General features: G+C 35.9%; 1 long non-coding RNA gene across 1 annotated transcript, besides 2 other annotated features; it reads left to right on the top strand.

The window, feature by feature from the left end:
* Positions 16,878 to 18,077: an enhancer, noted in NCBI's record as "CDK7 strongly-dependent group 2 enhancer chr3:117828563-117829762 (GRCh37/hg19 assembly coordinates)". NCBI's record gives its function as "activates an origin of replication core promoter dependent on BRD2, BRD4, P300/CBP, MED14 and CDK7 cofactors, with strong dependence on CDK7, by STARR-seq in HCT116 cells {active_cell/tissue: HCT116}" and the evidence as "EXISTENCE:reporter gene assay evidence [ECO:0000049][PMID:35650434]".
* Positions 129,997 to 130,543: an enhancer, noted in NCBI's record as "H3K4me1 hESC enhancer chr3:117716097-117716643 (GRCh37/hg19 assembly coordinates)". NCBI's record gives its function as "activates a minimal SCP1, AML or CMV promoter by ChIP-STARR-seq in naive H9 embryonic stem cells {active_cell/tissue: H9 hESC(naive)}" and the evidence as "EXISTENCE:reporter gene assay evidence [ECO:0000049][PMID:30033119]".
* Positions 130,214 to 250,425, top strand: LINC03051 (long intergenic non-protein coding RNA 3051). Its single transcript, NR_182298.1, has 3 exons — positions 130,214 to 130,611; positions 248,987 to 249,039; positions 249,800 to 250,425. It is a non-coding gene; the product is annotated as a long intergenic non-protein coding RNA 3051 (long non-coding RNA).
* Positions 250,426 to 288,358: the final 37,933 nt, after the last annotated feature.

Genomic DNA, 288,358 nt, shown 5'->3' with positions numbered 1-288,358 from the left:
TCTTCACAGGTAAATTTACTGCCTACACAAGCTGGTAGGTGTTACCAGCATCTAAATAAGCAAGAGCACCATACTGCATAGAGGTTGCATAGTTATTTCACTATGTGATTAAATCCTCTACCAGAAAAACTTACTATTTTTTTCCTCCACAGAATTTTTGAACTAAATTAAAAACATTTTTTACTTATCAAAGACTTCATTCAATAAAGTTTTCAAGTATTTTTTTACCTTAAAAGAGGATTGTAAAATATCAGAACTAAACAAAGATCCAAGAGCTTCAAGGTTATAAGAGTAATGTTACATAGTCCTGCTGCACAGCTGAATATCACATCAGGCATGGATCCAGACTGGGAAGTCTGGCCTCCTGGGCTGTATTATAAGGACTACCAGGACTGCTTTGGTCTCAAATATACCACATCTTATGATTGCTCTTAGTTTTGCTGATCTTCCTAAGTCGATCTGGAGTACTCATTTATGAAAAACAGTCTTCTGAAGCCTACAACCTTATGAATGTTCCGATTATATTCCATTCAGTATCACTAACCCTTACCTGTCTGGATTACCAAGTCACCATGGTCTGGCCCAACTTTATGCTTTGATTTTGGCAGCATTGCTTAAGGCCTTTGAATTTTCTGTCTTCCATCTATTCTTATATCCATATGGTAGCTAACCACCAAAAGCTGGAAGACTTCTTCTATACTTCCTACTGAAAAAATGTTTCACCACAAATTGGATTAGTTATAATAACTCACTATGGTGTCCTTGAGAATATGCTTTTCAAAATAAACATGACTGTTTTTGCCGTTACAGTACCTGGGTTGCATGGTGTTTTTGCTGAACAATCCAGTTGACAATATTTGCACAGTAATATGAAAGTCATCCTTGGAGTTGAGCAATATGTTGTTCTTGCTTATATAGCCGCTGGTCACACCTAACCAAGATGTGGATGGTCAGCAAAGGTATCCTAGAAGTAATATATTAATTTATTCATTCTGTTATTTATTCATTCAAATATATGTTGTTTAACTTCCATATTCCAGGCATTTACTAAGTTTGTATATCCAATGAGGAGCAAAATGAACATAGTGCTCACCCACCTAGAAATTATGGCCTAGCCACCCGTTTGAGAATACAGATATTGAACAAATAAATATATAGGTACAAATTTTAATTGCTATGAAGAAAAATAATAGAGTGTCGTGTATAACTGCAACACTAGAATTGTATACTCAGTAAAATATCTTTCAATTTAAAAATGTAATATAGTTCTAGCTACTCAGGAGGCTGAGGCAGGAGAATCACTTGAACCTGGAAGATGGAAGTTGCAGTGAGCTGAGATCGCGCCATTGCACTCCAACCTGGGCAGCAAGAGCAAAACTCCACCTCAAAGAAAGTAATATAAAGATGTTTTTACAAAATAAATACTATAAGAAATAATAATCAGAAGACTGTCCATTATTTAAAATCTAGAAAAAAAATTTCAGGTCAAAAGAAAGTGGTCTCTGACTAAATGTTTGAGTTTTAAGCAAAAATGAGGATTGAATAAAGTGGTAAATTAGTGAGCCAATATACGTGAATGTTGAGTCTGTAAAATAAAAATATAACATCTGTTGGGCTATCATATAAACAAAAAGTATGAATTTAAGGTGTTAGATAACCCCAAAAATGTGAGATCTCCAAGATAAATAAATTGAAATGGGTGCATTAATGTTGAAGTTTTAAGATACTAGTATTTTCAAAAAAAGAGGGTAAATAATTGTTTAATTACAAACGTTATTAAGTCAGTTATGCGTGCTATAATTGTTAATGTTACCACAAAAAGAACAGAAACAGAGGGCCTAAATTTTATACTAATGATGGGAGAAAATATCATTAAAGATATTTAATCATCCAAAATAAATAGGAAAATAGACAAAAATGGAGACCATATATAGGCAGTATAATACAAGACAATAGAAATAAGTCAAAACGTATCAGTTATTCCTTTCAAAAATAATGAACCAAGTGCTCCAATTTAGAAAAAAAAAAAGATAATTCAAAGGAAATGAGTCTGTGTTGTCTATAAGAAATATATCTAAAATGCATGGGTATAGAAAATTTTGAAAGTTAATGGATAGAAGAACACATGGCATTAAATCCTAATGAAGAGGAAGCTGATATAACTGCATTAATCAGAAACAATAGAGACTTTAAGTCAAATATTAGCAAAATTAAAAGGAAGCATTTCACAATGATAAAAGAGTTAATGAGTAGAACAATGTAACCATTTTTAAGTTGTATGGATATATTAGCAAAGTCACAAATTATTCAAAATAAAAATTAACAGAAATACAATGAGAAACTGATAAATCTCCAGAGTTAGAAAGTTCAGCACTCCTCTCTCAGAAACTGATAGTCAAGCATTCAAAAATGGCAGGATATAAAATATTTGAGAAACATAATTAACTAAGTTGACTCATCGACTACAGAATGCACATTAATTTCAATCATGCACAGATCATTTATAAATATTTAACACTTACCAGGTCATAAAATATGTCTAAGCACAAAGTGTTCCAGAAAATTGAAGAGAATGTTTCCCAACACATTTTATGAGACCAGCATTACTCTAATAGTAAAACCAGAAGAAGACATTACGAGAATAAAACTATAGAACAATATTTATCATGAACATGCATGGAAATAATTTCAACTAAATTTTAGAGAATCATATTGAACTATATATACAAATAAATTTATACTGTGATGAATTTTGATTTATCCCAGCAATACAAATTTGGTTTGACCTTTAAATATCAACCCATATAATTCATCTTATTAACAGACTAAAAACATACATGCACACACCAAAAAATGTTGTGAGCATCACAATAGATGCAGGAAAAGCATTTGAAAAAACTAACATCCATTACTGATGAATATTATCAGAAAAAAAGAAATAGAGGAGACTTACTTTATCTGTTAAATGCCATCTATGAAAATCTTTCAGTTAACATCATTATTAAAGGTGAAAAAAGTGAATGTATTCTTCTAAGATTAGAAACAAAGTAAGGATATTTAGTTTCAACACTACTAATTAACATTATACTGGAGGTTCCAGTTAGTGCAATAAGGCAAGAAAAAGTTTTAATGACACATTATTGGAAAGGAAGAAGTAAAATTGTCTTTATTTACAGAAAACGCAATTGGTTATGTAAAAGATCTTATGAAATATAAAAAATAAGCTAATAAATCTAATATGTGAGTTTAGCAAGGTTGTAGAATATATGATCAATATTCAAAATCAATTGGATTTTTATGTCCTAGTAACCAGTAATCAAATAATGAAACATTAAAAATATAATTTACAATAGCTTTGAAATATTAAATATTAAGGGACAAATCTGAAAAAAGATGCACAATGCTGGTACAATAAAAAATAGAAAATTCAGAGATAATTTTAAGCAGTCTTAAAACAAAGGAAATACTATGTTCATAGATTGGATGGCTTGATATTTTTAATGTGTCAATTGTCTCTAAATTCATCTATATATTTAATATTCTATCAATCCATATTCCAAAAGTTGTTCTGTGTAGGCTGTTTACCGGCTAATGTGAAAATTCATATTGAATATAAAGAATCTAGACTATGTAAAGCAACATTGAAGATAATAAAGTTGCTATATACCTCCTATCAAGGTATATACTACCTGCTATCAAAATTTACTATAAAGCGATGGTAATCAAGATACTGTGGTATTGGCATGATGATTGACAAATAGATCAATGGAACTAAATCAAGTCCAGAAGTAGACCTGCAAATATATAATTAATTGAATTCAGCAAGACTGAAGAAGCAATTCATAGGAGAGGCATAAATTTTTCCAACAAATTATTCTTGAGCAATTTAAATATCCGTATGCAAAATATCTTAATTTGCATCATTTAATTAAGTTCATACTCACATATGATACCAAAAGTAACTCACAAATAGATATTAGATCTAAATATGAAACCTAAAACTATATACATTCTAAAAGAATACATAGGAGTCAATCATTTTGGTTTTGGGTTAAGCAAAGATCCCTTAGACACAGCACCAAAATTTACAATACAAAAAAGAAATAAAAATAAATTAGATTTTATAAAATTTACGTATTTCTGTTCTTTGGTATACACTGTAAACAGAATGAATACAAAAACATTACAGATTGGGAGAAAAAAATTGCAAATCTCATGTCTAATAATGAAACCATATGTAGAAAATATAAAGAATTCTCAAAATTCTATAACAAAAATTTAACAACTTCATGAAAAAAGAGGGCATAAGATTAGAAGAGACACTTTACAAAGTGAAATTCAGTTTGCAAATAAGCACATGAAAAGATGCTCAAACTCTTTAGTCATTAGGGAAAGGCAAATTAATACACCAATGATAAACTCTCATATACCTATTAGAATAGCCAAAGCTAAAAATACTAACATACCAAACACTGGCAAGTGTGTGGAACAAGTGAACTCTTGTATATTTCTGGTGGGGATGAAAAAATGGTACAAATCATTTTGCAAAATAGTTTGACAATTTCTTAAAAAATTAAATGTATACCTACATATGACCCCACCTTTCTACTTTTAGTTATTTATGCTAGAGAAATAAAAAAATCATACAAATACTTATATACCAATGTTCAGAGATGCTTTATTTGTAATAGTCAAAACTATACACAACCCAAATACTCATCAATAGGTGAATAATTAAACAAATTGTGTTTTATCAATATAATGCAATTCTACTCAATAACAAAAATAAGAAACTATTGATATGTACAAATAGGTGAATCTCAAAAGAATAATGCTGAGCTGAAAGTAGCTAGACCATAAAAGAATACATACTATATAATTCTAATTATATAAAGTTCTAGACAACGCAAACTAATACATAGTGACAGAAAGTAGTTCAGTGGTTGGAAGAAAATTGTGAGAGAGACTTGAGGATAGGTAAAGCAAGGTATTACTAAGAGACATGAGAAAACTTTTGAGGGTATGTGTATGTTCATCATCTTGATTGTGATGATGCTTCACTAATATGTATATGTGTGCATGTGTGTGTAAATATACACACATATACATACATAGATCAAAATTATATACTTTTAAATTTTTTTAGTATATATATTGTTACACTTCAATACATTTTTAAAAACTACTGAGGACTGGACTGTAAATTAAAATTAAAGTCCAACTGAAATCATGAACTGTAAATGCAAAAATTCTTTAAAAAAACCTAGCAAATGCAAATACTTAAGACTATTGTACCATATAAAAATGATAATACATCACAGCCAAGCTCAGTTTATCACAGGAATGTAAGCTGATTTAGCATTAAAAACTTAATCATTTTAAGTCATCAAAACAACAAATTAAACTGAAAAAATTATTTTCAATGTATTCAGAAAAAGCATTTGATTAAATTCAACATTTTTACTTCTTAAAAAAATGGTTATCTAGGAATAGAAGTTCTCATTAATATGATAAAGAGTATCTGACATAAAGCCTTCTACAAACATATTATTTTATGATCAAATGTCAAAAACTTTTTCTTCAATTAAAGAATAAGACACTGTTATCACTGACCTCCGGTTCTCAGCCAGTGCAATAATGACAGGAGAAAAGGTAGAAAATTTTTTAAAAAAGAAAAAAATTTGAAGGAAGAAATTCTCATTATTCATAAATGAAATGTAGAGAAATGTGCAAATAAATATTTAAATTTATAAGAGATCTTAGCAAGTTCAATATATACAATAATCCATATAAAATATTAATTGTATGTTTATATACCATCAAAACTTTTAGTCAATAAAAATTTTAAAAGCTATAATTTACATATTTATATAAATTACTTAAAACCTGCAAAAGAATCTAATAAAATATGTGCAAGACCTTTACAGACAAAATTTATAACTTTATTGAGAAAGATTAAATAACACCTGAGGACATGGAAAGATACACTGCATTAATAGATTGCACATAAATGATTTATACATTGAATGCAATCATAGTCTTGATCCTAATAAGCTGATTTTTTTATTTATATGGAATTGCAAAGGGTTGAAAATAGCCAAGACATTTTTGAAGGAAAACAGTGTGGGAGAACTTGCTCTATTATCTTTATGCATTGTAGTCCAATAGTAATAAAGACAGTATGGTATTGGCAAACATAGATCAATGAGATGGAATAGAGAGCTTAGAACCAGTGTTAAGCATAAATGAATGTTTGATTTATTATGATGCTACTGTACAGAAGTATAGAAAACACAAACCTTTCAGTAAACCATGCTAGAATAATTGACTATCAATTTTTTTTAAGTGAACTCCTATCACCATATTAAAAATAAATCCATTTGTGAGGATGTAAATTGATCTTTAAGATCTAACAGTTAATGGTAAAAAGCTATAAAGCTTTTAAAAAGAATATAGAGAAATATATTTAGACCTTTCGGTAGAAAAGCATTTCTTAAACAAGATCCAAAACACAGAGCCATAAAGACTTACAAAGAGGAATAGACTAAATGAATAATTACCAATAATCAAAAGATACTTTATTAAAGAGACAACATCAGTTACAGAGTAGGAAAAGATATTTAAATTATCCATAATGAACAAAGAACCGGTATCCAGAATATATAACAAACTTTTCAAAATCAAAGTGAAAAGAGACAGATATTTCAACACAAAAATTGGCTAAGAATTAGGAAGAGGCTCAAAACAGAATATCTAAGTGACCAGTAAGTAAGTTTAAAGTTTATGTGAATATTCATTAGTAATTATGGAAAGACAAATTATAATTACAATGAGATACCAATACACATGCTCCACATTGTCAGATACTAAAACTTACTTGGCTATATCAAGAGTTAGCAAGAATATAACACACATGAACTACCAGCACAGCATAATGGAAGCTGGTATGGTATTAATTAGTAATACTATAAATGAAATTTTAAAAAAAACCATATATCCTATGGAGTGGTCTTTTCATTTCTAAGTGTATACCCGATAATTTTTATGTTTACATGCAACACAAAACAAGATGCAAGAATGTTCAAAGGAGTCTTTTCCAAAATTTCCAGAAATTGAAAACCATACTTTAATAGCATAATGGGTAAGCAAATTGCAATATCAATAAACTATAGAATACTATACAGCAATAAAAATCAATGAACTAGTTCTACGTACAATATGGCTAAAATTTATCATATTAATATTGAATAAAAGCAAGTTATAGAAATACATGCAGTGTGATTCTACTTATGTAGTGTTCAAAACTGCCAACACTAATGTATTTTGCTTAGGGGTGATAAAAGAAGAACCAATATTAAAGAAAAACGAAGTATTAATTATTTTTAGTGTCAGAAAATTGCTTACCCCAAACAAAATGGCGTGGTAGGTGCAAATACATGTAAATGGAATGGTAGGTGCAAATACATGTAGGGATTCTGAAAAGGTTGATAATATATTGCTTGTTCTATATAATATTTACATGAGTGTTGTTTACAGTTATTTAGTAAACTGAGCATATATTTTCTGTACATCTATATGTATCCATTCTATTTCATAACAATAGAGTTTAAAAAATAAAAATCACATGTCTTTGGAAAACCTGGGCTTGTTCCCTGGCCTGCTCCAGGCTTTGTAATACTAGGAAAGCCTCAATATCAGTTTCTTATGAGGCGCTGAAGAAACTATCAGCAAATGGTCTAAGTCAGGGGAAGGCACATGCATCTTTGAGCCTGCTCCAGCACTACCCATGGATCAGAAGTGAGTTCTCTGAAAATTTTTATTCCTGCTTCTTACCCACACCACAGAACAAGATGCAGGAACGTTCAAAGCAGCCTGTACCTACCGTCTAAAAGCTTAGCATAAATGGATCTTTGATTTATTATGGTGTTACTGCAGAGAAGTGTAGAAAAAACAAACTTCAGTATATCATGCTGGAATAATTGACTATTAATATATTTTTAAGTAAACTCCTGACTCTCACCATATTGAGAAAAAAATCAATTTGTAAGGATCTAAATTGATTTTAAGATCTAAAAGTTAATGTTTAAAGCTATATGGCTTTTACACACACCTTCTATACACACCTGAACCTCCAATCTTAAAACTAAGATCTCTAGACTGACTTGCACGCTGTAGGAGAAAATGTATAGTGCTGCTTCAATCTGAAGGTAAAGGCTCATGACTTGAGTGTAACCGGTCACGATGGCGCACTTCACCTACTCTGTGGAGGCTGCAAATTGTCCCTTCATGTGAACTGACAGCATCTCGAAGCACTGGATTGGTCTGGCAGTGAAGCAGGGAAACTGTGTTGAAGTGAAAATAATCTGATACACAAAAATGTTCAAAGTCGTTATAATAGTAGAGAAATGTTATGGTTGGTGCAAGAGCAAGTCATTACTGAAGGCAAATGACTGAACTAAATAAATTTGATTTCCCTTGGATTTTAACTTCATGGGTGGCTGCCTATAAGAAAATTCAATATATCTCTGGGACTTTTGCCTCTCTGTCAATGTGACTGAAATCTGCCTATGAAATCCCAATAATTTCATTCCATAAAGAACTAGGAAAATATTTGCAAGCTATATTTTTAATCAGAATTCAGAATTCCTCAAGACTACAGTTTCTTTGTCAGATTAGTTTGTAGCATCATAAAAATTTCAATTTTGTATGTGTTGAAAGGGGACAGTTTGATTCCCAGTAGAAAAAGGTCAGTTTGAGATGAAGCTTAGACAGTGAAACATTACTACATAATGATAGCAGGGGAATCACGTCTGGTTGTTTGAAAAGTGCTAGTTTCTGTAATTAGCAAAAGTAATATGTAAGATATAAGGATGAAAACTGAGAGAAGGATTTCAGAACCCATTCTGGTTTTAATTTCCACTGTATCCTGGCAGAAGCCCCGGGTTGTTGGATCTAGTGAAAGAGTACATCTAGAAAGGATCATAGGTCATTGAAACCGTATTATCTGCTTTGGTGTTCTCTGGCTCAACATTCTAAAGCAGGAGTGTCCAATCTTTTGGCTTCCCTGGGCCACGCTGGATGAAGAAAAATTGTCCTGGGCCACACCTAAAATACACTAACGCTAACAATAGCTGATGAGCTAAAACATAATGCTTTAAGAAAGTTTATGAATTTGTGTTGGGCGGCCATCCTGAGCCACATACATGCTGCCCGCAGGCTATGGGTTGGCTTGTCTAAAGGCAGAATAGATAAAAGATTAGGTAAGACACAGGCATGACCCCCTGAGCCTTCTTCCCATAGGGAAGCAGGCTGCAATTATACTTTGGAAGTGTATGAAGAACTGCTTGATTAAATAGTAGACTACTTCAGACCATGGGTTATACCTTTCTTTCTTTTCTCTGTATTCTACAAGCCAACCTCACACTTCCTAACACAATGTTCCTGTGAATCATCCACTCAACAACTATTGATTTGCTGACAGATATGCAACTTGCTTGTTGTGGGGCCACTGAGAAAGCCACAAGATTAAATATAAGTACTCTTCCCTGCAGTTCTCACATCAATTGACCCTGTACAGATGAGAGAAGCTAACACTTCCATTTCGTGTTACAAAAAGTATATTTTATTTTAGGATCTATCTTATTCTAGGAAGTAATTATGATGAATGGTTAGCAAGATCACTTCAGTCCCCTAAAAATATCAAGTGAGGATCTAGGTATCTTTAACAACTGGTTCAGACTTAAGAGAGGCAGGAAAAAAAAATAAAAATAAATTAAAAAAGCACGTCAGAGTAAATCAATTAGGGTACGCTTCATAGCCACATATCATAATGTCCTGAGGAAGAAAGAAAATGTTCTTGTTACAGACTTTTCAGCAAGTGTCCTGAGATCCACCCTGACTGGGCTGTTTATATCACTTGCTTGTCCCCATACCAGTGATCGTGGTCAAGGAAATACAATGGGCTAATTACCATAAGCCAAGAAGGCTTGACCTTGAAGAAGTTCATTTTTCTCACAGTTTCTTAAATGAGGTAAGAGTAGAAGCCTGAACCAAAATTTGAAAGTCACAGGAAAGAGAAAACTATTCTGAAAAGACGAACCTAAAAAAATAAATAGAAGGAAAAAAAGAAAAGCAAAAAGGAAAATAAAAACCAGTTGCAATGGTTCTCAACTTTGGCTGTAGGTTAGAATCACCTGGGAGCATTTAAAAATCCTAATGACAAGGCGACATCTCAGGCCAAATAAATCAGAATCTCCTGGGGGAAAGGGTTGGGCAGACCTTTTCTTTGGCTTTACAGTTGATTCCAACGTGCCTTTCAATGAAATCACTGCATTGCATGGGAGGAGTTTATTATGGGAAGACAGAACTTATATCTGTCAGCTTCTCTCCTTATGTGGGGATGTTGAGGAGAGATGAGTTGGTTTTGTTCCCCAAGCTCCAACAGCTTAAAGCCACCTGAGCTGACAGTTGCATTTCCCCTTACAAAGTGGCTTAAATGTAGTGGAATTGTACTTTTCCAGCTTCACAATGAACAACACAAAGGTTACAACAGCGGCTAAATCCCACGTGGGAAGCACAGAGAAAGCCATTGTAAGTACTGCTTTTCCAGAGTGACAGAAAATAGAAGGGGATTATAGTTGGGTTTAAAATACCTTTTTCTTCCCTCCACCATTAACAGTATTTTTTAGAGCGTTCAACCATGAGTCCAGCATGGCCAGCTGCAGCACAGCTTTGTTTTGTTTTGTTCTCTGAGTCTTATCACTCTCCTTTCATTTATTTATTACTCATTCTCTCACTCTCTGTTTGCTGCTCTGGATTCTGTATTACCCGTTAGAGAATTTAGCAGATGAATTAAGCCCAAGACTGAATTACAACAGAGAGAAACCAAACCCCCTGCAGACTCCTAGTTTCCTGGTTTTCCTTTCTTCTTCCTCTTCTTTTGTTTTGTTTTGGAAAAGAGGAATGAAAAAATAAAAAATAGGTTTTTGTTGTTGTTTGACTTCTGAAAGTGCTTTGGCTTTTTCAGAAAGTCTTCTCTTTCTATTAGTTCATATTGTGTTGTTCTGAATACACTTTCCTGAAAAAAAAAATCAGCTACGCTGGGCGCGGTGACTCACACCTGTAATCCCAGCACTTTGGGAGACTGAGGCAGGCAGATCACGAGGTCAGGAGTTCGAGACCAGCCTGACCAACAAGGTGAAATCCCATCTTTACTAAAAATACAAAAATTAGTCCAGTGTGGTGGCACGCACCTGTAATCCCAGCTACTCAGAAGGCTGGGGCAGGATAATTGCTTGAACCCTGGAGGCAGAGGTTGCAGTGAGCCGAGATTGTGCCACTGCACTCCAGCCTGGGTGACAGAGCGAGACTCTATCTCAAAAAAAAAAAAAAAAAATCAGCTACAATTGGCCTATGTTTTGTCCTAAATTCATTCCTTTACCATTAATTTGTTAATAAAACATAAATTATTGAATGGCTAATGTATGCCAGGCACTCTACTAGGTTCTAGAGATAAAGTGGTGCCAAAAATAAATGAATAAAGTCTCTGTCCTTATGAAGCTTACTTTTTTAAAATAAAGGATCACTTTTTAAATTTTTAGTTTTTTTAACTTTTATTTTAGTTTTTGGGGCACATGTAAAGGCATGTTACATAGGTAAACATGGGTCATGGGGGATTTTTATACATATTATTTAATTATCTTGGTATTAAGCCCAGTATCCAGTAGTTATGTTTTCTGCTCCTCTCCCTCCTCTCACCCTCCTGCCTCAAGTGGGCCCCAGTGTCTGTTGTTTCCTTCTTTGTGTTCGTAAGTTCTCTTTTTTTTTTTTTTTCACTTCTTCAGAGAGAACTTCCATGACCAACCTGTTTAGAATGGCACCCTGAATCAGGCTTCATCTCTTCACCAGATTTATTTTTCCTCTAAGCACTTATCATTACTGATGTATGCATTTTGTATTTTCATATTTATTGTCTCTCACCCTACTTGAATAAAAATGCTAAAATTATCATAGAACGAGCTTATAAAAAAGGTGGGCACTACATTCGACCTGAAATGTATAATAATTAGAAACAACCAAAAAAGAGATACTTTAAAAAAATGTATTCCTAGATATACAATTGCTAGGCTAAGTAGGTTCTTGATTTTTTGTTATGTAAAATATTCTAAGCATAAATCTAAATATTCAATTCAATTCTCTTGTTATCTTTACAGAAAGTAAATTCCAAATGGTAAAATTCAAAATATTTATTTGTTTTTTCTTTTAAATTCACAACCATATTCTTATACACAAAAAAAAACACACCCAGCTCTCAGTTGATGATTCCGAGTCATCCTCTATACATCAGTCTTCATCACTCACTCCTAATTATTATTATATCTTTATTATTTATATATATACACACATATATGTACACACACATTACATGCATACACATACACACATGCACACACATATACACACACATATATGTAACAGGAGAAAGCTTAAAAGATAAAATTGAGAATGTCTTGCAGGAAAGAGAATAAGAGGACATATATTGAAAATGGAAGACAATAGGGCAAAAATAGAAGATCAGTTCAACAAATCCCACGTTTGATTAAAAAGTGTTTCTAAAATAAGAATCACAAAATAGAGAATGAAAAAAAATTTTTTAAAGCAAAAAATAAACAAGCTAACAAAAGTCCATGACAAAAGAACACAATTTTTCAGAACGAATGAGTCCATTGAGTACCTACAGAATAATTTTTAAAAGACTCATACGAAGACACATTTTTCATGAAATTTTAGGGCACTAGGAGTAAAGAGAAAGCCCTTAAAACTTCCACGGGGTAAAAAATTAAGTCTCAAGCAAAAGATAGGGAATAAATGCGGCAATGGATTTCTCAACAGCAACTCTGGAAGCAGAAAGATACTATTCTTTAAAATGCCCAAGTACATCATTTTCAATTCTATACCCACAAAATAAGTGTGAGGTATATTGTAAGCAAGTATGTGAACAAGAACATAAAAAATGTCAAATAATTAAAAAACAGGAAGAACACAAACTTTAGTAGAGCCATCCTGATGGATATAGGAACGAGATTCAAGGTAGTTTCAGGAATTTTAGCAAAAGATGTTAAGGAAAAGAAAATGAAGTTAATGTGTTACATGTACCCTAAAACTTAAAGTATAATAATAATAAAATTAAAAAAAGAAAGAAAATGAAGTTAAATCCAGTGCTTAACCATTATCCTGACTCAGATGCTTCTCATTTGTTTTCTGTATTCTCTCTTCTTTTATTTTCACCTTTTTAAAAATACTTGTTGGTATTTATATTTCTGTTTCTCATACTAATTACCTGTCTGTCCTTTAAACATGGACTGGATCAAATTATTAAGCGATGAAACTTGATTTCCACTGCCTATTTGTTAGGCACATTATAGGTCACTGAACAGTATGGATTGGTCAGTTTCTGATCTCTAATTATCAACCAAGAGTGGTGGGAAGGTTCCATGAATTACAAATTGGGCCACTTGGTGTATCTTTAGCAAGGCCTATGAATGAGACAGTTTTATATAAAGCAGAGAGTCTTCATAAGTACCACTTGGGAACTTATTAGATATGCAGACTTGGGGGCCTCTTCTTTAGATCTACTACTCATTCAGAAACCCTGGGGGTGAGATTCAGTGATCAATGCTTTAGCAGTCCCTTTGCATGATTTTGATACATTCTATAATGTTTGAAAGCCACTGAGTCAGAAGGTGCTATTGAAGTATTACCAAATATTTAGTCTACATAATCTCTCTGTGTCTAAGAATTTCCAGTGGTAAAAGGTGATATTATTTTTATTTTTTTTCTGAAAATGTAATTGCATTTTGTATGTTAACTTGGCTTAACTGAGATGGACATGGATAGCAGGCAGGTGTATAATTATTTCAGCATGCCCTCCCTCTCCAAATAAAACACTATATATATGTATACTTCTAGCATAGCCCAGAAACATTTCATGTAGCAATAAATGTCAGTTTTTTTGAATATGTCCAACCACAGGAAACTCTGTTTTTGTTTTCACTGTTCTGATTTCTCCCACCCATAGGCCCATATTCTTTCCACTAGAGCAATGCAGAATTAATTTAGATTCAACTGTCACTTACTGAGAATCTAGGATGTGCCATATATCTTTTGGATACTTAATTACTCTTTGCTTTAGGCATTTTATGCCTTGGCTATATAGAAGTCCTTGAAACATTTGTAGACACCTTTATATGTCTCTTAAGTCTTTTTTCCCAAGCAATACAACCCTAGCTCTGTCAACTGCTTCTCATACGATATGGTTTTAGGCCTTTCAAAATTCTGGTCGTTTTCCCTAGATCACGTTACATCTTTCTAATGTGGTACCAAATTTCTGATATTTCAATATTTAAATGCTACATAAGTTAGCAATGATTTGACACATGTAGCATATTATCTCCTTTGTTCTGGACACAGCATTCCTATTAAAGAAACCTAAAATTACTCTCAAATCCCAGTCATATAACTGTGGTTCATATAAACTAATGTCATAACAGGTCTCTCCTGACATGATTCTCTTTAACAGAAGTGTGTTATTTTACATCTGTTCATATTATATATTATTTTAGTAGTTTTAGTCATCATTTCAATCTGTCATGATTTCTTTGAACTTTGATTCTATCTTGTTTCTTTTTATCAGCTATTCCTCCCATATGTCTATCATCTGCAATGCTTATAATCATGCTTTTATGTCTTTGTTCAAGTTGTTGGTAAAAATGTTGGGTAGAACAGATTCCAATAATAATGCACATAATACTAATATTTTATATTTTCATGATGCTAAAGCATTCACAAAGCACATTCATGTACATGACCCCATTTGATACTATAATCCTAGGTTATAGGAAGGGCAGCCTTTTTGTTCTTACTCTCATATTATAGATAAAGAAATGGATGCTAAGAGAACATATCATACCACTACTGGTTGAGAGTTTGTACTATAACTTAAGTATTTAAGATAATTTTTTGTTCATAATGCCAACCAACTATGATTTTGAATCCACCTTACTGTATTATGATTCAGCCCATATTCATGTATCTGTAAGCAGTTTCATGAAGCAGAAAAACCTAAATCCATTCTTCTGGAAGAAATATAGTTAAAACAGGTGGGATAGACCAAAGAACAAGAGTCCCTGTTGACAAAAGTGATGAGCAGACAACTCAAAGCTAGATAGCTTGACTCTCTACATGCAATATGAGAAATATTGTCTTGAAGAAGGGAAGTCAGGGAAGCTGACGGGCAAATCTACTTTGGTGTGAGCAAAGTACCATGTGGGAGATATCCTCCAGGGAAATATAAGGTGCCACATGTTCCTTGTTTCAAAGCCAAATCTGAGGACTAAGAACATAATTGATGGTAAATCTAGCTGATTGAAGAAATCAACCCTGAGAATAGGCATTCAAGGCCAGAACAGGGTAACATCCTTCTCTAACGTGAACCCTGACTCAGCCCATTCCCACTCCTAGGAGGCTTCATCCCCAAAGGATGCACAATAGTGAGGCACTTCAGCTATCCACAGCACAGCAAACCTGCTATCAGGCAAACATGAATGGAAGTGGAAAAGGGCCTTGATATTGAAGCATAGATCCATCCTTCCTTAACAGGGCAAAATCACAGCGATAACCAAGGTAACAGATCAGGCATCTATTATGCTGAATCATACAAAATTATGAAATTATGAATGTTTGACTCTTTTGACCAATGACAATTTTATATGATTTACCCAATACATTCTAGTTATATTCTGAAAGGTTTTTAAAAGACTAGGATAAGGAAATGTGCCTAAAATATTAATCATAGCTTCTTTCCTTTAAAAGCCTTTAGAAAAGAGGTGACTTTAGTTGGATTTCGCTATTTTTTGGGCATTTTATAGTTTTATTTGAATAAAATATTGACAAATATCCTAGAAAATCTATCACATTAGTAAAAAAACCTTAAATAAATTCAATCAAACAAATATATATTGAGGATTTTCCATGTACTAGGCACAAGATCTCATAGGTGCTAGGAATAGAAAAATGAGTAACATAAAATTTCTAACTTCAAGAGTTCCTAACCAAATTGAGGGATAAGACAAAAATAAATAAGTTATAGTAAATTAATTCCAGATTAAAATATGGGAAGATACCACTTTTCTGGGTCAGTTAGGATAAAGAAGTTTTTCCAGATAAGAAGACAACAGATCTGAGTTTTGAAGCATGACTGTGGGTTAGCCAGGTAGACAAGAGGGGTTAAAGGACATTCTAGGCCAGGAGAGTAATTAATTATACAAAGGCCGGGGGTATAGAGATGATGGAAGTGTTGAAAGATAATGGAGAGTCACATAGAGACACAAAATTTGGAAGTATGTTCTTTTATTGACAGTATCACCTACTGGTAATGTTAATTAACCTTGTCCTGATGAAAATCTTAAACATCTTTGATTTTTTTAATATATAACATCGGCGCTTGAATATTTTCTTCTGAGTTTTTTTAATTTAATTTCCTTGTGTTTCAGATTTTAAAAAGTTACATAGTAAATTGTAAAAGAAGGAAAGTGTTATGCCTTGATTGAGTTACCTAACTTTATTTGCATAGCTATGTACATTTTAAAATAAAGCACCATATCAAAACAAACAATAATATCCCTGCCATGTTATGCAGAGGTATGATTATACACTTTAAAACTCAATTTTATTGTGCCTATATGAAGGCTGGTTGTTGATTGCTCAGAGTTTTTTTTTTTTTCAAAAACATAACAATCTTATTCTTCATCTTAAAGTTCTAAAGTTCAACTATATTTGAATTATCCATAAAAAACAAGTTTTTAATGAAATTCCCCTCCCTCCACCATCCCCTCCCCTCCCCCGCTTTATAACTTAAAAATTACTAAAGCAATTTGTGTGCTAAAGGTGGGTGGGGGCTCTTTGTTCTTAGACTAGGGCAAGGGAGTTTGAGAATCAAAAGATAATTTCGTGAAAGAAAAGGGTGAACAGGTCAAAACAGAAGGTGATACTGAATGTTGTTTTGAAATGCTCACAATAACTTCCCTTCCCACTTGCGTTTCTGGTGACATAGTCTGAAATAAAGCTGTCAGGGCTAGTCCCCCAGGGTCCCTCTGCAGACCCTCTTTCAAAAGCCATAAAGATCCAGGATTCTCCATCTACTCTCTTCTACTTTAGAGTGAGAAACACATAAGATTGAAAGGAAGGTTAAAATCTAAGTCAGGCAACAAGGAGGTGGCTGAAAGGGCTTGTTCACCCTGCGGTGTAATGAAAGCTGTTGGTTCTGAGGTAGAAGTTATGCTTTGTTGGAGACTTCTGGTCGCCTGGAAGTTTGCAATCAAAGAGAAGTCGGAGTCTGATGTGGTCGAGCGCAAGTGGTAGTGCCTCTGCTGCATTACTCAACTGTGATTCAGAGGCCATATGCAGGCATACGTATTGAAATGGGAATCCCTGGGAAGTCCCCAACAGAAGTCTTCCAGTTGTGTTCTGCCAAAGCAGAACAAATCCAAAGGGATCCAGAGTTCCTACTACAAAGATAGTGTGACTGAGACTCATGGCCTTTTCCTGCCACTTCTGTTGTTCCTACTTACCCATAGGATCCTTTGCAAGATAGCATGCTGGCAAGTCATGTCAGTATACACAAATTGCTTTACTACATTGTTAGCAAACATCAAAGTCTAAACTATTTATGAAATAGGTTTCGTTAAAGGCATATAGACGCCTTATCATAATAAATGAATCAGACTCTTCTAGTAAAGGAATACAGAATTAAACAGGGCTTTTCTTAGATATTAACAATTGTACATATACTGAAGACCAATAACACATTTTGAAATACAAATACACACTGACTCCCCATGGGTGTTATATGGTAAGAAAATAAAGTGTTTTAAAAATATGAACAAAATTCAACATTAGATACTGGATTATCCACTGATTATGCTAGATTTACTATAATTTGTGATTATACTAGACTTAGTATAATTTAGTGATTATACTAAAATGTTGACAGGCTCAAAGTTAAGGAGGTAATAGGTATAATACAGTGAAAACTAAAAATAAGGACAGAAGAGGACTTGGCAAAGAAGAATCAGAGCTCATATAATCACCTTAGTTGGAGAATTGTTGCAGATTCAGCATAAGTACAGGATCTAGGGAAATGAAATGGTACTTGAGTAAGATGGCTTATGTTTAGTACATTTGATGATTTCTTGCTAGTAAACTGACTAAACTATGTTACATTGTCATGTTCAGTCCAGCAGTGCCTGACATTTTAGGAAGAGTTTATTGTAGCCAGGCACAGTGGCTCATGCCTGTAATTCCAATAGTTTGGGAGGCTGAGGCGGGCAGATTGCTTGAGGTCACAAGTTTAAGACCAGCCTGGGCAATATGGTGAAACTCTGTCTCTACCAAAAATATTAGCTGCGAATGGTGGCACACACCTCTAGTCCCAGTTACTCGAGAGGCTGAGGCAGGAGGATCACTTGAGCCCAGGAGAGAGGTTGCAGTGAGCCGCGATCGTGCCACTGAACTCCAGCCTGGGTGACAGAGTGAGACTTTCTGTCAAAGTTTAGTGCATGTTAAACCATCTACCTATGTCACACTTGGGGATGGAGGGCATCTTAGGAATGTGGGGATGATGAGAACATTATATCAATTAAGTAGGCTGAGAAAAAATTGACAGCAGGGAGTGGCTATTAGAACAGCTTTTCTTAAGTGGGAAACTCCTCTGTCTCATCAGTCTTTGCTTGTTCTTTGAATTGCGACACCAGAGGAAGAAACCAAACATTTATCAGAGGTGAGGTAACACTACAGAGCAAAACCTAGCGGTGACTCCTTGTTTATCATTCAAGAGTTAACAATAGTCAAAGGACAAAAGGGACACCAAAGAACCCTTTACCTAGTTTCACTTATTACTCACATTTTGCTCCATTTGCCTTATCTGTAAAGATATTTTGAGTAGAAGAAATTCAGATGCTCCTAGATGCTTGAATGTTCTGTACAACATTTTACCTGAAAATCCCAAAGAGATGCTGTTCTATACCTTCCCATTACTTTCCTTTCCTTACTTTAACCCCAAGCCCCCTGGAAGCCTTATTTTTCTTTGCTGGACTAGCATGTCTCTTTCTTTTCTCTCTTGCTTTATAATGGAAACTACTCCTAGAAGCCTTTAGGATTCCAGCTTTATCCAAGGTCATTTCCTGAGTATGCCTCCCTCTTTTCAGACCTAACACACTTTGCTTATCTTTATCAAGCTCTCTACTCCATATGAGTCTCATTTCCACACCTTCTGTCTTCTTAGAGCCTTTTTCTTTCCCTAACAGTTCCATATGCTTGCTCAATTTTCACCCTCAGCCCCCACAAACCTCTCTCCACAGGCTGCCCCTCCCATCTGGAAGCCATCCTCCCCCAGTTACATTAGTATTTAAAAAAATCCTCATTCAGTCCACACTTCTGACCTAGTACTGTATCATTCTCTCTCCACTGAAAGCTGCAAATTTGCATTTTATCACGTCCACCCCAGCCCATATGGGGTCACCCCCTTCAATCCTCCGATATTTTCAGAAAAAGAGAGGATTCTGCTACAAGCGTTAGTCTGATATTAGTGGCTTTTCAGCTGAAAGTTTGGCTTTCTAGTGAAAGACTGCAGCAGATATTGAGAAGTGGATCATAGCTATTGTCAAGGAGAGAAAGTATTGCTGGAGATTCTAGAAGCCCATAACTTCCTTTTTCCTCCTGTGTGTTGAAATGTCAGGTAGAGTGTGAATTAGTGATGAACTGTGCTGAGAGGAAAGAATGCACAGAGAAAAGAGGGGACCAGTTACAGTTTGGATTACAATCTTTCAAATACTAATTAAAATGCTCCACCAACTAAAATTCTGGGGGCAATTATTGGTCTCAGAGTACTAATAATTTTCTTTGCTGGGACATATTCAAGATGTTACTTTTTGACCTTTCATCCTTGCCGTTGAATGATGCACTGAAAATATGGAGGGGTATGATATACCGACCCGAGTTACTGTCTATTCCTCTCCTTGAATAGTTGTTTAAATTTAGGTTCCGGCCGGGCGTGGTGGCTCACGCTCGTAATCCCAGCACTTTGGGAGGCCAAGGAGGGCAGATCATGAGGTCAGGAGATTGAGACCATCCTGGCTAACACGGTGAAACCCCGTCTCTACTAAAAATACAAAACATTAGCCGGGCGTGGTGGCGGGCGCCTGTAGTCCCAGCTACTTGGAAGGCTGAGGCAGAAGAACTGCGTGAACCCGGGAGGCGGAGCTTGCAGTGAGCGGAGATCGCGGCACTGCACTCCAGCTTGGGCGACAGAGCGAGACTCCGTCTCCAAAAAAAAAAAAAAAAAAAAAAAAACAGAGAAATGAGAAATTTAGGTTCTGCTCTGGCCATCAGTTTATTTCTCTGTAAAATGGGTACATTGGATTTTATTATCCCAAAAGATTGGTTTATTCCCTTTTTATATGTGCATGACCATTGTGAAAAATGTTAGAAAGTAGAGTGAGGAAACCTTTGATTGGTAGAGGAAACTGTTAAAATGGGATTAGAAACTTCTCGTTTCTGCCTGGAATTATTCAACTATAATAAAAAGAAAAAATTACTTACCACCCAAAACGATTATAAGTGCTTCTGCCTTCTCAGGGAAATTGCATAAAATAGTGTATGCATTGTTATTTTATTCTTATGGAGATTAGTTGAAATGATAAAAAGTAAGAAAATTTCAACGCCTCTTGCCATTAATTTGTGCTCTTTCGAGGGGCCTACAAGAGTCTGTTACTTGTCCCCTAACGAACTGTTTGGTATACAGTAGCAGGCTCTGAGCTGGGTAGGTGGTGGAGAACCAAGCTGTTCTGCATAATAAAATGAAGCGGAGTATGCTCTTAGGAGCCTAGGGAATGGAACCCAAGAAAATGGTGAAGCAGGGAGGTTTTGGAGGGCTGAGTAGCAAATTGGCACACAAACCTGTTACCTCAACCCTTCAGGAAAGTCTGTTCCACACAAATGCTTTAACAAGGTTTGAGTAGAAAGATAAGAACAGCTAGAGGAAGTTTGACCTAAGTAAGATTGGAGGTCATTGAAAGACAGAACCCAGCTGGAAGGGATTATCTGTTGGACTGGCAAATACTTATTTTAAGATAAGTATTGGAAATTTGGGAGAGTAGAATCAAGACACATAAATTGTCTTATTAGCCTAATTGTCTCTAGTTTATAAAGAAATTACCACCCATGGGGCACCTGTCGTATCTTCTGTTCTTGTGCTTAAAACTCTCAGGAAACTCCACATTTGTGAACTAATTTTCCCTTGAAATGTGGCAAAATCAGCTGCAAGGGCTTTATGTACCAACGTGTAAACTATGAGGACTAATTAAATACAATCCATGTAATACAGTATACTACAAAGGGAGGGATTTGAGTGTCATAATTTTTATCTATAACATATTCTTAATTAAATTTTACCGTGGTACTTTTGTCCAGCTGTAATGATAGAGTCACTGTAAGTGTTCTAATCTATCGCACACCCTCAAATATTTTTCAGTCCCTTAGAAACTTGGGAACTGTTTAGGGAGATAATCAATATTAAGTGGAATTATTGAGCTACTTGATAAGACAGTTTTTGAAAACAAACACTAACTTTTATTAAAAACATATTTACAGTTTAGTACAATGCTTGGCACATAGTAATTGTGCAATAGGTAATAGTTATCACCAATATTATGTTTACAGTTATTATTAAATACAAAATGTGATCCTTTTCACAAATATCATCTCATTAGCAGTGAATAATAGTACGTCAAGGTGAATACTATTATCCCAATTTTATAGAAAAGAAGTCTGAGTTTCAAATAAGTCAACTATTACTTAGTTACCTATATTTTAATAAATAGAAAATGGCAAAGTCGTGATTCAAACCCAAAGTACATGTTCCTTCCATTGTATAATTTTTAATTCAATTTTCCTATCACTGGAGATGAAGTACATAGACAAATATTTTATACACATACATCAATTTCAATGTACATAAGAATGATATTTATGACTAGTAATAACAGATTTCTGTTTCTAGCAGTGATTATAAAAATATTCTTAAAATATGTCAGAGTTAAATGGACATTAAACTTTTAAAAAAATGTCGCCTAATAGTAATACCACTCTGGGAAAAGTCACAAAGGAAATACTTAAATGGCTGAAGTTTAGAAAACACTTCAATGAATCACACTAACTGGGCTTCTCAAACTTTTATCTTCAGGAACTCATTGATGACATAGGGACTAGAGAAACCCACTCATACATTCACACAAAACATCTATAAAAATATTATTTAAAAGGTTGTCTACAAAATTGTTTGTATAAAAGAAATATTTTAAAATCCAGTAAAACTTCCTATGTACTCTAACATAATCATTCACTCTTCCCCCTCATTAGCTACTTCTTCCTGTATTCCCAGTTCAAGATTTCCCTTTGTTGAAAGGCTTCCTGATGCTGTCATGTATGGTCACGTTTATCTCAGACAAATCTCTGCACTCAGGGCCTGCTTAATGCCCTGCCTCATACATAACTCCATGCATCTGAGTGCAGTTGTTATCTGAGCACCTTAGGGGCTTAATGTCCCAATGTTGAGTATTATTTAGGACATCACACTCCAAGAGGAAATGCCCTGGCAGTGTGTATAAATCTCTTCCCCACCCCTTACCTGTTTTCCTGTCTGTGGTAGCTTTCTGAAATGGCTCCCAGTAATCTCCATGGCCTGGTACTCATGGCCTCCCCTTCAGTGTGGGCTGGACCTAGCTTGTTTCTAATGGATAGAGTCCGACAAAAGTTATTACTTTTGTAGTTAGGTTACAAGAGACTGCACCTTTGATCTTGCTAGACTCTCTTCTCTTTGACTTCTCCACTTGCATGCTTGGATGAAGCAAGCTGCAATGTTGGAGGGAACCCCCTGGAAAGGAGAGGGGGTGGCCTTCAGCCAAAAGCCCACAAGGAATTGAGTTCCTCAGTGTAACACCCAAAATGAATGGAATCCTGCCAATAACCACATGAGTGGTCTTGAGTGGATTCCTCCTCAGTTGAGGCTTAGACATTGGAGGCCCAGTGCATACCTAGATTGCAGCCTGTGGGATATCCTGAAACAAAAGATTCTGCTGAGCTGGATCTAGATTCCCAAACTATAGAAACTCAGAGAAAGTAAATGTCGTTATTTCAAGCTACTAAGTTTGAGGATAACTTGTTATACAGCAACAGATAACTAATACACTGTCTTACTAAATTAGTTGTTTTAAGAAGGCCACAGTCTGGACTTTCTCTGTATACATGGCTGTATTGTACTCACTCAGGGAGAATTTGCCATCATATGTGTGACACTGATCTTTAACTTCCTTCAAGTTATTACCCACCTCTAAAGCTACCACACCCCCTATTATTTCTGATGGAAACTCTGTGTGTTTTTTCTTTTCACATTTACTTATGAATAAGTTCTATCAGCTACAGTGAGGTTTCTGTCACTTATTTCCTTTGCTTTTCATAGCCCCTCTTCTGCTAAGCCCTCTGTTGCCTATGAAGCTAAACAAGAATTTCTCAGCCCTGCCTCTGGTAAAAAATAATTCAGCTGGCTCACTCCAGGAATTTCTGCCCTCTATGGGCACTAACAGATTCTGGAGCCCTCAAAGTGTTCAGACAACTTAGGAGAGTGTCTGGAGTCCTTGATAAGCTGAAACGACTCTAAGTCCTTGGCTGAGACAAGGAAGAAAGAAAGTTGTATTCCCCATTTATACTTTAAACTTTTCTTCTTTTATTATATAAGTATTTAATTCTGTAAATATTGGTCTAAGAAACTGCCTTAGTTGTGTCTCACAAATTGTAATATATTATGTTTTTCATCATTTTTCAATCTAAAGTATTTTCTAATATCCTTTATGGTTCTCTTGTGATCTATGGGTTACTCAGAAGTATAGTATTTAATTTTCAATTTGGGGGAAATTTTCTAAATATATTTATATTATTGATTTCTAACAATTCTATTATTGTCACAGAACTATTCTGTATGAGTTTGATTCCTTAAATCTATTGAATATTCAAATTATACTATAAAGTAATTGTAATTAAACAGCATGGTACTGGCATATAAATAGACATACTGACAAATTCAATAGCATAGAGATTCCAGAAATGAACTCATGCATGTACATTCAATTGATTTTTCTCCCCTCAGGTCTCACAATCTGTTTTCATGTTTAACTTTTGACAAAGGTGTCAAGAATACACAATGGGAAAAGGACAATCTCTACAATAAATGGTGTTGGGATAACTGGATATCCATAGGCAGAAGAATGAAATTGTAACCCTATCTCACTCTATATACAAAAATTAACTCAAAATGGATTAAAGACTTAAACAAGAGACCTGAAGCTATAGTACTACTAGAAGAAAACAGTGGAAAACTCCAGCCATATTTAACTGGGCAATGAGTTTGTTAGATTTGACTCCAAAAGCACAGACAACATAAACAAAAATAGTTAAGTGGGATTACATCAAATTAAAAAGCTTCTGCACAACAAAAGAAACAACAGAGTAAAAAGACAGCCCAGGAATTGGGAGAAAATATGTGTAAGCTACACATCTGATATGAGATTAATATATGAAAAAATTAAAAAACACTTAACTCTATAGAAAGAAAACAATCTGATTAAAAGATGGGCAAGAGATCTGAATAGATGTTTCTCAAAAGAAGACATACAAATGGCTAGCAGATGTATGAACAAATGCTCAACATGACTAATCATTAGGGAAATGCGAATCAAAACCACAAACCACAATGAGATATCACCCAACACCTGTGAGAATGGCCATTGTGAAAAAGACAAAAGATAACAAGTACTGATGGGGATGAGGAGAAAAGGGAACCTTCGTACATTGTTGGTGGGAATGTAAATTAATACAGCCATTATGGAAAATGTATGGAGCTTTCTCACAAAACTAAAATAGAACTACCATACAATACAGCTATTTCACTTCTGGGTATTTTACCCCAAAGATTTGGAATCAGTATGTCAAAGAGATGTCTGCATGCTTACATTCATTGCAACACTGTTCACAATAGCCGAGTTATAGAACCAACTTGTGTCCCTCAACAGATTAATAGGTAAAGAAGATGTGGTATATATACACAATGGAATGCTATTTGGCTTTTTAAAAACAGAAATTATGCCATTTGCAATAATACAGATGGAATTGGAGAGCATTCTGCTAAGTGAAATAGACCAGGCACAGAAAGACAAATATCTCATGTTCTCACTTACATGTGGAACCTAAAACAATCAAACTCATAGAGGCAGAGAGTAGAAGGGTAATTACCAGAGGCTGGAGGTTGGGGGAAATGAGGGAATGATGGTCAATGTACAAAGTCTCAGTTACACAGGAGGAATAGGTTTGTTTCTTTTTAAATCTATTGCACAGCAACCCTGTGTCCTAGTAACTTAGAAGAAATGAACAAATTGGTTTTTCAGTTTTCTCTTCTCCTTAGAATGAGACATAGGTTCATAGGAATTTAGCTGGAAGGCAATTCCAACTTACAAACACCAAGTTATACTCAGAGTGACTTCTCTGGTTGATAACAATGGCTCTGTTTAACCATTCGGTCTGCCCGTCCTTTCTTTAGAATAAGTGTCCACCCCAAAGAGTCCCTGAATCCTTATGTAAATAGGCTCCTGGCAGGCCAATGCCATCAGACTGCCAGACCAGCCCAAACATGCCTGCATGTAAGCACTGAATATGGCTCAGATTTAAGAGTTCCAATCTCATCAGCAAACCTGCAGTTATGAGATCCTCTTACCCTTGATCATATTGTAAGTATAATAAAACTGACCCATCTTTCTTCCCACTGTATTTTGCAGTTGCTAACACTTGCTGTTGCATATGGATAAATATGTTGAGTATTGTAAAGACTCTTCAGAAAAGTAATGTACAGGTTACTTGCTCAGGTGGATTTCTTGTTGGCCTCATTCTTTGATCTGTTCCATATTAGCTGGTTTGACTCATGGGGACCTTGGTTAAGGAACATACATACTCCAAACTCAGTATTATCCTCCTGGCAGTCATAATAGTATTCTTCCTGATGTATTATATCTTCTCAAAAGTTTTAATTGCCTGCATGCAGTCATTTGCTTAATGCCAAATGGTCTCCCTTTGTCTAGAGTGATAAAAACTCAAGCGAGTAGTAACAAAGACTCTGTAACCTCTGACATGTTGTGACTGAAAAACAAAAAATGATGGTAACTGGCAATAGCACTGATGCTATAAGTTTTGGTCACACTCTTAACTAGGTGAGATCTGAGCAAAAGGAGAATATTGTTAAACAAAATGTGTGGGAGGCCATAGTTTTGTACTCAGCTCCTGCACCGTGTCCCAACAGACCAAAATGGAGTCACTCACCAAACGAAAATTAAGTCATTTATTTGGCCTTCTGAAAAATCAGGAAGAGAAATAGAGAAAGAGAGATAATAGCAAAATCTACTTTCTCACCGTGTTCTAGCTGGCATGATAAGAAAGTCCCCTCTGCTTTATCCCTATAAGGAAAGAAACTTTGAAATTGTCAATCCATTTTATGTTCTTTATTTTGGCTTTATTGAGCCACTTTCTGTCCATAAAGCCCACCTTTTCTAATGAACTCATTAGAGCACTTATTCTGTATTATTCTATATTATAGAATAACTGCTGCCCAATTCTAGATTCACTAAAAAAAGCCAATTAGATCTTTAAACTAAAAATTTGTTAAAACCATGTTTTGACAGTATATTTAAGGAAGCACTCCTTGTTTTCTCTAGAAATTTGTGTTTAAGGGATTGCCAAGTTTCATGTTTCTACCCAATATGTGTCTTAGAGAAAATATCCCACCAAAAACATGATTCTTAAATGTTAGCAGGATAAATAATCAGATGGTCAGCTATTAAAGATTCATATTCAGGTAGTCTGTTTTTCTAATATAGAATCAAATATGACATTGAATTATTTCATTTCCTACAGTTAAAGAGAAATTTGATTTTCTGTTTTTAACTGGGATTCTTTTTGGGGGAGCATGAAATGATTCTAGGAGTTTTACTCAAAGTAGGCCTTTTGGGGAGAGCACTGTGTTTTGCGATCCGCATATGATGTTTTCATTTCCTAAACCTATATGGTCCCTGGAGGGAGGTGTCTGTATTGCTTTTGTGCCACACCTGGGCAGAAATACCTTTGTCATACATAGAGGCTGAACTTCTACTGCTAACCCTCTGGAGATGCACCAGGCAGCCAGCTCTGTCCCAGGATTTTCTACCTCCCCAAGGCTCTGCCAAAATGTAGGGCAAACATCCCCAGATTTTGCAGGGCTTTTTTCCTCTCCTGACTTGGGAAATCTATTCTGCCTCTGTTCTCTCCTGTTCTCTTCAAGAACTTGCCTTCCTCCTCAAAGGCATTACATGATTTCCCACCTTCCTCAGGAATAAATGTTGACGTGGTCATGATAAGTTCCCTGCAACAGCATCAACCCTGTGCTATAAGGACATGAATATCTGTCTATCTTCTTGAAACAGAGGACTGCAGATTACAAAAAAGAAACATATACACCTCACACAAATGAATGTCTCAATAATTTACTCTGACAAACATAATTTTTTGCCTAAATTCACTCAGCTTCTGAGAGGTCTCATACTCAGTTACTATATTTTCTCAATAATTATAACTATTTGTAATACCTAATAACTATTATTTTGAAGTCAATATTATTTTGACGTTTATAATATGTGTGTTTACAGCTTGCTGCACTTCTCAAAGAAACTGAATTTCATTTGCTCGGTGTGAATAGATCCTGAAGGAGAATGACAGGAGGGGTAATTTTATAAGAAATTAAAATGTATCCCTCTGATGATTTTGGCAAAAGAGCCAAAAGATCTCCTAATATGGCAAGATTTTTATTTCAGCAAATATGAATTGAGTGTCTACTATAGGTGCAATACATAGCACACTATTTTCAGTACTGTAGGTGAATTCAAAGATGCTCTCTACCTTTCATTGGCTTGCATTCTGACAGACTGCTATACCGTGTTACATCTGCCTCCTGCTCTCCAACTTTACACCACTCTCTCTCCTCTCTCGCCTCTTCCACTCTCTCTCTTCATGGACCGTCTCCTGGCATCTCTGCTTCATTCTGCCTACCTGCTCAATTCTTTCCTCTGCTGACAGTTTTTCTCATCTTAGTCTGAGTTTCTTTGCTTTATAACTAGACCCATAGTTAGCCTCCTGGCCTCTTTCTAGCTACTGCTCACTTTAATTCTCATTCTTAACTGCTTCCATCTTTCAGATATATCATTTAAAACTCTCATCAAAGTGCATGAACTCATGTGTCCTTCACAATAGTGTCCCACTGTAGGCCAGGCAGCTGATATTATTTACATACTGCAGATACATTCATTAAGGTACAGACAGATAATATTTATGGCCATATCTTAGTAGGAGAAAATGAGTAATATAGCAAAGACCTCCAAACCCTCAATATTTAGTTCTTTTTAATTTGCTATATTGCATTTCAGAACACTTTCTGTGCTTGCAGTGTAGCCCTTCACCATATATAAGATTGTGCTGTTCAAGGCCACCTAGATTGTTTTAACCATTCAGCCTCTTGGGGTCAGGGACTACATCTCACTAATCTCTCATCTGTCAGGGCAGCACATTCTTAGGACAGAATAGCTGCTCCATAAATAGCTGATGATACAATCCCAAAATAATGCACTGGCAAAAAGTAGTGCACTGGGGTTGGACGTGCAAGGCAAGCAGAGAAGGATGGAAGCACAATGAAGGAGGAGGTTCCCTTGGCAATCCTGTCAGTTGGGTCTGCACATTTTGTAACATTTCTACACTGATGAAATGTGATGGATGTTGCAAATTATAGACTAATACTGCATCTCTCTCTACTTACCTGCGTGGCATTTTAGGTTGTGGACTTCATTCAATGAAGATAGAAATGAAATTCTAACTATGGAAGGGAAAACTCATTTCCCCCCCAGAGACAGATGGATATGACCTTTAACACTGATATTAAAAAACATAGAGATTCTTCCCCAACATATATATAGCTGCCCTTTGAGTCTAGGAAAGGTTATCACTTTTTCTTCCGTGCCTCTCCCTGCTTCTCTGTTTTACTTATGTTGCTCTTAAGGTGTGATGCAGAGAACCTTAGTTTGAAGGGAATGCTGTAGCTTATTATGTAAATCACATGGCCATAGCTTTTATCCCTGTGAAACAGTTCATAGTTTGCCTAGGCTACTTTTTACTTCAGAAAGAACTCATGTATCACCGTCTCCTTATGCAGCCTCATGAAAGTTAATACTGGCCTTCTCCTTGCTGCAAAGAGACATATTGAAGATTGATCTTTATAAGAATTGAACTCTTTTGAGTTAGTTTTCACCAATGAAAATGTTGCTATTATGCCCCATTTATGTATGGGACAAGGAGAGTAGATTGATTGCCTGATTTCTTCAAGTTATACATTTAAGAAATATAAAGTTATCAAACACAGAGAGAAAGGATAAGTCCACAGAAACTGTCTCTCAACCGAACAGGTGGTCTGCATTATTCAATTTTTTAAAAATAAAAAATAGTTTCTGCATTTGTACAGAGAGTTTCTGCTTTTATTTGTTTACTTTAAGATTAATAGCACACCACAATGTTCTCTCCATGTCTGCCTGACATTGTACATAATTTTACTTCCCATAGAATCCTATTCCAAACGCACCTATGTCCCAAATCCATCCCATCTCCTTTTATTGAGAAGGTGGCATGTAGAAAGAAAAACAAGGGCCCAGAGTCTCAGGCTGGCCACAACAGTGACAAACTCTGAGCCCCAATTTTTTTGCTACATCAGCAAAATAGAGATTTAATAAAGCATTAGGTCTTTATTTGACAGGGTTGTAACCAGTGAGATAAGGCTAGGGAGGAACTGATAAATTAGAAAAGACTTTATAAGTCTAGTTATTATTTTCATTATTGTTCCTTTGCTTGTTAGATTGTCCCTGGCCTTAATATAGTACTCTGTTTTCACAATATTAATATATCTATTTGCAAATTGCTTTCTAAACCTTCCCAAGCCCTTTTCATGACTATAAACTTTCCAAGGACAGGAGTATAAATTTTCTTTCTTTTATATTCAGCACCTCCTGCTTCCATACTAGTGCATCAGTAAATGATACCACCTTGAATGTGAAGTCCTCTAAGAAGCAAGTGATGGAAAATGACTTTGGATCATCAGCAGACTATGACTGCAGCAATCTAGAAAGTGTGACTCAGAAGAGTGAGAGCAGAAACTGGGTTGTAAACTATAGCAGACTCAAAATGAAGCCTCAGAGCAAATGCTTCTTGGTATTAGCAATAGACTTTGGGAGTAAAAAGGCAAGGGGGAGCGGGGTGGAAAAAACTGTAGTCTTAGGATAAAAGCATGTGAACTCCAAAACTTCACAAACAGAGAGTTCCGGCTCCAGCAGGAGCCCTGATCTTTCTTCTCTATGAGATTTATCTTTCTCTTGGGCACTTTACTGGGAATCCATTGCCACTGGTTTTTCCCTAAGGGACATTGCTCTCTCTCTCTCTCTTAAAAACTCAGGCCTAAATGCAGACAAAATCCTCTTCACAGTTAAGAACAACAGAATGTCAAGAGGTTTGTCGAAAGCAACAAAAGATCAATTTAAAAATGCAAGAAATTTTAAGCCAGTGCATTTTACAAAGCTTTGATTTCTAGCCATGAGAGGTGCCAACTTTCTAAGGTTTATAGCTTGGTGTAGTTGTGAACAGATAGTTTTCTTTACTTTTTCCACCAACAGCAGCCACAAGTTTATAAGCATCTTGACTCACTTTTTTGGTTCTAAAATACCAATCTGACTCCATAGGGAGGTCTAAAATACCAATCTGACTCCATCTTACCTTCCTGTTGGTCTCTATTTGGTTATAATCTTTGGACTCAGAAGGCTGGGAAGGTGGGAGGGGGTGAGGGATGAGAAATTACTTAAATTACTTAATAGGTACAATGTACATTATTTAGGCACTTGTTACACGAAGAGCCAAGACTTCAATGCTACACAATATAACAATATAACCATGTAACAAAATTGCACTTGTACCTCTTAAATTTATACACATTTAAAAAAGACTAACTAACCTACCTTAAGTAACTTTCTGCATCTTCACCCATCCCTCAGGACCCTTTTTGTAAGATTTTAATTCCAGGAGAGAAACCTTCTCCATGCTATTGCCATAGCCTGTGCTTGACTTTCCACACATTTTACAAATAAAAAATAACTTGTTCTGTTGCATAAGGACATCTCATTTTTGCAATAAAAATTACATCCACACAGCATGAATTATGCACATACAGAAATAAGGCTTTTTTCCTTCACATCAAATAAAAGAGATACTTACCTTTTGAAAAGTCCTACATTAATTTTCAAGCAAACCCTGGATTTGAGGATTTGGGTTTCTATGTTTTTCACTTCAATCCCCATAGCCTACAATAAGGTAATTACTAGTTATTGTTTCATTGTTGCTGTATCTAGGACCTGCCTATGCTGCTATTGCTAGCATGTTAAGTGAGGAGTCATTTGCTTTCTTCGAGTCTATAGAAACTTAAATGTGGCAAAAATTAGTACCTGGTTGAAACTCTCTGATGTGTTCAAGAACTGAAAGAAAACTGAGACAAGAAAGCCTCTTGGAAAAACATGGGACAGTTTTCTCTAATAGTAACAATTTTAAAAATTATGATTTCACAACCAAAATATATCCAAATCTTATTCAGACTTCCCCAGTTATATCTGCAGTTGGGTATGTGTATGTATTAAGTACTATCAAATTTTGACATCTATGAAGACTTGTGTATCCATCACCACCACAGTCAAGTCACCGCAGTTCCAACACCCAAAAGACCCCTTGTGTTGCCCTTTTAAGATCCACACCTCCCTCCCTCCTGTGCCCTGTCTCCTGTCCCTAAACCCCAGTAACCATTAATCTATGCTTGCTTTAAAAAATGGTACTGGATAAAGAAAATGTGGCACATATACACAATGGAATACTATGCAGCCATAAAAAAGAATGAGTTCATGTCCTTTGCAGGGACATGGATGAAGCTGGAAGCCATCATTCTCAGAAAACTAACACAGGAACAGAAAACCAAACACCATATGTTCTCACTCATAAGTGGGAGTTGAACAATGAGAACACATGGACACAGGGAGGGGAACATCACACATCAGGGTCTGTCAGGGGGAGGGGGACAAGGGGAGACAGAGCATTAGGACAAACACTTAATGCATGCGGGACTTAAAAGCTAGATGATGGGTTGATGGGTGCAGCAAACCACCATGGCACATGTATACCTATGTAACAAACCTGCATGTTCTGCACATGTATCCCAGAACTTAAAGTAAAATTTAAAAAAATTGGTATCATTTGAAAAATGTCATAAAATGGAATCATACAGTCTATCACTTTTTGAGATGGGATTTTTTTTTTTTTTTTTTTTTGAGATGGAGTCTTGCTCTGTCGCCCAGGCTGGAGTGCAGTGGCATGATCTCAGCTCACTGCAAGCTTCTCCCCTCCTCGGGTTCACGCCATTCTCCTGCCTCAACCTCCCGAATAGCTGGAACTACGGGTGCCCACCACCACGCCCGGCTAATTTTTTGTATTTTTAGTAGAGACAAGGTTTCACTGTGTTAGCCACGATGGTCTCGATCTCCTGACCTTGTGATCCACCCACCTCGGCCTCCCAAAGTGCTGGGATTACAGGCATGAGGATTTTTTTTTTTTTACTTAGCATAAATTCCTAGAAATCCTTTCAAGTTCTTGCTTTCCCCAACAGGTCATTCCGTTTTGTTGATGTATTTGATGATATGACCCACAATTTCTTTAAACATTCATCTATTACAGAGTATCTAGATGGGTTCCAGTTTTTGGCTATAAGAAAGAAAGCTGTTTTGAATATTTTTGTGGGTCTTTTTGTGAAAATAAAGTTTTCATTTCTCTAGGATAGATGCCCAAACATGCAATTGCTGGGTCATATGGTAATTTCATGCTTAGTTTTATAAGAAACTGTCAAGCTGATTTCTGGAATGGCTGTTCAATTTTAAATTATCCTCCATGATATAGGAGTGATCCAGTTTTTCTGAATCCCTGCCAGCATTTGGAATTGTCACTACTTTTTGTCTTAGCCATTCTGATAGTTGTGTAGTGATATATCATTGTGCTTTTAATTTGTGTTTCTGTGATGGCTGAACACAGCTAATGATGTTGAATATCTTTTCATGTGCTTATATGGAATCTGATTTAATCCATTCTCACACTGCTAATAACGACATAAGTGGGACTGGGTAATTTATAAAGGAAAGAAGTTTAATTGACTCACAGTTCAGCATAACTATGGAGGCCTCAGGAAGCTTACAATCATGACAGAAGGGGAAGCAGACACGTCTTTCTTAACATGGTGGCAGCAAGGAGAAGTGCCCAGTAAAAGAGGGAAAAGCCCCTTATAAAACCATCAGATCTCATGAGAACTCACGCACTATCCCAAGAATAGCATGAGGGTAACTGCCCCCATGATTCAATTACCTTCCACCAGGTCCCTCCCGCAACACATGGGGATTATGGGAACTATAATTCAAGATGAGATTTGGGTAGGGACAGAGCCAAACCATATAATTCTGCCCTGACCCCTCCCAAATCTCATGTTCTCACATTTCAGAACACAATCATGCCCTTCCAACAGTCCCCCAACATCTTAACTCATTCAAGCATTAGCTCAAACATCCAAGACTCATCTGAGACAAGGCAAGTCCCTTCTGCCTATGAGCTTGTAAAATCAAAAGCAATTTAGTTACTTCCTAGATACAATGAGGTACACGCATTGGGTAAATACACCTGTTCCAAATGGGAGAAATTGGCCAAAACAAAGAGGCTACAGGCCCCATGTACGTCTGAAAGGCAAGAGGGTAGTCATTAATCCATAAAACTCCAAAATAATCTCCTTTGGCTCCATGTTTCACATCCACGTCTCACTGATGCAAGAGGGGGATTCCTATGGCCTTGGGTAGCTCTGCTCCTATGGCTTTGCAGGGTACAGCCCCCCTACCATGTTCCTTCACAGCTGGCATTGAGTTTCTGTGGCTTTTCCAGTGCACAGTGCAAGCTGTTGGGGGAATCTACCATTCTGGGGTCTACAGGATGGTGGCCCTCTTCTCACAGCTCCACTAGGCAGTGACCCAGTGGGGACTCTGTGTAGGAGCTCCAACCCTATATTTCCCTTCTGCACTGCTCTAGCTGAGGTTCTCCATGAGGGCTCCACCCCTGCAGCAAACTTCTGCCTGGACATCCAGGCATTTCTATACATCCTCTGAAATCTAGGCCAAGCTTCCCCAACCTCAATTCTTGACTTCTGTGCACCCACAGGCTTCAACACCACATGGAAGCTGTAAAGGCTTGGAGCTTGCAACATCAGAAGCCATGGCCTGAGCTGTACCTTGGCCCCTTTTAGCCATGGCTGGAGCTGAAGCAGCTGGGATGCTGGGAACTATGTCTTGAAGCTATGCAGAGCAGGGGGGCCCTGTGCCTGGCAGTGGGGGGCCTGGGCCTGGCCCATGAAACCATTTTTCCCTCCTAAGCCTCTGGGACTGTGATGGGAGGGGCTGCTGTGAAGGTCTCTGACAAAATGTCTGGAGACATTTTCCCCATTGTCTTGGGGTTTAACATTCGGCTCTTTGTTGCTTATGCAAATTTCTGCAGCAGGCTTGAATTTCTCCTCAGGAAATGGGTTTTTCTTTTCTATTGCATCATAAGTCTGCAAACTTTCCAAATTTTTATGCTCTGCTTCCTCTTGAATGCTTTGGGTTTGTCACTTAGAAATTTGTTTTGCCAGATACCCTAAATGATCTCTCTCAAGTTCAAAGATTCACAGGGACTTTGGGACAGGACAGGAACAAAATGCTGCCAGTCTCTTTGCTAAAGCATAACAAGAGTCACCTTAGCTCCAGTCCCCAACAATTTCTTCATCTCCATCTGAGATTACCTCATTCTGGACTTTGTTGTCCATATCACTATCAGCATTTCGGTCAAAGCCATTCAATAAATACCTAGTAAGTTCCAAATTTTCCCACATCTTCCTGTCTTCTGAACTTTCCAAGTCTCTAAGGAGTTTCAAACTTTCCCACATTTTTCTGTCTCTTCTGAGCCCTCCAAACAGTTCCAACCTTGGACTGTTACCCAGTTCCAAAGCTGCTTGCACATTTTCAGGTTTCTTTATATCAGCACCCTACTTCTGGTACCAACTTACTGTATTGGTCCATTCTCACATTGCTAATAAAGACATTCCCAAACCTAGGTAATTTGTAAAGGAAAGAGGTTTAATTGACTCACAGTTCAGCATGGCTGGGGAGGCCTCAGGAAACTTACAATAATGGAGAAAGTAGAAGCAAACATGTCTTTCTTTACATGGCAGCAGGAAGGAAAAGTGCCAAACAAAAGCAGGGAAAAGCCCCTCATAAAACCGTCAGATCTCATGAGAAGTTGCTCACTATCATGATAACAGCATGAGGGTAACTGTCCCCATGATTAAATTACCTCCCATCAGGTTCTTCCCATGACACATAGGGATTATGGGAATTACAATTCAGGATGAGATTTGGGTGGGGACACACCCAAACCATATAATTATCTGTATATTCTCTTCTGCACATCTTCAACAAAAGGTATTTTGCTCATTTTACAATTGAAATGCTTGTTTCTTTGTTATGTATTTAACTGTTGGGTACTAACGACTAGTTATTTACATATTTTAAATTCTAGTCATTTGTTAGATATATGGTTTGCAAACATTTCTCCCATGTGTAGTTTGGGTTTTCATCTTTTTCCCATGGGCTTTCAGAGAGGAAATGTTTTTATTCTGATGAGATCCAATTTATATTTTTTTACTTTTATGGATTCTACTTTTGGTGCCTCGTATAACAATCTTTGATTAGCCCTTCATTCTAAAGATTTTTCTCCAATTTTTTCCTAAAATTTTTGTTGAATTATATTTTATATCTAATTTGGTGATTCATTTGAATTAATTTTATGTAAAAAAGTGAGATATCATTGTTGATACTTTTATTTGTCTATGGATATTTCATAGTTCCAGCACCTTTTGTTGAAAAGGCTATCCTTCCTCCACTGAGTTAGTTTTTTACCTTTATAAAAAATCATTTGAGTGTATTTGTGTGGGTCTGTTTTTTAGTACACTATGTGTTCAGTAGACCTATGTGTCTATTCCTCTGTCAATACCATACTGTCTTGGTTACCATAGGTATATACTAAGCCTGAATATTGAGTTTATTCTACTTTGCCAAGCTTTCTTTAGCTATTCTATGACCTGTGTCTTAGAATAAGCTTATGTTTACTAAAATACCTTGTTGAGATTTTGATAGGCAGTGAATTAAACTTATAAATAAATTTGGGGAGAAATGACATTTTCATCATGTTGAGTCTGCCAATCCATACACTTTTTATGTGTTTCCATTTATTTAGGTCTTTGATTTTTCTCATCAGTATTTTGTAATTTTTAGCAAACAAATCCTATGCATATTTTGTTAACTATATACAAAATTATTTCATTTTATTCAGAGAAATTATAATTGTCATTGTATTTTAAATTTCGGTTTCTGTATATTCGTTGTTAGTATACAGAACTGTAATTGATTTTTGTGTGCTAAACTTGTATCCTCCCACCTTATTGAATTTATTTACTAGTTTAAGAGCTTTTGTAAACTCTTTGGGATTTCCTATGTAGAAAATCATGGCAATGCAAATGGAAATAATTTAATTTTTTTTTCTAATCTGCATGCCTATTTAGAGCTTCCAGAACTATATTGAAGAAGACTAGTGAGAATGAACATTTGTATCTAACTAACAGTTCTAAAAACACACTGCAAAACAAGATACTTTCAGAGAAACAGGTCTTGGCTTGGTCCAGCTTATTGGAAGAGCCTGGACTGTCTAATGTGGATAACTATAACAAATATAAAAGTCTTCCTCAACATTTGAGAACTAATTTTTGGAAAAAAATGATAATAGCCTTATGTTGCTACATGACACTGAGCAAGATTAAAAAAAAAAACCTGCAAAAGGAAGATTTGGGCTAAGAAGAAGAGAGCACTCTAGTAAGAATACTCTCTGACATTGGTAAAGATGTCTGACAGAGGATTTGTTCTCTTTTTAAAAGATATTTAAAACAGAGGCAAGATTGTTTTCTATGAAAGAGGGCTGAGTAGAAAGTGTGTTCCTCCCTGAGTCTCAGGTGGCTTCTAAGGACCTTTTTCATTCTCCATTCCGGTATGCTAGGATTCTATGATTGCCTCCTTCTAAAAAACACATGTTTCTTTTGTGATTACTAAATCAAGTCTTTTTGTGCATGCATGATTCGGGGCATAGGAAAAGTTCTCAGTTCATAAATCTAATAGATAATGGATGGCTGTGGTTATAATAACCCAAGTATCACTATGGCATGAAGAAAATACAATTTTAAATAGGCTTGATGGATAGTAAGTGTAGTAATTAAACCTTAATCACTTTTTAAATAAATTGTGTTTTTTTTTCTATTTTAAATACACACTGTCCATTTTTCTCTGCTCTATCTTTGTAATTTCTCCCCAAAGCAGTGTAAGTGATATTTTGAGTTATTCACAAATAATTCTTGCTTCCTTGGACTTGGTTCTCATGATTATAATTACCTGCTTTGTATCGTTTGGGTACAGAGTTAACAAAAATGGCATAAAAAGAATAGGAGGAGAAATAAGGATGAAGTGTGAAGCCAGGACTAGATTGAGCAAAGGAGTCATCCAGGACGTAAGTGTAAGAAACCACTTACCCTCAGAAAATGCAAGTGCTAGTTTGGCACCAGAGAGTGAGTACCTCCTAAAGTGCTGTTCCCTGGACATCTAGCTTGTTGCAACTTAGTCCAGGCCCCAGGCTTCTGACTCATCCTTAAGTAACACAAGCAGAAAAATGTCAGCTAAGCAAGGAATTTCCCATCAATAGTTAGTAGAAAATTTTATTTCTAGTATCATCAAACTTCAATGCACCAAAAGAAAAAGATTAATTTGTAGAACATAATGTTCATGCAGCTTTATTTTTTCTACAGTGATTTCTTATACAGTGCCTTGTCTTTTTCTTTCATGACTTCAAACTTTTCATATTAAATGATATAAATCATAACTTTTGTAGGTTGAAAAATTTAATATCGGATATTCTATGTGGTTGGTTCAATCTATTACTATATGGTATAGTGGAACAAATGTGAGCTGAGGAGCCATCTCTGTTACAATTCTGAGTATGTCATTTAGCAGCTCCGGGTGCTGGAAAATGACCCGTCACTTTGGTTTTCTGATTTGTAAAATGAGATTAGAGTTATCTTTCAGGACTGTTTTGATTATTAAATAGGAAGACATAGCTATACTACTACTAATAATTATTATTATCTGCTAGACTTGATTATTGAAGAAATGCCAGGCTAGAAGTCCAAAGCAGTTATGGCAGTACAAGTATTAGGGCAGAAGTACGGTGACTATTCTATGGTGCCCTAGATTAGAGATTTCCAAACCAGTCTGAGTATCAGATTCTGACACAGTTAGTGTAGATTGTAACTTAATTAACTGTATTTTTAATAACCTCCACAGGGATTGAAATGTGCTGACACATTTGCCAGGCTTCCCTAGATAGCAACAAAGATCCCTTTTGACTCTAAGTCTTATAATTGTTTATCAGATTCTGATTTTAGAATTTTTTTTCTTTCTCAACAACCACTCAAGATTCCTTTACTTTATTCTGTAATTTCCTCTCAGAGAAGGCCCCAGGCTAACTTGATGTGTGCCTTCCTTGCGTGCACAGGGGAAGCCTTTTGTTCTAGCATTATCCTGTGAATCTGCCAGTGTTGCTGTGCATTTCATGGAGGACAACTTTTTAATTAAAAAAAAAAGTCAAACAAGATTACTTCGTTTTCTCCTTTAAAAGGCATCGTTGTCAGGTCCCATGAAATCCCTTTTCTCTTTACCTCTCTTTCTTTAAGGTATTTAAGTTCAGCAACATCCTTTGTGTCAACTTATGGATAAAAAAGATGTTTCTTGGTCTGCTTCTATTGTCTGTGACTGCCATGGTAAAACAATCCATGCCAATAGCCCAGCCTGCTGAGCTGCCACTGATAAGACCTCCCCTCCCCTTTCCTTGGTCTGGCATCTTGTTCAGATAATACAGCAAAAGCTCTTATTACTCTCTGGGGATCAACTTGAGTGTCATCTTGGTGGCTCACAGCCAGCATTCTGGCTTGTGGACAGACAGGGGTCCTTTGGCACAAGCCAGAGTGTATTTATCACTGAGTGTCTGGGGATCTTACCCCTTGTGTAGTAAAAACCTATATGGTACCTTCCTCCTGACAGCCTGAATTTTATTCCACCACATATACTTATCTAGATTAAATCTAGCTCATTCTAGAAAAAAGAAGCTTTCAAGGGAGTTGTTGGTATTTTAGGACTAAATATGAAAGATAAAATGCAGCTTTTCCATGTTATAGCAGAAATATAACTTTCACATAATTGAGGTTATTACTTCATTCGTATAACATTGTCATTCAAACAATAGACTCTCAGCTGCAGAGAAACAGGAAGAGTCTTAGAAGTCATTAATTCTAACATCCACTCTATTGGGAATTCTTTACAAAAACTACCTGATAGGTTTTCATCAAAGCCTCTGAAGTTTTCCACTGATTTGAAGCTCACTGCATTACATGGCAACCTATTTAGCTTGGAAATTCCCTATTTTTTTAATAAAGTATTTTGAAATATTAACCATCCTCTCTAATATCTAACAATTTATCTTATTTACACTCTAAAAAAGTACACATAATAAATTTATTTTTTCTCTATGGAAGTTCTTCAAATATTAAGTTACAGGTATATCTGCCATTTCTTCCCTTCTTCAGTTAAAATAACCCTGATTCTCTAGCCTTTGCTTATCAGAGTGTTAAACACACATATAATTCTGCTCACCTTCTTTTTAAATTACCTAGGATCTTTTAAGTGCTCAAATGCATAAATGGTCTGACCAGGTGAGGCTACAGTGAAATTATACCCTTTCTTACAGTAGATACTATACTTTATTAACACAGCCTTTTGTCACGTTAGCATGTTTGAATATCTTCTTACCCTTTTGAATCTTAGTAAATTTGAAGTCAACTGAGACTCCCTGTGGTTTTCCCCAAAACCTGATAATAAGTCAAGAGTTAAGAAGGTATGGAGAGGAAATTAAGCTGGAGTGCACTTTGGTCCCAGCTCCACTACAACACTATTTTGTGACCACAGGTAAGTATCTTGTCCTTTGTTTCTACAACCATAAATGGAAGGTTTAGATTAAATGATTTGTAGGGTTTAGTCAACCCATGTGTTTATTTTCATGCAGACAATTTGTTTTTTTTTTCCAAAATGTGGGACTTTTCATTTATACCAACAAATATTCCATGCTGTAGAAGTGTTTGTGTACATCATAACCCCCTTGATATTCACATTTTAAAATTGGAATCCATAGACAAACAGACACAGAATTCAGTTACTCTCTGAGAAGCTCCTAAATGTGAAAATGAATAAAACATGTTTGATTCCATCATGGTGTAGAGAGAAAACACTTGTGCCGCTTAAGGATCAATTAGGGAAGCATACCGCTACTATGAGTGATATGGAATGACAGATTAGAATGGACAGGATTGTGGAAGTTGTTGAAGATATTTATGGGAGGCTATCGCCTGTGCATCTGGTGGTGGGTCTAGAGTCTCTATATTCAGTAGGGCTAGCAGTTGGGAAAAAATATTGAACACGAACTGGGAAATGAGGACAGACTAGAATTTGTGAGGATAAATTGGAACCCATGTGTAGACTGAAGTCCTTATCTTTGTCTACCTTCAACCTTGACAAAGTGGGTGACCTGCAGAAGAAGCTGGACCCTTCTCCAACCAACCATAGGTACATCTGGTCCAGCACTTAGAGAGTATGAAGGAGGAGATATGAAGGGAAATAGAGGGAGTGAGGCCCAGCTGACCTGACACCAAGGGGTCCCAGCATATTAGCAATTATTGAGAATGCACTCTTGTGGTGAAAGAATGTTACATTAACCTTTATTTCTGCTTTCTAGATCTCATGCAAATTTCCTAGTGGTTAATACTAACTCAGAATGATACAGGAAAGGGAATTCTGAGGAATTCACTTTCAGATCAACACAACACAGTACAAAACCACCATAACAGTGTTTTCTGACTTAGTATTCGAAGGTCTATAAAAGAATATACAAGCAACACATAAAACAAATGTTAAAACAAACAATTCTGGTATAAATTGCTTTGACTACATAATGAAGTATAATAGTGTAACAGCTAAAAAGTCTAAAATAGCATTATCAATAATAAAATAAAAATAAAATTCATCAGTATATAAACGGACTTTAAGGTAAGTGTGACTTTGAAATCATCTAAGTATGACCTATCCACTTAGTACATTTAGCATGTGTGTGTGTAAGTATGTGTGTATATGTGTGCATATGAGGGATCATGGCTGTCTGATGAACAAGGGTCCTAGCAGCATTCTTTCTTCTGAAGTTTCTCTCTTGATCTTTCCCTCCTTGCTCACATGTTATGATTACATTTGTATATGGCATTATTTAGTTTGTATTTAATATTGTTTGCTTTCCATGGAAAGGAGTCTTTGGTCAGTTACGGTCTGTCATTGTGGTTTCAAACAAAGAAGTATGCCATTGCTAGACATCTTTATCCTGAATAGATAAATTACATGTAGTGTTAAAATAATACTACTATTTTGAATACTCAAAGTACATTCTGTGGTCCATAAATACATAGAACTAAGTATTTTAAATATGCCTCTAAAGACTCAGCAACTCAAGGTATTCTGTTCTCATTTGTATTAGAGTTCTTCAGGGAATCATAACCAATAGAACACACACACACACACACACACACACACACACACACACACACACACACGTATGCAGAAAGACATTTACCATAAAGAATTGGCTCACATGATTATGGAAGCTTGCCAAGTCCCAAGTAGTGTTATTCAGCAGATCCAGTAGAGCCAATGGTGTGCATATGGTGCAATTCCAGTCCAAAGGCCTGTAGGCCCAAGACTCAGAAAGAGCTGATGTTTCAGCTCAAGTCTAAAAGCAGTCAGTTGGAGAATTTTCTCCTACTGAGGGAGGGTCTGTCTTTTTGTTCTAGTCATGCCTTCAACTGATGGAATGTGGTCCATCCGCATTAGGAAGGGCAATCTGCTTTTCACAAATCCACAGATTTAAATGTTAAGCTCACCTCAAAACTTTTTCACAAAAGCACCCAGAATAATGTTTAATTCACTATCTGGGCACTGTGGCCCAGCTAAATTGACACATAAAATTAAGCATCATGTCATTAAAGGTTAAAACGGGACTTAAAATAATTTGCACTAAATTTGATGTATTTTACAGTCTTATTCTTTTTTTTTTTTTTTTTTTTTGAAATGGAGTCTCGCTCTGTCGCCCAGGCTGGAGTGCAGTGGCGCGATCTTAGCTCACTGCAACCTCTCCCTCCTGGATTCAAGCGATTTTCCTGCCTCAGCCTCCTGAGTAGCTGGAATTACAGGTGCGCGCCACCACGCCTAGCTAATTTTTGTAGTTTTAGTAGAGACGGGATTTCTCCATGTTGGCCAGGCTGGTCTCGAACTCCTGACTTCAGGTGATCCACTCGCCTTGGCCTCCCAAAGTTCTGGGATTACAGGCGTGAGCCACCGTGCCTAGCCTTAGTTATTCTTTACTTGCCTTCAAATGGCCAAATCAACCAAAACAAAAGAATCGTCTTAAACTCTACAAAATGATCTGGGGTTAATAAGGAAGAATTAATGAGGAATATATTACAAAGAGAATGGATAATGACTTTTTATTTGACCTACTAGAAGTAAAGCACACCTTTCACATCTAAGAAACTGACTTTTATGTCTGTTCTGTACTCTGAGATCTTTCCTTTATACCTTGTCATCTCCAGCTTACTATTAAGTCTTTCCTCAACTAATTTTACTGCATGTCACTCCTAGAATGCTAAACCATTACAGACACCCCAGAACTTTCTGTATGTGGTACGGCAAGATAGTAAATTAAAGAGGTGTTTGTTGTGCTGTTTTGCCAGATAAGGAAAGTTGAAAGGGAATTAAAAGTTTCAAGAGGTTATTAAGAACAACGGTGTTGGAGGATGGTGACAAATGAGATTTAGATGCTGACAACCTGTTTAATGTCAGGAGGAAATTTTACTTACGTAAATGTCATAAAATGTTGGTATTTACCTATTCATCATTTACTTAGAATTAGGCTATGCATTGGCACACTGAAACCACAAAAACAAAATCTAGTTGTTTTTGATAGCCACAGGTGTTACATAGCATTTCTATTTTTATTGAAACATCTGGATTCTGAATAAACTTTTAGAAGAAAAATTATTTTCTGCTCAATTAAGATCACTTAAATTTCTCCTATTAATTAAACATTAAAATTTCCCTATAGTATAACTAATTAATTCTTGAAATATGAGAATCACCATGAAGAAAACGGTTTATGGTAATCATTTGCATAAATTCAAGCCTATGCCATGGTGATTAAGACAGGAGATACATACAAATTAAACACCAGTGGGAGGAGACAAAATGTGAATTTTCTTATAACTTCAGCACAAAATGACAGACCCTCTACTGATTTTACTTTTTCATCTTAACTATCAAAATTCTTAACTTACATGTGTGAATTTGATGAAAAGTTTAAAATTTGTCAATTCTATAGAAGTAATGAACTGAATTTTCCTCAAAGAACACTATATTTAATATGAAGTCAAGCCCTATATTTTTTCACAATTCAAGACACTTTAAAAAATCACACATTAAGTTTTTACAATTTTTACAAAGTTCTTTTATTATTGTTTTCAAATACCAAGGTAAGGAAGTTAAGGAACTGGTTAAAATCTCTTTTAGTGGGTATCTTTATTGGAACATGAGCCTGACACTTGAAATCAGTGCTAAAGCAGATTACCCAGGCACTCTACACAGGAGCCATTTAGGACAAATAAATCATATTTTGTGCCTCTCTCTACCTTAAAAGCTTGTGTTTTATAGAAAGAGTCAGCCTAACACCAACTTTATGGGTGGTTTTCAAGGGGATGAATATATTACAAAGAGGATTGAGTGGAAGATGGAGGTTTATTCCACCTGCTGTGACCTGAGAATTGTCCCCCTAATTGTTCACCTGCCAGCACAGGTCCACGAAAGATGTTGATGAGACTACCAGTTTGAGCTGACCAACTGAGTGAAGACATCTGGCTATTATTACAAAGCCTAGAAAGTGGTTGCTGTTGGTGACTTATGTGATTTATCGTAGGCAATCTGAGTACAGATTGGAGGCATAGATGTAGAAAAATGTTAATCTGCAATTTGCTAGGTTAGAACTAGAAGCCAAATTGTGAATAACAACATTGATAAAGTTAGTATAGAGGGCAATCTGAATACAGATTGGAGGCATAGATGTAGAAAAATGTTAATCTGCAATTTGCTAGGTTAGAACTAGAAGCCAAATTGTGAATAACAACATTGATAAGGTTAGTATAGAAAACAACATCAATTATCTCTCACCTTTAGATCTACCCGGACCAGTAAGAGTATCACTCACGTAGTCTACTAAGGTTAGGGTGAATTTGGCAAAAATATTATGAGTACTTTCAGAAGGTGTCTAAAAATATAAAAAGCATGTAGCTGAAAATTTATGTGAACTTTCAGCAATTGTTAGGTGTTTGGACCATTTTGAGTTGTTACTTGCCTGCCTGGTTGTGAAGCAGACCAGAATTAGAACTAGTTCTTATTGTTTGTATATAATTGGTTTATGAAAAATCTGAGAAGTGTGAACCTCTTTTGCTTTAATATAGGTGCAGAAAAAAATGTCAAATTTATCACTTCCCTATTCCAAAGTGTGGTTATAATCCAAGGAACTGACAGGGTTTAGTAGGCAGGTAAAAGGAGAAATTGGAAAGGAAGCACAAAAAATGTTATTTGGACTCAGAGAATCTGGGTTAGGAAGTCTTAGATCTTATAGTAAAAGCCAAGGGGCAGAGATGTGAATGGAATGGCTCTCAGAAATCATGTAAGAGGACTTTAAGTATATTCCATCCTGTAATCTGGAGCAATGAAGTCAGAGAGCTGATAGGACAAAAGTAGATCCAATAAGTAGCTGAGAATGTGAATAGCTCTAACGAGCCTCCACTGAGGCTTGAAGAGGAGAGGCAAAGGATAATAAATGTGCTGTCTTCAATACTCGGTACTAATTCAAAGAGTTTGTACAGTTTCCTGTATAGATAGCCTTTGGAAGAATATAGATGAAATGATGAATAACATATTATCAAGGTACTATCATTACTAAGAATGCTACCTTACATTTGCATAATGCTTAATAGCTTTCAAAGTACTATAATATAAGTGAGCTTATGGTTCATATGATTTTCACAATCCCTGTGAAATATATACAACAGGTAACATTTTATAAGCCTGTAGGCAAGGAAATTTGAATGAGAGTTACAAATACTTAATTATCTTATCTGCCATCGCCATAATCTGTAAACAAGTGAACTGGAACCCAGACACCAGTTTTATAATTAGAAATGCAGATCTCTGATTGATGATCATGTTAAAAATACCATGATATAATTTATGAACACTAAATATATTTGATGATATATTTAGATATTGCGAAGTATATAATACATAATACTTTGTTGTGTTTGGGTATTATTCTATCAGGGCCAGAGTCTTGGTCTAGAAAATTTTGGTCTAATCAATGTGATCTGTGATTTCCCATGAAGAGATTGGAAAGGTTAACAAAAGGGATAAATAGCTAAGCCTGAGAAATGAGTGACATCAAATTGCAGTCAAGGAGGAGGGCATGAGTGGAGAAGTAGTTACCTTTTACCTTGGTTCTCTGAACCATTTGGAAACACATTCTTACATGGGATGGCATTCTGATCCTTCATAAACCCAGAACTCTTTCTGGAAGCTGAAATATTAGTATTGAATAAGCTTTATTTTAAGACAGAAAACCTTGGAGTATTGATAGGGCTTCTGAACACGCTTCTGAACTGGGATTGTGACAATTTCTAACCACGGCCAGAGGCAATGTAGGCTACTGGAAGAACATGGTGGCCGATACTTATCCTAGCTATGCTATTTACTGCAGGTCATTTAATGTTGTTAATGCTTGAGTTCACTTGGCTATGTAAAAACGACAAAATGACTCTAATTAGGTAAAAGTATTTTGCTAGCATCAGTTGTTACAAATATCATTCCTACTAAGAAGATGCTCCTTCGGAGCATTCCTCTTTAAAGACTTCTGAAGTCATTTCTAGAATTTCTAGAACTACATCACACTGAGTCAAGGACAGAAACTTTAGAAAGAATTTGTATTTTTTTGGCTGGACATGATGACAGTCACTAGTGAGGAGAGGGAGGTAGAAGCAGCAGCTGCTCTTGCAGCTGCAGAAAGTTGCTGACACAGGACTCAGTTGAGAAAGCACTGAATGGAGTGCCGTAATTTGGTGGAGAAAGGCAAAGAGAAAGCAAAGCAGCATGCAGTGAAGAATGACTCAGAGAGTTTTCCCTACCCAGAACTTTGTTCTGCTAGAGTTATCTTCAACATTTCTCTCATTGTAAACTGGAGGCTTGGAATCAGCAAAAGACAGAAAAGAGTCTCTGATGATCACCCAGATGGAGGTGTTTTGTTTTACAGAACATAGAAATAGAGGTGTACTTGCATACAGAAAAGAAGCACAAAGAGTGGATGGGCATCTGTAGAGAAGAGATGTTTAGTGACTTCAGATAGAGCAGCATCACTTGATAGCTCTCTGGGGGACCTTAAGAAATGGATTCATTATGTTTTGTTTCCTTCTTTGAGGAAGATACTAGAATTTATCCCTAAACACTACAAAATAAAAGAAATCTAACTCCATTCTCATCTAAGCTTACTCCTAGCCCAATAAATAAGATCTGCAAACAGCTTACAAACAATGCAGACTGGTCCTAGTATTGTTTTAATAATTAATGGAGGTAAAACAAACATATTTAGATAATTTAGTGCTACAAGTATTATTTCCTAAACTGCGCTTCTAGATAGTATTTACATAAAATAAAATTTGCCAGTTTTAAATGTACAATTTCATGAGTTTATGAAATGTGTGCAGTCATGTAAGTACCATCACAATCACAAATAGAACATTTCTAGCATGAAAAAAATGTTCCCCTATAACTTTTTACAGTCAATCCCCTCTTCGTGCACCTGGTACTTGAATAATAAAACTGATACATTTCTAATACTATAGCTTGTTCTTTTCTAGAATTTCATATACATGGTATACAGAATATAATTTTTAATTTTGAGTTTACATATTTTATTTCCTATATCAGTTTCTTTTTAAGGCTAAATAATATTCTCTTATATGGATACATCACAATGTGTTTTTCCCTTTGCCATATGAAAAACAATTTTCTTGTTTCCAGTTTTTGCTTATGATGGATAAAGCTTCTATGAACACTCACATATAAGTCTGAGTATAGATATGTGTTTTCATGTCTTTTCAGATAACATGTAGAAATGAGATTGTCAGGTCACAGGGATGTGTGTGTTTATAAGAAATTACCAAATGGTTTCCGAAGTGAATACTATTTTGCATTCCTACTAGCAGCGTATGAGAAAGCAAGTTGTTTAATTTATTGTCAACACTTGAAATTATTAGCACTCTTAATCTGAGCTATCATGGTGGGTATGCAGTAGCATCTCATGGCTCTTTATCCAATGTGAAATGATGTTGAATATTGCCATTTGTTCATACTTCACATTTGGTAAAGTGTCTGCATAAAGCTTTTGCCCACTTTTTGTTTGATTTTGTCCTGTTATGATTAACTGGTAAGAAATTTTATACATTCTGGATTTGTCTTTAATCAGGTATAACTTTTGCATATATTTTCCCCAGTGTTGTAGGCCCTTTTATTTTCTTAAGTGTCTTTTGAAATACAAAATTAAAGTTAATTAAATCCGATTTATCAATTTTTATTTTATAGTTCATCCTTGATCTGTCCTATCTAGGAAATCTTTGCCTACCCCTAATCACAAAGACTTACTTTTTATATTCTTGTATAAGTTTTACATTTTTTAGTTCTCACATTTTTCATCCATTTCAAATTACTTTCTGTGTATGGTGTGAGGTTAGGATCATTATTTAGTGCTTTACTTAATTATTTTGCATATATTCTATTGTTCCAGCACCATTTGTTGAATAACTACCCTTTTTACAATAAAATATCTCAGCACCTCTATTGAAAATCAAATGACAATTTATATGTGTGTCTATTTCTGGACTCTGTTTTCTCTGCCATTCACCTCTATGTCTACTTTCATGAAAACACCACACTGCCTTGGTTACAGTGCTTATTCCTAATCTTAAAATTAATTATATGTATTTTAAAATTTTGTTCTTTTCAAAATTGTTTTGTATACTCTAGATCCTATGCACTTCCTCATTAATTCTAAAATCAGCTGGTTAGTTTCTTCAAATGACCTCCTATAATTTTATTTGAGATTGTTTTGCATCTTTAAATAAATTTGGGGAGAACTGACATTATAATATTATTGAATTCATTTATTTCAGTCATCTTAGATTTATTTCAGCAATTCTTTGTAGCTTTAAGCATAGATATTGCTCATATTTTGTTAAATTTATCACTAAATATTTCATATTTTGATGCTATTGTTTTTTAAAAATAATGTACAATTCTTATGAGTATATAGAAATGTAATTGATTTTTGTATATTGACTTTACATCTACAAATTTGATAAATTTGCTTATTAGTTTGTATAGATTTTTGGAGATTTGGGGGAAGGATCGTTTATGTTTATCTGGGAAGATATAATTTTGCTGTTTTTCTTTCCCATCTCTGCTTTGTCTATTTCTATTTTTCTGCCTTTATACACAGGCTATATAATGTTGAATAGAGCAAAAGCATTTAGCTGTAGTCCCAGCTACTCAGGAGGATGAGGTGGGAGGATCACTCAAGCCCAGCTAGTCAAGGCTGCAGTGAGCCATGATCCTGCCACTGCACTCCAGCCTGGGTGACATAGTGAGACCTTGTCTCAAAAAAAAAAAAAAGTCCTTATTTATCTCTGGTAATATATATTGCTTTTGATCTACTTTCAGTGATACTTATCTATCCATTTTTGCTTCATTATATTTTAATTCAGGTTTTTAGAGATGTAATTTTCATATAATAAAATTCAAACTTTGTATATTTAATGAGTTTGATAAATGTATACATTTGTCTAGCCACCAGCATAATCAAGACAAAAACAATTTTATTATTGCACTAAGTTCTCTGGGTATGCTTTCAAGTTACTCTTTTCCCCCCATCTTTATCCCCCTATGACTCACTCATCTATTTTTTATTCCTATAGATTAGCATTTTCCAGAATGTAACATAAATTGAATCAAACAGTATGTAGCCTTTTTGTGACAGTAATGTTAGTATCTTGTTCCTTTTTATTGCTGAGTAATATTTCATTATATTGGTGTACTGCTCTTTGTTTATCCATTAATGAATTAATAGACATTTGGTTTTTCCAATTTAGAGCTATATGGATTGAGCTCTGGAAGTATTCATGTATAAGTCTGCCTGTGGACATGCATTTTTATAAAGTTCTATGTTTTAGGAGATAAACAATAGGAATCTTGGGAAAACACACAGGAATAAAAATAGACAAAAAGTTTCAAAGCATGGTACAAGTAAGGTGGAGACATCTTCAGTGAATCTGTTCTAGACTGAGTTCTACCTTCAGTGAATACAATCCAATAGTGATCGATTTAACTAAAAATGTTATAAAACCATGTTAGGCAGCTATCAGAGTATTTGGAGAGCTAGATAAAGAACTGCCAGACAAGCTTCTAGGAATAATAATGACCTAAACCAATTGAAGAATGGGCTGAGTATAAAAATGCTGAGGGGGTATCCATTGCCTCCTCAAGCTATTAAGAAATTGTTGCCATAATCACACCAGTGTTTTTCCTATTTCAGGAAATGAAGCTTGCAATATTGCCAGACCACAAAGCCAGACATCTCTGCTACATTTTCTAGCAAAAGAGGTTTCATGGAGAGCTTACTTCCTCAAGTTCACTTTGGTCTTAATGAACGGTTAAGTCTCATGGGTGGAACACAGATTATCTACCTGTGCTTTAACTACAAAGTAGCCTGGTGAGGTAAGTTTTTCCATGTCCTATTTTGAAGAGGAAGAATTTGTAATATTAGGCATTATCTAAATATATTAATATTTTACAAAATATTTGGATCAGCCAGAAAATATGGCAAACATCTGCAGTATTCTCTTTGATACTTCTTGTTTAAATAAGGTATGGGTTCAAGGTAGAGTTTCATATTTATGGTGAATGAAATGAGAAAAGCTGCAGAGGGTGTTAGCCACAGTATTTTCCTTAACAGATAGGAATTTAATGGGCAAAAATAGGCATAAACTAGAGGAAAAGAGACCATAAGCCTTTTGAAGACAGGAACTGTTGGTTATTTTTGGTTTCATTTTCATTTGCATGTTTGTGTGTGTGGGTCTGTGTCTGTGTGTGTGTGTTTAATATTGTCTTATTAACCTAAATAAATGAATACTTGGCACATCATAGGTATTCAATATTAGTTGAATAATAGGTATTCAATATTAGTTGAATATTGAATACCTATTAATTGAATATTTTTCAGATGACTAAAGTATATTGGCACACAGAAAGGAGAATACAACTAATTGCAACCTCTGATTACAAATGACAGTGCAGTGGGAAACTATTTATTTTATGAAAATAGTTCTTACTTAATAAAATACATTTTATATGTTCTATTTATATAAAACATTTTCTCGAATGATATTTAAAATGGATTTTATAAAGGAGGCAGAGCAAGATAGCCAAATAGAATCCTCCAGTGATTGTTCCTTCACCCTCTGCAGGAACACCAAGTTGGGCAATTAGCCACACAAAAAGCACCTTCCTAAGAACCCAAAATCAGGTGATTGATCATGGTACTTGGTTTTAACATCATATTAAAGAAAGAGGCAATAAAGAGGATGGGAAAGACAGTCTTTAATCGCCTGCCCCACCCCTCCCTCATTCTCTGGCAGCAGCCATGTGGCACGGAGAGAGAATCTGTGTGCTTAGGGGAGGGAGAGCATAGTGATTATGGGACTTTGTATTGGAACTCAGTGCTGCCTGTGACAGCTGAAAGCAACATGGGGCAGAAATTGGCTGGCAGCCACAGAAAGAGCATATAGATCAGACCTAGCTAGAGGCAAACCATCCAACCCAGCGGTCAGAACCTGAGTTCCAGAATCCCCACCAGGGTAGGCCAAATAACTCTGGGGTCCTACATAAACTTGAAAGGCAATCTAGGCCACAAGGACTGCAATTCCTGGGCAAGTCGTTATGCTGTGCTGGGCTCAGAGCCAGTGGACTTGCGGTGCACGTGACCTAGTGAGACACCAGCTGGGATAACCAAGGAGTGCTTGCATCGACCCTCCCCCAATCCCAGGCAGTGAAACTCATAGCTCTGGAAGAGTCACCTTCCTTCCCTCTGACTGAGGAGAGAAGAGAGTAAATAGAATTTTGTCTTGCAACTGGGATACCAGCTTAACCACAATAGAATAGGGCACCAAGCCGAGTCCTGAAGCCCCCATTCCAGGCCCTAGCTCCTACACAACATTTCTAGATACACCAGAAGTGAACTCCTCTGCCTTGAAGGGAAGGACCCAGTCAAGGCAGAATTCATCACCTGCTAACGAAAGAGCCCCTGGATGCAGAATAATCAGTGGTAGCCAAGCAGTACTTGTCATGAGTCCTGAGTAAGACTCAGAGCCATACTGGCTTCAGATGTGACCTACACATTTCCAGCTGTAGCATCTATGGGGAGAGACCTTCTTTTTGAGGAAAGCAGAGGGAAAAGTAACAGGGACTTTGTCTTGCAGCTTGGGTACCAGCTCAGCCACAGTAGTGTAGAGCACCAAACAGCCACCTGGGATCACAGATTCCAGGTCTTGGCTCCTGCATGGCATTTTGGGACCTGTTCTTAGCCAAAGAGAAGCCCACTGTCCTTAAGAGAGAGACTCACAAATGGCAGCACTCACACGAGTTAACTGAAGAGCTCCTGATTTTTGAGTGAATATCAGGGGTAGCCAGGCAGTACTCACAATGGACCCAGGGTGATGGTGATGATCATTAAGAAAGAATCACTTGCTTGAGGAAAGGAGAGGGAAGTAGGAAGGACTTTCTCTTGTGGCTTAAGTGTCAGGTCAGCCACAGTAGAAAAAAGCAAAAGGCATATTCCTAAGGTTTCTGACTCTAGGCCCTGGCTCCCAGACAGCACCTCCAGACCTGCTTGGGGCTGGGGTAACTTGCCACCCTGAAGGGAGGGAAACAGGCCTGGCTGGTATTGCTACCTTCTGATTGTAGACTCCTTGAGCCTTGAGGAGACATAATGAGTAGACAGGTAGTGGTCACTGCAGGGCTTGGATGAAACCTAGTACTGTGCTGGTTTCAGGTTTGACCCAGTGCAGTTCCACTGGTGTTGGCCACAAGGGTGCTTGTGTCACCCCTACCCAAGCTCTAGGCAGCTCAGTACGGAGAGAGAGAGAGAGAGAGAGAGAGATTTCTTTTGTTTAGGGGAAGTAAGGGAAGAGAACAAGGGTCTCTACCTGTTAATCTAGAGAATTCTCCTGGATCTTACCCAAGACCCCAAAGCAGTACCTCTACAAGTCTTCAAGAGCCACAGAATTATAGAGTTTGAAGTGCCACCTAAAGCAGATATGGCTGCAGTGACCAAATACTTACATCAAAACATCCAAGTCCCCACAAATACCTGAAAACTTTTCCCAAGGAGAATTGGTAAAAATGAATTCAGACTGTGAAGACTACAGTAAATACCTAACTCTTCAATGCCCAGGCACTGATGGAGATCTAAAAGCATCAGGACCATCTGGGAAATCATGGCCTCACCAAATGAACTAAGTAAGGAACCAGTGACCAATCCTGGAGAGACATAGGTAAGTAACCTTTCAGACAGAGAATTAAAAATAACTGTTTTGAGGGAGCTCAATAAAATCCAAGATAACACAAAAGGAATTCAGAATCCTATCAGGGATAGATTTAACAAAGAGATTGAAATTATTTTTAAAAAAGCAGAAATTCTGGAGTTGAAAAATGCGTATGACATACTAAAGAATGCATCAGAGTCTCTTAACAGCAGAAATTGAGCAAGTAGGTGAAATAATTAGTGAGTATAAAGACAGGCTATATGAAAATCACCGAGGAGACAAAAGAACAAAGAAAAAAAAAATGAAGCACATTTTTACAAGTTAGAAAATAGCCTCAAAAAGACAAATCCAAGAGTTACTGCCCTTAAAGCAGAGGTAGAGAAAGATATCAGGCTAGAAACTTATTCAAAGGGATAATAGCAGATAACTTCCCACACCTATGGAAAGGTGTCAATATTCAATTACAAGGAGGTTATAGAATACCAAGCAGATTTAACCCAAAGAATACTACCTCAAGACATTTAATAATAAGACTCTCAAAGACAAGGATAATGAAATGATCCTAAAAACAGAAAGAGAAAAGTAGCAAATAACAAATAAAGGAGCTTCAATACATGTGGCAGCAGACTTCTCGGGAAAACTCACAGGCTGGGAAAGAGTGACATGACATATTAAAAGTGCTGAAGCAGAATTTTTTTTATATCCTAGAATAGTATATCCAGTGAAAATATCCTACAAACATAAAGGAGAAAAAAATACTTTCTTAGACAAAAAAGCTGAGGCATTTTGTCAACATTAGATCTGTCCTGCAAGAAATGCTAAAGTGGGTTCTTCAATCTGAAAGAAAGGACATTAATGAGTAATAAGAAATTATCTGAAGGTACAAAACCTCCTGTCTTTGGTAACTGTGGAGAAAAATGCAGAATATCATAATACTGCAATTGTGGTGTGTAAACTACTCATATCTTGAATAGAAAGACTAAAAAATGAACTGATAAAAAATAATAACTACAACAACTTTACAACACATAGTATGATAATATATAAATAGAAATAATAAAAAGTTTAAAAGTGGAGAAGGAATTAAAGTGTAGAGTTTTTATTAGTTTTCTCCTTGCTTGTTTGTTAATTTGTTTGTGCAATCAATGTAAAGTTGTCATCAGTTTGTAATAATGGGTAATGGCCGGGTGCGGTGGTTCATGCCTGTAATCCCAGCACTTTGGGAGGCTGAGGTGGGAAGCTCACCAGAGGTCAGGAGTTAGAGACCAGCCTGACTGACATGGAGAAACCCCATCTCTACTAAAAATACAAAATTAGCCAGGTGTGGTGGCACATGCCTGTAATCCCAGCTTCTTGGGAGGCTGAGGCAGGAGAATCCCTTGAACCTGGGAGGCGGAGGTTGCGGTGAACTGAGATTGTGCCATTGCACTCCAGCCTGATCAACAAGAGTGAAACTCTGTCTCAAAATATATATATATTATATATATATTTATATATATATAATATATATATATAAAATGGGTAATAAGATAGTATTTGCAAGCTTCATAGTAACTTCAAATAAAAAAACACACAAAAAATGAAAGGCAATCACGCCTGTAATCCCAGCACTTTGGGGGGCCGAGGTGGGTGGATCACGAAGTCAGGAGATTGAGACCATCCTGACTAACACAGTGAAACCCCGTCTCTACTAAAAATACAAAAAATTAGCCGGGCGTGGTGGCGGGTGCCTGTAGTCCCAGCTACTTGGGAGGCTGAGGCAGGAGAATGGTGTGAACCCGGGAGGTGGAGCTTGCAGTGAGCCGAGATCTTGCCACTGCACTCCAGCCTGGGCGACAGAGCAAGACTCCGTCTCAAAAAAAAAAAAAAAAAAGAAAGGCAAACAATTTAAACATACCACCTAAGAAAATTATGTTCACTAAAGGAAGATAGGAAGTAAGGACAGAAGGAAGAGAAAACCACAAAACAACCAGAAAACAAATAACAAAATGGCAGGAGTAAGTTCTTACTAATCATTAATAACATTGAATGTAAATGGACTAAACTCTTCAATCAAAAGACATAGAGTAGTTGAATGGATAAAAAAAAAAAAGAAGACTCAATTGATCTCTTGCTGACAGAAACACACTTCACTTATAAAGACATACATACATAGACTGAAAATAAAGTGATAGAACGATATTCCATACAAATGGAAACCAAAAAGAGCAGAGGTAGCTATACTTATATTAGACAAAATAGATTTCAAGACAAAAACTGTAAACTACAAAAAGAGACAAAGAGGCTATTATATAATGATAAATATATCAATTTAACCAGTAATTATATAGTAATCATAAATATGGATGCACCCAACACTGAAGTAGACAGATACATAGAGCAAATATTCTTAGAGCTAAAGAGTGAGATAGACCAAGTGTGGTGTCTCATGCTTGTAATCCCAACACTTTTGGAGGCTGAGTTGGGAAGATTGCTTGAGCCCAGGAGTTCAAGACCAACCTGGGCAACATGGCAAGACCCGTGTCTACAAAAATTTTTAAAAACTAGCCTGGTGGCACATGCTTGTAGTCTCAGCTTCTCGGGGGGCTTAGATTGAATGATTGCTTGTGCCAAGGATGTTAAAACTCTATTGAATCATGTTTGTGTCACTACACTCAAGCCTGAATGATGGAGTAAGACCTTGTCTCAACAAAATAAAATAATATAAAGTGATTTCTTTTTAAAAAGAGAGAGAGAGAGAACCCAATACAAAAATATTTGGAGATGTTAACACCTGACTTACAGCACTGGGCAGATCATCCAGACAGAAAATCAACAAAGAAACATCAGATTTAATCTACACTATAGACCAAATGGACCTAATAGATATTTACATATATTTGATCCAATGGCTGCAGAATACAAATTCTTCTACTCAGCAAATTAATCATTCTCAAGTATAGAGTATATACTGGCCACAAAACAAGTCTTAAAACATTAAAACAATAAAAAAGGAAGTCTCACCAAGAATATTCTCTGACCACAATAGAACAAAACTGGAAATCAATAATGAGGAACTTTCAAAGTTATGCAAACACATGGAAATTAAATAATATGCCCCTGAATGACCAGTGGGTCAATGAATAAATTAAGAAAAAATGAAAAAAAATGGAAACATATGAAAATGAAAACACAACATATTAAAACCTATGGGACACAGGGAAAGCACTACTAAGAAGAAAGTTTGTAGCAATAAATTCCTACATCAAAAATGTAGAAAACTTCGCAATAAACAACCTGCTGATGTATCTTAAAGAACCAGAAAAACAAGAGCAAACCAAAGCCAAAATTAGTAGATGAAAATAATAATAATAAATATCAGAGCAGAAACAAATGAAATTAAAACAAAGAAAATAATATCAAAAAAATCAACAAAATTAAAAATTGGTAATTTGAAAAAAATAAACAAAATTGACAACTAGGCAAAAAGGATAAAAGACCCAAATAAATAAAATCAGAGATGGAAAATGGTACATTAAAACTAATACCACATAAATTCAAATTATCATTAGAGGCTACTATAAGCAGCTGTATACCAATATATTGGAAAACCTAGACATAATGAATAAATTCCTAGACACATGAAACTTACCAAGATCGAACCATGAAGAAATTTAAACAAGAACAGATCAATAGCAAGTAATGAGATTGAAGCTGTGGCAAAAATCTCCCATCAAAGAAAAGCCCAGGACCCAAAGTCTTCACTGCTGAAGTTTATGAAACATTTAAAGAAGAACTAACACAAATTCTACTCAAACTATTTCAAAAAATAGAGTGAGAGGAATACTTCCAAATTCCTTCTACAGGACTAGTATTACCTGGATAACAAAATCAGTCAAAGACACATAAAAAAAATAAAACTACAGGTCAATATCCCTGATGAACATTGATGCAACTGCTCTCAACAAAATACTAGCAAACTGAATTCAACAACACATTAAAAAGACAATTTATCATGACCATGTGAGATTCATCCCAGGGATACAAGGATGATTTGACAAGTGCAAAGCAATGTGATACATCATCAACAGAATGAAGGACAAAAAATATGGTCATTTCAATTAATGCTGAAAAAGCATTTGATAAAATTCAACATCCCTTCATGATAAAAACTTTCAAAACACAGGGTATAGAGGGAGCATACCTCAACATAATAAAAACCACAAATGACAGACCCACAGCTACTGTCAGACTAAATGAGGAAAAACTGAAAGCCTTTTCTCTCAGATTAGGAATAAGGCAAGGAAGTGCAATTTTACCACTGTTATTCAACATAGTACTGGAAGTCCTAGCTAGATTAGTCAGATAAGAGAATGAAATAAAGGGCATCTAAATTGGAAAGAAAGAGGGCAAATTATTTTTGTTTGCAAATGATACAGTCTTATGTTTGGAAAAACCTAAAGAATCCACCAAAACACTGCTAGAACTGATAAATTCAGTAACGTTGCAGGATATAAAATCAACATGCAAAAGTCAATAACCTTTTTATACGCCAATATCAAACAATCTGAAAAGAAATCAATAAATTAATTCCATTTACAGTGGCTACAAATAAAATAAAATACCTGGAAATAAACTTGTCTAAAGAAATGAAAGTTCTCTGCAATGAAAACTATAAAACATTGCTGTAAGAAATCGAAGATGACACAAAGAAATGGAAGATATTTTATGTTTATGGATTGCAAAATCAATATTGTTAAAATTTTCATACTTCCCAAAGTAATCTACAGATTCAATGCAATCTCTATCAAAATACCAATGACATTCCTCACAGAAACAGAAAAAAAATCCTAAAATTTACAGGGAACCACAAAAGACCCAGAATACCCAAAGCTATCCTAAGCAAAATGAACAAAAGGAGAGGAATCACATTACCCAACTTCAAATTATACTGCAGAGCTATAAGCAACCAAAACAGCATGGCAGTGGCATAAAACAGACACATACATCAATATAGCAGAATAGAGAACCCAGAAACGATTCCATACATCTATAGTAAACTGATGTTCGACAATGGTGTCAAGAACATACATTGGGGAAATAACAGTCTCTTCAGTAAGTGGTGCTGGGAAAACTGGATGACCATATTCAGAAGAATTAAGAATCCTAGACCCCTATCTCTTGCCATGTACAAAAATCAAATCAAAATGGATTAAAGACTTAAATCTGAGACCTCAAACTATGAAACTGCTACAAGAAAACATTGGGAAGACTCTCCAGTGTTTCTCTACTGGGAAAACATTGCACTGGGAAAATATTTCTTGGGTAATACCCTACAAGCACAGATCACCAAAGCAATAATGGACAAATAGGATCACATCAGTTTATAAAGCTTCTGCACAGCAAAGCAAAGAACAACCCACAGAATGGTAGAAAGTATTTGCAAACTATCCATCTGACAAGGGATTAATAAATAAGGAGCTCAAACAACCTTATAGGAAAACATCTAATAATCCAATTTAAAAATGGGCTAAAGATTTTAATAGACATTTCTCAGAAGACCTTCAGTGGCAAACAGCTGTGTGAAAAGATGCCCAACATCATTGATCATCAGAGAAATGGAAGTCAAAACTGTAATGAGTTATGATGTTACCTCAGTTAAAATGTCTTATAAAAAAGTCAGACAATAACAAATGGTGATAAGGATGTGAAGAAAAGGGAACCCTCATACACTGTTGGTGGGAAAGTAAATTAGTACAACTACAATATAGAACAGTTTAGAGCTTCCTTAGAATCTAAAAATTTAGCAACCATATGATCCAGATATCCCACTGCTGAGCATATACCCAAAAGAAAGATAATCAGTATATCAAAGAGATGTCTTGCACTCCCATGTTTATTCCACACTATTCAAAATAGCCAAGATTTGGAAGCAACCTGTGTCCATCAACAGATAATTGGATAAAGAAAATGTGATACTTATACACAATGGAGTCCTATTCAATCACAAAAAAATGTGACCCTGTCATTTGCAACAACATAGCTAGAACTGGAGGTAATTGGGTTAAGTGAAATAAGCCAGGCAGAGAAAGACATGCTTTGCATATTTTCACTTATTTGTGTTTGCTACAAATTAAAACAATTGAACTCATGGAGATAGAGAGTAGAATGATGGTTACCAGAGGCTGGGAAGGGTAGTGGGAAGCAGTGGGGAAGTGGGATGGTTAATGGTTACAAAAATATAGGATGAATAAGATATAGCATTTGATAGCAAAACAGGGTGATTACAGTCAGCAACAATTTATCGCACATTTTAAAGTAACTAAAAGAGTAAAACTGAATTGTTTGTAACACAAAGAAAGGATAAATACTTGAGGGGAGGGATGTTCCATTTACCCTGACATGATTATTATGCATTGTATGACTGTATCAAAATACCTCTTATATCTACTTTGTACCCATAAAAATTTAAAATAAAAAAATTCTAAGGCAAAAGTATTTTAATTTAAAACTGTTTTTACATGTAACTTTTCCAGATATACAGTTTATTGCTTGCATAAATCAGTATATATTTTATCTTATTACTACCACACCTGAGATATGTTACATTTGATTTTACCATATGAATGTAATAAACCTAATAGTCATAAGAAACTTCAGATAGAATGACTCCGTTCTAATAAACCCTGGCAGAAAAGTAGGGTGGAGTTAAAGAGTAAAAAGGAAAATTAAAGATTATCGAGAAGTCAGATAATAATACCTAAAATATTATATTTTTGTTTTGCTATATCTGTCCTTTGAATAAATATGCTATTTGAGGTTTTCTGTTGAACTACTGTGGTAACCGTGAGGGTTTCCCACTGCGTTTTACTTTAAATAAACCTGCTGTGGGTTGCATAGCTGATGAACAGCCTTTAGCTGCTAGACTTTCAAGTCCACCATGGACATTTCCTTTGAGGTGCTTGCAGCCGATAACTAAGGTTGGCTAAAAAGCAGAAATAGGGCTATTCTGCTCCATGTGCAATTTCTTTAACAAGTAACTTTAGCTTGAGGATTCCCTGTCAGCCTAACATTGTGGTTTAATGGCATTTCTTTACAACTCTTTCTTCTCTCTCCTTTACTCACAGATGTCAGACTTGCATTATTGTCTGGGCTCTCTCCAAGCCTGCTTCACTCCTTCTTTATCCTTTAAAGATGTTCAGTCACCTCCAATAAATCTCTCGCTTGCCTATTTCCTTCTTGGTGCCCATTTTCTGCATCTCAGAACACATGAAATAGCACAGTTGTGTTAATAAAGATCCAAATTTTCAAAATTAAAAAATACCCCAATAAAAACAGTATTATTGGATGATTTTTTTGATTAGCTGCTTAAATTCCATTAACTGCACCTAAAGAAAGTATAGCATTTAGGCCTACCAATGCAAGAACTGTTGTAGCACCACACTCCAAGTGTTAAGGAGAAAAATCCAAAGTTTGTTATCTTTTAATGAGTTTTTCACAAAGCATTAAGTATAATCACTTTTAAAACCACTTTTGTGGTATGATTGACATACAAAAAGCTATACATATTTAATGTATACAGCTTGAATTTCAGGATAACTATAACAATGAAACTATCACCACAATCTATGTCATAAATATATCCATCACTGTATTCTCCCATCCTTTTAGTTATCATTATTATTGTTTTAAGATAATTACACTTTTAACATAAGATCTAACCTTTTAGCAAAATTTTAAGTATATGAAACAGTACTGTTAATTATAGTCACTGTGTCGTACAGCAGAACCTCTAGAACTGTTTCTTGTATAAAACCATGACTTTACTTTTGACTAATACTTCCCTGTTTTCCCCTATCCTGCCCTAGGAACTAGCATTTTACTTTATACTTCTACGGGTTTTACTTTTAGATTCCACATATAAGTAAGACCATGCAGCATTTATCTTCCTGTGCCTGTCTGATTTCACTTAGCATAATTTCCTTCAAATTCAATCATGTTGCAAATGACAGCCTCTTTTAAGGCTGAATAATATTTCGTTGTGTATATATATATACACACACACATATATATACATATATACATATACATATATATACATATATACATATACATATATACATATATATTTCTCTATATACATTCATCTGTTGGTGGATACTTAGGTTGATTATTTATCTTTGCTATTGTGAATAATGCAGCAATAAACATGAGAATGCAGATATCTTTTCAACATTCTTGCTTTATTTCCTTTGAAAATATACCCAGAAGTGGGATTGCTGTTTAATATGATTGTTCTGTTTTTAATTTTTGAGAAACCACCATACTGTTTTCCATAATGACTACACCAATTTACATTTCTACCAACAGTCTACAAAGGTTTCCTTTGCTTCACACCCTTGCCGACATTTCTCCCTTTTTCTGATACCCGCCATCCTAACAAGCGTGAGACAATATCTCCTTGCAGTTTTGACTTGCATTGCCCTGATGACTGGTAATGTTGAGCATTTTTCAGTATATTTGTTCACTATTTGTAGACCTTTTTTTTTTTTTTTTTTTTGAGAAATGTCTATTCAGGTTTTTTGCCCTTGATTTTTCACTATTGAGTTGTTTGAGTTCCTTACGTATTTTGGATATTACCGCCCCCCCTTATGAGATGTAGGGTTTGCAAATATATTCCCCCATTCTGTAGGTTGTCTCTTCACTCTGTTGTTTCCTTTTCCATGCAGAAACTTTTCAGTTGGATGAAATCCCATTTGTCTGTTTTTGCTATCTATCCCTGTGTTTTTGGAGTCATATACAAAAACTTATTGCCTAGAACAATTTCAGGAGGGTTTTTTCCCCATGTTTTCTTCTAGCAGTTTTGCAGTTTTATATCTTACATTTAAACCTTTAATAGGCCAGGCATGGTGGCTCATGTCTGTAATCTCAGCAATTTGGGAGGTCAAGGTGTGTGGATCACCTGTGGGCAGGAGTTCAAGACCAGCCTGGCCAACATGGTGAAACTCTGTCTCTACTAAAAATACAATAATTAGCTAAGCATGGTGGCACATACCTGTAGTCCCAGCTACTTGGGAGGCTGAGGCAGGAGAATTGCTCGAACCTGGGAGGAGGAGGCTGAAGCGAGCCAAGATCACATCACAGCACTCCAGCCTGGGCAACAGAGCAAGATTCTGTCTCAACAACAACAACAACAACAACAACAACAACAACACACAACCTTTAATAGATAGAATTTTGAGTTGATTTTTGTGTATAGTTGCTATGGTCAGAATGTGTCCCCCCAGAATTTGTATGTTGAAACCTAAAACCCAGCGTGATAGTACTTAAAGGTGGGAACTTTAGGAGGTATTAGGGTGTATAAAAGTTCTGTAGAGAAGTAGGTAGGCCCTTTTTGTCCTTCCACCTTCTGCTCTGTGAGGATGCAGAAAGGAGGCACCATATTGGAAGCAGAGAGTTTCCCTCATCAGACACTGAATCTGCTGGCACCTTGATCTTGAACTTCCCAGACTCCAGAACTGTAAGAAATACATTTTTGTTTTTATAAATTACAGTCTAGGTTATTTTGTTATAACAGTACGAATAAACTAAGACAATGGTGTAAAATATTTTTTAAAAATCCCATGTTCAGTAGCATTAAAGATACTTAGTAATAAATTTAACCAAGAAAGTAAAAGAGCTGTACCCTGAAAACTATAAAACAGTGATGAAATAAATTGAAGAAGTCACAAATAAATAGAAAGATATTCCATGTCCAAAAATTTGAAGTATTATTGTTGTTCAAATGTCCATACTACCCAAATTGCCCTACAGATTTTGTCAACCCTTATCAAAATTCCAATGACATTTTTCACAGACAAAGAAGAAAAAAAAACCACCAAAGCTGAAAGCATCACACTACCTGACCTCTAAATTTACTACAAAAGTATAATAATTAAAACAGCATGGTACTGGTATAAAAAAGGACATATGGATCAGTGGAACAGAATACAGAATCCAGAAATATATCTATACATTTATAGTCAATTGATCTTCAACAAAGATACTAAGAACACACAATGGAGAAAGGATAGCACCTTCAAGAAATTGTGTTGTGAAAACTGGATATCCTTATGTAGGAATTAATATGGGCAGTTTTTTATTTTATTTTATTTTATTATTATTATACTTTAAGTTTTAGGGTACATGTGCACAATGTTCAGGTTAGTTACATATGTATACATGAGCCATGCTGGTGTCCTGCACCCATTAACTCGTCATTTAGCATTAGGTATATCTCCTAATGCTATCCCTCCCCCACCCCCCACCCCACAACAGACCCCAGAGTGTGATGTTCCCCTTCCTGTGTCCATGTGTTCTCATTGTTCAATTCCCACCTATGAGTGAGAATATGCAGTGTTTGGTTTTTTGTCCTTGCGATAGTTTACTGAGAATGATGATTTCCAATTTCATCCATGTCCCTACAAAGGACATGAACTCATCATTTTTTATGGCTGCATAGTATTCCATGGTGTATATGTGCAACATTTTCTTAATCCAGTCTATCATTGTTGGACATTTGGGTTGGTTCCAAGTCTTTGCTATTGTGAATAGTGCCGCAATAAACATACGTGTGCATGTGTCTTTATTGCAGCATGATTTATAGTCCTTTGGGTATATACCCAGTAATGGGATGGCTGGGACAAATGGTATTTCTAGTTCCAGATCCCTGAGGAATCGCCACAGTGACTTCCACAATGGTTGAACTAGTTTACAGTCCCACCAACAGTGTAAAAGTGTGCCTATTTCTCCACATCCTCTCCGGCACCTGTTGTTCCCTGACTTTTTAATGATTGCCATTGTAACTGGTGTGAGATGGCATCTCATTGTGGTTTTGATTTGCATTTCTCTGATGGCCAGTGATGGTGAGCATTTTTTCTTGTGTCTTTTGGCTGCATAAATGTCTTCTTTTGAGAAGTGTCTGTTCATGTCCTTCGCCCACTTTTTGATGGGGTTGTTTGTTTTTTTCTTGTAAATTTGTTTGAGTTCATTGTAGATTCTGGATATTAGCCCTTTCTCAGATAAGTAGGTTGCGAAAATTTTCTCCCATTTTGTAGGTTGCCTGTTCACTCTGATGGTAGTTTCTTTTGCTGTGCAGAAGCTCTTTAGTTTAATTAGTACCCATTTGTCAATTTTGGCTTTTGTTGCCATTGCTTTTGGTGTTTTAGACATGAAGACCTTGCCCATGCCTATGTCCTGAATGGTAATGCCTAGGTTTTCTTCTAGGGTTTTTATGGTTTTAGGTCTAACGTTTAAGTCTTTAATCCATTTTGAATTAATTCTTTTGTATGAGGTGTAAAGAAGGGATCCAGTTTCAGCTTTCTACATATGGCTAGCCAGTTTTCCCAGCACCATTTATTAAATAGGGAATCCTTTCCCCATTGCTTGTTTTTCTCAGGTTTGTCAAAGATCAGATAGTTGTAGATATGCGGCGTTATTTCTGAGGGCTCTGTTCTGTTCCATTGATCTATATCTCTGTTTTGGTACCAGTACCATGCTGTTTTGGTTACCGTAGCCTTGTGGTATAGTTTGAAGTCAGGTAGCGTGATGCCTCCAGCTTTGTTCTTTTGGCTTAGGATTGACTTGGCAATGCGGGCTCTTTTTTGGTTCCATATGAACTTTAAAGTAGTTTTTTCCAATTCTGTGAAAAAAGTCTTTGGTAGCTTGATGGGGATGGCCTTGAATCTATAAATTACCTTGGGCGGTATGGCCATATTTATGATATTGATTCTTCCTACCCATGAGCATGGAATGTTCTTCCATTTCTTTGTATCCTCTTTTATTTCATTGAACAGTGGTTTGTAGTTCTCCTTGAAGAGGTCCTTCACGTCCCTTGTAAGTTGGATTCCTAGGTATTTTATTCTCTTTGAAGCAATTGTGAATGGGAGTTCACTCATGATTTGGCTCTCTGTTTGTCTGTTATTGGTGTATAAAAATGCTTGTGATTTTTGTACATTGATTTTGTATCCTGAGACTTTGCTGAAGTTGCTTATCAGCTTAAGGAGATTTTGGGCTGAGACAATGGGGTTTTCTAGATGTACAATCATGTCATCTGCAAACAGGGACAATTTGACTTCCTCTTTTCCTAATTGAATACCCTTCATTTCCTTCTCCTGCCTAATTGCCCTGGCCAGAACTTCCTAATATGGGCAGTTTTTATAAGTTGTTTCTGAGAGCCACATTTATTTTAAAAGTACAAAGTAAGTATAGATCAGAATGATCTAAGACAGGATTGACAAAATGAAAGCCGGAGAGCTAAAGGGGGCCAGCAGATATGAAGAGATATATAGGAACTTTCTGTACTTTCTTCTCTGTTTTTCTATAAGATTAAAACTTCTTTTAAAAATGAATTCTATTAATTAAAAAGATAAAAAATGATTACAAATGTCCTTAGAAAAAGCCAGCCCAATTAGAGAGTGAACCAGTACTATCCTGGTAATGAGCTTCTTCACATTATTACTGCCTAGCACTGAAGATGTAATGTTTCTTAAAATGATCCTTCAGTGAATGAAGCACATTGATTTTAACAGAATATTTTGGAGAAACATGGTTCCCTCGTGCCTGGAGAAGCAGGATATATACAAATTTTGTGAGGCCATGAAAGCTGGACCAAGAAGGAAATTTTTTTTTTCTGTTATAAATGGGAAGTCAAATTTTTTAGCCAGAGAATAATAATCTTTAAGTGCCAACAATAAACAAACAAAAATAAAATACTGCTAAAATCAAATGCAAAGTTGTAAATCAATTTTAAAAATGGCTATTACATTTGGTGTGTAAAAATTAATAGGAAAAAATACTCAGCAAAGGAACAGATGGGTTTTGAAAGATGTTTGAATGTGTCTGGATCATAATAGACTTTAAATTTGTGACTGAGTAACGAATTAGGGGTCAAGGTAATCATTGAAATAAGAAAGAAGAATGGTGTTTCTTGGTCTTAAGCTATCTAGAGTGGTTAACATCTTTCCCCTACTGAAAACCAAACTTTCTTTTTAAAGAGAAATATGCAAGAACTACCACTTACAAGGATTTCACGTCACAATTCTGAACAGTTTTCTGTCTACAAATGTTGGAAACTGTCATTAAACCTTTGTTTTGGTGGCTACTGAGTAAGTGGGGGCTGTTCTGAGAATGCCAGGAGAAGTAGGTTGACTTTAAATAGGCATCAGTCCACTTAGTCACACCTATACAGACTGACATTGAATTTTTCAGTGACAATCCAGTCCCAAAAAACAGCAATGTTCACTGTAGCTCCAGGTGCTCATTTTTGTCTGTTGCTTTAAAGGTGGCTGAAGATAAAGAAATATATAAAATCCACCAAACAAAAAGGAAGAGGAGAAAGGTAGTGCAAAATCAGTGAAAAGGATAGATACGAGATTCTCTTAAAGATGAATTTGTTGTAAGAATCACATTTATGGGTGAAGCCAGTAAAAGCCCACAAGGGGAATATGAAGGAAGAACATTGATAATAAACTCATTAGGAATGTCTCCAAAGAATGTCTGTGTAGTAATTCAAATTCTAAGAATGCATTGGTATGATATTAGCTTCAGATATGGGGCAATATGTAGGGCATTTGGGGAGTTACCAAGGGAAATTAGGAGACAGCTATTGGAAAGAAATTGCTGCAGGTAAACCAAAGATTGAGAAGATGCAAATGCAGTCTTGAAATGAAAAGTTAGCAATGAAATCTATTGTACCTCATATGCTTCAGTCTCTGTAAAACAGTTTTTTTTTTTTTTATCTCAATACCTAAATCAAGTTTCTTATCTAGGGGACTCATAACTCTGTGCTAGTCACAAGTATTTGGAGAATAGCTCCAAATTGCAAGCATCCACACTAATGTTTCCGTTTATTTATGAGAGTGTTAACTGCATAGAGGAGAATAAAGCTAGAGGGAAATAAGCATATTAACTAATACCCAAATATGGCTGCCATTTTTCTAGTCCCTTTGAACATTTTTAATGGACAAAGTATAAAATAGAGAAAAATAATTCCTTCGCTACAGGGAAAAGCCTCAATCTTTTCAGTTTGTACTTTCTCTTAAATCTCTGCCTAGTTTATGTTATCTAACTTTATTTTGTCAACATTCATTTTTCTAATTTTTGTTCCCATGTTCACATCTGTTTTCTTTAATTCTTTCTTGGAGATTCTATTCCACCTAACCTCCAAGTTTTCTTGTCTCTCTGCCTTTCTTCTTTGTTTTTCTCAGTGAAACTTCCTTTCCAAACAAGAAATGTTTGTTTTATTTGTGAATATCGGTAAAAAACAAATAGAAAAAGTTAACAGTGGAAATGCAATTCCAGGGCAATATATTTTTCTCATGTTAATTGGCTTTACTTGATATTCTTCTGTTTTCACTGGGATCTTAGTTGCACCTGCTCTAAAATATGGTAACCATTCCCATAACATTTTCTTCAAATCAAGCTACTTGAGGCAACTTGCCAGAAACTTACCTTAAAATGTTTGGATTAAAATGCATATGGAAATAACTACCTGCCCACTCTCACTTTCATGCCCACCACAACACAAAGTTTATTTGTGTTAGTAGTCATAACTAATGTTTATATTGTGTCTTCTCTCCAATTAGCCAAGAACCGTGAGTAATTCATACACATTCTCCTTTTTTTTAGGACTTTGATAGACAGAATTCTAAAGATGTGTTTCTAAGATTGCCATCCCCTAGTGATTTGAACAAACATGAATCTAGGTACTACAGAAAAGAGGCTTTGGAAATAAAATTAAGGTTAATAATTACCTGACCTTAAAAAAAGGAAGATTATCCTGGATTATTCTGCTAGATCCAGTGCAATCACATAGGACTTAAAAGCAGAAGAGAAAGGTTGTAGAGTCTGTCAGAGAGATGTGGAAGAATAGACAAACAGAGAAGATATGAGGTAGAGGGGGACGTCATGGAGATTCAAAATTTGAAAAGGATTCCACTCACTGTTGCTGGCTTTGAAGATAGGGGAAAGGGGTCAAGGACTAAGGAATGCAGGTGACTTCTGGAAGCTGCAAATGACCCCTGAGCAAGAGACAGCAAGGATATGGGAAATTCCATCTTACAACCACAAGTAACTGAATTCTAACAACAATATGAATGAGCTTATAAGGGGATTCATCCCCAGAGCTCCTGGAAAATAACATCTTGATTTTGGCCTATGAAATGTGGAGCAGGGAGCCAGCTATGGCACATTGTGCCTGAACTCCTGACTTATAGAAAATTGTGAAATAATAAATTCATGCTGTTTTAATTATGTTTGTGGTAATTTGTTATGACAAAGATAGAATGGGATAAGTTAGGCATGCAGAACATTTTAACTGAACATTCATTATATCCAAGTATCTGTGCTAGCTACTGTAAGGATAGGGCAACAAAAGACAAAGATAATATTTGCCCTTCCTGTGCCTTTATTCTAGTGGGAAGGACTGTATATATATGTATGTACATACACATACACATATACATTTATATTACCTAGGGAGGATGTGTTTGGTGAGCATTAAGAAGAGAAAAGGGTATCAAACAGAATAACTTCAGTTACTGTGCTTCATGAATGGCTAGTCCGGGTTCTTGGAGACTGCCTTTTATACTTTGTACTTTTGTCCAAAATTGTGATACTTGTAATGAAGTGATTGTTATTTCCAAGGCATTTTAATTAATTTTTTAAAGCTATGCACATCTTTTAAAGTGTTTATCATAGATCAGAAGATGGTAAGCTCTTTTTTACTTCATGCCACACTGAGGCTCTCATGTCAAGTAGAATATTAAAATGCTGAATGTAGCTCTCTAGCTCTCTTCAGCGCATTTAGGTCACACTTAGGCTGTTAAGTTCTAAATTATTTTCAGCTGGTAATATTCTATCCTTTAATTTCTGGAATAAACCAAATCAAAATCATTTTTTCTAGATAAAATTTATGTGTGTATCTATCTGTATGTGTTTGTGTGTGTATATATATATATACACACACACACATACATTAAATGAGTAGGTGTGTATATATACATGTTTACTCATTTAATTTAATATTTCTGAAAATTTTTATTTTTTGATTGAAATTTTTCTCGAATAGAGACAAAAGTCAGATAATTTCTATAACTTCTTTCCACTCCCTCCACCACTCCAAATGAAAAAAATAAAAGAAATAAGGTAGTTTCTATGCTTTCACAAAGAAGATGTATAAATTCTGCCCTTAGTTTTTTCCTAGAGAAGAGGGACTCACAGGTTAGTTGCAAATATTTTGGGTGGGGGAGGACAGGAAAAGAGAAAATAATGGTAATTATTGTGGAGGTGAGGAAGAGGTGATTGTGAATATTCTTCTACCCTCACTTCTACCTGTTTCATTCTGGGTACAACCTAGTTTACATGACCACCAACCTGAAAAACATTCGATTATTCAAAGTCTTTTGAATTACTTGTAGGGCCTTTGAGAATATCCCATAGTCTCTTCACTTTTTATTCTACTTGAAAACAAGGAGAAAAAGAAACAGACTTTGAGATATTGCAAGCCCATATTGCAAACATTTTTAACTATACACCAGGAACTTTGCATTCTGTGAACCTGTTCCTCATGTACCCATTGTATGTAAATTCTAATCTATATAAACGCTGAAAAAATAACCTCTGATGAAATCATAAAACAAAAAATAAAAACATAAGAAGTACACCATACAAAACACAGGGAAACTATTGAAAAAGTGTTCTAAATTACGTTTTGTTTTCATCCTAAAACAGAATAATCTCTTGTGGTCTGTGCCAATCATTTACTAATAGTTTCATGGATGTGTGTGTCTTATCCCTAAGATTACTAGTCAACTTCTTGTGGGCATTATCTTCTGGTTTGTACATCATTGTACCTGACACATTTTGGATATCAAAGGGTCTAGAAGAGGAATTTTTAGTATGATTTCCACAAAACCTTAGGTGGCTCATCAATGGGCGATAAGTGCTCTGTGAATATACTGGTAATTGTATGTAAAATTGTGCCTCTGTATATGTGTGCCTTTTTGAAGAGAAAAAGTCAATAGTTTTCATCAGCTTCTGAAATAAATTTCTACCTTCAAAAGTGATAAGATCTTATCTAATGCCTCTTTGTCTAATCCTTTCAATTTGAGGCAATGTAATCTTCAACTATATTTTTCTCTTAGAACTCTTAACGAACAGCTTCCTGCATTCTAGATCTACTTACTACTACTGCCTTTGCTGGCAATGTGAACTTCAACAAATTCAGTATTGCAACACCCTCAGTCAGGCTGAGTCAGCTGATTTGAAACATGCAAAAATAAACATTTTAAAACATCAAAATATTAAAAACATTTTAAAACATAAATTCTTCAATCAATCAGTCACCAGCACTTAAAATTGTAAACACTAGCATCACTCTATATGAGTGTCTTGGGGTAAAGTTGACAATAGTGTTGATTAAAATATAGATATGTTATAGCTGGGATAAACTTAACTAACTATAAATAATTATTCATTATCTTTGATCATTCTATATAGTTCCTTATTAAGTTTATATCAGTTAAGTTTTTTTAAAAATTAATTCAAGTATAATTACATAAACCTCACAAATCTTAAATGGAGAGCTCAACTGATTATTACATTTATATACACCTATGTAAGCATGAACCCATACAGATACAGAACATTTCCAACATCCCAGGAAGCCCTATTAGGTCTCCTCCCAGTCAGTACTCCTTCTTCAAAGTTAATTACTCTTCTGATTTCAATCAAGAACAATAACTTTTGCTGCAGAACATGTATGTTTAAGTTTAAACTGGGGGTGGTGGCTAAAAAAAATGAGGGAAGCCTTGGGAGGGGTTTCTGGGTACCCAGATGTGAATTTTAGAAAAAGAAAAAAGAAATAAAAGATAATTATTGCTTACTTCTCTACTTCGGAGTGTTATAGCTCAATTAATAGAGATGGAAACATTTTGCAAAGATCACATAGCATGCTTGTGAAAGATATAAGACATATCCAATTTGCACACAGGTTGTATCCCAAAAGCTCATTTATAAATTAATCACTTGAAACTTGGAATTAATTCCCTATATGTCATAAATGTCATAAATGATGGTTAGGATCCCATGTTACTTATATAAGCCTATATTAAGCAGAATGTGTCTGAAACACTGCACATTTATAATGAAAAATGGGTTCAAACATACAACACATAATTAAGCAAAACAAAATGAATAATTGTTCCTATTTATCTTAATGTTGATACTTTAGAAAAGCTAGGTTTAATTAGAGCAGATATATGGCATTAATTTATTTGTGGCTTGAAAAGACTTTAGGAGCATTTTTAAATACTTTGGATGATGTTTTCCTTTATTTTATTTTTCTACTTTTACTCTGAAAATACTATCACTTCCTTTTACCCTGATAGAGATTAATCACTAATCCTAGGCCTGTATTCATCTGCCATTTACGACCAGATAAATGGTTCAAGCAGAGACTTCAGTGAAAAGAGAACAGTATCAACATTGTATACCTCCTTATTCACAATCTCTTTCCTTTTTTGGAAAAGGATGTGGAAGACGGCGTTAGGAATTGTGCCTCTAAGCCTTCCAACTCCAAAAGTCTCATTGACTAAGGGTCCCAGTATTGGGCTCAGAAATATATCAGCAAACTTGTGCTGAAATCATGGTTCCTACAGGTTGCTCCTAGTCAACGACTATGCTCTGCTGAGGTACTCATGGTCCTGTAAGACACGGGATACCTCTGCTCTACTGACTGACTGGCTACAGGACTCCCTGATGGCATTGCTGAAGGTGCTCTAAACTACAAGACAGAGTAGAAACTTACACCCAACCTTCCCTCCCTCTCTTCTTCACTCAGGCTCAGACTTGCATTGCAGTGTGACAGCTCTCTTGATCTTCCCCAGCTGCTTTCTCACTTTTCTCTCACAAGGTTTCCTCTAATAAAGTCTTTGTATATTTTATCCCATCTTGGCATCTGCTTCTCGGAGACCCATACTAACATAGAAATGTTCTCTATTTAGGAGTTGCAATAAGTCTGGGAGGGTTAAATGAAAACCAGTTGGGAATAAAGTAATGGAACAGAAGTATGTGTTCTATAAGAGTCTAAGAAGAAAATGTGTAAGGAATTCTTAGGGCTTTTCTTTCAGCTAGTCTAGGGAATTAGGAAATAGTCAAGGGTTTCAGCAGAAGAACAAATTAGGAATATAGAGTATGAGTTCCATGGCCATATGTCCAATGTTATGTCTGCCAGGAAAGTAAGCAAGGCACCATGTGAGTGGAATATAGGTTGAACAGAAAAGATTGTAACTTTGAAGTATGTATACAGGGATGGAAAATTAAAAGAAACATGATGGAATACATTGGCATGTAGGGGCAGTGGAGGACTTCACAAAGCAGATTTACTTTTGTGACTTGAAGCTCAAATTAAAGAATAAGGCTTACATCCTGGAAAAACGATCATGGTTAATGTGCTTTATGTCAGTGGGGGTAAAGGGGTATTGTTTTCCAACACTCCTTCATTGAGGACATAAAGTAATTAATCAAAACCAATTCTCACCAGGGAGAGTTAAATAATCATAAAAATATCTAATACCAGAAATGAAACTCGTGTCACTCTCCAAGTTCCTAATGTTGCAATTCTGAATTGCATGTGAGATTTGACCAAGGAGAAAGCCTGTGTGTGTGTGCGTGTGTGCGTGTGTGTGTGTGAGAGAGAGAGAGAGAGACCTGGACATCCAAAATATAAATTTTTAGCAGTTTTACCTTCTCACTCTTCCCTATTTCTGTCTGGTGGAACTCTAAAGTTCGAATGTCTGTTGCCTTCATGCTGTGGCTCCTCAGCTCAGGGAACAGTTGCTGGGATACAAATGAAAAGTTTTGATGCAGCATAGTTGTAAGATATGGGAGGGACACATCACATACTTTTTTTTGAGAATTATCTGGCCATGCACAATCTCCCTGGGGGCACCTTTCAAGTATTTAATATATGCCATTAGGGAACTTATAAGAATCTAATCAGCACCCTGTCCAGTTTTGCTGTTACTGTTGTTGTTGCTGCTATTATTGCTTGTTTGTGTCCCTGTCAGGTCCTAAATTTCTTACCTAAACTTATTTCACTTGGTAGCCAAAACTTTTAATATATGTGTCACTGAAAGGTCCTCCTAAGCCAGTGAAAATCAAAACTTGCTCCTCCGTAAATATTATACCTTTCTTCAGTTTTAAATTCCCTGAGCTTGACTAAGGTTCTCAACTCTGTTAGGAATACATATGTCTCTAGTCACGATGAACTCTCTATATGCCACTATAAAAACTTAGCATTTTAAAAAGTAGCAAAGAGGTATAGCTTATAAGTTAATATTGGAAATAAAATGGAATTTAAAAACCACCTATTTAATTTCAAAATGGTGAGAAAAGAGGAAAAAAGAAAGAAGAGATAGATGGGATAAAAAAGAAACCCAACTATTTCAGTTATATTAAATGTCAGCAGTGTAAACATTCCAATCAAATGCGGAAATTGTCAGAAGAAATGAGAAGACCTAAATACATATTGTCTACAGATAATGCACATTAACAATAAAAATACAGATGAATTGACAGAAAAATATAAGGAAATACATACCATAGAAAACAATAGTCATAAGAAAGTTGGAGTGGGCTGGGCACAGTGGCTCACACCTATAATACCAGCACTTTGGGAGGCCAAGGTGGGAGGATTGCTTGAGCCCAGGAGTTCGAGACCAGCCTAGGCAACATGATGAGACCTCAACTCTATAGCAAAAAATGTTTTTGGAAAGTTGGAGTGCATATATAAATATTAAATAAAGCTGGCTTCAGGATGAGAAATATCAACAGAGTTCAATTAAAAAAACTTGGTACAGGGATAAAAAATAAATTCATAAAAAGAGATAATAATCTAAAACGTTTATGTGCCTAATTATAGAGCTTCAAATGGATAAAATAGATCAAACCTGTGAAATCTAAGAGGAAACATAAATAAATTTATAATTATAAATTGAGATTTCTACATTTCTTTCTCGGTAATGATTAGGGGTATACTGAAAACCTTAAAAATACATAAAATGAAAGTAACTCAAACAACTTGAATTAGTTGACAGTTTTAGGCCATTGCACACAGAAATTCTATGATAAATATTTTGTTGAAAAAGATATAATTCATAAAGATAAACTGTATGCTGGCTCATCAAAAAGGTCTTAATATATTTCAAAAACTAAAATCTTACAATATGATATATTCACTGACCACAGTGAAATTAAATTAGAATTTAATAAGAATAGATTACCTAGAAAATCTACCAATATTTAAAAAATAAGCAATATATTTTGAAAATAACTGAAGCGTCAAAAATTACAAGGGAAATTAATAAAGTTTTCTAACAGACTGATAATGAAAATTCTGTATATGAAATTTATGAAATACAGCTAATGCATAGTTTAGAAAGAAATTTATAATTTTAAATGCATACTCTAGATGGAAGGTCTAAAATCAAAAATATGCCATTATACCTTAAGTTACACAATAAAAAGCAGAGCAAATAAAAAGTAAGCAGAAAGGAGAAAGTGATAAAGTTAAAAGCAGAAACAAACAAAAAATGCCTAGAAAAATGTGGAAAATTCAATGAAACCAAAAGCTTCTCCTTTAAAAAGATCAATACAATTGATGACCATTTAGTTAACGTGATGAAGAAAAAAAGCAGAAAGATATAAATTACTAAAATTTTGAATAAAAGAGAGTACAAAATTAGAAATGTTATAGATATTAAGTGAGAATAAAGAACCATAATGATCAAACTTATGCCAAAAAATTTTGATGATGTAGGTAAAATTAAAGTTTCTGGAAGGACTCAAATTACTGAATATGGTATAAGAAAATATAGAAAAATCTGAATAGTTCTGCATCTATTGAGGTAATTAAATCCATAATTTAAAAGGCATCCTGAAATAAAACCTTGACACTTACATCACTTTATTGGTGAATTATATTAGGCATTTAAGAAAAAAATTATAACAACAATACAGAAACTTCTACAGAAAGCAGAAGGGGAGGCAATATTTCCCAACTCATATCATGAGGCCAGTTTTGTGGTGATATCAAACCTAAAAATATCACAACCAAAGAAACTACAGATATCCCCAGTGAATTCAGGTGAGAAAATCCCCAACAAAATTTTAGTTAATTATATCCATCAATATATAAAAAGGATAACATATCATGACTGAATACAGTTTCACTGAAAATATAAGGCTGATTAAACATCCAGAAATCAATTATAATTCAGCATATTAATAGAATAAAGCAGTAAAATATATAATAAATTTAATAGATGCAGAAAATGCATTTCAAAAATTCAATACTCATTTAATTTGTTTTAGAATTGAAAGTCTTAGGAAAGAACATTTAAAGAAAACTTCTACAATCTGATCAAAGATATTTGAAAGACATACAAAATTATACTTAATTATTAAAGGCTCAAATATCTTAATCTAATATCAGGAACCAGGCAAAGTTTTAAGCAACATTACAATATCATTTTTATCCAATGAAAAGTGGCAAGATAGAGAAACTGAAAAATTATATATATGAGAAAAGAAGAAATAGGACTATCTGAAAATGACAGGACTATATACATAGGAAAATGTGGTTAACTAAAAATATGCTACTAAAATAATCAGTGAATGTATGAGTATTGCATATGAAAGGTCAATAAAGATATATTAATTGTATTTTATATACTTGCTATGAATAATTACCAAAAGAAATTTCAAAAATTAACTCCATTTACAATGGTATAAAAAATACTGAAGAATAAAATTAGAAATTCTGTGCATGGTCTATACAGTGACAATGACAAAACATGATAAAGGAAAATAAAAAGTATAAATTTCTTAAACACAACAAAAAAGCATGAATTATAAAATAAAAAAATGAACAAAATTAAAAATACCTTTTGTTATTTTAAAAATAGTTAAAGAAAAGATAAAGACAAGCTACTGACTAACAGAAAATATATTACAAAATATATTATCTGACAAAGGTCTTGAATATAGAACATAAAATCTCTTCCAACTTAATAAGAAGATGGTACCATTTAAAATGAACATATAATTTGAGGAGACATTTCACAAAAGAAGATAAATGAATGAGCAATGAGCACATGAAAATATATTCAATTAGGCTTTATGAAAATGGAAATCTAAACCACAATGGGATACTAATATATAACCATTAGGCTAAAGTTAAAATAACTGACAAAACCAAGTGTTGACAAGGAGATGGAACAACTGGAACTTTTATATCTTGCTGGTAGGAATGCAAAATGGTAGTGTCACTGTGAAAACAGCATGGCAGTATCTTAGGAAGGTTAAATAAACATTTATCATCTGATGCAATAATCCTACTGCTAGATAGTTTTCTGAAGAGAAATGGAAACACTGGTTCATACAAACATGTCTATTTAAATCTTCATACCAGAATTACTTATAGCACTGAACTAGAAATACTGCAGAGTGGGAGAATATATTTTCAATACATGTATCTCACTAATGACTTATATTCAGAATATGTTTTTTAAAAACCTATGAGACAATACCAAAAAAAACACGACCGAATAAAAATGGCCAAAAGATGTAAACATCACAAAACTAAATATTTGTGACCATAAACCACTTGAAAAACTGCTCAACCTAATTAGTCCACAGATGAAGTGCAGACTGAAATCACAATGGGACACCATTCCATATTCAGTGAAATAGCTAAAAACAAGCAAACAAATAATAAATAACAAAACAAAACTGATAGCAATTTTTGGCAAATATATGAGTAACTGATAGTCTCATACATTGCTTGTGGGAAGGTAAAAATGGCACAACAATTTTTAAAAGCATTCCTATAAAATACACAGCTATTCTACTCCACTCCTGAGTAAGGAAAAGAAAATGAAAACGCACGTTCACAAAAGCTGTGTATATAATAGGCTTATAGTGTCTTTCTCCATAATAGTTCCAAAATGGAAACAACTCAAATGTTAATTAATAAAATAAGGAATACATTGGGTAATATTTATGTAAAATGATACTACTAAAGATAAAAAGAAGCGAAACTACAGTTACATGCAAAAACATAGATGGATCTGAAATATATATTGAGATAAAAGTCAGAAACAAAAGCACACATTATACAAAGTTGAAGAATAGGCAAAACTACCCTTCTATAGAAGAATTTAGAAAACATATGCCTGTAACATAGTATTCCATGGTGTATATGGGCCACATTTTCTTAATCCAGTCTAACATTGTTGGACATTTGGGTTGGTTCCAAGTCTTTGCTATTGTGTATAGTGCCACAATAAACATACGTATGCATGTGTCTTTATAGCAGCATGATTTATAATCCTTTGGGTATATACCCAGTAATGGGATGGCTGGGTCAAATGGTATTTCTAGTTCTAGATCCCTGAGGAATCGCCACACTGACTTCCACAATGGTTGAACTAGTTTACAGTCCCACCAACAGTGTAAAAGTGTTCCTATTTCTCCACATCCTCTTCAGCACCTGTTATTCCCTGACTTTTTAATGATCGCCATTCTGACTGGTGTGAGATGGTATCTCATTGTGGTTTTGATTTGCATTTCTCTGATGGCCAGTGATGATGAGCATTTTTTCACGTGTTTTTTGGCTGCATAACTGTCTTCTTTTGAGAAGTGTCTGTTCATGTCCTTCGCCCACTTTTTGATGGGGTTGTTTGTTTTTTTCTTGTAAATTTGTTTGAGTTCATTGTAGATTCTGGATATTAGCCCTTTGTCAGATGAGTAGATTGCAAAAATTTTCTCCCATTCTTTAGGTTGCCTGTTCACTCTGATGGTAGTTTCTTTTGCTGTGCAGAAGCTCTTTAGTTTAATTAGATCCCATTTGTCAATTTTGGCTTTGTTGCCATTGCTTTTGGTGTTTTAGACATGAAGTCCTTGCCCATGCCTATGTCCTGAATGGTAATGCCTAGGTTTTCTTCTAGGGTTTTTATGGTTTTAGGTCTAACATTTAAGTCTTTAATCCATCTTGAATTAATTTTTGTATAAGGTGTAAGGAAGAGATCCAGTTTCAGCTTTCTACATATGGCTAGCCAGTTTTCCCAGCACCATTTATTAAATAGGGACTCCTTTCCCCATTGCTTGTTTTTCTCAGGTTTGTCAAAGATCAGATAGTTGTAGATATGTGGCATTATTTCTGAGGGCTCTGTTCTGTTCCATTGATCTATATCTCTGTTTTGGTACCAGTACCATGCTGTTTTGGTTACTGTAGCCTTGTAGTATAGTTTGAAGTCAGGTAGTGTGATGCCTCCAGCTTTGTTCTTTTGGCTTAGGATTGACTTGGCAATGCGGGCTCTTTTTTGGTTCCATATGAACTTTAAAATAGTTTTTTCCAATTCTGTAAAGAAAGTCGTTGGTAGCTTGATGGGGATGGCATTGAATCTGTAAATTACCTTGGGCAGTATGGCCATTTTCATGATATTGATTCTTCCTACCCATGAGCATGGAATGTTCTTCCATTTGTTTGTGTCCTCTTTTATTTTGTTGAGCAGTGGTTTGTAGTTCTCCTTGAAGAGGTCCTTCACATCCCTTGTAAGTTGGATTCCTAGGTATTTTATTCTCTTTGAAGCAATTGTGAATGGGAGTTCACTCATGCTTCTGTCCTTTGTAGGGACATGGATGAAGCTGGAAACCATCATTCTCAGCAAGCTATCACAAGGACAAAAAACCAAACACCGCATGTTCTCACTCATAAGTGGGAATTGAACAATGAGAACATATGGACACAGGAAGGGGAACATCACACACCAGGGCTTGTTGTGGGGTGGGGGGAGGGATAGCATTAGGAGATATACCTAATGTAAATGACGAGTGAATGGGTGCAGCACACCAACATGGCACATGTATACATATGTAACAAACCTGCACACATTGTGCACATGTACCCTAAAATTTAAAGTATAATAAAAAAAATAAAAATAATTGTAAGAGAAATACATTTGTTGGAAAAAATTTTTTAACCGTACAGAAGATTACTAAGGTTATTATTCATTCTTATGATTTACTCAAGGCATACATAATTTTCACTAATAGATGTAACACTATTAATTTTAATATATTAACATTAATGTTTTCTATTTGTATTTTCTTCTTCATAAAAGAATTATATTGTCCATATTGTTCTGTAATTTTCTTTGGGCATTTTATATATATATACATACACACACAAACACACACACACATACACACTTAATTTCTTTTAATGACTCATCAATATTCTGTTATATGGATGTGTATCGTATATTATTTAGCCAGTACCCTGATGATGGCAAGATAGGTGATTTTCAAGTTTTCGTTACCACAGCAATTCTCTAATAAATATTCTTACAGTAAAAAAAAAAAGAAAAGAAAACATGTGCCTGTAACAAAATATTATATATTAGAATAGTGTATCCCTATAGGGATTGAAAGAAAGGGTAGTAGCGAATTTCTTGGTGGTAATGCAAATTTTCTGTTTTTAATTGTGGTAGCTTTGTATAAATTTATCAAAACATTAAAATGGTGCTCTTAAATCTGGATATATATATAAACTTTATAAATATTTTTTAAAACAGTGAAGATAATGATAATTATAAAAATAATAATAGCAATCAGCAGTTATTGAAACTTCTCAGTGTTTCTCACATTGTGCTTTAAAGTGTTGGATAACGTAATTTTTTTTTTCTTTTTTGGAGACAGAGTTTTGTTCTTGTCATGGAGGCTGGAGGACAATGGTACGATCTTGGCTCACTGCAACCTCCACCTCCCAGGTTCAAGCAATTCTCCCACCTCAGCCTCCCTGGTAGCTGGGATTACAGGCATGTGTCACCACGACCAGGTAATTTTTGTTTTTAGAGTGGAGGGAGCTTCACCATGTTGGACAAGCTGGTTTCGAACCCCTGAGCTCAGGTGATCTGCTTGCCTTGGCCTCCCAAGGTGCTGGGATTACAGGCGTGAGCCACCATGCCTACATTGGATAATATAATTCTAACCTCAATATAATATAAACCATCTGAGTTTTATATTATGATTATTTACTATTATTACTATTTTACAGATAATCAAACTGAGGATCAAAGAGATTAAATGATTTTTCCAAAGCTATACAAATAGTAAATTATGAAATCACAAATTGAACCCATATGATCATCTACCTCTGGACTCTGTCACCCAGGCTGGAGTGCAGTGACATGATCTTGGCTCACTGCAACACGCCCGGCTAATTTTTGTATTTTTAGTAGAGACAGATTTTTCAGCATGTTGGCCAGGCTGGTCTCAAACTCCTGGCCTAAGCCTCCCAAAGTGCTGGGATTACAGGCTTGAGCCACCATGCCTCACCGTCTATTGCCTCTTGAAAGTAATGCCGGTTCATAGTAAAAGAGTTCAAATAATAAAACTGAAAGTCTCATCTCCTCATCCATCCTACTTATTAACTACTATATACACAGATTTTTCAGCTTTCTTGAAACAAAATTCCCCTTTTTTTTCTTTTGTGTCTGGCTTAATTTATTTTTCAACTTATTTTTACTTTTCCCTAGCTATATTGAGGTATAATTGACAAATAAAATCACATATATTTACAGCATAAAATGTGATGTTTTGTTACAGGTATACGTTGTGAAATGATTAAACGAAGTTAATTAACCTACCCATCACTTCACATTCTTGTTATTTTTTGTGGTAAGAACATTTAACATTTACTCTCAAAAGTTTTCAAAAACACAATATCTTATAATTAACTATAGTCACTAGGCTGTACAACAGATCTTCAGAATATATTCATCCTTTCTCATGAATCTTTGTATCATCTGTCCAACAACCCCTCATTCCCCACCCACCCCTCCTCCCGGCAACCACCATTCTATTCTCTGCTTCTATGGTTTGACTTTTTGTGATTCCTTATATGAGAGAATGCGGTATTTGTCTATGCCTGACTTGTTTTACTTAGCATAATGTCCTCCTTCATCCATGTTGTTGCAAATGAGAGGATTTCTTTCTTTTTAAAGGCTGAAGTGTACTCCATCATATACACACACAGGCTTGTGCACATACACACATATTTATATATACATATACCACATTTTCTTTATCCATTGATCCATTGATGGACACATACATTGATCCTACATCCTGATTATTGTAAATAACCATGCCATGAATATAGGGGTGTAGATATCGCTTCAAGATACTAATTTCATTTCCTTTGGATATACACCCATAAGTGGAATTGCTGATCATAAAGTAGTTCTATTTTTATTGTTTTCAGGATCCTCCATACTAGTTTTCATAATGGCTACCCATATACACTCCCACCAACAGTATACAAGGGTTCCCTTTTCTCTATATCCTCTCTAATACTAGGTAACTTTTGTATTTTTATTAAAAGCCATTTTAACCGGTGCAAACTGGTGTTTCATTGTGGTTTTGATTTGCATTTCCCTGATTATTAGTGATGTTGAGCATTTTTTCAGATATCTGCTGGCCATTTGTAGGTCTTCTTTTGAAAAATGTCTATTCTGGTCCTTTGTCCATATTATCATTTCATTATTTGTTTTCTTGCAATTGAGCTATTTGAAGTTCTTATATATTTTGGATATTAACCCCTTATTGGATACATGGTTTCCAAACATTGTCTACCATTTTGTAGATTGTCTCTTCATTCTGTTTATTGTTTCCTTTGCTGTGCAGGAGATTTTAGTTTGATGAAATCCCGTTTGTCTGTTGGTGCTTCTGATGCTTGTGTTTTTGGAGTCATAACCAAAATGTATTGCCCAAATCAATGTCAATCTTTGCCCTATATTTTTTTCTGGTAGTTTTACAGTTTTTAGTTTTATACTTAAGTTTTTAATACATTTGAAGTTGATTTTTGTATATGGTTTTGAAAAAGAGTTTCATTTCGTTATTATACATGTGTATATCCAGTTGTCCAACACCATTTATTGAAGAGATTGTCTTTTCCTGAGGTATGTTCTTGGCATGACTGTAAATCAATTGGCCATTAACTTGTGGATTTTTTTTCTTGGCTCTCTATTCTGCTCCATTGGTCTCTATGTCTGTTTTTATGCCAGCATCATGCTGTTATGATTACTATAACTTTGTAACATCCTTTGGTGTCAGGTAGTGTAATATCTCTAGCTTTATTCTTTTGCTAAAAAATTGCTTTGGCTACTCAGGGTTTTTGTGGCTCTCTATATATTTTAAGATTGTGTTTTCTAATACCGTAAAAAATGTCATTGGAATTTTTATAAGAATTGCCTTGAATCCATAGGTGAATTTAGGTGGTATGGGCATTGTAACAATAATAATACTGCCAATTCATGAACTTGGGGTATCTTTTCATTTGTATGTGTCTTCTCCAATTGCTTGCATCACTATTTTGTAGTTATCAGTACATAGATGTTTCACCTCTTTTTTGTTGCGTTCATTCCTAAATGTAAGTTTCTTTTTTTGCTATTATAAATGAGATTTTTAATTGTTATTTTTCATATAGTTCTTTGTTAGTATAAAAAACTACCGATTTTTGTATGCTTGCTGATTTTGTATCCTGCAACTTTACTGAATGCTTTTAGTTCTAACAGTTTTCTAATGAAGTCTTTAGGATTGTCTTCATATAAGAGTTGTCAATTATAAACAGAGACAACTGTACTTCTTCCTTTCCAATTTAAATGGTGTTATTCATTTTTGTTATCTAATTGTTCTAGGTACGCTTTCCAGTAGTATATTACATAGATATGGTGAGAGTAAAATCTTTACTGCTTGCTTTTAGTTCTAACAGTTTTCTGATGAAGTCTTTAGGATTGTCTTCATATAAGATTTGTCAGTTATAAACAGAGACAACTGTACTTCTTCCTTTCCAATTTAAATAGTGTTATTCATTTTTGTTACCTAATTGTTCTAGGTAAGCTTTCCAGTAGTATATTACATAGAGGTGGTGAGAGTAAAACCAGGCAAAGACATCACAAAGATGTCTTTTCGTAAATCTTAGAGTAATCGTTTTCAGTTTTTCACTATTGAGTATGATGCTAGCTGTGGGTTTGTCATATATGGTCTTTATTATGTTGAAATGCATTTCTTCTCTATGTAGTATGTTGAGAATTTTTATCTTGAAAAGATACCGAATTTTGTAAAATGCTTGTTCACCATCTATTGGGATGATTATATGATATTTATCTTTCATTCTGTTAAAATAATGAGTCATTTATTAATTTGTTTGTGAGCTATCATCCATCCATCCCGGGGATAAATCCCAGTTGGTCATAGTGAAGGATTCTTGTAATATGCTATTGAATTCAGTTTGCTAGTATTTTGTGGAAAATACTGAATCCATGTTCATCAAGGATATTGGCTTATAGTTTGTTTTCATTGTAGTGTCTTTGCCTGGTCTTTGTATCAAGGTGATTTTTTTTTATCATAAAAAGAGTTTGGAAGTGTTCTCCTTCATTCTATTATTTTGGAAGCGTTTAAAAAGTATTAATGTTAATTTTTCTTTAAGTATTTCATGGAATTAACCTATGAATTAATTAAGTCCTGGACTTTTCTGTGTTAAAGATTTTGATTACTGATTCAATCTCTTTATGTGTTGGTCTTTTCAAGCTTTCTATTTCATTTTGATTCATTTTTTGTAGGTTGTATGTCTCTAAGAATTTATCCATTTTTTTCTAGGTTGTCCAATTTGTTACATCTGATTGTTCATGGTGGTACCAAAATACATACATACATATATATATATATATATATATATATATATATTCAAGTTCTAATGAAATTTATTTATCATTAAACTTTTATTTTTCATTTTTGTGCATACATCTTATAATGTTTTTATGTGTTACTTGTAATGTAATTTCTCCCCTTTTCTGATTTTGAGTCTTCTCTTTTATTCTTAATCAAGGGATTCTCATTTTTAAAAATATTTTCAAAACACCAAATTTTAGTTTTATTAATCTTTTTTGTCATCATCCTAGTATCTATTTTTATATAATTTTTCTTCTTCTAATTTGGGCTTAAGTTTTAATTTTTCTAGTCCTTTTAGTTGTAAAGTTAGGTTGTTTATTTGAGAGCTTTTTCTTTCTTATTTTAGGGACTTATTGCTATAAAATTTTCTCTTAGAACTGCTTTTGCTATATCACATAAGTTTTGGTACACTGTGTTTCCACTTTAATTTGTCTAAAGTTATTTTCTAATTTTTCATTTTATTTCTTCTTTGTCCCATTTTTTTTGTTCAGAATTGTGTTGTTTAACTTCCACATAGATGTACATTTTCCAATTTTCCTCCTGTTAGTAATTTCTAGTTTCATATCATTGTGACCTGAAAAGATACCTGATGTAATTTCAATCTTTAATTTGTTAAAACTTGTTTTGTGTTCTAACATAAGATCTGCCCTGGAGAATGTTGCATATGCACTTGAAAAGAATATGTATTTTGCTGTCATTGGTTGGAATGTTTGGTGTGCTCTATATGTCTGTTAGACTTAATTGGTTGACAGTGTTGTTCAACTCTCCTGTTTCCTTACTGAATTTCTGTTGCATCACCTACCCATTGTTGAAATGAATAGTGAAATCCCCTACTATTATTGTATTACTGTCTAATTCTCTCTTAATTTCCGTTAATATTTTCTATGTATTAAGGTTCTCTTGTGTTGTGTATGTATATTTACAATTGTTATATCCTCTTGATGGATTGACATCCTTATCATTATATAATTACATCTTCATGTCTTGTAACAGTTCCTGACTTAAAGTCTGTTTTGTCTTAAATAAGTATAACCATCCCTGCTGTCTCTTGGTTAACATTTGCATGAAATATTTTTTCCATCCCTTCACTTTTTGCCTACGTGTGTCCTTAAAGCTAAAGTGAGTCTCTTATAGGAAGTATATGGTTGCATCTTGTTTTTATCCCTTCAGCCACAATGTCTTTCGAGTGGAGAATTTAGTTCATTTACATTTAAAGTAATTATTAATAGGAAAGGACTTACTGCTGCCATTTTGTTAATTGTTTTGACTATTGTGTAGTTATTTTGTTCCATTCTTCCTCTCTTGCTTTCTTCCTTTGTGATTGATTAATTTTTACAGAGTTATGCCTTCATTCCTTTATCTTTTTTGTGTGGTTTTTATCTTTGTGGTTACCATGAAGCTTAAGTAAAATATCTTACAGTAGTAACAGTCTATTTTAAGTTGATAAGAACTTAAACCACATACAAAAACTCTGCACTTTAATTTCTCCTCTCCTCAGATTTTATGTTATTAATATCACAATGTGCATCTTTTATATACCATATATTCATTAACTTATTGAAACTTAGTAATTTTGATACTTTTGTCTTTTAACTTTTATACTAAAAGTGATTTATATACCACCATTATAGTATTAGAGAATTCCAAATTTGCTAGAGTATACCTCTATAGTAAGTCTTAAATTTTATGTATGTTTTGTATTGTTAGTGTCCTTTCATTTCAATGTAAAGAACTCATTGTATTTCTTTTAAGGCAGGCCTAGTTGTGATAAACTCTCACAGGTCTTGTTTGTCTGGGAAAGTCCTTATTTCTCTTTCGTTTCTAAAGGACAGCCTTGCTGAATATAGTATTCTTGTATAGCAGGTTTCTTTCTTCCAGCACTTTAAACATATCTTTCCACTACCTGTTGACCTGAAAGGCTTCTCCTGAGAAATCCACTGAAGGTCTCATAGAGTTTCTGTGGTATGTGATGAATCAATTTTCTGGTGCTGCTATCTTTGACTGTTGAGAATTTGAGTATAAATGTATTTGAGTGAAGATTTCTTTATACTTAACCTATCTGGGATTATTTTGACTTCATCAATCTAGATGTTTAATTCTTTCTCCAGAATTATAAAGTTTTGTCATTATTTCTCTAAATAAGCTTTCTACCCATCTTTTTTCTCTGCTTCTTCTGAAATTTCCATAATTCATAGATTGTTTCATTTGATGGTCATCCATAAATCATGCAGGGTTTTTTTTACTCTTTTTTATTCTTTTTCACTTTTTGTTCTTCTGACTAGATAATTTAAATGGCAAATCTTCAAGCTCATTAATTATCTGCTTGGTTGAAGCCATTGTTGAAGCTTTCTATAGGCATTTTCAGTTCAGTTGACTGTGTTCTTTAGTTCCAGAATTTGTTCAGTGCTTTTTTTTACTGTCTCTTTGGGTCTATCTCTTTGTTGAACTTCTCGTTTTGTTCATATATTAGTTTCCTGATTTTATTTCATCTCTGTTCTGTGTTCTGTGTCTGTGTCTCTGTAGCTCACTGAGCTTCAAGACATTTCTTTTGAGTTCTTTGTCAGACAGTTCATAAATCTCCATTTTTGGAATCAGTTACTGGTATTTATTTTGTTCTTTTGATGTTATTATGCTTCCCTAATTATTCATAATCCTTGTGGCCATTTATTAGTGTCTGTGCATTTGAAGTAGCAGGTACTATTCCAGCGTTTACAGAATGGTCTCTGCAGCAAAGCTCTTCACCAGTCAGCTCATCAAGTGATTGTCTGTGGCCTGTCTGGTAGGGTTTGCAGGCAGGCTTGTTGCTGAAATCCTTGGGAAGGCTGGCCTGGTACCTATATAAACAGGTGGAAAGGCTTGCTTGCAGTGCCCACAGGGGCCAGATCTGTTTCCTGGGTCACTGAGGTTGGGTCTAGAGCTTCTGTATTCACTGCCATAGTCCTAGGCCTTTAGTCTGCTGGGGCAGACCTGGAGCCTGTGTGTCAGTGGGAGATAACTTAAAGCCTGGGTCCACGGAAGCCAGACTGGTGCTTAAGCAGAACTTGAGCCTGAGTCTGTGGGGGCTGGCCTACTGCTAAGGTGGGCCTGAGCCATGGCTCAACTGATGTGAGGGTGTAGAGGGCAATCTGGAAGCTGGGGCATGTGTGGTATCTAGGGCTGCACGGGGAAATCTGGAACTGGGATTTGTGGGTGCCACTCTTATGCTAGTGAAGACCTGAAGGCTGTGTTCACAATTATCTGCCTGGACTTCAAGGCTGTGGAATGTGGTCTGGCTGGGGCGCAGGCCTGAAACATGGGACTGTCAGGGCTCAACCTGGAGCCTATGACTGAAGAGACCATCATGAAAGCTGGATCTGTAGAGTCCAACATCATGCTAGAGTGGACCTTGAGGCTAGGCACATGAGTGGTGACTTTGTGACAGGGGGGGCTATGATGTCTGGACTGGAGGCTGGGTTGATAGCTCCTGGCTCTCATAGGGATTTCTTAGCTCTTGTGAGGGTATTTTTGAGTATGAACAGTTGTTCAAATTGATTCTTCTATAAGGGTACAAATACTTGAAAATTTTGTTTTGCCTTCCTATTGATGTCATTAACTTCTGAAATAAAATTCCCGTACATATACAGATTTGTATTATACCTCATTATATCATGTTATATTCCATAAAATATTATAGGCCACATATAATTTTATACAAAGTAATAATTCTACCAATTTTAAGGATACTCTGCTCTCATTTCTCTATCTTTTATAATAATTTATGGTTCTTTCTCCATCTTTTAGATTTAATTTAGTATCAATCTTTTTCAAGTTTCAGGGGGGAAAATAACAAAAAACATTTCCATTAATGTTTCAAATGAGCCCACATAGAATTTCTAGATAAATTCGAGAAGGATAGGTAGTTTTAGTTTTAAAGTATTGAGTTTTTCCAGTTTTTTTCTTCGCAAAATACATTGTATTTTTACATTTATTTAAATATTCCTGTATGTCCTTCAGTAATTTTTTTTTATTATTATAAATATCATGTAAGATTATTCCTAGTTGTATATTTTGGTTATGATAGCTTTACATAGTCTTTTTTTTACATTTTGCAACAAAAGGTATTAGAATTTGTACATTAATTTTTTGACCACACCAACTTAATGAAATCATATTTTTCCTGTACATGTTTTCTCAGTGACTTCTCTTCATTTTTTCAGTCAAAACATCATGTTAATAGCAAATAATAAATAAAAATATCCCTACTTACTTATATTTAATCTCCAGAATAAGGCTAGTACTTTCAAAGTATTGTTAAGTAACAGTATTGAGGGTAGGTTCGTGTGGTTGTCCTAACTTCAAAGGGAATCCTAGGTTTCTACAATTGGACAGAATGGTGGCTGGCTACAATTTAATCACATTTATTATGTCAAGGAACTATCTATTTTGGTATTATTCTGTTACATGCTCTTGCATAAACTACTTGTATAGTCATAATGTTTTTAAAAATTTTGTCTAACTCATATTGGAATCACTTAAACAAATTTTTTAAAATTCTTGCTCTATAAACACCACATGGCTAAGTTAGTTGATATTTTTATATACTGCTTAGTTCTTTATAAAACTATTTAACCAAAGAGTTCTGCATACCTATTCTTCAGCAATATTGAATTTTGTTTTTCTCTTTCAATGTGTTGCTTTTTTCACATTTGGGAGATGGCTGATATATTGGTTTCACAAAATATACTTGAAGGCTTATCTTTTTTGTCTGTGAATATGTTTCTCCTAGTGTATTACACATGGACCATCAGTATTACAAATGCTTGAAAGTGCTTCATTTTATTATTTGTTGTTAGGTATGGTGGCTTTTGTTTATCCATTTTGTTCATTTTTCTTTTTACAAACTAGTCCTTGGAATTTCCTTTTCTTTTTAAAAATATTTTTTTACTGCCTTATATTTTTTATTTGTCAATGTTTGCATTTGTCATGTTTCCCTTATTTTGCAGAAGTTGAAGGGGAACAGCTTTAGGAAAACTGTGAATATGAGTATTAGCCTCCAGATACAAAGCTTAGCAACTAAAAAGGAAACCCTATATACTTTGCTATTCCACTTTGAAAAATATCATAAGCTCTGATTAGTCTGACAGTCAAGTCTCATAATTGGCCCTGTCAGTGTCATCAGAGGGGTTTTGTGCTCTGGATGACCTAGCTCTGTGACTTTTCTCCACTGAGCACTGAGGGTGCTATGATGGAGAATCTCCACTAGAATATTTTGCAAAGTATATTTCAAAACTTTGAGTGTTATTTTAGTCAGAAGAAGAAATAATTGTATACTTCATTTGGTAAGTTTATCAAAATATTACTTATGATTTGAGATTTTTAACCAGAAAGCAGTATAGACTTTTAATCTGAAGATCCAGTTGTTATTTGATTTCAGGATATTTCATTTCTTATTTACCTCCATGTTTGCTTCAGTCTCTTAATCTCTTTCTCTCTGGTCTTCCTTGCAAATATATATCCAATTTTTATGCCAAGAATTTCAGCCTTTTCTTCATTTATGCACACTCTGCTTCTAGACAATGCAATAAGCATTCTCTTCATTCTCAAAGCTTCATCAAAGTGCTTGGTTAAATAAAAAAGGGTGACTGCTTTAGATATTACCATAATAAGGCTGTGTAAAAAACAATCTCAAAACTTAGTTGCAAAAAATAGACAAATAAATTAGCATTTTATACTCCTGCATCTGAAGTTCAGTTGATCCTGGTTGTGCTTGGCTGGGCTTGATTGGATTTCACAACAAACTACAAGTTGGGTTTATATCATCTCCATGTATCTTTATTCCTTCTTAAAACCCAAGGCTACCAGTCATAGCCTTCACAGGTGAAAGGCAAGAGCATAAGAATGCAAGCTCAAGTGCAAAAAAAAAAAAATTATATTTTTTCTGGTGTCACATTCATTAACATTTTATGGCCAAAGCCAGTCATGAGATCAAACCCAAAGCAAGAGTTGGGTAATACAGTGCTTCCACCATGACAGGAATGTGGATATACACCATTACTGCAGAAGAGTTAATAATTAAGAGTAATGATTCAATTTTTCACACTTTTTTTTGTTGGTCAAAATTACCCATGGGAAAAATGTACTCATTCTTACCCAAACACCCCTAAAAGATTCATTCAATAATGGCAGCAGACTCACGGTCTAGGAACAGAGGACCTACAATATGTCTACATGTAGTTTTTTGTGATCCAGATATCTATGAACTGATTCAAAGTCCACCAGAATGCAAAGTATAATGGTAGAACAGGGTAGAACATAATAAACATTCCCATTCAGAAAGAGTAATAATAGAATGCACACATCAGTAAATAGTCTATAGAAATTTTGTATTCCTGCTAGACAAATATTGCCAAGTTCCCCTATTTTGGGGACAGGCAATGTTTTTTGTTGTTGTTTGTTTGTTTGTTTGTTTTTTGATTAGGCTATGTGTCTGATTTCTGGGAATGTTTCCCTGGTGCATTGCTCTCCACAGCTCCTTTCTGTCACCTAAGCCTTTTTCTTTTCTAAAAATCTCATGTTGTGAAAACACATTGGAGAATGTGCTTTACTTCAGAGCAGAAAAGTCTATACCTGCTTTCTGCCTGAAGAGAGTAGTAAGCTCAAAGATCTTTCTACATGTTTAATACTTTCAGTTGCCTTTAGTCCAGACTAGAGAGATTTGGCTAATCCAACTCTCTCACAAATTGTAAATTTTCTATACATTTAATTGTATTTAATGTCATATTCCAAAAGCTACAACCACAATTACTTCTGAAACATGTCTCTCACTTAAATTGAAATTATAGGTTCCCTGAGGATATCAGATGTCTAGGGGACCACACCTTTCAACCTCCTAGGAGCCCTTCGTTTTTTTCTGGCTGAAAAGATCTACAAGATGTTCATCTAATCCTTTTAGAGGTCTTAAAAATGGTATTAAAACCACATGCCTATTTTGTCATACTCTAGGACCATATGTTTTTGGAAGAACCAAAGAATATTTTTTTCTCCTAAGGCTATATCCTCATAACCGTGTATTTAATAAGGTGAAAAACAGTTTAACTTGACAATTTTACACGTTCTAGTATTTCTGGGCTCTTCATAGTTTTTCTCAATTCTACTCTGACCCTGGCCAGTTCTTTCCTGTCTTATAATACTTTCCTGTCTTATAGAATCAAATGCAGCTTGAAGAAACCACCCTGGGATTACAGCAGTCGACCTCAAAATCTCCTCAATCAATATGACAAGTTCATTAGATATATTTTCTGTCCTGTCTGTTATCATGGATGACAGTTTTACCAAATATTTAGTCACTGCATAGCATAGATTGACATTTTCCCCACTTTTTATGACTTTACTCACCATTTTTCTAACCTCCTATTATAGTTCCCTTGCCACCTGCTTCTCAGTTCCAAAATTACTGCCATCAATTTTAGTTTTTTGTTTTCTTTGTTGACAACTGTGACAATGACATTGCATAACTAACCACCCCAAACCTCACTTGCTTACAACAATAGCATACTTTCTCATCCATGCATTGTGGGTTATCTGAAACTCAGTTAATCTAGATTAAATTTGGCTTTAAGTTTTAGATTAGATGCATGTCTATGCAATGTTACTTTTATTCTCTATAGAAATAACAGCTATTTTAGTCATAATTTTCTTATGGCTAAGGCAAGAATTCAAGAAGGCAAACCCAGATATGTAAATACCTTTCAACCTTTTACATCTTGGACACTTCCAGTTGTCTTTAGTCCAGACTAGAGAGATTTAGCTAATTCAAATATGCTAACATCTTATTGTCAAAATAAATCAACTGGCCAAGCTTAAAGCAAAGAGGCTATTTCTTAATAACTAATTAATTCTATATTTCAAAGATTATACTCTACTCACCATGAAACCATGACAATTATAGAGATATATATCTGTATTAGAGGGGCATGAAAACTTTAGAGCTTTATTCAATCTCTACAGACATATTTTGTTGATGTTGTTGAGAGGAACTCAGTAGACAACTTCTAAATTTCTAATATTTTCCTTCTGATGTATGTTTATCAGAGATGGTTTATATTAAACATTTTTGAAAATAGAGTCCAGTAATAGGGGCACTTTTAAATATTTGTGTTCAAGCCATATGAATTTTCATATTTTAATTATGACTTATCATTGTGACTTATTATATCACTATAACTCTGGTTTTTCTGTTTCTAATGAGAGTTAATGAAAACTAGTTTAAAAGAAATTTTTGGAGTTCCAAGATCTCAAAGGATGATAACAATAGCTTAAATCAAAATGTATACACATTATCAAAAAATTCCAAATAAATTAAAAAGAGAAGCAAATAAACCACATATGACTCATGTCTATGGCATATTTAGGACATAGAGGACACTACAAATATTAAGTTATGTTTAAGTAGGAAAATAAACACCCAAATTCCACAGATAAGTCTATGGTTGTGAAGTAAAAGAGGTAGAAATAAGACATAGAAACATAGGAAAAAGAGTAGTGAAACACAGACAGAATTACTCCCAGAAAGAGAAAGTCTTATACTTAGCATAAACATATTTGAGACAGGTTTGTTACCAGTAGATCGGAGCACTCAATATTGCAGAATTCAAAGCAATTCTGAGGGGAGGACTCAAGGTGGGAGGCTCAGGAAGGCACTGCTTCTGGTGAAAATGAAGAAACTTGAAAAAGGTAGCCATTGTTTTGAGACTTGCCAGTAAAAAAGGAAATGAAAATAATAGGCAGATTTTAAAGATTATTATTAAGAAACTCAACAAAAGGAAGTGTATATCAAGGTTTGTATATGTAGCCAAGATCTCTTTTAATATCAAGGGTATATAAAACTAGCTTTCCTCTGTACACTCAAGCAAGTAAGCAAAAAATTAAATTCAAAGCAAGAAAACAGAACTGCTCCATCCTAAAAGACGGTATTTCACTATAGCAATAGAAAAGAACATTCTCAGCCTACAAAATGTAGTCAGCTACCTAAAATTCTTCAGCCATGTCTGCATACCAGTGCTTGCTCATCCCAGAGGATAAAATATTACAAAATCAACAAGTGGTCATCCGTGTCCCTACAAAGCAACATAGTAAGAAACGGAATATAAGAATCAAAATTTTGAGCTTATAAAAAATTTCCCAAACAGTCATGAAGCAGAAAGAACCTATAATATGACATTCCTAACCTGAGTTAAATATTATTAAACAAGCATTTGGAGATATGTTAAAACAAACTGGAAATACAAAAACAGATTTTAAAAAAATCAGGAAGTTTTGAAAGAGAAATTGACCATCAGGAATGAAACTGAAGAAAAAGAAAAAAATCAACAAGGAATGAAGACAGAGTACAAGGTAGCCAATAGGGAATAGGTGAAATTGATTTTATGACAAAGAATATTGAGAAAAGTCATAAAAATTATAAAGATAACATAAAGGCATTAAATAAAGAGGTATAAAAGCATCAGGATAAACTGATTGACTAATGAGATAGGCAAAGGAAGACAAAAAATACATGTAATTGGAGTCCCTAATTTTTGAAAAAGATAACAATAGAATACAATTATTTTTAAAATTATTTTTCAGAAACATTTTTTATATCAAAAGGCTATATTTACTTATTTTAAGGGCCCAATATTTCTGGGGAAAAATAATGAAAGAAATTCAAAACATAAAACAATACAATGTTTAGAAAATAATATTAAAGAAAAACAAAAGTAAACAAAATCTCAGGACTGTAGAAAGATCAAATCATATACTAAAAGATGAAAGGTAATATTGCCATCAGGTTTCATAATAAACATATACAAAACAAAACAGCAGGACATAGCATTTTTTTCAGAAATTTTAAGAGAGAAAGTGTAAACTAAATGATGTTTTATATAGCCAAGCTATCATAAAATATTAAAGCGACAAATCAGATATAACTTGCAAGAACCAGGGGATACTATATTCAAAAGCCCTTTTTGAGGATTCTACTAGGATATAAGTTCTAACCTAACCAAATCATTTCTGGGGAGACTTTGGCAAAAGAACTAATCATGACCATTGCAATGGTGTGATATGACTGATGTATCTGATTTTAATTTTGTCCTATAATTTTATGTATATTCACTATATAAATGGCACATGTAGAATGTTTCTCCATGTGTTTTTTAAAGCAAAAGGGTGACAAGCAAAAATTGTATGAATAGTGTATGTTCTGTCAATACAGAGATAATGCAACTAAAAAGTAGAAGATAAAAAAAGAATGAATATATTGATTATGCCATATTAATATTTAGAAATAAAATGAAAATAATTAAAGGTAAAAGCCAAATAGTTAAGTGATAAATAAGAAACAATAGGCATTACAAAAGATATAAATATCAAGCTAAATATGTGAACAAAAATAAAACTTTTCTTTACTTCCAAAAAGAGTAAAAGTAAAATAAGGCCACGAAAAGAAAGTAACATTGCAAATATAAAACATTATACAAAATAAATATAAGTTAGTATTAAATAACTGAAACCAAAAATATCAGTTATAACACAGAAATTTAAATGAGTGCACATCACACAAATCATATAAAAATGATTTTTAAATTTCTTGGCCAGGCGCAGTGACTCACGCCTGTAATCCCAGCACTTTAGGAGGCCGAGGTGGGTGGATCACGAGGTCAGGAGTTGGAGAACAGCCTGGCCAACATGGTAAAACCCCAACTCTACTAAAAATACAAAAAAAAAAATTAGCAGGGGGGTGGTGGCGGGCGCCTGTAATCCCAGCTACTTGGGAGGCTGAGGCGAGGAGAATTGCTTGAACCTGGGAGGCGGAGGTTGCAGTGAGCGGAGATCGCGCCACTGCACTCCAGCCCAGGCAACAGTGTGAGACTCCATAAAAAAAAATATATATATATATCAGTAAGAAAATGCAACTCTTATAAACTCAGACAATAATAGTTGTTATCAAAACAACTATTTTGATAAATAATTATCAAAACAATAATAGTTGAAAGCACCCTTGAGCTGGCAAAAGCAGATAAAAGCCAGAGGGAGTCAACATTTGAAGAATAAAATACTGGGTGAGTGTCCCATTTTATGATTTTTTTCTTTTTTTGCCTGGAGGCAGAGCATAGTAACATGCATGCTGCATTGGTTTGTGCAAACTTGACTAGAAAGCTGAAGTGTTACTGGCATGAAAAATCAGAGACAAGGTTCTGGGTTATCATCACAGCTAGAAAGTAAAGTAGAAATTCTGAGAAGCAGGGAGCCTCACTTGAGAAGATCCAAAGCTGATTTATTAACTCTGCTTAAATCTCTGCCTGATCCCTGAACTATGAATGCACAAGGCACATTACAAGAAGCTATCCAAATCTAAAAGAACTGAACGGAAATTGTCACTATGACTCATCACAGTGGGGACACAGCTTAGAGTTAGAATTCAGCCAAGTTAACTGCTAAAGCAAAGAAATAAAAATGGTCATTATTAAGAAGATTATAAGGCCAGGTGCTGTGGCTCACGCCTGTAATCCCAGCACTTTGGGAGGCCGAGGCGGGTGGATCACCTGAGGTCAGGTGTTGAAGACCAGCCTGGCCAACATGGTGAAACCCCGTCTTTACAAAAATACAAGAATTAGCCAGGTGTGATGGTGGGTGCCTGTAAACCCAGCTACTTGGGAGGCTGAGGTGGGAGAATCACTTGAACCTGGGAAAGGCAGGTTGCAGTGAGCCAAGATGGCACCATTGCACTCTAGCCTGGGTGACAAGGAGACTCCATCTCAAAAAAAAAAAGAATATTATAATGATTATAATACAATTCATAATGTCTGTAATACATCAATCACAGTATCCAATAAATATAACATTAAAAATTACTACATATTTGAAGAAACAGAAAGTATGATTCATACTTAAGAGAAAAGAAAATCAATATAAACTAAAAGTCTGAGATGACTAAGATATTAAACTTAGAAGACAGGAATTTGAAAATGGCCATATGACTATGCTCAATGAGGCAAAGAAAATGTGTGCTCAAAATTATGAACAAGTAGAGAATCTCAGCATGGGAATAAAAGTGGTAAGAAACAAGCATACTCTAAATTCTGGAACTGAAAAGTACAAACAAAACAAAATTCACTGGTTTGGTTTAATACCACAGTGAATATGACAGAAGAAAAAATCAAGGAATTTGAAACAGATTAACAAAAATGATCTAATCTGAAAAATAGATACTAATTGCAAAATAACATAATGGGAACTTCAGTGACCTGTGGTTGAGTATCAAAAAGTTTACCATATACATAATCGGAGCCTCGGAAGGAAAAGTGAAATAGGAAGAATGTGGCAGAAAAATATTTTCAACGATAATGTCCAAAATTTCCCTCCAAAATGTATTAAAAGGCATAAAGAAACAAGGAATGCTCAATGTAAATGATGAGTTAATGGGTGCAGCAAACCATCATGGCATATGTATACCTATGTAACAAACCTGCACGTTGTGCACATGTACCCTAGAACTTAAAGTATTAAAAAAAAAAAAAAAAAAAGAAGCAAGAAGTTCGGACTACTCCAGTAAGATAAATACAAAGAAAAACCCCTAGGTGTATGATGACCAAACTATTGAAAAGATAAAGAAAAAAAAAGTCTTCAATGCAGCTGCAGGAAAACAAAACAAAACAAAAAACCGAGCATTTATGCATGGGAACATTGATGTCAGTGATGGCTAACATTTTATCACAAAGAGTGGAGGCCAGCAGACAGTGAGGATATATCTTTAAAGTGCTGAAAGAAAATAAATCAGTCAATCTGGAATTTCGTATCAAGTGAAATTATCCCAGAGGTAACATAAAGGCATTTTTGGAAAAGCAAAAACAAACCTAAGAGACTTAATTACCAGCAGACTAGCATTAAAGTAAATGACAAAGGAAGTACTTTATATTGAAGATAGATGGTAACATCTGAGTTGTTATAAACTCAGAGTTGTGGAAAGAATGAAAGAGTATGATAAATAGTAAATATAGGTAAATAAAAAAGAATAGATTTTTCTGTTAATTTCTTTAAAATGCATATAATTTTAAGGTGAAAATTATAACACTCTAGGGTAGAGTATATTGTATATGTATATGTAACACATAATAAATAGCTTAAAGAGTGGGGGGAAGAAAAGAAAATGTTTAATCCAAAATTCTTACACTATATAAAATTGTGTATTACTATAGGTTTTAATCACTACCAAAACCACTTGTAAAAATATCATAAAATAGACAATAGCTGAAAAAACAATAGAGATATTTAGAATTATAAAAAATATACAATAAACACAAAAGAAGGCAGGATAGAAGGACAGAGGAGCAAAAATAGATGGAACAAACAAAAAACAAATAGCAGGGGCATTGGTTCTTCCAGGTGGCTGATTAGAGGCTTTCTTGGCATGCCTCTCCTACTTGAAAGACAAAATAGTGTGTAAAGATTCCTGCTGCAAATGTTTATCCAAGAAGCAACACAGGAACCCAACAGAAAAACTGTAAGAAACCATAGACTCTTTGCAAGAAGCAGTAGGCAGGAATCTGCATTGTAACCTAGGCAGAAGACTGAGGCAGTGAAGCTGCTCCCATACCCAATACATCACTAATCACACAAAGATTATATATAATCCAGAAATTCATACAGTCTTTGCCACTGAAAGCACCCAGAGAAGAACCTAGGTAAAAATAAGCTATAAACGTTAAAGTCACATTTTCAGGTAGGAAAAATGAAAAAACAATTCAAAAGTTAATTAGAACAAATAGTCTACCCAAAGGAGAAGAAACCAGAAAAAGACTTCTGGCTATATGAAGAAACAGAGTTCTATAACACTCCCAAAAGATCACTTTAACTCTCCAGCAATGGATTCAAACCAAAATGAAATCTTTTAAATACCAGATAAAGAATTCCAAAGGCTGATTATTAAGTTACTTGATGAGATACAAGAGAAAGTTGAAAACCAACATAAAAAAATAACAATTTGGGATACAAATAAAAAGTTTTCTAAAGAGATAGCTATTATAAAGAAAAACCAATTCGAAATTCTGGTAATGAAAGATCCCTTTAGAGAGTTACCAAATGCAGTGGAAAGTTTTAAGAATAGATTAGATGGTGTAGGAGAAATGATTTCAGAGCTTGAAGACAGGATTTCAAATTAACCCAATCAGAAAAAAGAAAATTAGAATAAATTAACAACGTTTTGAAGAAATATAGGCCTATGTAAAATGTTCAAACCTAAGAATCACAGGTGTTCCTGAGGGAGAGGAAAAAAAAAGAAAAAAATTTGAAAAACGTTTTTGAGGGAATAATTAAGGAAAACTGTCCTGGCCTTGCTGGAGATTTAGACATCCAAATACAAGAAGCTCAAAGAACTCCTGGGAGATTCATAAAGGAGAGATATAAAGTAGAAAGCCTTTCTCAGATAAGAAAATGTTAAGGGAATTTATCATTACTAGACCAGCCCTAGAAGAAATGCTAAAAAGGAGCTCTAACACTTGAAACAAAAGGTTTATATGCACCAGAATAGGCACACTTTAAATAATGAAATTCACAAGGCGTATAAAACAATAACACAATGAATATAACAAAGCAGGTAACATTCCACATCATGTTTGTAAAGTACATCACATCTCAATATTAACTTTGAATGTAAATGGTATAAATGCCTGATTTATCAGATATAGATTGGCAAAATGGATTAAAAAAAATCACAAGTCAAATATCTGCTGTCTCCAAGAGAAACACCTAACATGTAAAGATTCTTATAGACTCAAGGTAAAAAGGTAAAAGCAAAATTCCACACGTATGGAAACCAAAAGACAGCAACAGCAGTTATTGTTATATCAAATAAAACATATATTAAAGCAACAGCAGTAGAAAAAGACAAAGAAGATCATTATACAATGAAAAAGGATCTAGTCAACAAGAAGACATAACAATCCTAAGTGTATGTGCATCTAATTTCAGAGCTCCCAGATTCCATAAAATAATTACCACTACACCTAAGAAAAGAGATAGACAGTAACACAATAAGATTGGAAGACTTCAACACTTCACCGGCACACTATACACATCATTGAGGCAGAAAGTTAACAAAGAAAAAGTGGACTTAAACTGAACTCTAGATCAAATGTACCTAATGGATATTTACAGAACACCCTAACCAAGAACTGCAAAATATACATTCTTCTCATCAGTATGTGGAAAATTCTTGACAATAGACCATATGCTAGGCCACAAAACAAGTCTCATAAATTTTTTAAAAATCAAAATCATATAAAGCATCATCTCAAACCATAGCAGAATAAAACTAGAAATCAATTCCAAAAGGAACCCTCAAAACTATACAAATACATGGAAATTAAACAATCTGCTCTTTAATTATTTGGGGGTTAGCAATAAAATCAAGACAAAAATTTAAAATTTTTAAGAAATTACTGATAACAGTGACACAAGTCATCAAAACCTCTGGGATACAGCAGAAGCAGTGCTAAGAAGAAAGCTTATATCACTAAATGCGTATATCAAAAAGTCAGAAAGATTACCTATTGACAAACTAATGTCACACCTCAGGGAACTAAAGAACGAGCAAACCAGACTCAAAGCTAACAGAAGAAAAGAAATAACAAAGATTAGAACAGAACTAAATAAAACTGAAAATGAAAACAATAAAAAAGATCAAAGAAATAAAATTTTGTTCTCTGAAAGATAAACAAGACTGATAGACCACTACCCAGACTAACCAAGAAAAGAGGAGAAAAGATACGAATAAGCTCAGTTAGAAATGAAAATGGAGACATTATCACTGACACCACAAAAATACAAAAATAATTATTTGAGACTACTATGAACATCTCTATGCACACAAACTAGAGAGCCAGAAGAAATGAATAAGTTCCTGGAAACATACAACTCCCTAGCTTGAATCAGGAATAAACAGAAATCCTGAACAGACCAATAAGAAGCAGTGAGATTGAATCAGCAATAAAAATAATTCTGCCAACAAAAGGAAAGCCCAGAACCAGATAGATTCACAGCCAAATTCTACCACATGTTCAAAGAACTGATACCCTGGGACATGACAAAGATGCCTACTGTTACCACCCTTATTCAGTGTATTACTGGAAGTCCTAGCTAGAGCAATCAGACAAGAGAAAGAAATAAAGGGCATCCAAATTGGAAAGGAAGAAGTAAAATTACCCTCATTAGCTGATGATATGATCTTATATTTGGATAAACCTAGACTCCATAAGAAAACGATTAGAATGGATTTAAAAAATGCAGTAAAGTTGCAGGATACAAAATCAACATACAAACATCAGTAGCATTTTTTATGCTGTATTAGTCTGTTTTCATGCTGCTGATAAAGACATACCTGAGACTGGGAAGAAAAAGAGGTTTAATTGGACTTATAGTTCCACATGGATGGGGAGTCCTCAGGATCATGGCAGGAGGCAAAAGGCCCTTCTTACATGGTGGTGGCAAGAAAAAATGAAGAAGCAAAAGTGGAAACCCCTGATAAACCCATCAGATCCCTTGAGACATATTCACTCACATGAGAATAGCACAGGAAAGACCAGCCCCATGATTCAATTACCTTCTTTGGGTCCCTCCCACAACATGTGCAAATGCAAATAAAACTACCATGAGATATCATCTCACCCTAGTTAAAATGGCTTATATCCAAAAAACGGGCAAAAACAAATGATGGTGAAGATGTGAAGAAAAGAGAACCCTTGTACACTGTTGATGGGAATGTAAATTAGTACAACCACTATGGAGAACAGTTTGGAGGTTTCTCAAAAATCTGAAAATTGAGCTACTATGTGATCCATCAATTCCACTGCTGCGTATATACTCAAAGAAAGGAAATCAGAATATTGAAGAGATATCTGCACTCCTACATTTGTTGCCACACTGTTTACAATAGCTAAGATTTGGAAGCCAACTAAGTGTCCATCAACAGATAAATGGGTAAAGAAAATGTGATGCATATACACTACGGAGTAATATTTAGCCATAAAAAATAATAAGATCTAGTCATTTGCAACAACATGCATGGAACTGGAGGTCATTATGTTAAGTGAAATAAACCAGGAACAGAAAGACAAACATCGCATGTTCTCACTTATTTGTGGGATCTAAAAATCAAAACAATTGAACCCACAGTCATAGAGAATAGAAGGTTGATTATCAGAGGCTGGGATGGGTAGTGGAGGGTTGGGGAGGAGGTGGAGATGATTAATGGGTACATGAAAAATAGAAACAATGAATAAGACCCATTGTTTGATAGCACAATAAGGTGACTATAGTAATGATAACTTCATTCTATATTTCAAAATAAATAATGTAATTGGATTGGTTTGTAATTCAAAGGATAAATGCTTGAGGGGATGGATACTCCATTCTCTCTGATGTGCTTATTTCACACTGAGTGGCTGTATCAAAATATCCCATATACCCCATAAATATATACACCTATTAGGTACTCACAACAATTTTTAAAAATAAAAATTAAAAAATAAAGAACAGGTACTAATCCTACTGAAACTATCCCAAAAGATTGAGAAGGAGAGACTCCTCTCTAACTCATTTTATGAACCCAGGATTACCCTGATACTAATGACAGGAAATGATAGAAATAAAAGAAAACTATAGAACAATATCTCTGATGAACATAGATACAAAAAGCCTCAACAAAATACTAACTGAATCCAAAAACACATAAAAAAATTCACCATGATCAAGCGGGTTTCATCCCAGGGATGCAGGGATGTTTCAACGTATGCAACTCAATAAATGTGATACATCATATCAACAGAATTTAAAAACATAAGATTATCTCAGTAGATGCAGTAAAAGCATTTGCTAAAATTCATCATGCTTTTATGATGAAAACCCGCAACAAACCATAAGTAGAAGGAACATTCCTAAAAATTTAAAAAGCCATATATGACAAATCCAAGTTCAACATAATTCTCAATGGGGAAAAGTTGAAAGCATCCCCCCTATTAACGGAAACATGACAAGATGTCCACTTTCACCGCTGTTATTTAACATGATGCTGGAAGTCCTAGCCAGAGAAATCAGACAGGAGAATGAAATAAAATGTATCCAAATTGGAAGAGAGGAAGTCGAACCCTATATGTTTGCTGATACTATCTTATACCTAGAACATTTTAAAGACTCCTCCAAAAGACTCTTAGATTTTAGAAATGAATTCAGTAACTTTTCACGTTGCAAAATCAATGTATACAATCAGTAGCTTGTTATAAACCAACAATAACCAAGTTGAGAATCAAATCAAGAACTCAGTCCATTTCACAACAGCTCCAAAAAATATAAAGTACCTAGGAATATACTTAACCAAGGAGTCAAAAGATTTCTACAAAGAGAAATGCAAAACACTGCTGAAAGAAATGATAGATGCCATAAAAGTGGAAATACATCCCATGTTCATAGATTGGAAGAGTCCATATCATGAAAATAACTATACTGCCCAAAGCAATCTAGGGATTCAATAGAATTCCTATCAAAATACTAACTTAATTTTCCTAGAATTAGAAACAAATCCTAAAATATACATGGAACCAAAAAAGAGCCTGAGTAGCCAAAGCAATCCTAAGTAAAAAGAGCAAAACTGGAGGCATCACATTACCCAACTTCAAATTATACTATGAGGCTATATAATAGCCAAAACAGCATGGTACTGGTATAAAAGTAGATAGACCAATGGAACAGAATAAAGAACCCAGAAATAAAGTCACATACTTAAAACTAACTGAACTTGACAAAGTATACTAAAACATCAGCTGAGAAAGTATACCATATTCCATAAATAGTGCTGAGAAAATTCCACAGCCACATGTAGAAGAATAAAACTAGATCCCTATCTCTCACCATATAAAAAAACTAACTCAAGATGGATTAAAGTCTTAAATCTAAGACTTGAAACCACTACAAATCTAGAAGAAAACCTAGGAAAAACTCTTCTGGACATTTGCGTAATCAAATAAATTAGACTAAGATCCCAAAAGCATCAAGAAAAATAAAAACAGAAAATGAGACAATTAAACTAAAAAGCTTCGTACAGCAAAAGAAATAATCATCAGAGCAAATGGAGAACCTACCAAATGGGAGAAAATACTTGCCAACTATACATCCAACAAAGGATTAATATTCAGAATCTACAAGTAAGTCAAACAAACCAGCAAGAAAAACAAACAAACAAACAAATATTCCCATTAAAAATGGGCAAATGGCATGAACAGACATTTCTCAAAAGAAGATATACAAATGGCCAATTTACATATGAAAAAATGCTCAATATCACTAATCATCAGGGAAATGCAAATTAAAACCATATGATAGCATCTTACCACATCAAGAATGGTCATTACTAAAAAGTTAAAAAAAAAATAGATGTTGGCATGGATGGGGTGAAAAGCCAACACCTATACAATGCTTGTGGGGATGTAAATAACTACAGTCTCTATGGAAAACAGTATGGGGATTTTCCAAAGAACTAAAAATACATTCACGATTCGATCCAGCAATCCCATTACTGGGTATCTACCCAAAGGAAAAGAAGTCATAATGGAAAAAAGACGGCTGCACATGTATGTTTACCTCAGCACAATTCAAATTTTCGATGATATTGAAGCAACTTAAGTGCCCACCAACTAAGGAGTGGATAAACTGTGAGACACACACACACACACACACACACACACACACACACACACCATGGAATACTACTCATCCATAAAAAGAATGAAATAATGTCTTCTGCAGCAACTTGGTCAGAACTGGAGGCCATTATTCTAGGTGAAGTAACTCAGGAATGGAAAACCGAATACTTCATGTTCTCATTTATAAGTGGGAGCTAAGCTATGGGTACAAATTTTTTGAATGAAAACAAAATTCCTATATATTACAATCTATGGCTTGTATTTATTTTAAAAATTTTTCCAACTCAAAACATCTAAAAATGTACAGTTTACAAGAAAAAACTAAGGAAGGATTTTTTTAAAAAATGAAAATAAATCAGCCCCCAAAATTAAAAACTAAATTTAAATATAAATACTAGTTATATAAAAACATTAACCAAAAAACAAAGACATGGAAAGCAAGAAAGCAAAAATATACAAAATAATTAACAAAAACATATAAATAAAATCATGAAATAACAAAAATCATGACAGAATACTTTCTATATCTGTACGCAAATATGTTGTATACTTAGGTAAGGAGGAAATTTTCCTAGTAACCTACAGTAAGTAAAAACAATCCTGAGACACAGAGTTGAAATAGATGGGTTTCACTGGAGAATAGTGAAAGGTAAAGAAGAAAAAAACAAAACAAACAAACAAAAAAACATCCTACCAAAATTAGAACCAGAGTTAGGTGGTTCCACAGGGGCGGTCTATAAAATGGTTAATATTTATTTGTGCAATTGCTACATAAGTTGTTCATATAACTTATGTAGTTATATCCTTCACTTCATAAAAGTGAAGGAAGACTTCCAAATTACTTCTTATGAGACAGATATATCATTAAATGGTGAATGGTGGTAGCAGAAAACAAAACAAACAAAAAACAAATATTACTTGTAAATACAGATGTAAAAATTCTAAATAAAACATCATCAGATGGAACTGAATAGACCCACAGGAAAGTAATACATAATGACCAAGTGAGGTTTTGGAAATCTATTCATTTATTTCTTTATATTAATACTGCCAGGGAGAAAATACTAGTTTCCCAGGATTCCTTTGACAAAATTTGATACATAATTCTTCTAATAATATTTAAAGGAATAAGTACTATACACATACACACACACATATCCACGTAGTAGAAGCCTTCATACTCAGGTCAGGAACAAAGCAAAGATGTCTACTTAACTACTACTGTTTAACATTGTATAGGAATATCAGTCAATTTGAAAAGAAGAAGTAAAATGTATCTATTTTCAAATGATATGACTATTTTTTGGAAATGTGAGAGAAGAAATCATAAAACCAATGCATATAATAATATCCTATAACATAATAGAATATAAAAATGAACATCAAAAACCCAACAGCCTTCAACTGCACACAAAAAATCATAACTGTGGAAAAATACTTTTAAAAAAAATATTTAAATAGCAACAAAATGCGGAAAATTTAGAAACACAAAACAAGAAATATGTGAAACCTCTAACTGTAAAACTTAAAAACTCTCATAAAAGCACAAAAATAGTTTTGGACTGAACGACAAACAGTTTTTGGTTTTGGATTCAGTATCATATGCATGACAAATTTCTTTAAGTTAATATCTAAATTGAGTGCAATTTCAATAAAAATTCACATAATTTTATTTTTTGCTATACAAGTTAATTCTAAAGTTATCATAGAAAAATAAACCTGCAAGGTCTGAAATCCTGAAGAAGAGTAACAAAGTGCATATACTTATCAGATACGCAAACATGCTACAAAGCTTCTGTAATCAAAACGGTTGTTTACTGGCATATGGTTCAATGCAAAGAGCAGTAGAACAGAATAGAAAGTTCAGAAAAGAACCCAAGTATGTATAGAAATTTAGTGTAGTGTAAAGGTGACACCTCAATCATTGTAGATAGTGCAGGCTTATTAGTAAATATGATAGGTCAACTGTATTGCCATCTGAGAAATATAATATTGAATTTGTATCCCATAGATTACACAAAAATGAACTCTCAAAGTATCAGAAATCTAATTGTACAAAACAAAAGCACACACAAATGGAAGAAAACATGAATTAATTCCCATGTAATCTGGATAGGCAAAGGGGCCAGATCTTTCTACTTGTGTCTCACTATCCTGATATAATAAAAGAAAATACTGGTAAATTCAACAACATAAAAAGAACAGCCTTGTGCCTAGACAACAAAATTATAAATAAATTAAAACATAAATTACAAACTGGGAGGAAATTTTGTGTAACATTTATTCTAAGAGCTAACTATAGAAAAATGTAAATAATTTTAAGAAATCAAGAAATATGAATAAAATAAAAGAAGGGGGTAAATGTTTACATCTATGAGCATGGAGGTATGTATATATGCTTATTTTTGCCAAAGAAATGCAGGAAGGGTAAAACTAAAAAATGATTACACTTGTTTCCTACAGAAGATATATGGAAACACTAGAAAAGGTAAGAAAAGAAAAGAGACTTTACAGAGTATTTCTACTTGCTCTGACTTTATCATTTTCTGATTTGACTTTTGAATGATATTAATATGTTTATATTCAAGAAAAACTAATTCAAGAAAGAGCTGCAAAAAATACAAATACAAGCAAATACTTAATTGGATTCACAGTAACTAAAAAGCAACTTTTATATAAAATACTCCACTATATTCCCAGTGGTATATATTCTAAAAACAAAAGGAAATCTTGACCTTTAATTAATAATTTTTTAGTGCTAGTGGTATGAGTATAATAAGTCTGAAACTGTTTCATGTGTCTTGAATGATTGAGTGCACAGTACACATATTGATATTGATGCAACCACATTCATTTTCAACTGTGGAAGAAGAAAGTTACAAATGCACATTGGGAGGAGAGAAAAAATACTATAATGTTGAATTTGAAATGGAATTATAGATACAAGTTAATGATTTTTAAAATATATATCTCTTAGTTCTGTTCCCTGATGAAGTTAGTAGCAATAGTATATCAGTAACAATGAGCATGTAAATCACTTAGACCTTGATTCTATAAGAACTATTTTCCTCTGAAGGAAGCTAGAACTCCTTGGAAAATGGCTACCTCTAGGTCTGTGCAAGAGAAACAAGGTAAGCATGGGACATACTGTCACATCAGAATAAGACGTTCTCAAAAGTTGATAGGAGCATATCAAGAAGACATAAAATTTTGAAGAGGTTCCCTTTGGCCAAATCTGGGATAATTTGAGCATTAAAAAGAAATATGGTTTATATTATGATGGAAATGGTTTATAACAGATTGACTAATAAACAAATCTATGAGCCATAGTAATACTAAGTTTCAAAAGGCAGAGGAGGGAGTGAAATCTCTATTTTATAGAAAAATGCCAACTAATAAATGTAGGAGCAATGGCCAAATTAGAAAATCATCATTTTTAATCAACATTTTAGGAATCAGTTCAGGCACAAATTATCAATGGATGCTAAAATCATTGGGTTAAAGATTGTTTGGGAACACAGTCTCAACATATGATCTTATGGATTAGTTATTAATTGTGAAGGGGAAAAGACATCACAGATGAGAAATGTGTTGAATACTACCTTTACCAAATGATCAAATGTAATACTGCTAATAGTAGAACAAATTAACATCATGACCTGCTATAATGCACTGAGAATGATACAGAATCATCTCTCTAGTATTCGTATTAAAAATGTTTAGCGTTAATCTAATCATGAGGAAAGAAACAAAACAAATGATTCTGCAATACAAATGGCTTGCCTTCTTAAAAAATATCAGTGTCATGAAAGGGAAAAAAAAGATAAGGAATGATTTTTTTTATTAAAGTAGACTACAGAATGATGACAATTAAATGCATTGATTGGGTCCTAGAAAAGGGGGGAACAAGAAATGGAACATTATTGGGTAAATTAGGCAAATTAAAATATGGGCAATATACAATAATAAATCAATGTTAATTTTTCAATGTGAACATTCTATTATAGTTATATAAAAACATTTCTTAAGTATTAACACGCTACATGCTTAAGTTAACAGCTACATGCTTAAGTATTTGGAGTGGGAAAATGTTAACAATTGGTGATTGTAAGTAAGGGATAAAATAATGTACACTGTTCCTTTTTTGCAAATTTTCTAAAATAAAAATGGTGGAGGAAAAGAACACTACGAAAGCCACACAAATTCTTATATTGAACATATTTTGTTTGTTTCAAAAGTGAGGTAAAATATTAACCCTCCCTTGGAATCTAGAGAATTGAATTGATCCTGTAACACTCTGGCTCCTCAATGTAATTGAGAAGTAGGATAAAAACAAAAAGTAGATTTGATGTGAACAATCCTAAACAATGCACTGGTGTGTGGAACTAACATTCTCCAAGTTGCAAATCCTACATTCAGAATGTAGTTCTGAGATGAAATTTCCCTATTTCCAAAAAATGAATCCTCTTCCTCGGAGAAGAGAAACACCAATATATCAAGGACCAAATGACATCATCATGAATAAACTGCTTCTATGGTGCTGGGCAGTGGTGGACTTGGTGGGAGAAATGAAGTGGCACAAATAGCTTGCTTTTTTGTGTGTGTGTTTGAGTTCTTTTTACTGTGACTGGATTGATAAACTGGATATGCTCTTCTATTTTAGAGATGCCCTCAGTTTTGGAGGTCTAAGTAAAATACTAGGGCGGAAACTTTAAGCCTGGCCCCTAAAGGCAAGTGGTAAAGGAAAGTGTGGCAGACATTGAAGACTGGCCTAAACAACATCCGGTTAGGGCTGACCATGTGACAGGCCCCTGGCTAATGAGATGCAGGTGCTAGTGCTGCTTTTTCTTTCTTTTGTAATTGTCTTGGCTGGATATGATATGATGGGAACAGCCTTAGCAACCATACTACCAACATCTTGGGAAGACCAAGGAAAGCCATCTCAATCACTGAGTCACTAAATCAACGATGCAATTAACTACTTCTGGGAGAAACGTATTTGTCCTGTTTAAGCCAGCCACTTTATTTAATTCATGATACAATGTCCAACTTCCTGCAGTGAGACCAGGAATTTGTGGCAAAAACCTAACATAGAGTATGAATAATTTAATTCAGCTTGAATGTCCCCTGTGTGACCTCCCTCAGGAACCTGTGTGACCAAATATAGTATACTACCAGTAGAGATAAATCATACCTTTAACAAGTGTAAAATAAATCTTGGCCAAGGCAGAACTGATTGAGCTATGTCAGGTTAAAGGAAGAGGCAAAGTGGAGACCCTGAGGAGAGAAAAAGGAGGTAGTGTCGAATTTATCTTGGACCAAAGTTCTCCACATCAATCACCTGGAATCATTAAAGGCCAACATGCATGGTGTGAGATGGAGCGACGGTGAGGAAGTGGCCTCTTACGAGTAAGGCTGAAGACAGAATGCATAGAACAGTCAGGTTCAGAAGACAGCCTGTGTAGTAATAATTCTCAAATTATGTTATTTTCAGTTGAAAATTTGAAGCAAGTGGGCTTTCCTAAAATTAGTTAATAAAATATTTAAAAGTTATTATATGATACTTGAAAAATATAATAAATCTTGATGAGGACACTTGATCCAGAGAGCTAGCCAATATTAAAGTTCTCGCCAAAGCAGCCTGGCATTTGGCTTCTTCACAAAGGCACTCCCATAGACACAGAAGCATCTGTTCTTCTACTTACTACTTACGTTAAAATGAAAGCTATTCAATAAAATATTTATAAGTATCATTTCCACTGGTGGCTGGGTGGAAATAAAATGGCAAGAAACCAAATTTCTAATAAATATATGAATAGCTACTTTGCTGACCACTCTTTGACATGAACATCATTCACAATTCCTGATTCTTTTTCAATGTGTGTCTTCTCATCAGAAAATTAAAATAAAAATATTCTACATCTCTACTTCTAAGTGTACAAAATAAATGAGTCCTATCAATATGGACAACAGCCATCAATTGGTACAAGTTTTCCCTATTCAAAAATTAGATTGTTAACTCAATCATCTATTAGTTAATTCATAAACAATGTATTTTATGCTAGATATTGTCATAGGCTCTGTGGATAGAGGAGTAAACTTGACCCTCCAAAAACTTACCTGAAGCTAATTCATTCCAAAGTGGATAATAAAGACAATGTAAAATAATGCTATTTATTTGTAACATGCATAAAGTTAGGGGAGTTGTATCTTGCCTGGAAGCCAGCCTCAACAGAGACTCACTTAGGAAAAAGTCATTAAAGCAATTTAGTCATTTAATAGGCTCTTCCAAAAAATGTTAGCAGACAGACCTCAATTTCAACAAAAAATTTTAAATTCTACATTACTAGTCTCTCTATGTCAAAATCTTTCATGCATATTTCCTTTCATTCTGTGGCCTCTTAAAAAACAAACCCTCCCTTCACCCTCTATACACAGGTTCTGAACACCTTTTTCCTCCCTCACTGCCTTCTTTATTGCATGAATCATATTAGTTACTCTGGCATCCTTATTTATTGGGTGGTGGATTGAATGTTTAGTTACTACACATTTTTGTACAAAGAGTGTAAAGCTATGTTTTTATAATACCTTTTTCTCTTTGCAAATGAGCTTTTTTCTTTCTTGTTTGAGTGAGATTTATGTAGGATAACTGCAGAAATCCTTCCAAATTCAGCTTTGTATTGCCTACCCAGCCTCCATCTAGAAATTCTAGGAACTTAAGGAATTTTGAATTTCTCATGGAAAGGGGCCAGAGAGAGGTAAGCTAGCCCCCAAAAAAGAATTGTCATAAAACAAACAAACAAAAAATAGAATTTGACCCCAAAATTTGTAAAGCTGTTTGAATCTTGGCTATAGTTTTTCTTAAAAATTTCACTAAGGGTATTACAATTACAATGTTTCTCAGATTTTTGGAAAGCCATTTTTTCAATCTCTTGCTATTTATTTCACTTGTCTGGCAACTGTCTACTCCCCCGTTGTCCCAAGTGCCATCTCTTCATCTCCAAACTGTAAATATCTGCTTTTGTTCAGCCTCTATAAACTCATTTACGCCCTCCTTATTCCTGCTGCACTTTTGCCTTTATTGCTATGACCAGTTTATTATGTAGATAACATCAGCTACTTTGTTAATATTTTTTCCACTATATCATTACCTGGATCCTTTCCAATAAAGGAAGACCTTATCTGGCATAATGAGGACACAGGAGGAGGGTAGATGTCAAATACTTCTAACTTACTGACATTTCTGTTGTTTTTGTTTGGTTGTTTGAGAGACAGGGTCTTACTCTGTTGCCCAAGTTGTGGTACAGTAGTGTGATCATTGCTCACTGCAGCCTTGCACTCCTACGCTCAAGCGATCCTCCTGCCTCAGTCTCCTGAGTAGTTAGGACTATAGCTACATGCCATCATGCCTAGCTTTTTTTTATTTTATTTTAATTTTTTTATAGAGATAGGGTCTTCCTTGCCCAGGCTTGTCTAAAACTCCTGATCTCAAGTGATCCTCCCGCCTCAGCCTCCCAAAGTACTAGGATTACAGGCATGAGCCAGCATGTCCAGCCATAACTTGCTAACATTTCTTTTATTTCTATCACTGCTGAGAGAAAATCATAGTAAGGGTGGAGGAAGGAGGAATAACATTTCTGTATACCTACTATGTGTTAAGAATAATATTCAGTGATTTTCATAGACTATGTTACTTAAAGGAAGTTTGACTTTTAGAAATGTTAAGTGCAGTCTTTTCTGTATTTACGAGCCAGGAATTTTGAATGGGCTGTGGATTTAAAGAGTCCTTATATCAATATTCATACCAAGCATGAAGTCAAGGAATCACCAGTTTAAAAAATGGGATTCCCAATTTTTTGTTTTTATTTTTGCAATCAGGACGCACTTGATGGATGGTTATATGACGCTTCCAAGGAGTACACTTCGGTAAATATGAGTAGTAAATTAAATTGTATTTTGAGTGTGCCTCCCTTAACTTTGCCTTTTTTTAAAATCCTATTCAGTAAAACATATAGGGACATAAAGAAGGTGCAACTACCAAAGTGTTTTTTAAAAAAATCTACTTACATATATAAAATAAATTAAACTTTGCCACATTATTAGAAATTCCAAACTACTTTGGTTAAAACCCATCACAAATACACTAGTTCAAAGTAAGTAAGAAATAACCAATGCACATGTTCATAAAATGGTCTATGCTGCTTCAGAAGAAACAATATACTTTATCTAGCCATTTTACTAATATCCGTGGGCCAACAGAAAAAGTACATGCCCTTATGGAGCAGGAAGTTTTAGAGAGTAACGAAGTAAACAGATACATAATATAACATTAGAAAGAGGTTGGCTTAGAAAAAAAAAAAGCAGAGAAAATAATGAAGAGTGAGAGTAGAGTGTTGTGTTGCTATTTCAGATAAGGTATTGAGAGCAGATTTCTCTGATTTAGTAATAGGTGAGTACAGACTACAAAGAGTTGAAGGAGCAAGCCATGTGGTTCTCTAGGGAAGAACATTTCCTACAGAGGAGCCCTATCAGAAAAGACCCCGAGGCAAGCACATGCTCAGAGCAACAGGATGAGTGTGAAGAAAGAAGGTCAGAGAGCTGAGAGAGAACCAGATCAGGTGGAGGACTTTGATCTTATACTAAAATGATGGAAAGTCATTACAGTGCTTTCAGCAAGGGTGTAACATGATCAGATTAATGTTTTAAAAGGATCACTCTGGCTACTGTGCAAAAAATAGCTGCTGGGGGCAGTAGTAGAAAAAAGCGTTCAGGAAGCTATTGCAATAATCCACAAAGGAGAGGTTGTGACCAAGAGACCTTGGAAATGACTTTTCAAAAGTACATTCTAAACTGTGGCTGTGAAAAATAACATCCTCTTCTGAGTGAGGGAGTCTACTGGAGTTCGGTATATGGCACACCATAAACAGGTCTTTAATATATCTCAGAGCAACTGACAATTACAAAATGATCTTATGAGAATGAGGGAAGTGGTATGGTCAAATTTATCTTAACTGAACTATAATGATCATGTTGTTATATGCATAATTTTACTGTAATAAGAAAAAATCAACATGGGAGGTCAATAGGTATTGCTGAGAAGGGTAAATGTAAGACCAATTTTGCATACTTCCTGTACTTATCTCTGAAATCTCTCTATTCCTTTCTCCATTTTGGACATGTTCTTTTGTTGGACTGTGGCCCATACTTTCACAGGTGATTCTTGGTATTTGCATTGTAGTTCCCCAGGAGACACTGGTGTTCAGGAAACTCATGTGTACTATTACGTTATATAGGACATGTTTTCCGAAAGCAGGCAGATATACAGATGGATATGCTGAAAGATTAAGAAATGCATGTCTAGGCCGGTCACGTTGGCTCTCGCCTGTAATCCCAGCACTTTGGGTGTCTGTGGTGGGCAGATTACCTAAGGTCAGGAGTTCGAGACCAGCCTGACCAACATGGAGAAACCCCGTCTCTACTAAAAATACAAAAAAATTACCCAGGCATGGTGACAGGCGCCTGTAATCCCAGCTACAGGAGGCTGAGGCAGGAGAATCGCTTGAACCCGACAGGCAGAAGTTGCGGTGAGCTGAGATCACGCCATTGCACTCCAGCCGGGGCAACAAGAGCAAAACTTCGTCTAAAAAAAAAAAAAAAAGAAAAGAAAAGAAAAAATAAATGCAAGTCTTTGGCCAAACATTGTAAAGAAAAGCCACATATTCTGTAGGAAATTGTGTTGGTTCGGTCCTCACATGGCTCTGACCATTTCAGAACTCTGAGAACTTATATACATGTAATTAGCATTTCAGATCACATTATTTCATAAGCAAGTATTTACACCTGAGTGTCACTGAGGTACTCAGAGCCTTAATATTAGATTAAGTGAGACATAGTGTCAAATGCCCTGGCAATCTGGATACTTTTCTTGAATCCAGAACTTCCTTCCTTGATGATCATGCACAAATACAAATAACTTGACATTTCTAAGCCTCAGTTTCCTCATCTGTAAAAGTAATTGGCCCGAATGCTCCAGAAAATCCTTTCCCACTCTTGCCTTCTGTCATAGGGTTGAATAGAATCTTCTGGTAGGCTTACATTTCAACTACCTGATTTTCCCTGTATTTTTCCTCCCTCCTCTTTTACTCTAACAACATCATGCCATCTTCTCTCTCTCGTCCTACACCAAAGATGAAACAAAGGGCTACAAGAAGAAGGGTTTAGAGGTTTCCAATTGGGGCTTTCCTTTCCAAGAAACCAGGTAAGACAGAGTTTGGGTAAGGGGAGGAGGAGAAAGGAGTTGCAAATTACATGAAAAAAAAAAAAAAAAAGACTAAAGGGATGAATGCAGAAACTCAACACTGGGTGCATTGCTGTAGGAGGTAATGGAAAATTTCCCATGTTGGTCTAAGAAGTGGAGTGGTAGGTGCTCTTAAGTTTGGGATGACTTCCAGTGTGGGCTCCCTTCTCCTTCTGTTAGTGCACCTGTCCCATATGTAGGCCTGCCATTCAACACTCCTGAACACATGTAATTCTCCCCTCCAACCTAGACTTGGGCATCTTGTCTGGAGGGAGAAGTATGAGGAAGAGCAACGTTTGCTGATCAAGATGCAACAGCAGAACAGTTGGAAATTCCTGTCTGGTCAGGGTAGCAATGAACACAGTGCATATTATAATCTCTATCTTATAGGAAGGGAAACAGAGATTTGTAGAAATGCTGGGGAGAAAAACAACCTGATGCAATATAGTTCATATTAGTTACAAATAGTTTGAAGCTTGTTTTAACATTAAAAAAAAAAAGTGTGTGGTGCTCTATTGCTTTGAAAATGGCACTGAGTCTAAGTTAACCACTCAATAGTTGTATGACTTCTATCAGTTACTATACGTCTTTGGTGATCAGTTTCCTCATTTACAAAATGAGGCAATTGGAAATGATAATCTTTGGGATCCCTTCTGGTTGTGATAGTTTCTGGTGCTATAAACAGAATCTGGTAAGATATGGTTTGTAAGGGTGAGGATAATTTAAATGTCCTGCATCTGGACTCAGTGTTCCCTTCTGAGTACATATTCTCTTCAAGATTGAATTAAAGGTGTGTAAAATCCTCAGACATACAAACTGATGCTGCTTAAATATATTCAAAGCGTTAAAAGAGAGAGAGACAAAAATACAAAAATGGCCTGAGTGTTGTATTTGAGAGGCAGGTCTTTGGAAGAATCTTGCTCATTATTACTCAATATTTTCCAGTTTTATTTTTATTCAACTTATAATTCTTTAAAAATATTTTTAACTAAAATTACTATAAGAAAAATTGTACTGATATTTTCTCTGTCTCTCTTTCTGTCTGTCTCTACCGTAGTGAAGAATAGCTGAAATATTTTCTGTAACCATCCAACTTTTACATTTAGAGGTCAGGGAGCCTACTGTGAAGGTTCTGTATCTCTTTCAGACTTAGCCTTGAGCTTAATCATGTTCATGTTGAATTTTCTTGCCTCCAATGTGAAGAAACACATTCTGTAATTTTTTATATAGTTGGTCCTAGATGAATTTAAAAAAAAATCTGATAATAGATTAGCTTTCTTTTTGATCTGCTCAGAGTTTATTTCTGGGAAGAAGGCAAGTGACTGGAATACATATTTTACAAAACTCCTTTCTGCAATAGCAGAGTACTAAATCCTTACTTGGATGCATTTACGTGTACAATGACTTCCTTTTTACATCAGAGTATATGCCAAAAATCTGCCCTCGCAATTAGTGACTTCCTTTTGAAGCGATTAAATGTTATTGGACAGCCTTCTGTAATTCCTTGCCTTATTTTCTGGCTTTAGGCAATCACTCTGTGTGCCAAGACCTCTACAAGGAGAAATGTAAGCTCAAGGATATCGTTTCCATAGTAGCATGACTCTCCACTGCACTAATAGCCACAATTGTAGCCACTCATGCCAACTTAAGCTTGATACCTTCAGATAAGATGGCTAAGTAGTCTACTTCAACTATTGGAATGATTCAATCAAATCATCTTTCTTCTCTCCTTCAAAACTATCCTTGAATTCCAACTCTACTCAGGCATTTTTGATTAAGTGGGAGTGAGATGTGTTTAAATAGCTGGTTCTTACACAATCATACAAATATCTTCTTGACTTTTATCCTTGCCACAGATATAAATAAACACTAGAGAATGAATGAAGCAAAAAGAGATGTGGCATTAACGAACATTTGAAGACAGTCTACATCTCACTTCCTCTCGTCTAATGCTGCTATAATCTCCTTGAGAGCAAGACTGACCATTTATGTCTGATATATGAAAGTGTTTAAAAATGCTAATTTAGATAAGCTACTTTCAAGTCAATTACTTGTCTGCTCTGTGTTTGTGTATTATAACTCCTTGCCTAGGCCTTACATTAATATTTTTTCTCCACTGTCTTCTGAAACTGTTGGGGTAGATCAGATGACAAAATTTGGATAACTAATGCTACTAGTTTTTACACTTTGTGGGAGAGTCACTTAATTAATGTTTACTCTTTATTATGACCAACTGCTTTTCTTTAACCAGGATCCCTTCAGAAGGCCCTGACTGAATGTTATTAGTGTAGAAGTGGACAGCCGTGAAATCATAATTATCTTAAACTTTTACGCCAAGTTTGCTCATGCTGTGTGCATGGATTATTAAAAGGAAGCTTTAACCCAGCAAAAAGCAACAGGTTCTCTTACAAAGTAAACATTTTCCAGTTTAAAACTTTTCCTCAATTAGACATGTAGTCCTCTTCGATTTCTCCTCAATTCAGAAGTTTTTTTGGCATTTTATTTGAATTCACTCTGATCGTGTATGTCCCTAGAAATGATTTTTATCAAAAAGACAAAACATGAGGTTTCCTGAATCTGAAGTAAAATTTATAAAGGGGAGGTTACAGCTCTCTAAACCTTAGTTGGCAAATATTTGCTGGTGATTTTCTAAGAAATACAAAAATGGATCTAGTTTAAAATTGAAGGTAACCTGTAATGTTTAGGAAATAGTTTTTAAATTTTCACTGTCTTATATGCTTCTCTGTGTATTGGTCCAATAGCAGTTCAATGAAGACAGCCTCACAATTGGTTTGCAATTTTGAATGAAGACTGTTAAGAGAGAAGACCTTAACTTGTAACAACACATTACAAGTAAATGAAATAGGATTAGACTTTATGGTATTTTCTTGCCTCTTAGTCATTTATTTAGCTCTTTAAAAAATTGATCTTCCTAGAAAAAAAATTTAAAACCAATGAGAACCGATAGAGTGACTAAAATTGGCTTCTTGAACTGGTAATTTGACTTATTACTATTAATATTGTTAAAAATAAGAAACAATGAAATAATAATAACTTTAAATGTTAATAAAACACATATTCCCAATTTGAGGTCCTAGACCCACTGGGAGTTCATGGCTTTAGTAATTGTTATTGTTTACAACATTTTAAAACAATCTAATAAGGATAATATTATATTTCTTGATTATTATAAAGCATAACATATTTATCTGATTAATAAAAGTAAGAACAACAGTTAGATATTAATTTATATATATGTACATATATATGTATAACTTGATTGGTAGAGAAATTCTTTGAGCTATGGAAGTGAGTGATAATAAAAGGAAATTCTGAAGCCATTAGAATATTTATCGTTAAATAACTCACTTGACTCTTACCCCACTCTGTGAAGTTGGCATTTGGGTGTATAGTTAGCTCCATTCTGTAGACCAGGCTACAAAACTTTGTGATTCCTATTTGTATTATTTGTCCTTTCAAGTACCCAGGTCTCCCTTCCATGATTTCTTTATTTCATAAGAATTTTATTGAAGTAAGAACTAGTTCAGGAATAACATTATGCCAAATCACTATAGCAGTATTATATATAGTGCTTAATTTGTGTTCATCATGGAGCTTTTAGTCCAGATGGGGATAAAAGTATTTTATCCACATGAAAAATAACAGAAAAAGGACATGGGGGGCAAAGTATAACTTGTTTGTGTTTCTGTCAAGTATAGCTACAATGATATTAGATATATAACTTGAGATGTCCTACTCAAGTAATAAAAATTTTTAATGAAAATAATATATTACTATAACAAAAAGGATACTGAGATGCAATAAATGATTATCAGACAATGAATGATGTAGATAATATGAATTGGCAAGAAGAAAGACTCATTATAAGTGTAGTTAGAAGTATGAAAAATAATTTATGGATGTAAGCTTGGCTTTGAATGATTGATCTACAGTGACGAGAAAAAAGTCTGGGGCAGGATAACAACTCTGTCATGTGGCATCTTCTTTCCCTGTAAGCTGTTATATGTCAGTATGTTCTAATACGTCATGTTTTTGGCATTCTTTAATGGAAAGAAAAAGTAAACTGGAAAGAAATATGTACATGTATGAGGAATAAAACATTTACAATAGATAAATAATAATTTACCCCACCCTACCAAAAGTGAGCAAATGAAGAATTAAATCATTCTGTATCACATATGTATTTAAAATGAAATTGGCTTCAAATTATCAGAGACCACACTCCTATACACACAAGAATCAGCAAAGAGAGGGAGCAAGAGCCAGAGGGAGCTATTTAACAAGAGAATAGTGAAGAGCATGAGGGTGGGGCAGAAGAGATTGAAAGAATCTGGTGAAATGGGTCAGGAAAATCATGGTGGTTCTAAACCAAAAATTTGGAAGAGATCTCTACACAAAGATCAGAAAACAGAATTGGATGGGATCTGCTGATCGCCAAGTAACAGGTGAATAAGGAATCTGAATCCAATTTTCTCTCTCTACCTGAGCCTGGCCAGGTATAAACATTCAACAGCCTCTTGATAGACTATGGTGCCCATCCATGAAAAATCTCTTATCTGGACATTCAGTAGTTCTTGACCTTGAAAGTAGTTCCAGATTGATAAATGATGATTTCTCAAAGAAAAATGCAATTATCACACTTCACTATAACCCCAAACACACAGATGTATACACATACACATGGCATAAAAAGGTTTAGTTACATACATGGAAAGACCCATGAATGTGTGACATACTCATCCTACCAGCAAGTCATGGATAACAATGGTGCACTTGATACATTCAGCATAATTACAGACACCGGTTCCTGTGCCTGTTCTGCTCTGAAATTGCCCAGAGAACAGAGCTAATGCAGTGTTTAGCAGGAAATTTATAGCACAAAATGCCCACAGGAGAAAGTGGGAGTGATCTAAAATCGACCCCCTAACATCACAATTAAAAGAACTAGAGAAGCAAGAGGAAACAAATTCGAAAGCTAACAGAAGACAATAAAGAACTAAGATGAGAGCAGAACTAAAAGAGATAGAGACATGAAAAACCCTTCAAAAAATCAATGAATCCATGAGCTGGCTTTTTGAAAAGATTAACAAAATAGATAGACTGCTAGCCAGACTAATAAAGAAGAAAAGAGAAAAGAATCAAATAGACACAATAAAAAATGATAAAGGGGATCTCACCACTGATCCCACAGAAATACAAACTACCATCAGAGAATACTATAAACACCTCTACGCAAATCAACTAAAAAGTCTAGAAGAGATGGATAAATTCCCGACACATACACCCTCCCGAGGCTAAAGCAGGAAGAAGTCGAATCCCTGAATTGACCAATAACAAGTTCTGAAATGTTGGCAGTAATTAATAGCCTACCAGCCAAACAAGCCCAGGACCAGACAGATTCACAGCCGAATTCTACCACAGGTACAAAGAGGAGCTGGTACCGTTCCTTCTGAAATGATTTCAAACAATAGAAAATGAGGGACTCCTTCCTAACTAATTTTATGAGGCCAGAATAATCCTAATACCAAAACCTGGCAGAGACACAACAACAACAACAACAACAACAACAACAAAGAAAATTTCAGGCCAATATCCCCTATGAGCGTTGATGTGAAAATCAAAATACTGGCAAACCGAATGCATCTGCACATTAAAAAGCTTATCCACCACAGTCAAGTCGGCTTCATCCCTGAGATGCAAGGCTGGTTCAACATAGGCAAATCAATAAATGTAATCCATCACATAAACAGAACCAATGACAAAAACCACATTTATCTCAATAGATGGAGAAAAAGCCTTCAATAAAGTTCAAAATTCATGCTAAAATCTCTCAATAAACTAGGTATTGATGGAATGTATCTCAAAACAATAATAGGTATTTATGACAAACCCACAACCAGTATCATTTTCAATAGGCAAAAGATGGAAGCATTCCCTTTGAAAACTGGCACAAGACAAGGATGCCCTCTGTCACCACTCCTATTCAACATAATATTGGAAGTTCTGGCCAGGGAACTCGGCCAAGAGAAAGAAATAAAGGGTATTTAAATAGGAAGAGAGGAAGTCAAATTGTCTCTGTTTGCAGATGACATGATTGTAAATTTAGAAAACCCCATGTTGCAGCACCAAATCTCCTTAAGCTGATAAGCAACTTCAGCAAAGTCTCAGGATACAAACTCAACATGCAAAAATCACAAGCATTCCTATACAGCAATAATAGACAAACAGAGAGCCAAATCATGAGTGAACTCTCATTCACAGTTGCTACAAAGAGAATAACGTAACTAGGAAAACAACCTACAAAAGATGTGAATGACCTCTTCAAGGAGAACTACAAACCACTGCTCAAGGAAATAAGAGAGGACACAAACCAATGGAAAAACATTCCATGCTCATGGATAGGAAGAATCAATATGGTGAAAATGGCCATACTGCCCAAAGTAATTTATAGATTCAATGCTATCCCCATCAAGCTACCATTGACTTTCTTCACAGAATTAGAAAAAAAAAACTACTTTAAATTTCATATGGAACCAAAATAAGAGCCTGTATAACCAAGACAATCCTAAGCAAAAAGAACAAAGCTGGAGGGATCATGTTACCTGACTTCAAACTATACTACATGGCTACAATAACCAAAACAGCATGGTACTGGTACCAAAACGGTTATATAGACTAATGGAACAGAACAGAGTCCTCAGAAATAACACCACACATCTGCAACCATCTGATCTTTGACAAACATGACAAAAATAAGCAATAGGGGAAATGATTCCCTATTTAATAAATGGTGTTGGGAAAACTGGCCGGCCATATGCAGAAAACTGAAACTGTACCTCTTCCTTACACCTTATACAAAAATTAACTCAAGATGGATTAAAAACTTAAATGTAAGACCTAAAAATATAAAAACCCTACAAGAAAACATAGGCAATACCATTCAGGACATAGGCATGGGCAATGCCTTCATGACTAAAACACAAAAAGCAATGGAAACAAAAGCCAAAATTGACAGATGGGATCTAATTAAACTAAAGAGCTTCTGCACAGCAAAAGAAACTATCATCAGAGTGAACCAGCAACCTACAGAATGGGAGAAAATTTTTTCAATCTATTCATCTGACAAAGGGCTAATATCCAGAATTTACAAGGAACCTATACAAATTTACAAGAAAAAAACAACCCCATCAAAAAGTGGGCGAAGGATATGAACAGACACTTCTCAAAAGAAGACATTTATGTGGTCAACAAACATATGAAAAAAAGGTCATAATCACTGCTCATTAGAGAATCGCAAATCAAAACCACAATGAGATACCATCTCAGGCCAGTTAGAATGGTGATCATTAAAAGGTCAGGAAACAACAGATGCTGGAGAAGATGTGGACAAATAGGAATGCTTTTACACTGTTGGTGGGAGTGTAAATTAGTTCAACCATTGTGGAAGACAGTGTGGCAATTCCTCAAGGATCTAGAATCAGAAATAACATTTGACTCAGCAATCCCATTACTGGGTATATACCCAAAGGATTATAAATCATTCTACTATAAAGACACATGCACACATATGTTTACTGCAGCACTATTCACAATAGCAAAGACTTGGAACCAACCCAAATGCCCATCAATGATAGACTGGATAAAGAAAATGTGGCACATATACACCATGGAATACTATGCAACCATAAAAAAGGATGAGTTCATCTCCTTTTCAGGGACATGGATGAAGCTGGAAACCATCATTCTCAGCAAACTAACACAGGAACAGAAAACCAAACACCGCATGTTCTCACTCATAAGTGGGAGTTGAACAATGAGAACACGTGGACACAGGGAGGGGAACATCACACACCGGGGCCTTGTGGGGTGGGGGGCTAGAGGAGAGATAATATTAGGAGAAATACAAACTAATGTAGATGATGACTTGATGGGCACAGCAAACCACCATGGCACGCGTATACCTATGTAACAAACCTACACGCTCTGTATATGTATCCCAGAACTTAAAGTATGATTAAAAAAGAAAAAAGTGCCCAGAGAAATCTTGGCTGTCTATCAGTAATATGTATGGGAGAGTCCTTGCCAAAAAAACAAGAATGGGAATCCTTATTATAGACAATGCCTGGGGTGGTGGATGTGTTATATGCAGAGCTATGGTGGCCCGACCAGAACACCTGGCTAAGGAATACTGGAATGGGCTGGCATTTTCTTTGTGTATGTATTGTTTAGTCTAAACAAGTATAATGATAGTTCTCTCTTCTTCTTATATTATTCTTTTTTATTTACTGTATTTTGTTCCTTCCACTAAATCATAAACCCCTATGTCACCTATCTTTATTTCTCTTGCGTGTATCATAATTTTTTCTCTCTCTCTGTCTATGATGCATGATCAATGACTACTTTTATCTTGAATTATCCATAGATCTCTTTCATTCCTAAAATAATAAAACTATAATAAACATGTATGTGATAGAAATAACAAGAATTATGTATATGATAATAGTAAGCTTAGGCATGTTTTTTAAATGGGTAAATACAGGTACCTCATTATTAACAAAATACATGTTTGAGAATACATGTACAAATAAAATATATTTTTGGGAATACATCTGAGGCTTGTACATGGATTCCTTTTATGTTGTTATAAACATTATTTGTTCTGAGATATCAATGTTCTTTAAGCATTTTGAGATTAAAGATATACAATGGCAATTATCTCTTGATGTATTTGTATTACAGGAGATCTCTTAACCAGTTGACCAATCAACCATCACTCTGTTCCATCTAGTCTTACTGAGGCCCACTGATCAGTAGACCTCCTCGACATTCAATGTTCTTCTCCCATCAGCTAAATTATATATTTATTAGGTGTCTAGTATTTTTCCAAACATACTTATGTCAGCTTTACATTCTATTGTAATTATATATTTTAACTAATTACTATTCAAAACAAACAAATAATGAGAACAAAAGAAAAAGATTTTAATAAAAACTATGTTGAATGCTTTGAAAATATGTGTTAATGGTGAGCTGTAAAATATGCTGTTAAATTCGGTCGGCGGTGAGACAACTGTAAAAGATTTAGTGTAAGTTGTAAAATCTGAAAGAAATCCCATGCTCAGATTTTTCACAGGTATCTTAAATATTTTTGACTGTTTGTTTAAATAATGGGCCTATTCAAAGAAAACACCTTGAGCTTACATCAAAATGGTGGTACATACATGTACATTTGTAAGCTTTAAATTAAAATAAAGTGTTGATGGTATGTATATATTTTTAGAAAAATAATGATCCTCTTTAATAGACTTTTAAATATTGACTTACTCTCAGGTGGCTAGATATAGGAATTCTACTTTTTATTTGCTCTTGAATTTGCTCAGTTTCACATAGCACTTATTTCTGGTTCAGATAGTTAAGATGGTCCTCTCAAAACCTCAGGTTGAGTTCATTCTTCATGTAGTAATTTATTTATTTTATTGTGACTGCATGCTTAAAACAATACATAAGGATGCAGTGGCTATGTTCAGTGGCCTGGTCATTGCCCTCAGTGAACTTGCAGTTGAATAGCAAAGATATTACCCATACATACAACTATAGTCAAGGACTCATCACATGAGTTGTACAAAGCATGACAGGTGGTTCATGTCCACAAGGGCAAATGAAAGACATTTCTTTATTCAACAGATATGTTTAGAAATACCTGTTAAGTACCAGGAACTATGCTTATGCCCAAGGACATGATGGTGAATACAATAAACAAACTCTTGCTTCATGAATGTATTTAAAGTGCTCCTGGAATGTAAGGTAGGAAGGATTCTGATACATGGACATAGAGTGAAGAAAACAAATGGTGACACAGGTGAGTGGCTTGAGCAAAATTTTTAAAAAGCTCAAGATTGATTGAGGGATTAATCAATTGACTGAGGGATAGTTTGGCTACTAGGGGATGAGGTACCTGTGAAAGTATAGTGTGAGATAAAGCTGAAAAAGTATGAAACCTCTTTATGGTGTAAGGAAAATCTTTTGAAACTTGTTACTCTTCCTTTTGAGCCTGCAGTGCAGGGTGCTCAGGCACCATGATTCCAAGTTTCTGCACGATCAATTTTGCCATCTATTCTGAGTTCAAATCCCCCTTTGTAGTCTTTGGGACATGGTCAACAGCCAAAAACTTGTCTTGTAAGTTTGGTTTGTTCTTAAACATCTTGGGCTGGAATCAACACAGGATGAGGGAGAAGAAATGGAGCTTCCAATCCATATTGCTCAATGCAGGATGTCAGGTCCTGCTGTAGTACTCTACTTACTGCTAAAAGTACATGATAAACAGAAAGAACAAGAGGGGAGAAACCAGAAGCATTTCTAACTCTATTTTGGTCTTATAATTCCTTGTTCTTAATAGTGTGTTTTGCTCTCCTGAGTCTTACATACAAAGGTGTCATCTAGATTTGGAATTTATAGCTTCTTCTTTTTTGTTATTTGCTTTTATAGCTTAGGCTTTACAAAATATAAGACTATGTCTATATAATGCCCCAAAAGATTTATTGGGTAACAAATTTACTTGGCCCTTTGCATCCTGATGGCAAAAGCAATTTCTTTAGACAGAATAGTTTATTTTCTTTTCAGTTGCAAATGGGAATATTTTAAGGCTAAAAATTTGTTTTGCTTCAACAGGGAATATTATAGCTCCTGATTTCTGACACCTGTAAACATTCCACCTCAGTAGAAGTCCTTCTTTGGCCACGGTTTAATGTGACTCAGATGACCCCAGGCTATATTAAAATTAACCAATCCTTACGCGTTTTAAATCCTAAAATTTTTCTTTAGGTTTAGGTAAATAGTTAAAAAATTATAACATCTAAGGGAGAGAAAGTGTTATTGTATGGAACAGAGTTGGTGGGAAATGTTGCCTTTAGTTGTATACTAAGTTACGGCACTATGTTAGGAATCAGAAAGGCTGAGTTCTATATTTTTTTTTGAGCTGTATGAATTTGGATACATTGTTTGAGTTTCAGAGGCTTTAGTCCTTCTTGCAAAACTGGGGTAGGGGAATGAGATTAGGGAAAGGCAGAGGATGGGTGGTGGTATTTGAGATAATCACGGACAAACCTTCATTGAGTGCTTAATGTATGTTAGGAAATTTATATATCTTATGTCAGTAGATTCTCTTGACCCTAGGGAAAGCACTAGAGCTCAGAAAAGTTATTTACCCAGGGCCACACCTTGGTGAGTGGAAAAGCCCACATCTGTCTGATGTTACAGCTAGATTTTTCTTCTACACCACAGTGCCTCATCTAAAGTCCTTTCAAGCACCGAAGTTCTTTCACTTGAAGCTCTACTGTTTGGTTTCTTGACACATCAAATTACAGCGTTTCCTTTTTTAGCTCTAAACTTCCAGGATAAAATAATTCAAAGGCAAGAAGATAAATTTCTACCTTCTGAAATTGTCTCCATTGCTATATTAATGAGACCATGCATGTGAAGTAGCTGTATAACCACAAAATATTATTATTATTAGATGAGCACAATTACTCTAGGCCTTTCAATCTGGAGTTGGACTTGTTTTATTTCAGAAACCCGCAAAAATCTGCATTCTTGTTTTTCATTTTCTGATTCCACATAAATTATGTAGCCATTTCCTAGATCTGTGAAAACTGCTCTGGCAGGCATTGGGACAGTCAAAAGAAACCCACAGGCCAGATTGCAAAGTCTATTATGGGAGATATTGTGCATATCACCTTCTCTTGCCTAAAGTCAAGTAGTCACAGTATAATATAGGCAGGAATGAATGACAGTTGTATACCACTACAGGATGATAGTTCTCTAGTTTAGAGAAGGGGAAAAAACAGCTCTAATGTAGGAAGGGCAAAAATAGGCAACCCATCTGTTAAAAAAATCATCTTTCCTTTTTCAGCTCAGTGTCTCAGTATAGTATCCTAAGGGGTCTCTGGACAAAAGGCACTTCTACAGACATAGATCTAATTGTACTTGCAATGCAAGGTTTTTTTCTTTCTTTCTTTTGGCTTCTGCTGCTACTCAGAAAAGGAGACTCCAAATGAAAGAGGGGGCGGGGTAGGAAAGAGACTTCTAGGAATTCCTGGACTCATCAGAACACAAATCATCCTATGGAATGCAAATGACTTAACAGTAATACAGGGAAGCTTCCCAAAGCGAATTACAATCCCATTACTGAGAATTAGCAATGGAAGTTGACAGGCTTTATAAACTTTGAGATTTTGTTGGAGTGGAAGGCAGCTGTAGGGAGGGGAAAAAAATGCCCTCAGGTAAAAAGCTAGAAAGGGTTTCTATTATTTATTTTACTTACGCTATGTAAGTATGTAACTATGTGAATTTGTGACCAAATTAGCTTTTTAGAACAATAGTGATGATGGAGAGTTACATAATTTCTACCTGTGTATACAAATATGTCCTGTCCGTATATACAGGTATGTCTTCCACCATGATATTAAGAAGGATGTCATCCACACGAATATATAATAAATTGAACGTCAAAGAATGTGGGCAAAGTTTTGCATTCAGAAATTTCCAACAAAACATACTAAACACACACGCGCACACACACACAAATCTTCAAGTTTAGATTTCCTGAACTCTGGCAAGGTATCAGACTGACCTGTAGCCCCATGCACATGCAAATTAAAGCCTCTGGGGATAGGGCCTGAATGTCTGCTATTTATGCAATTTCTACAAGTTCTTTACCCAACCAATTTGAGAACCACTTTCCTATGTTGTAAACAGTGTACCTGAACTAAAGTGAAGGGCGTGGGCAGAAATAACATGGGATACATTCATTCGCTGAAAAAAAATGAATATTTATGCAAACGGTCTCTAAGCATATATTACATCTAAGAAAACTTTGATATCTGGACAATTGATATATGAATGCATAAGCTCCCTCTGACCACACGCAAACAAGTAATTATTCTACTGCTAGCTATACTCGAGAAATGTCTGCCCATCTAGCACTCTGCTAGGCTCTGTGATTAATACATGATAATTGGCAGCGGTGTTTACAAATCAATTTGGAAAATCATGACAAAGACATAGAAATTAATTAGGATTGATTATTTAAAGTAATACAGAAACAAACAGAAAGATATTATAGCCAGTAAGTATATATTGCAGGAAAATATCTAATTTAGGCATCAAGAACAATTTTGAAAGAATTTTAAAGAATTGTTGGAAGTCATTCTAAGTATAATGTAGGGAGATCACAAAGTCTGATGCAACACATTTTGTGGCTCTGGCAAATCCAAATATAAACTACAAGATTTAGCAAGTCATGCGATTTCCTTGAAACTCAGTTTTCTTATCTTATAATGAGGTTTGGACTAGACAAGTTGTACTCCATGGGCGTGGCTGGGGTGGGGGGAAATTAGTTTCCCAGGCAACATATAGGATTTCTGGAGATATTTTTGTTTGTCATACTTTGAGGAGAGGGGTCTGCTAGTGGCATGTAGTGGGTAGAGGTCAAGGACACTGCTCAACATCTTGCAATAAAAAGGACAGCCCCATACAACAAAGAATTATCTGGGCCAAAATGTCAAGGGTGCTGAGGCTGAGAAACTGGACTACATGAGCAAACAATTTCTCACAACTCTTAACACTTTGTGGTTCTTATAGAATGATTTTTCAATCATTAGAGGGCAAAAGAATCACCTAGATATACTAGTAAAATGCAGATTCCTGGACTCCAACATCCAAATATATTAATAGACTAGGTTGTGTGTATGACTAAGTAATCTGGAATTTTAACATGTACACTGTGATTCTATTGCATCTGGGTTCTTAAATTGATTGTATTTTGAGAAACCTTACTAAGACATGCATTAACATTGAAGAAATCAAGGTTGATCCTTGAAAAACAATACCACTAGACATTATTTATTAAGTACTTCATGAGTTATACTCACAAAAGTCCTTTGAGACTTTTGCAAGGTCTCTCCATTTGTTAAAGGCATGGTAGGACTTGAATCCATCTAGTTCTAGATTCAAAGTCTATGCTCTGGCCACTTGCAAATTGCCTCCTGAGAATGGAACAGACTTGGCAAGACAAACAAGCAGCAGATAAAGGAAGTGCATGGGGAAAAAAGAAGACTGAGCAATCTAGAAGAAAGTGTCTCCATTGGGGATTGAAAAAAAAATAAATTGTTAAAGGTAAGATAAGAAATTTCAGAAGACCTTACATTTTAAAAATGAAGAATCTGAATTCTGTCTGGTAGGTTAGTGTTTTTCAGCCCTGGTTGCAGATTAGGATGGCCTGAGATCTTTAAAATACTCCGGATGCTAGGGCTGCAACCCAAAAATTGTGATCTAATTGGTTTGGGGTGGGATGATGCGTCAGCAAAAGTCCTCAGGTGATTCTAGTATGGTTCTAGAAGACCATAAGGAGCAGCTATAACTCATAAGCAGGTGAGAGTCTTGAAGAAACTGTTAACAAGATTAACCTGGTGGTAACGTATAAACTAGATTAGAGCAGTGAATGGAGGAAAGGGATCAGGTAGAAGGCTATTGTAGAAATCTAGGGGTGTGGCAATAAAGACCCATACTAGAGAGATGGATCAGGAATGCTGCTAGAGTCAGGAGACCTCCTTCAGGTCTGCTAATGTTGCTTTCACTGGCCTATCGTATGTCATAAGAAAAGTCACTTAACTTGTCTTTGTCTGCATTTCCCACTAATGCTCGAAGAGCTAACATAGCCCTTGAACATATCACAGCATTAGAGATAATTAAAAGTATTTCAGAAAGTATAATGCACAACACGTGTTTATTATGAAAAAGGTGGCAGTAAAACTGAAAAAAAAACATAGAGACATCTTAGACACATTTACACATTGTCGTGGTGAGACTGATGATCAACTGAAATTGGAGAAGAGAGAATTAAATATACTTCTAAAAGTTCTTGAAGCCTGTGAAACAGGGAAGTTGGAAAAGGGGAATAATTCCTGAAGAAAATCACGTGGGTATAGATAAGAAGTTCTCAACTGGGTCAGTTTTTCCCTCCAGGGGGCATTTGGCAATGCCTGGAGATGTTTTTGGTTGTCATAACTAGGAGGATGAGGGTTGTGCTACTGTCAGCTGGTGGACAGAAGCTAGGGATGTTGCTATAAATCCTATAGTGCACAAGACAGCCCCACACAGTAAAGAATTATCTGGTACAGTATGTCAGTAGTGCCAAGGTGGAGAAACCTAGCATAGATATTACAAACAGTTGGAAGGGACCAATATTCATTATCATGTAAATACATGGATGAATAAAATGAAATTCAGAGATTGAATGACTTAGTTAAGGTCCCCAACGAGTGGAGGCCACAGTAACAGAACTGAAATCCAGCTTTCCTAACTACTAGTCAGTGCTCTTCAGAGCGGCCCCATCTGCCTACTCACCCAACTCAGCCCTGGCCCTGAGTCATCCAGTTTGAGATGCTTGGTACCCAGCTGGGAAGTCTAAGCTGAGGGCTAAGCACGAGGTTAGTGGTGGAGGTTTCCATCCTCGTGTAGCTGTAATAGACCTTTTATTTCCAAGTAACTTAAAGAAATTATAACAGAAGATATAAACCAAGAAGTGCAGAGGAACCCAGAGGGCTCTTGGAGGGAAGGTCAGAAGTGCCAGAATTGTTTTGACCCAGTGACTTTGAAATCAAATAAAAAGGAATGGCACACGCTGTGAAGCGCAGCATCAAAATCAAGTAGGATGAGGCTTCAAAAGGCCATTGGACTTTTTGGTGGAGGTCATGGTGACATTTGGAGAAAAATTTCCATAGAGTTGTTAGGAAAGCACTGGAGATTTCTGAGAGGGAGAGGAGCAATGAGGTGATGAAGATGTGCGGCTAGCATGTTCCAAGAGCTTCCTCGTGAAAAGGAGAAATTCAGGACTTATGGGACAGCAAGGTCAAGTCAAGGATTTAAGAAGGCAAGAGCTTCACCTGTGTTTGCTGAGAGCAGAGGGGACTTTGGCGGCGTTGGATAGACTTGGCACAGACACACAGCGAAGAAGAGCCGCGGCGATGCCGTTCTGTGAGCACTAGATGGCAGTAGCGGGGCCCTTTCGGCTCGGTTCGCGGTCCTATAAGGCGCTGCTTGTTTAAGTACATCGCATTTAGTTGAAGCTGCAGGGGAGTGAGGGAGAGGAGGATAGGAAGCAGGAAAGCGGGAGAGCTCGAGGGACAAGGGGGCTCGGTGTGTTTACACCAGGCACGGGCTACGAGCGTCCATCCCGGCCCCTGGCTTGCGCTCCCGAAGAGGAGAGCAAGGCTGTTCTGGGATCCGGCCGTCGTGCGGCAAGAGGCTTGTCTGTCCGGGTTGCCGGAACCAGGAGAACCCAGAGGGAAACCGAGGGAAAGGAGCGGCGCGTTTTACTAGAGAGAGCGCGAGCGGAAGAGGCGAGAGCAGGAGCGCGCGAGGGAGCATCGAGCGCAGCGGAGACATGAGGACCTACTGGCTGCACAGCGTCTGGGTGCTGGGCTTTTTCCTGTCCCTCTTCTCATTGCAAGGTAGGGGGAGGATTCCCTGACCCCTTGCGCCCCCTCCTCCCTGCCGCCGGGCTCCGGGGTGGTCGGTGGAGTAAGAAGCGCTCCGGTTCTGGATGGAACAGGGTTTATTTACAAGTCCTGCGGTGCGCTCCCTGCCCTGCCAGCTCTGCGCCCAGGCTGGGTCCTGAGGCGTGCGGGATTGTGCGGACAGACTTGCTGCAACATCGGTGTTGATGGGGAAAGAAGCCAGGGCTTGTGTGTGTGTGTGTGTGTGTGTGTGTGTGTGTGTGTGTGTGCGCGCGCGCGTGTGAACGGGGGGCAGGATAGAGCGGCGTGTTTTGTGTGTGTGTGTGTGTGTGTGTGTGTGTGTGTGTGTGTGTCTTGGTGGGGTGGGGGCTTTTGCGCGAGGTGGTGGCGACGGAGCTGGGGTTGCTCCTCTGTAAACTCCAAGAGCCGCGGTGGTGTTCGCTATCCCCGTGTCCCCGGTGCTGATATCACTGCATTCCTCCTCTTTCAGGAGGGAATTGGCATTAAGTTTAGGAGGCTAGGTATCCGCTTGGCACCTGGTACTTGTATCTCTCTGCAAAATAGCCCCACCAGATTCTTCTGCCCCGAGATGGAGGAGGGATGCGGGAGGGAAGGGAACGGTGAGTGGGGTGGGGGGAGGGGGACACGGGGAGGGGGGGAGGAGGAGAAGAGGGAGGGAGGAAGAGAGTGGGGTGGGGGAGAGAGAGAGAGAGAGAGAGAGAATGAATACGAGAATTCACGGGTAATCGCTGCGCTGGCTCATAATGGTCAATGTATTTCATGCTTGCAGGACAAAATTGCTAGCGCTGGGTGTTTACTTTGAAGGGATTGTAGGTTTCTATGTTTTGGGGAGGTTGTAAAATAAATTCATGAAGGTTAAAAATGAAAATACATACATGGTGTTTGCATTTCACTTACAAGCTGGCATCCAGAGCCCTCACTGATGTTAAACATACCTATAATACACGAAGTAATTCCAACATAAAAATATATTATCTTTTTAATCTTCCTGTCTCACTCTTCCTGCTCGTGAGAGGAACCTTGCACAATTAGCCATAGAGAGTCTGTGCTATATTGCTCTACCACTGACGGTTCTACTACATCTTCATGTTTGGGCATTCTGCCATCATTAGGACATTTACCCACGCACATCTCTCATGCTACAGAACACACTCCATTTACACACAGTGTACACATGCACACACAAAGACACATACGCACACACACTGCCTCTCAAGAACACTTGGCATGAAATGACCAGACTGGCAATCCTACTCCTGATTTTTTTCTGACAGCTGGTTGCTAATGTTACATTGGTGGGTTTCATTTTTCATTGCTGGGGGATATTTTGTGTAGCTATAAAGCCCTCTTGCTAAATGAAAAGAGAATAGACTCCCTGGCTGTTTACTGTTGAAGCATTGCAAGGGAATGAATACTATGTCGAAGTTATAGTTTAAAATATGCTTAGGGGAACAGCTGGAACTCACCCATAATACAATTACAAGTTACAGGTTCTAAAAACTTTCTCATCTCAGAACTCACTGACCCATTCCTCTCCTATCTAATTTGTGAGCTCTTGCAATACATGATTCTTCTACTAAGCATGTCTAAATGAAAAATAGAGTCCCAATCTTGCTTTGGCTTTTTACATTTTATTTCTTTACATTTTTTCCTTCAAAGCTCACAGGACTTTCTCTGTGATTTCAGATATTGCTGCAATTCAGCTTTTTCATATTGAGACATTAGCATCGTGACTGTACTATGCCAGCAGCAGAGGTTAATCCCTTTCCTTCCTATTCCATTTAACTCTAGGAATTTAGCTCTTCTGATAAAATGCTAAGAATGATGTCATGAATACATGCTCCTCTTAAGTTTGAGTAAAACTATGGGATATTCATTACTCAGCCATGGGGTCTTATGAGTGAAAGGTACTTCTAAAGGATGAGGAAGGTGTAATGGAACACGAAACCAGATAATTATATTTCAGGAGATCTTCTATTAAAAAAAAAAGCCCCCCAGTCTTTTTCAGTGATAACATAGTAAACTATAGTAACAATTCTCTGAATTTTCTGGTCTCATTTGGGCAAAGCAAATAGCTTTTCCTCCCCGGGAATATTGTTCTTTCTAAAGAGGAGTTTTCAAGATTTTGCTAAATAGAGTTTAGCACATTGTGGGAAGTGGCCTCAGTTCTCAAGCTTTGGGATCCCCCAGTGTGTGGCACACACTAGGCAGCAGTAACGTTGAGTAATGGGATAGGAGAAGAAGGCAGTGCAGCTGGATGAGGCTAAGAAACATGGAGATCACTCGCAAACAACTGCCATACACATTATCTCCTGCCATCATCATGGCAGGGCTTGAACTGTTTCCTGACAACATGCTCTCCTCTCTCTTACACATATGTACATGTGGACACACACGTACACACTCCTCAGTGTCAAAGTATGTGGCCCTTTTGAATTGGCCCCATCCCTTGTTTACTATCTCCATTCTTCAGCACAGTTGCTTCTGCTGTTTCTTACCATTATGTTCATGGATTCACAGATTAATGCTGTTCTTGGTGTTCATTGTTAATTAGAATACATTTGTTCAAGAATGTTTAATGTAAGTACTTGAGGCTATGTGGTTCTGAGGTGGAGGGATATTTACAGAATGATTTGGGCTTGCCCCATGAGAAAAAGACTATTTAGTCTAAGTCATTATTTTGTGACCATGGGCAAGTCGGGCATATATTCTTGAGGTTCAGTAATAATTATGTTCTGTTTTTCATGAATGATATAATAATCATTATCATTATTTTGAAATAGATCATAAAAGATAGCTTAGTCAAGATGTGTTCACATGTGAATAAAAACTATAGTTTTTTCTCTGTTGTTCTTTTTCCAAATATCCTAGAGTACTTTGATATAGTTGAGTATATTCATCTATGCAATGTCCTTGTGATGTTGGTAGGGAGAACTTCTAACCTTTTGTGCAATGACGAGAAGGTTATATAATGGCCCAGCCAGGTTTCATCCTTGATATCCTGGCAACTGTAGTTTATATTAATGACATCTCCATTGATAAAGGGTCTCTGAGGTTTCCAGAAGAAAGTTTTTTAGATATTCATGAGTGTACTAATATCATCAATTTACCTGTAACTTTGATTAAGCAAAGAAAGCAAACCCATACACACACACAAACAAACAAAAAAAACCACTTTTCTCAGGACTTTCCATTTGTTCCCAGCTTAGTTTGAGGTCCTGCTTCATTGGCTTAGATCTGGCCAGGTCTGTTTGTCATCTGGCATCTGTCTCTTCTTTCTCATGCTCCAGATCCAGAGCCAGAGAGCAGCCACTGCTTTGCTCTGAGGTTGGCTCTATTTTCTCCCTTTGGCATATGGGATGGCAGTAGCCCTGTGCCCTTTTGGTACTGCAGAAGAGATGGATTCCACTTGGCCCATCCCACCCCCATCTCTGGTTCACCTGGGCATGAAGGTTTCCTTGGCTTCTGCCTGCAGCCATATTTGGGCTGCTTCCAGGAGAAGAGAAGAATGTAGTGACACTGCAGCAGAGGCAGCTTAGCCGACAAACCCCCAACCCCAACACCAGAAGAGCAGGGAGTGCTGCTGCTGATTAGTGAGGGAGCAGCAGAAATGCCTAGGATGGGAATGTTCTGTCCAACTACTATGAGGCTTCCATTAAGAGCTCTGTCTAAACTGCTCACAGCGGCACTCCCCAGCCTCCTCCCAATAGTTCCAATGAAAACGAGTTGGTGAAATCTCTTTAGAGGTTTTTGACAAGTGCCTCTGCCAAAGAATAAAAATGATACCCTTCAGGAAATATATTTTAGAGTCCAAGATGTATATTGTTTTAATATTAAGTACAATAGCAACTAATTAAAAGATTTTTTCAAGAGGCACTGTCTCTGTCACCCAGGCTGGAGTTCAGTGGCATGATAATAGCTCACTGTAACCTCAAGCTCCCTAGCTCAAAGGATCCTGCCACCTCAGCTTCCCAAGTAGCTTAGACTACAGGCACACACCACCATTCCCAGCTAATGTTGTTTTTTATTTTTCTTTTTTGTAGAAATGGGATCTTACTATGTTGCCCAGGCTGATCTTGAATTCATGACCTCAGTGACGCTCTGGCCTTGGCCTCTCAAAGCACTGTTATTACAGGTGTAAGCCACCGTGCCTGACCTATTTCTAATTTGACTTACCCAAGTAATTTTAAAAGATTTAAAGCACCATCCATAAGGTATAGTTTTCTGCTAGGTAGGATTTTTGATGTTATCTCCTTTGTTTCCAGCAACATTGGTAACCTAGAACTGAGTCAATGATGAGCATTGACTACACTATGAAGCCTCTCTGTTTAAGATACAGGAGAAACTTAGCTCCTTTAAAAAAAAAAAAAAAAAAAAAGGTGTGGTGGCTCATGCCTGTAATCCCAGCACTTTGGGAGGGAGGCTGAGACTGGCAGATCACGAGGTCCGGAGTTCAAGACCAGCCTGGTCAATATGGTGAAACTCCATCTCTACTAAAAACACATAAATTAGCTGGGTGTGGTGGCAGGCACCTGTAATCCCAGTTACTCAGGAAGCTCAGGCAGGAGAACCGCTTGAAACCAGAAGGTGGAGCTTGCAGTAAGCTGAGATCATGCCACTACACTCCAGCCTGGGCAACAAGAGTGAAACTCCATCTCAAAAAAAAAAAAAAAATTGCATTCCAAATAAGTGTTTGACCCTACTTACTTAAAAATAATACTAGGCCAGACATGGTGGCTCATGCCTGTAATCCCAGCACTTTGGGAAACAAATGCAGAAGGATTACTTGAGCCCAGGAGTTCAAGATGAGCGTTGGCAACATGGAAAGACCCTGTTTCTACAAAACAGAAAAAAATTAGCCTGGCATGGTGGTGTGCACCTGTAGTCTTAGCTATTTGGGAGGCTGAGGTTGGGGGGATTACATGAGCCTAGGAAATTGAGGCTGCAATGAACTGTTACTGCATCATTGCACTCTAGCCTGCAAGACAAGAGTGAGATCCTTTCTCAAAATAATAACAATAATAATAGTAACATTAACATTCTGAAAAATATAGACTTTACCCTTTATCGAGTGTAGTCTTCTAGATTTTATGGGTAGTGGAACAGACCTTGTAACAAGCCTTCAGTGATGATTATTACTTATAACAAAAACCCCCAGCTCAAATTACCATGACTGCAGAAAACAATATATGATATATTTTTGTGGAAGTTATTTAGTATGGTTTATTAATCTAGAAAAGCACAGTACAGCCTGGAAGTAAATAAATTGATGAGAAGTGTTTGGATTTCTTTTCTTATTTCATTTGATAACCCTCAACATCAGAAGTCTATGACTCCTTTTACACAATTCGGGTCAGATACTGAAGCCACAGCATCTTCTAGCACATAACAATATTTCTAACATGAAGATCTTTTTAAATCATAGTTGCTTACATAGTACATTTTTGTCACTGTATACCTCTCTACCCTGCTTGGCATATTTGAAATGAGGAATACAGAAACATTTTTCTTAAGTGAATCTTCATTGTGTACCATTACCTCTCCACCACTCATGATTTTCTTGTATTCTCTATCTTCTTTACTTAAAAGCGTCTATGCTGCCAACATAAGCAGTGCTCGTCTGGACACTTAGTAGGTAAGATCCTCATGTGGAAGGAACACTGAGGTACACATTAGACAACTTAGATACTGGTCTTAAATTCACTAATAATTCCTGATAAAACATAGATAATACTCTCACGGGAGTCTCAGTTTCCTCATTTACTGGATTGGGATAGTAGTGCCTGTCACATGTGATTATGCATACTTTAAAATTTATAAAGCTTTAAGAAAATGAAATATTTGCTTCTGCCAGATAAAATAAAGAGTTAAATTAAAAGGGATTATCTGGCTGCTTGCCACTAACTGAACAGAATTTACCAGTGTTCATAGCTGTCTCTTTCTCCCTTCCTCCATCCTTTCTTTCTTTCTCTGGACTTGGGTAAGAGGCATATTGAGCTCCCAGTGCTAATTTCATGCTGAAGGGAGATACCAGTATTGATACAGGGTTACATAAACTACCTCTGCCTTCTTGTTTTGCTCAAAGGGATAAAGCCAAACACAAAACAAAACAAAACAAAGTGAAACATGTCTACCTTTAATTCTGTGCTAACACCCTTTATTTGTTTTCCTTTTTTCATAAGAGTATTAAGCCTCACTTAATATTTTAGCTTGCATTATTGAGGAATAGCTGAAGGAAGGAAGAAATGTTAGGGGAACTAGATTCCAATTAACTTTGCCACTGTGGCTGTGTAACTCTGTGTGAATCACTGTTGTTTAGTAAATGAGAGTGAGAATCTCCAAGATTAATGAATCTCGCTAAGGGTGTCAGCAGACCAGAACTCTGCTGCTCAAATAACCTTCATACCTTGTCTTCTGTGTTTCTTCTTTCTTATTTTAGTGTGAAAAAAGTCAGAAACAAATAGAAAGTTATGCAAGGAAATATGCTGGCATTATTGACATGTATAATGAGTATTTGCCTTCCATTGACTATCAATTATATCAAGGACTTCTCTTGAACCATTTATAGGGCCTTATTTCAAGTGTAGAATTGGTCACATTTAAGCCAACAATACAATTTAGTTTTTAAATTGAATGAATGCCAAGTGTTTGATGAGGAAACAAGAATTTATATGGATGTCTTCCCTGATTCAGGGACCTGCCCTCTTTTCTCTATTTCAGAAGGCACTTGTGTACTCCCAAGAGTGGGTGGGAAGGGAAGTTTATTTTTCCACCTCCTGTGATATCTCCTTCCTCCAACCTGGCAGCCCTAGAAGGTATATCCTACTCCCAAGAGGAGATATTTGTGATTCTATCTCCTAAGGAGAGAACAGCAAACAGCTAGGAAAAAACCCAGATTAGCTGCCTCTGACAAATTATCAAGGGCATTCTGGCTGGGTCAGTTGAGTCCAGACAGCCCACACAACCAGGCCAGCTTTCCACTGGGGATCCTCTGTCTACATGGGAATGGAAAGAAACTGCCTGGTGATTTCTGCCTCAAGTAACAGAGATAAGACAATTCTACTGACCTGATACAAACCTGTGCTGGCATAACAGATGCAGGCTTGAAACTGCTCCTAGTAACAACTATGGTTTTGTTACTGAAATTTTAATTTCCTATCTTTCCCGTTAGGCAATAATGTGGTTTGTGATGAGGAGGAAGGTGAACGAACAGTGGGCATTCTGTGGGTTTAAAGTTATTTTTGTTGGTATGATGTGTGTAGTGTGATGAATGGGTAGTTATTTCAGCTAGCTGGGGTATATACAAGGCACAGAATATAGGAAAGTGGGGGATATGCAAGAAAAACAACTAATAGACTTCTGTTTATTTTTTTTTTCCTTCTTCCTTCCATAAATATTTGTTAAGCCTTAAGCAAACACATTCATAAACCTTATAGCAAGGGAGACAGACACATAAAAGATAATAAATTAATTGCCACTGTGATAATACCTAAAGAAGGAGAGTTTAGGGTACTATGAAATTATATTTTAGGGAGACTCAGTTTAGTCTGGGGAGTTAAGAAAGTCTTTGCTTAAGGAATTAACATGTAATTGGAGTTTAAATTATGAGTAGGAGTTAGCTATGTGCAGACGCAGGTGGAGAGAGCTTTAACAGCAATGAGAAGTCTTGCCAAGGCTTTAAGGTATGAAAGAGACCAACATAACCCAGGAACTGAAGGAATAGAAGGAGTGCAAGGACCAAAGAGGAAAGTGACAGAAGGTAAGTCTGGAGGAATTAAGTAAGCCCAACACTGCAGGGCCTTTAGGGACATTGCAAGAATATGGGATTTAGTCCAAAGGGGAAATTGAGGGAAAGCACTGATGAGTTTTAAAGCAGGAAGGTGCCACTTGAAGTAGGAGCTTTTAGAAGAGGACTCTGGCTGCCGTGTGAGAAAAGGATGAGTAACTGGGAAGAAGCTGATTTAGAGGCTTTCACTATGTAACAAGAAAGAAAATGGTGGTGTAGACTAAGATTGTGACATTGGAGATGAGGTGAATACACAGAAGAGAGATTCAGGGATGGAATCAACAGGGCTTAGTTCACAGAGGATCTCTTGTATGTAGGTGTGTAAACAACCATTGCAGGTTAGGCACGGGATACAAACTTTACAGTTTAAAGTGGCTGTGCATAGATTTGCCTATCACCTATTACCTACCTATTATCAACAACTCTGTGAGGTCATATTCTATAATTTCCACTCTTTAGCTGAGGAAAGAGGCTTAATGCAAGTAAAAACCGGGCTTGGTTTTGAACCCTGGGCCTCTGTCTCCAAATGCAGTTTCTTTTCCTTATATCATGCTGCCAACCCTAAGCAATAGTATAAAAGAGAACGACTTACAGAATTAAAAGAAAAGTCATGTTTGACTAACCACCTATGTGGCCTTGGGCAAGTTACTCTCTGATTCTGGAAATAATCTCTAAGGTGTCTTTGAGCTCAAAAAATTAGAACGAGTCTATGATTTTATTCCGATTGGGGAGAAGTCTAGTCTTAATTAGCAAAATGGCTCAATTAAATACTATTTTTAAAGAAGTACCATTTTATTACATTCAAATACATACAAAAAGACTAATTCCCAACAAAATCTTTTCAAGGAGAAGATCTTGCTGACCTAATTTTATAGCCAGATTTAAAAGAGCCAAACTTAAAAAAAACTTGGTAGCAGCACCATTTATTTATAATTAAGTCACTAAAATCATATAATCAGCTCTTTCTTGGTACATATTAAACCTTATTTCTATAAAAATTTATACCACTGGACATTTAAGCTTAATTCAATATGAATTTTTTTAGTGTCTAGTATTCTTAAGAAATAGTTTCCTAAGATCTGTAGATGAAGTGTGATAAAGTATAAAGCAGAATTTTCAGAAAATGAATTGAGAGAAATCAGAGGATGGGAATGTAGTATGGACATGGACTTAAGCCTGATATTGAAGGATACGAGAATTTATAGGGGGAAGAAAAAGATGAAGTCTATTTCCGTTGGGGAAAATAACACAAACAAAGGAACAGAGAAAAGAATGTTCATTCTGTATATGAGTTATAGTATAGACTCTGGCCTGAGTGGAGTTAAAGGTTTATATTGGAAAGTATTGCCAAGGAAGCCTGGAGACACAGGGTGAACCTTGGATGCCAGGCTTAGCCATTTGTACTTCATCCTGAAAGAAAGAAAGGGCCATTGATTGGTCCAGGAAGGAAGTGACATAAAGGAAATGTTGCTTCTGGAAGACTAATTCAATGCCAACATACCATTTGCATACATAATACAGAGTCAAATTCAAGCTTTGCCTTTGTTCCTTGGAAGTTCCAAGTTATATAGATTTTTTTTGTATAAAGTCTACAAATATGTAAATATGTGAGACTGTAATTTTAAAGTCAATAGGGTCATGCAATGAGTGTGAGTATTCCTGTCATATTTTGAAAACAAACACACACACAGATGTGGGTGTGGCTTGCAGGATAACTTTGACATGTGGGATCTATGAAAGATTTAGGCATGTATGTTATTAAGAAGATGATAAGGAGTTATGTATGTGTGTGTATATATGTTATATATACAATGTAGTATATGATGAATAGGTAGAGTGAGGATAGCTTTTCCTAGATTGCTGAGTTTTCGATGTAGACCATCTGTTTAGTTCTGTTCTTGTATAATATATGGTGAGAAAATATTGTTAAATAAACCTTGGCAACACTGAAGGAACGTTGAAGTACTTCCCATTGCATTCTGAAGCAAAGCTTGCTTTTTTTATATTCTTAGAATGAGTGAAGAAGCTAGGGTTTTCCGTGGTATGGTTTAAAAAATCGTTTGTATTTTTAAATATTTCTCACTACAAATTAATGTGTTCATTATAGCAAAATGAGAAAACACAGAAAAGCACAAGGAAGAAAATGAAAAATTAATCAGTTTCTCAATATCGCAAAAGCTCCTATTACTTTTTTTGTTGTATACCATTCCAGATTCTCCCCTGCAAAATATATATTCATAAGTTACAAAATTAGGATTATGATTTACATATACCTTATGGTTTACTTTTTTCTTTCAATAGCATATTATGCAACTTTTTCTCTATTATTAAATATTCACCTACCATATTTCTGTTTATGGTTGCCTAGTTTCTCATATCATAATTTATTCATCAATGCCCTATTTTTGAATATCACTTTTGGTGAGTGCTTTTATTTTTAAAATAGGAAGATATTACATGATGGCATACACAATTAATTTGTTCTTGCTTCACGATCATGTGGTTTTAAACAACCTTAGGATATTGGCTACCAAATTAATCCAGTGTTATTTCATCTTACAGAACCCATGTTGGTTTTTCTCCAATAGCTTACGTTTGGTTGCCAGTTCAGTGATACATCCTTGTTAATAGATCCCATGATCTTTTCATAACTACCTATATGCTCACAGCAATTTATAGTTTATGAAGTATTTTCAGATACACTAACTTATTTGGACCCCAAGAATATTCTGTGGGGAAGAACGTAAGCTAAAAGTATTGAACACCTGCAATATGATAATTGCATGTAAAACATCTAGTACAATGCCTGGCAACGTAGAGACAGCTCTAAAAATATTAGGTATTACTATTTGACAGTCACAATTGTTATTTCCTTAAATTCCTATTTTTATTTATTTTGTTTTGGTTAGGGATTATTATACCCCTTTAATAACGAGGAAACTGAGACTTTAGAAATTTCAATAATTTAAGTGAGATACAATGCTAGATGGTGGAATAGCAAGATCCGATCTTTTCCTTCCCAGCCCAGTGTTCCTTCTTTACTGTGCTGCCTCTGACTGGGACTGAGCATCATATGTTTAATGCTTTTCACCGGGATTTGACTTCATTATAAGAGAAAGTTTCACTTGGCTTCTCTTCGATGACTGGTTGTGGGAAAATCTTTCTGACAAATCTCAAATTGTCTAGAATGTGGCAGTTTAAAAACACATCTACATTGATCTACAGTCTCAAGGTCCCACCTTTGTGTTACTTTTAGAATTTGTAGATGGATGTTATTCAGCAAGGATGACTCATCTACATTTGGTTTGTCAATTTGTTTTCAAAGATCATATGTACATAGCGTCCTTCGATCTTACTTTCCCTTTAAAATATGAAACTGATAATGACCTTGAAAAAGACTGAGGCAAAAAATATAGTTTCCTAAGTTTTACCTTTGTACCCTGAGTATGCATTCTCACCTTTGTGGCCAGGTAGTTTGGGGGATTCTCACCTGATCCCCTCCCTCCCTTTGCTGCCCTTAAGGAAAATAATAACTATTGGATACTAGGCTTAGGACATAGGTGACAAAATAAATTTTACAACAAACCCCTATGGCATGAATTTACCTGTAGAACAAACCTGCACATGTACCCCGAACCTAAAATTATTTTTTTAAAAAAACAACTTTTATTAGGCTCTTTAAACTGTCATGTATACCACTTCCACATTTATTTTGGGACTCAAGCTATATTTGAAGTATTTTGTGGCCCTCCTTATTTTTTTTTAATATGTATATTCTGTATTTTTTATGTTTTCCCTTTGCCTTTGAATACCTCTCGTAGTTTACCTATTGCTAATAAATGACATTTTACAAGCTTTGCCTTTATTTTTTTTCCAAGACCCACATTTACTCAAGGCTTGAAGAAGTTTTTAAGACCTTTAAGATATCTTGTGCATTATATATATTTATTTGTAGTTTTTCTTTACTAATGATGTCATTTTATCACTGTCCCCTTTTCTAAAATTAAATAACATTTTTGATTGATTTCTTTGGATTTCCCTCTACCACCAGGATGTGGGGTTGAATTTTGTTACACACAGCTAATTTCTGCAGCTACTTTTGTCAGACTCCTGTCTCCCCAGGCCCCACTTTCTAATTCATGCTGCAAATGTCTATCATAGGGAGCAGTTATAAACACCTTTTTATCAGTCATTAAAAAAAAAATTCTAGTGTTTGTTTTTTACTTCTAGTTTTCATTAAATAATAAAGAAGCCTCATTGTTAATATCTGCTTTTGGTGTCAGTTTTAAGGAAAACTAGTTTCATATCATAATAAAGGAAATTATTGTCTCTCTCAGTTCCAACATGTTAATTTGGGTATAGAATTTCAGCCACAAGCATCCCATGAAATTAATGTATCCATACTTTTAACACTAGTATACTTTATCTTCTTATTTCAAATGCTCTGTCTCCTTCTGTCCATTACTTCCTCTTCCCCAAGCAATTATGAGCATTTTTTGAATATGTCTGAATTTCTTCATTCCCATTGCCCCCACTCTAAATGTGTAGATACTATTGTCTCCAGTTTTAAGCAATTGCTACTGACCCCTAACTAGGCTCATAGAAATTGGTTTTCTACATCGAGACAGAGTGACCCTTAATATTCTTTCACCAACACGTAAGTCAGTATCATGTTCAGGGAAAAACTGAATAGCCAGATTCAAAGTGGGCTCTGTCACACAGGTTATTTAGGAAAGTCACTTAACATCTCCTGGATTTAATTTCATCATATGCAATGAAGGGATTGGAGGAGATTATAAGAAGTCATTTCAAGTGCTCCATTTTTTTAGTGTTTTTCAAATATATACAAGGCTTGGCAATATTCTTTATATAATGCTTGTATACATTGAAAGCAATGTAAATTTTAATTCATAACCCCAAGTATGCTAACTTCAAAGATCTCATCACTTGCTAAGGTACACTAAAGCCTATCACTAAACAATGGCATCAAAATCACATGAGGGTAACACAATTATCTACAGAAATATCTAGTCCCATTACCAGTTACTCCTGTGCTCATTTGAGTTAAACACCCTGCAATGTATATAGCTGTCCAAAAAAGGAGTGAGCAGGTGAGAATGTGAATGCTTTAATGGAGTACATTATACCTTTATGGCTTTTTCAAAAGTTAGCCATAATAATAATAAATAATATTTTCTTGGGTTCTATCCCCAAATTTAGGATCTGTCTAATCTCTTTCAAATCCCTCCTTTGTAAAATAGGAGATCCCCAGAGCAGATAGGACTAAGAAATTTCACATTATATAATATTCCAAATTCATTATTATGACTCAAGGAGATCATTATTCTTAAAAATTCTGTGGCTTAGTTTTTCTCAATAAAAAAAAGAGTTTAGTGATTTGTTTCTGAACATAGCAGAAGGAATAAGTTATGGAACATATTCTGTGTGTGCTCCCTCCTGTAGTCATCTTAACTATCATATGTTGTCCTATGCCTTGTTCCTGTCAATGGTTTCCAAGTCTCCCCTGTTTAGAGCTCTTCAATTGCTCCTTCTGAGTCGTGTTGAAATCATACATGTTCCAATAATTGATCACCTTGTTGAAATAGGCTAAGTACTTTCTACTGCAATTTGAGCTATGTTTTGTGATTATACCAAATGCTCTCTTAACCTTTCAGTATCCTCTGTTGAGTTTTTGAAAACTCATTTCTTATTAATGTGCCCCCTCCCCTAACTGCCAACAACTTTCAAGCACCCAAGAGATTCAAATATGATTTTATGGAGTTGGGTCAGGGAGCATTTCATTCATCATCAAAATTGCAGCTGTTTCCCCCAACAACGATGCCCCTGAAATCTTCATTTTTTTTTTATAATCAGCTTTTTCAACTGGAATCTTTTTTTTAGAGGTAGACTTATTCCTATATAGCTTTTCAGTTACTCATGTAAATAGACTCCTCCAAAAGTCCCATAACAGAGTACCAGCCCATTTTATAGTATATGGTAATATAGTGAGATATCTTAAAAATGATTTCTGACACAAACTGAGACCCCAGAATTTGTCTTTTCATAGATGAAAGCAGATAGTACCATTTTTCTATCACCTTTGATTTCTATTTAGAAATATTTAGAAATTCACTCTTCATCCCCATGTGAAAAAAGGTTTAGGAATGGTCTCATCATATTGGCCTCTCAAAACCAGCACAGAATTCTAATAGCACAACACTAGTCTACTTGGAAAATAGTTGGTGGGGATGGAGTAACAGATTGTGAACAGAGGCTTAATGGTATCCAAAAGTCATGGAGGCTAAGCTCCACTGAAAGATTCTGCAAGCCGTGGCTATAGCAATTTAAAAATAATACTAATACAAATACTTACACAGTGGGTCAAACTGATTCACCTGTTCTTATACTATTATTGTTAGTATGTTACAGGTGAAGAAAATGAAGTACTGGCAGTTTAAGCTGTCTAATGTAACACAGCTAAAGTGGCAGAGCTGGGTTTTCAACCTAGGTAGTCTGGCTTCAGAATCAACAGACTTAACCACTATGCTACACTGCTTCTATATAAAGAGCAGTATTTATATGAACATAATTTTGTAAAGATAAATAAGGATTGCCTATCCATCTTTCCAAGTATCCCCGTATATATAACCATTATCTGTTAATGAAGGTTCTAAGAGATCTTCAGTATTTCTGGATTTTCATTCATGGCTCTAAATAGCCTTTGTGTACTGAGTTAACTAACCCACCTTCTCTGGTGTTTGTTCTGGTTTAAATGAGCGCCATTAGATGTAAAAGTATTTGCAGAGATAGGTGGGAAAGAATGATGATGATAATGACAATGATGATAGTGATGGCTATGGTGCTGCTGCTGCTGGTGCAGTGTAGTTGTATAGCCCCCACAAACAAGGCAGGCAACATTTACAGAGCAAAACTCTGGAGAGAGGCAGGTTTGTAATACAAGGGTTCACCTTTTAATACCAGCTGCTATAGGAGAGGGACTGTTTGACATTGTGAGAGAGAGAGAAAAATCATACACACACATACACACACGTGTGTGTCTGTATATATATATGTATCTATAGACACATATGTGTCTGTAAATATATGTATCTATAGACACATATGTGTCTGTATATATATATGTATCTATAGACACATATGTGTCTGTATATATATATGTATCTATAGACACATATGTCTGTATATATGTGAATATATGTATATGTATATGTATACAGTGTATATATCATATATAGTATATATACACACATATATACACATATATACTATGTATACATATAGCTTTCTTGCGTAAATATATATATATATTTACTATGTATATATACACACCTTATTCAAAATATTATGTGTGTATATATATGCATATATAATATTTTGAATAAGTAAGGTCAGTCTTCCAGGCAGCATTCAGCCCAGCAGATGCTCTTTTCTTTGGTGAATCCCAGTACTTGTCTAAAATTTTCCATTCATATTAAGAAGGCGGTTTCAAATGCCATTGTGAAAAAAGCATCTATTTAATATATTTGCTATACTGCAGAGGACAATTGCAAAATGTGATTTTCTTGGACGCTGTTTACTGCAGATTAGATTTGATATATTGTTTGGGTTAGGATGTAAAGACTTCTGAAGTGAGAAGAAATTAGTGAAGTTGGAAATTTTGGATATTAATGCCAGAACCGTCTCATTTGTAAAATAGGGCTAATGTGCCTACCTCATAGGGTCATTTTGAAGATTAGTTGAGATAACATTATTTGAAACACTTCAGAGCACTATATAAATATAGACTCTCATTATTATTAAATATATGTATCATTTTAATACAATATTCCTTTAGTAGTATTTTCCTTTAAAATTTTCAGTTTGTGATCCTTTACCTTGAGGATGTTGCAAACAATAATTATTGTCCTTTAATTCAGCTAAAGAGACTGATGTGTAACCTTTACTTGCTTTTCCAAATAAAGATGTGATTGGTTGTTTACAGCACTGTCAATGTTTATCCAAGTCTGCTTCTTAGATTCTATGTCTCTCCAAGCCTCTGCTTTGAAGGCTTTTCTTTCCTAGAGCCTTGTAAACAAGACTTGCCTGTCTGTCAGGGTTTTTTCCCCCCAGTAATCCACAGCTCTGCCACTATATTTGAAGTTTGGCTTCAGTGGATCTTTGAAGACTGACTTCATCCTCCCGGCTTGCATAGGTCCCACTCCACCTCATCACATAGCTGCTGCACAGGAATCTTGCTGTCAGTCTGTCTCTGCACATGCCCTGCCTGGCCAAGCTGCATGGCTGGAAGCACCCCTTCCAGGCTGATACCACTGTCTTGCAGACAAAATATCAACAAATTGGAGCAGTCAGAAAGTTGCTGCCATCTGAAGTAAATGATCTTGGTGACACCTGGAAGGTAAAGTTGTGCTATAGCAGAGAGATGCCTTTCTCTTTGGGCTGGAGTTGATTTATTTATTTATTTATTTTTGCAACAACTTCTGATGGATTTCTGGTGGTGAACTGGCTGGCTGCTTCCCCTCGTGCCAGGGTGAGATTCTGTTTTTTCCTCTGGTAAATCTTTAACAATGATGTCTTATTTCTGCAGGTCTGTGCCCTACGGATATTTTTTTTCTTCAACATCTCATTTCCTCTTCTCATCTTCAGATGAGCTTTAACCTTACCTTTAATTCCATAAGGAAGACTTGACTTACCTGTCAGCTAATTTTTCCAACTCCAAATAGGCTGCACTCCATCAGAACACAAGTGCTGTTTTTGACAATTTTGACAGTGAGAAACACCTCCTTATTAGCTAAGCAGCTGCAGTTAGATCCTGCCATTGTCTCCCTTTCAGAATTGCATCAGGTGTATTGCTACACAGATAGTACCACTTCCAGAGGATGCTAACTCGTTACAGATGGCCAGTGTGTGAAAATATCAGGTAACATTTTTTGGAGTAATCTAGAAGCCCTATAGCTGCGCATCTCAAAGGGTAGTCCCTGGACTGGCTGCAAGGGCATCATCTGGAATCTGTTACAAATTCAAATTATCAGACTGTATCCAAGGCCAGTAAAATCAGAAACTCTGGAAAAAAGGGTGAATAATCTGGCTTAATAAGCCTGCAAGGTGATTCTGATAAACACCAACATTAGAGAACCATTGCCCTGCAGGATGAGGCACAATGGAATCTTAATTAGCTTATGGTGGTGACGTTAAATGAATACTCTCTATGCTAGATGCTTGTATATCTACGAGCAAATGTGAAGAAAGTCAGTGTGTAGAGTATACTCATTTTGTCACTCCATAGTCCAGATGTTGAATGCTTTCTAGCCGATAGGAATGATGTATTTTTCTCTATCACAGAAATTTGAGAGAAAAGTAACACTAATTCCTGGAACAAATGTCTCTGCAATATTCAAGAGGCTGAAAACAATGGCATTGTGTGTCTCATCCATAGTTCAAGGGAGTTTCAGGTCAACAGGCAGCCCTTGATCCTCACAGTCACTCATGACTGAGGCTACTGATGTCCCTGGTAACTTTAACATGTCACTTAGAAGATTGTCCTAGGAATCTGTATATCAGAATGAGCAAACAGGTCAGTTTTATGCTAAATCCTGGTAGCGCTGTACCTCATTTCTGGTTGCATTCAACTGGTTAAACTAAATCAGATGGTTACACCTCAAAGCCATGAACACTGGGAAATGGGGCCCAGCTGTGTTCCAGGAAGAAGCGGAAGCACATTGGTAAATAGCAGTCTCTGCCACAAGTAACACCTGTTTTCCACGCAACTCTTTTGATGTTCTCATTAGAGAATTTTACTTACAAATTATAGATATTTTTGTATCAGAAATCTAGAATAATAGTTCTTATTATGTTATACTCTCCGATATGGCTACACTTTCTATGTGACATAGAAGCCAAGGTGTTCCCCTACAGAAAGGTAGTGGAGACTTTGAAAAGCAGAACATGTATCACTGAGTTAGTGTTCAGCCTCTCTATATGTCTTAATTTGGACTCCTGATACCCGGTTTCTGACACCTGAATATTGAATTGAATGTATATGTATCATAGCACACCTTGAAGCTCATTTCCTGTTATCAAAGATATAATACTCAGAAATCTCAGATTTTCTAAACTAGAAAAATTGGAATAAGATTTGAGAGACCTGGGGAGCTTTGTGCTCATCAAATAGGTACCTTGCCTCTCTGAACAGGAATTCCTTTTTCTGTAAAATGGTAGAGTTAGACTAGATAATTTTGATGGTTTCTTCTGGTGCCAAGATGCTGTAATAGAATAAAATTGCTTACATATGATGTACCTGAAATTATTTGTCCATAAACTTTACTAAGTACCAACTATGTCCAAGACATTGCACTAAGTGCTAGGCAAATCATTGGACAAAACTTCTGTCCTCAAGAAGCTCATGATCTATTTGTAAAGGAGATAAATATAGTAGCAGATAACTATTAAGTAATGCAATATCTAAGTTGATTTATGAGTTTAAAATCTGACATAGTGAAATTAAAAAAATCAGTATTTGGAGAAATTAATGATGTCCATTGATAAAAATATTGAAGCTATCTTATTCTTATTCATCTTTCACATATCCTTTACTTACTAAAAGTGACTGACTCCCACAAGTTACCAGTATATGTAACACAGAAATCCAGTGTTCTTTTTCTTAAAACACCAGTATGTTAGATAATAATTCTTGAATAAATTCTATAATGCTATTTTTAAAAAATCAACTCAACACTGATTTCAGTGAAGTTCAGGTACTCCATTTGGGTGAATTTTAACTGGCAACGTGAAAAAAAAGAAAATTTGGAAGATGCTCAAATAGGATTGATAGAGGTTCATTTTGTGTCATATTTTCGCTTTATATGGATGTTGATATGTTCTCAGAATAAATTTATAACTGCAATAGAAAATGGAATGACTATTGATTATTTTTTAGTTACCCAAACTAATTGTCATATAAAGCTTTGTAAATCTTTTAAAATGAGTATGGGTGTAAATTAAAAACGAATTAAAGCAGAGGCTTATAAAGACACTATCTCCCCTTCAATGGGTTATGTATTTTTGTTGTGTGTTAGGAAGATATCTCTTGATCTCCACACCCAAAACTCCTTCCAAATGAACAAAGGCCTACACACAAAAATTATTTCAATTGCTAATAGCCAGTTTTTATTTTTCAAAAGTAAATGCTTTCTTTTTTTGAAAAGTAAATATAACTATTTTAACAAAGTAAGATTTAAAAAAAAAAACAACTCAGAAAAAAGTGCCATGCAGAGATAACAGGGCTGATCTGTCTGTTATCTGCAGCCTCTATCCTTACTGTTAACAAGCCTTTTATCTTTGAAGACACTAAACATCTGGGATCTAAGCACTGACACCTATTAGTTACAGTGGTTTCCTTTTACCTTTCTAAACTATCTGATAGATAAACCTCCAGGAATCCTACAAAATTAGGCCCTTAATTGACCAAACGAATGTCTGTCTCTCTTTTTCAATCTAAATCAAAAAGGAGTTTGCTCCTAGGAGATGAGATGATGTACAGTGGAAAAAAATATTTCAGCTGCAACTCCACTGGTAACCGTCAATGTGACCTTATAATCTCCCCCCAATTTATTCCCAAAACAGCTACCAAAGTGATCTTTCTAAAACCCACATCCGTCTACCCTGCTGTCTCTTAAAAAAAAAAAATCTCTGAAAAGTTAGGAGGATAAAGTCAGCACTCCCAGGTTTGATATCTGAGGCCCCTTCTCTTTCTTGTGTCTTTTCTCCCCTCTCTTTCCTACACCCTTTAAACTATAGAAATGATGAAGAGGTGCCATTCCACTGGTAGTGCCTGCTCTGTCATCTTAGTTTTGAAGTCCTGATATTTGCTGCCTGTTCTGGTGAGAAATTTGTTGTCTAAGACGTACCTCAGTAGTACCACTGACTTCCATGTACCCTCCAGGCCCAATCAATCCCTTTGTTGATTAACTGAGCAAACATTCATTGAGCTCTTGTTATACACTAGGAGCTGTTCTGTACATTGGGTAATAAACAAGGCCCTTATTTTCTCTGTGCATCTCACCATAAAAGGTAGTGGGATAGACAAGTAAGCAAATAAGATTATTTGCAGCTAAATGAAGAAAATAAAACAGGATGATGAGTGCATATGGTTATATGAGACTCACCACATTGAGCTCCCTTAGAACTCAGCAGTCATGTGCTCATCATTGTTCCCACATTCTTCCTGTCCCAATTTCAACATGGTGTGTGATACACTTGCCTCACAGAATACAACTGGATGAATGAATGAATGGTTAACCTCTTTAGTTATTTAAGCCACAATTTCTTCATCTAAAAAATTAAGGAATCGAAGTGAGTACTAAAGTCCCATTACTTTTGGGATTTTAGCTGTAGATATTCTAATTTTCTGATATTTCATTTAGTTATGATATTCTAATATATAAAATGTGAATATTATTTTGATATTTATTGTATGGAGTACTAAGTCACAAGTAAAGTTCACAGGATCTTTAAAATCCTTTTTAAAAACAAGATGGCAGCTGAATAGGTATCAGAAGACTATTTCTGGCGATTTTGTGAAGTGATTTCTTCAGATTTACTGGTAGCACCTATGTAAGTCTTTTGAAACCTGTTTGTGAAACATTTTGAATCCTATGTGACTATATTAAAAACTAAATGAACTAGAAATTATAATTTATATTCAATGGAAATATTAGAATTTAACATATTTTAAAAACAATTTATATTCATTTATAAAACCAAATTCAATTAAATAACTGGGTAATGTTATTTTTATAAAAATGCATTAAATCACATTTTCATTAAAATCATTTACACATTTTGAATACAAAGAGAAAAACAGAAGGAAAGAGATAGCAAAATGGCAGCAGAAATTAATTAACTGAAAACAGAAGGAGTATAGAAAATCCTTGGATAAAATCAGCAATAATAGCCACATGTCTGGCAATTTCAATAAAAAATAGAAAATAAAATATGCAAAATCATGAATAATAAAGGGACTATATTGATATGGAGATTAAAAACTACATAAAATTTACTTCGTGAAGGCCATTTTGATACATTTGAAAATCTTAACACATTGGATGAGTTTCTTAGAAAAATATAATTATAAAAATTTACTTAAAGATTGAATTAGTAAATATTGAAAAATAGAAAATAAAGTACCATAGAATTATCTCTTAAAAGGCTCTTGCCCTGCATGGTTTTATAGACAGATTACATGAAAATGCAAAAGTGAAGTTAATTCTCATATTAACATTTTTTAAGCCCAGAAAAATAAAATTTTAGGAAAAGCAAAGCCCCCCTAACCTACTGTTACGAAGCTACATAACCGTAATACCAAAACTTTACTGCCTGATTTCACTTATATGTGGAATCTTAGAACGTTAAGCTCTAAGAAGCAGAGAGAAGAATGGCGATTACCAGGGGCTGCAGTTGCAGGTAGGAGAGCTGGGGAGATGTGCATCAAACGATAGAAGATGTCAGTAAGGTAAGAGGAATAATTTCAAGAAGTTTATTGTACAATATGATGACTACAGTTAATAAAAATGCATTGTAATCTTGAAATTACTAAGAGAGTGCATTTTAAATGTTCTCACTACAAAAACTGGCCAGTACGTGAAATAGGCTTATACTGATTAATTCGATTTAGCCATTCCAGCATTTTTACATATTTCAAAGCATCTTGTTGTATATGACAATTATATGCAATTTGTATTTGTCAATTAAAGTAAATAAACAAAATAGCAAGTAAATAAACAAAAAATACCACAGAGATACAAAACTCCTAAATAAAAGAACAAATCAATTTTATCAATATATAAATATAATGTATATTATTAAAGATGAGCTTATTCTAGGCATGCATAATTTAATACAGATAATTGTCTTATATAATTATTCAGTCAAATAATAAAATCTGTATGTTCACCTCAACAAATCTCCAAAAGGTTGTTTGATGCCATTTAAACTATATTATTGTTAAATTCTTTCTTATGGGTTAAAGAAAATCAATAGATAACATTACTCTTTAAAGTGAGAACCTAGGAGCAATTTTATTAAATGAGAAACAAGCTGCAGATGGCTGCTATGAGAAACTTTTTGTTTGGTGTATTTCGGGAAATGAAGTAAGGCATGAAGTTTAGTGAACTGGAAAGAAAGAGATAAAAATTATTTTTATTTATATAAAAGCTGACTACATGGAAACCCTAAGAAAATCTACAACAATAACAGCAACACCAAGGCGTCACTTGGACTAATAATAAAGATGTTTAGATATTTGGCTTTTATCAATTAAATATTTAAAAATCAATATTTTCAGTTTTACAAGATGAAAAGGGTTATGGAGATAGATGGTAGTGATGATTGTACAACATTATGAATATATGTTTTCTACTACTGAATAGTACACTTCAAACTGGTTAAGATGGTAAACTTTATATGTATGTTTTACCACAAAAAAGTTGGAAAAAAATCAATAATTTCTCCACCTAACAAAAAAGCAGATAAAAAATACAAAGAAAAATAAAATGTATCTTTGAATATGGCAACAGACTTTAAATAGAATTCCATAATTTCTATGAAAAAATTATCCCAGCGCTTTGGAAGGCCAAGGCAGGTGGATCACGAGGTCAAGAGATGGAGACCATCCTGGCCAACATGGTGAAACCCCGTCTCTACTAAAAATACAAAAATTAGCTGGGCATGGTGGCACTTGCCTATAGTCCCAGCTACTCCGGAGGCTGAGGCAGGAGAATTGCTTGAACCTGGGAGGCAGAGGTTGCAGTGAGCCGAGATGGCACCATTGCACTCCAACCTGCAGCCTGGCGGACACAGCGAGACTCCGTCTCGAAAAAAAAAAAAAAAAAAAAAAAAGGATTACAACAGATAGTGGATGCCATGTCTTTTCATTTTTATAACTGCTGACATGCCATTATTTCATGAATATTATAAATATATCAGTTCTTTCCAACTTAATTTACAAATATTACTCCTTTTCCAACCAACTTCAAAACTAATAATTTCTAGAACTTTTCATAATTATTCTAAAGTGAATTAAATTAATGGTTTGGAGTAATGAAATAAAATGATAACTAAGACTCACATAGTACTTAACATGTCATAGGTGACCTCCTGTGCTCTAGGTATATTAACTCACTCATTCCTCACCAAACTCCTATGAGATAGATTCAGTTATCCTATCCCTCAGTTTCCTCGGGGGATTGATTCCAGAACCTCTCATCCCCAGTCTAAAATCTGTGGGTACTCAAATTCCTTATATAAAATGGTGTTTTATTTGCATAAAATCTATGTACCTCCTTCCATATAATTTAAAACATCTCTTGATTACTTACGATACCTAATACAATGTAAATGTCTGTAAATTGTCATTATATTGTATTATTTGTATCATTTTTATTGTGCTTTTTTCTGAAAATGTTCAGTTGCATTTGAATGAATCTGTGGATGTGGAACTGCCAGGACCAATTGTACCATTATTAATCCCCATTTGCAGTTAAGGAAAGTGGGCATTCTCTGATTTGCCCAAAATTACATAACTAATAAATTCCTGTATGTTGAAGCCTGTATGAACACAGGCATTCTTGACTCCAGGGTTCATATTCTTAACCTCATTATTCTATATTCCTTATAAAATATCAACAATAACAAAAATATTGTTGGTAGTAGTAATAGTAATATATATAATAGCACGGTAGTCTGGCATAAAAATCTATAGATAGGCCATTGAGAAAGAAACATAGCTCATCTATTAACAGATTCTGTGATGTTTAAGAATGAATTATTTGATACAGGTTGTATTACAAGTGAATAAGAAAAAAGATTATTGAAATTAAGCAAGTTATTCAAGGATTGTTCAGTGATCCTTTCAGATAAGTTACTTTCCTATTTTATAGCAAATAAATTTCAAATAAAATAGGAATTAAAAATAAAGTATGACAAAGTATTGGCTTTCATGACATGAAAATATTTCCAAAATATTAAATTTTTTATTTAGAAAAAGGTCCTAATGGAAAAAAATCCATGTTCATAAAATTAGCAAATCCTTCAGAATAAAAATAAAATATTTGAATATTGATATAGAGTTTGAAACCCCATAATAAAAATACAGTAAAAGATGAATAGGCAATTTACAAAATATAGGTGGATAATAGCAACCTTTAAAATTTAAATGTTGCTATAAAAAAATTAAGTAAATTTACTAAGTTAAGAATTAAACTAAATATTTAATTTAGCACTCAGAGCATAGTATAGTGGCTTAAATATGAACTTCAGAGCCAATCTGCCACCAATTTATTCACTGCATAAACTTAGGCCAATTTCTAATATTTTCCAACTCATTGATCTTCTAACATGGAGAATATGTTAAAAGTCATAGTCACCTCCCTGCTTCAGTTCTCAGTGCCGCAACACATTCTATCCAAAGGCTGCATCTAGCTGCACTTGGTTCTAATCGCATCTAATTTGAGGTATGTGAAAGAACGTTGTACTAATCATTTGAAGATCTGACTGTAAATCCTAGCCCTCTGCTTAGTAGTTAAATATATGGGCAGATCACGTCACCTTCTTGGTTAGAATAGGTGACATTGTATTGGACTAGATTAGATCAATGATTTTCAAATACATTTCTGAAGATCCCTGGTGTTTATTGGTGATGACTTGGTGGCTCCTGCAAAGGCTGGGACTAGGCACAAGGAGAAAGCCTAGAAAAGGAATTCCAGTCCTCAACACTTGATTTGATCTGCCGTGATGAATGCCAGTAACAATTGTTGCTATTACCTAGGCTATCAAGAGGAAGCATGGCATGGCATCAGCAGGGAGGCATGTTTAGAAGTTGATTTCAAAGTCTGTCTCTTCCTATAAACTTTTTTCAAGGTGTGGTCTTTAAATAAATCACATAAATTGTAAGATCTTGTTTCACAAGAAGGTGTCATTCACATCTTCCCTGCAGTACCTTCCACCAGGCTTCGTGTGGATAAAGGGGTATAAAATAGCTGGAAAAGAGGCGTAGATTAACATATGTTCCTTTGTCCTGGCTTCATTTTTCTTTCACTTCATACATCCTGCTTTTGCTAAACAAACACAAGCAAAAAGTCCACCAATTTATTTTTTCTAAAGGAGTTACTCTTTGTTACTGTTTCTTTTCAAGAGCCATGTTACTCAGCTTCATTCTTGCTTTACAGATTTTCCCACTTCTCATTGCTAATGTTTGATTCTCCTGCGTCTGACTGACCACCACCACCACCACCACACCCTTTGTCCTTTGTTTAGATGCTAGGTTGAAGTTTAGGAATGAGAGCTTTGATGTTTTTTTGGAATTTCCATGGTGAGAACTCATTACTGTTGATCTCAGTTCTCTGAAAATTGATGCTAATAAATGTGTTCCAGAATTGAGATGTGATCTAGTTGTTATACAGTTAATTACGGTAGCATGATTATAATGTAAATTGTAAAATGTTGCCAAACTGCATATTTGTAAATTAATGATCCATGGTGCCCAACTGTATCCTTAAAATGTGTGAATTACTTTATTTGATTTTTCTAATAATGCTGTCTTTAGACTCAAGCTGAATTCGGAATTGTTTTTAATGTGGTGCCCTCACAAGGTTTCTCTTTTGCTAGATTTCCTACAGATCTACCTGCCTCTGGGCTGACTGTCAGTCCGGATGATTGTGCAGGTTGCGTGAAGGCTCATGATCTCCTGCATATCTTAACAGTGTGGTTGCTCCTGGAGCAGAATGATTGGCATACAGCAATCCCTCAATGACTACAACTAGGACTTCTGAATGCATTTACCATCTGTTGAACAGAGATAGGATTTCAGGACATCAGAATGTATTTAATAGCTTATTCAAGGTTCTTTCTTGATTTCCCAGGGTGATCACTGAAAATATTGAATAAAATTGGTCCCTAGATAGGGATCCATCAATTCTACAACAACAACCCATGCTATCCTCCAAAATGGACATCCTGTAGAAATTTATGATCCTTATTTAGGAGTTGATGAATCTTGTTTAACATGACTATGAGGGTCATCAAATATTTTTTGCACTTATTTCAATGGCTGAATAATCAAAGAATACTTTGTACTCTAAAAGGAGTTAACTGATGATTTTTAAAATCGTATTTTGTTAAAAATATATTAGCCACAACTGCATATATGTCAGTTTAAGCAAGTACCATAGGAATTTACTGAGGCTTTTTCTGCTTTCTTTTTGAAACATGAAATACTAAAGAAAAACACATATTGGAATATTAGTAAATGTTACTTTTTCTAGCTGAAGCATCCCAGCAGAGAAATTTCATCAGTCTTTTTGACTGATCTCAACAGACTTTGGCAAATTTGAGGCACTGAGCAAGATTTTTACTTTAAAACTGTGTCCCATCATTGTCCAGACTCCATAAGTTTAATACTCGTAGGAAGGGTCCCTAAGCACTATTAGTGTCTTTACTATATATCAGATTGATCTGAAGATTGTAAAAATATGTCAGTCTGAAGCAAATTTGTGTGATTTGTGTTAAATTTCAGAATATAATGTGACCAAAGAGATGGCGCTTCAGTGGATGGCTGTACACAGTAACAATGGATTTTATCATATTAATTTTCGGAAGCGAATTGTATAGGCATTTTCATGACATTTCAGAGAATTTTAAGCAGCTGCTTTTCAATTTTATTTAGCCTTAAGGATATGATTGCATTGCAGGCAACTCAGACGTAACTGCCTGGAGCTAGTGCGGAAAGTTCCTGGGATCATAAAATGAAGAACAAAGTGGGAAAATGTGAATTAACAGGGTCTCTCAAAGGATACAGTTAGGTGTATTGATGAGCTTAGAATGTGGGTCCCACCTCAAATATTTGAATTGACCAGATGTATGTATGAGTGCATAATCATGGTTATGTGATTAGCTGAATACACTGGGGCAGAGGTTGATCTCCACTTAGCCAGTGTTAGTGAGGACGTTTCTAATCTGAGTCCTGGAATGGAATGGTCAAATGAATCTGCCATATTATAGAGCATTTTAATTTAACTGCTCTTGGGGTGATGAACCAAACCCTAATATCTCAACATTAGGACTATCTCTGTAGAAAAATGCACATTTACAGTGTAAGATACCAAGACCTCTATAGGTTAATGAAATAATAGATATGAAACATTTGGACTCATAGTAATGGTATTACCAAGGTTTCTCTAATAACAGATTCATAGATGGTGAAACATAAATCAGGAGGCAGAGTAGATAGAAGACCTAATTTCTTCTCTATCTCTCCCAAAGAATGTTCTAGGTGGGTGTTTATAGGAGGCCAGTGTGATTTGGGAGTCCTACTAACAGGAAGAATGGATTCTCTCTTGTCACTCTTGAGTTTTATTCATTATCTAGCCTGTAGGCCACATAATCCACATTTTTTTTTTTTGAGATGAAGTTTTGCTCTTGTGGCCCAGGCTGGAGTGCAATGGCACAATCTCAGCTCACTGCAACCTCCGCCTCCCAGGTTCAAGCAATTCTCCTCCCTCAGCCTCCCAAGTAGCTGGGATTACAGGCATGGGCCACCATGCCCGGCTAATTTTGTATTTTTAGTAGAGACAGGTTTTCACCATGTTGGTCAGGCTGGTCTCTAACTCCTGACCTCAGGTGATCCACCTGCTTCGGTCTCCCAAAGTGCTGGGATTACAAGCGTGAGCCACCGCGCCTGGCCACATAATCCACATCTTAATCACAGACTCTAACTTTCATATTACCATGTATAATATCTGGGATACAAATGTAGAATTTCTAACTAAGCCGTGGAGTCTAGGAACATTTCAGTTTGGGATTTACAAACAATATCAAGGTTCTGCATAGGAAATAGAAGCTTTATAGCCAAGGGGCTTTCTAAGCAGCAGCAGTTTGACCCTCATCTGTCACAAATAGATTTGCACACCTATATTTACATTCAACCTAAGGGAGATTATAGAACCTCAAAGTTTAGTGTAACTTGTTTTTCTAGTCTGCAGGCATCTGTGTCTTATTTTATCAATAAGATCAATCAATAAAATGATTGGATCCCATGTTGGGATTATACACTAGAACTTTGGAGTTTATACTTCTCATTTCACAAATACTAAACACAAGGCAATACAATTTCTGAAATAAAAGAGACTACATCTTATGAAGATTTTATTAAAACAAACATTTTAATTATTATTTATTCTTGAATATTTTTAAAGCACATTCATTACTTGGAACTTCAGTCAAGTTAATAATTTCCCAAGACCTATCAACTCAAAACCATTACGTTTTAAAGTTAACTGTAAAGCTTCTCCCCATATTGGAAAGTATGATAGCAATTCCATGTATTATAGGATTAATTTTTCAAGCAAAAATTTCCAGCCTTTCCAAATAAGAGTTCGGATTCTTGTTTTTCTGATATGTTAGAAGAAAATGAATGTTATCCACTGACTAATGAAAGGAAGATAGAGGACACAGCCTCCGCCCCATCGCAATTAGCCTATGTGTCAGTGATGTCATAGCTAGTCAAATCTTAGGCTAAAGATTCTGTTCAACCCAGACTCAAATAAGAATGCATTTCCTCATTGTTTTGTTAAAAATAAAAGTGTAGAAGGAGGGGAAAAAGTTGTCAGATGAGACCTTGGGAGTTTGCACACCTCCCAGATTTTCTGAAGCAAGCCACAGTTAGGAAGGAGATTCTTGGACAGGTTTTCAATCAACTGCACTTTTCCCATGTCTCTACCCCAAGTGAGTGAGAGATTGCATAATGGAGAGATAACTGGCCTCAAGAAATAGATGGTTTCCTTTCATGTAAACACTTATGAAGAAGTCTTGTGGTGTTTGATTGGAGTCACCCCCTGCATATTTGCAGCTTATGAGACAAATCTTCCTCTGAATTTTCTCCACTGCATCACATTAGGAGAATAGGAATTAGCTTCTTGTTCTCTCAACACTGAAGTGTCCCCACAATAGTAGTTACGAAAACAGCACTACTTAATATTTTTTTTGATCGAATGATCCAAGGGGAGCCGTGGATGCATATTGCTTGGCTTTGTTATTTTCAAACCCTTAGGCAAGAAACCATTTGCTTTAACATTTAGGCAAGACCATGCTAAATGCAGAGTACAGACTAAAAATCCCAATTTGCCAATTCAGATAGCATTTACCTAGAGAAAATATTGGAATACGTTAATCTATCTCAAGGTGTTTAAGCAAGGTAATGTACATTCTAGTGACACTTTATATTTCTTCTTCTCTCAGGAGAAATTTGGAGTCCATTGAATAGATTCTGAGGAGAGATCTGAATTGCTTTTAAAGCAAAATGTACTTAGGAAGGTGGAGGAATTACGCACAAAACAATGTGGGATGTGGAAAAGCTGCCTTGTCCTGTGTTTTCTGATCAACCTGATTAAACCCCTTCTCCTCTCTTGTAGCCCATTGTGACCATATATTTATTCATACATGCTCTTCCTTCTACTCACAGTGCAGACCCCTTTTCTTCATTTGACGACTTCTAGACATCTTGTTGCTCTTTATCTTTGTTTAGAGGAGCCTTTTCTGAATGTTGACTGTTCAATTTATGTTCTCTTCTGCTATTCTCTTTTCAATTCTTGGTCTTCTTTTCCTTTGTAAGACTTAGTACTCTTTGTAATTTTGGATTTATTTCTGTGCCCATTGACTTGACACTTGCTTTTTAACCACTCCATTTCCTGTCCTCGCCACTACTCTTATCTGTACTACTTAGCAGAGGCACATGTAATAGAGTACTGTATTAGGGTTCTCCAGAGGGACAGAACTAATAGGATATATGTATATATGAAAGAGAATTTATTAAGGAAAATTGACTCACACCATCTCAAGGTGAAGCCCCATGATAGGCTGTCTTTAAGACAAGAAGAAGCCAGTAGTGGTTCAGTCCAAGTCCAAAAGCTTCAAAAGTAGGAAAGCTGACATTGCAGCCTTCAGTCTGTGGCCAAAGGCCCTAGAGCCAACCAGCAAACCGCTGGTGTAAATCCAAGGCCAAAGAACCCGGAGTCTGATGTTGAAGAACAAGAAGCATATAGCAAAGGAGAAAAATGAAAGCCAGAAGACTCAGCAAGCCAGCTTATCCCACCTTCTTCTACCAGCTTCGTTCTAGCCTCACTGGCAGCCAATTGGATGGTGCCCACACACATTGAGGGTAGGTCTTCCTCTCTCAGTGGATTGACTTAAATGTTAATCTCTTCTGGCAACACCCTCACAGACACACCCAGAAATGATACTTTACTAGACATCTGGGCATCCTTCAATCCAATCAAGTTGACACTTAATATTAACCACCACATATACTATATTATTTATAACAAATAATCTACAGTACTATTTATAACAATGTGTGATATTATTTATAACAACTAATATGTAATACACCTTTATTGTTCTAAGTTGAAATTAATATATGATACAACTTATCTACACATGTAATTTTTTAAAAATCAGTATCATGGTTAACTAGAAGAAATTATGGAAATTAATTATAATAAAGTATTAAGTATTCAATATGTAAATGCTCAGGCATAACTTCACAGAATGATGTGATAAAGTAGGAAGATGCATACAAGTATGCATGGCGTCACCTGGACATGGCCACTACACATGCAGAAGGGTATGGCATGTTGTTACAGTGATTCAGGTGCCATGGCATAGCTACTCATGATGTGATTTTCCAAAATTGTGGCCACATGTTGGTAAATTCTGAATCAAACTATGTGAAATATGTTCTGATTAATATGATACTTGCACTCAGAGAACTCAGTATGTATTAAAACTGTGTAAATAATTCTTTGTATAATATCTAGTACATGGAGAGAGCTTCTAACCTCAAGCAATTATAAATTGGCTTCTCACCCCCATGAATAAACATGCAATGAGATCTTTGAAAGTCATGCAGGATTTGGGAGAGTTATTTATTGGTGAGACTGTCCTGAATATTGCAGTGTATCTAGTGCCCCTGGATACTGCCCAATAAATGCCAAGGGTTCCCTCAGTTACTGTGACAATCAAAAGCCGTCCCAGCTAAATTCTAGAGTTCCCCATTGAGCCTTCCAAAGCATCACCACTTTTGAGAATTTCTGGCCATTCCTATTGTAGATGCTCCAAATGTATTGAAAGAATTAATCAACTTACACCATTCTTATTGTTTCTTTCTGGCTTAATTATTTATGTTTTGCCTTTTTGAGGATTTTTTATCTCTACATTTAATGTTGCAACTTGATATGGAAAATACTTAATAATTATTTATATTTAATTAAGCACAAAAGTGAATAATAAAGTTCTGCAAGTGCTAGGGATAATCGTCATAGTCCCTCTGTGCTGTTCCTCCTCCTCCACCTACACTTTTTGTTTGCCCCGGCACATTCTAATGTTTAATTCCCTTGGGTTGTAATAGGGACAGTGGTATTGGTGGAGGACTATTTTCCAATTTCTGACCCAGCATTGTTGCTCCTATTCTATTCTACCAGTTGCTGATAAGATTAAGAAACTGGAGGACAGACTTGCATGAGGCAAGTCTACCTGTGAGGGGCTCAGAACTTCCTTATGTTTTCTTTCATCTTCTCATTGAACGTTTTCTCACATTTAAATATTATTCTCTTCATTATAATGGTTTTCATTATCAGTGTTTCCAGGCACACGGAAAAAAACTTTACCAGGCCTGAAAAAAGCTTGTAAATGATAGCAATAACGTAGACAGAGTCATATACAAAAAGATTCTCTGCATTATTTTTATATCTATGCTAATGACACGTTATAATTTTTATTTTTGTATGTTCATTGGTATTCGAAAACAAAATTTAAAAAGGAATTGAAGAAGGGTTTGCTTGCACCAAGTCACTAGACAAGGAGTGAGAATGCCTGTATTTTATACTGACTTCAGGAACTGTGCTATCTCAAATCAGACCCTTAACCTATTTCTTGCAAATTATCTTTCCCTTGTGAGGCTAAATTAATGCTTGTAAACAGTGCTGAGAATGAGCTATTTCAGTGGAAGATGTTTTAGAAATGCAAAGTGTTATTGTTGCAATTTGTGCTTATGTATATACATCTTTACTTTCAGTGCTGAGCCGTGATTGTTCAGGGACGGCTAAACCTCAGACTGAAAGTTTAGATAATGATACCAGGTATTTTCACAGTTTCTTGAATCTGAGAACCTCAAAATATTCAGTCCCAAATGCGAATACATATTGGGTAGCATATGTGTATGTGTGTATACACCACACACACACACAAACGCACACACACACACAGTCACCTGATTTGCAATGGGAGTTATGGCAGATGGCAGGGACAGAACTGCCTATTCTGTTCTCTCACTGGCTACCTGGTGAGCAAGCTGGGAAAACAATGAGAAGAGTCCCAATTACATAAAGCCTTGAACATGCAAAATTGAAATGACAAGCTAAATCCACTTAAATCAAGTTGATTTTTTAATTTAGGTTATTTTATATCCATGAAAATAGTGAAACTCGATTTCTTCTCTAATCCTCTTATAGCACCTGCTACTTTTATCACTCATCATTTTTCATGGTACTTAATCATATCTCCCTTATGTTGTTACCTGTTTTATGGGCATACATCTTGTCTTTCTAATTAGATTTCAAACTCCCATGAAATAATGATCATCTTTTCTTTAAAAAATGAGAAGTTCTTCTCACTATTTATCCTGCTTTTTGACCCATATTCTGTAATCCACATATGATTGTTATAGAATATAAAATAGTAAAATAAAACTATTATGTTGAACAATATTATAGCTGGCTTTCCATACCAAAATTCATTTCACAATTTCCATCTGGGTAAAATCTTCATATATATTATCCTCCCTCACCAAGTCTCACACTGCAAATATCATATGAAAACATAAATTTCAAAGAAAAACTGACATCACATCTTCACAAATAGTAACTTCAGATTATGCTGAAGTTTCCATCTTTGTGAGGTTTATTCATTTGAAAGGGTGTGTATTAGTTTGTTTTCACACTGCTACAAAGATAGTACCGGAGCCTGGGTAATTTATAAACAAAAAAGTTTTAATTGACTCACAGTTCTGCATGGCTGGCCTCAGGAAACTTACAATCATGGCAGAAGGTGAAGGGGAAGCAGGCACCTTCTTCACAAGGCAGAAGGAGAGAAAGAGAGCCCAGGTGATACTGCCACTTTTAAAACCTGCAGATCTCATGAGAATTCCCTCACTATTACGAGAACAGCATGGGGTAAACTGACCCCATGATCCATTCACCTCCCAGCAGGTCCCTCCCTGGATACACAGGAATTACAATTTGAGATAAGATTTGGGTGAGGATACAAAGCCAAACGGTATCAGGGTGTTACATTTCAGGAGAAACATGTTTTGGGAAATCTTTTACCACTCCCTTCTTCCACACCAGACTGTACATCACAGAAGCCAAATATATTCTATTCTTTTATCAACAGCATGCCTTGCAGAGAGAATGTTTTTAAAAATGGTTGAAAAAATATAGTGTTGACTCTTTTCTGGATACTTCAGTTGCTTGCGTCGATGTATATACTTATATGTGTATGCTAACATTTTGTCCCAAGTAACATAGTAAAGACAGTAGCGTGCAAATCTAGGACTGAAAAGAAAACCGTCTTAACACCAATCTGCTTTTACTCTGCTTGCATGTAACCCATTTATGTCAGCTGATTGTCCATCTGGCTTCACAGACAGACTGAATGGACACCTGAATATGTTTCACATTACTCTGCTTTTATAGGTATTGCCACCATTATAATATATGACCACCAAACTCTACAGCAGTTTCCAAAGTGTGTTTCAAACAATGTGCTCAGTGTAGGAGGTTAATAGGTATTACTAGGAGAACAACCTTTCATGGTCAGAGACACTTGGAACAATTATTGGCTTTGGATATGCTAAATGTTAAACAGTTTCTACAAATATGAAGCTTCTCAAAGCCTATAATGTATTACTGTATTATTTAAAATCTTTAAGAGAACCATATATTATAAAGTGATTTCTCAAGCTCATTTAATCATGAGAAAATTTTGCAAAGCACACTGAGGGATTGATGTTCCTTAGAACACACAAGAAATATTTTAATAGAATCTTTTCTGATTATGTATTTCAAATTATATTTTGGTAAGTACAACCATATTAATACACAAACGAATTCTACAAACATGATTCTTAAATGTGAAGCAATTAGAAAATACATACTTTTATTTTGAATAAACCAGAGCAACCGCCAACCTTAAATAACTCTGGAGTTAGTAATGTGAATGATTATTCTTGTGTTTTAAAAATTTTGAATAAACCAGAGCAACTGCCAACCTTAAATAACTCTGGAGTTAGTAATGTGAATGATTATTCCTGCATTTTAAAAAAAATAAATTCTATGTTATTCTTAAAAGAATCTTACTTAACAGTCATTACCATTGAGTTCAAGTTGGCAGAGAATTAGCTATTTCTGCTGAGTTTTTTTTTTTCTTCCTCCATTGGTGAGTACAATAGAGTGAATCTAGTTGTAGCCTCTAGGCCAGGATCTTGCAGAATCTCATGAGTCTTCATTATGAGCATCAATTTTCAGTTTGTGGGGCTGTATCTCTAGAAAGTCTAAGGGCTGATTTGAATCAGGGTTCTTCCTACTCCACATCCTGAAATCTATCGTTCAGATTTTAAAAGTCCTTTATCAGCTTATTTTCTTCTTTGCCATAAAACAGAATGAAGAATGTGAAATTGTTATTGTTTCCTGGGAGGTAGACCAAGGCTGCCTTTTCCATAAAAAATATAAATTTTGAATGAAAGGAGAGAAGAACCAACATGTATTGATTATCTGCTATGTGATCATCACGTACCATCAGAACAAGCCTATATGATTCTTCTTATTATGTTTAATTATAAATTAAGAAACCAGGTTCCCTTCCCACCACAAAAACTAGAAAATGGCAAAAAGGGAATGTTTGTTTAGGTATGTCATATTCTGAAGTTCAGTCTCTTCTTTTAATCACATTACTTTCCAACCAAAAGCTACAAGCAGTCTTGTACAAAGATAATCTACTAATTATTGAAACTTGTTTTTAAAAAAATGATACCATTTTAAATGTTTTCCATTTTAATTTCAATTTTAAAAATACCTTGACCATATTTCAATTTTAGAAATATCTTTATCATATTTACATTGTTAATGTAATATCTGCATGGTTAGGGATGTCTTTAGCATCAAATAGCAAGACAATATAGGAGATTAAACAAAGAAATGCTGTGTGTATTTTGTCATGCGTCCTTAAACTTATGCTGGAGAATAGTGGGGCTGACATCTCTGCGATTCTTCTAGCTGTTTCTCCATGCTATTTGTCTTAAAGTTCACAAAAATGGCTACAGTATTTTATATCATATCCACATTCAAAACAGATGAAGGTGATGGTGGCAGGAGGAGTGGGGTGGGAGATTTCAGTGTAAGTAATTTCCATCCCTCTATCAACAAAAGCAAAAGTGTTTGCTGAGTCCATGTCAGACATCTGTTTACTTCTCTGTGCTGAAAATGATGACATATAATCATATAAGAAAGGTGGAAAATGAGACCTTACCTCAGCAGACAAACAGCTGCCCTCAGCGAGGCTTTCTTAGGAGGAAGAGGGGCTAAATGTCATCTAGGTCACTAATATTGGCTGCTACAATATGCCTCATACTGTCTTATCAGCTTCAATCCACATTTCTGTCCTGCTTTCATTAAGTTTACTGATTAGTTGTGATGAATCAGCCTTAACTATTTCATGGTTTGTGGAGATTGGTTCATTCTGAGTACAATAGGATGGTGGGATTTTTGCTTTAATGTTCATTTTAAACAGAATTCTAGACGCAGATCTAACATTCAAACTGAATTATGTTTTCTGTTACAAGACGGTGAAATGTCTTGGATATATCCTCAGGATATGTCAGTGCTTTCTCATAAAATAATGTAAGCAATAGCATTTCTTATTTGTAGAGCATTTTGTTCTGGGTGGAATCTGTGTGGTGGTTCTAGGGGCTGGACCTAGGGAAGGTAATAAAATGAAAGTTAGCTTTGGAGGGTTTAGAAGCCAATTTGAAAATACCTATCAGAATCTAAAATGCACATACCCTTTGACTCAGCAGTTTTACTTTTACAAGTTTATTCTAAAATATCGATACTTATACAAAATTACAAATAATACATAAAATGATATGTGACTCTTGTTTTATAATAATGAAAAACTGGAAACACCTAAAGTGGATGTCCGTTAACATTTTATATATTTCTATTTTGCTTCCATTTTTGTAGCAAACATGACTTATATTCACAATAAAACAAAACGTCAAAATCAAAATGAAAGCATTGTAAAGTAGTTTTAGAGATCAGTTTCTTTATAGATTTTATTTTTCAAATATCTATTTTTGTGGTTGTTGTTTGGGACTAGAAGTGATCAGCTGATGATCAGCTTTTCCCTAAGTCTATCTAGCTCTCAAATGTTATTCTTTGAAATCACCTTTAAGAAATTGCATATAGAACTTGGTCTATTATTGTTATTATTATTAGTGGGAGGTGGGGGTTGCTGTGTTTTCACTTAGCGCTAGAAAAGAAATAGAGCCAATGGCAGCAAAGAGCCCATTGGCTTTGCAGTCAGATGGACCTGGATTTTAATTCCAGACCCATGGCTTTCTAGCGGTGTGGCCGTGGGAAACACATTTAACCTCTCTGAGACTTAGTTCCCTCATCAATTTTGAACATCAAAAAGAAATTGTACTAACTGGTAACATGAGTGTATTAGTTTGCTGAGGCTCCCTTAACAAAATACCTTGGACTGAGTGGCTTAAACAACAGAAAATGATTTTCTCACAGTTTTGGAGACTAGAAGTCCCTGACTAAGGTTCCAGCAGCTTTGGGTTCTTCCACATCTGCTCTCCTTGGTTTGCAGATGGCCGCCTTCTCACTGTGTCTTCACGTGATCTTTTCTCTGCGTTTGCACATCCCTAGTGTCTCTTCTGCTTCTTTGTATAAGAACACCAGTCCTGTTGGATCAGATTCCCATCCTTATGACCTCATTTAAACCTTAAAGGCCCTGTCTCCAAATGCCGTCACATTTGGGATTAGGGCATCAATATATGAGTTTTTGGGAAGTGGGTGGTGGGGGGGACAGTTTAATCTGGAGAAATGAAAGACACCTTCATAATATAAGAGAAACTTAGTTCACTCTTTCCCCCACCAAGCTTAAGTCCTCCAAAATTAAAACAAGGGATTTTACAACAATCTTAGAACAAATCTGGAACACATAATGCTGATTTGTTTATATAGGTGCACTGGTACTTAGTATATATTTGGTAGCCAACAAATTTTGGTTGATTTGGACACATTTAAATTGAATTGGAATGTATGAGTTACCCCGACCAGAAAGCATTTATCAATTGGATACCAGTGTGGTCCAACAGAATTTCTTTACTTCATCTGGGTTAGATTTAGATAACTTCTTTCTAGAACAAGTGAGCCCTTGATGCCCCTTTTAAACTTTGCAGCAACTATCTCTACTCTCTGAGGATATTTTTATGCTATACCAAAACATGATTTGCACCCCCGTAGAGTCTGGTCACAGAGTTCCTTCTCATCACACATCTACCATTTTCTTTTGATTTTACATAGCTGTCTGCATTGTCTCAGTGTAACTCCTTTCTGCTTAGGCTCTCTGGAAACCTTGTACTCTTGTAAACCAAATCTCCCATGTTGTCATCCTTTCACCGAATTCTTTGTATATCTGCATACCATGCTTGAACTGAGGCACTCCTTTGATTACATAACTTACCCGGTAACCCCTTACTTAGTGTGCCATGAAACATGGGTGAATGATCTTCTGACTGCAGACTGTTGTCTCCATACTCCTGTTTGAAATCTTCCTTTGAGGTTCCTGCTCTCTGACTGTGTTTATTTCTACCCCTCTCACTCTGCCATTCATGGATCTCCCGATGGTTCTACCCTAATTTTGCAGATCTTGGGACCAATCTCACTTTTCTTCTCTACCCCTGTTGAGAGGAAAAATGCATGTTTAGACAATTTTTACAATACCCTCATTTGTAACACTTTTATTTCCTCAATTCTACATCTTTCATTTCAACTTCACTACAGGTACCTGCTTCTAGGTCCCTTACTGAGAAACATTAAACTCCAGTATTACTCTCTTCAACCACAACCTCCTCCCTTCTCTTTCAAACTCTCACTCCCATTGTCTCTCATATTTAATCTCATAGACAAAGGTCCTTGCTCTGCTCGCTTTCTCATTATATCAACTGCCTACTGGCATTTTTATTTCCCCTTCCCAGCTCAGGCCCTTTGAATATGGGAACTATGCTTTCTCTGATACTGCTGGTTCCCCTGTTCCTTCTGCTATATCCATCTTTATAGCCTTACTCTTAATAAATGCTACAATCAGCTTTTAAATACATTATATCACTTCAGTCTCACAACTCCTGCAAGAGATGTGTGGAGATATGGCAGAGGCCATTTTTTCTGCTTTACAGTTCAGGAACCAGATTCTCAGCAAGGCTAAGAATACACTGGTGGTACATAGATGAGTATACAGCAAAGCACAAATCTTGGGATCCTGATTTCACAGCTTTTCTCAGGGACTAGTGGTTTTAAAGCTATAATTTTTTATAGATTTTTCCCCCAGAAATTGATGTCTCAATGTATAAAACAGATAAAAACATGCTTTTTTGGAAGATCGAGTCTGAAGGGCCCAGAATTTCTATGTGTTCAGCTTCCTTATTGCTACCCAAGTTGCCTGGCCTCCAGTGTACCTGAGTTTTATGGAAGAAATGCATTTTGGATAATTTTGTATCCCCAAACCTCTAGTGGCTTTAGTTCCCAGAAGAAATGTGTATATATATATGTATAGTGATTATACAAAGCTTATTGTAACAGAGGAAAGGAAAAACACAACGTAGAGATAAATGAGAGTGCCTCTGAAGGGAAAAGTGAAAACAGTTTGGTTTCTTAGAGACTGGCCCTGGAACCTGTCTTATTTAACATTTTCATAAATGATTTGGAAGAGGGAATGCATGGTGAATTACGCAAGTTTGCAGATGACACTAAGCTCTTCCAGGTAGTGAAATGCCAAGCAGATGGAGATAAACTGCAGGGAGAACTTGCCAGCCTGTGTGAGTGGGCAGAAAAGTGGTAGATGATATTCAATGTGGGCATTGAAAGGTAATTTACTTAGGAAAAAAAATACAGTCTATACTTATCAATAAATAAGCTGAGTTATCCATTAGTACCATAAAAGTTACAGGCAGTTTTTATAGACTACTCTTTGACATAACCTTTGTATATATTGACAAATCAAGATGGGAATTGAAAATAAACACACAGAAACATTAACCCTGAATTAAATGATATATCATAATATGGAATATTTAATCCATTTCCCAACTAATATTAATTGAATATCTGGTATGTGTTCTGGGCATTGAAATCTGTTTGGTTATGCATCCTTTTTTTTTTTTAAAAAGAACATCTACAAAATAAGAAGGCTAATGAGGACAGACTAAAAATTAGGCCACAATTGTCAAAGCTTGAAATAAATACAAATAACATTTTTAAAAATTTTGAATGTTCTGAGCATTTTCCCTTCTTTCATTTGGCATTACAATTGCCTATGAGATAGAAATGCAGGAATTTTTTTTCTAATAGGTTTACATATGTTAACTTGGAGGGTAAGATTGTTTGAATGAAGTACCTAGTTTCATAAAATAGTGGAGGGTAAAATTCAAGTGTGAGTTTTCTGATGCTAACTTCTGTTCCTTTTCTAAAGTACCATGCACCTTTACTTATCAAGAAGTAAATTAAAATAATTTTATTACATCCAAAAATGGAAAGATTGGGCATGTAAAAAGATTCTGGATGGATGGGTAATGTGATTGTTATGTAAGCTGTGGATGAAGCAGATGTTAATGAAGATACACATAACCCTGCAGTACCTCTTTCAGTGTTTATCCCTTTTATTAACAGTATGTGGCTTTGAGGAATCATGGGCAGTTTCTAGAGTATCACCAACAACGTGTAAGTCAAATAGCATTTTAAGACTTCATTATAATGGCAGAAGGAAAGAACCAACAAACACACAGTTCAGGGTACCCAATAAAGGTGGAACACCTGCCTACTCCCTAGGCTAGCATTCTGCATACATGTTATGTGGTAGTACTATTGAAGCTGTACATTTTGGCCATAAATAAGTGAAAGACATGAAGATCAGAGAAGAATGAGTCCAGAAAGCCTTAGCAGATAAGGTATGTGGTAATTAATAGCTTAGAGTTCAGAGACAAACTTAGAGGTGAACCAAGCAATACCCAAGAGATAAAGGTTGCTGAGACTAAAGGGAGAAAAAGGGAGGGGAAAGGAGTGATAGCAGAGAATGTGGGATCAAAAAGTGAATGAATAAAAATTAATATCCAATAAAATATGACTGGGATAAAGTTAGTCATAGTCATATTATTTTTCCTGCTGTATTATTCTGGGTACTCAAGTCATTAAGCTTGTGAAATATGACCCTGGAATAATTCAATTATTACTATAATAATGTAAATTTATATTCCAGATTTCTTTTTTCAAGATTATATAATTATAAGAAATGTACATGTGTTCTTTATGCCTTGAGACCTTTTTCTCATTTGAGCTTCTTCTATTATGTTGACCTCTTAAAAACACAATCTCTTTCCCCTGTTCTTGTACCTGCTCATGGCCTCTGCTCTGGTAAATTCTTGTACATATAAAACAACCCCCGCCAGCTCTACTTCATCAAACTCTAACCATCACTCAAGACTGAACCCAGTCACCCTAATCTGCTCATTTATGTATTTGTTCATTTACCCATTTTACAAATATTTAATAAAAATCTATATTAATGGAACTTGGCTTATCTATTCTCATGCATCTATAGTATATATAGTCCATACTATTTTACTGTGAATTATTTGTGCATTGGTCTTGCCACAGCAAAAGATTGTTGAATATATGTAAATTACTGGAGAGAAGGGACCATAGTTTTTGAATATTTTTCTATGTATCTCGCCCATAGTGCTGAAATATAGTACAACCTTTTGCTTGGTTGATTGCCTTATAGATTGAAATTGTCATTTGAAACATAATACATATATATCAGCTGCTTTGAAGTAGAAAATAATTAAGCATTTTGTTTTTTCTGAAGAATTATCTTTCACTTTGGAGATAAGATTTCCCAAATTCAAAGGATATCCCCCAAAAGTCTTCAAACATAGCCTCATGATGCTGTTTCCAGTTCTAGAAGAGTTTTGTATCTATTACACTACTATTCAAATTTTTCCCACTTAAAACCGTCATTCAATTTTAGCTGTTTTCCTAACTTTGTCCTGCAATGCTTCCTTCTTAAATATTCACTTTGATATCGTGTTCATCTTTCATATTCAAACCTTCTTTTTGTCATATATGAATAGTCTTGGACTTTTTCCTAGAGAAATCCTGTTGTGCCAAGTGGGTGTCATAGCACCTGGTGTTGGTCATTTAAAATGTATGTCCAAAAAACTCATATAACTGTCATTGCGCTTTTATCCAGAATCACAACATAATTACAGATGATTAAAAAAAAAAAACCAATGACGACGACAACAACAACAAAATAGACAGTGGGAGTGCCATGCAAAGATAAGCAAACAAGGGAGCATTTAGGGAGATTGTGAAAAGCAAAGCATAAAGAAAAGACAATAGATGAAAGCTGAGATGTGAGTACCACATCTTGCCACACAAAACAAACAAATGCAAAACAAACACAAAACCCCACTGCACTCACCAGGTCAGGCTATTTAAAAGTAACCATTTGGGAAAGTGTGGGTAGTCTGTAACAAAAGTCTTGAATTGTGGCCAGAGAAGAATTTAAAGCATGTTCTGAAAGGCCTAAGCTAAGTGTGAGAACATCTTCTGTCCAGCTGTACATGCTGAGGTGACTGTGTTTCTGTCATATTCAGCTCCACATTTTCTACTGTGCCTGACATGTGGTAGCCATGAAATAAAAAGTATTGAATTAAACTAGGTTACCTTTCATGGATTAATGTAACAGAATACCTAGCTATTACTTTAGCAGAAAGTAGAGATAAGGGAAAAGAACTGTAAGTCTGGAAGAGAAGATAGAATTGGTGGCCCAGTGAGCCAGGACAGCAGAGAAGCACTGGTCAGGTGCTGCGTCAGGAAAAAGCAGCCATGGAGAAAGGATGGCTGTGGAAAGAAGTTATAGAGGGTCTTGGACATGATTTTTGCTGATGTAATAATTTTACATAGGGCCAGAACTCATTGACGATGTCTTTGGTAGACTAGCTCCATAATTCTGTTTCAAAAATGCTATAGAATTCTGCTTTCCCTTTCCCCTCAAGTTTCACTTTCCAAAAATCCATCCAATTATTCTCCCTGGTTTATCCCATTGTAGAGTGTTGAGTAATTCTAGCAGGGGACTCCTAATTTGTAAATGTTCAGTTCCAAGTGTTTTCTTACCAGCCTTTCATCAGTAGCTATTTTAGCAGTCTTCATTACTTACTAATTGTCTACTTTCTTTGGTGTACCACTAAAAAAAAAAAAAAAAAAAAAAAAACTAATTCAGAATTTTAGCCATTGTTGAGTAGTCATTGATTTCATGCCTGCCCCATTTATTTAAAGTCTGTTTTCTCTTACTCTCTTTTTGATTCAACAATTTTACATATACTTAGTTTTCTTATTATTTTTAATCTCTTTGGCTAGTACTAATGCTTCTATTTTTTTGTGGCCATTATTTGCTTTCAGCTGTGAGAAACTGATTCGTACTCTTCTACAATAAACTATTGTTTCTTATTAAATGCTAAATAATAATACATAATGATGGTAGTGAAAGAAAATAGAAGATAGTTTCCTGCCCTTGCAGTGATCACAGTCTAAAAGAGGAAACAGAACACAGACTCAGACTCACATGACTAAAACATGCCTACCATCAATTAATTACTACTATCTAGAAAATACTAACTATTCAGAGATCTGGGGAGGAGGGGTTGGTGGCTATTTTAGTTGAGTGATTTTAATGACTGGAGGCAGATAATTTTATTTGAGAATATCTTCATGGAACAAGTGAGTCTTGAAGGAAGCAACTGTGAGTGAAGTTTAAGACAAGGGATTAGTGTGATAACCTTTGCATATTTGAAAATGTCTAAGCACCTGAATGCTGAAATTATTAGCTAGATACGTGATGTTTGGAGTAAGAAAAATGAAAGTGAGTGCAGACTCGGGACACATCTTTCTTTGGTTATTCAAAGAAGCCAATGACATTTTGAAATATTTTAATCACAAATTAATGCGTGGTTTATTGGATAACATTTTTTGTTGTTGTTCACGACAGCTGTTGTTTGGGACTAAAAGTAACAAGGTGCTGGATATTTTTCCTATCTAATGTCTTTCATTATCTTGACAAGGACTTGGAGTGCAGTATAGAAAAACCTCAAACTCTTTACTACTGTGGAGACGACTGTTGTTGGATGATTTTTAATATTGATACCAGTATTATGTCAAGCTAAAACACTTACCTAAATTATCTAAAGTATCTAGAACACGGCTCCATCATGTCTATACAATGGTATTTTTTATTTCCTTTCAACACTAAGTTCATTTTAGCCACTCCTGAAATTATGCTCATTACCAGATATTCTTTCCCTTACATGATTCCTCTTTATCTTTTGAAGTCTTTGCATCCTTTAGGCCTAAATTCAAGCCTTATTTTCAAAAGCTTTTTTCTTAATATTCTAACTATTTTCTTAAAATTACTTCTAAGAGTGACTGCATTGTGGTTATACACTATGTGTATGTGATTGTTTTGGTCTTGAATTGCAAATTAAAATATGAACTTTTATAGGCAAGTACCATGGTTGCTTCTGTATCCCACAGAGTTAAGCAGGGAGCTGAAATATAATCAATTTTTAATAAAAGTTTGTTGATTGAATAGTTGAAAACTAGCAATTCCTTTATGTTGTGGAGGCAAAAGGCATCAGGGCAATGGCGTGAGTCTCTTTTTGTCCATATGGATTCTGTAGATATGGATTTTACTTACTAGTTAAACATTAAAACAAAGCCACAGTATTTCCATTGAGTCTGGACAATCAACTATGTCTTAGTGAACATAAAATGCTACTTACTTCTAAGTCCTCTTCCCACAATGAGGTTCTATTCCCTCTTTTGAAGGCTTATAGCATTGCTTTTTATTGATTTCTGTCTGCAACAACCCAATGCTGTTTACTTGGTATTACATAATAGCAACGACAGCAACATATAACAAAGTGATTCATTCTTTTTTAACGTCAGAATACTCTGAAGGGAGTTCAGTAATTTCAGTGGCTTATTGGGTATGTGACCATATAATTTATTATTCCAACTGAGGTATTTCTGACAATGAAAATGAACTTTATTAATAATTACAATGGGATCATAGATATAAACCAGGACTGTCCAAAACACACTAAAATATATGATCATCCTATATACTAGTGTCCTGGAATTTGCTATGGAGTAATAAGAAAAAGTAATTAGGGTGGAATAGAGCTATTTATTTTCTCTTCCTTCTTATCTCATAATCCATTTCTTAGTGGCTTAAGGGCTGTCATTAGGAATTCCATGTGTATTAAGAATTCTAGGCCGGGCGCGGTGGCTCACTCCTGTAATCCCAGCACTTTGGGAGGCCGAGGCGGGCGGATCACGAGGTCAGGAGATCGAGACCATCCCGGCTAAAATGGTGAAACCCCGTCTCTACTAAAAATACAAAAAATTAGCCGGGCGTAGTGGCGGGCGCCTGTAGTCCCAGCTACTTGGGAGGCTGAGGCAGGAGAATGGCGTGAACCCGGGAGGCGGAGCTTGCAGTGAGCCGAGATCCCGCCACTGCACTCCAGCCTGGGCGACAGAGCAAGACTCCGTCTCAAAAAAAAAAAAAAAAAAAAAAAGAATTCTAGCCAGGCCAGGCACCATGGCCCACACCTGTAATCTCAGTGCTTTGAGAGGCTGAGGCAAGAGGATTGCTTGAAGTTAAGAGTTCAAGAGCAGCCTGGGCAACATAGTGAGACCCTGTCTCTCCAAAAAAATAAAAAGAGCCATGGTTATTTGTACCTGTAGTCCTACCTACTAGCTAACTAGCTACTCTGAAGGCTGGGACAACAGGATGAGAGGATCTACTGAAGTCAGGAGTTCGAGGTGGCAGTGAGCTATGATTGTGCCACTGTACTCCAGTGTGGGTGACAGAGCGAGACCCCATCTGTATTAGTTCATTCTCACATTGCTATTAATAACTACCTCAGACTAGGTAATTTATAAAGAAAAGAGGTTTAGTTGGCTCACAGTTCTATAGGCTGTATAGGAAGCATGGCTGGGGAGGCCTCAGGAAACTTACAAGCATGGTGGAAGGTGAAGAGAAAGCTGGCACATCCTACATGCCTGGATCAGGAGGAAGACAGCGGCAAGGGGGAGTTGCTACACACTTTCACACAAACATATCTCCTGAGAACTCTATCATGAGAGCAGCAAGGTAGAAGTCTGCCCTCATGATTCAGTCATCTCCCACCAGGTCCCTCCTCCAACAATTCCACATGAGATTTGGGTAGGGATACAGAGCCAAACCATATCACCATCTATCAAAAAAGGAAAAAAGAAATTCCACACAGTAGACTGGCAGCAGTATGGGATTTTATTCCCTACTGTTTAGCTTATAAAAATAGTAGTTTACAATAATTATGTACAAGACCACTTTCCTGTTTTCTATTACAAACTTTACATACAACCCATTTTCATTAAACTTTTCAATAATGGCAGTCTCATTGTTCATAATTCAGGACCTCAACATTTGGCTTTTGCAACTGCTTAGGTTGAATCCTATGATATATTACTATCTGGATTTACTTAGGCCAATGGTCCCATAGCATATCTACAGGATTTTAAGTATCCTTGGAATTATTATGATCAGGTTTATTGCCATAAATGTGTCCATACCAGACAATTTTGCTAAATTAGGCATTACTTAACACAGTCAACCTTTTAAAGAAGTCACACTTAGAAGCCTTTTATACTTTTATTTCTTTCTTTCAACTTTATTTTAGATACAGAGGGTACATGTGCAGATTTTATACATGGGAATATTGTGTGATACTGGTATTTGGAGTATGGATCCCATCACCTAAGTAGCCAGCATAGTACCCAAGAGGTAGTTGTTTTACCCATACCCCCACCCTTTAGTAGCTCACAGTGTCTATTTTTCTCATATTTATGTTCACGTGGGCTCAGTGTTTAGCTTTCACTTATAAGTGAGAACATGCAGTATTTGATTTTCAGTTCCCATGTTGATTTTCTTAGGAAAATAGCCTCCAGCTCCATCAATGTTGCTGCAAAAGACGTGATTTTATTCCTTTCTGTGATTGAATTGTATTCCATGGTGTGTATTTACCACATTTTCTTTATCCAGTCTACCACTGATGGGCACCTGGGTGGATTCCATGTCTTTGCTATTGTGAATAGTGCAGCAATGAACGTACAAGTGTGTGTGCCTTTTTGGTAGAATGTTTCATTTTCTTTTGGAGATATACCCAGTAATGGGATTGCTGGGTTGAATGGTGGCTGTGTTTTAAGTTCTTTGAGAAATCTTCAAACTGCTTTCCACAGTAGCTGGACTAATTTACAATTTACATTCCCATTAACAATGTATAAACGTTTCCTTTTTTGTGCAGCCTGGCCTGCACATGTTGGTTTTTGACTTTTTAATAATAACATTAATGACTATTGTGAGATGGTATCTTATTGTAGTTTTGATTTGCATTTCTCTGATGATTAGTGATAATAAACATTTTTTATATTTCAAATCCTTATGTATTTCCATATATTTGTTGGCTGCTTATATTTCTCCTTTTGAGAAGTGTCTGTTTATGTCCTTTGCCCATTTTTAATGAGGTTATTTGTTTTGTGCTGGTTGATTTCAGTTCCCTGTAGATTCTACATATTAGGCCTTTGTCAGATGTATAGTTTGCAAATGTCTTCTTTTACTATGTAGCTTATTTGTTTGCTCTGTTGATATTTTGCTGTACATAAGCTCTTTAGTTTAATTAGGTCTAATTGTCTGTTTTGTTTTTGCTATGATCGCTTTTGGGGACTTATCCAAAAATCATTTGCCAAGGCCAATGTCAAGAAGAGTATTTACTAATTTTTCTTACAGAATTTTTATAGTTACAAGTCTTACATTTAAATCATTAACCCATTTTGAGCTAATTTTTGTATATGATGAAAGTATGAAGTCCAGCTTCAAAGTTCTGCAGATGGCTAGTTATTTATCCCAGCACGATGTATTAAATAGGAGATCCTTTTCCCACTGCTTGTTTTTGCTGGCGCTGTTGAAGATCAGATAGTTGTAGGTGTGCAGCTTTATTTCTCAGTTTTCTATCCTGTTCCATTGATCTATGTGTCTGTTTTTGTACCAGTACCAAGCTTTTTGTTTACAGTGGCTTTGTAGTGTAGTTTAAAGTCAGGTAGCATGATGCCTCTGGCTTTGTTCTTTTTGCTTAGGATTGCTTTGGCTATTTGAGCTCTTTTTTCATTCCATATGAGTTTTAGAATAGTTTCTTCTAGTTATGTGAAGAATGTCATTGATAGTTTGATAGCAATAGCATTGAATCTTTAAATTGCTTTGGACAGTATGGCCATTTTTACAATATTGATTTTCCCAATCCATGAACATGAATGATTTTTCCATTTACTTGTTTCATCTCTGATTTCTTTCAGCAGTGTTTTCTTTTTCTCCTTGTGGAGATATTATACTTAATACATAGCCCACAAGCACTATGAAGAAACTACACAATCAAGTCTACGTAACAGCCAGCTAACAACATGATGACAGATCAAAATCATACATCTTATACTAATCTTGAATGTAAATGCACTTAATACCCCACTTAAAAGACACAGAGTGGCAGCTAGATAAAAAGACAAGACACAAACATAGGTTGTCTTCAACAGACCCATCTCGTAGGTAACGACACCCATAGGGTCAGAGTTAAAAGGGTGGAATAAGATCTACCATGCAAATGGGGGGGAAGAGGGAGCAAGAGTTGCTATTTTCATATCAGATAAAACATACCTTAAACCAATAAAAATTAAGAAGGACAATGAAGGCCATTACACAATGATAAAGGGTACAATCCAACAAGAAGCCTTAACTATTCTAAATTTATATGCACCAAAATTGGAGCACCCAGATTCATAAAACAACTTCTTTTTGGCCTGTGAAAAGACTAAGACAACTACACAATAGTAGAGGGAGACTTCATACCCAATTGACTGTTAGATCATCGAGGGAAAAATCTAACAAAGAAACTCTAGACCTAAACTCGACATTTGACCAAATGGACCAAATAGAAATCTACAGAACATTATGCTGAATAACCACAGAATATTCTTCTCATCTACACACAGAACATATTTTGAGATTGACCACATGCTCAGCCATAAAGCGAGCCTCAATACATTAAAAAAAATTGAAATTATAGTAGCATGTTTTCAGACCATAGGACAATGAAAATAGAAACCAATATCAAGAAGATCTCTCCAAACTGCACCAATACATAGAAATTAAAAAACTTACCCTTGAAATAAAAAAATCTTTGCAGTTAATGAAAATGGGAGACATCTTGCCAAAATCTCTGGAATACAGCCAAAGCAATGTTAAGAGGAATGTTTGTAGCCTTAAATGCCTTCATCAACACATTAGAAAGCCCTCAAGTTAACTTTGCACCTAAAGGAACTAGGAAAAAAGGAACAAATCAACCCCAAAACTAGCAAAAGAAAAGAAATAACTAAAATTAGAGAGGAACTTAATGAAATTGACATTCGAAAATTCATACAAAAATCAATGAAACCAAGAGTTGGTTTTTTGAAAACATAAATAAGATTGATAGACCCCTAGCTAGATTAACAAAGAAAAATAAAGAGAAGATCCAAATGAGCACAATCAGAAATGAAAAAGGTAATATTACAGCTGATCCCACAGAAATACAAAAGATCCTCAGAAAATACTATGATCAACTCTATGCACACAAATTAGAAAAACTAGAGTAAATGGATAAATTCTTAGAAGCACATATTCTCCCAAGATTGAATCAGGAAGAGATTGAAATCCTGAATAGACCAGTATCAACTTTGGATATTGAATCAATAATAATGAATCTGCCAATCGAAAATAGCCCTGGACCAGATGGATTCAAACCTGAATCCTACCAGATGCACAAAAACTGTTAATCCCACAGAAACTATTCCAAAAATTTGAGGAGGAAGAGCTCTTTCCCAACTCATTTTATAAAGCCAGCATTAGTCTGATACCAAATCTGGTAGAGACAAAACGAAGAAATAAAACTTCAGTCCAATATCCTTCATGAACATAGATGTAAAATTCCTAGCAAATGGAGTCCAGCAGCACATCAAAGTGTTAATCAATCGCAATCAACTAGATTCTACTACTGGGATGCAAAGCTATTTTAACATATACACATCAATAAATGTGAATCATCACATAAACAGAATCAAAAGTGAAAACCACATGATCACCTCAATAGATGGAGAAAAGCTTTTGATAAAATCCAACGTCCCTTCCTGTTAAAACCATCAAAGGAACATACCTCAAAATAATAGCCATTTATGACAGACCCACAGCCAACATCATACTAAATAGGCAGAACCTCAAACTATTCCTATTGAGAACTGGAGCCAGATTAGGATGCTGATATGGTTTGGCTCTGTGTCCCCACCCAGATCTCACCTTGAATTGTAATAATCCCCACATGTCAAGGGCAGGACCAGGTAGAGGTAATTAAATCATGGGAGCAGTTTCCCCCATGTTGTTCTTGTGATAGTGAGAGAGTTCTTAAGAAATCTGATGGTTTTATAAGCATCTGGTATTTCCCCTGCTTGCATTTACTCTCTCTCCTGCCACCCTGTGAAGAAATGCCTTCCACCATGATTGTAAGTTTCCTGAGGCTCCCCCTAGCCATGCAAAACTGTGAGTTAACTAAACCTATTTCCTTTATAAATTACCCAGTTTCAGGTATTTCTTCATAGCAGCATGAGAATGGACTAATACAGATGCCCACTCTTACCACTCCTATTCAACACAATACCAGAAGTCCCAGGCAGAGCAGTCGGTCAGGAGAAAGAAATAAAAAAACATCTACATAGGAAAAGAAGAAGTCAAACTATTTCTCTTTTCTGACTATATGATTCCATGCCTAGAAAATCCTAAAGACTACCAGAAGTCTCCTAGAATTGATAGACTGCTTTAGTAATGTTTCAGGACACAAAATCAATGTACAAAAATCAGTAGCATTTCTATACACCAACAATAGCTAGGCTGAGAGTGAACTCAAGAACACAATCCTACTTACAATAGCAAAAAAGAAAATGAAATAACTAGGAATACAGCAAACCAAGAAGTTAGTTTTGAACCAAGAGGAGTCCTCTATTAAACAGAATGCATGATTTTTGTGAATAGTCAGGCTTAACAATTGATAATAATGTTGTTAAAGTCTATTATTTTATTATTATTAGAATTGTAGTAAATCCAAGAGTTTTCTATAGTAACATTATAGAATAGGAATTATAGAAATTCCAAAGGACCTGTGAATTTACAAGAAATATTATTTGAAAAGCTGTCAGAATTAGAAAATTTTCTCAATTAAGATGAAATTATATTTTGTGGACATCCTGTTACAAAAATAAGATTTTTAAAGAGGCATGTGAAAAGTGCTCTAACTTGGAATGTTGTCCTTATTGAATATGCAAGGATATCATGGAGTCTTGTATTACATGAGAAACAGTGTCCTGGGAGTAAGGCAGAGTGGCCTTAAGTCAAGTCCAGTGTCCAGTGAATGTGGATTTAGAGAATCCATGAGGTAGCTGCACAGGAACACTGAGGCACCTTTTATCTCAGTGGCCTGTCACATAATAGGCAATGCTGTACTTGGTGCACAGGAAAGACTCAGTGAGTGCTTGCTCATGCAAGACTTTGGTTCATCTACAGAAGAATCTCTTTTCTTCTAATGGCAGAGGAAAAGAGTGTCCATCCTTTGACCTACAGTTAGTCCTTCAACCTGGATACTAGACCATTTTCTTTCCCACTTTTGTGGGGGGACCTTGCTGGTATCCTCTTATCTGCACCTCAGGCACTTCTATCCTCATTCAAATAAAGAATAATATTGAATTATATAGTGTTTATGAACATCCGCATCATTTTCAAAAACTCATGCTTGTTGTCACCTACTTTGCTTAATTAAGTAATTTGTTGACATAAACAGGATCTTTGGTCCAGCAGAAGCTCTAACAGATGGCATCTAAAACCAAAAATAATCATTAACCTGGCCCATAGAAAGTGTGAAGCAGTGTGTTTAAAAACAAGTGTGGCTGTAAGATGACTCTGTATAAATGTCTAGGAAATACATTCTTCAGACATTTATAGAACAAGGAAATAGAAGTGATAAACGGTGGGGGAAAAAGGAAACAACTAGACATTTATAGTATGAGTGAAGGGTTGTGAGTTCTCAAGAGAGTAAATGTAATTAGTTCAATATTTTACAACATAATGTTAAAATATATTGTAATATCACAAATTTAGAACATATATTTCCAATATGATGGATGTTATCTTTAGTATATTAAATATGATTAAATATTGCATACTTTATATTAATGATATAATTTATATTGATTATATTGATTAAATATTGCATATTTTAAATTAATTTATAATAGTTAACATAATAAATTGTAAATATAAGTGTATAAATTTATTTGTAAGCATAAGTACAGTCCTTAGAAAACCAAGTATAAATTGATTTTTGGTTCTCTATGATAAGGTTTATTTCCATCAAGGTGGTTATCAAGATTTTTCACCATTATCTTTTGTTTCTTATTTTGATTTATAAACTCTTTCTTTGACTGTCTTCTAAAAGACACTGTAAAAGTTAATTGAATTTGTCTAATGTTAGGCTAGTATTTGTATAAACAAGTATAATTTAAGAAACATATCAACTATAGGTCGATCCTTATTGTGACAACTAAATACAGTGTTATTACAAATTATTTTATGTTTGATTTTGCTCTTTTGTAGTAGTGTTAAACTGTTATAGTAACATTATCTTGCTTAGATGTTAAACATATATAATTTCTTGGGTCCTACCACCAAAAAAAAAAATCCGTCAGAAAAGAGACTGCTAAGCCCACCTCTAAAGAGAGCACACTGATATTGATGGGTGATTCTGGTGCCCTCTTGGCACCAAATATAGCCACTCAGGGAGGCATCTATTTCATGAACAACAGCACGTGTTTCCTCAGTCATGTTGTCATTGTTGTGGATACCATTTTTGTGGTGCAAAGTCAAACCTTCACCTATAAAAATAGTTTCCCACAAATGAAGATAATTTTTAAAAATACGTACTGATATATTGATCAACTACATGCTCTAAGATGTGCTTTAGGTCAGGCATTCACAGAGTTATCTTAGTCACTCAGGTTATGGTAGCAAGAAAACCCATAAACTAGGTAGCTTATAAACAATAGAAATTACTTTTCATAGTTCCGGAGGCTAGGAATTCCAAGATCAAGGAACTGGCAGATTTGGGGTCTGTTGTGGGGCTGGTTCTCATAGATGGTAACTTTTATCTGTGTCTTTTATATGGTGGAAGGAGCAACACATCTTTCCAGGGCCTATTTTCTAAGGGCACTAATCCCATTCACAAAAGATCCATTCTCATGATCTAATCAGCTCCCAAAGACTCTACCTCCTAATCCCATCACTTCCTGTGTTAAGATTCCACCATATGAATTTTGAGGGTATTTGGAGGGGGAAGCGGGGACACAACATTCAGACCAGCACATTCTTCCCCATAATTTCATGTCCTTCTCACTTGCAAAATATATTCACTCGATCCCAGTTACTCCAAAACTCTTAACTTGTTCCAACATCAACTCAAAAGTATGAAGTCCAGAGTTTTAACTAAATATCATCTAAATCAGATATAGATGAAACTCAAGATATGATTTATTCTGAGGCAAATTGCTCTTCAGCTGTGAAGCTCTGAAATCATATGCTTTATGTTCTTCCAAAATACAATGATGAGATAGGAAAGACATTCCAATTTCAAAAGGAAGAAACAGGAAAGAAGAAGGAAGCGACTGGTCGGTCCCATGTAAGTCCAAAACCCAACAGAGAAAACAACATTAAATGTTAAAGCTTCAGAATGACCTTTGACCTTTTATCCTCCAACCCCACTGGGGCAGAAGTCCTGCCTTTGCAGCTTTGCCTTGCAGGGGTGGAGCATCTAAGGCTTCAGGCAGCATTGCACCCATGGCTTTGGGTGACTCCACCTCTATAGCTTTGCTGGGTACAGCCCACACTGCAGCTCTTAAGGATTGTGGGCCTGTGCCTGCACTCTCTCAGGCAGGAATGGCATGCTGGTAGCTCTGCTGGTCTGAGGTGGTGGGAGAAGCCTCTTCCCCATGGCTCGATTAGGCATTGTCCTAGTGTGAACTGTCTGTAGTGACCCTACCCTCTCACTCATTCCCTGCCTTAATGGAGAACCAGAGTCTTTGAGTGGCTCCATCCTTTGCAATCTAGGCGAAGGTGAACATTCCTACACACCTGCACTCAGTGCCCTGGTGCAGATGATACTGCATGAATGCTACTGAACTTTACCTACTTGCCCTCTAGAAGGGCAGTTAAGATAAGCTACAGTGAACAGTTAGGATTCAGGAAAGCAAGGACTCCAAATACCTTTTTTCCCTAAGGCCCTTTTATAATGTGCCTGTGTTGAGAGGGACAGCCCTGAGGATCTCTGAAATGTCTTTGGGTTGTTCTTCCATTGTATTGATGAATACTAAATGCTATTCCATAGATCCATACTAAATAGTGGCTTGGTTCTCTACCTGACAAGCTTTCTCATTTCTTATAATATGGCCAGGCTGATAATTTTTCAAATCTTTAATCAAACAGGAAGCTTCCCTTTTGATTCATAGGTTCCATCTTTATATCATCTTCTCTTCTGGCATGTTACTGTAAGGATTAAGAAAAATCATGCTGCACCCTTAACACCTTGCTTAGAAATTTCCTGCACCAAGTATTTTGTTTCATTGTTCTCAAGTTTTACCATCCACAAAACACAAAAACACAGACAGAATTCAGTGAAGTTCTTTGCCACTTGTAACAAACATCACTTTTCTTCTAATTTCCAATAACATGTTCTTCACTTCCATCTGAGATCTTATCACAATGACCTTTACTATCCATACTTTTACCAATCTGTTCATGACCACTTAGGTAATCCCTTAGAAGATTGAAGCTTTCTCCTTAGATCTCTTCTTCTTCTTCTTCTAAGCCTGCATCAGAATTGCCCTTTTCAGGCCTTTCACTGTAACATATGTTTTTCTAGCATGCACTTCAAAACTCTTTCACTTCTACTCATTACCCACTTCCAAAGTCATCTCCACACTTTTAGGTATTTGTTATAGCAGCTCGACCAATTCTCAGTACCAATTTCTGTCATGGTACATGTGGGCTGTTCTAACAAAATACCTTAGACTGGGTATCTTATAAACAACAGAAATTTATTTCTCACAGTCTTGGAGACTGGGAAGTCCAAGACTAAGGTGGAAGCAGATTCAGGGCCTGGTGAGGGCCCTCTTTCTAATAGATGATTACTTCTCACTGTATCCTCACATGGTGGATGGGGCAAGGCAGTTCTCTGGGGCCTAATTTGACTTGTGAGGGTTTTACCTTCATCATTTAATCACCTCCCAAAGTGTCTACTTTCTAATACCATCACCTTGGGAGTTAGGATTGCAACATATGAATTTTGTAGGGACAAATACTTTTTTTCATGTCATAACAAGTATAGGATAAGAATAAATGTAACTGAAGATTTTTTTGAATGTTTTCCATAGAGTAGATATTTTGCCTACTATTTATTCTTCATGAGACACTGCAAAATGGGCATGATTTCTCCCTGTGTCCTTTCAGATGAAGACACTATACTCAGATTAATTATATGACTTGCCTAACATTACTCCACTAATAAATGACAGAGCTTCACTATCTGTGCTTTTTTGGATGGACGGAATATTTGGCTACTCCATATTTGTTGTACAGCACCATCAGTTTTGAGCCCATGGTCCCTGCATGAAAGACTCCTCTCTGAAGGATTGTAAATAACATTGCATCATTTGATTGAATGTTGTGCATGTGTGGTTTGTGGGACTCTGAACTTTATTTTGCTAAGACACACCTTTCCTTATTGACGGTGAAGTAATAGTTTACCTGATAACGAGGCCTAGCCTTGGGACGTGGTATCTTGGATTATAAAGGCAGATGAGCTTGCTAGCAAAGTATCTGGACACATGTATAGGTACAGTACAATCAGTCCTTAATCTGAGTCCATCTTTCATAGTCTCTGATCTTGGATTCCAACATCATGATCCTCTAGACTTGATTTTTACTTCCTTGAACATTTGTTTTGAGTGACATTTGAGCTCCAGAAATAATCTGATTTCCAAAAGACATAGCATAGACCGTTACAAATGTGGGAAGTGAAACCCACATACTAGCTTATGCTATCTCTCCTGTGTCCAGGAGAAGTACATGAACCTACTAATTCTTGATGATGATACTTGTTTAATTATTGACCATCAGTAATACTAAGCCTTTCTTTAATAATCTCAGTTGATCTTCCCAATCCCCCTGCAATGAGGTCTCCATATTTGTACATGGAGCAATGAAAGCTAAGTATATAGTAAATAATATTTCTCACTTATTACAAGGGGTGGGAGACCAAGTTGGCATCAAATCTCTGGTTTCAAGAGCAGCATAGTACACATTTGTTTCATTTCACCATACCAGTCAGATGATTTTTGTAGAAAATAATGGAGTATCTTGCATGTGAACAGCAGGGACTTCTTGTGAGCTTTCTCAGCACAAAAAGATATGCACCATTATAACTATGGCCATAAGTTTATGTATGACCTGGGTAACCATGGAGGAAGTAGCACAGACAGAGGAAAGGACTTTTACCTCCACACTTAAAGACTTAGGTGACAGTGTTCCTACTTTAAAACTGAGCTCTTATTTTATTAGAGTGCCCTAAAGTGATAACTCAGTTGTCACTGGGAATAATTGCATAAATGAGGAGAAACTGTCTTCATCCTCCATTCTTGTATCCACCTATCCAGGAATTACTTTTATAATGAATATTATTTGCCAGGCATTTTTCTAAGCATCTTGGAAGAGGTAGTGAACAGAGCTTTAGTCACACAGTTATTCAATTATGGTTATAACTGCAATGAAGGCTATGATATATGAGGATGGGACACCTCAATGTGCTGTGATAAAGCCTTTCAAACATCAAAGTATATAAAGTGATGCCAAACGTGGACCCAGTGACCAGTGACTAGTTTTACTTGTTTGCCAAATCTATTTCTACCTGAAAATAGAACATTCCTTAGAACCCAGATAGGAAAATTTGAACAAAACTATGTAATTCTTTAGACTATTCTAGTGCCAAACTTTGCATCTCAAAGGCAGACAAATCTGTTTCAGTACACCTCCCTTCTTAAGCTAGAGTCAAGGATCCATAAAATTCAGAATGAAAAACCTATTCACATTTAAGCCAAGTAGCAGAGGGAGGATTCTGAGCCTGTCTGAAACTTTACTCCAGACCCATGTTTTTACCCCAAATCATCCAGAGTAGCAACACCTTCCCACATTCTCTAAAATTTTACTTTTGTTTTTGCTGGTCTGCCCCATCTTTGATGGACTCTGTTAGGGTAAACATGGGAATGAGGCTAAATTCTTGGTACTTAAATATGTTCAAGAGTAGATTTATATATCTCTTTGTGTTTGAGCATGTGGGTCTTTAAAACAGAAGGGCTGAGAATATAAGTCATGCCCAGTGGCCTGAGAGGCTGTTAAAATAGAATAATGGCCCTTCTATTTAGCTTTAAGATTGTTTCTTTACTTTCTCTAGATAATTCCCAATGAGTCAACAGTTGCTGTTTGACTTTTTAAAATTCAACTAACTATGTCTTTTCCTTTACCTTGTCAATGAGATAGATTCCCTGATGACCAATTTTTAAATTTCACCTATCAACTCTGAAGATGTTTGAAATTTTATTCTTATTACTATTTATTACCTGGCAAGTTACCTGACACCAACTTCACTTGTGAAATTTCTTGGAAAAAATAAAGTTCCACAGTTCAAATTGGCCTATTTCTTCCCAGGGAACAATTTCTTTTTAATTACTTTTACATGTAAGGTTTTCCAAGTGCTGTAATTAAAGTTTGCAAGGAGTTGCTTGGGTCAAATACAGCTTGTATTCTCTTTCTGTGAGGATGTAAGTAAAAGTGCACTAAAATCTGGACTTTTTTGCTGACTGTACATTAGTTAGTTTCTTCCTGCTGGTGCGCCTTTTTGCTGATGTTGTTCCATAGTGCATGCCTAAAGAAGAAACTAAAAAGAAAAACTTTAGTTGTTATTGCAGTCTTCTTTTGTGCAAACAGACTAAAGGTACATTCAGAAAGGGAGCCTTTGAGGTCAGGCAGTTGGACAGTGTTAAGATCACATTCATCATTTGTTCTTTGCCCAGTTGGCCAGCCCATGGTGATCAGTTCCTGCTCTCTAGACTACATAATCAGCCCAGCTGTATAAGAGTGTGGCTCAGATGCTGCATTTGTATCATAAGTTCTTTGAATTTTCAGTACCTGTTGGGAATTATTTTCAAACATTAGAGTTCTCTGGGCACTTTGGTAAGGCATTGAATTGCTGTATCTAATCCTGATTCTCAATGTGAAGTATCCTTTCATCCAGTTCAGCCACTCCTGACCTTACTTAGACATAGGGACAGCAGATGGCAAAGAGTAAAGAAGTGAGGGGAGCAAAGGCATCAACAGATCTCCAGGGAATCATAAGGAGAGGGTAGGAAGTCAGAGTATCACATATCTTCTCCCTCAATGCCGCTCTCTGACTTTCTTCTCATTCCCTCAGTCCTTCATTCCATGATTTTGCAAACTCATGTCTCGAGGGCAGGGAGTGCTAACAGAGAGGAAATACTTGCTTATAATTCAAGCTTTCTGGGTGGTGGCAGCACAGGAAAGAGTGATGGACCATTTTCCAGCTATTTCAGAAAAAACAGCACCATGCCTACTCCCTAAATTTTATCCTGTCTGAAAACATTATTTAGCATCAGATTATCTCCAACATTTATTTGAGACCAGATACCTGATTTATTGACACAACTTGAATAGCTTGAACCAACCTCCTGCCTTGTTCATGAAAGAATATGCATCTAGAGATGATGAACAGATACAAAGAAGGCTTCCTTTGCCCCAGGTTGTCCCCTGCACCTCCCTACCTGAAATCTGACTTTTGTCTTATTATTCGTTAATTTATCCAATCAACTTTAAGTAAATGTTTGCTACATGCTGCCATACTAGGTACTGGGGTTGTAGTGGTAAACAAAGAAAACCTCTCTGCCTCAGATCCTTTCTCCCCACCACTCAGAGCTCACATCTGGATGGGGAGGACAGACAATACACAAAAGAAAAATCGAGTTATATAGCATATTAGAAGTTAACTGTAATGGAGAAAAATCAGTAAGAAATGCTGAGGTAGGTGTTAGAAGGCCAGTTTTATTTTTTAAAGGTAAAGCAAGGGAAGATGACATTTGGGCAACATCTTGAGGAAGCTATGGGTACCAGCTGTGTTTGTATCTGAGGGAAAAGTGATCCAGGAAGAAGGGACAGTGATTATACAAACATTGAGGCCAGAGCATGTTTAGAGTATTTGCAGAACAGCAAGAAGACTATTTGGCTGGCTCCTAGTGAACTAGTGGGTGAATAGATGATGAAGTTAGAGCAATAGGATTGTATAGGGCCTTATAGACAATTGTCAGGTATGAATTTTTTGAGTGAGATGGAGAGCAATTGGAAGGTTTTAAGTAGAAAAGTATCATATTCAGATTTAGGCTTTAAAATGATAATTTTGGCTATTGGATGAGAATAACTTGGGTGTAAGAAAGAGTGTGGCAAAAGTCAAAGCAGTGACGTCTTCTAGTAGGTATAGTTATAAAGCTATTGCAATTAACTCAGGTGAATATGATGGTAACTTGAACCAATGTGATAACAGTGAAAGTGACGAGAAATGGTCAGAGGTTGACAGTAGAGCTGTTAGTACTTAATGATGGCTGGGATGAGGGGAATACAAGAAAGAGAAGCATTAAGTATGAATCTAAAGATTTTGTTCCAAGCAACGCAAAGAATGGAATTGCTAAGTTTGGTTAGTTCTATAGGTAGAAAAGTGGTATGAGGGTGGGAAAGTGAGAAGGGAAGGATCAGAAGATACTGCTTTGACCACCATAAACACCTTTTTGTGAAATTAGGCTCAGTGTTGCTTAGCTGTATTTCCTAACGACAATAGGGAAATGTTCAAAAAAAGATGTGAGGAGAGGTAGTAACAGAATACCATAGACCGATGGTTTAAACAACAAACATAGTTCTCACAGTTCTGGAGGCTGGGGAGTACAAGAGCAAGGTACCAGATGATTTGATGTCTTATGAGAGCCTGTCTCCTAGTTCATAACCAGCCTCTTTTTTGCAGTGTCCTTATATAGCAAAAATAGGGTCAAAGAGCTTTCTGGGGTCCTTTGTATAAGGGCACTAATCCCATTCATGAGGGCTCCATCCTCATGATCTTATTTCTCAAAGGCCCTACCTCTTAATACCATCACTGTGGGGGTTAGGATTTTAACATAGGAATTTCAGAGAGGCACAGATATTTGCTCCATTTAAGTGAGGATAATTTAGGGGCATAGCCTCTAGAACCCCCAAAACATACTTGTCCTTGTCATCTTAGCAGAAGATCTGGCACAGTGGATAACACGTGGTTCCTGGATCCATGAGATGCTGGGGCTATTGCTAATCTTGGGTAACACACTCAGCCTCTCTGGGTTCTGCTTTTTTTTTTAACTGCACAATTAAGGTTCTTAATGTCTATGATACATTCTTCTGACATTTTTATGGCCACCAGTTAGAATGACCCTGTAAAAGAGAGGGCAATAGAAGCTTAAAAAAAGCCTATTTCACAATTTTGTCCTTATTTATGTACTACTAGTATACAACTTTACTAGTGAAGAAGAATTTGGACCATTGTCTGGTTAATGAAATCAAGGCAGACAACCAAACAGGATATTTCAATTTTTATAACCTACTTTGGTATCTATATTATCCCGTTTGGTAATCTGCCTTGATCAGATTAAAACAATGATTATTAGATCTCCTTTTTGTGTGTGTGTGTGTTGAGTACACACAAATAGGTTGTTTATCAAAGAATATCTGACTTGAAAATATGCTACTTTGTATAAAGAAATAGAGCCTCTTTACATTTTTAAAAATATATTTTATGATGTGATATGACTGTCCTTTGATGTAGCCTTAGTTGTGATGGGATATTTTTGGGCTGTAACTCAGAAAGTCCATCCCAAATATTATTGTGACACTACCATACCATTGTACTAAGAATGTCAGCTCACCTGTTAGAATATGGGATATGTTAATCATAGGACAGGTTAATCATAGGACAGATGAAACACAGATTTCCTTCCATAGTCTGCTCTTAGCCTGTGAGTGTGCTACATGTCTGTGGTTGCTGTTGTTGTTGTTGCTGTTGTTTTTCCTTTGGAAAGTCCCACTGTATTGTATCTTTTGGGTTGGGAACTTTCCTTTGAAGCTACTGGTTGAGCTCTATGGGCTTGTGGGGCAGATATGAAATCTTTATGAATTCTGCAGTGCTATTAAACTCCACATTTCTCCATTGCTCTGATGCTGACATTCCAAGCACACAAGCAGTTACGCAAGAATCGATTTTTGCCATAGATGAGGTGGGGGTCTGAGCAAGCACCTTGGTCAACAACCAGCTCTGGAGGGGATGTGAAACCCATTATTGATCCAGGGCTGAGAAATCAGTGACTGTTGTATTATATAATTATTGATGGAGCCGGAAAATGCCACGGGCAAAGCACAACTTACTATTTGTTATGCTGGATTGTCTCTCTCGTCTATGTCAGGCCGCTGTGTTCTGCTCTCATGTTCCCATACCATGTTTATTTATACTATGTGCAGTTAGCTTTCATATTTCTGTTGTGATTCCAGCTTGGAAAATGAATGCTAGTTCTGTTCAGGAGCTGTAAAAGAAATAAATTTTTCCAGACACTCTAATGGGCCCACACTGAATACCAAAGTCTGGACACAGGAAAAATGGAGGCTCCAAGAAAGACAATCGGAAGTGTGAAGAGAGGAAGAGTGTTCTTTGTGTGTAGCTCTCATCCACTGTCCTTTTTCTCACCACATGACCCAAGCATGAAATGTGCAGGTGGTTGGCATGGCCGATTGTTGGAGAATGTTGACTGAGTATCTACTGTCTGTAAGGTCATGTAGTAGGCCCTTAAGGAGGGATAAGAAGGATTTGAAAATGAAAAGATAACATGGTTGTAGCCTCGATGCTGGATGAATTGCTCCTGTGTAGTACTTTATAATGCTTTATTTAGTTCACCCACTGCTAGCTCCCCATCTTTCTTCCTTCACTTTCTCTCTTGGGTGCTGTTCTTTTCCTTTTGTACTTACCAGAAAACTTATAGCTCCTAGATAAAACACTAGCTTCCTTTATGATGAATGTGTGTTTTTGATTCTACAACCATATATCAAGCTCAAGAACACAGAACAAATGTCTGCTACAGACAAGAGGGCTTATGAAGAAGTCTTGACCACTATCCAGCTATTTCAATTGACATATCTCTGGACTACAGGGATATGGGGAAGATATGGGCAATGAAAGGCCACCAACACTTATGGATGTTACAGTTAACATTCATCAACTGACTTCTGTTAACAGATGGTTAGGGAAAATTATTAATTTACATTTAAGGTCTCAATAAATGGTTTTTTTAACTGATAGCTGCCAATTAAATTAGGAAGAAAATATATCAAAGCTTCTTTCAAAGAGTTAGAAAAGTAATAACTTTGGGTTGAAAGTTGATTATTGAATAATCAAACAGTCTTACAAAGCCCTATGCTAAAGGAACGGGGTCTAAATTAGATGTAGGGGAAATATTTTCTATTCTTTTGGATAATGGTTCTGCTGTTATACTAAACATGCATTTTTTTTGTGGGCATAAAAGCCTTTACCCTTATGAAATGCATAGAGAAAGATTTAAATTATTTATTCTATAATAGCTTATTTGAAATTTTTTGGACATGGAACTTAGTAAATGTGGTTTTCTCAATATCAAAATCAATGTTTTAATGCTCAGCTGTTAAAGTGAGTGCTTTGGGATAAAAACAAGCTACAGCTGCTGCCATGTTGCTTATGTATGGATGATACAACACTATTCTATGATTCCTGAAAAAACCTCTTTCATTAAAATGGGAACTCTGTGTCTATGAATACTTTTGGGTTTTTATGAGAACCCTTTCAGCTCAGAAACTGTAGAGATATCTTCAACTTTTATTATGTGCATTTAACTAGTTGCATGAATGATGTCTTCTAGACAGCATGCATTGTTCTTATCTTTAGTTCCTTGATTTGCTTTTTTTATGAATTATTAACTATATTGGGAATGTTGCTTTTGAAAATTTTAATAATAATTTCCTTCCTAGAGAGAAATGTAGTGTTTTTCTCCTATTCTCATATCATGAAGTAGTATACAATGAAATGGTAACAAATAACTGAAGCCTATGTCTAAGTAAGGTAAAATTTTTTTTTCTTTTGTAGATTGTCTGTAAGAAGCTAGGTAAAGACAAAGGAAGAGACAAATCAAATTGAATAATAGCAAATTCAAGAGTTTTGGTAAGGAAAGTTTATCAATATAGCAGACACAAATGTTTGCAACTGAAGATACAGGCAAAATTGTCCATCATATATTCCTACCTTTAAAACTCAAACTCATTTCCAAAGTCATAAGTTATTCCTTTACTAATATCTAGAAAGATAATATCTATCAAATATTCCTTTTCTCATATCTCCCCTCTAGTTAGAATATCACTTAACAAAATATTAAAAGTGAGAGAGCTGAATTTAATCAAATAAGTTGTTAGACGTTATTTTTTATCTTACTTTCCTGAGCATTCCATAAACTCATTTGTATGTGTGTGTGTTATATGTGTGTGTATTTAATTTGGTTATCATACAAGATATATCTATGCCTAAAGATAAATTTACTGGAAATGTTTAAAACACCCACAGTTGACTCATTATTAAAACTAACCTAACACTATTACAAGAAAGGCGTTTTTTTTAATCTATTTGTAAACTTTGGCAAATGCAAAAGGGAGAAATAATCAACATCTTGCAAAAGCAATTGGTCAAAGTTATTAATGAGGCAATTCTTTCTGCTAAGGCATCATAGAAAAAGTAATGAGAGAAAATGTGACAATAAATAGCAAGCTACTTTAGATTGTATGACATTTTTATTAATAAAAAAGTCAACTTCAGTGGAAAAGATTGACTTCCTGTGTATTGCTAATAAAAATTTCATATTTTATGCATTATATACCACCATGCTCTATTATCTTGACCCAGGGACAGAGTCAGTTTTCTGTGGCTTCTGTAATTTGAGGACCTGCTCCTAAGAAAAATAATACAAAAAATTACTTTTGAAAAATTTACAAATCTGAACATATTGGTAGGGCATTTCCCAAGAAGAGAGAGTTCTGCCAGTGCCTTCATTGAAACATAACCTTCATTAGCTTCATGATAAATCTGATTATGTATTTATTCTCTTACTTAAATAATTAGAAATCAAGCATTAATATCTCATATTAATATTATTCAGCCATCACTTAATCAGTTAATCAATTGAATTATGTACTCATTGTATTAGAATTACTTTATCTCCTGTAGCAAATAGACACTCACATTTCGGGGTCTTAACACAGGAAAAATTCACTAGGAACACACTTTGTAATGTAGTACCTGGATGGCCCTGCTACTCCTTATTCATGTCTTCATACCATGAAGAGTAAACAGAAATCTAATGAGCACTGACAATCTCTGCCATATTCATAATGTTTGTTGTCTTTCAAACCTACCATATATCAGACATTGCACTAGATGCTGGGGAAAAAAAGAATATATCTGACAATGACTCTGTACTCATAAAGAGCTAACAGTCCAATAAGTGAGAGATGAACACAAATGGCTCTAACGGCAGGGTGGAAGTTGATAAGTAGCATAAGAGAATTACTACATTGAAACACAGAATCCCTTCATCCTCTTCCTTCACAATTCTTCTCTGATTTCCAACATCTTCTTTGCATGCTTCCTGTGGGAGTTTAGCAGCATTTATGTTGAGCTGCAGCAAATTACACCAAGTTATAAAGGAACTTCCTGGAATGAAGTTTTGAAATATGCTTTTTAGAGGAAACATCCACATTTTCTAAGCAAAAATTTTTCATATCCCTTTTCAGTTTAACCAGAGAAAACAGACCCTTTGACAAATAACAGAGCATTTATGTAAAATCAAGTTCTGCTAAAGGTCCAAACTCAGCAGTTCTTTCTTTGTTTCTCAATTCTTGCTTTAGTCAGATGCATTCAGCAGCCTGGACCTACAGTCCCAGAGGAGTCTGGTTTTGGAGTAAGTGATTGCCATGACCAAATGCAGAGAAGCTTTTTGGCCATGGCATTGTTACTCATAGTTCTTGGGTCACTAAAGTCACATATTTAATTTCTTGCTCTCTTTGCCTTCACCTTCTGCAGATCACCTAGCTCCTGACTGATCATGGCAGACCTCAAGCAGACACTGAAGAGAGGCATGCTGGGCACATGAACAGCATAGCCAGGAAGAGACGGTAAAGGCAGTGAGATGATTGCTTGCTGAGTCTCACATCATCCAAGGTGTTCAATGGCGTGCCAAACTTAAATCTTAGAGAGAATAGACATAGTTTCTGTAGCTACTGCCATCTGAGCATTAAATTTGACCAACATAGGAGCCTCCAGAACCAGCTTATTCATGGAAATGGCATCATTGTGCTTTTGGGCATTCTCTTAGTTATGGCCAGACTCTGACAATGCACTGAGAGATGTTAACATATTCCCTATGGCTTGTTTTGAGCATGAGGAGGTGCAATTCCAAATAGTAGGAACGAAGTAGATTTTATAGACCTGAGATGAGTGGAATAGGATGCAGGGACAAGTCTCCAAAGCAAGTAATGAGTTAAATCAAATGTCCTCATCCCTTGGCCAAAACTTGTAGCAGACAAGAAGTGCTGGATCAGTAACTAAAGGCCAGCCCTGGAACATATTTTTAATCTAATAAGGATAAATAATTTCTGAATCATGAGGCTGAGGTGTTCCATACCTCTATGCCATAGCTAGTATTATAGCTTAGGAACTAGAGTATATCTTAGTGTACAGAGGAAGCCATTAGTGGGAGGCAATATGGATATGATGAAAGAGCATAGGCTTTGGGGTCAGAAAGGCCTGGATTCAAATGCCTATTCCAGCCTTTGATAACTGTATGACAATTGTCGAATCTCTTAACATCCAGGCTTTTCTTTGCTTTTCTATAATATGGAATTAATAATTTCTACCTCAAAATATTAAATGAACTAATATGTTTGCATCTGCTGACTAGTGATGATTCAAAAGAGAATAACATTTTTTTTCATTCAACTGCATATGCTTCTAAGAGATTTAAATAGTCTTTGAAGGGAGACAATTTTGGCATTATTTAATTGATTCAAACTGAGGTCCAGGGGGTTTCAGTGTAACTTACTAATGCCATACAATAAGGAAGTGGCAAAGCAGCAATTCTAAATCGAGAATGATTGACCTCACATCTCAATTTTATTAAACTATATTTAAAAATAAATATAGTTTCTGAAAGCATCAAAAATGAGACATATTTTAAGGTTGCATGCAGCTCTTACACAATTTCTTAAAAAAACTATAAGTAACAATGTTTAGTAGAGATTTGGCTCTGGGATATCTTTGTCAGCTTTTTGAGTTTTCCAGGTAAAAGGTTTTCTAGGGTTGAGGGTCTTTGGTGGCAGGGTACAGATCAGAAAGATTGTTGAGAAGGTGAGTTCTGATATGGCTCTGTGCATGATTAGCCTGGTAAGTCTTTGGATGCAAATAAAGTGTGGTTTTCAGATAAGCCTGCACTGAAGCCCTCTCTTTCTGTGACTATGAGAGGCCTTCCCCTTAATAGTGAGATTCTGTGAGACATTAGATTGAGTAATAAGGAGCATATTTGAGTTTCCTTCCCTTGTGTCACTTGAATTTTAAAGCACATTCACAATTTCAGTCTGAGCCAATTCTATAACTACTAATTTGGATATAGATTTTCAGCTTCAACATAAATTGTGCTCCTCAAGAAGATTAGTTATGTGAGTTACACTACTCCAGTCTTAGACAGGCTTTCTTTTTTTTCTCACACTTTTGTGGAGGTTTAACCACTTTTCTTTTTCTCTTCCTTACCTATTGTCAGTGTCTTAACTCACTTTCCTTTCGGAGATGCAAGAAGGCTTCTCAATGACTCTGAATCTTGGGAACTGACCAGTTTTTAGTCACCTTCACCAATCCTACCAACAGCCAGCAAAACATCCAGTCAACATTCTTATTAATTACCAACACTTATGTGTTGAGGTCACAGTGAAGGACCAGTATATCCATAACTGCCAGCATGCCTGTTAGAGGACTATGACATATAATCAGACAAGACACATAACTCAGCATGGCCTTGGGCATAAGAAACATGAAAATTTGCCCTACAGAATTGGTATAATCCATTAAATATGGACTTTGGGTTAGCAGTGTTACCATGGCACTCTCTTTTGTTAGCAATACTATCAGTGGCTCAGAGCAGGGGTCAGCAATCCTTTTCTGTAAAGGGACAGATAGAAAATATTTTAGGCTTTGTGGAACATGTAATCTCTGTTACAATTAAACAATTCTGCTGTTGTAGCATGAAGGCGGCCAAAGACAATATGTAAATGAATGAGTGTGGCTGTGTTCCAATCAAAGTTCATTTACAAAAACAGGTGGTGATCTATATTTGCCCCACAAGCCTTAATTTGCTGATCCCTGGCTTAACGTCATAGAGAGGTAAAACCAAAAACTCATCCAATTCAACCTTCTCGTTTAAGAGATAAGAGAACCAAAGTCTGGAGAAAAGATGAATTGTCTAATGTAACCAAGCTTGTTCATGCCAAATGGAGAATTAAAACCCAGCTTTATAATTCACAGACCAACAAGGTCTCCACCATAGCAAATCATATTGTACTTTTTGATTCATCTTTCCCCAGGACTGTCTTTGCAGCTTCCAGTCATAATGTGCAGTCAATTATATTGCTGATATTGGCAAAGAAATTTCTAAACCTGTATTATTTTTAAGGTTAGAGAGAAAAAGAGTTTTAAAGCATATATTTATTTTTGAGATACATTTTTCATGTTGAAACTTTGAGCAGAAAAACCTCTCTTAATTACAGTGGCAGAACTTTTACTTTAAAACATAAAATATGAAGTCTTTCAGGAAAGTTTTTGGAGGTATTGCTTGAAAACCCCTTCTCTCTAAGTTTCCTATCCATCATCAAACATCCTAAGTATGATGTTAGGTTTGTTTTATTTAAATATTTTATCTAATTTTCAGTCAGTGAAGGGGACTAAGTATGATGTTATCTTAAGTTCATAATTAAGACCTACATCATTTTTAGAATGAAATAAAGAATGACCCAGATTTGCCAAGGGTTTTGGTGTGAGGACTTGAAAACCTTTTCATCTGACAACATGGGCCTAATTATGGTTGATTCATTTGGACAAATAATAGCCTTGAAGAAACAAAGGACCAGACAGAGGCAATGTGACTGCTATCTTCAGAGAAATTCTATAACATGTACACATTTCGTTCATATAGCATTTTCACTTGACTTACTAATGAACAAGAGAGATTTGAGATAACTTTCAAGTCTATTTCATTGATGGAAGATGCATCCATTTCTATGTTAAATTTGTAGTTTGTAGTCACCTTAGTGGTATGGATGTTACTATTAATCACAAAATCATAATGAAGTGTTTCTCAGGCTGTGGGAGCACCACACAATGTAGAGTGCATTTTTGGTCATTGTCCAGTTTATTTGGTCAATGCAGTCAATCTAGGTAATTGAGGACCTAAATTGGATTATCTGGCCATAATTATTCCTGTTTGTCTGTACACATCCATCACATTTATCAGATAATTGCCATATAGCTTCATTTTGTGCTCTTCTGACTCATCTTGGGTAAAATGGAAAAAAGATGGCTCAAGAATGAGCCTTGGGTTCAGTTTTGACTTTGTCACTAAGTTTTCTTGTGACCTTTGGACAAATTGCTGAACATCTCTGGATCTTTGTCTCTTTCTGGATTTGGACGTGTAAGGGCTTTGCCATGTCTGAGATTGTGTTCAACTTTCATGATACAAAACTGAATCAGTTCTACATGCTGTAACTTTTAAAAAATATATTTTTATAATTTTTAATTACTTTGTATACTTAAAAATGGATAGGGTGGTTAATTTTATGTTATATGCTTTTTTACTATTACTTTTTTAAAATTGATGTAGGGAATCACAGAGCCCATCTTTCAATTCCAGAATAGATTATCTGATTTTGTGGCCTCGATGACTAAAATAAATAAATGGCCATTGTTTTAGTCATTAAGGTAACTGAATAAGGTTGACTATTGGATATTGAATCTGTTGCTTTTGATTTGCCTGCTTTGACTGAGGGTTGAGCAGACTCAGCCCTAATGGTTCTTTGCCATGATGTTCAAGATGGGCAGAAGAAGGTGGGACTGATTCCTTTGATATCTGTCAGTTTCCAACTTACACCCTGACAGAAAGCCAACCATGAGGCTTTCTCTCCAGGCCAAAAGTTGCAAGCTAACATCTTATATGGCCTGCCTTGGTAGGAGGAGAAAGAGGTAATTGGGGCAAAATAAGCTACTTCAAGATAACACCAGTATTCTAAAAGTGAAGGGTGTAAAGTTGCCAAGCACTTCACACAAAGTAGTATAGTGAGTCATAAAGTTTAGTGCATGAATAAAAGTATATATTCATTAACTTGCCAGTGTCTTGGAAATGACCTCAACTTAAAATCTTGAGAACAGAGCTAGCGGTGGGATTTAAAGGAAGTGACATGATTTTCTCCCTGCTTAATAAATCCTAGTTCTTCCCATTTTTTTATTTCCCTTGGCTTCTTACCTCACCAGTTCTGACTACCTTGTTATTGCTTGTCATTCTCTACTTTCTTCCCTCCCAAATCTGACTAGCTTATCCCTGATTACCTCATCTCTGCTCTTTGCTGGCTGTCAGACTCTGAATGAGCCTGTTTCATTTTGCACTTTCCACCTTCTGCCATTTTCTGCTCCAGCACTGTGAAATTCAGAATGCAGTTATCTATGACTTGAAAATCATTCTTGGTGGGGATGGTATTTTTTATGCCCTCTCCAAGAGTGGTCATTCATTTGGCTAAGGGCAATTAGAAGAGAAAGATGGGAGGGAAAGTGAAAGTGTCAGGAGGTCTCTACACTAGTTTTCAGCTGCTCAGAAGAATTAAAACCCCCAAGAGAAGTGAGAATATTATTCTGCCTTACAGTTCTCCACCTCAGCTTCACTGGAGACTTATAAAAACAATGACTTCCTATTTCATTCTCAGGTCACACCAGAACTTCCATATTTCTGGATAGTTAATCTTATGTTGCAAAATCTTGACATTATCTTTTATTCTTTCTTTGATATAAAACCTGATAGTTATATAAAAACTAAGATACGCTGCTCGTTTCTTAGCTAGATAGAAACATTAAAGCATCTACCCTATATCCTTATTTTTTAAAATATTTTGTTACCATTGCAATTACAATTAAAACACTAACTCCAACAATAACCTAAGTATCAATAAAATTTCTAAATATTCTAGTAGAGAAAATAACTACAACATTTTAATCAACAGGTATGGTCAAGGACTGGAATATAATGTTACCTCAATTTTCCAGTGAACTACAAGTTAAATTAATTTCTATAGGAAATAGCCTGGAATAAATATGACTCTGAATAGAATTTAGAGACATAAGTTCCTCTGCAACACTCCCCCTCAAAATGCAGGTTGCTGGGCACCATCCCTAGTGTTTTGGATTAACTATGAAGTAGGATTAAAAAATTAGCATTTCTGACAATTTCCAGATGCTGCTGATGCTGCTGGTGTGTAGACCACACTGAGAGAATCACTGTTCTATAGCTATATATACTGTAATGTTTTCTGGTAGGTGTTATTTTATGATAACAGTATGTTTATAAAGTCATTCACAAATCTTTAAAAAAGTAATTTTTTATAAGATTATGTTTTTTCCTAATAATATTCTCAGTTAAGCTACTTACACTTTCAAACAAATAATATTTCATTTAATTTAGCTAGTAAATGGCCTGGTTTGTCATTGGGAAGGCTTAACTCCTTTTCTTAATATTCAGCCAAGTGTCTTTCAAATTTTTTCCAGTTTTATCGAGATATAATTAACAAATAAAAATTATATATATTTACAGTGTACAATGTAATGTTTGACCTACATATACATTGAGAAATTATTACCACAATAAAGCTCACTAGCCTATCCATCACTTCATGTAGCTACTTTTTTTTCATGGTGAGAACATTTAAGATTTATTCTCTTAGCAAATTGCAAGTGTGCAGGATAGTATTATCAACTGTAGCCACTGTGCTGTTTATTGGAACTCCAGAACTTATTCATCTTATAACTGAAAGTTTGTATGCTTTGACTAACATCTCCCATTTCCATTCCTTCTTCCCCCCAGTCACAATCCTGGAAACCACCATTCTGCTCTCTGCTTTTATAAGTTCTACTTTTTTAGATTCCACATAAAAGAGAGATAATACCATATATGTGTCTCTGTGCCTGGCTTATTTCACTTAGCATAATATATCCTCCAGGTTCATTCATATTGTCAAGAATGACAGGATTTCCTTTTTAAGGATTAATAATATTCCATGGTGTGTGTGTGTGTGTGTGTGTGTGTGTGTGTGTGTGTGTGTGTGTGTGTGTTACTTTTTTTTTGTCCATTCATCTGTCCATAGACACTTAGGTTGATTCTGTGTCTTGGCTATTGTGAATAAAGGCCTCTTATTTCCTACATTTCACCAATAATAATAAGTTTACAGATTGACTCTGGTGATGGACAAAGTTTCCAAAAGGCAAGTTATGCACAGATCAACACACGTATCATTTCACTGTCTTCTGCAGCCCAGATTGCTCTATTTTCTGCCTCTTGAACTTGATTTGTGCCCATTTTCATCACTCCTGTTGCCTGGGTACCAGTTAACCAGGAATTTCATGTGTTTGGATAGTGCCTTCATTCTCAATTTTAGTGGCTATGGAACAGAAATAACTTTTGCAGACTGGATTAGATCAGAAATACAGGACCTAAAATTGCTTAGAGAAATATGGCACTGACCTGAACCATATTTCCCAGAAACAGCAGAAAGCATAAGTGATTTAAAAAAATATACTACACTGTCATATATTTCCTGGACAACCTTTTACAAGTCATTTACATTAACAGACAGTATTTATTGTCATGTTGTTCTGGGAACATATCAGTTTTCATAAAGTTAGCTCTGGTGCAATACAGTAAGAGCAGATGCTTAGGCAACCTTGGGGCACTCAGGATCCTCTGAAACAAGTGAAGTTTTGAAAAGGCTGCTTGTACCTTAGGGAAGCCTGGGGTAAAGGCCCAGACTTCTGGGGTGACCCAGAGGTGCCTCGTATACTCACAACATCTGTGCATGTCATTACATGGCCACTTGTCACCCTGGAAAACTTCTGAAAAGTCCACATTGTCTGGCTTACTTTGTGGAAAAAAAATAGCCTGGCTACTAAGGCTAAGACTTCCCATTTTCATTTGTAAATGATTTCTCTTTATTTGATGTTGTTCCATTTTTAACAAATCTATTAGGACTAGGATAATGAACCATGAGGGTTATTGACAATAACTTTGCCCATAGGAAAAGCGGATAGTATGTTAGAAACAGGCTTATTTAAAAACAGAAATAAATTGATCAGGTTAATCAAATGTGAAATTCAGAAGGTTATGCTAGTGAGACTCCTATTTATTCATAGACTAGAATAGAAAGACAGGAGCTTTCTTGTCTTTTCAATTCCTGAACCATTATCCTTTAACTTGGAAGACATTAGTCCAAAAGAAAAACAACTTTGCATGCCTATTGAAGACAGTATTGCCATATAAAACTGTATCATCACTTCACTAGTCTCTTATGAATCTATTTGCTTAAGTGACTCCCATCAGTTCGCTGATGTAATTTCTTTAAAACCTCATCAGCAAACATATGTTTCTTGAATGGTTCATATCTCAGCCTTAAAATGAATTGTAGTTTGTAGCTTTGGAGGAGAAATTGCTTTGCATTTATATCAAAATCAATTCCTTGCTTGAAGTAAAGGATTGACCTTATTATTGCAAACAATGGCAAGAGAACAAGCTGACAATACATGCCATTACCATTCCCCCACATATCTCAACCAGTCAGTGGTAGAGTCCAAATTCCAAGCAAGATCTTCTGTCTTCAAAACTGAGGTGTTTTACAGCCTCTTATATAGATGCTTTATCCCTGTCTGCAGAGGGCTTACACAACCAAATGGGACAGAGGGAAAACAATTATATACACACAAGTCAAAAATGAAAAGAATAATGCTATAATGTACACGTATATGAACCAACAACTATATGCAGGGGAGTGCTCTGGGGATTTACAACACCTTATGGGGCTTAATTTATTTCTGGCTTTGATGCAAGTTTATGTTTCTTCCCTTTGAAAGTTTATTGTGTACATTTTGCATATTTTCTAAAAATCCAACACATTTTAAATTATTTCTTTGGTCTATTTTTCAGATCTTTGTCCTTCCTGCAGTCCCTGAAGACTTTACCAAGTACTTCAGTTTACAGATAAACAAACACTATTTTCATACCCCTAAACCCACAACAGATAACTGAAGTATTTAGTAAGTTATAAGTATGTACAAAAATATTATATACCTAAACCACTTTGCCCAAAATTGATGATGGGAATTAATATTTATTATTTACACATGAGAAAGATATACATATTTATTTCTCTTTAATCCTATCACTGTTTCATAAATATTGTACTTAATCCATCAATAATACAAGATGCTTTTTTTAATCCCAAGAAATAATTAGAAAACATTTATGATAATGATAATATTACTTTGTACAAATATTATACAAACCCATTAAACCCATAGGGAAAATCACAGCTGGTAAGAATGTCAGATACCCTGTCTGCTCAGAAATAGATAGTAGGCTGCTTATTTGATATTTAATGGAAAATTAAGCCAACTAAACAATATTTAAAAGCAGACATTTCTCACCTTGTCTTTAAGCCTTAGCTAAGACAGATTGTCCTTAACATTGAATCTTACCTTCTAAGTTGTCAATTTTATACTGATTTCTGTAATATATTCTAGTTTCATATCCTTTTAAAAATTGTGTTCTAGGACACTTAGATGTTAACAATGGTTTTCAGTGATGGGTCAAGGTTTTTCATTGAGCCATTCCTGCTTGCTTTTCTTGTTGGCCCATGGGTTGCTGCTATACTATACTTCTTTTTCTGATATGTCTTAGAAAAGTAGTGACCCTGCTTCATGTCACACTATTATTTGAATGTGTTTCCAGGTGGCCATTTAGTGACTGTGCAACTACCTTCATGGATTAACATAATACTGGCCATTTAAAGGTATTCACACCAATACACTTAAAGATTTATACTCACTACAGTAGTTTGTATAATGTGGCATTTCCGGCATAGTTTTGGGTAGTAAGTCTTAAGTTTGGAACTACCAACACTAACTCAGATTTTATATTGTGAACATTTATAGAAGAGTAGATATGTAATATTTATTTCAAAGTTCAATTTAATTGTCTCATCCTGGAGGCTTCATGAACTCATGCTGTCCCATTGACATCAACAATTTGGTAAAGTTATGTACTTTCTGGAGTCTCAGTTTTAACATCTATATAAATGGAAAAATAATACTACACTATAGAGAAAATGTAAAATTAAAATAGATAACTCATATGGAAGCATTTAACATCCTAATAAGAATATACCAGTCCCGCTATAAATGTAAGATTTTTTTCCTTCTGTCTTTTCTTTCCATCTATCTTTCCTTCCTTTCTTCCAACAGAAATCTATCTCTTCTTTTTGCTTATAGCTCTTTTAAAGCACATGACTCTGCTTATGTTGTGGTATTTCACGTACATATCTCTCTAAACCTTGAGAGCAAGGGACTAAGCTTGTTGACTTGCACTGCACAATGGCTAGCACAGTGCTTTTTGGAAAAAATTTACATGCTAGATATTTGTTTTCATTAAATTGAATTTTTGAATTGAGCCAAATTAGTGAGTATTTCATAGTTATTTGTTGTAAAATTCACTTGCTAGGAATGGTATTTTCTCCTCTCTCACAGTACCAAGTAAATTATTGTAATCTCACTGTGTGCAAATGTATGTGTGTGTGTGTGAGAGAGAGAGAGAGAGAGAAGGAGGAGGAGAGAGAGGGGTAAAGAAGCATCAGCAAGGCCTGTCACTCACTGGGTGAGGAGTGTGATTGGGGAATTCTTTCTACTGTAGGAAGAACATTTTCTCTGCTGAGATAATTGGAAAAAGAAATACCAATGTGAGGAAGATGAAATCAAAAGCTAGCAACTGAGATGAGCCAAAATACAGAGATAGAGTAGGTGCAGGTAGAAGCATAGAGAAGCATGTGACATGTTGAGCCTCTGAGGGGAAGCACTCCTGGGTCTGGTATTTGGGAAGGATTTCAATGCTGATGGCACAAAGAAGGCTGCATTGACCTGAATACTCAAAGGGAGGAGGGGTGGGACTCTGAGCCCGCAGCACAGCTGCCCAGTGCTTCGGAGGCCCCACTTTATTACTTTCTAACCAAGTAGCTTCATGCTATGCTTCGTGTTTGCAGTAGGCTTAACAATCATGTTTTATTAATTAATGCTTACAGCTTTGCTCTGGACTACGTCTGTATTATTAGCTTCATTTCATAGACAAGAAGGCTGATGCACAGTGGCATTCAGTAACTATATACAGGCAGAAAATTAAGGGCCTTCATCAGACAAAGCAACAGGAGCCCCCTGTACTTTGATATCTTGAAAAAAATATAAAGTTGATTTAGGCTATTCTGCTTTCCCCCTTCTCAAGATACATCTCAGTTTTTTTTTTCTTTTTGTCTACTTGACTACCTCTTCAGACTCAGCATGACAAGAATGGGTAATCCCATTTTATTAAAGTTAAAGAGAAAACGAAGAGGCATGCTACAAAAGTGTCATGAGAATCCCATTAATCATCCAAGCAATCAAATCATAGGGCACTGAAATTAGTATTAGCGACTGATGTCCAAAACTGTCCACTTAAGCTTGTCGTGGGTGACATCTCATCCTTCCTTTGTGTCACCCAGGAACATGCAGGTAATTCTGTCTGATGTGGAGGAGGCAGTGTGGGAGGTAGGAGTTGGTGCCAGCTCTGCCTGAAAGCTCTGGTGGAAAGGACTCTGCAATGACGGTAATTTCTATGGAAGAGTGAGGAGATTCTAAGAATTACTTTTAAAAGCAGCAAACAAACCTATCTAAAATTCCCAGCTTATTTTGTGAATGTCCTCAGCTTATTTGGTGAATGGCCTCCAGTGAATGACTGGATTTTATTCACTATATTCAAACCACCTGAAATGCCCTTTCCCTCTTCATTGCTCAGTCTATTCTTTTGTCTTCCTGTAAGTCCAGCTCAGTGCCATAAACCCTTCAACGTACTTCACTGTCCTCATGAACAGCTACCACACTGTTTCCACCATTTGTGTGAGTGTGTGTGTGTGTGTGTGTGTGCATGTGTGTGTGTGTGTAGTGCTTTCTTTAACTTGGTATTGAAATCTTGCATCACTAATTTTGTAAATATTTGTATTTTGTCTTCCTGTATTTTGTCTTAAAATATTTTATTTGATGTAAAATCTGTCCTATATTTATGTATAGTCTGAACTGCACCTGGCACAAGATATCAATCACACACCTTTTCCTCCTGAGTCTTTCAATTATGGGTGTGAGGGCAAAAAAAAAGGTGGATGCCACCCACCCATTCTATGTTTGAATCTTGAGAGAAGGCTTTTATTTAGTCTTAAGGCTGGTGATGGGTAAGTAGATCAAAAGAAGAAGTAATAGTTTGAACCTATAGAGGAACAGTCTACCATATCTAATTCATTCATTCTTTGACAAATGAGAGAATTTGGGATTAATAAAAATTACAGATAAAAATCAGAGTTTTATAGAAGTGTGCTCTCATGGTGTGTTACTGGAATCTCTGTCATTCCCTTCAACAATGCACAGAACACAACCTGGAAGCCTGCCAAAGCCTCTCAGGAGTGTCGTTTGTCACACCTGAAGAAGAAAGAACTGCCAAGATAACCAGAAGATGCAACGGTGGTCAGACTGCTGTCAGATTGCCCATTCTTGGGTCTTTGGCCTCAATGCAAATTAGTGCGTGTTGACGGGAAATGCACACAGGAATTTAAATAGGACCCATACACTGAGCTGCTTCTTGCTATAGTTTACTCCAGGCCCCTCCCCTGTCTCAACAGGGGACTGGTCAGTGTTTCAGCATTAGCCTCCCACAGTATTTTAAATAAGACTTTTTTTTGTCTTTTCTGCGTCAGAGTCTCTGGTTGCCAGATTGCTGAGCTAATTAAAAGGAGCACAGACAGGTCTTGTATTTTTTCCTCCTTAGTAAGTTATTGGCAGGAGTTCGTCTTTCGGGTCAGAGTTTGTAGAAACAAGTCAGAAAACATTCTGACTGACTGGCAGGTCCAATCACTACTATGGTAATCAAAAAGCCATGGTGGGAACTCTAAAGGAAATGCCATTACTCAGATAACACTACCTCCTACAGCCATGGGGACCAGCCACTCACTTGGGTTTTACAATATTGCATGAAGGGATCCCCCACATTTTAGAGTCAGAGATTGTAACCTGTTCATTGCTTTATTCTCTTTGCCTGATGTAGTGATTGGCACAGAGAAGATACTTCAAAAATACTTGAATTGAGTTGATTTATTTTAGTAATCTATCTGCAGAAAATGTAAATTGCATGAGGACATGTATCTTAAGATTGCAAAAATGAAGATAAGGAAGGATACCTGACATTTACTTTTCACCTTGATCTCAGTACTGCTAGAAAATGATTTTGTCTTACTAAGCTGGTTTTCCTGTTTGGTGTTTTTTCCTATGCCTGGTTGTTGGTAGTATTCCAGGCCATCTGTCTGCCTAGGCCAGTCATATAGAGCGGCACTGGAGATTTTCCTGTGCATAGAGGTCATAGCCACAGAAGGAATAAGGTCAGCTATTGTGGGACATGCTCTGAGGAACTGCTGGAAGTAGATCTATGTAGAATGCTTTGCAGAATACAGGTTTGGGGAATGGGAGGCTAGACAAAGACACAGAAATTGGGCAAAATAAAGATAAACACACATATCTGAAAGAGCTCATAGTATTTTGGCTCACATAAATGGGCAAACACCACTTTGTTAGACTCTTTCCAGGCTCTATACTTAATTGAATCTTTGGTGTTTTCTTTTAATAAAATATGCCCCTGCATCCATACTTCTGATTTTTAGCCAGAATCATATAGTCTAGTATGATTTTAGACTGTTTTTTTTCCCAAAGGAAACTCATCATAAAAGTTATTTTACAAAAATTTCCATCACCGTATTATCTTTGTGGTAACCCTAATTTCTCTAACAAAGCTTTCAGTATTATTTACGCACATTAAGATGTGAGTGACCCGAAGTGATAGTTCCCTGAGGTATATTTTCATCTCATAAGAGGAAACACAACAATAATTTAACCAAAGATATAGGCTGCTAGTGGCAGAATTCAAAGTGTCAACTATTGATCAATGGGGAGATATTTTTATAGCCCGGATCCTTTCATGATACTCATCAATTCTCACTACTTAAGTTTATCTTACTAGCATGTAAGAATAGCTTAGCCCATACATAAAGCAAAAGATACAAGCATGTATTTATGCTAAAATGTCTGGGATATGAATTTTGAGAAAACCATGAAACATCAGCTCAATATATATTTGATTCAAATATTAGCTGAATATTCTGCTTAACTCTCAGTTACTTCCTCTGTGCTTCAACTTTCCCACTTCAGTGATGTCTCTGTAGGTACAGTGTTGACCCAAGTTATACTTACAGAACATACTAACTCAGTTAAGTAATACCAGACCTGTCCTGTGTCATCTACTTTATCTCTAGTTATGGGAAAGGTGTATATCCTACATTAATATGTTTTCCAGCAAATTGAAGTTTAATTTGTAAATGAGAACTATTCATTATAACAATTTTAATGTCAATTTTAGGAACTATACAGTGCACCCCCTGCATTCTTAGAGTACAATAATTGCTATTCAGTGTTTAATGATCAATGACCTAGACCATCAGTATAAGTAAGAATTGTACTCTGAGATACTGTACAAATAATTTCAGGTCTTACATTATTTGAATGTGTTTCCAGGTGGCCATTTAGTAACTGTGCAATTACCTGTGTATATTAACATAATGCTGACCGTTTAAAGATGTTCACACTGATCCATTCAAAGATTTATATTCACTAACGGTAGCTTATGTAATGTGGCGTTTCTTGCATAGTTACAGGTAGTAAGTATTATGTTTGGACCTACCAACACTAACTCAGATTTTGTATTGTGAACATTTATAGAAGAGTAGATGTATAATGTAGGTTACCGAAGCCTTATATTATGTATAATATCTTACAGGTTACTAAAACCTGATTGTTCCTACTCTAAATGCTTCATAAGTTATTCCATTTGTTTTGGTGGTTTCTCTGCCTCTTTTCCCAATGTTCCCACCCCTTCTTAGGATTCTTATTTTAAGTAAAATGCATGGGCTTTACTACATGGTTCCTTGCCCTGCCCCACTTTTTGATGCCTTAATTTTCTGTTCATGCCAGTTTTGAACTGGTCATGAGTTAAGTTGGGTTCCCCCTTGCAACAACAATTTGCAGGTAGTTTATTTGGGAGATAATCTCAGAAAAAAATGAGCAATGGAGTGAAGACGTATGAGCAGGCATACAGGGAAACCTATAAAGGGTGTGTTGTGTACCACTAATGCTTAGACCCAATGGAAATTGCTGGAACTCTGTAAGAAAACCAGTGTCAGAATCTTCCTACCTAAAAGTGAGGAAGTGAGGGAGCAGGGCCTTTGTCTCCAACTTCTGTCTGTCATTGGATGGGAGCTATTCCCTAGGGCATTTACTGCTCCGCACTTTTAACATGCTACATGAAGGCCAAAAGAAAAGAAAACCCTCAGGTGGAGAATCACAGGAGCTTGCAGTTGGGCATGGCCAGCAATTTCTGAAATGGCATGTCCCAAATGAATGTCAGTAGTTTATCAATAGCATCTGCAACAACCAGGTCACCAGTAAGGAAACTTTGACTACGTGGTAGCCCGCTGTATTTATTTACTATCTCTTTTTTGAATTCCAAACTCTTTATAACTAGATATTATTTAAAATTGTCAGAATAACCTATGATTCTGACATAGGCTAGAGGTACATATGGCCACTTTATTGATAACATTTCAGCTTAAATTTTCTTCTAGTATCACAATAATTTATTTCCTTTCTGATTTTAATGTGGATATATTAGATGAATAGCATCATACATCTGATTTGTTTACTGAAAGTACTTGACATCAGTTAGCCAGTCCTCAACAGGGTGCCCTGTATGTGTAAGACACAGTTAAGGTCTTGTTTACCTCTCACAGTGAATTGCACATACCCTGTAATATGCAGTACCTCACAGCCGTATTCATATGGCATTTTGTATAGTCTCTTCCTAAAAAGCATCCTGTGACTTTTTCTTTGGTACCATGCTGCTCCGTTATAATTATATGTGGTAACTTTCCACTAAATTTCTTTGTCCTCTACCCTCTAAGTACATATCATTTGTGTATGAGAAAACCATCTTTTCTTATACGCAGGCAGCAGATGTGATTAGAGGGAAATCTAATTTATCTGGGGTACTCTAGAAATGGAAGGAAATTACTTCACAGCAACATTTGCAAATGCATTCATCATAGACACCCAGGAATTCCAACACTACCAGATGATGGCTTTGTGATCTCTATGTGGTCAGTTTCAAACTGCTTTCTAATGGTCTATATACATTTACTCCATTTTATACTTATGTGTTGTGCTTGGAATACAAGGCAAATGTGTTGGACAAGGGGAGTTTGGTCAGGTATGGACAGAATTTTATCTTTTGAGTCTCTAATAGTGTTTCTAATTAGTGTAGCAAAAGCATCTGAATTATTTGTTAGGTTTATCTAAGTATGACTGTGTTTGGAGAAGATATAAAGAATGGCTTGTTATCCCTTTTCTCTTGTTGTAATACATTTTTAGATCTCATGTTACCTTGAATTGATTAATTTGTACATTTATGCATAATTCAAGACTTATTTGATCATATACTGTGTTAGGCATAAGTTATCTGTGTTCTCTGGACACCCAATGCCCATCTTATTTGCTGTATGTGTATGTCCTCAGGTGGTTAAGCAGGAAAATACAAGGGGGAAAATGTAAAAGAAAAATGCTGACCGAGTCCTGGAGATCTTATAGGTGTCCTGTAGGGGTGAAAAGAGGAGAAATTAGGAGATGAACTTAGATTTTAAATGCAAAACAGAGTGGCAAAGCCAGGACTAAAAAAATCTTCTGTTAAAAAAGTAGCTGCCTTCTGGTCCAGGAGCTGAGGGTCAGAAACATGAAATGACACTGGTCTGTTGGTTCTGGGTCCAGATATGCCCTCTCTGAGAAAATAGACAAGCCCCTCCAAGCCTCAGTCTCCTCATCTGTGAAAGGAAATGTGTAGATTCCAGTTGTTTCTTCCAGGCCTGTACTAACGTGAGGCCACCTGGCTTTTAAATGCAGGCATATTCATATTTTTCTTATCTTCAATTCATATTCTCCCTTTTATTCATCTCATTTCTTTCTCAACCACAACAAAACACAGCTTAGTAATGTTTGTTATAGGCTCACTTTTCTTAGCTGTACCTAATTAATAAGAGATCATATAAACAAATAGAATATACTGAGAAGTAGAAAAATACCTGTGTTGCAAGACTAATGTCATTATACATACCAAAAAATTCAGAGCACAAAGAACATATTACCATTTATAAACATTAAGGGGCAGAAAATAAATGTCACTGATGGAGATCTATTTATACATATCAGACTATAACCTGGCACTATGTATTTCATTTTTGCATTTTGCCTTTCTTATAAAAGTTTCTCAGAATGTTATGGAGATTGGAAATAAATGAATGCCCATAAAAATAATATCTCCAGGCAATTGCAATATCTGATGTAAAGAGTATCTACAGGTTGTGAATTTTAACCACAGCTGGTTTCTAGCTTCTGCAAATGCTTATAACAAAACCCAGAGGCATTTACATTTGATATATTCAATGGTTTGGGGACCAAGTGGATAGATGTTCTCAACTTATATTTAATTGATATATAATAGATTTAGTTGTAGTCAATTTCACTTTGGATAAGATGGAGCAAATCCAATTTTGCTATGTTTTCTTAACAGTTTGGAAAACTAGCTTTGAGGAAGGAGTCAGGGAAACAAAAGATGAAAATACTAAATGGAAATAGAATTCAGGTGATATTAGGTTTCCTAATATCAGCAGACAATATCAGTACGTTTTCTCTCTCTTCAAATATACACGTTTAAACTTGTTTTAAAACCAGAAAATATGGGTATCTATACATCAAAAACAAAACTGGGACGTGAATGTAAGACAAAACTCACATAAACAGACAAAAAAAATAACGCTTAAAAATGATCATTGTTATTTTTACAAAAGAATTCTGTCTTACACTTTACTTTCACAATACTGGGTTTTAAATCCAACCAAACTAATACAAAAAAGAGACACTAGGAAATCCGTTAAATATTTATTTACTAAAAACATATTTTTTCACAGGGCAGTCAGGGAAGACAAAGCTGTGTGTTAAATATGAGCTCCCTGTCCAAAAGAGAATATACATTGGCTCTGCTTAGCAGCTCCCCACCCCCATCCCCGGCTGCAGATGAAGTGCTGAGACCTTACTCACATGCAATTATTAACACTCCCAGTAAATCCTCAAGATCCCGATCCTGTTGATATATGTCATGGCAGAAATAGCTCAGTACACAAAACGACAAGAAATGCTGTTCCTGTCAGTGGAGAGATACTGTCGTCCACATTAAATCACAGGCAGATGGAGGCGCTGAGAGCCTGAGTTCATAATGCCAGGACTTCATGTCTACCAGGGTTCCAACTCTATCTCAGACACGCGTTCCTCACCATGGCTTTGATAGAGGACACTGCATCTGAGATAATGTTGCCAGTGATTGGATCCAGTGCCTGACTGGGCTTCTGACTGGTTTTTGGCTGTTTGTTTTGTTTTGTTGGTCTTCATGTAAACTTTTGACACACTTCTATGACCCTGATCAAGCCATTTCACCTTCATTCTCTGCAGTTTTACCATTAGGGAGACAAGGTATAGAATATTTACTTTGTTCTACAGGAGCGCTAGGGAAATTATACAACCCCATTCTTCTCCAGTCACTAAGGAATATAAGTTCATCTGTCAAAGGAAAAATATCAACCTAAATATTGCTATTCTTGGACCAGGCTCACTGGTAGCCTAAAAATAGAATCACTGAGATCTTGAGAGAAGACTTTGGCCAAGACACTTCAGTACCTATTTCCCGTTGGGTGTGAAGTGACACCTTGGGAGTAGAAAGAACTTTATAGGGGCTAATAAGCTTCTAAAGGAGATGAGATAATCACCTGTAATCATTAATGGTGGTGACTCTCCCCTACTTGCTTCCAGGAGCAAGGAGTGGTGCATTCAATTAGTGGACAGTTAATTTTTTTTCTCCGATCCCTATACATGTCATGCAAAGTGAATGCCACAACTCAGCTGGTAAGAATTCCCCAAAGAATATAGTGCCAGGCCGGGCGCGGTGGCTCACGCCTGTAATTCCAGCACTTTGGAAGGCCGAGGCGGGCGGATCACGAGGTCAGGAGATAGAGACCAACCTGGCTAACATGGTGAAACCCCGTCTCTACGAAAAAATACAAAAAAATTAGCCGGGCGTGGTGGTGGGCGCCTGTAGTCCCAGCTAATCTGGAGGCTGAGGCAGGAGAATGGCGTGTACCCGGGAGGCAGAGCTTGCAGTGAGCCGAGATCGCGACACTGCACTCCAGCCTGGGCGACAGAGCGAGACTCCGTCTCAAAAAAAAAAAAAAAAAAAAAAAAAAGAATTTAGTGCTATGAGGAAGGGGAAGAGGACAGAGAAAGAGAGCAGTAGGAAGGCAAAGCAAGCTGTAGTTCAGTTAGCTATTCTGTGACAGAAAGAGAAAGCACAACTCAAGGATTATCAACCACGTGCTGAGTGCTGAGCGCTGAGCAGAATATATGATTTGCAATCAAAATCAGACAATGTGCTATTCTCAAATGCCCAAGTCAGGGTTTTAGTTATTTTATTGAAGGTAAATCTGGAAATGTCATGGAAAAAGACAGCCTCCCTCTATGAGTAGAACCATGGGACTTTCCACTTGAGACTGTGCAAAACAATAACAACAAAACAAAAAACAACAAAAAATGACCTTTCCATGAGAGTCTGGTCCTGGCCTTCCAGTCCCTCCAGGGCTATGAACAGGCACACAATTTTGCAGTGTGAAAAGAAAAAAAAATAAGGTGGAGATTAAGATGAGTGTTTTTAAAAGCAAGTGAGAGTGTATATGTAAACTTTGAAGCCATTGGACCTGGTACCAAGCTGAAAAAGAGATGAGATAAATAAAGGAGAAGAAATAAAAAGTCAAGTACTTGAGAAGCGACAGTCAAGTAAGGTGCAGCCTGGATGCTGATGTGGGGGTGTGCTTGGACAGCATATGTAAGCAGACTGTAAGCACAATTGAGATTGTACTCCCATCATTTTTATAGCTCCGTTAGGGAGGATGCCACTTTCTATTCTTCTTTGCTATTCCTTTTCTTTTTTCTTTTTTTTGCCGGTCAGGTATGAAAGCCCAAGGTGCCTTGGTACTAACTTAAGTTGCTTTTGATGTATTGTCTGAAGCCAGGTTTTCAAGTTCCAGAGGCACTCACTTTCTCCTAGCCATTAACCATTTGGAATAGTAAACTCACTGTTCTGCGAATTTTTTTTTCCAGTTCCAGATGAATGACTTTGACCTCTTCTCTACACGGCCAAAGAATTGGAAAATATAACCCAAAATGAAATGGAAAAAAAACACAGAGTATTTTGAATTAATGCAGATAAGAGGGAAACTATAGCCTGGCATTTTGCAGAAGGTCTCTACAAAGACAGAACAATACAATAAGCTTGGGGTAAATGGAAAGCACTAGCAGTCTGTGGGTGAAGATATAAAATGGTCAGGCAGTCCAGTTTCAAGCCAATCAGAAACACTCACATATATGCTGACATTTCAAATTCTTGAAATGCAGTATTGCTATTTTCAAAATATTGAGGTTCATTATTGCAAGCCTTGTTGATGCTGCTGCTGCATCACACAATACGCCTTTAGGAGGGCCCATGTGGGTCAGGTTCTCAGTCTACAGAACTGTGGAATAGAGGTTTGTTTTAGTCCTATGGCCAATGTGAAACTTAACATTAACCACATCGTCCCATTTACCTGGGCTTCTGGGGAATTCAAAGCCAAATGTGCTGCCCACTTCAAATGTATAGAAATATATTGCATACTGCCATTTGTTTTCTTTTCCAACTATTTTTTTTGCCATATTTGATCTACTTCTTTTACATATTTGTATATATTTTTGAAACCTGACACAAATTTTTGGAATGAGGCTTATATAAGTAAATCAAGTGATATCACTGAATATTAAAGGTATAAGGAGGGAGTGAGGATACTCATGAGAAGGTATACCTGAGCATTGATCTGGTTATGTGATATAGACTCTCATATATTACATATTTTAACTATTACATTAACAGATAACCTTTCTTTGGCTCTTACTATGTATAATATGCAGTATTAAGCACTTTATATTACTAAGTACTTCATTTTCGTAGTTTTGTTTGCACTTCATTGCAATTCTATGTTGTTATGCACTTAGTGACAAAACGGATTCAAAGGAGTTCTATGTTTTATCCAAGATCAATAATCTAATAAGTGATGGAGGTGGGTTTCCAGCCAGAGCAAGTCTTGCTCCAGAGTCTATTCTCTTAACTCTGGGGATAATAGGTCTGAGTTCAAATCACAGTTCCATCATATAGTAATGATGAAACCCTGGTTAATGACATAACCTTTCTCAACTTCTGTTTTTCCAGTCTCTAAAATGAGAATAGGAATAATAATAGTACTTAAATCAAGTAATATTTAAAACTTTTAGAATGGGGCTTAGAAAGTGCTTAATAAATTACAAATATTGGCTATTGTTATATTTAAAGAGTACATACATAGTATACATAATTAAAATTATTTTCCTACCAGTGGAGACATTTCTTCAATATTCAATTAATCACATCTTATAACTCCCTGCACATATGCCCCGGCAGTGACTGTTCCCAGGAGACCCAGTGTTGGAAGGCACATGTCGACATTTCAAATGTAAGGTACTGCAAGGTCAGTGTGTCCCAGGAGAAGGCCAGCTGCCAAGAGACCTTGCAGGGCAGCATTTCCAGGGTGAATTCATCACAGCTGGAGTCCAGACCTCAGCATTGCAGGTCCCAGTGCTTGGTCTGGTTAATGCACAGAGCTGATTATTTAGGGGGGATGACTTGTAGCAACTCACAAAAGACTGAGGCATATAAATTAGAAAGCCACTGTAGTAATTTACAATGAAAAATATTACTGTTAACTGGACCAGACATTTGCATCAGTCTGGCCAGTGAATTCCTGCCCTGCACAAAAGCTATGCAGGGAGTCACATTAACAGAAGGTTGCTTGGTGAGCAGGATGCTTGTTTCAAATGCTTAGTCTCATCAGGTGCTAATGGCAGCATGCATCCATCTCCATCTACCTGCCAGAAAGAACAGACATTCTGAGCAGCCCAACAATGCCGAGATGTCCCTTCCTTGGACAGGAGCAGAATAGACCTCTGTGCTTTCCTATTTCTATAGTACTATGGCTGACCAATCTGTGCTTCAGATTGTTATTTTCTTTCTTTAATCATATTAGTTATCACAGGAAAGCTTGTTATGGTCCAGAGCCATGCTGCCTCTTAATGGCAATATGGCTTGATCTCTGCTTATTTAATAGTTTAACATTTAGAGGGCACCTTCATTGTTAATCTTTTCAGATTCTTGTGCGTGCTTCTTAAACTACAAACACAATGCAGACTCTGCCTGATGTCACTACAGCATCATCCTTTTCTGGTGGTTTTCTCACCATCCATATAAATTCCTACTAAATGAATCTCCTTCTCTCTAATAAAATACAGTAAGAATCTATACTTCAGCCGTCATAAATGCCAGTTATTACCAATGCCCCATAGGTTGTTACTAGCCCTCTTTAATATATTATTTAATTAATATAATTAAATAATATATTATAATCTATATTATATATTATAATATATATTATATATAATATATTAAATAATATATTATAGATTATAATATATATTATATATGTTATATATAATATATTATAATCTATAATATATTTAATATATATTATATTAAATAATATATATTATATATTATAATATTATATAATATATAAATATATAAATAATATATAATATATAATAATATATATTATATTAAATAATATATTATAATCTATGATATATTATTTAATATATTTAGTAGATCTTAATATGTATTATATAAACTTGATACTTTATTGATAAAAACTTTATGGAATTATTCTAATTAATTGTGAGACCACATTAATCACCACCATGTTAGTAAGATCCTAGCACCATTTTTGACCCTCTTCTTGCTTCCCATAAGATCTAGAATAAAATCAAATATCCTAGATATGGTCAAGAAGAACCTGCATAATCTTGCCCTGGCTGCCTCTCTGAATTAACTTCCTCCCACTTCTCTTTCTCTCACACAGCCTCCTTGATGTTTTTGGAATATGCCAAGTGTATAGCTGCATCACATCGCTTGCCCTTGCTCTTCCTCTCCCTGGATGGCTCTCCCTCTAGGCAACTGGATCTGGTTCATTATTCTCCCTATTCAGTTCTGTTCAAAAGTGACCTTCTCAAAGAAATCTTCTGGCCATCCTATCTAGCATAGCATCTTCTCACACTTTATTTCTTTATCCTGCTTTGTTTTTCTTCTTTGCAGTAATCACCTCCTGATATATTATGTGCATTATTTGTCTTTCTGAACAGGATATATTTCAAGAGGCAGAGGCTTGTTTGTGTCGTTCACTAACTGGTGCATAGTGGGTACTTAGATAATATTTTTGAATGAAAGAATGAACTTGGTAATATTTTGGTGATAATCAGATTTTCTTATTTTTCTTGTTGTGCCAACCATACAAGCTTGCCTAGAATGTTGTATTGGTGCTAACTTTGCATTTCTATGATATTTTATCATGGCTACATCAAAGGAAGCCAGGGTAATGGTCAGACCTGCCCAGAAGCTCATTCAAGGCTGAGTATCCAAATCGTATACACTGTCAAGCAGCTTCCATGAATTGTTGCTTAATTCTACCTATCCCGTTTCTTTTGCAACTTATTTATCTTTATATTTCCTCACTATTAAGTGATCTCTTTTGTATCATCCTTCAAGTAGTCATCAATACTTTTTGACATTTGTTCTCATGAATGATAAAATGGTGAAGAGGCACTTCAATTAGTCAACAAGCAATTACTCTACTCGTGTCTCTCCATCCTCCAACAGCTGATCTGCTCTTGCCTTCAGGCCTTCTTACTACCACCCTCTTACCACTAATGTCATCACCTTATGCTGTAAGTGAGAAGCTGTAGTGTTTGCTCTCATCTGACTTTGGGAGAACTTGTTATAATGTCCCATTAAGTATCACAGTGTGCATGAGTAGAACTATAAGATTGTACTGTCTTTTTAAAACTGATTCTCATTTTTGTACTGTTTTCTACCTTTTCCCACCTTTATTTCCCAATGATATTAACATGAAGATAATTAACTAGAAAGCCTAAAACTTTTAGTTTTTACTCTCCTTTCCTTCCCAAGGAAAATGTGGGATTTTGAAAACTGTTGACATATGCCATGTATAGGTGTGCTTGGTGAATCTAATTCAATTTCATCATTAAGGAGAAAACTAATTTTAAAACTACATTTGAACATAAGGTTTTCGAGGGGAGGTGTGTGAGGCCAGGACTTGTTGGCCTATTAAAACTCCACAGATCAGTTTGTAGATTCTTAACTAAGGACAACTTTATTCTTCAGATCTGTCTGTACTGAGTGGCATGACATTTTGCTAGACAGCAGGTACTAAAAGATATACTTACTCATCCTTCACATTTGCTCATCCCCAGGCTACTCAAGATATGCCACTGGGGTGTCTTTGAGCAGGTTCGCTGATGCTGCTTGGGATAGTACACAATATTAAATGCAAAAAGGAGATGTTTAAAACCATTAAAAATACCACGAACTGCGAGAAAAATATGAACTCTATTTTAAATAATCATGGTTGTAAATGCATTGGCACCTAAGAGGGAGAAAAAGAAATATCAAGTTTATTCTTCGACCCTTTATATATATATAAAATGTGCCAGTTAACTGTGTGCATGTGTGTTTCTTAGTATGTATAACATATGAACCCAGGAATATGGACTTGTTTCTTTGTTATTATATTCATATGTCACTTAACAATGAAGACACATTCTGAGAAATGCACTGTTAGGTGATTTCATCATTGTGCCAACATGATACATAAAGTATATGTACACAAACCTAGATGATATAACCTAGATTTTAGCCTAGTAGCAATAATCTATACAATACAGCCTAGCCTACACACCTAGGCTGTATGGTATAGCTTATTGCTCCTAGGCTAAAAACCTGGAAAACCTGTTGTTGTACTGAATACTCCAGGCAATTGTAACACAATGATGTGGCAAGAATTTCTGTGCCTAAATATATCTAAATATAGAAAAGGCACAGTGAAAACATACTATAAAAGATAAAAAATGAAGCACCTATATAGGGCACTTACCATGAAAGGAGCTTGCAGGGCTGGAAGTTATTCTGGGTGAGTCAGTGGGTGAATGGCGAGTGAATGTTAAAGACATTACTGCATACTACCATAAACTTTATAGACACTACACTAAATTTATTTAAAATTTTTTCTTTCTTCAATAAGAAATTAACCTTAGCTTCCTATAACCTTTTTTACTTTATAAATTTTTAAATTTTTTAAAAAATTGTCTTGTGTAATAACACTTGGCTTAAAGCACAAACATTATACAGCTGTGCAAATATATTTGCTTTCTTTATATCATTCTGTAAGCATTTTTCCATTTTTTATTTTTTATTTTTTTTAACTTTATAAATGTTTTTGTAAACAAGACAAAAACATATACGTTAGCCTAGACCTACACAGGGTCAGGATCATCCATATAACTGTCTTCCATCTCCACATCTTGTCCCACTGGAAAGTCTTCAGGGGCAATAACATGCATGAAGCTGTCCTTTCCTATGATAACAATGCCTTCTTCTGGAATACCTCCTGAAGGACCTGCCTGAGGCTGTTTTGCAGTTAAGCTAAAAAAATAGGTAGAAGGAGAACACTCTAAAATAATGATAAAAATATGTTCTGGTAAATATATAAACCAGTAACATAGTTGTTATCATTATCAAGTATTATGTATTGTACATAATTGTGTGTGCTATAGTTTCGTATGACTGGAGTACAGTGGGTTTGCTTACACCTGCATCACCACAAACACATGAATAATGCATTGCAATATAGTGTTAGGATGGCAATGATGTCAGCAGTCAATAGGAATTTTCCAGCTCCATTATAATTTTATGGCACCACCATGGTATATGTGATTCATTGTTGATGGAAAAGTCGTTGTGTGGCACATGATTGTATATGATACGTGGGTAGGCTGCTAGACTACTCTTTGCTCTAGGATGGTAACTCCTATCTGGACACTTTTCATTTGTTACTGTTTGACCTCTTTGCTTGTATTACAGGCTATATTTAAAGAAATAGATAACATTCTCTCTGAGGTTGATTTAAACCAACATCCTGTACGTTGCTGCTATAGCTTCCCAACATTTTGTGTAGAGGGGATGCTATTGAAGTTGTGTTTTAATATGGAGCCACACTGTTTTCTTTCTCTGACCCAGTCTACAGTCAGCCTGTCCCAAGGCTGCCATCTATTCTCTGTGTTTGTGCAGCTCATCTGGACAGCTCATCTGGACAGACACAAAGAATAGCTGTGTTGGAGCTGTGTTGTGGTAGGAATCACTTCTGTGCTGGTAGATTTTCCAGGACTTCATTGATGATGATCCTGTGTTTCCTTTCTATGTGATAGCTGAGATGATCTAAGTCAGCCTCTCAGATAAGGGAAAAAGGTGATAACCTATATGATATGATTTGAAAGATAACAGGAAAGCTATTATATTCCTAATTAATTACTATGTAAGTATCAATGTACCTCAAATTTCATTTCCAGAAGCATTTCTTTTCATGAAAATGTTGCCCCCTCTCTTCTCTGAAAGGGCCTAACCCTCTTGGAAAGGGTTGAACACTGATGTGTTAGAGTTAGTGATACTATTAGCATGATTTGGAAGAATCTGGGTTCTGAAGAGGACACAATTGTGGAGAACCATTTACCTCTTATAAATTTTAGGCAGAAATTTTCCTCATGTTACAATTATTAAGTCAGGTAAGAATCCCATGAAGATGGAAGCAATACTTTCACAACATCTACCATATGTATTTTTCCACTGAGGCAGATGAGTTCCGATGAAGCATAGAACAGTACCTATGCTGAGACAATAACATATCAATTTTGTACATACTGAAGAGGTAATGACTACTGTTATGGCCCTGTTTGTGTTTTCAAACAGAGTGGGAAAGGATGGAACAGTTTTAGTTTTTGTCTATTTCTTCACTATGTGGCATCCTGAGGAACTGAGAGCAGTTAAAGAATAACTTTATTCTCTACCATCAATAAGAATTAACATGAAAGCATTTATTATGAGCTATTCACTGTTCTTGACCATTGACAATATCTTAGCAAGAGTCCACTGTAGGTGCCCAGATAATCAAAACCAGAATAAATGTTTTCTGGTCTTCCCAACAGCCTTATAATGCTAATAATAAAATTATTGTTCAAATTGTGACAGACCCAATGGCTTATCATGCTAACAATAAAATTATTATTCAAATTGTATTTAGTTTATTGATATTGATTTGCCACAAATTTTATACTTAGTAATTAGCAAAGCAAGACTTGAATTCAAGTATATCTAATTCCAAATCACATATTGTCAAAAACCACATTCCATTGCCTTCTTAAGCAAGTTTGAAATGAGACCTAAAGACATATTGGTCATTAAAAATTGTGATTTCTGTGGGCCATGGGGGAGGGGAAAATGGGAGAATCGCTGTTCATTAGGTATACAGTTTCATTTATGTCAGATGATTAAGTCCTAGATATCTTCTCTAAAATATTGTGTCTATAGTTAATAATGCTGTATTATACCCTTAATATTTTGTTAAGAGAGTAGATTGCATTTGAGAGGTTTTTAACCACAATAAAAATAAATGCATACATACAAGTATTCTAACAATGAAAAAAGCCGATAAATTATAGGTGCTATGATGGGAACATGTGTTGGCTATAATGGAATCACAGAAGATTGTGATAGTCTTTCTACCCATTAGGATGTAAGAGGAATTATGGAAAGCTTTATTAGAGAAGTATACTCAAACTATTTTAAAAGATGTGCAGGAGGTTACCATGTTGACAAACTGTGAAATAGAATATTCCACACAAAAGGACCAGAGTGAGAATTGCAAAAGGGCTTATATAGTACTTTTCATTTGAAAACTGAAAATAATTCATGTGAGACAGTGCAAAAGATACTGGTGTATCTACCCCCAAGATATAGCTTAACAAATAAATAGATAAACAGATTAACAAATACATAAATAAGCTGACACCAAGTTTCCTTATTAGGTAGGATAGCTTCCAGTAAAGTATTAGGAAGTAAAAATTTGAGTAGAGAACATCACTCTTAACACTTGGATTATAGGATTGACTAGATTCACAAGATGGCTGGAGAATCTTCTAAGCATGAGCATGTGGCCTCATTTATGATTCTTAGACTTAGATATTCTGTGCTTAAAACATTTATTTTGACGTAAGTCATCACCAGGGTCATTTAACTCTTATTGTATGTTCCACCCAGAACCTAAAAATCTTATACTCAGAGCTACGTCTTATTATAAAGTTTAATGAATTCATTTACAATACTTCTCCTACCACACATATACACCACATGGTGTCTTGTTTGCACCTTTCTTTTGAGATATTTCCCCCCAAATGGAATGAACCTATGTTCATTGCAAATTTAAACTACAGAACTGTATAATAATGGAAATGAAAGCATTGTACAAAATTAATCACTGCTAATACATTTGTGTATGACTTTCCAGTATTCAAATGCATATTTTACCTATTTGAAATTATATTGAAATATAATTTCTGACTTTCTTCCATGTTAACATGACAACAAAAGAATTTCCCATCTTTTAAAATTCCTCAACAAATAGCATTTTGATGGCTGCATGGTGGTGTGTCTAGAAGAACTATCGTTTTCTTAATATTTTCTCTATTATTGAACATTAATGGTGAGACATCAGATATAAATATTCTGTGGTCAGCTAACAATTACTGTTGGCACTGTGTGTGTGTGTGTGTGTGTGTGTGTGTGTGTGTGTGTGTTGTGGCAGTTGTTGGTAGAAGGTTTGAGCTGAGGGAAAATATGCTATATCTCCCCCCATCTCAATTTAAATAGGTTTTAAATTAATCCTTGGCTCATTCTGTGACCTCAACCCTGATACTAAGCTAAGAGTGAGGGAGGGGATGGAGCTAAGAAGAGCTAGAGCTTGAGGAAAAATGAGATACAAGAAAAGTATAAGAGAGGAGAGAGATGCACCAGGGAAAGAATAAAGTTGAATAGAGGGAAAGAAAGAAAGATGGTAGAGAATACAAAGAAATATTTAGCCAATTATTTCTCTATGACTTGCCAAGGTGGCCAGGATGGAATTATGCTTTCAGAATATGGCATTCAGTTTGCTATCCATATCATTTCCTTATCCCAAACTCAACTCAACTGTTTTGCAGAAGCATGTGAAAGTATGTGTGACATACTCCCTCTTCTGATATGGGTAATTGTAGCATTTAAGAAGCTGGCCTTATTGCAAAAAAATAAAATAAAATAAAATAAAATAAAAAATCTGTGTTCTGTTGCAAAACTCTGGAATTAGATTTCCTGCTGCCCTTTCACCTTCTCAATTGCCTGGTATACCACAGCCATCTTTGTGATGGCAATCCTGAATCCTTGGCCTTAAACCAGCCATGCTCCCCTGGGGCTGCACACAGCAGTACTCTGAAATTCCTACTTACTAGCTCCTTCAACAGGACTGATGCTGAAAGGTTTTGCCTCTGCTTTCAGCATTCATTACATTCCTTATAAATGAAACATGAATGTAATTCATATTTCTTCTAGGGAGAGAAGTTTTAGAGGCTTCATTTATTCATTCAACAAATATTTATAGGGTCCCTTCTGCACTAAAATACCATGGCAGGCACTGTGTGGGATACAGAGATGCATAAGTACAGTTTCTACCCTTAGGAGTTTAGTCTACCACCAAAGAAAGCCTGTTAATTTTGCCTCTTCTGTATTTTCTTTATCCATCTACTTTTGTCCACCCTAACTACAAGAGTCCTAATTCAAGCAACCATTATGTTCTTCCTGGATTACTACATGTTAAGAATTTTATGAAATTATTGTTATGCTTAAAAGCATTCATTGTCAGGCCAACTTTCTAAATCTTTACTATGAACTATAAGGCCTTATAGGATTCTGGACCCAGTTAAAACTGAGATAAAATCTCCTGCTTTCCCCAATTCTAGCCATCTTCAATTTCTTTTAGTTCTTTGAAGGTGCAATATGTTTTTATTACTAGGATTTTGTGTATGCTGTTTCTTCTTCTTCTAAGATTTTCACTACCTCATATTCGTAGTCTCCTCCCCTATTTACCTACCAAAATACTATTTATTATTTAGGTCTTAAATTAGGTTATAATTTTTTTTTTTTTTTTGAAATGGAGTCTCACTCTGTCACCCAAGCTGGAGTGCAGTGGCGTGGTCTACTCACTGCAACCTGCAACCTCCTCCTCCTGGGTTCAAAGGATTCTTCCACCTCAGCCTTCCGAGTGGCTGGGAATACAGGCACGTGCCACCATGCCTGGCTAATTTTTGTATTTTTAGTAGAGATGGGGTTTCACTATGTTGGCCAGGCTGGTCTCCAACTCCTGACCTCATGATCCGCCTGCCTCGGCCTCCCAAAGTCCTGGGATTACAGGCGTGAGCCACCGCGCCTGGCCTAGATATAACTTTAACCAAGAATATTTTCCTATGTGCTCATGTGCCTCTCCCACCTGCAGACCATATTTGGTGTCCCTTCTTTGTGCTCTATGACACCTTGTACTACCGTCTTCATACCATTCATCATACTTCTTTATTGCTTCCCTGCATGAGCCTCTATTAGGTTACACTTTTCATGAGGCAGCTACAGCGTCTACCTTGTTTTCCATTGTGTCCCTATTATGTAATCGAGTGCCTGCTATGCTGTATTTATAACTGGGAACATTTTAATTAAAGTGTTGTATTAATAAACCTGTAGTACCATTCAGGATCCCTTACATACACCATTAATGCTCCATATACCATACACATTAATATGTTACATACTGGGTAAAACTATATATGATTAAGTGGTAGGTTCATAGGAAGTGTTATAGGTGTTACAGGTCAAAATAAATCTCTGTGAATGGGAGAGTCGTGGAAGACTTGCTGGGATTAGGAGGAAGTTGAATAGTATCATGAACAAAAAGAAAGAAATAGGTAAAAGAAGATAGTGGGGCATTCCACACAGTGGCATGTACATTTGTGATGTGATGAACAAATCGTAATTAAATGCAATCAAAATTTTGACTTTGTGTATTGATTGGGTAGGAAAAATTATGTTGAGAAGAAGCAGGTAAGAAGATTGAAAAGGAAAAGTGTTATTATGAAGGGATGTGAGTGCTGGGCTCTAGAGCCTCAGTGTTCTTCTGTGGACATTGGAGTTCCATTTACCTCCAGTGATTATTGAGCAGGAGAGTGAAATATGAACACAATGTTTTCAGAATATTGAGTTGGTAGTTGTGTGTCTGTTGGATTACAGAGAGAAGGAAAGGACACACTAATTATAATGATTGTTCTGATTCTCATTAGAGTGGTGGGAGGAAAAGATTGTAAAGAAATATGACACAATATTCAACTTGACTTGGAAGATGAGTTCAGTGCCTAATTAGGTAATAGTGAATCAAAAACAATTATAACTTTATAAGCATAATTTTCTCAAAAAATATGAAATGAATGAACAGTTGACAAATATTGGGATATTACAGTAGAGAGGGAGTTGCGAGAGTGATACAGATTGTCTTAGAGTAATACAAAAAGTCATAGATTGGCAGGTTGGCAGGGTCATTGGAAATTATTTAGAGTAAAATACTTTTTGCAGATGAGCTACAAAGGACTTGTAATAAATTTGAGATGATTCTGTACATATTGATAGAAGCTTTCAGAAGGTATTGAGAATTAAGAGAGTGAATGCTGAGACAGAAATCAGGGTGGAGCTGCACATTTGGAAATTATCATTTGAGGGTTTGTTGTGAAATCCCTGAGTGAGTGTTCCTTGAGGGAGAAGGCATAGATCTTTAAGTGCTAACTTTATTCACAGTAAGTGTAATAAAATACTGTATATTGTCCAATTTATCTACAGTGGCTTGTTAAGTATATAAGTTTAAATTGGCATGGTGGTAGGCCATTCGAAAAAGAGGCAAGGAACAGAAAAGAGTAGAAATTCAAGTTCTGAGGATCTAACATTTTTCATTTACTTTTTAATTGATACATAATAATTGTACATATTTATGGGGTACAATGTGATGTCTCCATATATTTATGCATTGTATAATGATCAAATCAGGGTAATCAGTATAACTATCACCTCAAAAGCATATTGTTTCTCTGTGGTGAGACCATTCCAAATCCTACCTTGTAGTTGTTTTGAGATATACAGTATACCTATCTTGTAGTTGTTTTGAGATATACAATATATACAGTAGGTATATACAATATACGTATCTTGTAGTTGTTTTGAGTTATACAATACCTTATGGGAGTACTCAGAGTGTGGAATGTTTTATCTCTCTGAGAAGGGGTAGGATACAAAAGTTGGGCAACCAGTTGATGGAGTCTTGGAGTAACTCTGAATGATTACAGCTTCTATGGCATTTGCACTGGTGTGTGAAGATGTTGTTAACTAACTTTCACATATTAAATAAAATTTTAACAAATCATGTTGAGCAATGTGATCAGAGACTAAAGAGGTAAAGAAAAGAGGTGGAAAAAATCAGGAAACATATGTGGATCTAAATGAGGTAAAAGCTAATGTATAGTGAATACTTCCTGACACACTTTTTCATATACATTATTATACTAATCTTTACAATAACATGGTAATGATGAGAAAGCTCAAAGCCCATAGATGTTGAATAACTCATATAAGTTAACATATGTAGAATCTGGCAAGGATGGGGTGCAATGGAGCCTGTGTAATTGCAGAGTCTGAAAAGAATCTCACTGAATGGAGGGATTAGATAGGAGGTAAAGGAAGGAAGGGAGGGACAAGGATGAAGGTAAAGGAAAATGTGTACTGGCAGATTTGAGAGAATCAGGAGAAAGTGGGCTAGAAGAATTTTGACAGTGTAAATGAGAGAACTGTATATGGCCACCAAGTCCTATATTCTCAGAGTACCTTCCTCACTTGCCAGACATCTTAAAACCTGGCACAGTTCACTCCCAAAAAAACATTAGAATCCTGGTAAGTGGGCAGGAATATTTTCCAAGTGGAAACCAGAAGCCCACCACTGACATGTATGAGGTATTCACAGGCGGCTTTTTAGAATACCTTCAGGCTCCCAAATCTCTTTACCTCCCCCTAATATATGAGAAAATGAAAATGTGGGGAAAAATTAAAAATAAACTGGTATCTGTAAAGTCACATGTAAAAAGACATCACCGCAAATACTATCAGTAGTCATTGCTGCAGTGGAACGAGAGTACCTTGAAAGTACAATTCACAATTTCCTCAGCCTGTGTGCTTCCTTTAATACGTGGGTGAAACTATGTAGAAGCCCCTTCCACTGGGAAAGCCATAGGATGGAGGGGAGAGAAACCTTCCTGGTCCCTAGTGATCTAATAACATGAAAAGTGAATTCAACCCATGGGCAGTAAATCTCCCTGGCTAAAAGGATGAGCACTAAATGAATTTCTTGCTTGACAGCGGCCCACAGCAGAAACCTTTAATATGTGTGGGCCATTTCTGAGTAACCCTTGCCTTCTTTGACATGCCACTATTAGATGCTGGTGATCCATGTTGCTACTGTGCTGCATACAGGCTGGCCTAGAATGGTTTTTAATTAAATCCCCCTAAAGGATGGTCAAATCGACCTGTCTTTGCTGAAAGAGTAGTTGTGATCCAGTGTCCTAAGAATACATACTCCCCTTGATGGCCTTCCTCTCTCCCCAGAGGCTGTCTTATTGCATCACTGATCAATGTTTCTCTCTCCAGGGCTTCTAAGCAGAAGCATGATGAAGACAGAGAATGAAAACCCAGTGCGGTTACCATAGCAACATTTTCAGAAAGAAAGGAATGAAAGAGAGAGAGAAAAAAGGAACTCTACTATTATTTAAGTCCTGAACATCAGTGAATGAGCTGCCTTTCAGGCAGTCAGTGCTAGGGTTTATTTCCCTAAGAACCTGAGAAATAGGATCAGAGTCCCTTCAATTCCAGCTCTTTCCAGTAGGGGGTGAAAACATTAATAGCGTGAGGCATAGATGAAGAAAAACAGTCATACAGGTACATTCTCTCTCTGATATCGGCCACACTATTAAATACAGGCATATCTTAGAGATATTGTAGGTTTGGTTTCAGACCACTGCATTAAAGAAAATATCACAATAAATTGACTCGTGAAATTTTTAGTTTCTCAGTGCATATAAAAATTATATTTATACTATAGTGTATTAAGTGTGCAATAGCATTATGTCCAAAAAACAGTATACATATCTTAATTTAAAAATACTTTATTGAAAAAATTGCTAAAGAATGCTAACATTTATATGAGCCTTCAGCAAATTGTAATCTTTTTGCTTATGGAGGGTGTTGCCTCTATATTGATGGCTGCCGGTTGATCAGGGTGGTGGTTGCTGAAGGTTGGGGTGGCTGTGGCAATTTCTTAAAATAAGACATCAAAGAAGTTTGCTACATAGATTGACCCTTCTTTTCAGGAAAGGCTTCTCTAGAGCTTGCAATGCTATTTGATAGCATTTTTTACCCACAGTAGAGCGTTTTCCAAAATTAGAGTCAGTTCTCACAACCCCTGATTCTGTTTTATCAACTAAGTTTGTGTAATGTTTTAAATGCTTTGTTGTCATTTCAAAAATGTTCACAGCATCTTCACCCAGAGTAGATTCCATTTCAAGAAACCACTTTCTTTACTCATTCATAAGAAGCAACTTCTCATCTGTTCTGTTCAAGTTTTATCATGAGATTGCAGGCATTCAGTCACACCTTCAGGTTCCATTTCTAATTCCAGTTATTTTGCAATTTCTACCACATAGGCAGACACTCCCTCCACTGAAGTCTTGGACCACTCAAAGTTATCTAAAAGGGTTGGAATCAACTTCTTCCAAACACCTGTTAATGTTGATATTTTGACATCTGACCACGAATCACAAATGTTCCTAATGGCATCTGGAATGGTGAATCCTTTCCAGAAGGTTTTAAATTTACTTTGCCAAGTTCTATTAGAGGAATCACTAACTATGGCAGCTATAGCTTTACTAAATGTATTTCTGAAATTATAAGTCCTGAAAGTTGCAATTGCTCCTTGGTCCATGGGCTGTTGTGCTAGCAGGGAATAAAACAACATTAGTCTCCTTGTACACTTCCATCAGAGCTCTAAAATGAACAGGTGTACTGTTAATGAGCAGTAATCTTTTGGAAGGAATCATTTCTGAGCAGTAGGTCTCAACAATGGGTATAAAATATTTAGCAAATCATGCTGTAAACGGATGTGCCATCATCCAGGCTTTGTTGTTCCATTTCTAGAGCATAGGCAGAGTAAATTTAGCAGAATTCTTAAGGGTCTTAGAATTTTTGCAATGGTAAATTAGCATTGGCTTTAACTAAAATTTGCCAGCTGCATTTGCCTCTAACAAGAGATTCAGTCTGTCCTTTGAAGCCAGACTCTGGCTGTGAAAGCTCTAGATGGCATTTTCTTCTGAAAAAGGCTGTTTTGTCTACATTCAAAATCTGTTGTTGAGTGTAGCCATCTTCATCAATGATCTTAGCTGTATCTTGTAGATAATTTGTTGCAGCTTCTACATCAGCACTTGCTGTTTTACCTTGTACTTTTATGTTGTAGAGGCAGATTCATTCCTTAAACCTCATGAACCAATCTCTGCTAGCTGCAAACTTTTCTTCTGAAGTTTTCCCACTTCTCCCAGCCCTTATATAATTGAGTAGAGTTAGGGCCTTGCTCTGAATTAGGTGTTCCTTAAGAGAATGTTGTGGCTGGTTTGATTCTACCCAAGCCACCTAAACTTCCCCTGTATCAGCAATAAGGCTGTTTTGCCTTCTTATCATTTGTGTGCTTACTGGAGTAGCACTTTAAATTTCCTTCAAGAACTTTTGTTTTGCATTCATAACTTGGCTGTGTGGCATCAGAGGCCTAGCTTTCATCCTCTCTCTCCTTTTGACATGTCTTCCTCACTAAGCTTAATCATTTATAGCTTTTGATTTAAAGTGAGAGACATACTACTCTTTCTTTCACTTGAACACTTAGAGCCCAGTGTAGGGTTAATATTCACCTAGTTTCAATACTGTTGTGTCTTAGGGAATAGGGAAACCTGAGGAGAGGGAGAGAGATGAGAGAATGGCCCGTCCATTGAGCAGTGAGAACACAGACATTTATTAATTAAGCTCCCTATTCTATATGGGTGCATTTCATGGCACCCCAAATCAATTACAATAGTAATATCAGAGATCAATGATCACAGATCACAATAGTAGATATAATAATATTTTAAAAGTTTGAAATAACGTGAGAATTACAAAAATGTGATGCAGAGACACAGAGTGAGCACATGCTATTGGAAAAACAGTACCCATAGACTTGCTGCATGCAAGATTGCCACAGACCTTCAATTTGTAAAAAAAAGTAGTATCTATGACACGCAATAAAGAAAACACAATAAAAGGAGTTATGCCTGTGGTGTAGTCATCTATGAACGTTTATTCTGGTATCCTGATATCTTCACCAGCTTTGGCAAAGACAGCATATAAAATGTTTGTTACCTTGCTTCATAGAATGTATTAGCATCAAGGGTAAACAAATAATGAATAAATTTTCTAAGGAAAGGAATATAAACACACAAGTAAAAAGCAAACCGAAAGCAAACACTTTGAGTGGCTGTAGATTGAGAAATCTCATCAGCACTGAGTGGTGTTAATTTGAAGCCATCAAGGAAGCATGAATGGTTTTGTAAAAGGAGAGAAACATGAATTGACAGTAACATAATGTGGTTTTCTGGTTAGGGTGAGATAGAATAAAAACTTCATAAACTTCCAGGTGTGATAGGTAAATCATGCCTCAGATAGTGGGATAACCTGGCTCTCCTATTATCAAATGTCTGTGAAAGCTAAGAAAAGAGTTTGGTAGGACAGGTAGAACAGGTGAATTAGTGAAGAGCAGATCAATTTATATTTAATTTGAATGTCATAGGGTTTCTAAGATGTTCTTAAGTCCCTTGGGGGGTCTTTAGTAGGAAACGCTTGAGAAAAATTTCATGTAGCAGTGTATAGAATAACTTTCTTGGCTGGGGAATAGATTATACTAAAGACAAAGAGAAGAAACTGAAGTAAATTAGATGTGCTTGTGTCATTTGTGAGTAAGGTGAATCTAGCCATTCTAATAATGACAAGATAGGAATTAAATGAATGCTTACTATAAATGGTCTTCACGTATGATAATAATGTCCACTACCATTTGTTAAGAGTTCACAATGTACTAGGCAATGTATTAAATATATTTTAAGTATTATCTCACTTATAATCTTCATGATAAACCTAGGAGGTTTTGTTATATTCACCATTTTATAGCTAAGAAACTAAACATCAGCGAGGTTAATTATATGTAACTGATAAGCATGAGACTTGGATTTGGACCAGACTCTAAAGATCATGATTCTTCCATTGTAGCACATTGTATGTGATTCATATATGCAACAAGTTGTAAGACATGAACCTAAAAGAGATGCCATGGCTTGACCTTAAATAGACATATGTGGTAAAGTATAAAACCCCAAAGAATGAGGATAGCTGTAGTGCCATCAGAAATTAAAAAGATATTTAGAAGACAGTACTTCAGCAGGACATTTTTGCTTTGGGGAAAGGCTGGCCCTGTAGTTTTTATTGATTACATTTTAACTGACAGCAACAGGGATAGCACGTGTACCTTTTGGTAAGCTTTCTACAGTTAGCAAATTTTCAAATATTTCATGGGCATGCAGTTTCTGGACATGCTAATATATCCCCCCAGGAGGCAGAAGAAGGTCAGCCTAAAAAGAGAACCACCAGCAGCTGTAGTTAGATCCTTCTTTCCACCAGCCTTCAGCAAAATGTCCTTTTAATTTTCTTTAACCCTTATCTTGCAAAGTTGAAGGCTTTCGGTTTAGAGTTTAAAAGAACTTCCATCACTAAGTGTTTAATCCTTAAATCTTAATATATGTGTTTAAAATTCATCCAAGCCTCTATATAAAGTCATGGGAAGGAAGAAAGCATTTCATGTTCCTTTGCATATTTTCCTCAATTCTTTCCCAAAATGATAACCCTAGGGTCTAATAGCCTGCTTTCTGCTTCTCCATCTAATTTGCATGGCATATACTTTATAGTACAAAATGTCCATTGATGGGTAAGAAAGAAAAAAAAAAACAGTGACCGTTTCATATCATCAACAGGGGAATATGGGTTTGGATTTAGTCTAATTCTGAACCAGTGATAAGGTGGATTAACACTAAAATGCAACAATGCTGACATTAGCAGCTTCTCTACTCCTTGAGGCAAAGCAGTTGTTGATTAGCAGTGTTTAGAATTCAGATTGTAGAAGCAGAGACCTACATTACAGTCCTGGCTTCACAACTTCTTAATTCTTAGACCTTGGGCAAGTTACTTAACATACTTCAGCCTTTGTTTCCTCATCTGAAAAATGAAAATAGCAGCCTCAATTTATATGATATTTATAATCAATGAGATTATGTGTAAAATATTTAAAACAGAACCTGTATCATTATGTGGTTGGAGACTGATGCTATTAAGAGCAAAGATGGCTAGATGGGTAGTGAATTTAACATAGCAGGAGAGAGAAAGTATATTGTTTCAGAGTCACAATGATGACTTCCACATGAAGAGACATGAGGTTGGATTAGAACAAAGCTGCAGAATGGACTTTCTCAAATTTATAGTACTGTGCATATAAGCAGTATGTCCTGGAAGCCATAGAGAGTGACAGAATCTAGCAGGCAGAGAGTGTAGGTTTGGGTGTGCGGAGTGTGGGGAACAGGCATTCATGCACTTTCTTGTACCTAACATTAACACTAACTTGCAAAGATATGTTTTTTTTGTTTTCTCTCCTTCCCTCATCATGAATATAAGTAAAAACAACAACAAAATATCAGAGAGAGGCTTTGATGGTTTTAACACCTTTACATGCACATATACAGAACAAGCTTCCCAACAAGCAAAAGTGACAACAGCAACTGTTGGAATCATGCTCTGTGGAATTACAGGAGAGTACTGTCATCCTGCCTTAGATTCCATTCATCACTTGGCCTGTCAGTTACTCTTTGACAAATAGTTTCCGTAATTACTCTGGTTCCTATGAAACCACATCCTGGGTTAGATTTGTTTAAATATTACAATGTCTATATAAATTAGAGTCACCCTTTTGTCTAGGAACAAAAATCCGGAAGGTCTATTATTTCAGAGGTAATCAGTAGAGCACTTTAGACTCTTTATAATCACAAAGTCTAGGTGTCAATGACTTCAGGCTGTCCAGGTATCTAAAATTTTGTCAGTTTAACAGTCTGTAACCCTTTCTCCTTCATGTGTTTGTATTCCCATGTTTTTAAGCTTAGAATGGGATTGTCCCTATGGTACATCAACCTTTCATTTTTCAAGCTAGTAATCTCCTATCAAGTTTCAATCCATTCTTCATATGGGCTATAGGTTTAATACACTATACAATATGTTCCTTTAAATAGCTTCTAAATAATTAATTAAATGCTAATATTGCTTTTTTTCTTAACAATTGTTCTTAAGTGTTAAATCAATCACAGATTAATTGAAACTTCCTCACCATTTTCCCTTTTCTCTCCATAAATTAGCTTTTACTTTCATTTTCTTTCATGGATCTTTTTCCCCCTTCTCCTCAGGCATTCTCAGAGGGCATCTAAAGTTCTTTGGCTCTGTAGTTTTGAAGTGTGCAATTTGGAAGGAATGTGGGTCTGGAGGGAGTTAAATTAACTAGAAGCACTCTGATTTTTTATTAAGTTGCTTCTTTCAAAGATATTATAGAACAGTACAGGTATTCATTTTTAAATTTTCTTTAAAAAAAGGAAAAAGGCATTAAAGTTCAGATGATTTTAGTTCCCTTTTTTGCTTTACTTTTAAGGTCTATACTCAAAACACCTTTATCATGTTTTTAGTACAAAGTTCCAAACATTAAGAAAATATATTTATTGAATTTAATTTGGTGAAAATTAGAGGTAGGAAATAAAGAGTGCAGAACAACCATCAAATGAAAATAATGTGAGAAGCCAGCACAGTAAGGCATTGATGAGCTATATCCTAAAGCAAAGAGTGAAAATTCCAGATGATTGAGGATTTGGACAGCGATCAGACATCAGCCGAATAATGTGCAGAAAGAACAAAGAGCACAGTCGTGTGGAGGGAATTCTGAGTGTAAGACTATAAGAATGAGCAACACTATCACAGCTTTGTGCAGCTTGGGTAGAAAAATTTAGAGAGGCCACAGTGGGTAACAAGTAGGCCACCAGTCAGCATTTTTTTTTCCTTCTGGAGGAGTGGTAAAAAGCAAATCTGTAACTGTGAGAAAGGAATGAGAACAGCCCTTTTGAAATAGTCAACATGACTCAGGCCTTGGCTGGACTGATAGGTCCAGTCCTGGGACTCAACTGGAGGCTATGCCTCACCAAACACCCCAATAGAAATGGAGAAACAGAATCAGTCACCCAGTGGCCATTGAACATCTACACATTTGACTTTGTAAATCATATCATGTGAATGGCTAGTTAAAGGTATCAATTATTTTCATCACTTTTAGTTTGCTTGCTTCAGGTAGGCATCCAAAAAGGTACAGAATATTCAGAAAACTGAAACGATGGTTACAATTTAGAAAATGCAAGATTGTTTCTGCGGAAACAAAACTTATCCTGCCATTATCTTCTTAAACTAAGTTAATGGATTTCAACCCTTCGTGTAAAACCCAAGCTCCTTAAGATGACTTGGAAACTCCTCTTTTGGGGCTTGATGTCCCATTTGGCTGATTATTTTTATATTGTTTCTTCACACTTTTTTCTTTCAATCAATACTGAACAATTTAAATTTTCTTAATAAACACAATATGTTCCACTATGATGTGAGACCATTTGGCATGCTGTTCCCTCTACTTCATTACAACCTTGTTGTCTGGCCCCTCCTACTTTAAATTCAAGATTCACCTCAAGTATTAGGAAACTCAGAAAACCTTACCATGTCTGGTCCAGCTGCCTCTCTCTAGTCTTAGTGCTTACTCCCCATAGCATGAATGCCTTTTTATTTGTTCCTCTCTCCCATTAGACTATAAGTAGCTTTAGGGAGATACCATGTAGACCAATCCACTTTTTCTCCCCATTGCCAGACAAAATGGCTGTCATCTAAGTATGCGTATTAAATGTTAGTTGAGTTAAATGTCAAAGGAATAGGATAATTAGGATAATTATGTTAGAAAGTGCTATCATGATTGTGTCCCCCTAAAATTTGTATGTTGAAACCTAATCCCAATGTAATGATATTAGGAAGTGGGACCTTTGGGAGGTGATTAGATCATGAGGGCAGATCTCCTATGAATAGTATTAGCACCCTTCCATTATTTGAGTACACATCTGGAAGGTAATGTCTATAAGGAACAGGCCCTCAGCAGACACCGAATCTGCCAGTGCCTTCATCTTGAACTTCCCAGCTTCTAAAACTCTGAAAAATAAATGTTTGCTGTTTATAAACCACCTAGTTTATGGTATTTTGTTATGGCAACCCAAATGGACTAAGACAGAAGGGAAAGCTAAAAAGATAAATAACAGCACTGAATAGAATGAAAGACATAGGTTGAGAGTATTTGCAAATTCAACATCTGATCCATTGATGAAGAGCACTATTCTATAAAATAAAAAAAGCCAGAGCTTTCCTAAAAAGGGCAATCTTCCTGTGTAAAGTTTCATCTTTCACCTTATTATATGCTGTGATGTTGTGTTTGTGTGTGTGTGTAACTTTTCTCTAAGTCAGAAACTTGCTATTTATTTATTTTTTAAATATTACAAAGGGGCTGACAGAGTGCCATGCATACAGTAGGCCTTTTGTAGGCTGACATTTAATAAAATATTTGTTGGATAAAATAACATTGGAAGAAAGGCTTTGCAAAACTGTTAAAAACCAAACTATGTGAAAGCTATAATCTATTTTTTCTGTACACCAGTCATAATATTTCTTCAATGTAAAAAGAAACTGACATTTTAAAGGATGAGGCTATCCCCCATATTTCCTTTTATCTGTCAGTGGAATTAAATGTTCTTTAGCAAAAGGCCATCTCTAGTTGTGTGTATCCATATCAATGAATTTAAATACTTCTAAAAATTTGAATGATGTCAAGCAGAGAATACGTAACTCCTTAAATGTTTAATTTTTAATTCCAAATTGTGGCGGCATTATATTTTAAACATGAAGATGGAAATTGATTTTTGTGGAACCCAGGACAAGATTGTCCTGGAAATCTGTATGTAATTGAATAGAATAATGATTTGCAAAACATATTTCTCAGACCAGAAGCATGGGCATTCTAACACCTCATCAGAAATGCAAATTCTTAGGCCACCTCAGGCTTACCAACTCAGAAGCTCTGGGGGTGAGGCCCAGCAATCTGTGCTTTAACAAACCTTCCAGATGATTCTAATGTAATAAAAACTTTGAAGCCCATTGGGATAAGCCTTTCAGAGCACCACTGGGAAGTGTCAAAGGGGACCACACAACACTTGAAGACCTCAGGATTGTCTAGCCTTGTGTATTCCCTGCACAACTAACTTTCTGTGCAGGCTCTTCCTAACACTGAAGCTCATTTTGGTGCGCCCCTCAAATGCTGGTCCCAGACTTGATCCAATGGCCAGAAAGCAAAGTCTATACACTCCGGCCAGTAGAAAACATCAAGAATTGCTTATAATGAACAGGAAAAAGGCCAAATCCTACCTGATTTTTTGACTTAGCAAGTGTTACGATAACTAAGAATAGACAACTTGTACAGTAAGTTGCTCATCAAGTTGAGAATATCATAAATGCATTTTCCATTCTTTCATGCTGTATTATTGCACAGAAGATGATAAAACAATTGGATTGTTGGCAAATTTATGTTTTGATATAATATCAATCAGACAATGGTTTTGATTCTTCAGTGCCTTTGAGACAATGAATAACTGCCTTTTAAAAAATGTCAAGTATCTGTACAACTATGTTCTTTTTCCATTTTATTCTCTTCCTTATACTGTTTTGTTATTCTGTTTCTTCTTGTCCTGATCTCTTTGATGATCTCTTATATAGCAAGGAAGTTTAATAGATTATTAAGGCTGTTTGGGGATCACATCAAAGTGAGTGCCACTCAAAATTTCTGAATACCCTAAAAAAGTTGACTCAGACTGTGATTTCAGAACTCTGAAGCCTTGTAATATTACGTGCTGTTATTTTTGGACTCCCCTATTTGGAGTATCCAATGACAAAAGTCACTTGAGAAACAATACATTGTAAGTGGAGAGCTCTATTTTGGTGGATGATTTTTTTTCTTTCTTATTTTTTTTGTGAGTGATTTTGGTGGCTAATTTCTTTCCTTCTTATTTAAATGTGTATGGGAAAAATATGACTGTTTTGAATATAATCATATGGAAAATAATCTCTACCCCCCAGATCAAAGAGCTGAGGTAAAATACAGCTTTCTTTTTTTGATACATATGCATATTTCTTATACACATCACACATGATAGAGAGAAAATGAAAAGTTATAGCTCCATTTTCTTGTATCTCTAGGAAGCTATAAAAGTGCATATGTGACTCAGGTCATCTCATAAAAAAATAATATGCAACATATAAAATACAGAGATATTTAATAGGGTTATAAAATCTGGGCTACCTACTTATTTTCTAGTAGCAAATTTATTCATTATTGTCACTATTAATAACAGTAATATCATTATGAATCTGTGCATATATTAAAACAACAGTGTTTGCATTATCCACAGAAGATAATTTTCCCTCTGGGATTTAATTGTGGCTTTTGAAGAAGGAGAGAAGTGCAATCATTATGAAATGCTGAGAGAGTCATCCCTTTCTGCTCATGGGTCTAACACTCATTAATATTTATGTGAAGATTTTCTTTCATGTAGGAAAGGATGGGGTTAAATAGAAGACCCTGCGATGGGGACAACATGTGGAAATGTGTTATGCAGCACAGATGCTGACATGTGGATTAGTAGCTGGGTTGAGAAGAGGAAACAGTTCTGTCTTGAATAAGAAAAGATAACATTTCCATTTTGTGTGTGTGCCCCGAAGTGGGGATTCCACTAGTAAAAGTTCTGTTCATGTAACTCATGAGGCCTCTGGTGTACTATCTGAAGAAAGATCTGGAGACTCAGGATAACTGTGTCCAAATGGCAGGTTTATTCTTGCTCCATTATTGTGACTGTGCTTAGTTATTGGCACACAGTGCACTTTGCCTTAATCTTGGACTAGTGTGGCATTATCTTCTGCTTGGGTTCTCTCAGCTGAGCACAACCTATTGAGGATGCAGCAGCAGACTATTCCTTTTGAAGTCAGACGTGTTAAGCCTTTGGGTCTCTTTTGCTGGAGCACATACCCAGCCACACTGTGAGAGTTTCATACTACTAAGAAGTGATTTTGTGAGCAGTTGTGAGCTAGTTATTAACAGAAGTGGGTGAACTGGGTCAGCCCCAAGAATGAGGCACATAATTTTTAACAGAGAGCACAACCTCTGTATCAAGTTTTAAATTATGTTGTTTTGTTGCTGTTATTTTTAAATAACAAAAGAGTTGTCCACAGGGTTAGCTCAGAGAACTCATGAACTAATTGGATGAGGAATCACCAGGACTGGGACAACAGATGACAAGAAAGAAAATTCAGGATGGAGCTGTCTTTCATACGAGTCATAAACTAAGGTCTTGACATAGTACCCTGGACACTTTTCTGAGTCAGAACTGCACCACTGCCTTGTTTCAGTAATAACGTGGGGATAAAATAAAGCATCCTCCAAGGAGGCATTTAGTGGTGAGCTAAGGCTGAGAGCCTTCAAGGACATTTATCTCCATACTAGCAACGTTTGACTCTTTGTGGTTTCCACAAATCTCTGTAAAAGGCATTGATCACCACTGACAGTATGATTAGAGGAAGCACTGATGCATAGCGTGTTTATGATTAAAAAAAGAAAAAACAACTCACGTACTTAACACATGTCATGAGGAGATTTTCATTCTCCTGAGAAAAGAGAAATTTTACTTATTTAAGAGATATTTTCTGCTTTTGATCCTTTTCTTATATAGTGTTGGCTTTGTTTAATATATAGCCCAGTCTAAGGACTAAGAAAGCGGCCCTTGCCCTGTGACCTTAGTCAATTCATTTTGCTTCTCTGGTCTTCGTCATCCATGCATTTAAAATGAGATTGTTGTTCATCTGATATGTTGGCCACCTCATATCTACAGGATTCTATGATGCAGTCACTGTTTCACACAACTCTTCCAATGTGTCTTTCAGAATTTACCCTAAAGAGTCAACTGTCTGTAGACTGTTCATCAATCATACGGTCCCCAACACTTAATGAACACCTATTAGTTACTTAGAACAGTAAGTCACTCTTGAAAAGGAAAAGGATATGTAATATAAAATTGTGTAAGACATAGCCTCTTACCTCTGAGAATATTCTGTATATTATGTAATGCAAGATGAAAAGTGTTAAATTCCTTAAGGAAGTTACAAAGATGATTATCATATACACCAGGGTTTCTCGACCTCACACTATTGAGACAGGATGGGTCATTATTTGTTGTAAGAGGCTTTCCTGTGCATTGAGTATGTTTAGCAAGCAACTGGAGCTTCTTCCCACTAGATACTAGTAGGATTACCGCAGTTGTGACAACTGAAGATATCTTCAGACATTGCCAGATAACTCCCTGGGGAGAAAAATTGCCCTGATGAAGGAGCAGTAGAGTAGAGGAGGGTAGAAGCTCTCACTGCACTAGAGGAGAACAATAACTTGTGTCGAATTTTCAGAGAAGTTGCCAAGAGGATTCATTTGACCTGAGTCTTAGAGTACGGGGAGTAAGTAAGACTATAAATAAGGTTGTAGTCATAGTTAGCAGGACCTTGATCTTGCCACTGGGGAGCACCCAAGATTTTGAGGTGAAGATTGAGGCGGAGAGTCATTATAAATAGGATAGTGGTTGATCATGGTCTTTGCAGTAGGAAGAATCTGCTTTAAAATCCTGGATCCAAAACTTTGCCAGTTGTATGAGCTTGGGTACATAATCTAATATTTCTGACTGTGATCATGATTAAATGTAATACGTAAAGTTCTTAGCACTATGTCTGGCATAGAAGGCGTATGGTATGATTATCTTGTGAAGCATGGCTCAACCATAGGGTTTTGATATCCTAAAGTCTGTTCATGAGTTGTCAATTGTGTTGTGATTATCTTGTTATTCATAATGAAATACTAACATGTGAATTATTTAATTTTATATTCAGTAGAAAGGAACAACCATATTTCCACTAAACACTCCAGCTCACTGATTTGATTTCTTGACTATTAGAGAAAACGATGGAGTTAAAGCTAGCATATGAAAATTGAGATTTCTGTGTGTATTCATGGAGGGGTGTCATAAGGATATGCCAATCTTAATGTGTGTCGGACTTGCTGCTTAGGCAATTGCTCAGTCTGGGATTAACAACTGCACTTGCCTAGCTGACCAAGTGTAACAGTTTTCAGTGCTGTGATAATGTTGGAATTTGGAAATCTGCCCTCAGTTACGTGGTCTTCCCACTGCTGGACAGAGAATCTTGGGACATGTAGATGTCTGGCCTTGGACTTCTGCTTGGGCACTAGCCATAGAGGAAGAATAGTACTTAGAACTGGAATCTTGGATATAATATATATATATATATATATACATATATATACACACATATATATTAATATATATACATATATACACATATATAAATATATATACATATATACACATACATAAATATATACATATATTTATATATATACATGTATCTTTATATACATACATATATATACACACACATATGTGACACAAGTGTGTGTGGGTGTGTGTATACATACATACATGTATGTATGTATATACTTACTATAGAAATCTAGCTTTTAACATTTTTCAGTAAACTTTATTATTTAGCCATTCAAATCATTTTGCTGGCCCTGCCTTGATTCAGGTATTGTAAAGATTGAAACTGATAGTATCCAGTTTTGAAACTTCCACTTCTGCAATATCAGTGTATTCAAGCCTTGAAATATAGTGTCATGTTAGAGCTAAATTAAGGCAAATTTATATAATGTCCAAAACTGATAGCAGCCAATTCTCCAAGGCCAGCACCCCTTCCAAGCATTGAAAGTTTTATTCCACTAGGGAAATATTTCGCTGCATCACCTGTTAAGTTTGAGTCTTTTTTCAAGGCTGAGTACTAAATGCTCTTGCTGCATAGGTCTGATGCTGTATTGGTGCCAGACCCTAAAACACCCACACGACTATTGCTGGTAGGTGGCAGCTCTGGCAGTGGCTACTTAACTATCTCTGGGAGAGGCCTGCCTGAGGAGAAAGGTGGTAAATGTCACAATAGAAGATTAATTATATATGTTCCGTGTGACATGACATCCCATAGGACTTAGGAACATGTTTGTGGTTTTATAAAGTATACTGTAAATATCAGTCTTGGCTTTGGCTGTGACCCTGCCAAACACGGGGCTAATGTCATTTGTCATATTCAGACGTTGCCTTTTAAGAAACATCCTTGTGCAGGCTGTTACCAAGGTTTGATGTGTTTGACGGCTCTGAGGAAATTGTTGTCCTTATAATAGGGGGATAGAGAGAGACAGGAAACCAGCAGGGGGAGGGAGAAGAGGAAGTGAGCCATGCGATGGAGCAAAAACATGTCACTCAGGGGAATGAGTAAATTATGTTCTTGCTTTTTGATTAATGAAAGTTACTAGACAGATTTCCTTATGTCTTCCAAGACTCTCATTTATTACCCTATTTTTAATGAAAAATCTGTGAGAAAAGAGAACCTGAGAACTTGCCGGGGAGAAATTAGATACTTCCAGTGTTTAACTCCAGTGAGGTTTATTGACATTCTCATTGAGAGACAGGAGAATGAAGTAAAGGGACAGGGGAAGATAATGAGAAGGAGTAATGACACCATTTCACTGTGGCCTGATTATTAGCATACTAGACATTTTCACAGCTATCTACCACTGGGCTTCAGATTTGACCCACACATCAGTATTTGAGTTAAATCTGTATCTTATTTTTGTCAACTGAGTGATCTTTCGAAACCCCAACACCCCTTTCTTGCAATGCCTAAATAATTGGCTTGTATTACTGAATTTCTAGTTCTGGGTAATTCTGTGCATATGATACTCTTCTCAGGCTAAATAGAACATATTCTTGCTTGCAGTAGGCAGATGTTCAGAGCATGAAAACTCATCCAACAGAGGGGCTACAATACATTACCATACATATGGCCACTGCAATGACCAGCCAGTGACTGACTGCCATCATTTAAATAATTAGCTTTATTTTGGAGAATACCCCTTTCACCAGGGACCCTGAAGGTGTAATTCTGTTATTGCCTTTGCTTCTTTCTCTTTCTGTGAGTTAATATAATGTGTAGCTTCTTATGGCTGGTAGTTTAAATCCCTAGTGGCAGTAGGAAAGACATGTGTGATGGGAAAGCCCTGCTGAGGGGAATTGAGGCTTAATCTCCCATTGCTGGAGTTATGATAATCACGTGTATGCTGAGCTGAAGCCACATATGAGGATCCTATGTGGAAGTAGATTATGCCATCAATCTTCCCCATTGCCTGTTTCACCTGCCTTCCCCACTCTGTTTCCTTCTGTTTCTTCATTTCTAGCCTCTATTTTTTTTTCTTTTCTATCTTTTGTTTTCAGATTTACTCTCCAGTTTTTAATATGAGAAATGCTTCTAAGGCTCAGCCACATTGCAAGCAAAGAATTGCCTCTCTGTGATTGTCTTTAGTTTGATTAAAAACTAATTATTCTTCCCATTAATTTGTTCGTTCATTCATTCATTCATTCATTCTCAACAGTTCTTTACTGGGCATTTACTGTGTATGAGATACAGAGCTGAGATGAGAAAGAACAGCCTGTAAGGCACTTACAAATCATTACAAGGAAGTATAGTGAATGTTATAAGGGGAATATTTGCCAAGTGCCAAGAGATGCCATTAGAAGAGATTGCTAACAAGAAGGGATGGGGAAAGATGGGAGAAAGTACCATAGAGCAGTAATGTTTGAGATAAACTTGATGGATTAGTAGGTGGGTCTATCCATTCCAGTCAGAAGCATGTACAAATGCATAGAAGCATAACAGAGCCTTGCACCATGGCATGCAGTGAGAAAAGTAATTTAGTTTGCTACGTCCTGAACCAAAGATCAGAATGGAGTGACTGGAGAAGGGGTTAGTTATATAGTGAGTTTGCCTGGGGCTTCCTATTTGTTTGTTTTTTTTTTTTTTTTTTTTTGTAAATTTAGTAATCGTAGAAATGTGTCATGTGGATTCAAAAGAGGAAGACATTCAAGGCATGGAGATCTATATGGAGACAATTGTAATAATCCAGGTGTAAATAGAAAATTATTATCTGATGTGCAAATAATAGATATATGTGGACAATAATGTGAAAGGATGTGGTGTTTAGCCTTTTGTTGGACAGTTAGAAAATGATTTTTGCATAAGGATATATTGAGCTAAGATTTTAAGGATGGTGGCATGAGGTATAGGTTAGGGAAACTTTCTTTTATATATATATATATTTTATTATACTTTAAGTTCTAGGGTACATGTCCACAACATGCAGGTTTGCTACATATGTATACATGTGCCATGTTGGTGTGCTGCACCCATTAACTCATCATTTACATTAGGTATATCTCCTAATGCTATCCCTCCCCACTCCCCCCAACCCCACAACAGGCCCTGGTGTGTGATGTTCCCCTTCCTGTGTCCAAGTGTTCTCATTGTTCAATTCCCACCTATGAGTGAGAACATGCGGTGTTTGATTTTTTGTCCTTGTGATAGTTTGCTGAGAATGATGGTTTCCAGCTTCATCCATGTCCCTACAAAGGACATGAACTCATCCTTTTTATGGCTGCATAGTATTCCATGGTGAATTCCATAAAATTCACATTTTCCATTAAGAAAATGCGCCACATTTTCTTAATCCAGTCTATCATTGATGGACATTTGGGTTGGTTCCAAGTCTTTGCTATTGTGAATAGTGCCACAATAAACATACATGTGCATGTGTCTTTATAGCAGCATAATTTATAATCCTTTGGGTATATACCCAGTAATGGGATGGCTGGGTCAAATGGTATTTCTACTTCTAGATCCCTGAGGAATCGCCACACTGTCTTCCACAATGGTTGAACTAGCTTACAGTCCCACCAACAGTGTAAAAGTGTTCCTATTTCTCCACATCCTCTCCAGCACCTGTTTTTTCCTGACTTTTTAATGATCACCATTCTAACTGGTGTGAGATGGTATCTCATTGTGGTTTTTATTTGCATTTCTCTGATGGCCAGTGATGATGAGCATTTTTTCATGTGTCTGTTGGCTGCATATATGTCTTCTTTTGAGAAATGTCTGTTCATATCCTTTGCCCACTTGTTGATGGGGTTGTTTGTTTGAAACTTTCTAGATAGGATAGGATAGGAGAGAGGTGAGATCTGGTGAAACTTTCTAGATAGGATAGGATAGGAGAGAGGTGAGATCTGGTTATCTAGAGAGATGGGATAACACTGAGGTGAGAGAGAGTGAGATATCAATTCAATTGGTGTTGCTGGAATAAAACATGGAGAAGTAGGATAAACAAGGCTAAAAATGTAGGTAGGACTAGATCTTAATTAATATTAATTTCATCATCAGTGTTTGAGCTGTATCTTGTAGGTGATGGGAGATATTGAAAGGTTTCAGCCAACAGAGACACAGGAGGACTGCTTTATAAATACCTCACTCTTTCAGCAGTGTAGAGGATGGATTTGAGGTAGACAGGCTTAGAAACAGAGGAATGAATAGGAGGCCTTTAGAATAGCCCAGGCAATAAATGAGGAAAGTACAAAATGGTGGAAATGATGTGAATGGAATTGGGACACAGTTACCAACTCAAATCAAGTGTTTGATTACATATTCACTTAAACGCTGGTGTCTTTGGGTTTTTTTAGAAGCAGAACCTGAGATCAGAATTTAAGTAATTTGGTTTGGAAAGGAAGAAAATGCAAGCACAAAAAATAAGAAAGTAAAACAGAGGAGGAAATTCAGCAAATAAACGGCATATTTTCAAGCAAATTACCAGTGTGGGCAACTGGCACTTAATCCTGCTGAGGAACTTGCTAAGGCAGTAGAGAACACTGTACTCACTATCTAGATGATGGGATCAGTTACACCCCAAACCTCAGCATCACGCAATATGCTTATGTAACAAACTTGCGTGTCTACCTCCTGAATCTAAAATAAATGTTGAAATTATTAAAAACATGTCTTATATGTAAACACATCCCACCTAAGGGGAATGGAGGCAGGATGTTTATAAGCCTACTCTCAGTCATGGGTCAAAGAAAAGGGAGGTTAATTCCCTGGCACTTCTTGCTCTGCTATGTAGAGAGATGCAGATAATGGCATTAGCAAGTCAAGCCAGCATGCACTGAAATGGTAAGGCAGCAGGAATAAAAGCAGGACAACAATATATTCTACCAAAGTTGGAAAGAAACTGGGATCACTCCCACATTTTTGTCTTGGCTCAATGGCTACGTGGTAATTCCATCAATTGAGAGAATATAGTTAAATGCATGGGTTTAGGATGTAAAAAAGACTTAATTCTGGACATATTGTCTTTAAAGTCTCTATAGGATATTCTCTACAGGTGATTATCAATTTCAAGCTCAAGGAAGTTTGGACAGGAGATTTAAATTTGGAAGTCATCAGCATATAGGTAACGTTGAAATAATGCAGACAAATGAGATAACTCTGGTACATTGCTCAGTGAGAAAAAGAGTGGGCCAAGGAGAGAACCCTAGAGATAATCAGCATTTCAAGGGTGTTGGGAAGAAGAGAGAAGTACAACGGAGACAGGGTAAGATGAGGAAAGCGTAGAATCACAGACACCAGGAGACTGGAGAGTTTCACAAAGGAAGAAGTCAGCAGTTTCAACTGCAGTTAAGAATAATATAGAGGCTTAATAATATACATCTAGTAGACATTTATTTGGTCTTTAGTGATCCTAGTAAGAACAGTCTGTAGTAGAATGATAGATGTGAGATTATAGTGGGTTTAGTAGTGAGCCTGCTTCTCTTCTGTGGATGAGATAGAGATTAGGTGGTAGCTGCTATAGGGAGATTTAATTTCAAGGTAGGGTTTATGGCATATTTATAAACTACAGGAAGAAGGAAACAGTAGAGAGTAAGCAACTGAATGCAATGGGAAGAGGACTGCTTAGTAGAGCAAGGTCCCAGAAGAGGCAGTACAAAATGGTTTAGATGAAGGGAATGCCTGGCCAGAAGTGTGGAAGCCTCAACATCTGAGACAGGGAGAAAGGGCATAAGGAAGGGTGTGGGTAAATTTAACTTAGTAGAAGGGGGCAAGTGGAATATATAGAAAAGAGTATACCTTATAGCCTTAGTGCTCTTGAAGATTTAAGAGGCCAGATGCTTTGCTGAGACTTCATGGAGCAGAGTTCAGTATGAGGCTAGGCTAGGGAAGAATGTCTAAGGTTTGCAAGAGTTGTTGTGGAAATGGGAGAGGAAACTATCTGAGTTTGATAAAATGATTGCAGAGGGCCTGCTGATTTTGCAGATTAAAAATTTGTAGTGGCCAGACACAGTGGCTCACCCCTGTAATACCAACACATTGGGAAGCTGAGGCAGGTGGATCACTTGAGTTCAGGAATTCGAGACCAGCCTGGCCAACATGGCGAAACCCCGTCTCTACTAAAAATCCAAAAATTAGCCTAGCATGGTGGCATGTGCCTGTAATCCCAGCTACTCAGGAGGCTGAGGCAGGAGAATTACTTGAACCCAGGAGACAGAGGCTGCAGTGAGCAGAGATCGCGCCACTGCACTCCAGCCTGAGTGAGTGACAGACAGAGTGAGACTGTCTCAAATTAATAAAAAAAAAAAAGTGACCATGTGATTACTTGATTTTTCTCAGCAGTGCTCAGCCACCTGAGTGTAGGAAAAAAAAGACTGAATCATAATACTGGTCTCTGCTTTATAAAGCAGGAGAGACCCACAAGAAAGAGAGGCAAATGACCCTTACTTTTTCTCTAACTATTAGTGTTCTTGTAATTACCACATTTATTATATGAGTGGTCTACATTGTTTCCTTTGCTTCCTTAATACCCATCTTCTCCTTAGATCCTGAAGTCTGTATTTTGTCTTTTATACTCATCTAAAACTTCTTCCTTTTAGATCGATGCTAACATATTACTCATCAAAGCCAATGTACATTTTCCCCATCCTCATAGCCTTTTAGATCTCTCTGCAACATATGCCAGCATTGATTATCCCTTGTTTCTAAAAAAAATCCCTACATTAGTCAAGTTAGCCTAGGTTAAATTGTGGAAGCAAACAAATCTGAAAGTTCATTGAGGCTTAACACAATGAAAATGTTATTTTGCATTCATGCTACATGTTTAGCATAGGTTAGGGATTGGGGCACGGTGCACATAGCAAACACTCCAGAACTCAGGTTGTTGGAGCATCCATCTTATTTGCAATCACCACAAACTTCCACTATCTCCACAATCACTAAGGTAGTAGGAAAGGATTTTGGCAAGTCCTATACTGTTTCTTAGAGCTTCCACCCAAATGTGACACACATGAATGCTGTTCACATTTCACTGGCCAAATCAAATTGCTTGGTCACTTCTAACTGGAAAATGGCAGCAAAATGCAGTACCGTTTAATACGCAACAGAGAGACAGGATATTTGGGAACCTCTTTTACCTACTAAGTGTCCGTATATGCCAAGTTTGGTTCTCAGCCTGGTATTCTTCAATTTCTTCCCAAAGCACTCTCTCCTCCGTTTAGGTGATTTCCAGATTCATGATCCTTGTCCTGACTTACGTCTTTGTCTTGTCCCATAATACTAAATGTATCCTGAATATTTCCACTTGCATGTTTTCCTGTCATCTCAGTTGGAAGGTATCCAAAACAGTACTCAAAAACTGACTTTCACTTATATTTCCTATTTTTGTTCATTCTTTCTCTAGGAGACCCTGTCTCAGAGCCTCAGAAGTCTTATCTAGATCCTCTTTCCCTTGAGGTCAGCATCTGTTTTTACTTCATTATTTATGAACATACACATAGTAGGTGTTCAAAAAATTCCATTTGGTGATTTTATTTTTGTAATTTTTTCTTCTCTAAAGGAAATCCTTTACTCATACTCAGGCACCCACCTCCAGTCACCAAAATGTATTCCCCCTCACCCCCAACATACCAAACAACCAATTCTGTTGCAGATACCTGATGGACGTTTTACAATTTGACCCACTTCTGGCACTATCTACCTAGAGATAGCATCAGATCTGGCAGATTAAGTCCTCAGTCCCACAGGACCATCTCCACTTCAGATGGCAATCGCAAGTCCCAGGTTGTGACCTGTGTTTCTGACTGACTTGCTGTAAATTGGGGTTCCCATGACCTCCTCCTCGGGTTTGTTTAATTTGCTAGAGTGGTTCACAGTACTCAGGGGAATACTTTACTTACATTTACCCACTTATTATAAAGGATTTTACAAAGGATACAGCTGACCAGCCAGATGGAGAGATGCATAGGGCAAAGAATGTGGGAGGAGGCACAAAGCTTCCATGCCCTCTCCAGGCACACTACCCTCCAGGCACCTCTACGCATTCAACTATCCCAGAACTCTCCAAATCATGCAGTTTTGGACTTTGAAGTAGGTTTCATTATGTAGGCATGATTTATTACATCATTGGCTATTGGTGATTAACTCATTCTTTAGCCTTTCTTTCCCTCCCAGTTGTTTGGGAGTGTGGCTGAAAGTTCCAACCCTCTAATTACAGGATTGGTTCTCCTGGCAACCAGCTACCATCCTGAGGCTGTCCAGAAGTCCCCAGCCATCAGTCTTCTTATTGGCACACAAAATGGCACTTGTCAGTTTGGAGATTCCAGAGGTTTTAGGAGCTGTGTGCCAGAAAATAGACATGAAGACCAATTATGTATATTTGATTATAAATCGCAATATTGTATCTTCACTTTTTATTCTTCAGGCTTCAAATAATAATATTAGAACCAGTTTCTGATGAAATATGTTTTCTCTCATATATGATTTTCACTAAGGCCAGAGTAGAATCTGCATTTTATTATTATTTTTAGTTTCAGTACAAAATGGGTATGAATAGTTCATAAATTACAAGTGTATAAGTAACTATCACCCAGATCAACAAATGGGACAATATCATTTCCCAGAAGTTACCCTATGCCACTGTACCCCCACAGACACCAAGAATAAGCACTCTGTAGCAGCATGGATTTGTTTTGTCTGCTTCAAAAATTTATATACGTGAGATTATATGATATAAACTCTTTGTTTCTGGATTCTTTTGCTAAATATTTCGTTGGTAGGAATAATTAATCCAGTTGTATATATCATTGTTCAATAGTATTTCATTGTAGAAGTATACTATATTTGTTTATTCTACTGTAGATGTACCTTTGGGTTATTTCTAGTTAAATATTGTTATGAATATATTTTCTCCATACATTCTTATACATGTATTTTGTTTAATCTGTGTATGTATGACCATTGGTAAAAGAGCAAAACTGCAGGGCTGATATGTTGAAATTGAGTTGTTATTGACAGCTTTTTAGTGAGATTATACAAATTTATACTCCCTCCAGCATGTATAAGACGTATCAGGTGTTCTATGTCCTTGCCAACATTTGAAGTATTTGTCTTTTATTTTAGACATTTTGGTGGATGTTTGGTGGTATCACCTTGTGGTTTTAATTTGAATTTTTCTGATAACTAGAGAATTTGAGTACTTTATGTGATATCACTATTTGAATATCCCCTTTTACAAAGTAACTGCTGAAGTTTCCTGTCTGTTTTTATATTGTCTGCATTTTCTTATTTATTTCTAGGAATCTTTTACATGCTTTGGATATGAGTTCTTTGGCAATTATACTTTACATTATACACTAACATCAATTTCAGATGGATTATATATCAAAGTATGTATTGTAAAATAGTAGGACATCTTTAAGGCAAAGATTCCCTAAATAGAACAAAAAAGTGCTAATCATAAAGAAATAATTGAAAAATTGGACTGCTACACTAAAATAAAGAACTTCTATTCATCAATCAATATTTGTTTCTGTCTAGGATATTTGATTTGTGTTTTCCTCTTCCCAAGACACCTCAGTTATCTGCCTATGAAGATGCCCTACTGTATCCATAAAGAAACACATATAATTATTAGGGTTTACATTATAGTTTTAGTTTTTTTTTTAGGGTTTGAGAAGTTCCAATCTTAAGAAAATTAGTTAATGAGCTCAAGAAAAAAATCAATATTCAGACACTCCCTAAACTTATAACTAAGCTATATTCCAATTGGAATATAAAAATTGATGATTTTGGAATGGTTTCTCTGCTTTTTCTTTTCATATAAGTTTAAAGATGGTTTCCATATTAGAATTACATAGACTGTGAAAGACAGGAATATGTTAGATTGTTCATATTAGATTGTGTTGGGACTTGTTTTGATTAGCAGACCAGTGACCATATTTTTGGCCACTTAAAAAAATAGGTGTTTTGGTAGAGAGAACTGAATTTCTTTTTTGTTCTAAATCTCTTAAATGAGGCTCCATATGATAACCTATATGGAAGGGAGACAGCTAAGAGTTGACATGAAGCTTTGGGGACAATTTATTCTATGCAGACAGTGGAATCCCAGAATGTAATTAAAAAGCCCTATAATTGGATTCAAGAACATATGGTTGAAATCTTAACTACATCACTCAAAACCAGGTGACTTTAGAATGGGCTCTTCACTTTTCTTTTGGTCTGTTTCCTTATTCTTCTAGTGAGAAGATTGTACTAAGGGTAAACTTATTTTCAGATACCTTATTATTGTCAAACTGAAATACTTGAAGCTATCGGAATCCAATTTTAAAGAGTTTATTCAAGCAAAGAGTTTTAGACTAGCCACTCTGGAAACACCAATTCCAAAGAAATGGGATCAGTGCTCTGAAGCAAAGTAAAAGTCTCACTTACATAGGCAGAAACAAAGAAGTTTAGCAGGATTACAACATTGTATATACAAGGCTGGTTCATGAGTTACAGCAGTTTGATTGGTTACAGTCTGTTCCTTTTGGGGAAAGGTATATTTAGCATTGCATCCCAAATGATTTAATAGTCATGGGAACTTTCGTGCCATCTGGTCTGAGTCAGGTACAAGAAAAGATATGAAGGAAGTTTATCTATAACAAAAGATCAGTAACTGAAAAGAAGGGGGTCTGATCTCTGGTGCCATTCAGTCTTTCACATTTTACAAAGAAACAAATATCAGAAAGAAGGTTAATCTGTAATCAAAGAAGCAACAGTGGCTGCTGCTTGCTTTGTGACTCAGCCCTCACAATCACATTTTAAGGCACAAAATAATTTAAAGTTCCAACAGCTTTATTTTGAATTATTTATTTTTACAATATAGTGAGAGATAATGACTTTTTAAAAAATTGACAATAAAGAGATAGTGAAAATGTAGTATTTGAATAGCCTTTTCTATATCTGTAAGAGTTTGTTGTTTCAGTTCTGAGAGCATCTGGAAAAAAGAATGAGAAAGCAAGATCCTACTTTAATTATGATCAGGCTACTTATTGAGGGTTATGTGTTTAGTAAAGATATTCCATCTTCAGAAACAGAAGGCAGAGGCAGTGACTAACTACCAGAGTCCATGAGTGATGTAGAAGACAGCTTTTTTCAAAACAGTAGTCTCTATTCATGGCTACTCTAGCCAGAAAAAGGAATTAGAGATAAGAACCCTAACAGACAAAATTTTAAAAAATAAAAAGAATTGTTATTGTAAAGAAAGAGAGAACATTACCAGAAGACTGAATACAGGAAAACTTCTACAAAAAGCTAAGAAAGAGGAACTACAAATCCTCAAAAATTTTCATCTAGATAAAATAGAAAATACTGTATAGCTGGATTAAAAGGAAGGGGAAAGTGGAATGAATAATTACAAATGTGTGAGCATGAGGAACCGGCAAAGAAAAGAAAAATAGCCCAGGGCTGAATAAAAATAAGGGGAATAGTTATGGGACTGTGAATTACAGATAGAACTTCAAGTGAAGCGGGTGGGATTGAGAAGATGGGAAGGAGAAGAGTGAAAGGCAGTGGATTTATGAGTCACTCACTAGGAACAGAACAAGTTCCTATCTTTAAGTGAGCAATGATGGATAACTAGTGGGAAACTGGCATTGCTTATATGTTAATTCTCCTTAAAACCTATCAGGATAAGCTCTTCTTTCTGTTGGAATCATTTCAAAAGCCCCAAGGCCTCTGTAGGAAGGAAAAAGAGAAAGAGGCATTATACAGTAGGAATGAGGATTAGGGGTGGAGAACAGCTTGGGGGAGGGGTGCTGTAAACAGAGTCTCATTAGCACAGTCTAGCTTGGTGCCTGATTAATTATGGAGCACTTGATAACGTCCTGAAGTCATGGAAATCAGGAGGAAAAGTACAGATAATTGAATGGAATTGAAGAACTGGCAGTGTTGAGAGCGTCATTAACATATTTTTGCTGTTGTTGTTCTTGGCATCTGCCCTTGTCATAATTGACTGGGCTTCAACAGCTGCAAATTTTGGTGGAAGTGAGGAAGAAGAGATAAGAAGAAGAATGGCAAGTGGAAGCTGTTGTCTTTTATAGAAACGCAGAGGTCTATTGGTGTTTGCAACCAGTCCCATTCTATTGACTAGGACTTGCCTTTAACTCTTTGTATCATGAAGAATTAACTTTCGCCTAAAGCATGTCAGGGCCAGTTTCCTATGGAATTTAGCCTAAGTATGTGACAATGGTTCACAAGATAAGTCATTTGGAATCGTGTTTAGAAAGCTGATACAAATCACAAATCTCCTCTGAAGCTATCCCTACTGGGATAGCTTTGCCTGCCATGTTGAATCAGACAAGTCAAGTTCTATTTTCAACAATGAAATAAAACATTATCAATGTGCAAGGTCGGAGTACATATCCCTTTGCATGGCGCTGTGTGTGTGAGTTTTTTAGTTGTCAAACTTTTTATTCTCCCTGTAGATATCTGAGGTTGGTTGTTTATTAATATATCAGAGATAAAATTTAGAGAGAAAATTTACAATGTAAGTATTTTCAGATTAGTCTAGGAGCAAATTTGACAAAACAAATTGAGAAGTTTGTACTCATTTCTTGTCTCTTCCTGGATGAGGAAAGTGGTCTATACCCACGGACTATGGTGCAGTTGTGCATAGAGACTGAGCTGCCTTCTGAGATGCCGAATATGTTCCAGGTCAGTGGAAAATTGCTGGACATGCTCAGTTCTGCCTGTGGCCTGCAGCAGGGTGGTGTGGAGCTGGGAGGCTGCACAGAGAATGCCAAGGTCTGAGGAGCAGCAGCTGCCTTTGCTGGCTTTTTAGTACAGATAATAAAATAGCTTGGAGAGTATCACATGAGATAGAATTGTTCTATAGAAAATACTGCCACTTGGGATACTGCCAAGCTTTATCTATCCCGTGTTTTTCTACTCAGTTAATTTTTTTTTCTCTTCTCTCTTTTTCATTTTTGTTAAAGAAATAGAAGAACCAGTCCAGATTGAATAAAAATTGACCTAAATGTTCATTAGAACACAAGCTTACTCATCCCTCTTAAGATTTATTTTATTTACACAGAAATCGCAATAAAACCCTCCTTATACAATAGCCGTGGGGCATGGATAAACTACGGGGCTGGACTCTAGAGAGAACTCCCAAGCAATGGATGAAGAAGCACATGAGCGCCATTAGTAGCAGTTTCTCTGCATTTTTTTTTTCTTGAAAATGTTTACCCAATGTCTGCTTTGCCTCAGCCAGAAACTCTTATTTTGTTTGTATTTGTTTTCCCATCTCCGTAGAAATTCTACTCACAGATTATTTTATTTATTTATTTATTTATTTATTTATTTATTTTTTGAGACAGAGTCTTGCTCTGTCTCTCAGGCTGGAGCGCGGTGGCGTGATCTCGGTTCACTGCAAGCTCCGCCTCCCAGGTTCAAGTGACTCTTCTGCCTCAGCCTCCTGAGTAGCTGGGATTATAGGCACGCACCATGACACCCAGCTAATTTTTTGTGTATTTTTAGTAGAGACGGGGTTTCTCCATATTGGTCAGGCTGGTCTCGAACTCCTGACCTCGTGATCTGCCCACCTCGGCCTCCCAAAGTGCTGGGATTACAGGCATGAGCCACTGTGCCCAGCTCACAGGTTATTTTTTTAAAGCACTCCAGTATTTCTCTTGGTGTTGAATAGCATTGTTTCAAGAAGTTTTCCCCCCATGAATCACACATTTCTTTCATAGTGGTAACTGGTACAACCAACCAGAAGATCTAGAATGGTTTGTATATGGAAACTGGTAGGTCAACTCGTATCGAACATCTATTCTGAACAGGGCAACATACTGTGTTCCAAGAACTACTGGGCTGTATCTTGACAAGATTAGTGTGCAAAATTTCACAAATACCCAATTACCTAGAATATTTAAGTCTAGCCTTATTAATCACACACGCAAAAAATTCAGGCAGAAATTTTATGATTCATCCTACATTCTTCAGTTTTGTTTTTGTATCTAGGTCTAAAAATCAGGCTTAGACAGCAGTGGTGACTACTTCACTTTTCTTGTTGTTCTTGTTTTTGTATTTATTCAGTTCTGGCATTTCACAGCTTATCAAGAGACGTAGCTTAACAAGAGTCTCCAAGATGAAACTTCTAAATTAGTCAAATGTGTTCTTTGCTGAGCATCATGCTTGCTTCACTGATTTGTTCTAGAATGCCAGTGGGAATTCCTAGGACAGTGCAACCTCTTCTCACAATCACTTTGAACCACTAGGAAAAAGAAATGCATACAATCTGTACCACAGGGCCTGAGCAGAGAAGTTATTCTCTTATTGATTCAATATTCACAAATTATTTATGACACCTTATTTAATAAATTGCAATTTCACTAGATTACAGGCTGAATTCATGAGAATCAGAAGGAAAAGAAGTTTTATTGTCTTTCCAAATTTTATTAGGAATTTTGAAGGAAAGCACCATTAAAACTTAGACAATGACTTTTTGAGAATATTTATTTTTTCCATTAATAGCCTGCTTCTTTGTTGAAATTATTACATACCTAAAGAAATTTTCAGGCAGAAAAACAGTTCTCCACCAGTGATTTGTCAAATCATTAGCAATGAACTCACTTCTCAGTATGTCCTTCTCTAGAACTCAGGGTGATCTTAAGTCGTACATTGACATGGTTTCATATAGCTTAATATGGGAAAGACTACAACTAGACACTGCTATGATAAAATGTAACGGATACTGAGAGGAATCAAGTAATTTCTCCTCAGTTTCTGTATCTTGCACATCAGAGTATTAGCTTCATTTATAAATGATATTCCATTGCACATATTAGTTTAACTTGTGGTTATATGTGCGTTGAACTTCTCTTTGACTTTAACAAATTCATTTGCTAAAATTTTTCTTTTAATTCATGTTTTATTCTCTTTTACTTGCAGGAATAAAATCATTTAATAGTTTAGGATATTTGATGAGCATACTTTGTAATTTAAGAATATAAATGAAATTGTTGTTAGGATTGACACCTCTGAGCCACAACTCATGGCTATGTTTTATTAAAGTAAACATCTAGAAGAGAAGAGGAGTAGACAATTAGACATTCAGATGTTTTGTCAACATGCTGTTAAGTGTCCAAATGTCTTAGAAACATCTGATGTTTGATGATTTCTTTATTCCCACAGCTGTTTAGTGTTGCATAGGCTCAGAGACAACCTGTTAATTTGGAGACCCTGATAATATCTTACGACAGTAGATTTCAAATTGCATAGCAGAATTCATAGTAAGAAATGTATTTTATATTGTGACCCACTGTATTTGTGCATATTCACACGTACATCCACATCCCTCCCAATACAAATAAATAACTGAAACAACAGTTTTACAAAATAATACATAGCCTTTCTACTTGGGATTTCTATTATACTCTATTCTATTGTATTCTTTTCATTATATTGTATTCTACTTCATTCCATTCCATTATTTGAAAACTGAATAACTCTCTGTATTAATTCCATCACAGGTTGCAACTCCTATTTGGAAAACTTTTTATTAGCTTGCACCTGATAAATGTGCATATTTATCATGCTTACAAGCCAGTATGGATATGACTTAATAGCGTATAACCTTCCAGTGAAGTTCAGAAAACTTGTGTGTTACAAGTTTTGATCATGACAAGTACACTATGTTTGTTCACAATGTACCTCCTAACATAAAGTAAGGATCTTTTTAACCTCTATAGTGTGCCCACAAAGGAAAGAGAAGAAGGAGGAGTTTGGGGACAGGGTCTCCCAAGTTCCATTGCTTTTCACCAGTTTTAATTGCCAACCTTAGTTAGGGTTCCCTAGAGAAAAAATCAGCTGTCAATGGCACCAGGCAAGATGTCAATCGCTTAGTATTTGTCAACTACTGGTAGCCATCATTTCCCTATGTCATCCTTTACTTTATCAGGATGGAGGAAACTCAGTACACCACATTTGGCTCTGCAGGTACGGGATGATTTATTGCTCTGCTGTGGACTCAATGTTTGTGTTTCCCAAAAATTAATATGTAGAAATCCTACCCCCAAAAATGATAGTATTAGGAAGTGGAGCCTTGGAATGTGATTAGGCATGAAGACAGAGTCCTCATGAATGAAATTAATATTCTTATAAAAGAGGCATGAGGGAGCTCCCTTGTTCCTTGCACCATGAGAGGTTAACAGGCAGTGATGACCCTTTCTCAATGAGAGAGTGGGCCCTCACCAGACACTGAGTGTGTGGCACCTTGATGTTGAACTTCCCCACCTCTAAAACTGTGAGAAATAAATTTCTGTTGTTTCTAAGCCACCCAGTCTGTGGTATTTTGTTATAGCAGCCTGAATGGACTAAGACTGTCCCATTGTCTGATGCCTTTTTAATCTTGTCTATATCAACACTTGGCACCTTCAAATCATCTGCTAGCACTAAGCATATCACTTGCTTCGTGTCTTGGTGACCTAAAGGTAAAAATGTCAAAGGACATCTTGTTTCTCTGGCAGCCTCCTGTCCAAAGTGTTTAGGCTTCTCATTCAGCTCCGACCATTAATCTGACCACATTACTTTTATAGACCTAGAGCAAATCTCTCTAGGGTCCTCATTACCTTTGGAGGTCACAAACAGTGAGATCTTTAAACAAAGTTACTCTTACCAATCCTAGAGAAAAAAGAAAATCTCTCCTGCCTTTAACAATTTCTATGGAAGAATAAACCTCAGGCCTTCATAATATACAGCAATATTTTTTTCTGAAAGATTTTATTTGCTTCTTTCTTAAATCATTCTTGCTTAAATTTAAAAATATTTTCTTATTTTCTCTTCTTATGGAAATGGAAAACAACAGTTTCTCACCACATTTGTTAAAACAAAAACAATTTGAAACCCTACATATTTATGCATTTAATTGCAGGATGAATAATAGCAACCTCTTAAGTTCTTCCTCAAATATTTTCAATAAGTATTACCCTTATAGTTGCATGTCTTTGAAATTATTTTAATGTCCTCACTTTTATTGTAGAGGCCAGAAATCTAGGCAGGATGGTAGTCAGTATATGGCATGACTGTGAGCGTCAAAGTTCCTCACCTTCCAGTCACACATCCCAGCTTTAAAAAAAAAAAAAAAAAACACTGGTTTAAATTGTGTAGCTGCAAAGTACATATTTCTTCAATAGATACTTTTTACTGCATTGCTGTTTGGCTAATAAATGTTCACTCTGGATTCGTCTATTTGTTTTTCTTCTTTATTTTTCCTTTGTAACCACAGCATTACTCATGTTTATTCCCAGAAATTTTCATTTGTGTGTAACTACTACTCCAATTTCTCAGGATAACTTTGAATCCTATTCTGATTTCTTTATTAATTCTAAAGTTTGTATAATCTGAAATGTTAATAATCATCTGTATTCTATTATTCAGGTAGCCAATGAAATAGTCTTATTTTCAAGGCTAATATCCCAAACGCCAATTGTTAAGTGTTTTCTAGACAATGATCTCAATGGATGGTTTCTTGGCATGTGTCTACAGCCAGCTGTGACTATATCATGCAGGAAACTAGTAGTTCTGTGATCTTGATACTCTTCAGTATATGGAATTCCCATGGCAGTTTCACATTTACCAAAAATCAATGAAATATGTTAAGAATTACAAAACGTTATGCCCATATGGAAAATGCATTGGCTGCCATTTGGTTTTCAGATGGTATACTGAAGACAAAATTGAATTTAAGTTGTTTCTTGTTCCTTTTATAGAGTATCACATTTGGTCAGATTTAGCTCATTTAAATGTTATTGTGAAGTTATCTAACACACCGCAGGTACTAGCTGTACATACTAACTGAACTCTTGGATGTAAGTGTTGGTCAGAAGGAATACTTGTTGTGTTCCATAGGTACACTGGAGACCAGGTGATGGAGACATCTGGTAATGAAAAAATACAGGGAATAAAATATTCTCCTAGTTTGAAAATGTTATTTTAGTCTTTCACCTGCTTTCAGGATAAAATGTACAAGATGAAAATGAAAAGATAACAAGGATATCAAACATAGTCTTTTGCTATATAATACTATTACAGATAGTTAATGGTCCTTGGACTGGGGTGAACAGTGGGGAGAAGAACATTAGGAGAAAGCAGTGCTTTGTGAGTCCTAAATATTGAAGGAGTAATAACTCAGAAATGACACAATGTAGACAATCTCCGCATGTATGATGGAGAAGTTCATTAATTATCTCTCAATTATTTCTCCAAATTTCTCTAAGTGAATCTTGGCTATTTATAGTTTTTATGTATATTATACATCCACTTCAACATACAATTTGTACATAGTTCTTTTTCTTCTCTAGGAATGACATATTTTCAAATATATTATGAGCAGGAATGCATAGACTTGCTGATAAGGGAGATATAATGTAAGGATTTATACAAATGAAACCCAGTGGAGCATATTTACAGTTGTGTTCATTCTGTTAGTCGAGTTTATTCCAACACTCACTAGGTATTTATTAATTTCATATTTTGTACAGCTGGACATGGAGGGGATAAAAGGAAACATTGAATACAGGGTCTGCCTCCCCGAAGTATACTGATTACACGGGAATACAAGTCATATTTTTATGAAACAGTGCATAGTAACAAGAGCTGGTATATATTTAGGCCAAAATTAGCAATAAAGAAATGGATATGAGCTTCTGTGGTCTGTGTGGATTAGATAAAGCTTCAGAATTACCCACCTAAAACTGCGAGCTTCCCCTAGGCCAAATTCTAGGACAGTTTTCTTTTTAGGGAACGAAAATTTGTGAAGCTTCAGTCCATTCATCCAGATGACTCAGAATCATGTCAGTCTGACTACAGGTCCTGCTGTATCCTGTGCCCAAGTTCTAAGGCTTGGGGTCCCCAAGTTGTATCTGGGATAAAGCCATAGTCATATACTATGCTGCCAATTATTTAATCTCATTCTGTACTTTTGTGCCTTTCAAATAAGTAATGTATAATATAATTGCCAAAGCAAATAATGAATTATTATATTTTAGGTAACCATGTTTTTGCAGATTTGTGAACAACATGTAGGTTAGAGGTTGTAACCTAAACCCCATTAGGAGGATAACCCAGGGTGGTGGATTAGAAGATAAATATGTTGGAAGGCTCAGGGCCTCCATTTATGGTATTTTTTATTTCTGAAATGTTTAATCATGTTTACAATTATGTCAACTCAGGTAGAATTGTGCCAATGGACTGAATAAAAAATGAGGGTTAAGCCACTAGAGGACAAGAGGATGAAAAGAACATTCTATAAGAGGGGAAAGCAAGATGGGTCAAAGGATGGGACTGGTACTCCACAGGGCAGACACCATGCTGTATTTTTCATTGTGTATTCAGTGCCTGACACAGTAACTTGAATATAGTAGATATATAACAAAATCTGCTTAATGACAGAGTGAGAGAGAATATCAGATTTGGGATTCTGGAAGTGGAGTAATTTTAAATGATGATGAAAATAAAGAGCTGGTGCCACTAGTGGCTGCCACGATTGAGGAGATGGGGCACCAGAGCATCTCCTGGACATTGAACAATTGCAAAGTCAGAATATTGCCTTTAGGGTGTGATTTCATCACCAAAAATGGAGAATGGAAACCTCAAATATAATAATGCAGAGAGTAGGTTTAAAGCCCACCAGAGACGAAGAAATAAGAAGGTCACTCATCCTAACCCCAAGGTGGAGTGGTGGGGTACGGGAGGGACATGTAACAAACTTAGAAAAGACTGGATGTTGCATGGTAATTTTGGTAAAAGATATTTAGCAAGAGAAACACATGGTCCTAATAAAAAATGAGAATTTGTTCAGAACCAAGTATATGTTCCACATAAAATAGGAACACATAGAGCCACCCTTGGAAGAAAGAGCCTGGGAGGAATGACAATGATCTGAATAAGATCAGTTGAAAATCCAGGAACTATAAAGAGAACATGAAAGTAATAATAGAAATTAGGGAAAATACTGCAAGGGAAAATGGGAAATATACAGATATGTATTTTGCTACAATTATTAAGTATCCAAGTGGAAAGATTCAGTGAGTAGATGAACACAAATGAATGCAATCATTTCAAATGTTTTATAGTATCTATCATTTTGATTACTTTCTCTTCTATTTTAAATACTTTGCAAAAGAAATGGGCACGATGACAAAACAAACAATGAGTCAATGTTGGAGGCAAATTAAAGATTAAGATATTAAAGATAGAATTTTGTGAGCAATTATTATGTGTTAGGCAGGGTTTGAAGAGCTTTAAAGGCAATTCATGTAATCCTCAAAAAGGTATTGTCATTAGGTACGTACCAGTATTGTCTCTAATCCATGGGACACAATAAAGGTAGATAAGTCAGCCTACGTTTACCCAGAAATGTAGTAAAGGAGCTAGGATAGGAACCTAACCAAAGTTTCCAACCACTGTGCTATTTCACTTCACTATATTAATGTGGTTTTTAATATTAAACCTCTCCGACAACTATCAACCTTTCCCTGTGATTGCGGTACTCTCCTCTTGGCAGAGAGTATTCATTTTTCTACATTTAGCGAAAATGGGTAGAATGGTTTAAACAATAGAGTGAGTAAACACTGACAGAATAATGTGAACCAATGTGCCAGTATTACAAAGAGATGACAGATGACACATCATCATTCAATGTGACAATAAAATGTGATGGATTTCCTAACTACCCAGTCTTTCACTGACAGGCTAGTCCCTTTCTTTCTGATGTAGCTTGATTGTCTGGCCTGCAGGATGTTGAATAGCCGTAGTGTTAGAAGCTACTATGATACACTGTCCATCACTCAGGTAAGATGAACTAGGTTGTAGATAATCCCTAAACTTTTCCTAAAATTATCTTGTTTGTCTATGCTATCCTAAGTGGACCCAATATCTACAAAACCTAATTAATTATAAGACCCAGGAAATGAGAGATGTATCCAATAAGACTGGAAGATTTGAAATCCCTAGATTGTAAGCTACTTGAGAGCTACTAAGAACGATGATCAGATCATTTCTTCTAGTGCCATGCCTAACAAACAGATTCTCTATTAGTGTTTATTGAATTTAATTAAATGTAAGTAACAGAGAAGAAATAAAATATTTTATATGACATGTGTAAAATTATAGACTCTTACTAGCATTAATTTAAAATGCTTATTTAGATCCATATTTATTGACTTGGAGTAATGTTCACAGTACACTGTTGGATGAAAAAAAAGGGAACATTCCAAAATATAACATATACTAAGATTAATTTATGTTTCCTAGCTAGAATACTGTATATGTATAGTTCTCTATAACTGAACAATTTTTAGGCCATATAGTATAGTGGTTCAGTATGTGGGCTTTGGAATCAGACCACCAGGATTTAAAATCATGATACCCTTTCCTTCAGTTGAGTAACTTTGAGTAAATTACTTAATTATTCTGTGCCTCAATTTTGTGACTATAAAATGGGGTAACAATAAAACTTACCTCATAGAGTTATGATAAACATTGAAAGAGATCATATGTATAAAAATATTTACTCTAATATCTGGTTTATAGTAAACATGCAAATAATTTATTATTATATCTTGTTGTTATGGAAGGAATGTGGAATAAGACTTACCCAAATGTTGTCTTTTTTCCTCTTTTATTACTTTAATTAAGAACATAATTTTATAATTTGATAACAGTAAAGCATTTTTTGAAAATTTGAGGAAGATAATGTTTTGTGTTAGAAGGAAATTTAGATGGTATTTATCCCGTTTTCCAAGTACAGGAACCCCCAATGTAACTTTCCTAAGATACTAACATTCAACCTCTGCAGAAGCTCCTCATGCTACCTCTTAACTAGACTGTAAGGTTTCTAAGGACAGATCCTATATCTATATCCTATATCCAGATTCTATATTCTATCCAGTCTTTTTTGAATGCCCCATGGAGTAATCACTGCATAAATTGTACTTTAATGAGGTATACTTAGAGAAATCAAGAGCCTTCTGTCATTCCCTCCCAAGATATAGCTGCCCTACCATGGGATATACTCTGGTTTTTAATACAGTTCTCATTCTCCCTTCACATCTGAGAGGATTCCAGTAAAATGGCTTCCCAGGGACTGAAGGAAAAAATACCCATCCCTAGCCACTCCCCTGGGTCTTTTTCACAAGAAGAGGTTATATGAAATTTTAACTTTTCTTGGCATCATTAGCCTTAACATCTGTCTCTCAAACAGCAGCCGAGTCCTTAAAAAGCGGATTAAGAAGATTGCAGCAGGAGTATAACACGAAGGATTGTCCGTGAGGGACTATCTACAAGGGTTCTCTACTCTCTACCCCTCACAAGTTGCCCTACAAAAATGTTTAATTCAGTAGTTCTCAGAATCAACTTGGCATCTTGGGGAGTGGGGAAGAAAAGAAAAGAAACCTGTACTTTAGAATGCATATTACAGGTTACCTGTAGGACTTGGGGTTCTTAATTTGGTATTAATAGTCTGTTAACAACTCCCCAGTCTTTACCCAGACTCCAATTACTTGCAGCTCTAGCCATGCCTAAGTGTCTTCCAGGAGTAAACCTTTAGCTAGAAATGTCCCTAACCTTTGGGTAGTACTGCATGCTGGAAGCACTTTTAAGGGAAACACTAAAATATCTGTGGAAAGAATAAAGTTGAATTAGTGATTATGTAGCATACAGCTCTCAAAGAACTAGAAGCCATACGCAAGACTAAACAATACACATGTATTGAAAAAGATTAGATATATACCACTTACTTTCTGCCAGGTGTTAAGCAGATTGGACTTGGTTTTGCCCCTTCAAGGTTATGTTCACTCTGTCACTGTGAAGTAAGCCCTACCCTTTGAGCAATCATTCGCACATGAGCTTACAAAGCTGCTCACACAGGGCCAGAGAATAACAGCAAACAGCCTCAACTCAGGCAACTCCTCTGTTCACTAGGAACACATTGATAGCCTTCCTGTTCCTCCCTTCTTTAGGTGACTTCCAGGATTCTTCCCTCTTGTTATCTACCTGGACTTTGGGCACCTCTAAGCTCCATCCTTCAGTTGACCTCTTGGCTTGCCCTGTAGAAAGACACTGTTGCTCTGCTGAGACAGTAATTTAAAAAATAGCAATGTTGAAGAGTGTGTCAAAATACCAGGAAGATGCTATTACAATATATTTATAATCTTCTGAGAAGCTCTTTCCATAGAAGAAATGAGGACTTTTTTTTTAAACTCTGGGAAGTATTAGATTGTTCTGTTGATTCTGATGTTCTCAGAAGACATGAACTTTATTGTGGCTTTCCTTACATCACCAATGCAACATCAGGACCCAGTAATAAACACATGTCTGTTTGTCACATTGATCCTTATGTATAACCCGAGACTGCCAGTAGCCCTTGAAAATTGTTGAAATCCATGGATGCCTACTTGGTCCTGTCTGGGCTACTTGTGAGATCTATACCTCAATTTCCTCATCTATAAACTAGGGATACCACTTTTTCCTGCCTCTTACTGAGGATTAAATGAGGAAGCCCTCAATCAGGGTTAGCTAGTTTTGCTATTTTCCTTCCTTTACTATCTAGATGTTTTTTTCCTCCTCGACACTCTTTCCTTTCCCACTTCATGAGCTTATTCCATTTTTCCAGCTTTTAATTTTGACAAAGCCTTGTGACTTTGGCGCCATCATCAGATCTTCAGAAGTTCATTTGCCATTTTTATTAATTTCATATTATTCATTATTTATTGACATATTTAAATAAAAAATTCAATTAAGAGTTACATAAATCTCCTGTTTTCCTTGGTAACTATAGCATTTGACAAAGTATTGCAAATACTTTTTTTTCTCTTAAAGAAAAAACAATGTTCAGCATGCTATCTCCAATTCCATTGTGAAAAATATGTATTTTCAAATAATCATGATTGTAATGGTTTTACTTTCAATATATAAATATAACAAGTATTATTTTAAAAACACATTTTTACAAATGGTGGTAAAAGCTGAATTTCCACTATTGTTGGTTTGATTAACATTATTCTTACAATCTTACAAGTGACAGTTTTCGCATTAATTAAGTTTGTAGGAAGCCCCAGAGAGAGGCTTTGCTAGAGATATTGTTAAAACATGACTGTACTCTTAGGGGTCAAGAATTTAGAATAGCTCTAGCTGGCAGTAATCTGCTTTTTGAAAGAACATGAATGATTGAGCATGAATAAGTGGGGCCATATTATAATTGTCTGAAAAAGGCTAAGGACTACTCTGTTTTTTCCGTATTCTCTATTTTCTCTCAACTTTGCACAATTCACATAGCGTAACACAACTGAACTATGTATCTGGCATATTTTATTTATTTATTTTTTCAAGAAGGTGTCTCACTCTGTTGCCCAGGCTGGAGTGCAGTGGTCAGGCATGGTGGCGGGCGCCTGTAATTCCAGCTACTTGGGAGGCTGAGGAGGAGAATTGCTTGAACCTGGGAGGCGGAGGTTGCAGTGAGCCATATTTTATTTTTACCAGGGCATCTCATAGCATGAACATAGAGAGACTAGAACTTATAGATATCTTTTGCACAATTATAGTAAATAAGATGAAAATATGCATTTTTATTCTACTTATATCAGATAACTGAAAACTTTTTCCTCATAGTAAGACAATGACTCTACTTTGCGAGTAGGTATTCTTTTACATTTATTATATTTAATTTTTATATCTGTCATTATTCTAATCATCTAATTTGAGATGAAATAAACTGGTCAAGATTTAGGTATTTGTTCAAGCAGTTTTTGAGGTTCCAACATATGCCAAGCCCTCTCCCAAACCATGGAGATAGAGATGAAGAAGACATAAGCCACATCTTTCATGAGCTTTTGGTGTAGAGGAAGGCAGACCTACAAACTAAAGTAAATGTCAATACATTTTTAAATGCCGTGGTGGAATTATATAGAGGGTACAGTTGTGGCTTTAAGGAAGGAGCTGTCAGTTATATAAGGAAGTATTGTTTAAAGGAATGATTCTTAAATTTAGTTGTCAAAAATCAAGATTACCCAATGAGGAGAAGCAGGAAAAGAAAAAGAAAATCATTCTAGCAGAAAAAAAAATTTAAAAGCATAAATCAGTATGGGGCTTGGCAAATGAAGTTCAGTAGACTGTGGTATAGATAAGGCTATGAAACAAGCATCCTTAGGCAATATAAGCTTTACAGGATCTGACTTTGAAGAATATGATCTGATAGTTGTATCTGAAGATCTTAAAGAGGGTAAAGGATAAATTCAAGATAATATGAAAATAATTAGTCTCCTGTTGTAATCCAGCAGAGAAATGTAGAAGCCAGCAACTAAGAGTTCTTGATAATAGAGGATCTATTCAGGAGCTTTATAATGGAGAGAGATTAGCAAAAACTTTGACCTTGATTGGAGATAAGGGATGAAGGATAGGGAAGGAATGGATGAGTTGGTGATGGCCATAGGCAATGTGGTTTTGGGTCACTCAGTGGATGATATTGTCAATAATTGATGAAGGGAATGATTTAAAAAACAGAGTTTTGAGAAAAGTTCAGTTGGTGGCAATAACAAATCATCTTCAAATTTACCAGTTAAAGTAACAAGCATATATTACCTCATTTTTTCTTTGGGTCAGAAAATTGGGAGTAGCTTAGAATAGTGGTTATGGCTCAGGGTCTTTCATGGGGTTACATTTAACATGTTGGCCAGAGTTGCGGGCATTTGAAGGCTTAACTGAGGATCAATTTCCAAAATGGTTTGCTCATATGGCTGTTGGCAGGAGCCTACTTTTTGTCACATGTGTTTCTCCATAGATCTGTTGTGTGTCCTCATGACATGGTGCTTGGCCTTTCCTAGAACAAGTGATCCAAGAGAATCTAGGAAGCCACAATGTCTTTCATGACACAGCCTCTTGAGTCACAAGTTGTCAGTTCTGAAATAGTGCTGACCGGTAGTTATATAGTTCAGCACAATTTAATGTGGGAGGGGACGTCAGAAGGATGTGAGTACCAGGAGGCATGGATCATTAGGGCTATCTTGGAGGCTGGGCACCACAAGGCGTATGAGTTTAAGTGACTGGAAGTGCCAAGCTCGGTAAGTAGTAAGCAGTTGGATATATGGGTCTGGAGCACAGCGGGAGAGATCTGTTTTGAGAAAAGAATGTCTAAAAGTCAATGTTAAAGTCAAAAACATTTGAAAATGTCTGCATTCAAAAGCTGGTCAAAGGGAAACACTATCTTCGAAAATCTGTGACGGAAGGGATCAGGGAATGAGGACAGTAGCCACAAGAAAAATTGTCGCCCTGAAACCAAAAGTGGTGAGTTTCACATGGTGCAAATAAAGATTAGAAAAAGTACATTGGATTTGGTAATTGTGAGATAACTAATGACTACTACCAGTGAACTAGGAGAAGAATAGAAAACCAATGATGCAGAATATGAAACGAAATTGAAGAAATGGAGGCAGTAAGTAGTAATCATATTTTCAGGGTCTTGGCTAAAAGAGAAGGAGAAGGAGGTAATGGCAGTAACAGGAGTGAGGATCATGGGTGTGATGAGAGGAAACTGAGGGTGTAAGGAGAGGAAGACAAAGCATTTAGGAAACAGAGAGGTGACTGAAGGAGGAAGGCCCTAGGGGACACAGATTTTCATAGCAGGAGTCTGCTAAATTTGGATAAAAGTTTCCTCTTCCTTTGAGGTGAGTTTCTGAAAAGGCATGAAATAGGTTATGGGCATTATTAGTGGGAAATTGAGATTGTTCATGCTGGGGAGAATCAATTTTCTCTGAAAAGTATAAGAGTTCTTGTGACAATGTGATTTAGAGCAGTAGAGTTGAGGACCTAAGAAAATGGGTAGTTAAGAAGAAACTGTGAAGGGTGGAAATGGGTGACTACCCCAGGATGGCCAAGTGTCTCAGGGGCTCCACTGAGATTGAAAATCATATATTTATGGTGACACTGATGGGTACTTCTGAACTTAAAAATATGGAGTTCAGAAAACTAGGAAAAAGAGGTCATGTTGTTTGGTGGTTTAAACCAACTCTGGAACTGGGTTGCCTGAGTTTAAGTGCATTTCTGCCCATAAGGCTGTTCAATCAAAGGCAAATTCACCTGTCGGGCTCTTTCCTCATCTGCTAAGTGGAGGTAATAATAGTATCTGCCTTACAGAGTTGTTGTGGGGATTAAATAAGTTAATATATAAAAAAACAGTTTTAAAAATATGGTATATGGTGAACATTCAATAAAAAGTAGTTATTATAACAAGGGTTATATTTTATTGGTATTAGAAAGGTTTACTTTCAAATCTTTCTTTTTTTTAATAAACAGTATAGTTTAGCTTTAAATATTTTCAGCAACAAGTTTTAAATACAAAAAATAAATTTTCTTGGATGATTTGTAACCTGGCTTTGTAGATTAAAGAGTTTCATTTAAGTGCTGAAAGAAAATACAAAGACTGATCAATAAGTCAACAACTAAATCCACCACATTATACCAGACAGTATACCAAACACTCCTGTCTGCCTTGTTACCTGTCCCTGCTTTTTGCAATGCTTTGTGTAGGTATTCTAGACCCCATATCATTATGACTACTATTCTTGTACCTCTTCATTTTTTTTGAAGTCTGTTAAAATTACTATTTTTTTAAAAAATTACTTTTCTTTATAGAGATCCTTCTGTTAATTTCAGGGGGTTGAGCATTCTGAAATTAAGCATAAGTATATACATCAATTCAATACTCAATAGAATTTCATTCTAAAATTGTTTTTCAGTCTACCAGAAATATCTGGAAAAGCTTGATGAAGTATAAGAATTGTGTGAACTAAAGCTCAGCTTTAGTATCTAATGTCCATGTTTTCCTATGTGGTTATGGCCGGGAGAAAATTTGTTTACTTTTTTTATTCTAACGGAAAAGCTGAGTTTTCTGAAATGAGATACTATGGTCATAAAATGGAGCAGTTGGCACGGATTCAGGTTAGACCATTGGAGAAAGGTAAGTACATTTTCAGAAAGGACTAGGAAATAAGCCCAATTTTTGTAAAAGCATCATCATATCTTCTGTATGAAATAGATTACAGCATTGTACTTTATTCTGGACTGATCTGGACATTAGATTTTGTTTTGATGATGAATTTTCTCCTTAACTTCTCAAGCATAGGAAATGAAGAAATTAGCAACTACTTTGCAAGTCATTGTGAAGATTAAATAAGTTAATATATGTAAAGCATTTAGAGAATTATTTTGAAGAATCACTAATCAAACCTACGTTTGCAAAATAAATTATAAATATTGAAAAGAACCACTAGTGTGTGAATGCAATTTTTGTATGTGAAATAAATGGATTATGTAGTTCATTTTATATGTATATTAGTTGTAATTGTGGAGCACTTTAGAGATCAGTTCAACCTTAAAAATGAAGGGGAAACTCTAGGATGGGAAAGTAGTTTAAAAACATCAAACAGGTTATTGTCATACTGTATACATTTATGTCAAATAAATGCACATAGTGAAATGTTTTTGATTTTTTTTTAACTTAGTGCTATGACCCTCTTGAGGTTGAAGTGTGACTGCCTCAGCTTATCACAGGTGTGATCCCCAGGCTGAATAAGCATAGTGATGCACACTCCACAATTTTGGGCAAGCCCTGTGGATTTGCCTGCTTTCCTACACGTGCTGCACTTGGTGCAGTGCTGTGCTTGTAGTGGCTCACATTAATCTCTTGATTCTGTGGTTAATTAAGATATATTTTGCAGCACAGACCACAGATTCCAAGGCTCAAAGGATTAGTCGATAGTTTTCTGCAGCTCTGCCATTAGCAGAGCAAATTAAAGACATAGCTTGTTTTCATTAAGAATGTGCATATTTTCTTATATTTCAGGAAATTTGATGTGCTGCCATAGCAGTTGGAGATGGAGAGAAGTAGGCAACTGTGATAAGGTAGAAACATAAATGGACTGGGGTTCTAACCAGAGCATTACACACTGGGAAAACATGGGCGGAATTAATCTGTCTGAACCTGAGTCCTCATCTATGAAAAGAAGACATCTCTTGATACCAACATCATAGGATTGTTGTAAGCATCGGAAAGTAATCATGAGAGTAAGAGAAAGCACTTTGAAGTTTAGGAAGCATTATGTGTGATATTTGGAATAGTTATGAATCAATGAAAAGTTCAGAATATTACTTTAAAATATACATAGGAAGAAAATGAGACATATATTGATAAGTGAAAATAAGTCAACAGTGAAAAAACTGGAGTCACAGGCATGAGAGGAAAACAATGCAGAAGAGTGAGAGAAAAAAGCTATAGCTTTACCGAAAAATCAAATATGGTTGCATGTAGGGGAAGATAAATAAAGAGGCGGGATAGGAAAAGCATTACGGAAAAACAAAGGGGAGTGTTTACTTTTAGCAACTCCAATCCACTTGGACTGTTGTGCTGCTGACATTTTAGCTATTTCTGTTCAGGGGACTACTAAGGTCTGTCCTCGATAATGCAGGTTCACAAAACTCATGCCATAGCAAAATGAATGACCCCTTACTTTTCCAAAAGCTCTTGCTGGCTAAATACAACAGACTCAAGGCTGTTATCTCAGTGGGCCATACATGTCTCATGGCCATAACTCTGTCAGCAGCACACACTTAGCCAATTGTGTTATCACCATAAACCTCCAAAGCATCTGGCAAAAGGTACTTGCCATTACCACATTGGTCTACTACTATGTTTATATCTCCCTGGAAAGAGACATGTCTATGGTCACCAGCAGCTGAACTATTGCTTTTAAAGGAAAAGAGCAATGGAATTTGGATAATTTTTAAAGGAAATCTTTGGCTACTCAAGAGCTGGCCTATGCAAAGAATTACAAGTACTGTGTTCATTTTCAATACGTAGGTATAAAGAAAAGAAAAGAATGTTTGACTTATTTCACTGCCCATATGTGAGGGAATTTATTTCAGAGAGGTAGGAGAAATTAACATATAACTAATTAGCTGTGTAGCTGAGACGCAGATGTATAAGAGAATGAATTTTGTCTGTTTTTTGACTAATGTATTTTAGTCCCATCTATCAAAGCTAAATCACTTAACAGTAAAGTTGGAAAGAAACTGGACTTTAGTTTCAGGTAACTATTGGGTAAATTTGTCCAGAGTTTCCTAAAATTACAAAATGAATGGATGCCAGGTTTAATTTTTAATGAATATTTATTTGAGAAGTTTTTTTTTCTTTTTTTGCCTTTAGCCTTTAAGTAAATGAATACATCAGGTAACTTTATGAAGACTCTAATTTCTTCACTATGATTTCACACCCTGGTGGATAGTGAGGAAGCATATGTTAATGATGACATTATGATTCACTTACAAGTATAACACATCTACTATTGGGATTACCACATTTGCTGATATAATCTAAATTAACCCTTCAGATTCACATATGAAAAATCTCAAACGTGTGTAAGCAAAACGAAGTGGTTTACCCCTCCATAAGAACTCATGTATCCTTTCCCCAAAATTATTTTACCCAAAGGGCATGAAATATTTGTTGCCTAAATCCCAACAGAATGCAATTCAGGAATAAATTCTAAATAAGGCAATATTAAAAAAATAATTTATAGCACTGCATATGTCTTCTAAAGTACAGAAAATTCTTAGAATTCTAAGATTTCACAGTCCAAGTTTTAAAGATTTATGAACAACCCAAAGGTATATTTCAAGTGATAATTTATGATATTACCAAGTCTAGAATTTGGAACACATGGTAGAAGCCTGGTGTTTAGAAGCCAAACGCTGGCTCACGACCCAGTAACCACAGTTCAACATGAGTTCAGTTCCCCATTTATTTCCATGGATTCTTAAACTCTCACTGAGGATCTGAAAAGGTCACTTTACATCTTATGGGGGAAATAATATAATATTAAAGAGTTTGGGAATTAAACAAGCTCTCAAAAGTAAATAGTAAGAATATTGAGGGTGATTTTTTTTTAAATTACAATGACTTCACTATCCTTATCTCAACCCCTCACTCTTTCCCAAACCCCGGGAATTTCTGCATAGGACTTAAGCCAGAGTTACAAGTAAATATCAAATATTAATTTCTTTAGTAAGTAAAGAAACTGTGATTCAAATCTATATCTGACTTTCAAACCCATAATTCCTTTTATGACACTTTGCCACACTGTTTGTTATACATATCATGTTCAGGAGTTTGGTTCTCTCCCAAACTCAGATCCTAAAACCCTGCTTATCCCTCTGTATGTGAGCTCCAGAGGTGCCTTAAAGAGTATTTAGGTACTCCAAGTATCTACTCCTCTTTCTCTCTGAAAACACTGTGACCTCTTGGGATGGGACTTCCTGGTAAAAGATAAGAAAGCCAGGGACTCTGCGGTGCTGCTCTACTTTTATTTTTCAAAGATTAGACACTTTTGTAAACTTAAGACTTTTGCTTCTGGGGAGTTCAGTGCTGGCTTTCTGGTGTATTCTGCATCTTGCTTTTGTGGAAACAGAGCCCTGGGTCACTCTTAACACACTCTCCGGAGAGAAGTTGTATATCTCTCATATCCCACAGGCATCCCTACATTTAGGCTGAGAAAGAAGCTGCTAATGGAGTTTAAAAGGTTACTGTCATTAATGAAAAATAAATTTACAGCAGATGGCCTTCCTTCAAAGAAGGAACACTCAGAATGAACATTGTTAGATGAAATGAAAGACAGATTAGTCTTTGCAGTGCTTTCCTAGTGTGTTTTTCCCATTTCTGTTCATAAATGTCTGCCACCTTGGAGTCCTCCCTGGAACCTGATTAGACTTCACGGTCTTCATAATGTTCGAAGGTGAGCTCAGATCAATTTCCTGCATCTTTCCTGCCATGGTAAATCATTTATTGGGATGAATGTTTTACAAAGCCAGGCAAGAAGAAAACTCATGAAAAATGAATATGGTAGAATACACTATGCTGTCCTCCAGTGGTCTTCCAGGCTTCATCGTGTTTCAACTCTCGATGGCAGTGAAGCAGGTAGAACATTTCCCCTCATTTGGTCTTGCTGTGGCCATTTGAACTCAATTAACACATGATGTCATTGAGGCCAAGAGGCTGCGTTTTATTTATTTACATATCATTTGATTCACTCTGTTCTGAGGCCACAGATTTGTTAGTCTGATATAGCAAGCAACAGGGACAGTTAGTCATCACAATAGGGAGCAAGCTAGAAGTGGATGGATTAATGTTTACTCATTCTTACTGAAGATAAAGCAAACAAATGCAAGCAAGGACACTGACTCACTGGGTAGGTCATTAAGCCTTATTTCTAGGAACTGATGGAATAATATGCACATTTAAATTTAACAAATTCAAACTTATTCTTTAAAAATAACTTACTTTAGCCAGTGGGCAGAGTTAGAAGCCCACTTCTAACTCTGGGAGTTAAGTGGGAGGTAATTGAATAATTGGTTTTCTAATAATAAAGCTATTTTTTACCATTGAATATTTGAGTTATATCCCCTTGGATTATAAGATGCCATAATAATTATTAAAAATAAGACAAACAGAAAACCAGCATTGATAACCACAGTGACAACTTTGGTCCCCAACTGCATGAACCCTGCCTACTTTTCCTCTTGCCTTTGTCAGAAACTCTCATACTTCTGATGTCAGAAGATAATATGAGGAACGAAGATACAAATTTGTGTGCCTTTGATAGTATTAGACACATCTTATAATCTGATTTAGTTTAATCCTTATGGCCACCTGTCAAAATGGGTAGAATTATTCCCATTTTACCAATAAAGAAATTAAGGCTACACAATGTGCTTAAAGTCATATAATTAGTGAGAGTGAACCAGACTTCAATCAGGTGTGTCTCAAATTTAGATGATGCCTTGTAGACATTCTAAGTCTAATTAGGCAGAGATTAAAAAAAAAGAAGAAGAAGAAAAAAGAAAGCTAGAAGCACATCCAAAGGAGAAAAGAGGATGTCAGTAACACAGGGAGACTGATATGGTTTGGTTGTATCCCCACCCGAATCTCATCTTAAATTGTAGCTCCCATAATCCCCATGTGTCATGGGAAGGACCCCGTGGGAGGTAATTGAATAATGGGGGCAAGTCTTTCTCATGCTATTTTTGTGATAGTGAATAAATCTCAGGAGATCTGATGGTTTTATAAAGGACAGTTCTCCTACACATACTGTCTTGCCTACTGCCCTGTAAGATGTTCCTTTGCTCCTCCTTGGCCTTCTGTCATGATTGTGAGGCCTCCCCAGCCATGTGAGACTGTGAGTCCATTAAACCTCTTTTTCTTTATAAATTACCCAGTCTTGAGTATTTCTTCATAGCAGTTTGAAAATGGACTGTTACAGAGACAAACAGGAAAGATCAGAGATGACCAGAGCAACATTATAGAGCAGAGAAGAACACCAGTCCTCTGATATTATACCAAAAGAATGTAAATTAGAGGAAGAGCCTTCTAAATTGCTCTTGCAGATGACACCTTTCCATGGTTTTACCATCTTGACTGTTGTTTTTGTTTGTTTGTTTGTTTTGATGGAGTCTCGCTCTGTTGCCAGGCTGCAGTGCAATGGCACTATCATGGCTTACTGCAACTTCTGCCTCCTGGATTCAAGCAATTCTCGTGCCTCAGCCTCCCGAGTAGCTGGGATTACAGGCACACGCCACCACACCCAGCTAATTTTTGTATTTTTAGTAGAGCTGGGGTTTCACAGTGTTGGCCAGGCTGGTCTTGATCTCCTGACCTCGTGATTCACCTTCCTTGGCCTTCCAAAGTGCTGGGTTTACAGGCGTGAGCCACTGCACCCAGCCTTGACTGGTTTTTTGATTAAATCTCTCCAGAGCCCTACTTTGGGAATTTGTGCAGATACTCTGATGATGTCTTTTGTCAAGAGGAAGAACTCAGAATTATTTCTGATTGTCATGTAATTCCCAGAAGCATTCAGTATACTTGAATTAATAAGTCTTTTATATACTTCCATTCCTTTGCTCCACCCAGGCCATCTGCTACACTGACTTATATTAATCTAAAGAGAACTTTACATTTATCAAATCATTACTTGATTTAAGAATATCATTGGCTCATCCTGATTTTCAAGGTTTTCTGATAGATGTTCACACTTTAGCTTTCCAACCCCATTTCCGGCTCCTTCCCCAACACATATGCTGGCTGCATTCTCATCAGTTATATCAGGCACATCCCCACCTATTCACCTTCACTTAAGTGCTTCTGTTGTCCTGGAATTTCCTTTCATTTCTAATGTGCATATCTGAATCAAGTCTTTTAAAAACATGTTAATACTTAGAAAACATAGGAAAGTATAAAGAACTACTGAAAATGATCTTTATAATCTCAAAAACCAGATAACCACTGCAAACCTCTTTTTAACCTTTCTGTATATTTTCTTCAATTATGCACACATGTTCTTAGAAAATATGGGTCATATTATATAAGTTTTTGTGCCTTTTTATTGATATGGTAGTCAGTTTCCCCCCATCACTAATTATTTTTTAAAATTTTGATTGGGCACGGTGGCTCACGCCTGTAATCCCAGCACTCTGGGAGGTCGAGGCAGTCGGATCACCAGGTGAGGTGATCGAGACCATCTTGGCTAACACGGTGAAACCCCGTCTCTACTAAAAATAGAAAAAATTAGCTGGGCGTGGTGGCGGGCGCCTGTAGTCCCAGCTACTCGGGAGGCTGAGGCAGGAGAATGGAGTGGACCCAGGAGGCAGAGCTTGCAGTGAGCCGAGATTGTGCCACTGCACTCCAGCCTGGGCAACAGAGCAAGACTCCATCTCAAAAAAAAAAAAAAAAATTTAGTGATTTAATAATATTCTGTTGTACTTAATTTATGAAAGTGGTACTCTGTCCTTTGAGAGTTTTACTCCTAATGTTCCCTATATCAGTCATCTTGTAATAAATATACTCATAATACATTTTTTTGTGTCTTTGATTCTATCCTTAACATAGAATCTTAGTGTGTAAATACTGTTTCTAACGCAACATTCTCATGGATCTTAATATAAATATTATTGACAAACAAACTTCTTTCCAGAAAAATTTATTTTAATTTATATTCACATGAAGAAATTATGACAGTTTATCTAAACTCACCCTAATGCTTTTTACTCTGTCAATTTTTAAATCTTATTTCATTATGACTTTTACTTATTTGATACTTAATAGGGTTAAACTTTTAAAAACATATTTATCAGTTAACTCTTTTCTGTGATTTCATTTTTATTGTTTATGCCTATTTTCTGGCTTTCAAAAAAGAAACTAAACAAAGTAAAAAAATAAAATTACCAAATTTTTACTTTTCTAAGTTTTTAAATATTCTATTTTTGAAATTAGAAAAAAATTGGCAAATCTAGTTAAAAACATCATTTTAATCAGTCAATGCTCTCTGGCCGCTTTAAAAAAAAAGGAAAGAATCTGTGCCATACATGGAAGAATGGTTGCCCAATTTTCTATTTGTGAAAGAGCTTAAATCTCTGAGCCAGCAACTAGGAAGTGAAGGAGTAATGAACTAAGTTTTTTTTCTTTCTTTCTTTCTCTTTTTCTTTTCTTTCTTTCTTTCTTTCTTCCTTTCTTCCTTTCTTTCTTTTTTTTCCTTTAGGTAGGATAATGCAAAACAGGGATAGGCTTCCATCTATTTTTCTTAATCTTGTTCCAGGCCCTGGCAAAAACTAAAAAACAAAACAAAACAAAACAAACAAACAAACAAAAAAGGTTTTCTTCCGATTTTAGTTGTCTCTAAAATGTGAGGTTGTTATTTTTGTTGGAAGCCCAACCAAGTGCTGGTTCCCCATTGAACTTATTCCTAACAAAACTAGAATAGGGCTCGTTTGTTCTTCAATTTAACAGTAGCTATTTCTATGGATTTTTTTGTGGGGGCAAGAAATAATATTACAGTTTCCCTGAGGGCATGTAACTTGAAAGATTATTGAATATTGGTAGGTGATATGTTTGTGGCTCCGAACATGGAGTCTAAATATCAGCTAAACCAGTCTATGACTTTTGGAATGTGAGAGAATTATGTTTTAATTTTTTTGAGCCTCATATTTCTCAACTGTAAATTTTCTTAGGGTTTTGATAGGATGAAATCATGCATATTAAACTTAGAACTTCCATTTCCTTCATATCTCTTTTTACTATTTAACCTCATCCTTGAAATCCTGATTCACATTCTTGTTCCAATGTGTAAATGGGAAATGTTCTGAGTTCTTTCTTTCCTAAATGCATGTCTCTTTGGAGCCATAGACCCATGTTGTGAGCTAGATTGTCATCAGAACTTGATAGAACATATGTTAGATAATTTCTTATACTATCAATGAAGAATTTATCATCTTTAAGTCTATGGTAGAATCTAAGTTTAATTATGTTAAGTAAAAACGACAGAAAATCAGCAAAATTGTTGAACAAAGCCAGTGACATAGATGGACACCCAATTACACACACCATTTCCCTTCAAACAGTCTATATGTGCTTCAACCTCATGTGTATTTTACCTTAGATAGTGGAGTCTTGAATCAGCCTCTGACAGATCTGGCTCAGTGCTTTCTGTACCTGTGGAGCCAACTTGCAAAGCTAATGCCCAGGCACCCAGCCATTGCCCATCTCCTTCGGGCAGCTGTTAAGAGTGATGTTGCAAGACACATCCTTAGAAATGAAGGCTTCTCAGCTGCTTGGGAAAATTTCCTCTGATTTTCAAGTGGTGATATAATTTCCAAATTTTCCAACTTGCTTTAAGGGAAATTTCCCAACCACATTACAGTATATATGAATCCAAGGGGAAAGGGGCAGCCACTTCATCCCTAGTTAATTTTAGAATTTCTTTCTCCCAAAATGTGTTTGGTAACTAGCTAACCTTTCCTGCATCCAGTGAGAATGGCTTATTATCTTTCTTAGTGCTCTGTGTTGAGTTTCAATATCCTACCCTTTAATTAAAAACTCTCATTTGCCTTTAGTATACTGTGAAATAGATCCTGGCAACACATATTTTAGTCTTCTATGCTAACCTAGACTTCTTGTATACAGCTAAGGCATGATACTTCTGTGAGATTTTTGCTGTACACTCTTTCCCTGTACCCACATCTGTCTTGTGCCTTGCCTTTGGAGTCCAAACTCGCTCTACAGATGTATAACTTTAATAGGCCAGTAACTGGAAGCATGAAATTTATAAAGAACATATTTGTGATAAGACAGTGAATCAGCCACTCTATATACCATTTTCCTATTAGATATAAAGCTTACCTACTTCCAAGATGCTTTCTTTTTTATGGTTATATTTTCATGTGACCATAATTAGAAATTCTGAAGAAATAGTATCTTCCCAATTACCATAGGATTTGCACAAAATTTACTGATGCCCAAGGCATGTTTTCAGAGTTGGTTGGTTCCAAGTAAGTTAATTTACAACTGATTCTTGTGAGGTTTCACAATACTGAGTTCCTTTTACTTTACTTTAAATACTGAGACTGTTGAAAACATTGACTGGGGTATAGAAGTTGAAAACTTGATTGATGATAAAAACTAATTATCCTTCTTTGCCCTATTTATATTAATGAGATATTTACAGCAAATTTCTAGGAGTTTGTCTAAGAGAGAGAAGAAAGCAAAATCTATTAATGAAGGGTTTTATTAAATGTTTCCCGTATCAGTTGTCAGTAAATCATACCAGCTAAAAGCGCAGCCTTGCTCATCAGATTTTGAATGCGCCAATATGCACAGTGATGCCTGAAGGACTGTGAGAATCACCTTTGACCATAACTTTTGTTCAGACTAATTAACTGCATTGTTTTGCATGATATCATCATAAAAAGATCTTATTTCTTGGCTTATATTTGTCACATTCTGTGCAAACAATGAATACTGATCTATATTATCCCAAATAAGAGATTTGTTTTTATCATTCTATTTCCATTGCATTGACAATAATGTTGTTAACCTTTAATAATGACAACTTAAAGTACTGAAATATATTACCATAAGAAGATATTTCTTTCTTCACTGATATGTTACCTAAAGAATCTTATGTTTATCTCATACAGGGTGAAGAAGGAGCCAAATTTTGAACTGTTGTTCGATGAATTCATATAAAACTCCATGTTCATATTAAAAGTTATTTTCTAAAAAACATATGAAAAGAATAAGACTAACTTATATTTAAATAACATATCAACTTTCCAAAGGTTTTTCTCCTTAGTATGCTTTCTAAATCCTCACAACAATTACAGGTGGATAGATGTTGGTGTTCCCATTATAAAGACGAGGAAAGTAAGACACAGATGGAGTAATGGATTTGCATTAGAGAATAGTTATTAATGTTTTCTGGATCATAGACTCTTTTAGGAATTTGATTCTAACTATAGCCCCTCTCACCTAGAAAATGTATATAGAAAAAAATAAACATTGTTTGTATAGAAACTCATGTTAATAATCTCTAGCCTAGGTAACAAGTATTAGCCTAGCCAGAACTATAGCCCTGTTAACCTGGCTTTTAAACCTTGTTCATTTCTATGTTCCATCCTACCTATTAACTATAGCAGAGACATACTTTTATTATTCTCTCTCTCTTAATCTTGTGTTAAGATTAATATATTTTCTTTAAAAGCTTACTGAATATTTCTCCTTTCTGTACAATATGTGATATAAAACTTCTGTAAATTAATTCTTCTCGTTTCCTCTTCTTCACAATTTCTACTAAGGTTTTTTTTTTCATGCTACTTTCCTAGTCCCTATGGGATGTGGAGACAGCATATGATGATCTGACAGTTTCAGACTGTACAACTTGTGCTTCACACATCAAAGAACAGGGACTTAGTAAGCTGTGCCTTGTTTTCCTGTTCTGCCACTGAAAAAGTGATATATTAGGTTTCTAAATATTGTTCTTATGATGTCAAGGTTAACTTGTGGAATAAGTCCATATGAGTTATAGGAATTCACTTTATGTTTCCCTCAATTGTTTTTGAGCTTTAAATAAAAACAGAGGGGGATGAGACTAGAAAGATAATACATAACACTCTTAAAATACACAAAAAAAATCTCTGTCTTTTGTTATCTAATTGCTTTTTTCTTTTTTCTGTATACTTTTTATTTTCTGTTTGCCTATAATACTCTCAAACATATAATAACATCTTTTTCTATGTCTTTTTCCCTTAAAATAAAACTTTATTAAAAAATTATCCAGGGCTTTTAGTTTTTATCATTTACTCTGTATCATTTTTATCACCAGATTTTAAATGAAGGAGAGTCTGTGAATTAGACAAGCTGCAAACATTTTTATATTGAGTACTTAAACACAATCATTATAATTAATTTTGATACAGAGGTTGAGTATTCTACCATTCCTTTTAGCAATTTTAGTTGAGCGATGCACAATGCCATAGATTTGAGTATATGTTTGTTTTATTTGGGTAATTAGTCCTCTGTTCTGTTCTACTTTTCTTCCAAGGTTAAGAATGTAATAGCTATCTACTCCTCACAACCTATAATTAAGACCCTGTTTCCTCACAGCTTATGCCAAGTGACGAGTTCTACATGTTCCCTCTTCAATAGCAGAATTTGAACTGTGCTCAATCCTATGCTCCTTATTTTATCCCCTCGGTGGAGAAGACATAGCCTTCATTTTAATGTTGCAGTTGACATTTTTCTTGTCATCTTTACTATACCATTTCTGCTTCCTGTAGGCATGGTGAGAAATTATCAGTCAATCCAAGCAATCTGGAGTTGTGAGAAAGACAAGGCAGAAAGAGGAAACTTGAGGGGAAGTAAAGAGTGGGGACACAAGATTGAAGCTGCTTGTCAGAAATCAAAAGTGAAAGGAAAGAAGTAGCATGGAAATGGAATCCATGGCATTTGCCTCAACCAGCCTTTTTAATAATATGTCCAGGTTGCAGTTTAGAAGTTTAATTTCAGGATCCATCTTTCCATTCATGTTTCTCATTAGCTTTTTATTTTGGCTTTTTAATCCTAGTTTTTTTTTTTTTTTTCTGTTGGTCTCTCTCTCTTTTTCTTATGCTGTTTTCTGATTGTCTTGGAATTTCATTCTTATTTCCTCCCATATTCGTCAACTGATAGCTAGATTTAACAGATCATCCCTAGTTACTAATGGTATGATCTGTGGAACTCTTTCCTCATTAAAAATTATTATAGCTTTCATAATATGGCCCAGCAAAACATAGTAAATAATCTTGTGTAGCTCTGACTAGCCCAGGTTACAAGAGCTATCTATTTTAGTTAAAATGTATTAGAGTATACACAGAAAATAATAGAAAAGTCACTCAAAACTACCATGTATGAATAATAATGTATTTGCAATAATTAGTATAAAATATGTTTAAAATCTTAAATAGATATTTTTCTTGCTTAATAAGATTAGTGGTTGACATCTTCTGTCATTGGTCAGCTGCTTAATTATGTCAAAGTCAATAAGTATTTCTACAATTCTTTTTGTTAGTGATTGCTGCTGCACAGTTGCAAGATAGCTGCCTTAGCTTCAGGCATGATGTTCATATTAAAGGCAGCAAGGCATAGGGAGAAGGAAAAGGGGTTATGCTACCCGTTAATCTAGGAAAACCTAAAAGCCTTCCCGGAGGCCCTCAGCAAACTTTGCTTTGCATCTCACTGACCGTATCGTTGGTGGATTCTGTATCTCATGATCACTGCTACCTGCAGTAGGTGATACAAAATAATTGTTTAGCTTTCCCAGCCTTTGTAGAGGAAGTGGCATGGAAGGAACTTGAGAATTATGAGTGAGTTCACTGATGAACAGGGTCAACTACATTTTTTTTACTGGGAAGTAAGTACAAAACAGTTAAGCACACACATACACATACATACACAGGCAAGATATCAAGAAAACAAACAAACAAAAAAAAACTGAAAACCCAGAGGAAGAAACTGTAGCCTGGTACCTTACTCAATATTGCTTTCATGGTAACTTTTTCTCCGTATATCATTTCTCCTTGTCTAAAGTGTGAATTAAAATTCATCACTTCCCAGCTTCTGACTGTCTGGCTCTAAGTAAAAGCTTAAAGATGAAGACACAATAATTGTAACTTGGAAAGGATCAACAAGATTTCTCATCTGAACTACCATAAATTACTCTAGAAATGTGGCTCTTCTTTAATTTCCCTGGACTATCTAAAGAGTTTCTTAACTAATTATCTTATTAGCCTCGCTCTTTATGCCACTGAAGGTCATTTTTTTGGTTACCATTTTAGTAGAGAGAGTGAAGAATGTATTGGTGCCCACATGTTATGTTTCTCGTTGTCCAACTTTAGAGCATAAGTTCTGACATATTCAAAAACTCTGATGAAGCAGTGACTCATCTGACTGGTAGGAAAAACTCACTCATGTGGTGCCTTAAACAGACAGCAAATCTGGGTAGGCATGAAGTGGTTCCATGAATCCCCAAATCCATTTATTATTATTGAGTTAGAAAAGATAGTCAGGCAATGTGTTTCTGAGAGCATCTAGGGAAGAATCTAAGGAGCATTTTCTGAGTCCTGATGCCCTCAATTTCTTTAGTTTAAGCCTTTCTGCTTCTGTAAGGAACACATTGATGAATTATAGGTCTGCAGTGAAGGGTAATCATGTGTTAGCTTAAGTAAGGTGCCATGCCTTGATTGCAGTGTTCAGTATTGAATACCTTCACTGCATCTCAGATCCAGTTGTTGAAATGTAAATTATGTGAATTGTGTGTGAATTTATAAAAGTCAAACACACTATTGAATTCAAGTCATGAGTTGTGAACTGAAGGCAGTGGGTTTTAGATTAAATGAACACCTTATTAGACTTGTTGGTAGAGAAGTGAACATGTTTTTGTATGCCTGCTATGTGTTAGGCTAAATAACCCTGTAAAGTATTTTCCATCTTTGTTTTAAAAGATGAGACATTAAAGCTTAGAGGGACCAATTAATTTGCCTAAGTTTATAAAGGTGAGAACAAGAAGGTGTCCAATACATTTCCTTTTGTTCTTTATGTTACATAATTTAAATATATTTACACTTATTCTTTCAGATATATCTGGATTTTATTATTTTACAAAAGGAAATATCATGGAACTTTTCCATGTCTGTAACAGAAGTCCCTAGATATACACCAGGATGGTACTTTATTTCTTCTGGGACCTGTGAAGTTATTCAGTCTCCTCCTGGAACAATTGTATAGCTAACACTACTTCCCCCTGAAAGCATCCCCCGGCTGATGATGACAGTTAAGTGAAAAGCTATACAAGAATCCTCTTGACTTCCTAACATAAAATATGTAAGCACACTTACCCTTTGCTGATTATGAATTAACTGATGCTACAGCTTTGCTGTCACAGCTGATGAGAACCTAAAATTAGTGCTCCCAGGTGTGTTGTATAGGCACACAGGGCAGGTGCATTCTGGGAGCCCTTCCCAATTCCTGGTTGCACCTTACTGAGATTAGAAAATTGGCAACCTATGGATGCTGCAGAAATGCCAGGAAAGTCTCATTTGACTAGAAAGAAGGGAGGCAAAGAAGTCACTTGTTCACTTGTTTTGTTCTTGGATCAAAAGATTCTAGTCTCATGTTTCTTCAGCCTAGTCACTCTGGGAATTCATTGTCTCACCTCAAGGGCTGGCATTAGCCTCATTCTTCATGGTGTACTGCACTGGACCAACTGTGAAATCTTGTACAATGAGGAAGCACTCTCTGGCTTTGAAGGTATCTCAAACAGGTGTGAAATATGAGATCTGATTTTATTAAATACATTATCTTCATAAGCTTAGTAAAGGAGTCAGAGGGTAACTTTCTTTGTTCAGAGTTATTCTCATGTCCCAGTGAACTGAGGGCATTACTCCTGTCTGCCTCATTTGTCTCAGCCTTTACATAGCAGATTAAGTGGATTTCCCAATATCTGGAGAACAAGCAGAAGGAAATGCTCATAAAAAAGAGATTGGTTATGGTGCTTATTCTCACTGACAATGTTCTTCTTGCTTCGTTGGAGGAATGGGATTATTCTGAAATGCCTCCATGCCTAATTTTCTCTTCCTTGAAACGCCCAGGGAGACAAATGAATAGTATTTACCCAAATTATATAAATCATTATATTTCATCAACACAGTTGTTCCTCTTGACATTTGCAAAGTGCCTTTTAGTAGTTCTTACTAGAGTCAGTGCTCATAATTCTCTAGTAAATAAGAGGAGTTTGTACATCCTCTTCACAGGTAAGATCCTTGAAGTATAGGGTGATTAAATATGCAAAGGTGGGATAATGAGGCACCTGGCTAGTCTCATCTGTTGGTAACAATTTGAAAGATTGAATCACTCTTTCCTTGAATATACCTTTCTTGTGTCCAATGTATGCCAGAGACTATTCAAGGTGATATGAATAAAAAGATAAATAAGATAATAAGGGACTCCTATCCTTATGGAGCTCAAAGACTAATAGTAGGAATCATGAAAGCTACCAAGGACAGCACAGTGCTCCAAGTGTTGTAATAAATGACTGTATAAGCAGGATGATGGTGCCTTGTAATAGATGTACCTAGGGGTTAATGTGTGAATTTCATAACATTCTATGTAAAACCATGTGTGTTTATGAACACAAATATGTGTTTTGTGTCTATATACTCTTTTTTTTTCTTAAGAGAAACTCTAAGCATTACTAGTATAAGATATTATAGGAATCAGGATGAATTGTTAAGGAAGCCTATGGGAATAGGCTGAGAAATTTACAAGTACTGCCTTGTCTCAATTGTTTCTTTCTCATGAAGTTGGCAAGACAGAATTGCCTATGGATCCTAATACCTAACTAATGCAGAGCTTTCTGATAAAGCTGCCTGCATACCTGACTTAGGACAAAATTTAAGCCAGGACTTTCTCCCTCATAAGGCCCCATCATACCACCTGCCACGCTTTGAATGAAGTTGGCCAATGTCCCAAATTCTGTTAGATCATATTACCCACTCCTCCTCTCTTATTGTGAGAGAGAAGATTTATGTGGGAGATGGTGAGAGACACTGTTGGTGATAGAGTGTAAGCAAGAGAGTGGTGCTCAGAAAGCATTTGAACAAGCTGAAACTTAAACCACTAAATAAGTTTTTACTAAAGAAATAGTGGCATACAGTGTTTTAAAGAAAGGCTGGTGGCACAAGTTCTTCTGTTACAAAATAACTCTTCTTCAAGTGGTGTCTGAAATTTTTACCCATATATGCCTTAGTACATAGAATGCAGTTTTAATCCAAAAACAAGATGAGATCCATAGATGACTTATTTTTGAGCTGTTAGTCCTTCAATTTGAACCTTGTTATTGGATTAAGAAACCAATCATCAGACTTGTTTCTGAGGTAATATGACATAAACAAGATAGCTTTAAATGTTGGAAGTGGTCTGACATTAGTGCTATTCAGTTACTAAAAAAATGGTGTAAAAGCCATTGATGAACCGGTCAGTGTTTTAAGTCGCAAACAAAATAAAACAACTCTGGCTAATTTAAGTAGAATCAGCAGACAAGTAGCCCCAGCTCATAAGGAATGGAAGCTGTGTTAACACCTAAGGTCCTGCCAGGAGATGTCATCTTAGAATGCTACCACTGATAACTGACCATGGGACAGTATGTATAGCAGCTCCTTCACTATATCAGCTTCACCACCAGCACCATGAATTCTTACTCTTTGAGAGCCCCATGTCTCTGTGTTCCTACTGTCAGATTCAAGGTCCTGATCAGGGGTCTCTGGTTGATGGAATAATCTGGCTACCAGGAAGAAAGAGGAGGGAATGCTTACACACACTGGCTTTTGTAGTAAGAGAAAGGGTCCTGTCTTGACCAAAATGTGTGCATCGAGGCATAACCTGAAAAAGAATGAGAATTTGGCTACTAGTCAGTCAGAAACACCACCATAGACATCCACCACTGTTGGGAAGACTTTTGTTCTTCCTGAATCTCAAATGTGTTTCCCTCCTGCATGTTGGACAAACTCAGAAGCAGGTGAGGAATATGATATTCAGTACAGAAGCAGGTGAAATTTGTAACAGACCCAGTAACTCTCAAAGCACTTTTGAAGACTTGAAGTATGGGGACAAGTGGCGATGAAACTGCTTGATGTGGTTGATCAGTAGGTCAGTCAAGTCTGCTACTGATGGAACTGTGACCTAGGAAAATACACTTCATTTTGATCATCCTCAATATCTTCACTAATGAAATGTAGGGGGTATTTCTTATTGCCTGTTAGATATCCTCATGTAAATATTCATGTATCTATCAAATGTTTATTTTGTACCTTCTCCATGCTAGTAAGCATTCTAGGCAGCAGGTAACAGTGGAGGGGAAGCTAAAACATGTTCCTGCTTCTTAGAACTTGCTAGACAGACTAGTACCTATCTAGCAAGTACAGGGTGATTAAATATGCATAGATGGGATAATGTGTGTTATAGATAGACTAATATATATCTAGTCTATCTAGCAAGCTCTATCTAGTCTACTGTTGGTCCAGATAGATACTAAACTTGAAGGAGAATCAGGGAGACTGAGAATCAATAATTCTATTTTGGATATACTAAATTTGAAATGACTATTAAGCAGAAACATAGGAATGTCAGAGGAAAGGAAAGGACTAAAAATATAATTTTGAGTTTTTAAGTATATTATGTGGTATTTAAAGCCATAAAATGGAATTAGTTCATTCAAGATGTGGGCCCAAATTTAGAAGAGAAGAGGGCTGAAGACTTAATCTTGGAGTACTCTAACATTTAGAGATTTGTTATAAGGGGAACTTGTTAAATAATTGAGACTCCCGTGGTATAGGAGGAAATGTGGAAACTTAGGAAGAAAGTGACTCAAACTTATCAAATGGATGTTGTCTTTGGCAAGCACTCTTTCAGTCAAGGGCTAATGATGAGAATGCGTTTGAAGAGAATTGAGGAGACGAGCAATGAGAATGTGAAAACATTAAGTGCATTCAATTCTTTCAGGAAATATTGTTAAAACACTGGTGCTAGATGCTGTTGTCGCTATTACAGTTATTTTCTCATTATCTGTTTTTGGGTTATAGGGTCAACTATTGGAAGTCCTCAGATAAAATATTATATTAGTTGAATCTAGGTCACAAGTCTTTATCAGAACCAGGGACAAAAAACAAGGATGAAATTCCATAATGTGAGGTGAAATCTTAGTTCATAACAAGATTCATACAATAGGTATTATCAAAATTAAAGCAGAGTATTCAGATGTATATCCGCCCAAATTAACAGAGTCCACTGTTTTCTCCATTGTGTCTCTTGTACCCATTATGATCTTCATTCCAAATACAACTGCTGTCATATTGATCACCATTCTTTCTCATCCGTCTACTGTTTTTTTCCTCCTCCATCCTCTAACTGTCATAAACTATTACCATTAGATAGTTTTTTATCAACTTTTTTTATCATATCACTTCCTGTTAGAAACTCTGCACTTTCTTCTCACTGTCTAAAGTCCAAACTCCATAGGCTAGAATCCAGGCTGCTTCTTTATTAAGTCACAACCATTTCTTTCTAGTCTTATTTTCTGACTTACATTTAAGCATCTCTTGGTCCAACAGGACTGAGTTACTCTTTCATGTGCATACTTTATTTCCATAATGGTTTTCATTGTCCTTCATGAAATGACCTTTATATCTCTGTCTACTCTTTTGGTAAACCTTCCAGAATTCTACTCCAGGAGAACAGAATCTATTGTTTTTTCATAATGTACATAATGTTATCTAGCAAATTGTTAATATTTATAAGTTTGTATGTGACATGTATATGTGTGTGTATGTG

Source organism: Homo sapiens, chromosome 3 (assembly GCF_000001405.40).
Source record: "Homo sapiens chromosome 3, GRCh38.p14 Primary Assembly".
Classification (NCBI taxonomy): domain Eukaryota; kingdom Metazoa; phylum Chordata; class Mammalia; order Primates; family Hominidae; genus Homo; species Homo sapiens.
This window is presented reverse-complemented; position numbering and strand designations above follow the sequence as displayed.